Source organism: Echeneis naucrates, chromosome 21 (assembly GCF_900963305.1).
Source record: "Echeneis naucrates chromosome 21, fEcheNa1.1, whole genome shotgun sequence".
NCBI lineage: Eukaryota > Metazoa > Chordata > Actinopteri > Carangiformes > Echeneidae > Echeneis > Echeneis naucrates.
Window position 1 is genome coordinate 6,699,735 of NC_042531.1, and position 288,358 is coordinate 6,988,092.

At 40.9% G+C, this 288,358-nt stretch overlaps 8 protein-coding genes across 18 annotated transcripts; 6 read left to right on the plus strand and 2 right to left on the minus strand.

Annotated features, from left to right (window-relative positions):
* Positions 1 to 11,057: 11,057 nt before the first annotated feature.
* On the minus strand, positions 11,058 to 64,767 carry nalcn (sodium leak channel, non-selective). Its single transcript, XM_029529873.1, has 47 exons — positions 64,707 to 64,767; positions 62,795 to 62,816; positions 62,435 to 62,546; positions 62,180 to 62,241; positions 61,290 to 61,430; positions 60,770 to 60,952; positions 59,049 to 59,132; positions 58,782 to 58,921; positions 58,535 to 58,663; positions 56,301 to 56,452; positions 55,337 to 55,479; positions 54,997 to 55,101; positions 52,056 to 52,142; positions 42,840 to 42,971; positions 41,263 to 41,430; positions 38,055 to 38,246; positions 36,487 to 36,624; positions 35,809 to 35,883; positions 23,969 to 24,105; positions 23,105 to 23,246; positions 22,812 to 22,885; positions 21,608 to 21,709; positions 21,404 to 21,473; positions 21,105 to 21,196; positions 20,852 to 20,974; positions 20,509 to 20,565; positions 19,827 to 19,947; positions 19,614 to 19,745; positions 19,259 to 19,426; positions 18,354 to 18,458; positions 17,989 to 18,095; positions 17,779 to 17,899; positions 17,565 to 17,663; positions 17,288 to 17,381; positions 15,939 to 16,045; positions 15,758 to 15,835; positions 15,532 to 15,651; positions 15,355 to 15,423; positions 15,081 to 15,229; positions 14,868 to 14,961; positions 14,422 to 14,554; positions 13,461 to 13,576; positions 12,444 to 12,601; positions 11,980 to 12,130; positions 11,729 to 11,872; positions 11,476 to 11,593; positions 11,058 to 11,200 (listed from the first exon to the last, which is right to left on the minus strand). Exons 4-47 carry the CDS (start codon positions 62,219 to 62,221, stop codon positions 11,058 to 11,060), a joined length of 5,235 nt encoding a protein of 1,744 aa, XP_029385733.1. The 5' UTR covers positions 62,222 to 62,241; positions 62,435 to 62,546; positions 62,795 to 62,816; positions 64,707 to 64,767.
* A 1,977-nt stretch (positions 64,768 to 66,744) lies between these two features.
* On the plus strand, positions 66,745 to 102,223 carry itgbl1 (integrin, beta-like 1). The gene is made up of 11 exons (XM_029530456.1): positions 66,745 to 66,970; positions 70,690 to 70,892; positions 78,033 to 78,179; positions 79,147 to 79,269; positions 80,636 to 80,776; positions 83,378 to 83,518; positions 85,020 to 85,166; positions 91,032 to 91,148; positions 96,695 to 96,841; positions 97,965 to 98,078; positions 101,407 to 102,223. Exons 1-11 carry the CDS (start codon positions 66,879 to 66,881, stop codon positions 101,493 to 101,495), a joined length of 1,461 nt encoding a protein of 486 aa, XP_029386316.1. The 5' UTR covers positions 66,745 to 66,878; the 3' UTR covers positions 101,496 to 102,223.
* On the minus strand, positions 102,036 to 187,143 carry fgf14 (fibroblast growth factor 14). 5 transcript variants are annotated; one of them, XM_029530457.1, is made up of 5 exons: positions 186,903 to 187,143; positions 127,155 to 127,265; positions 125,906 to 126,009; positions 107,086 to 107,284; positions 102,036 to 105,680 (listed from the first exon to the last, which is right to left on the minus strand). In XM_029530457.1, exons 1-5 carry the CDS (start codon positions 187,108 to 187,110, stop codon positions 105,538 to 105,540), a joined length of 765 nt encoding a protein of 254 aa, XP_029386317.1. In that variant the 5' UTR covers positions 187,111 to 187,143; the 3' UTR covers positions 102,036 to 105,537. The 5 variants fall into 5 exon arrangements, with proteins under 5 accessions (XP_029386317.1, XP_029386320.1, XP_029386318.1 ...); XM_029530460.1 differs by lacking the exon at positions 186,903 to 187,143 and adding an exon at positions 173,352 to 173,424; XM_029530458.1 differs by lacking the exon at positions 186,903 to 187,143 and adding an exon at positions 133,753 to 133,945.
* Positions 187,144 to 187,389: 246 nt separating this feature from the next.
* On the plus strand, positions 187,390 to 199,384 carry cfap97d2 (CFAP97 domain containing 2). Its single transcript, XM_029530769.1, has 9 exons — positions 187,390 to 187,527; positions 193,465 to 193,531; positions 197,599 to 197,707; positions 197,874 to 197,976; positions 198,160 to 198,240; positions 198,415 to 198,533; positions 198,695 to 198,881; positions 199,013 to 199,093; positions 199,283 to 199,384. Exons 4-9 carry the CDS (start codon positions 197,881 to 197,883, stop codon positions 199,382 to 199,384), a joined length of 666 nt encoding a protein of 221 aa, XP_029386629.1. The 5' UTR covers positions 187,390 to 187,527; positions 193,465 to 193,531; positions 197,599 to 197,707; positions 197,874 to 197,880.
* A 357-nt stretch (positions 199,385 to 199,741) lies between these two features.
* Positions 199,742 to 207,280, plus strand: cdc16 (cell division cycle 16 homolog (S. cerevisiae)). The gene is made up of 18 exons (XM_029529902.1): positions 199,742 to 199,924; positions 200,126 to 200,180; positions 200,473 to 200,570; positions 200,698 to 200,736; positions 200,876 to 201,016; positions 201,358 to 201,517; positions 201,615 to 201,709; positions 202,064 to 202,197; positions 202,789 to 202,868; positions 203,012 to 203,061; positions 203,136 to 203,209; positions 203,306 to 203,431; positions 204,105 to 204,257; positions 204,818 to 204,881; positions 204,972 to 205,033; positions 205,773 to 205,908; positions 206,211 to 206,301; positions 206,456 to 207,280. Exons 1-18 carry the CDS (start codon positions 199,877 to 199,879, stop codon positions 206,707 to 206,709), a joined length of 1,860 nt encoding a protein of 619 aa, XP_029385762.1. The 5' UTR covers positions 199,742 to 199,876; the 3' UTR covers positions 206,710 to 207,280.
* A 1,699-nt stretch (positions 207,281 to 208,979) lies between these two features.
* upf3a (UPF3A regulator of nonsense mediated mRNA decay) lies at positions 208,980 to 213,118 on the plus strand. 2 transcript variants are annotated; one of them, XM_029529904.1, is made up of 10 exons: positions 208,980 to 209,120; positions 209,856 to 209,962; positions 210,049 to 210,155; positions 210,331 to 210,429; positions 210,553 to 210,663; positions 210,765 to 210,820; positions 210,904 to 211,062; positions 211,170 to 211,303; positions 211,834 to 212,125; positions 212,407 to 213,118. In XM_029529904.1, exons 1-10 carry the CDS (start codon positions 208,980 to 208,982, stop codon positions 212,593 to 212,595), a joined length of 1,395 nt encoding a protein of 464 aa, XP_029385764.1. In that variant the 3' UTR covers positions 212,596 to 213,118. The 2 variants fall into 2 exon arrangements, with proteins under 2 accessions (XP_029385764.1, XP_029385763.1); XM_029529903.1 differs by having other exon boundaries at positions 211,837 to 212,137.
* Positions 213,119 to 214,708: 1,590 nt separating this feature from the next.
* Positions 214,709 to 217,828, plus strand: p2ry8 (P2Y receptor family member 8). The gene is made up of 3 exons (XM_029529905.1): positions 214,709 to 214,934; positions 216,074 to 216,393; positions 216,738 to 217,828. The coding sequence occupies exons 2-3, from the start codon at positions 216,101 to 216,103 to the stop codon at positions 217,432 to 217,434; spliced, it is 990 nt and encodes a 329-aa protein (XP_029385765.1). The 5' UTR covers positions 214,709 to 214,934; positions 216,074 to 216,100; the 3' UTR covers positions 217,435 to 217,828.
* Positions 217,829 to 218,063: 235 nt separating this feature from the next.
* On the plus strand, positions 218,064 to 224,613 carry asmtl (acetylserotonin O-methyltransferase-like). 6 transcript variants are annotated; one of them, XM_029529900.1, is made up of 16 exons: positions 218,064 to 218,122; positions 218,781 to 218,897; positions 219,311 to 219,442; positions 219,532 to 219,579; positions 219,683 to 219,747; positions 219,841 to 219,905; positions 220,062 to 220,170; positions 220,526 to 220,886; positions 220,990 to 221,232; positions 221,988 to 222,150; positions 222,259 to 222,458; positions 222,573 to 222,705; positions 222,798 to 222,938; positions 223,062 to 223,184; positions 223,581 to 223,818; positions 224,059 to 224,166. In XM_029529900.1, exons 2-15 carry the CDS (start codon positions 218,805 to 218,807, stop codon positions 223,784 to 223,786), a joined length of 2,082 nt encoding a protein of 693 aa, XP_029385760.1. In that variant the 5' UTR covers positions 218,064 to 218,122; positions 218,781 to 218,804; the 3' UTR covers positions 223,787 to 223,818; positions 224,059 to 224,166. The 6 variants fall into 6 exon arrangements, with proteins under 6 accessions (XP_029385760.1, XP_029385756.1, XP_029385759.1 ...); XM_029529896.1 differs by lacking the exon at positions 223,581 to 223,818 and having other exon boundaries at positions 224,059 to 224,613; XM_029529899.1 differs by having other exon boundaries at positions 223,581 to 224,168.
* Positions 224,614 to 288,358: the final 63,745 nt, after the last annotated feature.

Sequence of the window (288,358 nt, forward strand, 5' to 3'; positions counted from 1 at the left end):
AAAGACTCACTGACGGCTGCAGTGAGTCTACACTCCACCTACGTTTCAGGAGGTAAAGTGTTGTAAAGTGTACCTCCAAGTGGCTTTGGAAATCAGGAGAAGAGTTATCATAGATGACACTGCTGAGAGCCTCTGCATTATGTTCACTGTCAGACTGCCATCACTTGTGGCTAAGATCAATATTACTAACATTCAAAGTTTAGCTTCCCAACTGGTCAAAAAGAACACAACTAATTACCACATTTAGATTTTTCAAACCAAAACAGGGAATGCGGTGTTTACAAAAGGCCCCTTTGAGGTGCTGAATGTGTTAAAAAAACTAAAAGCAATGTGATGTCATGCAGATGAGCTTTATTTCAGTCCACTTTACAAATACAGCACTACTGAGAGAACTCAGTAGGCCGTCGCTACTGTGCAGAAAGCTGTCCTGCTCCTGTGATGAATCTGATCTTGTTTTTCTTCTGTATATCTCATTTACAACATTCAAATCAACACCACAGACCTTGTGGTTCTGCCGTGCACTCGTCACTTGTGTGGCTGAACTTTCTTCACTGAAGGAATCTGCCTCTTCAAATATGGTTGATCCTCAAATCTAAACGCACAAAGGGGACTTTTTTCTTTGTTGTTTGATTCTGGGGCTTTATTAGATCCTGCGACTGTCTGGGGAGAATTATCATCTAAGCTAAAGCAGATGTAGGGCCTACTTCTCTGGAGATGCTCTCCAGCACAAGGTCTCAAGCTGGACTTTTTTCTTAGCATCTTCATGATAATGACCCTCTATCATCTTCAGATGTTTGCATTCCTCGAGTTTTGTTCAAGAAACATCGGCCGCATATTCTCTTGCTTACCCTGTGCCCTGGGGAGTGGGAAGAGTGAAGTGCATTTAGTGCCTGGTCCAACTCATTTAGACATCTGCATTCTCACGTCCAGCTCCTCTGGGTAACTGTCTAGAAAAGTTCTGAGTACATGTGTGAAAAAGCTATAAGCTATTCAGCCCTCAGGCCCAGCATGTACTGTGTCAGCCATCATACGTCAACATCCTGTTCAGTTTTGTTATTTTTTTAATCTTCAACAACTTTTCTAAATAGATCTGAACGTCTGCCACAGTTTTCAAAAACTTCCTCATTTTAACACTTATTTAGTACGAAACCTCACAGTGTGACTCTACGCTAAAATAAACTAAAAATATGATATCTTACAGGCTTTAGCGTTCGTCAGAGACTGTTAAGGATCGGGTGATGTTCCCAGCCCTCTAAGTAGAGCAGACAGTAGTAACCCTTTCTGTAAATGGGACTTGCAGGGGGCCATTGCCAGCAGTGGGCCACCAATGTTTGTCCACATGGGTATGACCCTCGTGTGGGCCAGGTCAGGGCAGGCATGCCAGTAACAGCTGGGTGAGGATGATGGGTGTCAGACCACAGCACACGTCAAAATCCAGACGTGCATCTGACAGCTGGATGACATTGAACTGGGAGTTAAGGAGAACCTGCCTGACGAATTCTTCCTCTTTTATCAGCGAAGTGCATTTTCAGAAATATGAGATGTCGTAGAGAACGTTAAATTTGCGATAAATAACGTTTCGGTTATACACACGCCCCTGTAATGTCAAACCAGTCTTTAGCAGAAAATGTGGACATTGATCTTGAGAGTATCCCCGTCAATTATTTGGCAGGTGTATTGAGCACAGTCAGGCCAATATGAATCCACATTAGCATGTGAGGCCCACTTGAGGGGTTGATATTCATCCTCCTTCATCTCTCACTAAGAGGTGGAGGCTATTCTCTCCGGGTACTCCCTAACCCCCTATTGCCTGTCTTTCCATTTCCCAACAAACCCCCCCCCCAGAGGCTTGCATTAAACATAAAGACTCTGCATGGATGAGTGAGTCAACAAATTACCACAGCCAATAAATGGGAAAAAATTATCTGCCCCTCTATATTCCACGAGTCTCTCATTTTCTCCCTCTTCCCCTTTCTCTCCTTTTTCTTCTTTTTACTATTTTTCCTCCCTCTCTCCTCCTCCTTACCTTCCTGTTACCCATTTGTTTAGTGTCCCGGGCTTTTAAATAAACATGATCTTAGCCTGAGCTTCTTATTGCATTTAGATAGAGCATCCCTGCTCATGGTTGACTGGTTGTGTCCATCAACTCAGGGGAGCTCGACTTGCTGCACAATCCCAGCTAATACACATGAAACTGCTACAGCTGTTGGTCTAACCTTTGAGTGTCTCCTAAGGAGCACAGTGATATTTGCACTTAATAAAATTATGCCTACCAGGAGAATATGCCGCTGACATTTGCCATTTGTCAAGTCAAGGTGGCAGTCAGGCTTTATGAGTCATTAGTGTTCAGAAGGGTCGAGAACTGCAAAGCCTGTAGTCGACTGTGACTATACATGGGAGCAATCTTTGCTGCGCTCATATAAAATTGCTTTTAAGCCTTGTACTTTCTGCACTGATGATAGTTCTTCAGTCTTTAGCACAGCATGCAGAGAATCATATCTTCATTATAATGCAGTGTTGAATTTACTCCTTCTGTAGGTGTCAGAGTAAAGTAGTAATTTAATCTTCTGCGGCATCTCTTTGCTCGTGGTTCTGACGTCAAAGAATAAAGTTCGATTGAAAACCCAGAGGCTGATATGAACTTGAGAATAAGGGATAGGAGGAAACTTCAGCCCATGCAGAGTGATAGATGTCATGCCCTTTCCCTGATACAGTCAAAAAGTAGCCCTGCTGCGTAGGCATGGTTCCTCCTGTTAGTGTGGGACAAGTGGAAAGGATTATTAATAAAAAATGGTCTCTAATGATCGTAGCGTTTAGTCTACACCAACTTTGATGATTTTCATGTTTTTCCTCTTTGTCACATTTAACCCAAAATGTGCATGAACTAAATCTTTTACATATATTTTTAACAGCAATACTAATTTCCATCTAAACTCAATATAAGGGATATATTCCTACAATCTGCATAGTTATCCTCACATGACACAACCATCGCTATTATCATAATAAATTTGGCCTAGATTTGATATTGGTTACTTATTGTTAGTGCTTCATGAGGTGGATTTCTTTCTTCTGTGGATTGTGTCTTAAAGAGTGTGTTTCTTCTACAATTAGCTTTAACGTCATCATCAATAACAGTAACAATGAGATGCAGAGCAAATCCATCGGAGACATGGCAATGAGCATAAAAGGAAAACAACGGTATGCAGCGCCTATAAAAAGCATTCATTACCCCATTTTCAAATGACTTCTTTTGTTTGTTTCTTTTAAAGGCAAAGAAAAAAATACACCCAAGTAGCCACTGAAAACTTCTGTAACGTTAAACCTTCGTGCCTCGATAAGAAACTGCAATCAAAGAAAGCATAACTATCCTTATGAAGTACATCATTTAGGAAGCGTTTCATACACCAACAAAAACAGCCTCAAGTGACACCACACTTTTAATCAAACCCAACTAAATGCTCATGTAAGAGTCAAAGTAAGAAGTGGACTGAGAAAACTGAAGGGAGAGCGAACGTTTCATCGAAAACCTGTCAGGTTGTAATAAATAAATCCATGCGATTTCAAAGAAAATGGCTTCCTCAGGAAAATCAAAAATATATGTATCAAACATGTCGCAGGCTCTGCCTCACTTTGACTGATAACCATCAACTAATTCTGTCTAAATCTTACACCTCTTCCTCTTTAATTTATCATGTGAGGGTGTCTGGAGAGAAATGGCAGCATCATGCTGTGGGGATGCTTCAGTCCAACAGACCCTGCAAAGTCTATTTTCCTTTGTCTTCCTAAAGCAATAAAAACTGCCTAACCGGTTGTTAGAGGTGTATTTAACCTAAAATCAAACACTGATTACATGCAGGCGATCTCCATTGATCACAGCTTTGTGGGAGTAAATACTCGTGCAATCAGTTATTTTATTTCTTATTTTGGATCCATTTGTAGATTTTTATTTTATTTTATTTTAGTTTATTTCGTTTTATTTCATTTTACATCAAAGAGTTTGTTCCTGCTTAATAAACCCCCCGTGATGCAAAGTTGTAAAACAGAAAAAGATGAAAAAGTCCCAGAGAGGGTGTTAATTATATCCATGTTGTATCATTACTGAGACTGCCTTTGCCAATTCTGAGTCCGTAAATAAAAACGGAAACTATTCAGAGTCAATCATGTGCGTCTGTCTGCTCAGCGCTCTGCAGCTCCTGCTCATTACAAACACATTGCCACATTAGCACTTGCAAAGTAAACGGAGGAAAAGGTAATGGTGCACCTGTGTGCTGTAAGCATCCTTTGGCCTCCATGACCCCTCAAGTTTTGTGTCATGTCATTTATATGCAGCATGAACTAAGTTAGAAAACTTGCACAGCATTCTGGTAAACCCAACAATTCTGTTAGCTTCTGTGTTTTATATGTGTGCACAAGTGTGTTTCTGCAGAGACAGACTCCCTGTGGAGCCACATCAGTAATAATGAATTGTGTGGACACTGGAGAGGCACGCTTCTGCCAGGGTGAAGACTCTACTGTAACTTCATCCTCAAGGATCTGGTCAAGCTCTGCAAACCATTTGATGGTGCACTTACTGACTTGTTTATTTTGTTTGTTAACTGTTTCCAGTGCTGAGCGCCGAACAAATAAGTAAATACGTTGAGTACAGTCTGCTGAAAAGATGCTGATGGCGACACATACCTTCAAATGAACCGGGATAATTTAGATTTTCTGCGATAATTAAAGCCAGGAAAACAAATTTATCCCAATAATCCTTTGACCAGCCATTTAGAGCTTTCATTTCCCAGCAAGTCCTGTCCCCAGTGTGAAATTAATTGCTGTGAAGTTGTCGTGCCAAATATCAAAATCTTATTTTAAAGTGACATCTACACTGTCTTAAAAATCAGAGCTCTGCCAAGCCAAGCAGAAAATAATCTGTAACTTCACACAATCCATGAAGGACACTGATATCCACTTTGATACTATTTGATGTTGTTTGATTTTGTTTTGTTTCCTTTTTGTGCATGTAACCAGATGCAAGTCAGTGTGTGTGTGTTTGCATACCCCTTACATGAGTTCGATTTTTTTGGAATCTGAGAAATCAAGAGTGACTGCAGAGCAGCGAAAGGTTACATTTGGAAAACAAACTATATGACAACAGTGTCCTCTTTTGATATCGTGATTGGCAATCTTCAAATGCAGCCAGACAAAGAGGAAGAAGAGGAGAAAAACAAAGGAAAAGCAAAATTGAAGTTGTCAGCTTGTACCTGAGTTGTCCCAAACTATCCCATTCTGCAGCCGGTGGGGGTTTCTGTCAGATGGCAGCAGTTTTCTATATTTCCCTGCCTCTGTCATCGCCTTTCCATTTCCACGTCTGGGCTTTTGTACATCTCCAGGTCTGAGGCTTGAAATGACTAGGTTGGACACAGTGGGAGGAAGGGGCAGACGACAAAATACATATATTAAAATCATTCACAATTTCTAGACGAAGGGAGGGAAATGTGAGCAGGTGGGGAATGATTGAAATTAAAAGGCGGACTGTGATCTCAGACGAATAAGAAGTAATGTACGTGTTGGCACTGAGCTGAGAGGGACGCATGTTGTTCTTTTGTGTGAACGCACAATGTTCCAGTGTGCGAGTCAGATGGAGTCTGAGAACCAGACTTGTTCAGCTTGACCTGCTGTAGCATGTGATGTCGTATTGCTGTTTGTTTGTTTGCTCTGACGACTTTTAAAGGCAGAAAGAAACAAAACAACAACAACAAACAACCGTGATGCTCTGACTTCATATTGGAGCAGAAACACTGCTCCAGACAGAGAGGGATGAATCCGAGCATTTCACAAAGGCACGGAAAATAAATCATCTTGAGTACGGAGAGGTTTTTCTTTGGGGACATCCTCCAACAGGAAGTTTGTATGTGGAATATTCTCTCCTTTACCTTACAGCTTCTCTTTTATTGTTAGTATATTACATTACAATGATTTGGATGGCAGTCTCAATGCTTTGCCTCCTCTAGTTTCTGCTCTCCTGCCCGCAAACACCATATTCATGGGCAATTTGACATAATAGCAGCGTTAAAAACATGAAATTAAAAGGTAATGTCTTACCAAAGGCTACAGACACATTAAAAAAAAAAAAAAAAAAAGCTTTTTCAGTGATCTGTAAGATTGCTTGCTGCAGTGCAATTTAATAGTTTGAGCATAGCACCCCCTGCAGGCAGCCATCATTCTCTGCTAATAATACCATCAACGCTTGGACTGAAGCGGAGGTTCTCATTGTTACCCTTTCACTGCAATTACAGGCCTTTCTACTTTGATTGGTGGGTAATTGAATTGGTTTGAGTCTGTATGATTTCCTTCCGATTTTGCCACCGCTATTCCAATCTTGGCTCCGGATCAGACAAAGCATGTCTCTCCCAGTAATTAAAGATGCCAAAGCCAGGTGTAGAATTGGGCAACTAGGGAACCAAAGCCAGATGAATGGGACTGATTAGGTGTTTAGTGAAAATGAGATTTTTTGGCTCAAAGACAAAGTGGAGCCTCTCACTTGGTGCTGACTGTTCAGTGGGGTGGCAATCGGCTGCCGTTGATGAGGTGCATGAGGTAAAGGCCTGAAAATGACTTCCTGCACTCATCACATTTACAATGGAGCAGCAGTGTTGGAGTCCAAATCTAAGAGGTGGATTTCAAGGATGAAACAGGCTTTTAGATTGAACTTTTACTATCATTCTTATTAGGCACAAAAGAGCCCATCTCCGATCAGGAGTCCGTTTAAAACAACATCTTTGTGAGATGTGAGACTGAAGTTAAATCCGAGTTTAAACTGAGTTGAGTGGCGGATTTAATTCGCTCGAAAATGTTGAGAAGAGATGAGCTATTGCATTGTAAGCAAACAAAACAAACCCGCTCTGAGGTTCACGCCAATGGCAAAAATAATGAGGTCAAATAATCATCTACTGGTCCTGAGTCAACAACAGCTGTGGTCAAGCCAAGGTCAGCATATTTGGAGCAGTGGATGTATGCCAGCTGACTGAGTGGAAAATGAGACTTTCTCTCCCCTCACTGAAACTGGAATGGATTTTAATCAACACATTATGCCAGTTGTTAATTGCTTTTGCCGCCTGCTGCTAAAATAATTTGCTACTTTTTTATTGTAGTAGTAGCCATCTGTTTCAAAACATGGGGACATGATCGGGCTCAGACCTGGGGTGGATGTTGACATGAGATACAGGCGGCTAATTTGCACCGCCGCCACCTTATTTAGAAGGCTAAGAATGTGCAGAAAGGAGAGAAAGATTCAGAACGTGAGCCTGAAGTAAAGAGCGTGATAAAAATTCTGTAAACATTAATTCAATATCAAAATGCACCATTCCAGAGCTACTCCGCTCTTTATGACGCGCTCATGGGTCAAAAGAATAAACAGCTAGTTGCCATTGTGCAGATGCACACGCCATGTTATCCTTTTGGAAAATGACACTTTGGCCCTGAAGAACAATGGCTTCCTTATGAGGCTCACCCTGCTTTCACCCCTGTCTGTGCTCCTTTAATTGCTCAGGCCGGCAGACAGACACTCTCAATAACGTCTAGAAGGAACAATGGCTATGAGGAGCTGGGTGAGAGAGAGCTTTCACCCCGCTTATTTACTCCAATCAGTCTTACTGTCGAGGCGCACATCACTGGCCTGTATGGATCACACTTATACAGCCTCTGGTCTCATGTCACTTTATTGATGAAGGGAAAGTGCAGTTTTGTCTTCATGTTTCACGAGCAGCCGGTGAAAATGTGAAGTGTCTCCTTCCTCTCCGCTGCAAAGCTGCTTTCATACTAGCAGCAGAATGGACGGCAGCTGCAGTTGAGACATAAAGGAAGAGGGACACTTTGCTGCTCTTCAGAGAAGCGTTGAGCTCTGGAAGCCAACTTTGAATCACAACAGAAGTCACGAGGGATCTAACCTGCTACATCTCTGCCATTCGAAGCAGCAAGTATTTTCGCACGCAAGTGCAATCACACCTTTGGTTAGTAATCAGACTGGTCACATTGTCTCTGTGTGAAGCCTCGGAGGTAGAAATTCACGCGTTCTGGCAGAGGGTGACAAGTGTACTCTAAATTATATCTAATTACCTGCACGTCCTCCTCCACAACCAATTTTTAATTACCTGTGTGGAGAGCCACCAACAACTGCACTGGAGATGTACAGTACATATACAGAACACGTCTGTCATTTGCATGCATCTTGTGTGTGTGTGTCTGCTGGGATCTTGTGCTTAAGTGCATGCAGAAAAGAGACTCTCTAGTCAATGTTATGCTACGGATGTTTCCAGGCTTTAAAAGCGACATCTCACCAGGAGGGGACCCAACCATCAGAGCCATCATGTACTTTAATTACAGGTAATCTTGACTCACAGACACTCTTCTACTCCCTCTGCTCTTAAGAACTTCCTCCTCAATTACCAAAGTGCCTCAATTAGGTCCTAAATAAGCAGTGGACATGCATAAGGGAGAGATGGGCAAATTACAGTACAGAGGGTAAAAACAACGGGCCACGTAAGAGTCAGTGTGATGCAGAGGCAATTAAAAGACAAAAAAGTGCTCGACCACACGGGGCGAAAATGAGAAAAAAGAGAAAAAAGCCCTTTGATGAGCTAGTTCTGAGCTAAGTGGAGCTTAAGAGGCGATGGCTGAGGAGAAGAAAGCACGAGAAAAGATAAATTAAAGACAGTTGATTGGCAAGAGGGCCGGTGTCACACTGTTTCCCTACAGGACCATATGTTTGGCGGGGAGCACTCAGTCATCAAGAGACTGGAATGTGCGAGTAAGTCATGATTTCTATAGAGCAAGTAGGTGTCCCACAGGCAACTTAGTCTCCGCACACACATACACACTCTCTCTTTGGCCCCCCTGCATTCATTATCCAGCCAACCCCATACACACTCCATCAACTGTGAAACGTGGGCCTTTGAATGGACAAATGAAGACCCTGTCTTTTCTAATGGGCTAATTCTGTGTCTAACAAGGGCTCTTGTTAAGGGGAAATGCTTTTGCTGCAGCCGGCAGTATGAATATAAGTGCATTAGTCAATGAGATCAAAACTAACCCAGAGCAGTTGTCTGATGAATTAACTAGAAGGAAATACATTGTCAAGAAGCACAGGGCATAAAACAAAATGTTAATATACACACACCTTTGTATTTGTGTCTGTTTCTGTGTGTGCTGTACCTCCAGTGCACTTCTTGCTGGACCCACTACTTTTCATTCTGTGGCAGGCAGACTCATGCTGACCCGGATGGACCAGATGGAAACGGAGCTCATCTAGATCCACAGCGAGCTGCTGATGGCAGATGACAGGACTGTCATTATCGGTCATCACGGTGAAATGGAGGAAGCGTGACTCAATAGCAGAGCAGTATGTTGAGAGAGAACAAAAAACTGAATATCAACTGTTCCTAAAAGGACAGACACACACTTCAGCAACAGCAATTACAGAAACTGAGTCACATCAAATATCGGAAAAAAAAAAAAAAAAAAAAAAAAAAAAAAAAAAAGGAAGAACAAAGTTTTGACAGCATGGGGAGAAAACTGGTGAGTGCTTATCAGGGCAGCTCAGCGTGTATCCAGGAGAGGGCAGTGTTATCCACAGAAGGGGTGGGGATGGCACCAAGTGTTTGATCTGAGCAGATGTGTATGAGGAGAATGATTAAACAGCATCTGTCCACTCAATTACCCCCTTCATTAGTCCAAACCTATGGTTTCTTTTACTCATACAGGGGTAATTAAATCTCACATAAATTGAGCTGAATTACTGAGTAAAAAAGGTCGTGACCCTGAGAGAGGTTTGTTCTCTCAGATCAGATCACAGAGAATATATTCAGCATGTTAAAGCTCATTTTAATTACATGTTTAAATATTAAAAATTGAAAAAGAGTTGTCAATGAGTTCTTAAAAGATTTTGTCCTGAATCAAAAGTTTCACAGCCTATGAGGGATGTATAAATTTCCAAATCAGAAAATCTGAAGCCATATGTTGATTAGGGGAAGACAATTAATCACAATATTTTCAAAATCAAGTGCAAAATCACAAATTCATGTTTGGTCTACAAATCATCTTCTTCACCTACAGAAACATCACAAACAACGTAAAAAACACATCTGAATCATCCCAATTTTTATAGTTTTCAATATTAATCAAATTCAAAAATGAACATTGTAACCAAAACTGCAACTCAAATCTTTTGCAATATATTATGTATTATTTTGTTTGGAGCAAATACTCAAAATTTTAACTCACCGCATTGTAAATGACCTCTGACAGAAGAATGTAATGTAATATAAACAAAATGACATACAATACTTCTTTTGTTCATAAATGCCTGAGCAGTTTAGGCCTTTATTAGAATAAACAAATACTTATAATTTATAATTTACAAAATATTTCATGTTTAAACTCAACACACATACATTAGATAGCTTTAACTTGAATTACATTCACAGTCATAGATCTAAAAGTTGCTTTAACTTACTTGTCTTGATTTAAATATAAAGTGACTGTAAGAAAATCCATTATTTATACTGAAAATTGATTAATACTAAAGATACATTGTCTGAAACGTGGACAAAAACAGAAGAACAGACAAAGCACTGACATGAAAGGATGTCACAAATTATTGCAGCTGCATCGGCACAATTACAGGATTCAAACATTGACAGCAGAACAGTAGAAAACACATAAAGAAGCAGCTTCTAGGTTTCTCTCATTAATCCATAAACCTTGTCCCTCAACATTTTGCTTTACCATATCAGTATATGTCCCTGCGTAAAAAAACAGAAATGACAGAACATGAGAGAAAAAGATCCAGAGGTATGTTATCTGCTGCTGTCTCAAAGATATCCTGTGCACACAGCCCAAACTTTCTGAACAGCTCCCAATCTGTATAAAACAAACAAACAAACAAAAACAAAACAACAACAACAACAAAAAACAAACATTCCATTGATTGAGGGAGAGGGGAAAATGAGACGACTAGATTCAGGCAGCAAGACTTCCAGCTCGTCTCAAACTGCAGGAGTCGCTGCAACTGATGTCTAAATGTCGATGAGGTCGTCGCCGCTCTCGTCGCTCTCCACAGTCAACTGACGGGTCCACCACTTCTTCACCTCGGACCCTGAAGAAGCCCCATCACTGACGGGGTTCATCTTACAAACAATGGACTTGACACTTGTGCGACCTGATGCAATGCAATACACACACACACACACACACACACACACACACACAGGTTGAACTCATCATTGTCTTATTTCTGCATCAACAGGGTCTTTGACTCTTAACACACCACTATTACAATATAAGAGTTTGTCTATATTTCCCATGCCTGGATAATTAAACGACTTTGACTGGATTTTAAAGTTTGAGGAAAGCTTCGATGCGACTCACCTTAACAGAACATCCTTTAGAAAACCGTAGAAAACTTAAATAGGCAGGAAATATAAGCATACACACCTGCAGGAAGACGCCACTGTCCCAGCTTCCTCTGTGGTCTCCCCAGGTCTGAGGAGTCCTGCCTGTAGCCTCCTCTGTCTGACAACGTGGGGCTCAGTATCTGCTGGAGACCACTTATCTAAACAAAGAGGAAATATCCTTTGTTACACCATTGCAAGCGCACACCTGCCGACTGTATGATGTGCTTGCTGTATATCAAGCTGTGAGCACGTGTGAGTGTGTATGAAGTTGTGGTAGGTGTGTGGGGCTTTACCTCAGGCTGTGAGGGGTTGTCAGGGTTGTTAGTATTGTGGTCTTCACTTGGCACGGTGGTCTCTATGCTGGGGGTGTTGAAGCGGAAGTCCTGCTGCTGGCTCACTCTCAAGCTGTGGATGATGCTACACGACTGCTGCTGCTTCTGTGAGTGCGCACAGACAGGACGTGGTTGGTGTGTCGTATCGGTGTGCGGACATTACAGAGGTAAAGCATGTTGTGCATTTGTGTGTTCGCTCTTGCGAGACTAACCGCCCGGATGCGTTTGAGGCATTTCTTGAGCCACATGCGTATGGTCTGCTTGGCCACCTCTTCTTCAATGGTGTACTCCAGCTGTTCCCTGGCCAACAGCTCCTCCAGCTGGAGAGACTTCCTAATGTCCACTGAGCGATATGAGAGCATGCTGTATGATTACACACACACACACACACACACAGTGAGCCCAACACACAAAGATATACAGCCAAGACAGGAACATATTTAGTGGAATAAAACAATTATCAGGGCCTTCACAGTAAAAAAGAAACAAAAATAAAAGACAGCACTGTTCTCAGTAACATTGTACAAGTCAATAAAACGGAAAACACCAGAGGACTACCTCACTGTAGCTGAAGCCTTAAATCCAGAAATTTTGATTTGTGATGCAATTGACTCCACATTAATACCACACTGAATAAGAGAATGGTTGTGTGCTGTGTGCGATGCTTCACAATCACCTGAGCACATCGTGGAAAGTCACATCTCCTCCACTGTGAAGCCGCTCCATCTCATAGCACATGTGTTTAAACAGCAGCTTGTCTTTGTCCAGGTCCACCTCCAGCCGTCCCCTGAGCAGACGAAGTAGGAACTTCACCTTGGATGTTGGAATCACACCCTGAGGAGACAGTCACAGAAGTCAAGGGGTTGGCAGGTCCGACTCGAGTCTATGACGAGAAACTTCGATCCGTGCTAAGCTGCAGAAAGCTCAGTTTATGTTTATGAGACTCGGTTTCTTGTGGGTGTGTCTTCTACTGGAAACTAGAAATACTGATGCTATCACATCTGCTTTAAAATGTGTCATAATTATGTGGTTTTTAAGATGTCAGTGACCTTTGACCAAATTCAACTGACCAAGTGGCCAAAAAGTCAAATCTGAAGAAACTACCGCAAGGCTTTCCTTCAATATGCTGTAATATAACCAGAATAGGATGGATGGACCTGCGAACAACATGAAAAAAACATCACCCTTCTGGTACTGGCAACGAGGCATAAAAATGATTTCCACCATAGAAACGGTGGCCATGCACAGGCTTTTTGAGCTTGAGTGTATAAGCCCTTGTAGCCTTTTAACGGTTTTCAGAGGTGGGAGGGAGTGTCAGACCACAGGTGCACAGAATAACTGGCGGAGGTGCCAAATCCGGTACTGAAAGGATCAATATTTGCCCCTATTTCTACATTTTCTAACTGCATGTATTTGTACAGTTACAAAAAAAAACCCCAAAAAAACTAAACACCACATCCAGATGACATCATAGGTACATTGGAGGGGGTCTACGTTTTAATCCAGCACCCACTGTTTTAATTACTTTCTCCCCGATTATTCAATGGCAAACTCTGTTCCTGTCAGCCCTTCTCATTAGCTTTTGTGCAGCTTTTATCTTTTCTATGTTATCCTTTGCTTGTAGCCATATCATCATCATCATCCTCTCCCCTCTGCTGTGTCCTCTTCCTCCTGCTCGCTGCTAATTTCTCACCTCCCGTTTGTCATCTACCATGTTCCAGATGATTTGGAAGTGCCTCAGGTCATTATAGCTCAGCAGCTGGTCCTCCTCGGTGGAGTAGAACAGAGAGAAGTTCTCCACAATGATGGCTGCATTGACATACAGTGACATTTATACTTCAAAATGTAAATATTCCAGAGTAGCAATAATTATTCATACGCTATATGTGTTCATTGTGAAATGCTTAAATCATGCAGCCCTGAAGAAGAGTTATATTTATCTATTTTATTATCCCAAGAGTTAACAGAACAGGCTTCTGGGAGACTCATGAATCATGATAACACTGTGATAATGGGTGATTGAAACCCAAGCTGTTATAATTATTAATCTCATTACACCAGATCAAGCAAAAAAGGCAATTACAATTACTGGCTTTTATTTTTTCACTTCATTCTCAAGTTCACTTTTTTTGCAACCCGGGAATTCTCTTCTTTGGGTTGGTTTCATGCATTGCTCCATTTCTGTGCAATTTTAAGTTACTTGTTTATGAAACTGTTCCTCAAAAAAGTTGGGCCTTATGCCACCCTAAGCGTTTTAGAATTATTGCTCACCATCAGTTCCTTCCCAGAAGAGATTAAAACCTAAACATAAGGGAGTGGAACAGATATGGTGGATGACACCAAAAGACTAAAATCAAAAAAGATGAAAATGAAACAGGGCACTGGCTGTTGCCCAGGCATGAGCTTGTCATTCGTTTTCAATGTGTTTTCTGCAGGCACTTAGGAGGTGGTATCCTTAATATTTACTAATACACCTAAACCATGTCCATAAATGCTTACCTTGTATTTTTGTCCACAAATTTGAGGTGAGTCCTTATAATGCGACTGTGTGAAGACATTTTTCTCCTTACAATGTAACTAATACAAGTACACACACACACACACACACACACACACACACACACACACACACACACACACACACACACACTTACCTACAAGTAGGTTGAGCATGATGTAGGCTATGATGACATAGAAAGAGCAGAAGTATATAAGAGCTCCAGCATAGTTTCCACAGTCAGTCTCCCAGTAGCGAAGTTTATCTGGGGTGCAGAATGGGGGCTGTACCTGGGAACAGACATAACCATTAAAAAGGTGCAGTAAAACAAAGTTTCCCTAAAAGTTTCTGTAGAGAGAGGTTCAGTGAAAACTGCTGATAGTGAAGTCTGCTGAGTATCCAAAGCTATATGAACTAAGTGTTATTGTTGCTGTGAGCACCCCAAACAAAAATTCCCTTCACTTCCAGTGGAACAAGAGGCAGCAGAAAACTTTCAACACAAGATTTAATATAATATAATATACAGCGTTTTGCCAGGTTGGGGATCTGCTGGTCTGCTGCTTTGCTTATAGGAATGTGTGCTGAACTTGCCCTTCACCTTACCATGCAGTCATGCATGATTTTATTCCAATCTTCCCCTGTGACAATTCGGAAGAGAACGGTGATGGCCTTGCCCGCTGTGGAGAAGTTGGCATGCCTGCGATTAGAGCAGATAAACAGATTCAGGAGTCGTTTTTACTTGATTTAACTCTGCGCAGCCTGCGGAGCTCATCAGTGGAAGAAAAAGCAGCATCATAAAGGGAATGCAATAGTTACCGGTTGATGTTCTCTCCATATTTGACAGTTCCAAAGAGAACAACACCAGCAAATGCGTAGCACAGGAGGAGTAGAAACATGCCTACGATGATGAAGAAGCTCTTGTACATGCTGACAACCACAGTCAACAGCAGCATCTTCAGTGTCACCTTCATAGATAAATATAAATAAAACACATTTAGGGCTGGTTGTTGTTACTAGAACAGGCGTTACTTTTAAGGAAAATACCTTTTTTTTTTTACCCCCCCCCCCAAAAAAAAAAAAACATACTTACATGCTTCCCACAGATTGTGAAGAATCTGAAGACTATCACACACGTGCCCATCATGTAGGTATATGCATTCTAGGGGGAAAAAATATTGTCTTTCGTACAATATTTGCAAAAACAATTCACATAGATTTTGAATTAATTCCCAAAATATTCCTTTTAATAATGACTGTTTTTTCTAACCAGCAAGGAAAAGTGCAGAACTATCCAGATGACACCGAGTGACGTGACCAGCAGGTCATAGCGATTTCTTCTGCTCTGCCAGTAACCAGCTGGGGACATGGCTATCAGCTTCATGGTCACCTGGGCGATAGCGCCAGAGTTTAACATCAGACAGACTCGTTATTTCCAGACGACACGATCAAATCAGAACCTGACATGTGATGGATAAGCAGTATGACAGGCTCACCTCTAGGACAAATATAAAAGTGAAGACTACTGACATTGTGGCGAGGGGAAATGTTACTTGGTCATCACCTACGTCCCACTAGTGGAAAGGTGACAAAGTGACAGCTGTTAAAGTTGAACAATAAGCAGACATACAGCAATTGAAATGAAATGAAACATTTAGAAGTGATGTAAGACTTTACCTTGACTGAGAGCAGCACTGACTGTGCCAACACCAACACAGCAATACCTCGTTTGAAGAAGGGATGCTGAGTGATGTCATACATCTTGGCCCGGAAACCACCATTCTCTAATAGTTAGAGAACAAATAAGAAATTTAGCTAAACCAGTGGAGCAATAGTATAAAAATTTGAAATAAAATCAAGTCATTGATCAGATTTGAATGTCCAATCCAACACTAGTGGTGCTCTTTGCACTTGAATCTGCGGCAGCATACCTTATTGTCCTGCAGAGGGCAGTCATGGACTATTCAGGTATTAGTATCAACGCACACTGTGCTGCGGATATTACTCACATTTATCAACATTGATGCGTCTATTTCAAAATAAATGGATAAAAGAAAGGTTCGTAAGGAAACAGAGGTGAATCGTCCTATTAAATTACTAAATTATTATAATTTATCCTTCTTACATCTATTTCTTGTGAAAAGAGATACATGCAAGTAAGTCTCTAGTGTTCCCCTAAAAGCAGGAACTTTACCAAATGAATGAAAGTAGTGATTTAACAATAGGCAGACTCTCTGATCACATACAGTATGACCACTGAGGCAGTTTTCACAGCTACAAGGGCCACAGAGTAGTCTGGCTCTGTCCTGTAATGATCTCCCAGTAGTGACTGAGTGGTGCTGGTGCTGAAGGTCTATGGATGTGGATCAAAATCAGGCTGATACTGCTGGTGGCCACAGCACTGCTGACTAAAACCAAAGCCATTGATTTTCTGCTAGTTCTGAGCCTCAACTCAGTCAACAGGTGATTTCCCACACAGCCTCCAGCCATTCTCACGAGTCTAATCACTGAGGGAAGAGCAACAGTTTAGTTGTACAATATCCTCATGTACTGAACTGTAATCAATAGTGTTAGACTGAGTGTAAAATGTAAGCAGAGTCAGCAAAAAGCATCTATCTGTTGACTATCAGTCCTCCAGTTTTACTGTCGATGAAACTGGTAGTTTACTTCAACAGAGGTGATGAAATTTGATCTATCTGCTAAAAACACATTTCCCACAGAAGGCAGCGACAGGAATGATTCAACGCCTCAGGTATTTGCATAATCTGTCTTCTGGACTGCTGCTCGACATCATTTGGATGTCATGATGAACTCCTCTAGGGATCAATACCCAATGGAAAAACAAGGATTATTAAATATGGATTAATCATGCAGGTGCTGCTTAACGATGCACAGGCACAAACACACGCCGTATGATCAATCAGGGGCCAGGGCAAAGACTTTAGACTACACCTCTGTATTGTATTACAGATGAATTTCCAAAGCATTTGTTGTATGTGTTTGTGTTTTAATATGCATTTTAATACCTGGACGAGGGGGCAGGTGGAGAGGTTGAGCTATTTTCAGTCGACTCTTCAAATCCTCCCATCTCCTCTGGTCTACTGTGAGCAGAGCAGTACCCTGTGGTGGGAGAGGCAGCATATTAAAGGGCCATGTGTTCGCCAGGCTGGTTGTCTAAAATGAATATCATGTACTGTGCCTGCGATACATTTGTTCCTTGGTCTCCGCTTTTCAATTCCAGCAGCCAAATACCAAAATCATTTTTAAGAAAGAAGAAGGTAAATATGACCGTCTGGCTGATACCTTGTTCTCATTGAAGTTGGCAATGACGACTCCCACAAACAGAGTGAGACCAATCATGCATCCCAGAAACACGAAGACGTGGATGTAGATGCCATGAATCTACATGGACAGAAGCATACCAACCAAGCTGAGGGCACGTCATCGTTCTGATTGAATGAACAAGGCAGTTAAACAGTAGCACTTTGATGGGAAGTGGAAAGATCAGGTTCCGTACCGGCCCAACACGGTGAATAATTACATCCCTGACCTCCACCCAGCCTTTGAGTGACAGCACTTCAAAAAGAGCCAACATAGCATTTCCCACATTGTCAAAATTAAAATTGCGAGGGTTGGCCCTGGAGATGGACAGAACGGATATAAATCACTGGCTGCGTAAAAAAACAATCTTAAATCAAGTCATAATAAACCTATAAAGTTCCTGTACCAGACTCTTGGTACCCAGAAACCTGGTTTCTTCTCCCCAGGCCGCAGCTTCAGATTGAGGTTTTTGGAAACACTGACGTTTATTCTGAAGATGCCATGACATTCTTCCTGTAAACAACCATGCAGTTTGTGAGTTTGTGAGCTTTAGTAAATTAATATAAGCATATGACAATAATGCACATACTGTATTTGTTCTTGTCTAACACTTAGGTATTGTTGACACATTAAAAATATATAACAGAATACCAGTTTATAGACATACATACATAATTATTGATTTGAATGAGGGAAGACCTTCTTATGATTGAGTTTGTGTGTGCTTTGGGAGGGGGAGCTTTAGCGGGGAGGTTATGTTTCTTGCTGTACCCGTTTAAGGATATGGGGGTCGTTGCACTTGGCGAGCTTCCCAGCAAACAGTTGAACTCCAAAGCTTGCGAACACCAGCATTAGTGTGAGGAGCAGAATGGAAACCTGCAGCAGAATCATTCAACAGTTCAACATAATCTAAGTCTCCAAGATCAAAGAGCAAGATGAGCATGTCAGAAGGCTGTGGATGTAGGAGCCCTGCTATGAAAATCAATGCTAGGCCCAGTCAGAATGAGTATTGCCAAATGAAAAAGCAAAAGGAAATCTCTGAAATGGCCAAGAATATAATAACAACAGGGGTGTGAATCAATAGTGCAGATCTAGTTTTCATCTTCCATTTTTCTATATTTCAAGACTTTTTTCACCTCTAGTTTAAGCGCATTGCATTCAAGTTCAATTTACAACTGAAATGATGAAATATATGTAAACAGCTACCTGTCAAATAAAGAAAACACAGGTAACACTATCATATGGTCATAAAAGTTTCTAATTATTTCCTAGTCTTGTTTTGCTTGAGCAGTCTGAAGTAAGCTAAAGGTTTACAAGACTAAGCTATATTAATGCCTCTTATTGTGTATAAAGAGGTGCTTTATATGCTTTAAATTTCAAATTTAAGTTTTCTTTGCCAATGGATGTGGTTTCTAAGTATAAGGTTGTGGTAACTGTCACTTGACAAATGCTTTGGCCATTGTTTATAAAAGGGGCTCTCAGCAGGGCAGATTGGAGGCTACAGTAAGTCATGATCAGAAATTGATGCAACAAGGTGGAGCTACATGCTACATGCAACAGGGTTAGTTTTTTTTTTCTCAACGGGTGAGTAAATAGCTGTTAATGCTGACTATGCAGCAATAGCAAGACATTTGCATAGCTCTTTTAATACACAGATTTTATAAGGGGCCACTGACCAGGAAAATCTCCTTAAATCCTTTCAGAACCTCCCGCACCACCTTCCTCATCTGGGGTACCAGCTTGAAGATCCTGAGCGGACGCAGGCAGCGCAGCATCATCAGCAGCTGAGCCCCAGACTCAGGAGGGACGTCAGGAGGCAGCCAGCACAGAAAGATCAGACTCACCTGAGGTAGCCACAAAGCAGGATAGGGATGACTGATTAACGGAAGCGAAATCCCAAAACAGCTGAAATTTGGGGTAATTGTTTGATGCCATTCAGAGTTATTTACGAAATGTAGTCCAATCCAGTACGATTCATCCATTAGAATTTGGTTACTAAATACTGAAATGGAGAAGCTTGATTTTTCTCACAAGGTAAATGAAGATGTCCATGACTCCTCCAAAATCTCTGATGACAGCCGTGGGAGTGAAGAAGAGACCGTCTGCCATGATCTTAAGGTTGAGCTCGATGCTCATAAAAATCACAAACACATACTCCCCGATCTGAAACAGACATGGCTTTTAACATTTGTGCTTCTATTTCATCCACTCGACTGCACAATTACATCCATCTGGTCTCAATACCTGTAATGTGGGGACGTGCATGACCCTGGTGAAGGGTGATTCAAACATCATAGAGATGCAGGAGCAGATGGTTACTACAATCATTACCCAGTCCAAATAGGTGACCAAGCCCAGAAGATCACTGCAAGGACACACACACAAATATTGTCAGAAAAAACAGAGGGCTTCTTTCTCTCTTTTAGAAATTAAACTGAGAAAAATAATAGAATATTGGAGGAAACAAAAATAATAAGTCGGTCAAGAAAGCTTAAATTTAAAGCTAACAAACCAGCAAACATTTATAATTCAAGAAGAAAAAGATGGGTACAGAAAAAAGAAGGTGTTTATGTGGGGATATCAGAGTGAGACAGAATGAATCTGTGTATATGTGTGCAGCCCAATCCACTCTTCAGCAGGATGTCTTAAAAAAAAAAAAAAAAAATCCCCTGGTACCAAAGGTATCTGATACAAAGGACCGCTTCTGGCTTTATTAATTAAAATCTGTGCTTGACTGAATTACTCTAAGGTTGCATAATGGGTGAAATCTATTTCACAGCTCTTCATCTCAGAATATTTATCCATTACCACAGTTTCAGGAAAACACAACAGGCAGGTAATAGGATACAGAATTAATAAGTACACCATTGCTTTAGAGCGAACAGATCAATAGAGAGTGAAGGAATCAATAATTCATCACACTTACTACAGCTGGTGGTATTTGGTGTTCTTCACTGCTCCTGTTATGGGGTCAGTTTTGGATCTGAATATGAATTCAAAGAGATAAAATAAATTGTCAGCATTTTAACAAAAAGACACCACATGCAGTTTTTTTAAAGCTGCTGAAAACAGAATAGAATAAATAGAATAGATCTGTACCCGAACTCACATGGCGGTATTTACCCCACAGTAAGCTACAAATTTACGGTCTTTATTTCATGTCAATTTCTGGCCATGAAAAGCTGCCTAGTGAGGCCAACACAAAGCAACAGATCAAGGCCCCAGAACGTTCAACAGTGTATATTAGTTAAATGTGATTCTGATCTTACGCATTGAAGCGGGCTCGAACAATCACCCTGCAAAAGTTCCTGAAGCGATGCTCCCGACCAACAATGAAGAGAGGCTTATCAAAGTAAGGGTGGTTTTCTCTTAGTTCTTCCTCCTGGACTTTTCTGAGCAGCCACACAAACACAGAAACGGATCCAACACCAGTTAAGGCATGATGCAGCATGGGCTAAACCATTACTACAAACAATGAAACGGTCATCTGATGATATTGTGAGACTTTTTGTGAATGACTACCTTTTCATCTCAGCTTGTTCTTTCTTTTCTTGGATCATCTTAATTTCACTGTCCTCTCTCTGGGCATTTCGGTAGCGCACAGTGCTGGAATGCTGCATCAGAGAAGAGAAATAAATAGCCAACACCTTTTTGTTTTTTTGTAAGATGTACAAGATGTAACGTCTTTTTATACATTTCTTACATCTCTGAGAACTGTTGAAGGAGTATGAAAACTACAGCTGTGCTGCTGATAGCTTCTCTGGGAACATACAAGTACACTTTTCAATAATCTATATTTGTGTGCGTGTATGCATGCTCACATCCTGGGTAAGCGTCTCCAGCGACTTCCCTCGGCTGATCCTCTGACTTGTGGAGCCATGTCTCAGTGATCTGCAGATTAGGACAGATCAGACTATTAGAGAAAATGTGTAGTGGTATTAAATAGTGAGATTTCCCTTTTTTGCATTTCAGTACGTGTGTGTGTGTGTGTGTGTGTGTGTGTATGAGTGAGTGTGCTGACAGACCTGCGCTCTTGCCGTATGTGATGCTGGACACTAAGGATGGAGCGTTCTTTGGCAGGCTGGCCCTCAAATGATCCACTTAGCATACGCTGCCTGGTACAAGCCCTGCAAAACACAAACATGACATTATCTTTTTTCTCCTAGTGATCAATAATCACGATTTAAAAGATCAATATAAGGACACTGGCAGGCAATTAAAGCACAGCTGGATCTGCTCCATATTCCCGTCTAACAAGCTTCTGCCTACTTCAATCTGGAGTTGTGTGAGTGGCGGTGCAGGCAGCCACTTTCCATTCATTCCATTAGTAAGGGAGTGTGTGTGCGTGTGTTATGTAGCAAAACAAAGCTTGCGACACAGTGTGCACCATCAGTTTGTGTACATTAATGCTTTATAAAGACAGAGTGATAACTTGTTCACTGCCAGTACCTATGAACGAGTGCCTGCTTATGCTGGACGTTGTGTATGTTTGCCCACGTTGGTGGGACTGCAAACCTAATTGTGTGTCTGAGAGGAAGATGGCAGGCCAGACAGAACGTGTTATGACTACTAATACTCCGTCTATCCTTCAGAATGACAGAATAAGGTGGGTGAGGCCATGGGTGGGTGGGTAGGTTGTGGAGCCAGATTGGACACGGTGCAGGCGAGCTAATCTACACTTAGTGCCAGCTCTGCCATGCTGAACAGCAAATTAACCATTTACTTCATCACCAGTAAATGAGTCTGAAGTGAGTCTGTGTATGCCTCTGCGAGAAGTGCATTTGAGAAAGACAGACGCATTTACAATGCCTGAGTGCTGCTACAGCAGCGATATATCTAATATGCACACACATTATTGGTTTCGCCCACACAAAGACCAGGATTTATTTCATGACTGTGGATGATGCATACTAAATGCCTTTAGCTGGGGTCTCCAAGGAAAATGCCAACCCGAAAACCTGCAATGCCTTGACTTAATAACAAAAACACAGAAAGTCAATGGGCACAAGGGGAGAGAAGAATAAAGCTGCAGGTCAGGACATGAACAGGGCAAAAAATTGGCTCCCAGAAATCTCAGTTACATAAACCTGCTTCAGCACTTCCTCAATAACTACATTTTATTGTGCAGAAGATGCTAAAAACAACAATATTTTTATTACAAGAAAAAGCTCATTGTAAGCTGAACACCATTTGACCTGTAGATCACAATAAGGTGATGATGTGTCTTACCGCAGAATTTTATTGATAGTAGTTTCTTTTTCCAAGAGGTTACGAGCTCGGATACTAAATATTGACCTGCGGAGCTGAGAGAGCACATAGAAAAGGTACATTAACGGGTTTCTTAAATTTAGTGCATCATTCAAAAATAGATTACACACAACAATAATCTACAAAGTACAATTTTCTGCAGCTTGTGTGTTTCTTATTGCTATGGTTTATCCTGTGGATATTTTGGAATTTATCATGGACATGGAGTTATCACCGTTATATCCGCTTTCTGTGTGTGTCAAGCGCGTAAGTACCTTTTGGTCGATATACTTGTTGTCTTCAATGGCTGAGCGTTTGGAGTGGTCACAGGAGGAGGATGAAGCAGAGGGAAGACGCCGGAACAAACAACTGGTGTCCTGTTGCTGCCGATCAATGAACTGCTTCATAAAACTCTCCCTAGAGCACACAAAAAACAACACATACAAACAAATGTGATCAATTTTAATGCATGGTTTCCAACCGAAGAAATCCATACTCTTAAAGATGCAGAAACAACCACAGTAGGCGCGGTATATCGTCAAACCATCTTGATGCAGATTTGTCTGCAAGATGTGTCACACGAGGTAGTTGCTGCAGTGGCAGCCCGGCAGATGGGCTGCAGAAGGGGATTTGTGGGAAAGCAAAGGACCCAGCTGTGCAGTAATCAGCAACTAAATGATAAAATTGATTATGAGGTCCACTGTGTTGGACAGAGTTCAGCACTCCCGCTAAAAAGTGTTAAACACTGCACAAGATACAAAAGGCCTTCTTGAAGAAAACTCCTACTGGGAGCATGTCTGAAAATTTGTCACTTTTACTTCACTTAAGTCTTGCCAATAGCATAGAAAACATTTGCTTGTTGCTATGTTGTTTGGACAATAAGGCTGGAAATCACTACTCAATGAAGGATTGCTTGCAGTGTTGATGGGTTTGAGCTTCTATACGTCTGGTTAAGGCATGTTTTATTTTGTTACACGCTTTATGCTTCCTCTCTATAAGTCAAATAAATGTTACTTGTGCTACGTGTTGAAAGGATACATCACTGTTTGCTTTGTCTAAATGTGATTTTCATTAGCATAACAGACATGGTTATCATTATCACATCATTATGACAAATAAATCTGCCTGCCACAGCATACCTGATCCTGGGCACAGTGAAGTCAGATGGGAGCTTGGAGATCTTCACCATCTGAGGTCTGTTGGGGAACTTTTCAAAGATCCTGAGTCGTAGAGGGAGCTTCTCTTTGGTGTCAGCATTGGCTTCACTTTGCTTGAGCTAGTGGCAGGGGAGGGAGCGTGAAAGCCAGTTAATGCACAGAACAGCAGAGCAAGACAAGATGGAGTGAAGGAGTAGTCAATTATGTGATGAGAATAAAGAAGAGGAATTACGAAGGGGGAAAGGGACACATTTAACACAGTTGAGGGGAAGTTTGGGATTTTCAGGACTGCATGAAGTTACCCATGGTATTGTTCTTTTAGGAAAAGTATGAGACCAGGCCTGGGTTTTCCAGTCAAAGCAGGAAATGGAAAGGTTTCACCGATGCTTTAAAAGTGCAGCTTTATGTTTCTGCCTGATGATGGCAGCAGCACACTTGCCTACAACACTCACAGCACACACAACCACATACATGATCACATCCCACTTACTTTTAGAAAACAATGCAGAAAGCAAAACAAAAGGAAAAAGAAAGATTACTTTGGAGTGGTTAATGAAGAAAAGAAAAGGTAGCGACAGTATGGATAATGTGTGCGTGCAGGCCGGAGCACTGTGGCACAGGCTGGAGAAATAAAAAGATGACAAAGGAGAAAAAAAAAGCAATTATTCCCATTTAATTACACATGGCAGAGGATGACTGAAATTCCCTTGCAGGTATTCTCCGTCTGGGTGCCTGGAGATAACCTCTGATGCATTGCAGATTAGGCCTAGAAGTCAACTGCATTTGGTGCAACGGTGAACGGCAGCTTATCATTCAGAGCAGACAAGCGCTGTGAATCATATTGACTGGGCTTGGTGAACGTTTCCGTCAGTCATGCCGTTTGGCCGTCTGTCTACCAGTGAAAACGTTGCTCCATTCTGTGTATATATTGGTATTTTTGTCTGTGCTTGTCTGACTGAGAGAGACCAAATGACTGGAACAGCCTCTCGGGTTTTTGAGGGATAACAGCCGCGGGAAAGAGAAACCCGACAATTGAGGGAATGAAAATCTGTCTTTCTCTAGCAGACTTAAATGTGGGAGTTTCTTTTTTGCCCTGTGTGGGTGAATGGTGAGTGGCATACTGTGAAGATGGAATTATGCACCAGTCTTTGCTTGCCTAGGCTTTCTGTCTATATTCTAACTCCCAGGATAGAAGGATTGGACAGAATGACACAAACACACAGAATAAAATAAGTAAAGGAGGCAAAGAAATGTATGGAGAAAATACAGACAAAAACAATGGAAGGAATAATTAGAGGTGGGCTTTCACGTATTGATGTGTACACATCTGCAGCCACACAGAACAGATAAAGAAAATATGTAGGGCAAAATTGTGAGCTTCTTTGTTGTGCTGCAGATTTCTGCGTGAAGCTGTAGAAAGTGCTGCAGTCATCTCAAATAGTAAGTGCACATTTGGATGCTCAAGCAACAACACACAAACAAGCATGCTCGCACACACCCACACATACACGCAGAAAAACATACAGTGCAGAATTAATATAGACCCTACTGTTCCCAAAGGCGCTAATCAATTGGGCCAACTAAGCGAGATGTACAGTTCAGCCAAGGCCGTCCACCCTTATCTGCAGCAGTATCCTCTTACAGCAAAACTTTCTCTGCCCTCCACTGTCATTTGCATGCTCATTCTCCATCTCTCAGCGCATTTGTTCTTTCCTCCATACTAGTAGGATCTATTCACATCTCATTGTTCAAAACTGGCCCAGTATCAAAATCTTATTTTCAGCCTCAGTTTCTCCTCATTGGCTCCTTCCCTCATTGACCTCACATTTATCCTTCCTGTTATATATCTATGTCCTCGAAAGAATGAAAAGAAAAAAAAAAAACAAAACAAAACATTGCAGGAATAGGAACAGGAAGAGTCGGTATTAAATGCTTTCCTAATAAATAGACTAGTGTAGTGTGAGTGTGGTGCGCTTATTAATGCAAGTCAATTTATCTGTTTATTTATTTACAGTATCTGCTGCGTCTGCGGACCCACCTGATGTGAAATGAGCGAAAGATGCACTGAATTTAATTTCACTTCACCCTGAGAAAACAAATCAGAGTTCAGTGTAGCATGGATCATTTAGAAGCTTTTGTTCTGGTAAGCACTATCACCCTTCATGGAAATGAATGTCCAGGAGGTTTATGTCAGGAGTATTTGCTGTACAGCCAAAACAAATAAGTTTCCTTAATTACTGAAACAATATGAAGCTGATATAAGGTTCACCTGGTGAGTCCTTACACTAACAGTTTGCCATGAATCACTAGTAACTGTACGTCCCAACACACTGTGCCTTCAGACTCGTCAATACGAAGGATCAATGAAGAACACAAGAACACAAGCTCTGGAACTGGGAAATCTGGGAAGAGCAATTCATTTTCTCTGCATCAAAGTGCACACACAAGAATTAAATACAGTCAGTCTAGCAGACACAGCTATAATCAACACTTTCTGTGAGCAATGGACCACATGCAAATGTATCATGACTCCTCTCAGCTTTTTATGGAGCATTTTAGTTTCATTTAGCTCCTGGTTTTTGGTTTGCCTCAGTTGACTCTCACTACTTTCGTCAGCTGTCTGTCTTCAGAGAAAACACTTGAGAAACTGATTGTCCCCTACCTACCCAGCCATGACAGACAAAGTTGTGGAATAGTTGACTAAAAGCTGAAGAGGCCAGTCTTTCCCTCACGACCTTGAAGACAAGGGTAGCTTAAAGCAGAATATATGATGAACGTTGTATCTGGATTCAATTTGCACTGGGATGCCACTGCTGCTCCTGATCTCCAAGATATATAAGAGTGTGTAGTAAAAAGTTTGCCATATGGACTTTATCGGGTGATAAATAATATGCCAGTGCAGCTCTCATAAGCTGCCCAAAAGAGGCCAAAAGTGGATATTTCAGCTTCTACGAGGGAAAGCATTACTTCCAAGTGTGAACATGTGTAGCACTGAATGTGCAATCCTCCTCTATGTCTGCACTTGTGTGTAGGAAGAATGTCTGTGTTTCCTTTTGTGTCACACTCAGTGGTTGATGAATCTAAACTACTGCTTTGCTCGCCACATAGGAGATTTAGTGTATAGTGGTGTAACAGTGCAGCCAAGACTAATGCATTTTGCCTTGAGACCAATTCAGGTGGCTGGCCACTGCTTCCCCCTCCATTCAAGCCAATTTCAGGCTCGACTGCGCTGGAGAGCTTTCCAGTTAGGATTTCCACAGCTTTCCTGACCAAGGCTGAGGGGAAGAAAAACTAATGTTAACCATTAGCAGTGGATGAAATTCAGCACTAATAGTTGAGACAACAGGATGAAGGCTCTGATAAACTTGGGATGAAAAATGACTAGGAGTAAAAGTAGTTAACGCAAGTTGATACACTCTTCTCTTGCAGGTGGCAATGTAATAAAAGTCAAAATGATGATCAGTGTTAATACTTCAGTGTAATGCTTCCATATAATATGATTACATGCAGGACACTCAAGCTGTCAAGACAGCTTTATTTCAAGCACCATGCTTAAAGCTCTTGCACAATTAATCCTCCAACTATGAGCTAACAACTTGAAGATCACTGGTGTGGCAATGCAAGAGATAACAGGCCAAATTTTTCACCCCTCTCAAGCATTGGTCACTTGAGAAGTTTAGCAGAAAAACTCAGATAACATTAGCATTTATGATTAACTGTAAAATGCATATAAAAGAAAAAGGATTTCTCACACTAAGCAATGTTGCTGATCAGTCCTGTGAAAGTGCCTCAGAGAGCAAACAGAGTATGAATATCTGTGAGAGTAGCCAACAGCACAATGAGGAACTGATGAACAGCCGCCCACAAAAACCTGCTGCCCACACACTTACTGAGTGCCAGCGAGGATGTAAGTACAGTCATCTACATTTTACCATTCAAGCATCAGAGCCTGCCATTCACCAGCAACGCCAGACAACAGCTGTGTGTGTGTGTGTGTGTGTATCATGGAATAGTATTAATACAACACAACTTGTATGGCCATTAGTCATCAGCAGAAGAAAACAGGGAGTGTGCATGTGCTGTATCAAATCCATTATCCATGCAGAGATAAAAATCTAAAAAGACTGTACGCCGAAATCTCACAACACGTGTGGTCCCCGTCATACATACTAACCTATTTACATCCTGTTAAGTCTTGGCTGGGTTGCCTTGGCCTCGGGCCAGTCCAGCTGTAATACCCAGCGGTGGAAAGAACTGAGAGTAAGTTAGCAGGGTCACCCTTCTCTTCTCATTAGCTGGGTAATGAGCCATGGTGTGGAGCTGCTGTAAAGCCACACAGCCCATAAACCTCTAATAGCCTCCTCCAACACCCTAAACAACTTCAAGTATTCTTAATACCATTATCTCAATAACTAAACCTACATAGAGTCGAGCCGTGTGCCTTTGGGCTCAAGCCTGGTAACCTGCTGGTTAAGACTCATTTCTTGCCATTCTCCTACCTCTCCTGTCTTTACCAAATATTTATTACCTGTAATTCACATGTCTGGATTAAATAACAAGACAGTTTAATGTTTAAAACAGAAGAAAAATTCACTTGAACACAAAATATGAGAACAAAATTATATCCAAATGCTTTTAAATGACTGCATGTTCTCTGGTCTTGGAACATCTGCTTTCTGCAGTGAATTTGGTTTTTATTGAGAAAATGAAATTTGCTATAACTATAGAAAATGCAAAAAAAAATATTTCTTCCGAATAATTATAAATGGAGGTGATATTATTTCTGCATTTCTGCACCTGTGCCTCATGTACCTATGTAATTTTAATGTTTGTGTGTGTGTATATTCATACTAGTTTTAGAACATGGCAACAGGGGAACAGTGCCGGGAGTGTCTTCCAACAGAAAACTGAAGGTGACATTCAAAAGATAAGAACACATTGTATTGGGACTCTCTGAGGGGTATGCTCATTCCTCCTCTGCTCCCTCAGTCTTGCGTCTCTTTTTTCTCTTTCACTAAATCCCCAAAAGTCCTTGGTCCATTAAATCACATAAATGGAGGACAGGCTTTTAGTTTAATTCATAAATAATGAAATACTTGTTGGCAAGCCACGATTAAATCACTCTATAAAGCATTTGATCAAGCTAAATTCTCCTTATACAGTGGCAGAAGGCGCATGTACAAACGCATCAATATGTGCACACATGCTCGTATCAATATTGAGGAAGAATGTCAGGTATTATTTGGAGAAAAGAGCCCTTATCATGTCTCTGTTGCCATGGTGACACACTGTATGTTCCTATTGCAGACATGAAAACAGTAACCACTCGTCTTAAACCTCATTTCTACCCAAAGTAAACATCCTTCCCCCTCTCTTGTGTTAATCTCTTTTTCCACCTCTATCACCCAATCCATCTCCCTCAAGTACCTCCCCGCTCTGTTTTATCTCTCACAGTATACGCCCAATCTTATTCTGCTCCGTTGACAAATGTGGAACAGGAAGATCGACACAACTCAACTGACGACCACACGCCGTCACAGCCACTCGTCTCACCATGCCAGCTTTGACAAGCCTGACACACTGGGGGCAGCAATCTGATTACCTCTGTGCCACATTGCATCCTCTGCCTTTAGCCTGTGGAGCTCCCAACAGTGTTTCTTCAAAGATGTTCATATGGTGGTCGACTCTCCCTCACAACTGTGTCTGTTAAACTGTTGGCACATGGGAAATCTGAGAGAGTAGTTTATCATCATCAATCATACTGCAACGGGCACGTCCATAGACCTCTACCGTACAAAAAGACACAATTTATATATATAAAAAAAAACAAAAAACCAAAAAACCCACACACACACACACACACACACACACACACACATTGTCTAGTTGTCTAGTTCAGCAATCACTTTAAGGGCCAAATTATTTGGATTTTAATAGAAGGCTTTAGACATTATGGTTCAATGGTAAGATGGAGGGCCAGAAAATGATCTAAAAATATGAAAAACCACATTTAGAACATCCCACTGACTTAATTGTGTCCCCTTAAGAAGACTTCATGTCCCCGTCCCCCTAACTAACATTAGTCTGCAGTGACTCAAAGCGAGACCGGTATTGTGGATTAAATGAGTGGAAACGCTGAGCTCCAGGCTATTGAGAGTGTAATTTAAACCAAATAAAATAAAATACACAAATAATCTATAGATGCATATCTATGAGGCTATCTCACCTTTTCATCTAGTTTAGAAAAGACGATGGTGATACTGAACTGGTCCTTTTAGTTCAGATTAATTTGTCAAAATCATGTAGATTTGCTGTTTAAACCAACTTAACACCAGGCTGAAAACCTGTTTAATTTCCCAGTCTATTCTGTCCTGTTCTATTTTGTTCAATTCTTATCAAAAGACCCCTCACAACGCCATTGCCTGTTTACAGTATGTGACTGAAGGCTACCTGTCTGTGTGGGGCTTACTTCAGTAGGTAAAGTAAATGCTTGTTTCTATTTCCCAGTTGACATAAAAACCAAAACATGACTTGATGTAGTGCAAAGAAACAGCAGCGTTGAAATGTTGAACAGAAAAAAAATACTACTGTGCATACGCAGCATTGTACGTTCCCTCTAGACTGAACACTCATAGCTGCACCCTCTCCCCTCTGTTTACAGGAATACGGCACACTTTGAAAGAAAGAAAGAGAAGATGTCAAAGACCAAATGAGGGAGCGCAGAGCTCCATGTGGTTCAAATGTCTGTCTGCATGCATTATGCAAACGACTATAGATGAAGGAGAGGTAACTTTTAGCTTTTCTTGCTCTCTTCCTCTCTTTTTCCCTTGTTCCTATTTAACAATTTCCCAAATGTGTTCCTCATGACTCATCTACCTGGCCTAAGGACTTGCCTGATTGCCAGACATTTCTACTTTCAAGCATACACACACACACAACCGATTTATCACCACTGACAATTCATATACATACACATGAAGACACACACACAAACACATTATCATCCCCATCCTTGCCCTTAGGGGTAAACACCTTTTTCTATTTAGCTGATATCTAGTGGCATAGGATAAACATTGCTTCCTTCCCCTGCACCTCCCTCTGGTGCTGCAGACAGTGCTCTGTGGGAAGGAGTGATTTGTTAGATGGAGATGGGTCATCAGACTCTCCCATCACAAAGCCCACTGACCTGTGACACCATGGATGAAGGCAGAGCAATAAAAGGCAGCAACAGCATCCAATAGACAAACTTGTTTTTCAAATCCCGTGCATCTATTGGCACTGTGTTGTTCTCTGATGGAGAAAAAGGTGTCTCTGGGTAGAACTTTTTCAGATGTATGTCTGCGCATTCATGATTATTTCAAGCTGATGTTGTATGGCAGGTTAATGAGAAAAAGAGTGAAACTCATTTCCCGTTTTATCCTTGGGAAAGAAAGGATATGAAGAAACAAGCAAAAAATGCCACACAAATGTCAGAATAAATACATCATCCCGCCAATGTTGTTTTCAAAAGTTGCTGTCTCATTTTGTTAGCCATCCATGCACGCAGCAATGAAGCCCAAAAACATTTTCTGTAGATATAATCCTGAAATTCAACCAAATGATGAAATACTGGATTCTGCTTTTACTGTGACATACCTTCTCATTCCAGTTTTAGGGAAGAAAACAAGATGCCATTACTGTGGTGATATCTCATTTTGTAACCTCCAAAGTAATATAATGTATTAAGTAATGTAAATTATGCCTAGAAATACTTGTTACTTAAAGCAAATATAAATTGGTGAAACTCAGTGAGAGAAATGTTGCAATTTGAAATGCAAAAGTGATGTAATGCAATGACCACTTGAATGACACTCAGCAGAGAGCAAGGCCAAACAATCTTACGTCTTTGTTCTCAAGTGTCATGTGTTTGCTGCCTTTAGTCCTTGAGCTGTATGGTTTACCTGCTTACTGAATTCATTGAAAACACACACCAGGCCTTGCAGTTGTGTATTATACCTACTGTAATCTTGATATCATGATATCCTAATGATATTATGTCACCTGCAAAGACAAGTGCCTCCAGGCGGTCTACTTTGCAGGGGATCACTTAAGGACTTGAGGATTGTCAGGTCAGCAACACCATACACAGTGCTTGTGCAATTAATGGCTGCTATATAGTTGTTGCGTCCCATGTCATCAGTATTTCACTTAATGTGTGTTAAACTGTTAATTTCACAAAACATTTTGACTTGGTGTTCTGTGGTGTGTTAGACTCGAAACAATGTTGATCAGGTGAACATTACTTTGTGTCCATTTCCAAGTCAAAATATCAATTTTGCGATTTCTGTGTTTCGGACCTTTGAATGTGCATGAATAATGATCTTAATGCTTCAGTATACTGAAAATATAACCAGTTTGACTGCTATTAGCAGAAAACCATGGTGTGTGTGCGAGTAGGAGGGGCAGGGCTAATGCCTCCTTCCTCCACCTCTCTTCTCCTTGGTCTCATTCTTCAGTGCCAGGCTTCATTTCATTAAAAATTACTACCAAACCTAATTTCACGCGATAAATGCATTATCCCAATCAACACTGATGAGCGGAGCACACACTGATGCATGCGCACATATTTTTATGTGTGTGTGTGTGTAAATCCTAATAGAAAGAAAATCTTGATACTTTTGTTCTCCTTGCTCATCAGTATGATGGAATAAACTAGTCATTCATTAGCTGCAGCCCTGCTTAATCTCATTTTACTAATAATTAATATTCACTGTGTGCTTGTGTGTGTATGTGCTGAAATTTCTGAAACTTAAATTTCTGTTCTCAGCCTGTGATTACAAAGCAAAGATCCAGTTTCACTTGCCAACAGCTCACATCACACAGCATTAAAGCAACTAGATATTACTGCACAGCAAATGAACAATGATTTGCTAGATCAAAGTGTGACTATGCACAAGGCTCTGCGCCTCTTCGGGGGTCCCAAGCTAGAAATGCAGAAAAACCCAAATCAAGAAAAATGTTCTGTCGAGGATGACGGCTGCCAACACATTCCCTTGAAAGGCTGGCTGCAGTCAGTATGTAAATGATGATAGATCTTTTCAGCTACATGCGTTATTGATGCCATCAACAAACCAGCAACAATATAGTTGTGCTTCCTCACAAAAAAAAAAACAACAAAAAAACAAACATGCAAACGCAGAAATGGCAACAGTTAAGGAGAAGTATCTAGTACTCATGGAATGACAGGTGGAAATGTGAACCTTTGCTGCTGACGACAGGATGACGGCCAAATTGTGTTGCCTGGTAACTCGCCATCCACACTGATCTGCTTCATTAATGCTCCACTGAGCACAGATATAGGCAATAACAGTGCAGATTAGAGCAAATGGGTGGATGCTTGAGAAATATTGTCATTTAGTTAAGTTGAAAGTGAAGGTAAAAGCCTTGTAGTTTTAAGTCATAATGTGATTCTGCACATGCCAGCACCTAAACAACCCGTGTGGCTCCTAATGCATGACGCATGATGACAGGACTGAATTTTGAGGTATTTTGCTTGAATGTAAAATGAATTCTCAAAAATGTTGGCTTGACTAAACAACATTGTTATTGTGCATTGGGATACACATTTATATATAAAATAGTTAACTCCCAATCAGGAGAACTGTAAACTACATTATATGGAGATAAATATACCAAAAACTACATCACCTTAAATTAATTATTCATTATTTGTTTATTTTAATGTTAAAGTTGGGCATTACCATCTATAAATATAACAGACATGATGTATAACATGGCATTGGTATTCACCTACCAACATACTGGATTTAGAAAACAATTTGAAGAATGGATCACATCGTTTTGCATAATTTTCTAGCGCAGGTGGTCCTTGTCGTTCAAAGCTTGACTGCGCACATGAATTTTCATTTCAACGTGACATGTACACGCCGAAGACACACATAAAGACACCGCTGGTGCACCTGCAACCCAAAACACATCCTGTGCGCCTCAAGTCTTTCATGGGTGGAAGTGAAATACAATGAGGAGCTGACATGTCTGTCTCGTTTCATAAAATGATTTTTGACACACCCAGAGCAAGATGTGGTGATGGGATGTTCACGCAAGATATACACGGTCACAAACAACACTATAGCAGCACAGTATAAATTTAGTGTTGAGCTTGGCAGTATATTCAACTCTGATTAGCTCACTTTGGCACATTGACTAATAAATGCATATAATTACATCCCCAGTGATGTAACTATTTTCTCTTTATTGCCAACTAGTGTGCAGCATCCAAACACACACACACACACACACACCCCATCCCCTTATTTCACTTCCAAGACAAAATTCAACAATTTGCATTAACTCACTGAATAGTTTATTCTGCTTCAATTTGTTGTTCCATTATTTCTGAGTAATTTGAACACAGTGTGCTCGGCCAGCTGTGAAGAAGAAACGATTAAAAATGCCCAAGGGAGGAAGACTACACATGTGGCTTTTGTGTGTCAAACTGTCTAACAATAAATATTGATTGATATTAACTAACTTCCCACAGCACTCACAGAAACAAAACAAGTTTTTGAGCTGAAAAGAAACACACCAGGTGCAATAGAACTATTTTCTCTGTGTGGTCATTTTCTCCCCTCTTTTTTTTTTTTTTTAAAGAGCTTGCCATGGACACAAGTCACATTAATGACAGATAACAAACATTACCAGCTCAATGAAGTCATTCATCAAACAGCAGGCAGAGATGATTCATCACATATACGGTAATTGGTTTCACATCTCTCCCAGCCCACGTGTGTATTTCTTATGGAAAGGTTGGACATGTCACTGAGCTTGTGCCATGTTTAGAGAAGCTATCTCATGCAGGGGGGATGATCAGCATAGACAGCCTATTTATGGTCAGTCTCTGTATCCGTGATTGAAGCACCTGTAAAATAGGCAATTTTACACTCAGTGCGCTTAATCACCCAGCTGTGAGTGGGAAATAACCTCTCCTGGACAAGCTGAAGCTTGTCATCCAGCTATGAGTCCACACAATGTAAAGTATGTGTGTGCGATTCATTAATTCATGAAAAAGCATTGTATGGTTTTAATTCCCTCACAGTGACTGTTCAAAAAGCAGTTTCCCAGCAAAAATCTGTTGGCAGCTACACTTGATATGCATTTGATGATAGAAACTGCTTATCACCTGCTGAGCCGTGACTGTAGTGTGTTTGTGCTTTAAGTACCAGCTTTTTCCACACAACAGGGTTTGGGTTTTTTTTTTTTTTTTTTTTTTTTTTAATTGCCCACTTACTCAACCCTCCAGATAAAAGTCACAATAAGGTGAGAAAATAGCCAGTGCCCTGCCCACATGTGGCCAGAAAATGAACCTCTGCTACAGCATAATGCAGCAAACAGGAAGAAATTGTCGGAAGGATGGAAATCAGTCATCACTTCAGATCATGGGGAGAGAAATCTATATGCATGTAAAATAAGTCCAAACTTTTGACTGGTAGTGTACATTTTTTAAATCATATTCTGTATGTTTGTATAGTAAAAGAATAAAGGAAACGACAATAATTTCTTTCTCAAGAAAAGTTCTTTCTTTCACTCTATAGCAGCAACAACTTGTTTTAAAGTTGTAAGTAAGCCACATGATCATCGACACATTTGCTGATTTGTCAGCACTTGTTCGCACACCTGACTGTGCTGAGGCACTTATGAATTTGTGGATACTTTGCTTAATGTGCAAATAAATGAAGTGTTACTACTTCCAGATAATGATTGACGTTATAAATCTGAATTTGTTTAGTCTCAGCACATGTTGTTCAGAAGATTTTTTGTTTTACCTGTTTGAGCTTCTTCAGGTCTTCATCCAGCTCCAGATTGTCCAGAATAACAGCTACAAAAAGGCTGAGGAGGATCTGGGATGCAACATACAAAGGAATCTCATAAGAATACAAGATGTGTGTGAGCACACGTTAAAACTGTTAATGTAATGATTATATATATTATACATTTTATATATTTATATATATATTATATATAATAATACATTTTAAAAAAGCAACAGAGTTTGACAAAGAGTACAAAGTCTCAGTAATTCATCAGTCAGTAATTGCATTTGCTGCTTGTTGTGCCCTACAAGAAATCCTGTCTGTCTGATTTGAGGTGTGAATAATCCAGAGACTGCCTGTGTTGTCTGATGGCTCCCCATATAAGAAGGCTAAACACTGAAATGTCAGCACTTCTTATACCTGCAAGACTGACTGTCTGTGATTAGATGTACCACTTGAAAGAATGCTGAAAGGGCTCTGGGGTACTAATTGAATTGCATAAAAAAAAAAAAAAAAATATTTATATATGTTTTTGCAACTTATTTTCTCCAGAAAGCTTTTAATCTGACAAAACAATAATATGTTTGAATTTGAATTTCAGCAAATATGGTATGTACTAAAAATAATGATAACCAAGTCTTGTAAACTTATTTGACTTCTAAATGTGAAGCAGCACACTGAGTTCCTCACCAGGGTGGCAAACAGATGGTAGAGGATGAAGTAAATAGCTACCACTGGAGCCCACATATGACCTACAGCTACAAGGGTCTGGTCCATGACATCTACCCAGCCCTCCTGGGTTAAGATCTGGAACATGGACATGAATGCCTGCAGGGAGGAAAGCACAAGAGAAAGTGAGAGAGACAAAAGTGTACAGAGGCCAGAGGAGTACACAGATGGAAGCAGGGGAAAAAGGAAAGGCAGAGAGAGGAGAAAATATTCAGCAAAACAGACAGATTTGATATGTGAAAAATTCTTTCTTAGATGAGAGAAAATATCACAGGGCTGATGTACATGACCCCCCCCCTCATAACCATCTAATTCTGGCTTGCGATTCTGAAATTTTTAAACATTAAACAGGAAAAAAAAAAAAAAAAAAGAGAGGAATGCCAACAGGCATCCTCCGTTTCTATACTCTGTTAATGTCTCTGCTTCCCTCTCGTCTTCTTGCCAGAGGTCAGATGAAGGTGTAAGGAACAGCAGATGCGACATGGTGGCCCCTGGAGTCAAATGGCACGCCTGCGCTTCCTCCTCAGAATCGCACCTCCGGGTAGCAGCCCCCTACCTCCCTTGCTCCCAGCCCCTCCCACTTGATAACGTGCCCTAGTCACTGCAGATAAAGATAAACCCAGCAACAGGTCTGCCCATAGGGGAGGCCGCCAAACATCATTAACTATGATGTGTGAGTGTCTACGTGCACGCATGTGCATGTGTGTCACGCACAGGAGAGTAAACAGAAGGGTAACGCAGCATACAAGTGGCATCTGTTTATGAGCAACCCTTCATGTCCCACTGTGCCTGGGATCAATGAAATGGTGGATGAGAGAAAAAGGAAAACGAGGAGGGGATGATGCGCCTAATGACAGCGAAAGATGCTTGTGAGCACTTAGAAATCAAAGGAGGTTCCACATCTGTCGACCCATCATGCAACCCATCATGAACATCTGGAGGCCTACATCACTTGTGTGAGCCGTTCCTCTGGAGGTGCTCATGTGAATTTCTGCATTTTTATTTTGTATATTTCGTATACCTCCTGTATCTCATAATTAAAATATTATTTTTCCCTAATCATTTTCACAAGCTGCTGGCTTCATCACTTTCAAACTACACTGGACAGGAGAGGCAGGAGTGTAATCTAAACTGAGAGACTGAAACAAATTATGGGTTTAACTTAATATCTGAAAACCAGTTGTCACTAACAGAAAACCCTGCATAATACAATACAATCAAAATTACATCAACCATAGTCAACTAACTGCCCCCACCTATTCACATAGATGTATCTGCCGAATTACTTTATGATGACTTATATGGGGAATTCCTCCAGTGACTACTACTACTAATCTACCTAAATAAATCATTTTAAAATGTGTAACCAAACCTAAAAGTAAAAAAATGCCAAAGCTATAGTCAAATCCAACAAAAGTTTCTGATGAACAGGCCATGCTCATTTTCCCTTACAAGATATATTTAAAATTTCAATTGTATTAATAAAATGATAAAAAGTGGTGGCAAGGTGAGTGTGAGCTTGGTCTTACCCTGGGGAATGTGGTGAACCGGTCCAGCTCCTCCACAAAGCAGAACATCTGTAGGCTGATGGCCGACATGACGATGAGGAGGCTGGCAGTGAACACCACCAGGCTGCCTAGTTTTTTACCTGGACCAAATATCTTATACACAAAGTCTTCCAGTGCTGGGGAAATCTTAATCAAACGTACCACACGTAGCACCTGTGAGGAAGGAAAACAGACCACTGTTGTGCGACCACTGTAAAATTGTGCAAATTTTGGCTTTGGGAACAGGAGGATAATTCAAATTGAAGGAAGCAAGAGGTGATGCTGTTTACAGGAGCTATTTAAAATAAATGGCAGAGTTTAAAAGTAAACATAGAAGCTCATTGATTACATATTGATTTTAAAATGGAGAACATTGATCTTGACCCATTGGTAAAGGAGCAGTGATACTGTGCTCTGTCAACAGGCTTAGTCCCTAAATTGCTTGTGGCGACAGCAACCCCAAAAAGGTAATGCATCTTGGTCAGGCTTTGATTGGAGATCGAGAGAGTGGCTATTGATTGGGCTTTGCAGTGTGACGCCTCCGGCCAAAGGTTTTTCTTTAGCATCCATCTTTAAGCCAAATGATTGGCTACTGCTCATTCCATTGATACATAGCAAGAAAGGAAAGAAAAGGAGAGCAAACAAATGTGGGATACTGGTCTTAAGAGAAACCTACAGTAAACAAATACAGTAACAACACTCAGCATGATGACAGATGGGATGGGAAGACACTATCTTCTACTCCTGACAGACCATAATGACCACTATCTATTTTATAACAGATGCAAGCTCCAAGACTAAGAGCAAATTGTGAGAGGGGAAATTCACAAAGGAGATGAGTCCATAAATAACCTATCTCCTTTTTTTTATCCCCAGCCTACGACCAGAACAGGAACTGAAATAGATGTGACGTGCAGGGAAAAAACTTGACTATAATTGCGTTAATGTGATGTACAACAAAACATTGACTTTTTCCAGAAATGGTCCTAAACACATTTCATACTCAGGGCCGGATAACACATAAGATAACACAAATGACAGGATGCTGTTGCATGGCTGAATCAAAACGTAATGTCTGCTACACTGATTAACAATAAATCACAAAACACAGAGCGAGGCTTTCTAGCTGTGCTGCATATGTGCACTTCTGGCTCTAGCCTCTTGCAAGACAAATACATACTTAACATAAAATTGAATTAATTTAACACATTGTCACTGTCACAGATATCCAATCCAGAATTTTAAACCCATATTGGCTGGATATCAATAAGAGGAATTGGATCAGGCATCCCTACTAGAAATGCCCAAAAATTATACAATTGGCTGGATCTCTGAATGAATAAATTGACTGGACTGTTAAATTGTGCTGCTACTAGTGTCATTGTAATTCTGAAGACACAGAGACAGAAGTGTCGAGGTGGCTTCCGCTGGCTGATTAAAAATCGTTCTGCCAAGTGTATGTGTGTCAAAGCTGCATCGCTCTAAGTAGAGGTCTAAAGCCTGTGACATTTTGTACAACCTGAAAAACACTGGCTAAGGTTAACCTTTAGCTGTGGAAGGGTGTAACTAAATAAAAAGCAGAGGGAATCAATGATTGCTCAGCCTAGTCGCTTCTTCTGTGGCTAGAAGACAGTTCTGATGCCAGCCCAGAGCCTTCAGGTTAATCACTTGTTACAAAATGTCCCCAGTTTAAGCTGAGGCTTACTTGGAAAGGCAGCAGCAGAGAGAGTGAGTTAGAAATATTTTACCATGACTGAAGCATTTGCTTCCATTGGCTCAGAAAAAAAAAAAAAAAAGCTCATTAGCTAAAGCAGAAAACTGATTGCTTTTGATGAAAATTGATAAATTGACTGAAAATAATATTAGATGTAAACATGAGGTTGTTTCCTCCATGTGAAATTATTTGGATTATTTATTTGGACAATCATTTTTTTGTGACTGTCATTGTTCTTGCCAATACCTTATGAATGCTCTTCTATTATTATGAAATTGGAGGTGAACTCAAATAATAGAAGATTATGTTAGTAGTTATTAAATGTAGACTACAACCGAGTCCTGAATGCAATTTTCAGAAAATACTTTCAGTTCAAATACATTTAAACTAGTGATGTCCTAATCAGCTTTTTGGGGAGCGACCACTGATTATCAGTCATTGGAATCAGTATCTGCCAATACCGATCACAAATCACAGGATGGGTGAGGGGGTGGGAATCCTCCATTAAAACTGTTGTATAATCCGTAATGTTCAGACTTTTAATAAGAGTCATTACAAGATGTGGAATATTGTTAGAATACAGGAATGCAGTTAACATCTGCTACAGTACACGTGTTTGCTTGAATATAAGTCTTGCTCCTGTGAGGATGACAACTGTTGAGAATCAGACAGGATCAGGACAGCTTGTCTGGTCAAGGCTCATTACAGACACAGCAAGAAGCCCTTTCTTATCAAGTGTCCACAAAGCCTCACATCAGCTACGCAGCACTACCTACAGGAAGGTCACAGGGTTAAACTTTGGACATCGTACGATACTTATATCTTTAATGACAGCATTAAACCTAGACAGCACCATTGCCGCACAGGTGTAACAATATGCAAAGTTGTTTTCTATTTATGCCTTGAGAAATGGAAAACGTGACAATGACATGAAAAGTAGGTATGGGAAATAACGAATAAAATGTCCACACTTTGGAGGATGTTGGATCACAAACACAACTGAAATTTAATAATGTAGACCATCAGTGGCAGATACATCTTTAGTGAGGCCAGAGAAATATAATATTAGCTCTTCCTAGAGAAGGATCAGGACTTTACCAGGAAAGCACTTCACATACTGGGATTGAAAACTGCAAACTCAGGCTGATGAGACGTGATTAATACCATTAAAATAAAAACCAGATAAAAACTATTTGTATTAAATAAATGAAGTAATTCCTTAATTTCTATTTCTGTGACACATTAGTGGGGATGGTGCATTGAACATGTTTTAAATAGAGAGATTGCCAACCCAGGGGAGTGATATGACTGATTTGTGTTCATTAATGCATGATCACAGGAAAGAAATGCCACAAAATGAATCCCAGTTTCTGTTCTTCAAGTGTGGATGACTTGAAGAACAGAAACTGTGACTGACTTGATATTCAAAATAACAAAGGATTTGTGGATTTGCAACATTAGAGTGTGTATTCATACCTGGAAGTAGGTGAACTGGGAGTGGTAGAGGTCAGGGTAGATATGTAGTGTGGTGCCCACCACCAGCAGAGATTCAAACTTGTGCAGTGAGGAGCTAATGTAACCAGTAAAACCCAGACACCAGATCTTCAAAAGAGCTTCCAGGTCAAATAAGAAGGTAAAAGCAACCTGGGATAGAATGAAGCAAATAGAAATCAGAGCTGGGGTTTTCTTCCTGTCAACACAAATCTCTCTCACTACACATGATGTACAATGAGCAATGCTCTATGATGAGTTCATAAAATACCACTCAATGAGAAACTATGATTCACTGATAATCAATAATACATGCCAACACTCTGACGGAGCCCTCTGCCTGATGAGTACTTCCATAACACAGCACAAATTTGAAAGCAGAACTTTGAAAGCAGTAATAGAATATTTTTGCAGTGTGGTATTGTTTACATTTCACTTTAAGAGGGAAGCCAGTGAAAAAAGTACCATGCAGTCTTGTCAACAGAAAACGCTGTGTTAGAGGTTTGGAATTTAAATTACTCAATCATTTACCATCTGGGGTTGGTCGGATGCTACCATGTCGAATGATGTGAAACACATTCTATGAACAGTTTATTAGGAACACTTGCTTATTGATGAAATTATTTATATACCAATTATGTGGCAGCAGTGCAGTGCATGAAATGGTCATTGTCAGAATGAGGAAGAATTTGCTCACACTGACCAGGAAAGTGGTATGACACCTGCTGCTACAAAGGTTATTTAAAAGTTTCTGCTAATCTCCTAGGATTGTTTTTTTTTTTAAGCTAGAACCCATAGCAAGGAGTGAGCATTGTCTATATCTCTCTCTTTCTGTTGCATGAATTTTGGCAATTCAGTTTTAAATCAATCTCTTGCTATAGTAGTCTACTAACTATGTGGAAGCGCAATAATAAATTACTCCACTCTCCTATAGAGGAGAATAAAAACGGTACCTCACCAAGAAAGTGTACATTTCACAATTTAACTCTAAACCCACCGCCTCCATATCCCATTTTCCCCTCACAGCCTTCACACAGACTGGAACAAATCAGCAGATCGATGACTGTATGATATGGTTGGAGGCAGTAAGAGAGGGTAAAATTGTGTGTGGTTTTCCCTTTCTTCTTATCTTCTTCATTCAGCTGTGTGTGAGAGAGAGCTATGAGGGCATGGGGAAGGTGGGCACAGTCTTCGCTTTACCACCTGCATGCTGATGACAAACAAACACACTGTCTTGTGTGTGTGTATAAGCTTATGTTAAAAAAAGAAGAATAATATAGAAATATATTTGGATATATCAGTCAATAAATATGAAGAAAATGAGCTGCGCCCACTGAGATAGGACGACATATGCAGGTGTAGGAATTCTAAACTGGTTGACATATCCTTACACCTCCAAATCATTCATAAAAACCAGGATTACATTCTAACATTGTACCGTGATATTTTATTGAATAAAAATAAGATCTAATTAAAAATATGGTGTTGTCATGTTAAACTTGATCTTATTGGTATCACATTAAATGGGTGTTGGAGTGGTCATTTGGAAAAAAACATCTCACCTCTGCCATGTAAAACTCATCATAGTGCCTGCGGTGGTTCTCGCCTTTATAGTAGTTGCTAGCAGCAACGATGACGTCCACAGCCACCATGCTCAGGATGAACATGTGGAACACAGAGGATCGCATCAGTTGCTGTGGAAACAGAGCAGCATACAATTGCAATCAATGTAAATTGCAAACAACAGGCAAATTAGGAGAGCACTTGATCAAATTCAGGTTTGAATATGAGCCATCCAATACTGTGATAAAAATCACAGCACTGTCTGAGATAGATAATTTCCAATTTGAAAGACAGATAAGCCAAGTAAGGGGTATTGCACCACTGAGTGAGACTTATTCCATATGACAGATAAGGAAACAGGCAGATGAGATCTCCTTTTCTTTCAGAATACATTTTTTCTACCTATCTGCATAGTGAGAGTCTTCAAACAGGAGGTTCAGTGTACACCAAATAATAGACAAAAGACTAAGAATGACTAACTCGCTTAAGAAGGATGCACCCTTGTGTTTCACACTGTTTCTTATTTTCCTAGAGTAGATAACCTCAACCAAAAACGACGTTGCTCAAATTCACAGATATGAATCCTGTTAGGATTTCAGAGAACACAGGCTGCATGACAGATGACAGACTGGCAGATATTCAAAGACAAATGGGATGTACATGTGGTATCACAGGTGTAAGTTCTTTCTTAGTGGCAATGCCAACCATAAACTATATTGCATAGTAATAATTGGAAACAGGCAACGAGGGCCAGCAGCTACACTGTCAGAAATTCAAAGCAATCAGGAGCCTTTCATTGGCTGCTGGGAGAAACAGACAGGAGAATCAGCGTGTATTCAGACAGCTGGAAACAAGAGGGGAAAAATGGGGGACCGGGGACAAATGTATGTTATTTCCTGTGGGAAATGTACTGGCATCGAGCGCCTACAACCACAGCACATGATGGAAACAATCATGGCATTAAAGAATGAGAAGAAACTGCTCCACAAAGAATACACTCTTCATTTAGACGAGCAGACATAAATTGCATTCCTTTGGAGACAATGCGACAGATGTGATCACAGCCATGAACTGCATATATGTGGCAGAAGGAACAGCTTGTGAGTGGGTAGAATCACTCACCCTAAAAAAAGACTTGCATGCGAGATTGGCAATGGGAAGGATTGAGAAAAGTGAAAAATGAGAGAAAGGACTTTAAGACAGATGAAGATTTTTTTTCCTTTTTTTTTTTTTTTTTTTTTTCAGCATTGCCGGAAAGATCAAATTCGCAGCAGGAAAACAGGACCACTGCCATCCACCCTCCTACACACAAAAACACTTACTGTACAAAGTTTGATTTACTGTTGTGTTTTTTTTTGTTTTTTTTTTTAAACAAGTGATAAAATTAGCTGAGAAAATTATCTGATTGAACTTGTGGGTAAAAGATGATGTATCAGTGTTAAAGAGAAAAAAATTAATTTATTACATTTGTTTCAATGTTCTACAATTTTTATTTCTACTCCTTTTCACCTTATCTAGCTTTTATCTTTGTTTGCTTGGTTGCTTTTTATTAAACACCATCAATCTATGTCACAAATGTGAATTCATGCCATTCTTTTAAGCCCAACTGAGAGCTCCAGACCAACAGAGGTTGTAGCCTTGGGCTTGGGTGTTTTTGCAGTACACACACACACCCATGCCCACTCTCCACACGCGGCGGTTAGGCTCCCTGACTGAGATTGGACGTGACAAAGCAGTTTGACATTTCCAGCGACCAGACGTTTTCCCCCATGGGTGTTTTGGCTGAACATAGTGGTGTGTTTGTGGGTGTGATAGTGTGTGTGTGTGAGGGAGGGAGGGAGGAAACAGGAATGACAGAGGCAGACTGACAGAGAACAGAAAGTACATGCTTGTGTGTATGACACAGTTGAATTTCTCAAGGTCCTGACTTTGCCCATATTCTCTGTCAGCTGTTGGGAATCAAACTGCTAACCAAAAAAAAAAAAAAAGAAAAAGAAGCTGGATAGCTAACTGCAGAGCACCAGATATTTGTAACCCCTGTATGACAGATGCAGCTCTACCATACAATAACAATATAATTTTTACCTTGCATTCCTCATTTTTTTCCCAAATGACTAAAGATAAAGGAAGTGCTGGCCTTCATGACATCACAAGGTCCATGTTGTTCTAACACAAAATCACAGAGTTTGCAGCTGATGGCGCCGGTACACCATACAGGGCCTCAAAATGTGTGAATTAATTTCACAGCTTTTTTTGTTGGTTCTTCAGTGTAAGTCGGTATTTAGTGAAACACTGTGACCTAAATTAAAAAAATAAAAAACGCAAAACAACACTTTTTTCCAGTAAGCCTTTTAACCTCTTCCCTGAGAACGTCTGTTCCTTATCAAATGTATGTCTAGTCACGTACAACAAAGTCTCACTCACTGTCATTGGGACATAAACTGCATTGTCATTAAGGAGGTAAGACAACTTTCAGCCATGTCCACGGAAGATGTCTCAACACGATTCACTGTAATGAAGCTCAATGATCATCTATAGCAGGGTTTAAGCACATGCATCAATTCTGGAGCTTTTCCAGTGTCTGAAACTGTAACAGAAGACGGGAGAAGACTGACAGACAAATGACTGCCTCCTCGTGCTCCGTCTGTTCATGCCGACTGTCAAGGAGGACAAATGCTCTTTCCACTGGTACAAGAGATGAGTGTAGCACATGTGCACATAGTTGGCAGGATTTAGGAACGTTCACACAGGAATTGTCACCAACAGACTGGGCCATGTTCTGGCACAAACTCCAGCTAGTTTTCTTCCTCCTGTTTACTCAGATTAGAAGAGAAACTGAGTGGGATTACATACTGCTTCACTTGACTTATCCCTTCAGACTCTGCACAGCAATTTGTTGACACTGAATAAATAAACAATGATAATCAGAGTTTGAGGCTCCTTTTTTTCTGCTGCGTGGCATTTGGTTAACAGACAGGCCAATTCTGAAATCTACTGTGGAACTGGTGAGCAGTTAACTTTCAGCATTGTTTGGCATCAGCACAGAGTTATTTTGATATAAAGCTTTTGGCTGAAGCAGTGGGTGTGTAAAATCCTGCTGGGTTGGGGATCTGACAAAGTGGGAGCCCCTTCACTTATTACAGTTCTGACTGAACAGGCTGACTCATGTCTTTGGCTGGAAAAAAGGTCTTAATAAAACATGATAGTCTGCCTGTGTGTACGCTCCTACTCTTAATAATATCTCCTCTGCTTTGCCACCCCTGTATGCATTTCCTGTCTGGTTTCTGCCGCCTCTTCTTTTGGTTTATTTCACTCCAGCATATATCACTAAAATGTGCATCTAGCTGATTGCTGTCTAGACTGAATAAACAATCTGATCCAGTCATGCTAGTCAGTCTAAGAATGTTGACACTTCATCGCCGCTTGCAGGTATTTTTATTTTGCATTATACACGTATATCCTGCAGTGCCCCAAATTTTCCTCTTTACTAATGCTTTCACCATTTCATTCTTTCTTATTTATTTATTTATTTATTTATTTATTTCCCAGCCATTTTCTCTTTCCTCTGTGACCTCCTTCTCATTCTGACGGAAGCAAACTGGCCTTAACCTTGACTGTTGTGTTTGAAGGCTTTCAGGGGTACATATGGTGTCACTAAGAAGATCCAGGTGGCAAAGATCGGTGGCCAGCAGGGCTAGGAGGGATCCAGAAAATCAATAACCCCTGGTGTTGGAGGGAGAGGTAATAAAAAAGGTGCTCCATTCATTGGGCCTGAGTATCCCCCAGTGAGCTACTAGGTCATCCATCACTCTGCATTTAGCTCTTCGAACTGAGTACGGAGGCAGGGCAAGCAAGCAGCATTAACTGCTCATTGCCAAAAAGGTGATGTTAAATTAATCACATGATCCTCCTGGGCTACTAGAAGTAGGTAGCATTTATCATGGCTTTTCTCACTTTTCTTGGATGTAATATTTTGATTATGAACCGAAATCCCCCAGTTCCTTCATTTATGTGTCTGGGTTAAATTTTAAATACAAGCGGGATGCACCTGCATAAAGTGCCACCCTCTATTTTTGCTTACAACAGCCAAAGCTCCAATCTGCAGTGTAATTATATCATTGTTGAGCACAAGGGACTAATTAGTAGAGCAGGTCTGTGGGGAAAGAAACAGCATGCTCTGTTAACCTCTACTGGTCTGGTCTGCTACCATGAAACCAAAAGGAAGACTGGAAAGCACACATGTCTGTACTGTGAGCAGATACAGAGCAATCAATAGAGTACAAAGACAGTGTAGTTGGATAAATGAGCTGTGATACGAACACAATTTTGGCATTAATGAATGTACTGCCAGTTACTCTGTTAAATCACAAACACATACACAGTAGCATATCCATGCATTTGAGCTCAGACTTCAACCTCAATTTCATGTCGGATCATAAATAAATATATTTGTGCAGGCTCTGTCCAGAGGTACAATCCAAAGTGTAGCACAAGATTACACACTACTTGTCAATTGTTTAACTTCTACATAAACAGTTGTCCAATAATTCTAAATTGTGGGTAAACTGAGATTGATTTGATGCACTATTGGTTTGGACGTCCTGAAGTCACCAGTGGAAACTTTTTGCCTGCTGAAAAATGTAATTTCTTGCCAAGGCAAAGTGGTGACAATTGTTGTTTGACTGGAGTTGGACAAAATCTTCATGGCAGACTGGAAACTTGGCTATTTCTAGCATTTAACATTTAGCTATATCAAATCTGACAAATAGCTTCTTTAACTGACTACATTTGACACTTGGTAGTGAGATTTACCCCTAGATAAAGATATGCTTGCTGTTTCCCCCTTTTTCCACATCTCTATGCTAAGCTAACTTAATTAGCTGCTGCCTCTGGTTTAATATTTAATGTTCAAACGTTAGACTTTCAGCATGAAAGCTAATAAGAACACGTACACATCAAATATAAACCACTCTGGTGAAACCCATAGTAAGGGTGTTATTTGTTATTTTTCCAGAGCAGCATAACCAGAAAAAAAAAACCTGAAAAATAAAGTCAAATCAAACTGCCACAGTACTGGCCACACTTACTCACGAGTAATTTTAGCAGAAACACTGTAAGAAAGATAGCTTTGGATGGCAGAAAATCAAAATTAAGACTGGTATTAAGATTACTGTGAGGTTCATAAAATCATTGAAAAAACAACTGTCAGAATGAGGATGGAGAGCAGAGGTGCTCCCCGCTATGAGGGCTATTTTGGTTTGTGGTCCTTCTGGATCCTCTCCGGCTCCAAAAAGAGCAGGTGGTTAATCAATTATGTGTTATCTCCGACTGCTGCAGCCCGTCGGACCCAGACAGACTCACAGTGATACACACGAACGTGCTCAAATGGACAGACGTCAACAGGCAGATCGACAGGCTGACGGCAAGGCACACAAAGGCCTGACCAGACACATGCTGGTGGTTTAAAAGACAGTCTGACAGGTACGCATGAGCTACCGACAGACAAACAGGAGAACACACACAGGCTGCCTGTATGTAGATAGGGCCCACCTGCCAGCCCTGAAACATTTTAATCATTTGACGGCCAATTACTCTGGAGCCAGGCAGAGCAGAACAGAAACTCACACCTCACTTTGCCAGCACTTGCAGATGGCCCTGCAGGCTGGATCTCCACTGCCTGTCTTCACTCTACCTGTCTACTCAGCTCGCGCTTCTTCTTTCTGATATGGGTGAAAAAGCAATGAAATAACGTGTTTAGTGAAGCTATGGGGAGAGAGAGCTGGAAATATCCATCATTAATCAAAACCAATACCACCATAATAAAAGACGCCCTATCACGCCATCTGTGGCAACATCAGTGAACAGAAATTGCTGAAGAAGAAGGCAATATAAGCCACCTAAACCACATATATAATTTGCATATATTTCCACCGCAGACATTGTGCATCATATGTTTTTGAATTAGATAGAGGGAATCTATTAAAATGTTTCTTTAATTGCTTGGATTTTGTTGTTGCTGGTCGCATTTGCATAAGAACAAAAAACCAATTTACTGCAGGAATTTAAAAACACTGGTAAACACTGCGCGCTTACAAACGCGAGGGGCATCTCTCTGTGATGTGGCTTTTGCGGTTTGGTTTGAACAGCTGGCTTAGAACTGCAGTTTCCTGACGTCAGCATAAAATCAAAACATTTTCAGTGTGGTTTGATGGCTTGACGTGCCACAAAATGCTCTGTGTGTGACTGACAACTGAAAACAATAGATAACGTTTGAAACTAGCACTGTATGATGCCTGTCAAAGTCATTCTCATTCCTATTCAACTTTTACACTACTTTATTATTATTTGCCTCACGTTTGACACTTTAAATCCTCAAGTAGGCAGACATTTAAATAATAACAAAAGCCTAAAAGCTGGCAGTAAAAAGTTTTTTTTCCCTTTTTTTTTTTTTTACAAAGACCAGCTGTTGTGGTCACTTTATGAAAAATAATAAGTTTGTTGTGAATGTTTTCACATTTTTGCTTACAGCAAGTGAGACTACAAACATAAATCATGCTCATAAAATCTATTAAAATGTCTTACCCTAAAGATTTACTGTCAGTGGCATGTTTTGAAGTTCAGAACTGAATCCATTGCTTGTAAAGATAGAAATTTACAACTTTGGACTGCTATCTTTTCAGCCTCTAGAGATTAAATGAGCAAGCAAAAAGAACACAAAGAGAGGAATATCTCAAAATTGCAAAACAAGACATCCTTAACTTAATCAGCCATTGTGCTAATTCCTGGATGCAGTTATGTAATCAATACAATCACTGATGCCTTTTAAGATATTAATCTTGGTCTCTGTAATCAGCAACAATGCTAAAAGATCAATTAGATAAAAAAAAAACAATTCACAAATCAGCAGAGGAAAAATATTTGTAACATAATGGGAATAAAATCATCCTTAAAGATCTTGGGCTTGTGAAAACCTTCGTCATTAGCAGGGTATGCTTGTCTGCAGTATATGACAAACAAAAGCTGCATGCTAGGATGCTAGGCCAGGGGGTATTTAGTAGGAAGGTGACAAAGATTACTGAGACTAGACTCCATTTTACAAGGACGTTCATACTGGATGATTCTGTAGGGAAAAAACTATCTCACATGTTTTGCTATTTCCGTGTGCAACTAAGACATTAATCTTTTTCTAAACTTAATATTCAGGTCTAAACTTCACCACCAATCTCAGAGGGACTAAGTGCTCCATTACATCTGATGTAATATATACAGTCACACACTTAGCTTCTGAACAACATATTTCATTTTCTGCGAGGTTTAGCTGTGCATCAGTTGGTGAGCACTGGTGTTTCAGGAATAGCTCAAGCCAAAGAACATAGAGGAATGGTTCTGCAAGCTCATATAGTGGCATTGTTTCAGTCATTGTGTGGAAACAAATTCTTTTGTATGAATATCACCATACATTCTTTGACATAACCCTATGCAAACAATGAGTTAAATTCTGCAATTTGTGAGTAGCACACACAATGAAATTTCAAGAACCAGAAAACATTTTGCTCATTTACATACCTCTCTCCCACCTTGTATCGCACTGCAATAAGTGTCTTGTGTGACACTGCTCTTACTATTAAATATACTCCCCTGATTTTATCAAGAATGAACCACAAGATGATTGCTCCTTCCCTTCCCACTGTTTTTTTTTTTTTTTTTTTAAATGTAGCAGGCTCCCTGTGACAGCAGACATCTGTTACAGTTTTTTGGGCCATTGCCCAGAGCTCATCCGTGTGATGGAAGTGCAAGTTGTCCTAAAATCTGGACCACTAAAGGAACTGTGGAACTTAGTCCATCTAATAGGAGGTCAGCCCCACTGTCTCCATTCTTAAGACATTGTTGTTCTGACTTCAAACAGTGCTGTTAAAAAAAAAAAAACAACAACAACAACAACAATAAGGATCTGCACTGGAGTGGGTGTGTTGGTACCAGTGAGAAATACATAGGTCCATGTGGCAGGTGCCAAAACACTATATTTTGAAGCAGAGTTTTAATTCAAGAAATGCAGTCATTTCTCCTACTTGACAATTAATTATTGAGTAATTCATTAGGAATATGCTTGAATCCATTAGGTAACACAATGTAATGTAGATGATGTTAGATAAGATTGGTTCAGTTAATCTGCCAGACATCATTGTGCTGTTTTTCAGTGGGTTGGGACCTCCACCTAAACAAAAATGCACAGGTTCTTGATGGTGTCCATTGCGGCCCTAAAGTCACATGTCACATCTATTAACCCTTAATTCATACTTTCAGACAGGATCCTCTTGTTGACACTGGAAGACAATTTGGATATGAGGCAGATGAAGCAGTCTTTAGATGTTCTGTGTAATGGAGCACAGGGCTCAGAGGGAAGACAGCCATGTTTATCCCTCTGGCTATCCCTCCAACTGATGATAAGGATGGGAATATAATATAAATAAATAATCTTTTCTCCCCTGTTTCTTCCCTTCCTCTCAAACCCCATTTCTCAGTTGTCATTTCTCTTTCTGATTGTTTGTTTGTGTGTTCCTCTTTCAAGCTGAGCACCGGAACAGTATTTTCTCTATGAGAGTTTGCTGCCAGCCAGCTATCCTTTCATAGCTGTAGACTCAATTGGCAGTCTCTCACAGCAAGGGTCCAGCCTTTTACACCCCAATGCTATCAACAGTGGGCCAGCTGTAAGCATCGCCTGCTGCTTTCAGCTTATCTTTAAAGCCCTACCATTTAGATCACACCGGCCATAAGGCAACAGTGGTGTCCATCATGTAGATCTCATTTAAAACTCATCTATCACTGGAGCGACATCATTAGTGCACCTCTCCACATCAAACATGAGCCTCCTCTCATTTAAAATCCCATCATTTAGTCATTTGACACAGCCATTCAAGAGCAGACAAATGTGAAAACAATGAGGTGATCCTGCATGCATATGTGGTGTTCAAGGTTTGTGGATTCCCTACTAATTCAAAGTGGGTTGACATCAAGAGACACGTTTAAATAAAAATGGAACAAGTCGCACAAGCAAGAATACCCGAGCAGATTCAGAGCTGAGCTTTTAGAGATCAAAATTAAAGATCAAGATAAACATATTTCATAGAATCATGCATGTGTTTTTGTGTGAGAGGGATAGAAAGACTTTTCACACCAACAGCATCAGCAACATATTAATTGAGAGGTGTGTTTACCTGGAGGCAGGCAGGAGCTCGGCCATGTGGTTTGTTGACGTCCACAGCTACAAGCTGCCATCCCCCAGCAGCATCTTCATGGAACATCTGTGGCACAAGGACAGTACATGAGGGGCAGACGACACAACACATACACACACCCCAAAAAAAAAAAACAACAAAAAAAAAAAAAAAACATTGTGGACAAAGCATACACATCTACCCTTTGGCTAAATCTTCACAAAACATCTGTGGCCGCAAAAAAGCTGAAGGCATCATACACACAGATTCATACCCACACAAAATTGCAGGATAGTAACAAAATACAGTGTGGGCCTAAGGGTCTAACGCGAAAAATAAAAAAACAAATCAATATCAGAGCAGAGACTTGCAAACTCACAAAGCAGCTGGCCCAGTCATGAATATCAATTTTTCTCCCAAGGCACAAATGAATGAATGCAATAACCTCATAAGGACTATCAAGACATGTCAATATTCTTGTACTTTATTGGGTTAATAAGTTAGTTAATTTGATAGAAGCGGTAACAGCAAGTGGTCACAAACTGAAACACTTCTTAAATTGTAATTCTGTCCTTATAGTGGAAATGTAGGGAAACCCCAAAAATCAGGGGATTTCATAATCTGAGGATCATGACTGTCAGTTCCCGTTCAGTTCTGAATCCATAGCAGTGCAAACACACCAATAGAAACTGTTCACATTGAAAATGAAATCTGTCATGCTGTCATTGAACTTCATATACTACAGAATAGTCCAATATCAGTGAACTTCTTGGAGAATGAGTTTGTAAAAATAACTCTTTGTTTGTTTTTCACATTTCCCGATGAACTGAGTAACTAAGTGGTTTGGTGGTTCAAGATTGATATTCATGGAGAAGCAAAGTTGAGGTTTTCTGACACGACTTCAAAAGTGTATGGAGAAAAGAAGAAAGTCAAAATAGGTCAAAACTGCAGCTACACTTTCAGCATCTGATGGTGGCCAATGGCTGAAAAACTGAAATCCACAACACAAAATGTCATGGATGTCAGTAAGTCATGGATGACGTTGGTTAAAGTTCTTTTGTACACTCCTGGTGCAGTTAAAGTTTTGACCTGTTGAAAATGACATTCAATATACCTCTGACAAACAAGCAAAATTTCAAAGGAATGAATTCAAAGTTCCAGTTGCATCACACAGCCAATGCAAAAAGCTGCTGCTTCGTTTTTCCACATAGAAAGTGTGCAGTTTCTCTTCCTCACTCGTTCTATTTCTTAACCACATGTAACTTTGCTTCAGCTTAGTTTCATACCTGTCACATCAGCGTCACATTTGATCACATCCTCGCAAGACTGCAGTGCTCAATCCAAAGTTTTTATTATCTTTTTTTTTTTTTTTTTATATGGTATGACAAAGAAAGTTGTATCTACAACCTGGATGTCACACACGGTTGATATCATTCAACTTCAGACAACCCAAAGTAGCCTTCAGTGTAATTCAACTTCAGGTTCAGCCTTTAATTACAGCTCCATTCATCAAAATAGGGAAAAAAGAACCTGATCCTGTGAAACAAAAGTGGATTAATCCATTGTCATTTTATCAACACAGTTAGGCTTTTACAGCCTAATCTCTGTTAAAAGGCTCAACAATCTGGAGACAGCACAGCAATGTCAAAGAATGGGGAGTGTGGCATTGTGTCTCTGAGGGCCACCTTATACCATCCCCACTCTCTAGAGAGCACAAAGAAGGAAGCATATTGTTTCAGCCTCAGTGATTGACAGCTAAGTGTCAAACCAAGCTAATTAGTTTTTACCCTCTATGATAAAGATTGGGGAATGATGATGATGATGATGATGACAATTACAATTAATTTTGATAATGGTAAGAAAGGCTAATTGTTTTCAAGGTCATGGCAGTATATTCATGTAAAATGCACCGCTCTGTTTGCCATGACTGAAACAATAGGATTATTAGTTTCACAAATCTCCAGGAGGGAATATGACTGAAAAACACTTGACTCATGCCAATTTTATTATGATTCTATTATGAAATCTAATTTGTTTAAAAGGTTTGGATTCTTCTCAACTCCAATCCACACATAATACCATTACGCAAAATCTAAATCAACAAAACACATTAGCAGATCTATGCATACACACACATATATATATATATATATTTTTTTTTTATTTATTGGAGTTGTTATTGGGTATCAACATATGTATTCGACACCTCAGCTCTGAAAGAGAGAGCTCAGATTTTCTGCCTCTTCCTAGTTTTCAGATATAATGTAATCATAAATCATAAATGTATTACACAGAATACTTTGACTTTCTGTCTCTCTCTTGATTTTTTCTACTTCAAACCCACTTCCCGCCCTTTATGTCAATCCAGAGTAGGCTACTGTAAGTGAAGAAGAGGCAATCAAACACAGCTCCATCAAGCAAAAAATTTGCATTAATCAGGATTGAAATAACAAATCTTTTCATAGCTAAAAGGATATCTGCAAGAGAGCTAGAGTTAAACCTAAAAAAAAAAGACCTACGAAGGCACACCAATCCAATGCTAAAACTCCAAGAAGGCTGCGAGTCTATCATGCAGTTTAATTCCTGGTAAAGTGCTATGTAGAGTTATTTTACATCTCAAATTACACCTGACACTTAAATGTCTGTGTGTCCCTTTACTGAATAGATCTTCCCAATCTGTGTTATTAAATTGAAGAAAATAATAATATACAGGACTGTGTTCTGAGAAAGCAGACTTGATCTTTCATGCTATCAACCAATTTACTAAAAAAAAAAAAAAAAAGAGGACATCTGACATCTCAGTGAGGATATTCATTGTTGTCCATTGTTTTTATTAGTCTGCACCACAACAGAGATAAGCATCAGGACACATTGGAGCACTGTATTAAGTTGTCTATTTGACATTTTATCGCATTACTGTGTATAAGTTTAATAGTTCTACCTGAGTTGTAGCAGTAGAGGTGGTGCTGCTCCTTGACCCCCACATTTGCTGAAACTGGACTCTGATTTCAGCAAATGTCTCGATGATGACTGCAATGAACACATTCTGTAAAGCAGAAAGAAGAGAGCTATTGAGACAGGAAAAGTGATGTGACAATTAAAAACAAATGACAAAGTGACCTTCCTTTCACTGCTACTCAAAACATTCATTCCATCATTAGCCAGAGAGCATTCTGCTAGCAGAGGTACAAGCCTGTAGGTGAAAGATTGGGTTATGTAAGTCACTCTCTCAGCTGTTGTGCCAAAGGAACTGAAAGTAGAGTAGAGAGGGACGGACTAACCTTGACAAGCCACGCCAGGAAGAAGATGAGAGTTATAAAATAAAAGTAGGAGCGCCAACGAGGGAAACTATCAATGGCTCTGTACATGAGGAACACCCAACCTTCCTGTGACGCAGCCTCATATACAGTGAAGATACTTGTACCTTAACAAAGAGAGGGGGGAAAAAAAAAACAAAAAACAGATGAAAAGCAGAGATTGCTGTGGAAACTGGTGTCTGTTCTCACATCTAGTTTCAATAACTAATCAGTGTTCTTGTTTTTGTTTTTTTTTAAGTTTTTATCTTAAGATAATTGTGTTTATGAGCCACACACCAATTACAATGGCTTTCCTCAAACTGGGTTTTCAAGAAAAACAAAAAACAAAAACAAAAAAAAACAACACCTTGAGTTTCTCTTTTTATCTATAATGAATGCACATTCTGATGAGTTGAAGGATGAAGAATTCAAAACAGCAGTATCTGCATACTTTCTTTTTCATAATGCCAAGAAATGGAGTTATAACTGTTTGGCAGGCTCATTAATCTGATGAACAGTTCTTTAATGCAAGTCTGTGTCACTGCTAGAGACAAATGTGGTCAGATAGAGATAACAAATTTAAAGTGAGTTGGCCAAACTACAAAATTAAGCTGCTGTTGATCTACTCTTTGCAAATGAACTGGGTGCTTTTATCAGTTGGACAAATATTATTTAATCAGAGAAGAAACAACAGTCCATATTACTACAATGTTTGAAATGAATGGGAAAAAATGTAAAAGACAGCAGATTTTTATTTAGTTCTAATTTAGGGTCTCTGGGTTTGGTAAATACCTACTGACATGACAGAGTTATTGCATTTTTGGGTACAAGCTGTCCATGTCACATGGATGTGACATATTGTTATTCCTCAACAATGACATCTGAATTTTTCTACAAAGCACTTAATGCAGCTCCACTCTAGAAGTTAGAAGTGTATTTTAGTTTATACCTAGTTCATTGAAACCACTGTAACCAAGCTCCTGTCGGCTGAGGCCCAGCTCTTCCAAGTCCACACATTTGAAGCCATAAGGACATTGGTAACCTTCTCCATGTGGGGAACAGTGGGTGTCTGGGATGGCCAAGCTGTTCCATGACACATTACTGAAAAAAAAAAAAAAAGAACAAAAACATTCAATTATATGTTTACAATGGTAGGTACTTGGGGCAAACATATACTTCATAATTTGTGAGTAAAATAAGAGACAAAGACAAGGCTAATGTAAAATTCAAAAAGTTTTGCTGCACAATGTGAATGTAATTTTACAGGTTTTCAAGGCTTCAGATACAGAGTACAAAGACATGACGACCTGCCTGTTATCTTTCCTAAGTCCCTTACTTTTAGCCACATGTCATTTCACCAGCTGCTTGAGGTTTCTAATGAAAACGAATTTCCTCAAATTGCCTGCCTAGACATTCATCCAAACTCTTTATTAGGGGGTACAGGATCAGAAGGGATCATTTATTGATCTATCACAAAGGGCGATCAGATGTATAGTGGTGAATCCCAATAAAGTTAATTATACTGCTGAATAAATCAATGTATCTTATCTAAGAAATCATTCTATCTATTAATTATCAAATTTATCAAAGAGACAAATTTATCTTCAAATGAGAGACCGAATGTCCAGTTACAGTGGGATATTAATAATGAAGTGGGTCAAACCAAAGCCCTGAACTGCTAAAGAAACAGTCAAAGTTTGACAATCAGCAATGATTTCAAAGTATCTTCAAAGAAATGTCACCCATTTTCAGTTCAAAAGATTACATTTTCCACTGTATACAACTATGCATGTTATTCACCTCAAAAGGTGTTGAGCAGTGAGGAGGTCAATCACAGAAGTCATCACTTCCAAAAAAAAAAAAAAAAAAAAAGGAATCACTTTGTTCACTAATCCAAAGGCATCTTCATCCTCTATACATATACTCTATTTTTCCCACTTTCCATCTAATCCCTCAGAGAAAGTAGCATATCATCATACAAATTAGCTGTCAGGTATTGCTGTTGTTAGCCATGTTGCTAGCCATGAATGGATGCTACTAATGGTCAATTTATGTGTCCCTTGGGTCCCTTGGGTGCTTAAACACACAATAAGGAAAAATGGAAGGGGTAGCTGAGCTTAATACAACAGCTGGACAATGCAGGAAATTTAAATTATTATAATTAGTGTAAGCTTTCTCTGCAGCCTTGGGCTTTAATCACGATGATTGCTTCCCCCATCTCTCCACAAGGCTTTCTCCTCTATACATCATATTATCATCATCCTTAAGTGAATCATTATATTGAAAACCCCTCACAATTGTGTTCACATGCATAATCTACTTTGCAGAAACACATCCACAATCCCACATTTTCCCCCACATACTATGCCAGTCCCTGCTTTTCCTGTTTCCCTCTGCAGAGAAACACTGACTTCCACTGACTCAAGTAAACAATGTTTTTCAGCTATGAGCTCATAAATATGAGCCTGATGTAATCAAGAAAAATGAACAAATGCAGGTCAACCTGCTCCTGACGACTGTGCATGGTTCTGCTCCACAAAAAAAAGACCAATCAAATGTGAGAGGCTGCAGCTGAGATGGTCACACCAAACCTATCACAAGAGATGAGATTCTGCCAAGAGCCGTCAGAGTCCTCTCTGCAGGTGACCGTTACTGACAAATCAGGCTGAGTCATTGGTATTTTGCTAAATGTACAACCATAGCACTGTGCAGGGGAAGGATGGTGTTTGTAAAGGTGGGCAAATCTCTTTAGCATTTGGCCTTCAACCAGCACAGTATCAAGTAAGTACTAGTAATCATTCTCAGATGAATAGTGTGATCACTTAACAACCAAATGGTGCAGATTTAATGTAAATGTCACAATTAGCAGAGAGAAACATAATTTTTTATACTTTAACTTGAAAAAAAAAAAAAAAAAATGTGCTGGCTGTTTTTAAGTAGGTGTGCATTGCTGGGTGCCTTGATTTGCTGCTTTGCACTCAGTGTGGAACCTACTTACAATGTATGTCTCAAACTAACAAGTATTGCTTCAGTAAGTGCACAATGCCTGATATCCATTATGAGTGGGAAAAACAACGATGACAGGATGTTAAAAATTTATTTCTAAAACGGGTTGTTAATAATATTAGGAAACCAGAAATGTCATATAATTATACTTAATAGCGGGAAAAAAAGACTTTTTACTCTTTCTCTGTATCGTTAGTAACACAGTGATGGTTGAATGTTCCAAACATTTGAACTCCCAGAATTCCATAGAGCAGAAGAAAAAACAGCAGGAAGATGGACACACTCCATATCTGTTCCCCAGATCTCCTGCAAAGCAAAAAATGTGACAAAAAGGCTTATGTCAATGCCAGATTTATTATTGTGCAACTGTATATATTAATTGTTGGGATCATAGATAAGAGAAATGGTGATGGCAATATTGTACTTCAGAATGTTGGTGATGCGAGAGCGAGGAAGCTCAAATCGGAAGTAGATCCTGAAGGCTCGGATCATAATGAGCGCTCGGGGGATTCTCAACATTCCCCATGGAGACATCTGATCCACAAGCTCTGCTATTTCAAACACCTAAAACAAAGATGAGTAGACTGTCAAGAAGTGAAAAACTATAATAAACCATTGTTTTATGTGAACAAAGAAAATGGTGGAGTAATAATAAAAAATGTAATAGGTAAGGGAGAATCTTGCAATGTACCTGCAGTACTAGTGACACCCAGATGAAAAACACCATGAATCCATCAAACATACACCAGCGGTCTTTCACATAGGAGTTATCCCCCTACAAGGAGAAAAAGAAACGATGACAAAAAAAAAAAAAAAAAAAAACGATGATTGCCGAGGGCAGGGTTAGTGTTCTTATGCCTGTGAGATCAAGTGAACGCTTGTGTTGAATCAAGTTTTCAGGGGGCATTACTTTGAAGACATCCCTTTCATGCGTATGGGATGGACAGTTAGACAGACACGCCTCAGTGTGATTTAAAGCCTTTGTGTGGAAAAAGGCCTCGCATGTCATGCCAGTATTACAGGCTGACAGCAATACTAGAAGAGTCATGTTTTGAATGCGATGAGACAAAAATCATTAAGGCCCAGAAGTCTGAACAAAATGTCACAAGGCCAGAATACCTAATTACCACTTAGAGAGAAAGCGCTCTTAGGAGGTCAATCTTCCACAGGAAGAAAGATTGCAAATAGGAGGGTGTGTTCTGAAACACTCTACAGATAAGGACCATGTTTGATTACACACTGACAAAAACAGAGGCATGCAATTACAGTACCACACTATGTGAACATTTGTTTTGGGCAGGCACTTTCCACAAACAACGACAAAATGCAACTTCTAAGTGTCAATCATACAGTTTTAGACACTGGACTATGACGCATCTTTAAAAACCACCCCACAAATTCACATTTATAAAGACAAACTTTACCTGACAATCATGGAAAAGCTACAAACACCTTCAATCCTTAAACAAAAAAGGCTTTCATTTACTGTCAAGAATCAGCTAAGCCAAAAAAACCAAACATCGAGAGAAAGACAATAAAATGTTTCAGTTTATTATGTTTTTTTTTTTCTTATGACTGGTGATTCTAAATTTGTGCCCTCTTGTGCCTCCATGCTTGTTATCCCTGATTTGCCAATTAAGCTGTCCACACTTTTTATAGCCGTAATTATGGGCCTTTCATCTGCCAGATGTCTGTCCCTGGATGTTCCTACATAACATTATCCGTACACCTTGGCTTTGAATTATGTTGATTCATCTGAAATTAAAGCGCAATACAGCTAGTAAGGATGAATGAAAGTGTGAGCAAAATATGAAGTTGCACACAAAAGCCATACTTCTGGATATTATTGATGTAGGTTGTGATACAGCATTTGGTCAATATGGCCTCAACTGTTTTTTTATTTTGGCTTACGGCTTTCCTTCAACCACTTAGTATATTTTGCTAAAAGCTGCTAAGCAGTTCTCTTAAAACTGAAAATGAGTGTTGCCATGCAGATCGCCTGTATCAGTAATGGCAGGCCAATAAGTGCACAAGCTTGAATGTTGTTATATGAATTAGTTTAACATGAAAGCCATTGCGTCATCACATTTTAACACTAAGAAGTTTAGCCAAAAAGTTCTTTCTGTAAAGTTCTATCCAAATTCATTCCCAATTTTTTGTATGAATAAAATTACACATGTATGAAATTAAATATCTATTTTCCCAGACAAAAACACAGCATACAAAATAACGGAAACTTCTTATGTGCTGAAATTCATTTAAAATTTTAGAAACACATCTACTATGACAACAGCTCCTGAATATCAATGAGCGGTTTGACTTTCTTTTCTTTGTGATATTGTTAAATATTCCAATATTTTGCTATGAAAAAAAAAAAAAAATAAAAAAAATTTCTTTTCAGGACCCAGGTACCTTGATGATGCCTCTGATGTGCATCTTGGCAATCATCTCAGCGGTGTAAAGGAACATGAGCAGTGTATCCAGCGTGAACGTCACATACTGCAGAGGAGGGTAATGTTCAAATGTCTTGGGTGTGTTCATGCATACGGAGATGACACTGATGATGGCACAGGCCCGCAACAGAGTGTGCACCCACTGCAGAAAAAAAAAGTAAGAACAACAAATTTTGGTTTAAAGGTCCCACATTTTAGACTTGTGTTTCATTTAAAGTGTTGGCCTTTCTTTGGAGCTCTAGCAACAACAGGTCAGTACGCTTATTCTGAATAGCTGTCTGTTTTCTGAGCTCGTCTGAGCACTTTGATTTCTTCATTGTCGTAATAAAGCAGTTAGCCTTTCTTCACAATAAAAACATCTAAATATTACTTTATCACTATTTTGTCAAGTAATTCATAACGAAATGTTTCCAAATATTTGAAACATTTGGAACAAAACAGAGGTGACAGGCACAGGATTGCTCAGAAGGCACACTCACTGGTTTGTTGATCCAGAAAATGTCAGCACTGTCTGCAAGGGTCTCATCCGGCCCAAAGTCCGTCATGGGCTGGGCCTCGACCCGTGAGCTCTGTTTCCTCTTCAGCATGCTGGGGCTGGCCGTGCTATACAGAGAGTGGATCTGACAGAGAGAGAGAGAGAGAGAGAGAGGCGGACCACACAATGACCAAAGCTCAATGAGGAACAGGTGAAAACTGGCTGCATCCAAGTCTGGGCAGTGGCAGTAACACTTTTTGTCCAATAACATGGTCGTAAACAAAATAACTAAATTTAATACACACTTTTGCAGGCACAGCTGCTAATTTGCCATACAGGCCAGATTAACAGAAAGTGAGTTTAAAATGTTAGTGCACTTCTTGAGAAATAATTGACTAAGTGTACAACTCTTTGATTAAACAATATGGTATTGATAAGCTGTATATCAATGGTGGCTTGCATATACAGTTACGTGTACCATTAAGCTTTAGTATCTCGTGATGCGTATTCTGCAGACTAAACTACCCTGACTTGAATTGCCAGAACAGGGACGTGTACTTTGAAATTAAACAGGTGCTGCATTATTGAATGGCCACTGTGATACACAACATAGCACAAATGGAACACAGGACAAGTGTATTCACATTGGAACAGCTCCAGTGACTTACCATTGGAAAAGATCTTACATGATCTTCATCAGATTGAACACCAAGGTGCCAGTAGATTAACATGTGTAACCTACTGAACAGTGTGAGTTGGTGCTGCCCTGTGAAAGTCCCTGTTTGTGTGTATGTTTGTGTGCATGTCTATACAAAAAAGGAAAACTGTCGAGGCCGTTTCAACTTAAGAACACAAGAAGAAATGACACTCTGAATGGGGACAAAGCGCACATACCAAAGGGAAAAGTAAAGCTGAAATTGCTCCAGCACTGCACATAACATGCGATCAGGCATACCCTGTAAATAACACACAACAGTTAGTCAACATTATGGCTTATATGGTGTACAGTACACTACCCACATCTACAGTACGCTCATCGAGACAGGAATGCCACGCCTGACATCAAGGCATATTTATGCGACACACTCTGTGAGTGGCTGAGGTGTTGTGGAGGAAGAAGATGAGGTGGAGTAGGGCCAAGGGACTCACTGTGAGGCTCCTCATTGGTGCGTTCATCCCCAGGTCACAGAGGGGTGGAGAGACCAACCAGAGAGAGAGACTAGAGATGCAAAAAGAAGAATGTCCTAAAGGCCCGGAGGTCCTGTGGCAGCAGTCAGTGAATGGTAGCAGTCATAAGAGCAGTAGGTGAGAGAACATATTCACAAGTGATACAAGTGAAGCTGTAGAAGAAATTTAAGACTATTTGGTCCACCCATCTTACGTGAATATTGCCTTATTGCCTTAATCTAACCAGATGATTCAAAAATATTAATTTCTTAAAATAATACTCTAATCAGCATATCACAATGCGAAAGACTATTTAAGGAAAACTAAAATGAGTTGTCTTACCCAGAGTATCAAACAGATGTTTCTGTTAAAAAAAAAATGGAAATGTAATTGTTCGACAGGTAGAGCACCACAAGCTTATTCCCGCTCACCTTCATTTGACTGATAGCTGTGCAAGAAATTGTGCCTTGTTCAAAAACATGTTTATTTTTTTTTTGTCTGTTTTAACTTGACTAATGAAAAATAATTCAATTGTGCCATATGAGGCTAAAACACTTAAAGGAATGGAATTATTGTAAATAATCAATCAACATTTTAAAGTGGCATCTTGCAAAACCTTAATACAATTGCTTGTACAAATTCTTTTACAGTAAAAAGACAAGAATTTCTTACTTAGCATGGGAATGCAAATATAGTATTTGTTATGTCATGCCTATCTATGTTTTTAATGTACTGCCGGCTGCACAGAGAATTGCCCCTCTGGGAGAACAAAGATTCTTGAACCTGAAAACAAAGTAACTGTATCATTCTTGTTTCCTTTTATAGTTTTGCCAAGGAAAGAAACTGTCCATGCTATAAAGCCCCATGTAGTTAGAAGCAATTTCCCTGTGTAATTGCTACACTTAACATATGCAGACGGAGACATGAGGAAGAGTGAAAACAAAATTACAGGGTCTAAGTGCTATTATGTGGGAGTATAGGTGGCAAAGACTGCAATTACTTTTCCATTTGAAGAAAGGACATGTTCCTCATGGACAGAATGCGATCACTGAGCACATTAAATGTAGCTCTGAGTATTTGCTGGAGGATGCAAACTTTCTTAGCTTAAGTTTCATTTTTAAGGAGTGCACTGTGGAAGTATCGTGTTAATTACAACACAAAGAGAAAGTTCGGAAGATGAAGGCAGGACAGTTTTAGAGCACAGTTCTGCACTGTATAGTGAGATTTAGGTAATCCTTACTGGTCTCAAATAGGTGGACTTTGCTAAATGCAAGTATGCAGTAAAGGTATAAGGTGGGCACATCAAAATTAACTTTTCATTGGGTCAATTCTTGCATCATTCAACTAGAAGTCTTTAATGAATAAAATGGTTGTTAGAGCCCCTATGCATTTCATAAGTTACTGGTGTCACAAAGAATTACTGTTCTTAACTTTCAATATTGTTGCATCCATTCATTTTCAACCACTTATCCAGCTGGGTCCCAGAGGGTGCTGGAGCTCATCTCAGCACTAATACAAGCAATATCATTGTTAAAAAAACTTTGCGTTACAGCATTCAAAACATTATTACTTGAAGTTTTGTAAGTATATAACAAAATGGTAAAAAAAAAAAAAAAAAAAAAACTACTCCAAGAGTGCATGAAAAAGAAATCTCATCAACATTGGTGATTTTATGAAAACCACTAGCTGGGGTAGCTAAGACACATGAAGGCCCTACTATGGCTGACCCACTGCGGCCTTCCAGGCTTCAGCGGTATATAATGAAATCCTGAAACCATTCTGAGGAACCAGATCACCTTTGCAAACAACATATGACAAAATGCACACAGCTGCTAATCGGGGAGAGCAGGCCTCCATCCTTAAATCTAAACGACTGACATGGAGGGAGCCAAGGTTACTATGGAAACAGAGGAGAGCTAAGGTGCTACATTCAGCTAGGAAAAAAAAAACAAAACACAACAAGGTAAACACAGGAAGTAAGCCAAAAATGTGGGCTAATATATTACCTGACAACCTGACCATGTGATCAGGTAGCAAATACAGGACAACATTTTGATCAGGGCCTGCTCCGGAGGAGGAGAAGCCCTCCTCTTCCTGCAGAGCCGACATGCTAGCTGTCCGACAGCGCCGAGAGTCGGTCTTTAAAGCAACAACGGCCGCCCGTCAACTCACACACACACACACACACACACGACAGGAGTGTTGGCCGAAAAGAGGGGGAAAAAAAAACAACAAAACGTGGTGAATCACTTACGAGAGGTGGATTTCCTTTATCCGCCGCGTCTCGTCCTTTCCATGACATCAGCTGTTTTCCGGGTGTGCTGAAACCGTGTGGGAGAGAGCGGGAGCGCGCAGGTTGAAATCACATTCTCTGCAGCCAGCAGCGCTTGCAGCGGAGGCGCGCCGCCGTCTCCATGGTAACAGCTCCAGGTCCCCAGGTTGCTGCATCACTTCAGTCTCCTGAACATTTATTATTATGATTATGACTATTATTATTATTATTGTTATCATTATCATCATCATCATCATCACTTCTTCTTATCTTCTTCACAAACTTCTTATCTTAAATCACCAAAAAGTTTAAACCTGTGAAATGTTTTATTCCTTAATTTCATTGTAGAGTCTGTTGTTTTAGGCTCTGTGAAAAATAAAACTTGTGAAACAGGCTTTTTATGATGCAGGTTGGTGCAGTCTCCGTAACTGGTTTATCTAAGGGCAGCTTGTATCTGGTCAGCTCAGGGCAGTAAAGACATGAGGCGCTAAACTAGTCTGTAACTGATATAGACTTCCCATTTCTTTGGCTTGTGCCTGCCTGAAAGTTCAAAAGTACAACAACACAAAATGTGTAGATTTAGATCTGATTTTTTATGCTGACAAAATCACAATAACAAAAAAAGAAATTCTAAAAATGTGGTCTGTCCATGTACTATTAGTCTCAATTTATTTTTGTAATACTCTTATAAATAGAATAGTTTATACTGCATCATACTAGTAGGTGATGGTAAAATTTATAAAATTATATCTTATATCTAATATCTAATCTATCTAATCTTTGTTGCTTTTTCTTCCTCTTAATATTTTACTGGTCCAGTTTTTCTCAAACTAAATAAAGCTCATTCACTGCTGCCAAATACTGCTACAAATCCAGTCAAAGTTAGCAACCAATCATGGCACATAAGTATGCAGGTATATCTTGCAGAAAAGCCTCTAGCAGTTGAGGCAGCTCTCAGTAATCTGACAATAACAAAACACAGACACAGACACACACACACATACAAGTGTTACATCTTACGTGGGTGGATGGTGGAGGAAATTTAGATAGCAGTATGGGAATAAAATGCGTGAACGAATCAGGTGATGTCAGGCAGCTAATAGGCCTTTTTCTCAGGAGACATTTTGACATTTCAGATCAGGTGGATCTAATAATACTAACAAAGCCCAGTGTGCCATTATGCACAACACCGGGTCCTTGCAATTGGTAAAACATGACGGGCTACAGCCATTGTTAATGTTAATGTTAATCACCTGTGTGTTTGTGCTGCATCGTCAAAATGTTTGAACAAGCAAACTTTGAACAAGCACACTTCACTCATAGTTTAAGGGCAAAAGCACACAATGGGTGAGTACACACACACACACGAGTACACAGTTTTATTTAAAGCCAATTTGAGCCAAACATTGATCCATATTGGATTCTAATGCCTTGATTGTCAATAAATGGCTGAGTGTCTTGAAAAATAAGAAAATTTATCTCTTGCATTCAAGTTCCATATCTGATTGTGTATGATTACTCTTTTGTTTTGACTTATGGCAGCAAAAACATTTGTTACTAATAATGCAAACAATCACTTGTTTCCACTCAGGTATCCCAATAAACTCAAAAAGTAACAGAGAGCCATCATACACAACATCTTAAAGTGGCTAAATAACATTCAGTCACCATATTCACACCTGCGATTTTTCTATTTTGACAATTATGTCAAGCTCTCTTAAAAGGAAAAGGCCTATTAGGATTCATTCTGGCTTTTGTGCATTATTAAGAGGATGAAAGGGATATATAGAAAGAAAACTACAGCAACAGAATAATCATCTGCAAAATGGAGAGGGGAAAGAGTGATTGAAGGAAAAAAAAAACTGCCTGCTTCTAATTACACCTCAAACTAGTGACTTAACTTTTCATTTTGGCAGATTTCCCCATTCCAGCTCCTGCCCAGGACTGTGTCTGAGAGTCAACACTAATCAAAGGCACTTGTATGGAGAGGATTGTTGGCCTCTAAAGGGACTGAGCCAGTTCAGGCCAGCCTGCTGCTCTTTCTCTCCTTTTCTTCTCCGTCTCACTCTCTCTTCCTGTCCTGTCTGTTTAAGGAGAGCAAGATTGGGAAATTCCTTCAAGCTACTTTACTTCAGGTTTCTGTGGGATTTAAACATGCACACTGAGGTTTTGGTACAGTCCATGTTAGTGCCGTTGTTTCTGATTCTGCTCTCAACCGTGGAAGAGACTTTGTTGCAATCGGTGAGGTGAGTTTCCACACAGCCTTGTTTTTTCTTGTTTATTTTGGGGTAGTCTGCAGACCAAGAAGGAGGAGGGAGGTGCAGAGTTTTGCTGACAAAGACGACATTTGCAGAGTAAAATTTTAAAAGTTTAGGAGTATCTTTATGTGTATATTGAACTTGCTAACTTCTTTGTGCTGTTTCTCTATGCTGTTTAACTTGGCAGAGGTCAGAATGCTGCATGACAAGTCATATGATATCAGTATGCTGCTTCTTCATTTCTCAGTTTTATTATTTGACACAGTATAACACTGTTCAGAACTAAGAGACATTTGTACATTTTTGTTTGGACACTTAGTTAACATGAGTATAGCAATTGGTGAAGTGCAAGAAAATCTTTACTAACATATTGGCCAGAGCAATGGCTTTGCATGTCAAAAACTTGTTTTTTTTTTTTGTTGTTGATATTTAGAGAACCACACCAACATTTAAATACGAAGAAAAGACCAAAAGCTCATTATGAATTAATGCTGTCGATTGCTTTTACTATATCATATAGTCTTTGTTTTTTTAAAAGAAAAAAAAAAATCTTAATGATTTAACTTTGACGTAAAACCATAGATTTTTTTTTTTTCTTTTCCCAGTATCAGACATAATCAGAATCAAGTGTGAAAATGGAAAGAATGAAATTAATTCATTCCTCGGTTAAAATTTCATGTGAAAGATTTATTTCTGTTTGTCTTGGCCTTTCATGCTGAAGCCCTGTCAGCAGAACTGTAAATGTTACCATGTGGATTTAAACTTAACTCAGCTGCAGAGGGTGTGTTTACTCCCAAGCAGGTGCAGCATGCTTATGTAATGACTACATTGTGCACGTTTTCTTGTACACTGCATGGTATTTATTGGACAAACAGTAGCAAAACCCACACATGCTTTGCCACAGAGAGCAACAGGTCTTGAGACTTGGGTTGATGACAATGTTTTCCTTTGTGTCCTCTATATGTACCCAAAGGATCTCTTCTGTAGCTTGTTTGCTTACCAGATACATCATTGTAATCAACTGGACAGTGTAAAAAATGTGGGGGGGAAAAAAAACTGTCTGAAGTGAAAGTTATGCTTTATCACCTCAGTTCTGAGTAGAGTGTAACAAGGCTGGATGAAACATCCATGCCATGCTCACCCACTTATGATGACGATGAAACTGTTACTCATGTTACAATAGATTGCAGTTTCTTCATTGCCCTCAATATTTTGTTGAATTCTCCTGTTCCAGCCGTCCATAATGAGTAACATCAACACAAAGCCTGTGCTGTGTTCGGTCTCACAGAGGCTGTGTGTTGTAGCACACACCTGAGCACACAGTTTGGGCACAAACCACAGATTGTTTTTATTTATTAATTTTGGCCAATTTTATTAAACACAAAGGATTGCATGCTGCTCTTGGATACAAAAGATGGATTTGAGTTAAGTATACCGCTATTTTATTTTTTTTATCTTTCTGAATGAGCACACAGGTGAGTTGATCAAATATCATGGACAAATTTCTCATATGCAATGTCAGGGTTGATGCCAAAAAAGCAAACCAGTTTGATCTAATCTCCTCTGTGACCTCAAATACCCTCTATGACCTAGTACTACTTAATACTAAAAATACAGACATTTCCTGCAGGTCAAGTGGGAGATTTAAAAAGTGTAGGCTATAATGTGTAAAGAAAACTTTGATTGGTTAGTTTGTTTGACACAAGTGGTGCCAAAGTGGCCAAGCAGATGTCTCTTCACTTATGCAGGAGTGTGGAAAGCAACCATTGAAATTCAGTTGAACTTGCCACCAAATATGCAAATTTACCTCACTTTCACTTTGCAGTTAATCAGACCTTCAGCACTTAGCATGGCCAACTTCCTCAGCACAACTGAAAATGGACAAAAAAAAAAGCTGCAATTTGACAAGTTAGTGGGGGAAAAAAAACTTGTTCTCTATGTAGTGTCATTGTCTGTCTTCACAACTTCTGGATTACATTAGCTCAAGTTCCATTTTGGAGCTAAATTGTCATACAGACCAAAAATCCTGAACAAGACCAGTACAGCAATCATAATGAAAAGTAACTGAGGCCTGAGGAGGACAAATACAGTGGAAGGTAGGGACAAAGTCACTGGATGTCATGCTGTCATTGAAAAGGACCACAGCTCATTGAGAGAGGTAGATTTAAAGTGGTAGATTTATTCACATTTTAGTGGGCTGCTCGGCAGAGCAGTTTTGTGAAAACGAAAAAGGCAACGAGTAGGTAAAGCCTGTGCGAAAAGGAACTTGTAAAACCTCCCCAGACACCTGGAACACACACATTCTGTATTTGATTTTCTTGGGAATGTCAGTGACATTTTATCTGCTGCTTGTTGAAACTCGACTGTTCTCAAACTGGACAGCTGGCCAGCATCAAGAAAGGGCAGGAATAGGAATTGAAAAGGAATGTCAGACAGCACCCAAATGAAACAAATCTCACTGAGAAACCCCAAAGAGTAAAAACCAAGTTCTGCTTTTACTATTCTTACCAACAGTTTGGGCGGGTCCGGTCTAGTCCCTGGGGGGGTTCGGTCTGTTGGGGATATTTGTTCTACTGGGGTCTCGTCACTTGCCTCTGGAAGGGTCCTGTCGCTGTGGAGAGGTCTTGGTCTGGGACCTGGGGGGTCAATCCATCACTTGTCACCAGTTAACTAGACTTCTAGCCCAGTGTCCACTGTCTCTTCCTCCCTCCACATGTTCGGCTGCCCCATTCCGGGAATCAAACCTCAACCTTCTCATTGCAGGGTGACAGCGCTAACCACTACACCACCATGCTGCCCTGTGTGCTCCATGTCTAGTTTCTCCTCTGCCTCCTTTTATGATAGTACTTCTTGTCATAGATGAAGGATGATGGCAGAAATGGAGGCGAGAATTAGTGAGTTAGACTCCCAGCTCCCCCCCCCCCCCCCCCCCCCCCCCCCCCCGGGTGACCGTCTGAGACAAGACACATAGTCGTAGGCAGCAGCTCCCGGCTCACATCCAGCCAGTTCACGTTTTGGTAGCAGAAAAGTTAACATTAGCTATGTAGCTATGGGATGGATGTTTCATTTGCCTTTCCAGTGGAATGACTTCATACACTGCAGGTCTAGCTATGCTCAATAGTTTAACAAAAGCAAACGTGTATTATATGCCAAGTGAAGCAAACCATGTTACTTTTCAGTGTTTGAAAGCCGTGCTTTTTTCAGTCATTACTCAAATGACAGCTACAGCGCTACACTGCTTCCAATGAACGAATGACTTGAAAAAAGATTATTTCATTTTACTGAACGAGATTAAAAGACCAGAGTCTGTAAAAAGACCCGAAGTTTCCATCACTATTACAAATGACCCAGGTCTGGTTTATCTGCTATTGAAACACACGTGCAGGTTATATCCATGGGTAAAGACAAGTTACCAATATGATCTTACTGAAATTTAATACCTTTGTATATCATCCTCAAAAAAATTTTTTTTTTATTTAAAATTAAACTGGCTTCCAACATGGTGGGTTTCCTGAATGTTGGTACGAACTAGAAAAGCTACAATATCCTGAATAGGTCCTCTTTGAAGACAGTGAAAATACCTTTGACCTTAGCCATGTTGTTTTCGACTTCACATGGACACAGGTGGTAGCACACTTGATCTTTGACCTTAGAAGTTTCCAAAGCTGTGGAAAAACCGACCCCCTCTTCCTTTTTTTTCCCCCCAGACAGGTGGGTGGTGTGTGTAAACTGTCCACAGAGTCATCCCTGCGTCGCTGCCGCACACCTAATGGCAAGATCTGCAGTGGGAGGGGCAAATGTGACTGTGGCATCTGCATCTGTTTGGCCTCTGATCCAGGAAAGTTCTACGGGCCCCGCTGTGAATGCCACGACTGGGTCTGTGCTGCACATAACGGAAAAACATGCAATGGTGTGTGTACAATTATATACATATGTGTATATACATGCATATTAACACAGAAAAAATGTGTACTGTGTACAAAAGTAGGTGAGTTAGTCTCCATCTTTTACTTGCTATCTAATGTTATTGCTATGCTTGAGTGTCCAAGTTTGTCAAATTTGAAAAAAAAAAAACAAAAAAAACCACAAAACAATTATGACATAACTCTACAGTTGCATTTGGACACAAAGCTCCACGTATCTTAAAGTACTTGGGATTGAGTATTGGTCATTGGGCAGTAAGTGATATAGCAGACCTCTTTACTGTGGAATTGCATAAGGGGAGCTTGGCAGCTTGCAGTTTATCGTGAGTTTCAGCCAGGTACAAGGAAAGAAGGGAAAGCTTATGGGTACCTTTTTAAAATGTCAATTTATCTGACATAATTAAAAAAAATAAACATGTTCCTCACCGACTTTGGGAGGATTTACAGCATTTTAGTTTCTGTCTTTTGTCAGTGAATTCAAGGGGCACGGTATTGTCTCTTCGAGAAGCCAGATCACCTTGGCAGCACTTCAAAGGCTTTCAGTGGTAATAGACAGCTGGTTGGTTCACATAATGTTTCTGAGGCATTAACTTTTGTTGGGAGGTAGCTTTGAACTTTGCCTGTTGCCTGAAATTTTACAGCTTCTCTGAAAGTACTTGAGAAAGTGTCCACACACTCAGCTTCACACTACCCCAACTTTCCATGAGGAGAGAATTTGACACTGAAGCATGACAGTAAAAGAATAACAAAAAGCAGAGTAAAAGACATTGAGAAGGCTGAACACAATCAAAAACACCAATGTATTAGACTAACCGAGCAAAACCTTTCACAGCTTAATCCTAGTTTCATTAAAGCGACAATGTTCTGTTACTGTTTAAAGTGTTTTAGGTACAGATTTAAATTTATGGTAATTTCAGCAGCTGAAGTTTAAATTGTTTTCTTAAAGATTAAGATCATTTTTGCACAATTGAATGAGCTCTAACTGATCATCCCACTGAGAATTATACCTGACCTGCAGTCAGCTTTACCATTTATTTTCGACAGCTTGTTTTGGTTTGGACTGACATTTTTTTAAGTGCTTATCCTGGAAGCTATGAGAAAGCTTTATCCCTGTATGTTGATGTAAAAGGGGGAAAAAAAATCTAATCTTTGTGTCCTCTGTGGTCACTGGGCTATGAGTCTCAGGGTTTGATGGAGTTATGTGTACATCCAGAGCAGGTCGAATGGAGGGGGTGTGTGTGGGTGTGTGTCAGTGCGAGAGAGAGAGAGAGAATGATTTATTTGGGCAGACATGTTGGCTGCTGTGAGGAGCTCATTATGGTTCAGCAGTCTGGAGTGAGAAGGCCCTGCTTCAGCCTGATAATGGGGTTTCACTCACGGGTACACAGTCTGCAAATGGAACCTCTGTGCATTAGAAGAGGAAAGGTTTTCACACATGGACACACTGTATGCACACACACACACACACAGGTCAGCTGGTTTTCATAGTGTAACATTAATGTGCACAAACAAATATGCATAACCAGGCACACACTCTCCGTGTGCATATACAGTCTAATAATTATACTCAAAGCATAGTGAGAAGAACACAATCCCCTCCGTCCCCCATTGCTCATTGGCCCACACAGCATGCATGGTCTACTCCCTGAGATCGGCAGCCAATTTCTCTCCCCGCGGCTCCCTTATCTCTGCCTCTCACAACTGCCCGCTGATAAGATCCAATAGATTTTTCTCCTTAGGGATGAACTGTGTGCTTTTCCTTTCTGAAAACATTAGCTTTTCTGGCATTGACTTTTTCTTTTACCTTGGATTGCGTTCATCAGGCAAACAAAGTTTCTGATTTAGCACACACCCATCCTCTCAGTCACAGCAACAAGTTTAGCTGGACATAGATCCTGGGGACGATCTATTTGATGAATTAAGGTTAGAAATAGAAATGGAATAATTGAATTTTAGTTTGTAGGCTGAAATATTGTTAATGTTGCTGTCTTTTGTCATACTGTGGAAACTAAAATGAGTCACTTTAATTCCAGTTCCATTGATGCTATTATATTTTATTTCATTTTCCAATAGAGGAGTGCACAGCTACTGTCCCCACAGAGCTGTCTGTCTCTGAAACAAATTCCTGGTCTACTTGTGGTCCTTTTAGTTTGTTGCATGGATGACGTGAGGTGAGGACGTGCAAGTCAGCTGAACTGGAGGCTCTCTATAAAGAGGGAAAAAAAAAAAAATATATATATATAAATATATATATATATATATATATATATATATATATGTGTGTGTGTGTGTATATTTTTTTTTCTTTTTCTTTCACCACAGTAACAGTTGCAGTGATTATCTTTTTTTGTATATATTAGTAATATTACTAGTCACCAGTATCACTAAATATGAACTCATTCAGGAGACATCCATGTTTTTTTAGATTTAAAAGGGTACAACTGAAGCGAGCAGCTGTGTCCGTGATGGGTCTAAAGTAAAGTGATTGTAAAAACTTGTTATGTTTTATATGTAAGTGATCAGTGGATAGACAAATGGTCTTTAATACTGCACAATACTAGGAAAGGTCTGGCGGCCATCCATTTAATTCCAATACAAAGGCTGCTGTAATAGAACTCCAAAGCTATCTAGAAAAATGTGTGTTTAATAAGGATTAAGGATTTATACATACACTGGTACTGTTCATTCATGTTTTTTTCCTCCCTCTGGAACTTCCCATGTTGTGGCAGACCAATAGGATGATGACCTGGACTAACATCTGTTCACCACCTGTGCAGAAAACCTTCCTGTCATTTCAGTCTGCAGTTTTTTTTTTTTTGTTTTTTTTTTTTCACACTGTGCTTAAAACTTCCAACATTTCGAAAGTACACAACAAACAAAACTGCATAATGTCTTGATTTGTATCAAGGCCCAGTTTTATCAATTTAAATTTTTACTCTTCATATTTATGTCATGTCTATAACAACTCCCCTGTTCATCGTGTCAAAGTTTCCATTCTCTTTCACAGCCTTCGCTCTTTTCTTCCCTCAATGAATGAGCCACGTAAGATTGTTCTCACCCCTTAACTCCACTTTCGCTGTCTCTTCCACCCTTTCTCCTCGCAAAATGTTTTCTTCTGGTTTGGATTCAGACAGGCTGTGCCGCTCTGTGTTTTTCTGTATGGTCCTTTTCTGTTGTCACAGGCACAGAGGGTGGCCCAGGGCGCAGCAGGCTTACATTGTCCCACTGATAAAACACTGTGTAATCAACTTGTTGGTAATTACTGTTACATCATTGAGTAGAATTAGACCATTATATCAAGACTGACCCCCTTAGCAAGTAATCTTATTTGAGACCAGTCTTAATTGTAATGACACAAATTGCTCATCTGAATTCCACAGCAATACAAAAAAGTTTCATCAAACACAGGTCAGCGATTCCCTCCACGTGTCTAACAGCTAACACCCTGTACCCGCCCAGCCACTGATGTGGATTGAGGCAGACAGCCAGACAGTGAGTTGCAAGTTAAGAAAAATCCCTGACTTTCTGATACTTTCCGATTACAGTCCTGACTTTATCGTATAGATGTCCTCCTCACCTTATCTCAAAGGAGCAGTTGAACCAGGGAGGTGAAGGCATGAAAGTGAAAAACCTTTGGATGGTTGTTTACGAGTTCTGTTGTGTTGGAACGCATTTTTTAGCATCTCCACCTTCTACCATCTCTCTCTCTTTCTCTTCCTCCCTCTCTTTCTGTTGGGCCTTGGTTTTTCAAAGTCTCTGTTCTTTGCCTTGCTCAGCTCCAATCTTCTGTGCCCCCTGCCAGACTCAGAAAGGATGACACCCAAGGGGGTTTATGTCAGCAGCACAGAAGTCATCTTGGCCAGCGCTGTTCCAAACCAAGCTCCTCCAGATGTACTTTTACGTCAATATTACATAAGCTCACGCAGTTTCTTCCAACATGGACACACTATGGACAGATGATGTTTATTACAACTCATAAATAGTCTGCCCGAAGTGACTAATAGGTTTGATGCATAATTTTAGTTATTTTCACAAAGAGAGAGAAAAAAACATCAGTGCCCACAGTGGAATGCTGTCTTTGAGCCATTACAGCCCATTAAATTGTTCATCCCTGTATTTTTTTTTTATTTTTTTTTTTTTAGTACATATTTTTGATGTGCTCTCAGTTAGATATTCTGAGCTTTCTATTTGCGAGGTGAGTCACCTAATGATTCCAGCATGGGCTGCAAGAAGAAAGAGGCCCTTAAGTCTGTCCACTAGTAAAAGGCTTTTTTGACCCTCAAACCTGTTTTTCTACATTACTGTGGTTGATAATGTTTTGAATTAAGGCTGTTTTATATGAATGCACACATGTATGTGCAGGAGAAGAAAACTGGCAACAATCGGCTGTGAACAATTTTTTTTTTTTTTTTTTTTTTTTTTTTTTTACTGATGTTGCTTACATCTTACAAAAGCATCTCTGTTAATGTTGAATGGAATGGAAGCTGAGCTTGTTGAGCTGTTTTTAAGGGATGTGGGTGCTTTAGCACTTCATGCTTTTAAAAATCCTCTTTATGTACACTTTAGATGCCAAAGTTGGGCCTGTATTATCCAGAAATATATAAACTACAAACCTGTTTGTGAGGACTGTTTGCACCCTATTCCTGTACTTTAAAGCTTGTTTTCCTGAATTTCGTTGCAATCAAAAGCTCTGACCTGTGAGTCAGGCCAGAGTGGGTTAAAAAATAAATAAATAAATAAATATTTTGAGGTATTACAAAGTCATATGTTCATCAAAGTTGACAACTGAACACCTGGGTGGCCAATTGTAGAAACTATAGAGGGATGAAAGCAGGAGTTCCTTGTCAGAGGAGAACACAAACAGCGAATTAATTATTACCTCTGACAGGTGTCTCCTTGATCTTTTCTTGGGAACACAAGCTGACGTGCTGTTGTTTCACGCTCCACAACTCACAGGGAAACAAAAGCAAGTCAGAATAATGACTCTCAGAAATGAGTGTCATGTTATGGAGAATGTGATCCAAACAAAATAAGTGGGGGAAAGTCATTTGGAGAGCAAAAACCAAGTGCAAATAATACATGAGCATATGATGACAGTCTCAATGTGTTTTGATATGTGAAACATGTAATGTAAGTTTTGCTTTATAGGTTTGCTTATAATTGAAATCTGAAAACAGGGTAAAGAATTACGTTTGAGTAATTCTTTACCCTGAATTACTTCTGGCACATACATTTAAGCAGTATTTAGTGATGGTTGCTTGAACCTATTTCCTTGATTACATCCCTGTCAATATTATTTGTGCTCAAGACTTCAGCAGGTGCAAGTTAAATTCAAATTTAAAATTAGATTGCAGCGTGAGTCACCATCCTCTCTTAACCACGGTAAAACTACGTCACCTGTTGTTAATGCCATTGATGCACCATCTCTCTCGCGCTCTCTCTCTCTCTCCTTCTTTTTCCGACCCCCATTGGATGTATCTGTGCACCGGTCAGGAGCTGATTGGCTGGGTGTGTGTCCGTCAGAGCAATGTAGGAAGGACGTGACACCAAAGATCCATCGAGAATAATGGCTCTGGAAACACTGGGAAAGATTAACAGTCTAAACAGTCAAGAGACAGCCAGCTTCCCACACACATAAACCTTTGCCTAGCAGACACAGTGCGGCCGTTTTATATGTCAGAGCGGCTGTCAAGCATAGATTAATGGGGAATGGTGGGTGGTAGTGACTGTGTTATAGTCTGAATTAAACCATAGAGGCTTTAATCCAGTCCTGTTTTATTGGTAGGCTATTGTTTGGTGAAAGATAAAAATAAATGCTAAATCCAAAAATAGAATCCCCATACAGTAAGTCTGTGCTTGTCTGTAGCAATAGAAAGATAACAAACGTACAGTATTTGTGGTCTTTCATGTGACAGCCAGGTTGGAAATAACTTTTTTTATTTATTTATTTTTGCATGACTATATTTACACTTAAGTATGCAGCCTAACAGTGTCAGCACTTAGATGAGGACAAAGCTGTTGATGGACTGCTTTATGAGATTATTTCTAACAAGCACACCATTGTTGTAAAAACAAATCTTTTTTTTGTGTCATTTGCTTTTTATTGATTTTTGATTTTGTATATATACAAACACACAATTGAACAATGATTGTGAAGACAAATCTAACACATTTTGAACTTTGTATGATCTTTGAAAAGACAGTTTTTATAGGTGCATTGATAAAGATCCAGTTGACACATTGGGATTTCTCGTGCGGTTACATTGTTTAGTAGGCCAGCAGTAAGTACAGACTGCTAAGGGCATCTCATTCTTAACAGTTAATTATTTTTGAAGTGTTCTTGAAATCAATTTATTTTCCTTGGAATTGAATCTGATGCATCTTTCCCTGTGGAAGTGCACTTTCCATGTTCTTCTCTTCCTCCTTACTCTTCCCAAGCGTCCCCTGAGATGTATCGATAATGAGAAGAGACAGGGGACTTGCCTGCTGTTAATGACTGATGGATAGTCCTTGAAAAGGACACCACATTTACATGATGAACGAGTCAAGAAAATGATTGAGTGGGACATGCAAGGCCCCCTTGCTGCTAAATCCAATAGGAAAACCATTTATAATAACTTGTCAACAACCCTCATTTGCATTATGTGATTCTTCCTCTTTTTCTCTGTGCTCATTGTGGCCAGCAGAACGATGAGGAATAGTGACACCAAACTGCCTGTGTAGGTCCCCTGCACAAGGTAGTACTGTACAAGGTATTCATCTCACTGATTACTTGACAAGGAAGCTAGAATGTCAGCCTAAAATGTCTGGAAAAAGACAAGTTTAGTAATATAACGGTAACATGGTGCTACCTGCCTGCCTGCCTATATGGACATTTATACACCTCAGGAGAAAATGTGGAATATTTCACATCCATTAAAAAGAACAATTCACTATTTCAATGGGTCTGTTATTATACTTAAGAGTCAAGGGGCAGATAAATCCTGCACTCTCCTGCTTGTGAGATCCCATCATAATCCATTAAGAAAACACTTATGCGTGTCCTTGTGTTTGTTGGGCATTTTGAAGCGCTGATGATGGCACGCACACAGAATTGATTAACTGCGTTGTGGTGCGTTTCCCTTTAGACCGCGGCTTCTGCGACTGTGGGACATGTGAGTGTGACGAGGGCTGGTTCGGAGATGCTTGCCAGTTCCAGGAAGAGTGTAATCTACCCAGTAAGAGGAGCAAGGAGCTCTGCAAGAACCCACAGGGGGTGATTTGCTCCAACAGAGGTGACGTGACCAAACACACACACACTGGACGTGGACACTCAATCTTAAACAAAAGCCTGCATCACACTACCAACCAGCATGGCGCAAGAGCACAAAATACAAGTGACATGAAATTATTTAGTTTTTGGTATCACTTTCAAACAGTCCATTCTTATTGAATGTTTTAAGTGTTTTAAGTTGCTAGGCTGCAAAATCTAATGTCAAAGTATTTATGTGGTGATGGGAAACTTTTCCCTAGCTTTTTGAAGTTTAGTATAATGACAACACTTCTTGTTGTATCAGAAAAGAATCCAAGTTGGAACAAGTGAGAAAATACCAGATTTTAATAATTTGGCGGTGGTGGTTTAATGTTGATGGTGAGATTATTCCATATAGATATTTACTTCTACTTTACATATTTACATTACTGTCATATTATTATTATTATTATTATTATTATTATTGGCAATATTAAAGCCTTCATTTACAATTCATGACGGTGTGTTAAGTCAATTTCTCTGAATAAGGCAGATACTTGTGATTTCTTCGCTCTTAAATAGATCTACCAATATGAATAATTGCTGTCACAAACTCATGTAGATTCATAAACTTGAATCTCACAAGTCAGAACAGGTATAATGCACACAGCCCTAGTTTATGAGTTTATCACTGAGGAAACATGATAAATCATTAGCAAACACAGTATGAGGTGATGTCTGGGTGGAGGTTGATTTCCGCACACGTCCCTTCACTCATCATCCCTTCCAGATAAATGAAGAATGAACACGTACTGTATTTGTGTGTCTGCATGTGGACTTGTGTCTCTCTGAAAGCATGCACTGTACAGTATGTGGCCTCAACGCACTGTTGGCCTACCCTCTGTGCCTATAGCGCTTTATCACAAGGTGATTTGATAGAATGCATTGCATCAAAACATTACAAGTTCGTTGCCACAAACCAACCCAACAACCTGAAACTGTATCTACAGGCACCTGCCACTGTGGTAGCTGCATGTGCGACAGTAAGGAGAGCAAGGGTCTGGTGACGGGACGTTTCTGTGAGTGTGATGACAACGAGTGTCTGGATGAAGATACTGGAGAGGTGTGTGGAGGTATGCTTTTCAAGACCCCGACTCACGCACTCACTTCTGCCAAAACACAACCCAGGCAACTCTTGTATGATTATTTCGGGACTGCTTCTTGTCCTTCTGTCTTGGCGGAGATAGCTTCATGAGTTAGCTCCTGCCATATTACTTGGAGTAGTTCCCATGTTTGAATGTCTGTCTAAAGGAATAGTGTCACAATTTGTTGATTTGCTCTCTGAAAGTTAGAAAACATTGATTCCTGCTTCCCTACACAACAACTGCTGAATCCCAGCTCAGCTTGTCAAGTTGTCAAGATGTTATAAGGTGTGTTTTGGATGACTCGTCTGTTTCTCAAAAATATTGTTTGAAAAAAGTAAAAATAAATAAATAAACTTCACCTTTAATTCTGAACTAATGGCTTGCTGGCTCTGTCAGGAGCCTACTGTACATGGATCATTGACAGCTAAGGACACCTATTAGCTTTAGCCCCAGTCTTTTTTCTTTTTTAAATTTTCACACAGCCCTGATTTAACATGACGTTACAGATGTAGCTACAAGTTCATATTTGTCATATCTTTCCAGATTTTTCATTAATTAATTAATTCATTCATCTTCTACTACCATTCCAATACTGCAGGTCATTCCTCTGTTTCCTGTGGGCCTCTCTGCTCACAGTATGCTGGAAACAGTGTACAGCCTGCCAATCAATCAACTTAAAGTCAGCTAGCTAGAAAAAGAATAAACTCAAAACCTCTAGAACTGTTTTCTCAAAACCCTAACCCTACTGTAACCCTCTTCCGACACGTAACCCTGAATTTCTAGACTCTAAATCAATATTATATTTCAACTTTAAACAATGTGAAATGAGAATTGACGTCAGCCACACGTCCATGAAGGTTAATTGGAAATGAGCAGAGCTGACCTGCCATGGCTCCTGCATTTGATGGCGTTATACTCTAATCTGGGCTCCCAACAGGTTTTCCAGCGCCTGCTTGTCTGTGTTAATTTGCCATTCATAATCTAATTCTGAAAAACAAATGATTGGCTTTTCTTATTAGGCTTCTGTTACAAAATACATTGGTTGTCCTCATTTGTAAAGCTATACAAATTGTTAGAATTGTTAGAAACAGTACAGTCTTGTGTTTTTATTCTTTAGTATAAACCATATGACTCAAAAATTTCACTAAAGAAAATATGACTTTGGAAAATACGGAGCCAGAAGGCACCTTCTCTCGTTCAGGCTGAATTGTTGAGATTTTTGGTTCTCATATACAGCCTTTCTAAAATACTTGTACCTCTCAATATGTCAAAATTTGTGAAATGTGTCCAAATCAATGTCAATCCGAAGCCATGACCCATCAACTGTTGCATATGTGCTATGATCTGCTTCCAGGCCACGGACAGTGTTACTGTGGAAACTGTTACTGTGCTGCTGGTTGGCATGGAGACAAATGTGAATTCCAGTGTGATATCAGCCCATGGGAAAGCAAGCGGAGATGCACATCACCGGATGGCAAAATCTGCAGCAACAGAGGTCTGTTTACCTGCTTGAAACTCATTTACATCCTTAATAGTCTAGGATATTTTCGCTATTTGGAAAATGTTCCAAATTATTCTAAATGATGGAACATTAATGGAATATAAGATGATGTAATACAGAAAATTTCTATATATACAAATATCCAACAGCTAGTATGCAGATGAAAATAGCTGTGACTCATGAAGCAACGATGAGAAATAAGGGCCTTTAGTTTGTTTATGTTTGTCACGACATCCTCAAAACTCAGTCGGACCTAGAACTGGATGATTTCTACGAGAATGTTCAACTCCAAGATGGAAGTGGACAGAAGGAGAAATATAAAAATAGAATTACAGAGAAAAACACAGAAAACTGAAAGGTTAAAAACAAAAGTACCCATGTAAATTCTACTAAAGGTCATCAGAGCCTGGCGGATATGCAGGCAGGGAAATAGCTTCACTAACCTATCTCAAGTGATCCTATGGGGTTTCAGTAAAGCTCTCTAAAATTAATCACAGTGGACTGGCTGAAAGGGCTAAGTGGTAGGGCTAAATGGTAGGCTACATGGACAGAGCCCCATCACAAAGCTGCGATTTATGGTTAAGTGCATAGCTGACACAGCATGAACAACTATTGAGAGTGTTCGTAGTCTGATGACACGTTGTTCTCCTCTTTAGTCTAGAAATGGTCAAGCAGAGGCCAGCCAATCCCAAGAGTTAAAAAAGAACAGAGGAAATATTACTGCATTTAAAGGAACAACATACACATACACACAATACTTTTAGTCTAACAAAGCTATGGTAGATTTAGCTGGCTAAAAGCCAAAAGGTTTAGATGTGCAATACATAATTTAAAACGTTTCTGTTGGACCTCCACTCAGTGGGAATATCTATTAACCTGTTAAACCTGGTAATGATATTAGATATTGGGAAAGTTGTTTCAAATTAGGTTTTTTTTTTTTTTTTTTTTCCAGGTGATTGACGCGTCATATTTTTTTCCAACAGTTTCATTGTCAAAATGTCAGTTACATGTCATTTAGTTTTGGTCATCATCAGTTGTTCATTCATTTTTGTTTCACTTGCGTCATTCATTGACAATCATTATGACAAAAACATTTTCGTGACGAAGGTGAAACTGGAACTACTAGTGATCAAATTAAATTCTTTTTCATGCACTGATGAGCTGCCCATGTGCCTCTAATGTTTTGATTTTCAAGCTTGAACCTGGGGGAGAGTGTTAAATGTGGAAAATACAGCACAGCTGTAATGAAAACTGTCAAAAACAAGAACCATCAACCTTGCTCTTGGTTTGGCAAAGCACGCATCCAACATATCCAAACATCTTTTCATTCTTCCCCATTCACGCGCTAAACAATTCCTGAAAGTTAGACAATATGATGCTGATTAAAATGAGAATGGCTCTCATGTCTCATCCCTATGTGACACGCAACCATTTTGCACTGAATTAATCCTCCTTTAAAGCATTGGGAAGATAATTCCCAGTGATTACAGGAAATGGATCAAGAAAGATGATTGCATAATAGAAGGTTGATTTGATTTCATCATCCTGCATAGATGTGAAGTGTTTTGTATGAGACTGTAAAACGTCTTCTCCCTCTCTCTTGCTCTCATTTACTTTGCTCCGTGGTAACCTTTATCTCCCGCTCACGCTTGGAAATGAATGAGTGAATTATTTGACTGACAGTGCTCGATAGATAACTCTGTTTCATTCCAGCAAACTGTCAAGCCCCTCCATCTGTTAGGTTCACCTAGCCTCCTCACTTGAGTTAATAATACACGAACTGGCACGCTGTCAAAATGATAACAGCCGCTAGAGGCTAAGAACGTGCATCTATATGTGACTTTTTGATCAAAACAATTTGACTCAGAGATAATATGCTGCATGAGGCACAGAGGGAAGAAGCGTCTCTCTGGTGATAAAGGAGGTTGATTTTCACTGAAACCAGAAATATGGTGAAAAATGCAGATGTATTTTTTTATGGCCTCTTAATTTTATGGAGCATTTATAATTTATTTATTTATTTATTTTTTTTTGGAACAGGAACTAGTGCAGGTGCAGTCATCTGCTCTGCTGAAGCAAAGCCGTGACATTTTGTGGCAAACATAAAAGTGCATAGCTTTAAAAAATCCAAGCCCTCTGGGGTTATGAGGTGGTGAGGGAGACCGAACCCGGTGCCAGGGGCCGCTCATGCGCCAGCCACAGCCCACAGGCCTGCCAGCTGGCCTGGCTCCCCTGGGGATCCCCGTGTTCTGTCTCTGCTGATAAGAGAAAATGGGATTTCCACTGACTGCTGCTCAGCTGACGCCCTGGCTACAATGTTATACAAATGAGAAAAAGAGACAGACAGATACATAGACGAGCGAAGGGGGGAAAATGACAGAAGGGGAAAAGAATATTTATCCTGCTGCCTTTGCTATGGCAGAAAAATTAAATGTTCCACCCCCACCCGGATCTGTGACAGATGTCAAAGATAATTTGAATGTTCTTTTCCCAGTATCAGTACGACTGCTCCCAGTGCTGCTGGGGGGAAAAAAAAGGCAATAGATGTGATTACAATGTGAATTTACAGAGTGTGTCCCTGTACGGTTGTGTTAGGGACCTGCGTATGCGGGGAATGCAACTGTTATGATGTAGATCCCTCCGGCGACTGGGGAGATATTCATGGAGATACCTGTGAGTGTGATGAGAGGAACTGCCACGCAACCTACGACCGCTACACAGACGACTTCTGCTCAGGTGAGCATCCTGTAACGGGATTAAAAAAAACAAAAAAAAAAACAGCAAAACACAGAGACACAGTTTGTGTGATACATTTATACAAATCCTGAGTACTGCTTAAAAAGGGGTGAAATGAATAGTGTGATATTTTGGGAAATATGCTCACTTGCATTCTTGCCAAGAGTTACACATCAAGACCGATTCCATCGTTTGTTTACTTTATTTTATAGGAGTAGGAGGAATATAAAGACACTCTGTGCTGACAGAAATCCCCTGAACCGATAAAAAAACCAAAACTATTTTAATTTTGGTAGAAATCTCTGCGTGTTCATACAGAACCCTTCTATCCATAGTAAGAATAACAGTTCAGTTCAGCTGCTACATCAACAGACTACAAACCGTCAATTAACATTATGGGGAGCAAATACAAATGTAGCTTACACATCGTAAAAAGATTCTTAGCCAACAAAAGACAAAATAAAGGACTCACGTTGTAGCCCTTGGAAATGTTGTGCACTCCTTCTGCACAACACATTTCTTAAGAGAACTGCGCTGCATAAGCAGGTTCACAGCTGTTGATGATAAAGAGCTGGGTGAGTGTTTTCCTCAGCTGACGTCTCCACTGGACCAGTGCAACTTGTTCATGGTCAAAAAATAATTAGCACATTATCCACATATTATGGCAAATGGCAAAATATGTGCCATTGTTATATTTGCACACAGACTCTTCCTTCCTGTTTCCAAGCTTCATGCCAAGTCAAACTCTGGCCACATATTTAGGAAAATTAAACCTCTCATTCGACGGTAGAGGAAACACATGAAGAGAACTAGCCAATGTTTTGGAATATACAAATATTTTACATGTTTTATACCAGTTGATCTTCATCTTTGAGTTCCTTTCATTTCACAAACACCAACAATAATTTTCTAATTCACGTTCCCTATACCTTAACAATAAACAGGGGAGTGATTGGGAATGACCTTTTCCCTGTTTCCTCAAAAAGTTAATGAACAAAATGTGATGAATCCCTTTGACCTGGAAGCAGATAAGTGTGAGAAAATGAATGAATGCATTTGATGAATCTTACCACGGTCTCATTAAAATGAAAATGTTCTTTGAAGTTCTTTGATGGAAAAATTCATGAAAATTGTAAACTGTATTAAAGCATGTTCACATTTTTGGTGTTTATTCTCGTCTTTCTCATCAGTTTCTGGCCATTTAGCAGTTTAGAAAAGCTGACATTCTGAGGACGACTGACCTTCACCCCTCTGTCATGCCCTAATCCCTTGCTGATATTAACAACCTCCCTGGCTTCTCATTCACTTCCACTCCCCCCTTTCACAACAGATCCCATTTGCCCTTTTTCCTGCTCCATAATCTGTCCACCCTGCTTGACGTGCCCATTTCATTCAACGCCATTTATCCCTCTCAGTAGAGTTATTTAAATTTTTTTCTCTACAAAGCCGCTGGACTGTTTCACCTCTGTTTCCTCCACCTCTTCTTCTTTCTCCTTGGTAGGTCATGGCCAATGCAACTGTGGCAGATGTGACTGTAAGGAGGGATGGGCAGGGAAGAAGTGCGAGCATCCTCTGTCCTGCTCACTGTCCCTGGAGAGCAGTCTGAAAAAGTGCAGAGGAACGTCCACTTTGCCGTGCTTCGGACGAGGTACCCGGTCTTCCCATTTGATCCAGTTTCCATGGTTACTGCTGCAGACCTCTACTCTGCTCTAACCTTTTTGGTATAAAATAGGCCATTTTCAGGCCAACACTTAATCCATCCTCAAAGACACGAGAGAGCCAAGCAATCAAATGCTATAGTATCTTTAACTAAGCCATGCAATACTTTCTTGCCATAAAAAATAATGCCCATCAATAAGTCTTTTGACATTGAAGCTTTTCGAAATGTGCCCTCGTGTTTTTAAGTCAGATGCATACAGAATATATGTATACGTGGGGATGTTTTTGAGTGTGTTCCAGTTTAAGGGGCTCTGTTTGCTGCAGCAGTGTGAGCCCCAGCTCTCTCTAAAGAACAAGCTGTGGGCCGATGTGTCAAGATTTATTGCAGTCACTGAACACTTTATTAGCAGCTCTTCTGAACAGATGAAACTTGTTTTTCTCTGCGCCACCAAAGTTCAGCTTAATACTAATATTACATTCAGATGATGAGCCAACTCTGAAAACACACACTAACAAAGCTCAGGTGGAGGTTGTGCTTGTTTCAGTCATGCACCCTTGAGCCTGTTGATTGATGACAGTAAGGTGAAAACCATTGTTCTCTGCCCTCCACAACTCTCTGTGTCTGCCTATGTGTGAGTAAGTTTGTTGTTTTTTTTATATTCCAGTCATTTTTAAATGGAATTAGAACAAACAACAGTTAATTTTGGGGACAAATCTTCAGGTAATATTTATCAAGTGGGTCTGGTTTAATCAGATTTTATTATTAAGTTAAGTTTAAAGTGGGAGAATAGAAGCTAGATGTTGATATTGATGGTACAGTGGTTAACAGCTCATAGCAAGAAGGATCAGAGGTTGATACCCAGGTCCGGCTTTTTGCATGTGTCCCCCTGTCTGCATAGGCTACTTCCATGAGCTCTGGTCAAATTCAACCTTGATATGTGTGGCATCTTTTACATTGGACATGTCACATCCAGCTTTGTTAATATAGATGTCCAATTGGCTTATGTAGAGAGGAACCTTTTTTTTTTTTTTTTAATCTTCAAATCTAAGTAAATCCTAAGTAGGATTTAAAAAAATTATGGTGAGAAATGTCAATCCTATATTGAGCAGTCCTCTTGAAATGGTAATAGCTGTAAGTGAATGAATCTACAGATTTGCCAGACAAGAGAAAACATATATATATATATATATATATATATATCAAAGCCAAACTTACAGTGTATCTTGGCCAGGTGCAATTCAGAATGCACAATGGCCATATTACTGTTAGCTTTAAACTGAATGACAGTCTGCATTGTTCAATCGTTTGCTGATATGATAAATTGTCTAGTAGAGCACACTGTAGAGTCTTCACAGGTACAGCTTGTACCTGTATTCTACATTGATGCAGCAGGCTTAATCAATCAGTTTTACAGCTCTGTATGGGCCATTGTTCGGTGAACCTATACTCCATTCATTTTGCCCTAAACAGTGGTGTCATTTTTTTGGGAATGCCTGGCAGTGTATCTGTAGAGGTAGAAAAGGTGCTGTAAAGTCAGCCTCTGTTAGGCTCACAGTGATTCAGCTTCATTATGTAGCCAGCGGTGGCCAATACTACAAGGACGCAACCTGCTTGGTCTCAGGGCTACGCAGTTTTACAAGGGGTTAATGTGAAGAATCGATTTCATGTTTCGTTCGACTGCAGAAGACATCACCTGGGAGACTGCAGTTTCTCAAGAGGTTTCATTATTACCAGTGAAAAGAGGGGCTGTGTGAACCGTAGCCTACCCGATGTTGTTACAGAGGCTCTTACATATATCCCTCACTCCCCTGCCGGAGAGAGAGCTGCTGATTAGATTGGGCGCCTGAAGCCACATAGGACAGAGCTGCTGCCATGGAGACAATTACATTATCAAGTCAACATCACCGTTAACTGACAATGAAATAATGAATGTTTATTCTTAAAATTGAAATGTTTATTCAATGTCCCTTGAATATACATCAACATGTTGTGCCTGTGCCACAGTGGCCTCAAACCTGTTCCACAGAAACAGGGTCGAGAAAGCGTGGCATCCCCCTCACGTAATGGAACAGCGAAGATTAACTTGTGCTGGGAGAGTTAATTAGCTTTAATTCTTCCAGCAGTACCTTTAAATTATCTCCAATTGCTGCAACAAAATGGAACTTTAAATTACCCTGTGCAATAGAACAATTAATGGGATTCATAAATTCTTCCTTTTATAAATTGCATTTCCTTCCAGCCATGCTTGTCCATTCAGGCCAGTGAAAGCTGTGCATTCACCCCACCCAGTACTGCGTGGAATATATATTTTCCTCCAAAAATGCATAACTTAAAGACACTGTTTCAGGTAATCAGCATTTCTATTGTCTGCTGAGGCCAATGATTCATATGTGGTTATGTTGAAACCATTGTCTATGTGTCATAAATTCACACTGTCAGCTCCTCCTCTGTTATTCGTCAGGAATATATAAATGTACTATTCATACTAAAAGGAAAGGAACTGTTCCTGGATGCATACCTGAAAGTTCAGGAATGTGTGTGTGTGTAGTTTTCTTTAAGGATGCCCATTTGAATGTTTTTAGTGTTTGGACAATCACACTGGAACGTATTTTCTAAGGTGAGAAGGTGTGAAAGATAAACAAAAAAAAGAAAAAAGGGGAGAGAGACAGTCTGTGGGAAACACGATGAAGGGAGACAGGAAGCAGGGCAGGAGAGTCAGACAGACAGAGAGATAAAGTGAAGGAGACAGACGTAGAAAATCACTTAGGCATGGCTGAATGCAGCTGGTACAGATGGCAGCCTGAGCGGAAAAGCCTTGAAATTTGAAACAGCGGCTTCAGTGCTTTTCTTCCTGAGAGGTGGAGGCAAGACGCTTGTGGATAGCACATTCTTTCTACTGTGGTATTTCCTCAAGGAAACACCTGCTTTCAACATTTCTGCTGATCTTTGGGATTCCTCTCCCTGCTTTCTTAAGACCAGAATGTCAGAGACAGTAACCGTGTGATTGTTGATATTTTAAATCATGTTTTCTAACAATGAATGGATACAGTAGGCTACTGATTCCATAGTCACCTTGAAAAGATTAAGAACATAGTCAGGACAGTAGATGTCCAGATATTCTGAATTGTGGCCTCTCATATGGTTTGAGGATCCTGTGAAATTGGAGCTCAAATATCTCCAGATTCAATATTGCGACATTATTTTTGAGCGAAATGGTGAAAAGTGTCATTTTTAGAGGGATTTTGACCACTTTAGCTTTTTGGATGGCAAAGGAAGAATATCATCCACTCCATATGCTGAGACAGAATACAGATAAGGCTGTTCTTAGACTGGATTCGCTGCTGTGATGGACTCAGTGCAGCTGCAGCTGGCTGCCCAAGTGGTTTTAAAAGTGCCAGTTCATGGTGACAAGTGATGAGTCTCTGAAAGTAGTTGATTCCAAAATCCATGTTTGATCTCAGAGTGATATGAGTGATTACATTTTGATTTTACTCCACACGTTTTTCTTAGTTTGAGTCAAACAGTTGTGTGTTTATCTCGGCTCAAAGAAGTGCAAATCTTAGTACAATGTAAGAGCTTTATTTTGCACTTGTGCCTTTGTGTTAGTTTCACAGCTCTGTGGTGAGAGGAGTGTCGCAGCTGTGGTTGTGTTTATGCAGATCAGCCAGTGAGGCACAATCTTGGCACTAATTTTGGCATGAAAACAGGCATGCACTTCCGTAAAAAATACGACAAATGTCACTCTAGATACAGCCATCTCCAAAAGTTACATGAAACTAAACTTTTTTTTATATGTTCATGTTTAGTACTCATTGAAATACTGACGGCTGACGTTAGACCCAATAGACATAATCTTTTTGCAGTCTGTAATTTGAATTCGAAGCTTTGCGAACTTGTGCATGAATTTAAGCCAAAAGGAAACTTGAATTTAAAGCTCAGACATGGCACTTGGCTGTAAAATATTAAGTCAACCTTCTTTACTTTTGAGACTCCAAGCTTCGCCCTGGGGAGTTCACATTTTTGCATTGTAAATCACGGAGGAGCATCCAGCAATGTTCTCAGGAAGAGCCAAACTCTACACTGCTCGAAACTTACTGAAATGTAACTGAGTGGATGAAAATCAGTACAGTCAAGAGGATTAATATCAGTTTTCTTATAGTAATTCCGTGCACAGAATCAGAGAAAAAGAGCAGTTTTCGTCTGGGAGAAGCTGGTGTGGATGCTCCTTCCAGCCGCTTAAAGGAGTGAGAGGAGCTGACGTGATTGAATGGCACGAGTTAATTAAACATTCACCTGTTTAAGATTATATTCATCCTGCTCAAGCCCCTTTCCAGTTTGCCTGAGCTGCAATGTGACTAAGTTCTGACGACTGCTCTCTCCAATTGTGCAAAATAACTAGTATGCCACACTCTCACCTGACCGGTGTTTGTTCAGCTAAAATTCCTAAAAAAGAAACAAGCAACAAAACAAAACTCTACTGATGTGACACTGAATTGTGACAAATGAAACATCAGCACACACAAAGAGACACGCACACACTGCAGCGGACGGTCTACCAACTGCAGAGATAATCAATAAGGCAGGGTGTTGTGACATCACCGGTTGCTAGGGTAACTGACTCCCCAGAGCAGATGGTGGTAATATTATATGTGAAGCAGGAAGAGGGGTTGCTAGGCTGTCTGTGCATGTGCGTGTGTGTGTGTGTGTGTGTGTGGCTGTAAGACATTCTAGTGACGTGACATGGTCAACACATGAGGCTGGAGCTGTCCATCAAGTGGTCGTCCTGATAGGTCATTATTTATTGCTGCTAATTCTACACAATGACTCGTCAAGAAAAGGCAAAGCAGGCAAAACCTACATAACGGGTGTGTTTTATTGGTTTTATTTACTGGCACTAAAAAGAAAATGTTCCCCGCAGGGCGACACGCAGGGAAAAGACTGAAGGGAGTGAGTAATGATTTTGCAAGGACATACCCCACCGACATAAAACAGGAGGAAGGAAGAGGACAGGCACTCTATGCTTTTTATCCATCTTTCTTCAGTGAGCTGGGAATTTCCCTTTGTGCAGTTATTTCTCTTGATGGCCAGCTTACCTGTTTTGTGGCCCTTGTGGGTGTCTTTTGTCGGCAGCATCAGCGAATAGGAACACTTAACACTCATCCAGCCTTATGAGTCTTCCTCCTTTGTCAGTGAAACACAGAGCAGACAGATTCACATTTCCTGGTGATGTTCCATATCGGGCAATGCTAATGCTAAGGTTTTTGAGAGCAATTAATCGAAGCAACATCAACATGTGAGATTGGAAAACGATATTCTGTGATTACCATTTTAGACATCTCCCCTTCTAAACCTGTAAACCTGAGAGTGGCTACTCTACACCCATTATTAATATCGCTCAAAGCAGCCTGGTCAAATGATCAATGAGCAGGTATGCTGCACACCTCCACTGTTAGTGCAGAATAGTTGATGTTTTCAAATGAGTTTCACAATTATCCAGCATGCTCGCACAGTTCTTTCCCCTGTGGCCCTTTTCACTGACAGCTCACTGATTGAAGTAGGATAGCAGCATCTTGATGTGTGTGTGTGTGGCCGTATAGCCCATGTAAGTGTTTATGAGAGCGAGTGATTTACATAAGATTTGAGCCTGTGGCAGGAATAATATTTTCCATGTGGCTTAAAAATCATTAGTCATCTACTGGAGGCATGTAAATCACACTCCTGTCCTACGGGTTGAATAGGAAAAGTAAAAAAAAAAAAAAAAACAGAAAGGAAAAAGCTGCTGAGCAGCTATTAAAAACACAACTCTGCGATGACGCACTGCTCAGATGTGAGAAAACGCCTCTGTTTTTGTAGGTCAGTGCCAGTGTGGACAGTGTACTTGCCACCCACCTGGGGACAGTCGTGTTCATGGCAAGAACTGCGAGTGTGACGACCGTCAGTGTGAGGACATCAGTGGAGAGATCTGCGGAGGTAAGGGCACACACACACACAAACAAATGTTGTGCAAGTTGTGTGAAGAACAGAGGGATCCAAAAGAACATGGAGACAAACAGATGGCAAGTCTATGTTTTAAAATTACTGTTCAAGCTGTGAGCAGCACGGCGGCGTAGTGGTCAGCGCTGTTGCCCCATAACAAGAAGGCCGCACGTTTGGTTCCCGGCCTGGGGCCTCTCTGTGCAGCATGTTCTCCCAGTGCCATACAAAGACATCATTATTTGGGTTAACTGGTGACTCTAAATTGTCTGTGAGTGGTTGTTCATCTCCATCTCTTGGCCCTGCTGGTGACCTGCCCAGGGTGACCCCGCCTTCGCCCAATGTGAGCTGGGATTAGCTCCAGCAGCCCCCGTGACCCGAACAGATAAGTGGTAGAAGATAAATGAATGAATGAATGCTCAAGCTGTGTCTATGGAGTTGAGGAGCAGAAGTTAAAGTAATGTTCATTTTCCTGCACAGATTGTGGGCGTCATGCTGTAACCGCCCTTACAAAGAGGCCTGCTCTCAAGTTGCACTTGCAAATGTTTTTCAGAGAATTTGTCGCATTCACCGATTTTCTCACGTTTGGAATTACACATATTCAGTGTTGTACCCCCTGTCAAATAAGCCGTGTGCAGATGGTGTGTCTTTGACTCAATAATTAATCAACACTGACACTGTTAAATTTGTAAGTTTCCATCTGCTGATTTCAGGCTGCAGGACTTGAAGCTCTGTGTTGTGAAATTCTCCACGCACTTTTCTGATTGACACAAATGGAGCAGAACCAGTCGACTTACGTAGCAGTTATTGACATGAGGAAGTTGATTAAATGATATCTTCTAGAAATAATCAATCTGACCTAATGCTAACTATGAGTTCCTGATGTTTACCTGATATCAAAGGGGTCAGAGACATTAATGGGTGCTGCAGTACTTGGAGCTAGAGATACCACCATGGAAAGCATATGACTTCTTAAAAACACAGCTGAAATTTTTAAATGAACACAAAAAATTGTATTGAAATATTAATGAATCATCCTATAGGCTAAGACTGATGTATACATTTGAGAAAAGAAAATTGTCACGCTCCATTTAAGTCTTCATTCACTCTCTGCCTGCCTTCAGGTGCGACTCTGTCCTGCCCTGCATTAACCTCTGGCCCTCCCACCAGCTGACTGTCCCCCATTCTCAGACTCGCCTGTTCCTTGTTCCCTAATCTAATACAATACATATATATCAGCCCATCCTCTGCCAGTTCACGTCATGATGTGGTGGGCTGAGCCTGTTAATGGCTGTTTTGGGCTGCTTTTTCCTCCAGCTTCTTGCTGACCAATGCGCCGTGCCTTGACTCACCTGCTGCTTGTCCTTACCTGCGTCTGTCTGCCAAGCCTGGTTAAAGGTCGACTGTTTTGAGCATTTAGCGGCACGCTCCCAATCCTGAACCCGAGACAAAACCAGGCGAACTCTCACATCTCAGATCAAAAAGATTAGCTGTACATCCACTGATGTACCGGACAGGGATGCACACCAACCTTATCCTTACAATTTTTGCTCAGAAAACTAGACGCATTATGCAAAGCGTGCACACACATGCACTAACCCATCTTGAAAGTGTGCCAGAAGCACACTGAATTTGAGATCAATACAGTATGATCCTATCTGCTCTCTTTGATAGCCACAGACACAACCCACTAAAAGCCTCGAGCTAAATTTGAGGGAAATTGAAGAGACTTTGATACTTTGAAGCGTCCATTTGAGGTCTTGGGAAGTTTGCACTCTTCATTTTAGCCATTTATGCAAAACCGTTGTAATAGATAGTTCACACTAACACATTGGAGGCTCAGATGTAACTGTGATTTCCCTTTGCAGCTGCCGCTATCGTCAGAAAGCAGCAGAGAGAATAGAGGAAGTCGGATGAGGAAATGCGTAATTAAGCATTATAGCTTGCCTGAAAAAATAACTAAATTAATTAAAAAAGAGGAGGAGAATTAACTGAGAAAAGTGGCTTTCTTCTACAGGCGTAGGTGTGAAACAACTGGCCAAAAGTTGAGAACAATCTAAGGTTTTGTTTGTCTGATACAAAACCTTTTATCATAATGGCATTGCACAGGATGTTTTCTGTGGTATTTCAGCATCAAGGGAACACACTGCTGGAATGTCTGGACCATTTAGCCACTAAGCCTTTCTGTTTTTGTTACATTTAAAGTAATACAATCAGAGGGGAGGTTTTTTTTTTTCTTCTGCTTTTCCTCCTCAGGTGCATCCTGAGATGCTCGTTGTTACTTGTCAGACTGTAATTGTGTTTATTCTTGGACCGAGACGCAGTGTGTCCTCTCCTCTCACCCAGCAGCTGTGTGTCCAAGTGTGTCCCTCTGAGTGGGGCTTTCTGCTGTTGTTCTGGGGGCTGTGCCATTTTGTGTCAGTGGTGCATTGCAGCATCTGAGGGGAAATTTCTCCTTTTAAGTGGGGGATGCAGTATTTATGGGAATGGATTACTGGGGCTCATTGTGTGCAGGGCTGTCCAGAGACAATTCTTCCGGAGGCTTCCTAAAGGGAAGGGAAGATTCTCTGAGCACAACACTAGACAGTCACGCAGCCACACAAACAAATCCGTACACATACAGGCATGCTGTCAGGCTGACAATTAAGCCTGCAAACTCTATGGAAGTTATCGGATGTTTGGAGAGACTGAGGGATACTTTACAGAAGGTACAGTGCACAGTGTGAGGAGCAGGGAATTAAACAGGAAGTAAAACTTAATGGTGAGGGTGCAGTGGGTGCCCCCCTGATCCTCGCTGTAGACCGCAGAGAGGAGCAAAGTGACAAATAACACAGGCTCCTTGCACGTAATTCAGTCCTTCAGTGTTAAGCAGCTTGTCAGTCACTTCAGTCCACACTCGGCTTTTGAGTGTTTTCTTCACGCACCGAAAAACAAGGAGAGAGAGAAACAGCAGCCAAAATATCCACTTTACAAGCCCTGAGTGCTCAATTTCAGGCCTCTCTGATCTCCCTTTGTGCACTGAAGCTGAAATCATAATATAGAGGATAAAAATGCTCCTCCATGTTTATGAATGTTCATGTCATTCAAGAGCTCTAGAGACAAGTCGGAGTTTAATTAGCCTAAATTAGCTTATATAACAGACTTTGGCTTACACGAGGCATCCATAGTTGTTTGCCTTTTCAGGTGCTTTTGGGGTATTAGAGCCCACGTCTGATGTACTGTTGTACAGGAAATATCCAAAATAAACAAAAAGTCAAAAAGTCATAATTATCAGAGAGATGTGAACTGAGTCACTTCTTACGGTAACTGTAATTAAAGGGACGCAGCTCCCTGTTGCATGAGGATACTTAACGTTCAGAGAGAGAGGATCTGACTTTTCACTAACAAGCCAGATCCTTGAATTTAGAGAAATAAATAAATAAATAAAAATCTTAAATTTTTTACTTTTTTTTTTTTTAGGTTTCATTCAAATTTTCCATCAATCTCGCTTGTTCTTTGTTGTGTAAAGAAACAGATTCTCACTTCCAATAATAATAATCATCATCATCGTCCAAGAACAGATTGATTTCTGTTTCATTTAAAAATATAATTATCAGGATTTCAAAGGAGAATCTTCCTGCCCGACCATGTTATTCACCCGTCCACCTTGTTTCTCAGAGCTGAACTCTGTCTCATGCAGTACAGATTTCCGCTTGGTTAAATACCTGATTCACGACCTCCTCCCCTACACAGCCCACGTCTTAATGCTATAAGACTCTGCGTGCCGTGCAAAAGGCAGGCGCAGACTAATTGAATGAGGGCCAGGTTGCCTTTCCTCCGAAGCAATTAACCGCTCTCCCGGGCTAGCTGACTGAGGCAGCCATGCATGGCCCGCCTTGGCTGCCACTCCTCTCCATTTAAAACAGAAGCTCGCTAACTCTTATTTATAACCTCGCACATCTTCCGTGCACACGTTCCCTGACCTCTGCCTCTGGTTGATAAAAATTCAGACGGCACAAGTAAAGGAGGTGAGGCAGACTTCCAGAGATAGTGAGAAAAGATGGTCAACATTGATGTATTATCTATCATGGTAGAATGATTCATTGTTTTCAAGCGCACACATAATGTTTATTTATATCCTGTGCAGGCTGCGTCCCTAATGATACTGAAGGTTTGATTTGTCGTCGCCCATCTGCCCACAGAAATCAATTAAAACTTTTGTGCCCCACTCGAGGTTTAGAGGAATAGTACAAAACTTGAAATAGACTTTTATTTATTTTCGTGCCGATAGTTACATGAGAACGGAAAACCCCTTCCGTTATCTGTGTGCTTCACCAGCTACAACCAGCAGCTCATTAGACTAGCTTAGCATAATGGCTGAGAGCACACGGAGAAATGGCTGCAGGTTAGACTCAATGTTAATTGGTGAGATTTTGAGGCTGTTTTAACGTCGCTGCCGCCTCTACTGCTCTAATTCTAAGCCAAGCTATTTAATACACAGGTCTGACAGTGATTTATATTGATTTTTTTTTTTTTTTTACTTAACTCTCGGCAAAAGAGCAGATTAGCAAGGTTCAAGAAAAATCTGAAAATTTGATGTTAAAATCAAGCATTGTCATTGAAATAGTGACTAACACCTTGAGCGCAAGCCCCTAAGTGTGATCTCTCGTTGGAAGCTTATTTGAATAAGTGCCTTGAAAAGCTTTAATTCAGTAATGGAACTTTTACAGTTTATACTCATTTATATGAGTAGGTGAGGTGTTGAATCTCTGCTGAGAGAATCAAAACTGAATGGAACGGCTGTTTGATTGAATCAATGCTAAGCTGCATCAAGCAACTTCCAGCAGCACAGTATGGATTTACACTGATGTGGGTGATGGAAAAATGCTTTTCTCATTACCACCGCTTCAACCTGGCATCTGTTCCAAGATGTGAACATGATGGAGTCAATCAATGACGCTACTCTGTCTACATGATGTGATTTACGCTGAAGTGAGCATGTGGTGATTGCTCTGCAGGTCCTGTTGGAGATGAAGGAGAGCATAAGTGTGGTAGCGCTTGTTAAAATCACTGTGATGCTGTCAGCTGTTAATGCACCCCAGCACCAAACTACCGCTTTAAGCCAATTAAACATCCCTGGTTTCTTTGTATGGGCGCCTGTGTGTGTCTGTGTCTGTGTTTGTTTGTGTCTTCCATTGCTTTCCTGTTTCTTTTTATCTGCCTCTCTGAAGTGCTGGAGGTGTATCAAGGACAGGACGAGACCAGTGATGACAGTTCTTTTCATGTCCCATGTACAAAAAGCCTTCTGTGCCTCCGTTGTCTTCCTGCCGCTCTGTCTCCTTCTATTGCCTATTAGTGTCAAGGTTCATGTTTCCACTGACAACTCTGTGTTTATATGCTTTATTGCCATCTTTTTTTCCCCCCCAAAGCTGCGCCTCCCTTGACTTTTCGCTCAATCTGTGAATGCTTTATTTATTTATTTAGCTTATTTGTGCTGTTTTCTCATGGGCCTGCTCCATATTCTGTCTCTTTTAAATGAAGGCCCTTCTGCCCTCCACCGCCAGGTCATGGTTACTGTTCGTGCGGACGGTGCATCTGCGAGGAGGGCTGGTTCGGCAAACTGTGCCAGTTCCCCAGATCTTGTGATATGAGTGATGCCCAGAGCAAGGAGCTTTGTGAGACTTCAGACGGAGTCGTGTGCAGCGGAAAAGGTGAATATATTTTTCTTTTTTTAAATCAAACGTTGCTCAGGTTTTTTGAAAAGGCCACCATTTGAGAGCAAGGCTTGCTGCCGTAGATACATATAGATTTTATATCGTCATTTCAATTCAGGCACAAATAATATTCACAGTTAATAACAGAAGAATCTTATTTAAACGGAGAATGATTCAAGCACCTGTCGATACAGCTCCATCCAGAAACTAATCCACCCTCCACATTTTAAGGCTGGAGAAATGCACTTCAGCAATCACACGTTGGTTAGCACAGACTTTTCATGTTCGATTCTGAGTCATTAAGTTGGTCTCAACAACTTTTTCTCACAACACTACAATTCTGACAATACCAACAATCTGAACTTGTCATTGTTCAGTATTTCACAGACACAGAAAACTGACGGATGAATAGAAAAGACAAATAATACTACAGCTATTCCATTTCACTGTATATGGTTGCAATTGAGTTGCATGTTGTCACCGACTCAAACAAAACCATCCCTGAATTCACAGAAAGAGGCCAATTGCAATGGATCCAGCTCTGCAGAGCTGAGCAGGGTGTGAAAATAAACTCAGACAAATTCTCCCCTCGTCTCACCTCTTTTGTCTCTCCAGCTCCTCATTCGGTCTGCTTCTTGCTCTTTGCCTCCACCTCTCCTGAAAAGCCTCTTGTAACTTGTATGTTGATAGAAACTGGGGAGATTGAAAACACAACTGCTGGACCTCAGGGTGTAAACTTTGGATAAAAAAAGGGGGGGGGGGCAGTAGTAGGTTTGTATCTCTCTACCAAACCTTAATATCTTATTATCCTGCTGCTTGAAAGAAAGGAGTCAACACTGATGGAGAAGAGGAAGTTTAAAGCGTGGGTGGATTAGTTTCCTGGAGACGAACAAATATTAGTAACCGTGTCCCCTGGGAAGATCTCATATCCACTCTGCCCAACACTGTTAATCTCCTGTCTGAAAGAAAGGAAATAACACAAGCATTTATTGAAAATATACAAGCAGCGAGGCAACAGTGTAAAAATGAAACACAAAATATACACTGTGAAAATATTACTCAGCTTGGATGAAAAACTGTGATGTTGATGAGCCGTTCTGTGAATGTGTGTGTGTCGTAGGTTCCTGTCACTGTGGCCAATGTATCTGTTCTCCACGAGACTGGTGGGTGTCCGGAGAGTACTGCGAGTGTGACGACCGAGAGTGTGACAAACATGACGGGCTCATCTGCACAGGTAGCGTACGCAAGACATACACAATCAAATCCACACACACACGCGTTATTCGGCATCTGAAATGTTGGATGCAATCTAAAATGGACTTCAACAGACCTGACGACCTGCTTAAATCCATCATTTATGCATTTGTAAAAAAAAAAAAAAAGCGAAAAGGCAATAAATCCAAATAGGCCCGTGGATATTTAGAAGAAAATGTGGTCAGGGCTTATAGTTAATTAAGGCCTATAGGTTAATAAACTATCCAACAGGATTATGAGGCAGCTATCTTACTTAGAACTGTGTGTATTGGTGAAAAGCAGCTCCAATTTAACTTTTGTCGCCATCCTGCCTTCCACTGAAGTTGGTGAAGTCCGTGTGTAAGCCGACATCATGTCACTTTCCAACACTGACTCAATGTAACCTTAAATCTGCCCTGAAGACATGAAGGCTGCTCAGGGATGGAGGAGCGGAGGTAATCCAACCTCTTCTCTTCAAAATGCAATGATGGCTCAAGCGCTTGTCAGATGAGCATTTCAACAACAGCGGCAGAGATTTTTTTTTTTTATACACACACTGTATTTCCACTGTTACTGATTTTATAATAATATCCCCCACCCCCCACAGTGATACTGACATATGGCTCATTGTCTTGAGAGCAAAACGTTTATATCAGATATATATGGCCTAATTATGTGACAGTGAAGCAATGTTTGGAGCTGGTCTGTCTCATACAGATAGGAAAAAGACAAACCACACACACACACACACACACACACACACACACACACACACACACACACACACCTCTATATAGCCATTTATCCACAGGAGCCGTCTTCTACCTCCTGATAATGGAAATCTCAGGACATGTTTATAATTATTTTTGCGTTGGGGCGTGTCAAAATCTGGACAGCTGTTCAGAAGTGTTTCTCATCATGACTCCATGGCTCCAAATGTCAGCATTAATGTCATTTAAACTCACATCAGTGCTCCCTGATGCGGCTGAGCGTTGCTTAAAATCGTGTAAGACTAGGAGAAAACAAAGAAAATGTATGGAAATGTCTGTTAAATGTTCCTGATTACCATATTACTAACTGGAGTAGCTACAGCCTGTAAAAATTACCATATGCAAAAGAGTTATAATCTTTTACATGAATAGGCAATTACAGAAAAGGAGACAAATATGCACATGAAAGTCTGCTTCTCTTCTCTAGATAGCCGTGATATGCTCATTTTTTCCCCCCATACTAATGATACAAAAATTTGTTTGGCAAGTTTGCCAATAAATTACTCAGCAGCCACGGATTTCATGGCCCGTTCAAATCTGTAGATTCTCATTACACATGCAACTGATGAGTGATGTGGAAAATTCAGCGAATTAGGAATGCTTGCTCGTTAATTTCATGCACTGAATATGATAATTTCAGTAGCCGTTTTCCAAGGAGACAAAAGGGGTCTATCCAGCTGTGTGCAACACAGGTAAAGTAAGAAAATCAATAAATTAGACTTTGTCACCATGCAACATTGTATTCAGCAGGATTCGTTTCACCCATCTTGAGAAATCGTTCCCTTGTTGTTCCAGTTTTCCATCAGAAGCCATACAGTCACCGAAAAGGTTCAAGGGTCGGGACAATAATTACAAAACTGCCTGCTGGTTTGAGTTGATTTCATGATGAAACCAGGTATTGATTCTCCAAATGCTGAAGGTTATACAAAGGAAAGCATGAACTGTGAACTCAGCCTCCCTCTCCCATGAGGATATTTGGGATTATTAGTGAGCTGATGATGAGCCTCATTTTCCCAAAGTCTCTTTCTCTGCACCACAGAGTTCTAGCGTTGACTAGAAAAAACATTTCAAAAGTTAAATTTATGCCTTGCTGTTTTACGGCTTCACCAACTGGCCAAGTTGCAGCAAATTTGGCGCCAGGATTGAAAATAGTTTTTGCTGATTGTTATGTGGTGATGACGTTGTGCCACTAAATGTTTTATCCCTCTAACCATTTAAATCAGCTCTTCTGCATTTTAGCCAAAATTGTTTTGAGGACACAATGACCTTGATCTTTGGCCACCAAAATCTAACAAGGTCAGAATTGAGTTGACATAAATATTTGTGCCAGATATTAATATTAATAATAATAATAATAAAATATATATCCCTCCTGTTGTCTGCACAGGGGAATACCAAATAATGTAGAAATAAAATAAAAACTACTATTGCACCATATGACATGTACCTTAAGCTAATTATTAACATGGACACTGTTGTATGGTGCTGTAAATACTCCAAGTATAAAAAGTGTATCAAATGATAAATGTGCTCTTTAGTCCTGCTTTAGGAAGTAGCTTTACATTACAGTAACATTTTTCTACACTGCAAGGCAGTGAAAATATTGAGAGACGCGCTGAAGCGTTGGTATTGTGGGATTTATAGACAGTAAAGTGAATGTGGAGTGAGGCCAGTCTCATTGTGTAATGGCAGGAAGGTCTGTCCTGTCTGCTGTCTAACTTCAGTCACTTCTGAGAAATGAGGAGTTGTGTGTTGACTGCTCTAGCCCAGTCCCTTCCTCCCTTCCTATCCCACGCTGCATGTTCTTTTTCTCACCTTCTTACCACCTCTGCTGCCTTCTGTTTTTCCTCCTCACTTTCACCGTTTCATCCTCATCATCATCCGTCACCCCTTTTCCCTCCTCAGACTCCTCCTTCCTCTCCCACAGAGATATTTTGCAACAGATATGTCTGTTCACCTGCATGACAGAAGGCCAGCAGGCGCCCGCCTCCCAACCTCAGCATCTCTGACAGCAGACTATTCACAGAAAGCTTGATGGGGTACTGAATAAAAACTGGACTACATACATAACATTAATATATCTTCATTGCTAAACAACAATGGGATGCATCCCATATAAAGAAAAAAGGCTTCACTGGTATTCTGCTTCTCTACATCTCACCACTATTTTCTGCAAGCTTGCTTTCTCACAACTACAAAGATTGAGAAATGGGACTGTATTTAAATCTAATGCACGACACTCATCCATCAACACACTGGGCCTTACTGTACTTTGTAACCAGCACAGGAAAGAGGAGGCAGGAAGACAGGTCAGACTGTGGTGGATATATAAAGTATAAGGTTTTTTCACTCTTAATTAAAGCAGCGTTCTCTCCTCTGCTGTGTGGGCGAGAGCAGCAGAGGAGAGAACTGTCCTGAGCCATCCAGCTCGCCTCAATCTCCTCACCAGAGAGCTGCACCCGGGGAAGCGGGGTGTGAAAAGAGGAACCTTGTTAAAGGTCAGGCATGATGGCACAGCTCTTTTAATTCACAGCTTTTCTTCTCACGTTCTCCTCTCAGGGAATGGGCTGTGCAATTGTGGCAACTGTGAGTGCTGGGACGGCTGGACGGGGAACGCCTGCGAAATCTGGGTGGGAACAGAGTACTGAGGAGAACTGGACACTGGCTTTAGAGACAAGAAGCCTGGCTGCCCGGAGCGACCAGGAGCACCACCGACCACCACGACCAGGCTGGAAAAACAGCACCTCCTGGAAACCACAGGAGGAGGGAGAAGACGTAATTAAACACGGATGTAATTCTGCATATCACTTACAGCATTCATTCTTTTATTGTACTGGTTACAAATTATCCTTATTAAAACTGGATTTTGTAGGTGAAAAAGAAAAAAACATATTTTCCTGTATAAATCATATTACAATGTAAACATTTATGGTTCCAAAACAGCTTTATGTATGATTTTTTTCTCCTTTTTTTAACATAGGAATGCTTACATATTCCAGAAGGACCATAATAAGGAAGCAGATACATGGCAAATTGAAATGTTGGAAAGAGAAAAACGTTTTTGTTTTGGTTTTTTTTGTGAGCATGTGGGATAATGTGGGAGTTTTTAAAAAATGGTACATAGTGAGGTGTTGTTCCCAGACTGGACTGAAAAGTTCACTGACAAGCTGAAGGCCGAGGTGACTGTTTGAGGTTTTTATTTCTTTTTGATAATAAAACATTAAATGTGCCGCATGACACAACATTTTGCATGGAAAACAATGCGAAGACCTTAATCATACATGGTTACAAATCTGTTATAACATGACATAACTCCAATGGGCATACTTGCAATGGTATATATATATATTTTTGAAAATAAATCATTTTAATAGTGCCTGTTCTTCTCCACCGGGAAATCAAACCAAACAATCTGCCATGAAACCCACGCTGGACATTTCTCACTCAACACATACTAGTGATAAGGTTAAATTCTAAGTGGAGGAAACAAGGAGAAGGGCATACATAGTTTAGTTGTGGCATGCTGAATGTCCATGTCACTTCAAAAGGTGGCATCAGGGGGTTGAGAGCTGCATTGACACAAGAGCTCAGTCACCACTTGAAAAGAGGACCGATAAGAAGTCACAAAGAAAATTTAATGTAAATTCTACTTTGGCCTTTTTCATGCTTAAACTAGCCAACCCCTCTGTTTTTCTTTGTCCCATCAAAAATGACAGGTGCAATAATATACTGCACACTATATTGCATTAAGTATGTTACTGACATTACAGTACACCTTTATATAAATATTTTATTCAATATGTTGTATATGTGTATACAACAAACACAAACTGTATAGTGTAGACAAACTCGTTGCATATATGTATGTAAAATTAGCGGTACATACCAACAGTTCTTGATAGACATAGCCTACTACATGCAGTTCATTGATGCCATCCTCTCCCCATGCAACAGATGGGACAACGTACAAAATAGGAGGTTGAAAATTGAAGCAATAAAGAAATCTGGTTTGTTAGAGTAAAGTTGCCTGGAGAAAGAGAGAGGGGACCGGCAAAGCAAACGTGATCAGGACTAGAGAACGACATCACACACGACCCGTATACAAGAGAAAATGAGGACGAAAAAAAAAGAAAGGAAGAAAGAAAGGAATAAAAAGTGGCTACAGAAATCCAAACGTACAATTTACACACCGGCCATTTACAAAAATAAAGTCAGCCTTGGAGGAGCCAGGTACCTGGACTGCAGGGCTGGAGTAGCAGCCAGCCCAGCATGTAGAGTTTGTAAGGGTTGAGGATGACTGGCTGTAGCGAGGACACATCATCATCTCAAAATACAGCTACAATGGTTTCCGCCTCCTGCGCACATCTATAGGACGCCATTGTTGTCATAACATTAACAGCTTTGTACAGACAAATATTGAAATCTAACTAATGTGCTTTGATGAGCCGTAAGAAGAAATGGTTATGCTTAATCCCAATAAACTCAGTAAATCAAAATTACCAAATCAATTTCTTAATAGAGTTTTAGCAGCATACAGCAGCAACAATCTACTTAATATTCTAAATCTTATCTAACAAAACTATCAGGAAAGGAAAAAATCATGAAAGGAAAACAAGAAAACGTTATAAATTCATTGATTGGATAGAGCGTTGATAAACTGCTAACAGTCTTGATGAAAATGCCGAACAGAAAGAGCAGTGGGTTACCCCTCAGGTTAGGTGTGAGTGTGCCGTAGCCTACAACATGCCCATTAAACTCCCACCAAACGTCAGTGCTCTTCAGCTTAAACCCAGTGAAGAGCGATACCCATACCTGTTCCTCGTAGAAAATACATGCATGTGATTAATTCAAGGTATACGTACTTCACAAAAATGACATCAGTCAAGACCTTCGCAGGTCTGAGCAGAGTTGATTCTGTTGGACAGAACAAATGCTATCACAGTGAAAGCTTGAATGAATTGAATCAGAGAGAATCAGATTGTGTATGTGTGTGTGTGTGTTTTTGTTTTTTTGTTTTTTGTTTTTTCAAAGAGTTCAGTTCTTCTTGGGATGAAAAAAGACTTTGGTCATTTCAGAATGAATACATCTGAGTGTGGTTTTCTCAATGGATAATGCTACGTGTCCTCTACATGGATGTATCGGGTGGGTGAGGCACCTTTGGCCCAGTGGGGACTGGGAACCTGTTTTTGCATGCCGGGAATCAAGGTCCAAACAGGCACGTGACAGGCCAAGATGATCAGTACTGGACTCTGCATGCTGAGCTAGGAGACAAATCCTCTCATAATAATAATTATAATAATATCTAGTCACTTAAAAAGTTATGATTTTTAAGTCATTTTCCCTAAGTTTTATACACTGAAAATGTTACAATATAAGCCATCTCTTGTATAATTGCTGCAAGAAGAGAGAACACAATATTAACCTTGCCCATGCTTTAGTTTGCCGAACCAAATAGGGATGCAGCCAATATAAATGTCGCCTACTGGTTTTCAGCCATGTTGTTTTCTGGCTTTAAGTAGACGCTGCCATAAGATGGCTGCCAGTGCTGCAGTTATAGACCATCTGGGTCAAAGCCACAAGCCTTGCCTTATAGTCCAAAGAAGTCAGCGAGTGAGGGACAGAGGCCTACAAGGCCTAGAGATATTCCTAGAGCCCACGCTCTAAAATAAGATTAAAGAAAAATAGACTTCAGGTTTTTCTATTTACCAGAGAAGGCGGACTGAACCGCTGGTGGGACTTAGATAGTGATATGTATACACCATTCCTTCCAGCGCTCTCCCACCCACACGCACATCTGTTTATAAGTGTGTGTGTGTGTGTGTGTGTGTGTGTGTGTATAGGGAGCTCCTCGCATTGATTGCAGTGGCGGTAATTAGCACTTCATCAACTATGATTACAGGAGCTATCTGCCAGCCTCCAGTGTGTTTTTATCAGCTGCAAAAAAGCAACATCTCTTATTTCCCCACAAACTTTGTGTGTCTGTGTGTGTGCATGTTGTAGGCAAGAACAAAATTTGGATTGTTTTTTGTTGTTTTATGTTATATCTGTGTGAACGTGTTTCATAGAAAATCACACAACTCCCTTGCAAAATGTTTTTTTCTTTTCTAGGTAACTTGACAAAGAGAAAAGAGTGTGACTAGAGATAGAAAGAGAGGGAGGGGAACATACTCGTAAAAAATAGAGGACGCCAGTCCAAATATTTGCTCTATCTATACAGTCTCTATCCCAGAACATAGCTGGTGAACTGTGGTATAGAAAATAGATTTGAAGGTACACACACTCGGCTCCAACACGGCATTATAGAGAGGGGGGAGGGTTTCTTGGATGAACCGTCAGCAAGCAAAGTACCACGAGTGTGGTTGTGAAACACGCGATATTCACATGAATTCTCACAGTTTCAGAGGAGTCTAAAGGCATTCAATGATCAGAGGTCCTCTTCCCTCCCGTGCTGGAGAAAACTCAGCCGCCTCCGAATCCATCCGCTCCACGCTGAGACAGCTGAAGAAAAGGAGGATGAGGCGGAGAAAGAGGAGGGGGAGCAAAAGAAGGAGGGAGGGAAGGCTCGCCTGGATCTGATCCACAGAAGAAAGAGGGTCTGGAGTATAGTCGGGAAAAGCCCTGCCTCCATCATGCTCCCACCTCCCCTACCTCCACACACACACACACACACTGGACACTGGTCAGGTGTGGCTATGTGGTGGGCTTGTCGGGCTTGCTGACAGGTTTACCTCCATTCATCACTGCTGGCTCACTTGTGCTTTTACTGGGAGGTACCGCCGCCTTGGGCAATGTCTCTCCAACATCATGCAACGATGGCTCTCTGTACATGGCAACTGGAAGAGCAGAAGATGAGGAAAGAGAGGAGAGAAGCGAAACATCGTCAGCTGCACCAAGATCACCTTCCCCAAACAATGCTTACTGTTGTTTCCTTTTTTAAAAGTTTTACTGACATGGAAGAAGCCCGATATATGTGCTTCACCTGTCTCCATCAGGGCTGCTTCAGAATCAAAGCACATGCTTTTAGACTAACCAGCCCCCCCCCCACCACCCCCACACACACACTTTAAAGCCACTACACCACAGCTGTATTGCTGTCTTGACGGGACACTTCAAGCTGATTCAAATGATGGGAAGCAATCAGGCCGATGGCTGATGAGAGTGATGATGGCATCTGCTGGACGACCAAGCTTTCATTCAGCACTGACTGAGCAGCGCTGCAGTCTACTCTGCCTGCTTGCTACAGTAAAACAAACACAATACTATTTTAAAGATATTTTACATGCTGTAGCTGTACCATTACCAAGTATAGAATCATTCCGTGATCATAATTGATGTTTTTTATGCTGCAGATTGCATAAAAAATATAAAAATTCATTTATAACTCAACCTGGAAGCTGCAGAATGGCAGTAATGAGGTTTATTTGACTGCTTCAGGTAATGAGCTGCTCATTGTGCTCCTTGAGCGTATTTGTAAACCATATTTTTTGTTCTAATTATCCTTTGTTCCCTGTGTTTTTTAAATGCGGATACCTTCAGTTTTACCAGCCTAATAAAATGATGGACGAAGCTTTCAGAGGTGGATTACTCAAAGTATAAAAAATGAAACTGTAGTTCTCTTACTGTCAATCAATTACATTAAATTGGTTGGTATTCAACCGAAGACCATTTTCTTACTCAAGATGCACATCAAAAAATAAAAACATACATTATTCATTTATTTATTTTTTTACTCTGCCAAGTGGTTTCGTCAAACTTTACTAGAGGAAATTGTGCATTTGTTGAAAAGCATTACCAACATATTATTGCATGCTGGGTATAGTAGTGAGTATTTATGAGAGCGGGTCGGTGTATGAAGGATTTAAATACACTCCGGTGCCTGTAATCATCATAATAAAGGAGCATGTCATCCTTAGCAATACTGTTGTTCCTCTGTATGTTTTTAAAGAGCCTCTGGACATCAACTGATGCCGACTCTACAGAGGAAAAAGATCTATCAGGATCTGACCACAAACAATATTATTAATATTAATATTAATTCATATGTAAGAATCATTCATCTATTGATTCGAGGGAAAAAGAAAACCCAGTACCACTACACTTAACTTTGAACTATCAAAAGTAAACTGTGACAAATTTCCTTCACTTATTTGAAAAATAAAAAACTAAATCTACCACTTGGGGTTGTTTGCAGATTAAATATGTCACTCTAAAATCTCATTTAGGACTTTTATTACGTACCTTCTAATGGCTTGGGCAGGAAGTGAGCAGCTGGTTTTGTTTTTTTCACTCGGTTCCCCTTCATGGCTTGACCCTCTTTATTGAGCCCTAGGAACCAAGCTCTCCCCGACTCCTGTTGTCTGTACAACATGGACGAGTAGATCACATAGTAGTTCTCAAACACCGACTCTTTGAACTTGCACTCTGCTGTGAAGAGTTCCTGCAAACACACAAAAGGAACCATTGTTACCTTAAAAAAACAAAACAAAACACCCCTCCCCCAAAAAAACCAAAACTCTTAAAAATTAATTAATTAAAAATATACATATATGCATGAAAGATTACATTTTCCCATAATACACAGTGTGTGGACGACATTCCAGTGAAATCTAATTAACAATTTAAATCTCACATTATAAAAGACTGAAACAAATGTCAGATTCACTCAAATTACATTTGAACTTGTGTCAAGGTCACCAGCACACATGCTGCCTGTATTTCACTGTCACTGTCCATAATATTATGATTGCCGGGTCAGGACTGCCTCACCAGGTAAAATGGGCTTCATACCTCCACCTGTCGCGAAAAGGATGAGCGCTGCACAGTCCCTCTCCCTGTAATCATGTCCGATTCAAGCCAAGCATAATGACCTGCTCTGATGAAATGCAACTCTCCTTCTCTCCTTGGCCTTAACCTTGACATTGGATGTAACAGCCCTCGTTTACTCAATTAGCTGGTGTTCCCAGTAGAAAGTATATATTGTTAGGGTCTGACCCCAGTTATTCAACACTGGAAAAATCAGCACTTTTTTCTCTCACCAGACACCCCAAGCTTGTTCCTCAATTTTTTTTTTTGACTGGCAAAACCCAACAGGGATCATTCTTCACCAAATACTATGTCTTCCATCTAACAATTTGTCTGTGACTGCCTTCTGAACTTTGTACGAATGATGATAGAATTAATCAAGTGACTCTTCCATCCTGTACACCTCAATCTGGCAATGACGAATGAACACTGAAGCACCACATCTCTCTCTGCTGTTGCCCATTCATCTCAAACCGGAGGGGTAATGAAACGCGTTTCCACATCGTCCGCCCTGCCAGGCTAAAAATAAAGGCATTCATCGGGGTGTATTAATCAAACACTCATCACAATAGAGGGTTTCACCATATTTTTTGTAAGCAATTCACACTGAGCTGCTTCCCAGAACAAGTGACAGTGCACGGAAAAAGCCTCTGATGTGTCCTCAAGCACAGCAGTTCTCAATGTCACAGTCTGGGGCTTGTGAGAGGATTCCTTTGGGACGAGTGTGCTGTCATTTCTTTCTGTCACAAAAGCACAATGGAGATTCTGTATGATTCTGACGTCTTCCAACCCAAAACATATTAAATATTCTGTGCCACATTACAATGAATAAACACAAATAATAATTAAAAACAGGATCCCAGACAATCAAAAAAAATAAATAAATAAATAAAAACAGTTCAACTTCTTTGAATAGACTGTGTTTGAATGGGTAAGAGTGAAAGATAATTCCTGTGTGGCATGTTTACGCCTCAATACTGATGCAGTAAAACTGATGTCCGGCATTTTTAGTTTAGCATCTCAGCATGATAAAATCAGTGGATTAGCACGAAACACAAAGAACAGCAGAGGCTGGAGTTTCTGATTTTGTATTAGATACGTAGTAATAAACTAAGTGCCAGTTTCAATATGACGACATTGATGAAAAGTTAAGAGATCAAAAAAATGTTACTGCGTTTCATCCTGTGTGGAGCACGGACGTCTCCATCCAGAAAAACTGAGCTAAACGCTCAATTGTGAGCACAGGATGCATCATGCCATGACTTTTGAATAATTAGCCCTTTGGTGCATCACTCCTGTCAGAGCTTATCCTCCAGGCAGTAGTCAACTGGAAGGAGCGACAGAGAGACACTCGGGATGACTATAATGATCCTGACAATTTTAAGTATCCTCTCGACTGAGGAGCGATTGAGAACAATTGCGAAGCATAGCAACAGCATCAGCTGACACGTGAGAAAAACTCAGGAAGAGGTGCTGTGATGCTTCACGCTGAGCTGTAAGCGCAGACATTGAGACATCAGAGTGGCGATCTGCCACGTGAGATGCGTGTTGGGAAATCCTGCACTCCGATTTTGCTCCGTCTCACCGGCTGCGAATTACATTACATTACACAAGAGAATTAAATCCAGACTATTCCAGTGGAAAAAGGGGGGATTAGGATCAGAAATATTAATACTGATTCCATGGCGGATCTCTGAGGCTGAGCAGACCAATCTATCGATAGGCAGACACATTTGCAGACTGAAGCAATAAAATCTTAACCACACATGATAAAACCCAGAACAAGCATGTCCCATTGCAAATAAAAGGGTTTTCTCTTGGGACAACGGCCAGGCTGGACCCCATCGTGATTCATTTTGTTGTCACCAGTAAGATTTATTGTGCAAGGAGACCTTCATCAAATGGCTGTTTATTCCATCCATGTTGTCAGAAATGACGGGCTGCGTTCTGTCTTTCAGGCCAGGTAGACAACACAATCACACTAACATTGCCCTCGATATTTGAACTAATCAAATGATTTTAAACCAAAAAAAAAAAAAAAAGAAAAATGCCTTCATTGAACTGTTTCATCTGTAAATTCGAAAAACCTTTGTTCCCTGAAAAAACATTTATTAAAACAGTTTTACCTTCATGGTTCCCTGAGTTTCAATTAGGTAATTAATTCTACTCTTTCCTCGTCAGGTGAGCTGCACCACAGGTTGGTTGGCTGCTGTAATTAGACACATCATTCTGATGCCGGTCCAGGTTTAGCCCAACACTGATTACTTATATGGCACAGGCAAAACAGCCTTGAGGCAAAGTAATCATACAAGCTTGTGCCGAGGCCATAATTGTGCCTAATCAAACGCCTTCACACAGACGCACAAAAAGTCTGCCTTTGTTTACAGAAGCAGCGGAAGTGGAGGTGGTTTGTTTGTGGAGCGATGCTTGATGGCGAACAGAAATGAAACACTGTCAGTCACCATAATCAATTTCAGTCGAGGATAAAGAGCTATGAAGGCAGCTTGTTTCAGATGTTTGTTTGCTGACTGTGTAAAAAGACAATAAGACACCGAAGGCTTTAAGCAAGTTTGATCTTTGTCTTTCCACAAAACACGACATTCGTTTTCCTTTTGTCGTTTTTTTTTTTTTTTTCTTCCCTCATTGGTGATCGATAATTCTTCATGTGTGTCAGAAATTACACATGCTCATGCAGATTGTTGTATCGAAATGAGGAAGGGCCTTCATCCCCAATCTGTTCAGGGATCAGTTTAGGAAGGAAAAACAGCCCAGCACAACAAGCACAGTGTGAGGGAAGAGTGTCTATATACTTTATACAGACGGAATATGAATCCTTATGGGATTTGTACATTTTTTTTTTTTTTTATAAAATATTTGATGTTTATGAAGCCTTACCTGTGCTGTTTTCCCACAAAAGCTTTTCGCCACTTGTTTGTTCTTGCTGTTTTTTGTTGGGTTTTTTTTTTTTTCATTTAATTTAATTTTATTATTTTAGTCTTTTCTCCAGAGAGCAGAACATGGCACATTTTTTCTTGGGTTTCCGTGGTACTACAAACGCAATCCAGCACAATTAATCGTTACTTAATGGGACTGGCATCCCATATGCAGACCCACAGGACATGTTATCTATCACGTCTATCACTGTAAGCTAGGGTTATATTGTTGTAAAAATAACCATTAACATTCCTTTGTATAAATAAACCCTCAAATCTATTTGTTATGCATCAAATGACAAAGATATTAACATCACAAACACCCTGATGGAGGGTGGAAGGGTGGGAGATGGAAAAACTAAAATATGGGTGACATTGAAGGAGGAGGAGGAGGGTACTCAGGCACCGCACACACTTTCACACCAGTGGCAAATCGAATCATTTTTGAGGCACCAATTGGTTGATTTTCTTCCCGCTCGTTCTCCCCGCCTGGCGGCCCACATCAGTGGCTCCCTGGCCGTTGATTGGTCATGCTCTGAATGAGAAGGGCGTAATTGACCTTGGCCACAGACAGCGTGAGGGCCAAACCCGCTCAGTTTCCCCATAATCAGCCCCAATAACCACAGCAGAAAAGCAGCGAGAGAAACAAAGGAGAGGTGAGCCAGAATAATAAAAGGCAGACAGTTGCAGAGATAAGGAGAACGGCTGGGGCAGATCCAGGAAAGAGTAGACTTGTTTTTTATTTTTTTAAGTAAATGATAGAAAATAAGTAAAAAACATACAACCAAACTGGCAAACAGACAGGTGCCAGCCAATGGGAGTTCAAAAATATGAAACGCCATCTAAAGACAAGCTCCCAAACAAATAACTTTTTGGGGAAAAAAAAGAAAGAGTCGCACAATGAATTGCGATTGCCAACCATGACTGCGGGGGGGTGGGGGGGGGGCATTAATATGCAGAGTGACTGCTCACTACCCCGGTGTGGAAACGAAGAAATTGTTTATTAATGCTGCCAGCATAAAACCTATTAATCCGTGGAAAAAGGTCAACCTCCAGAAAGCTGAGCTGCATTCGCAATGCTAAGCTGCTCTCATATGTATAAGAGTCACGTCAACAGTGTGGGCAGACAATGGGGGCTCGAGCAGGCCTGTCTGATTATCAAACCCCGAGGAGAACGACGAGACAGCGACCAAATGAAGACGCGCCAGCAAACAGCTAGTTGAATAGTGTGCATAGGCATGTACAGTGTTTCTTTTTATTTTTCTAGAATGATCCGAAGAGACATGATAGGATGGGAAGTATGTGCTGGTTATCACATGCGACGATGGGGCTAAATGATTACAGGGAGATGACTTTGACTACCTAGACATATCAAACAAATCAAACAAACAATCAAACAAAAACAAATCAGGTGCTGACTCAAAATGAAAATGAGCAGGCAGAGTTTGCTATTTTAAAAAAGTCACAGCATGGATTTTTCTTAAAGCGATGAAGCTCTCAGCGACTGTTTTGACATCACAAGAATTTTACACAACTGTTCGGCTGCCCTACAATAGTTCAACAAAACTCAAAAAAAATATAAAATAAATAAAACTCGCAATGTAGCAGACATCTTCATTTATTATTGTGTGTTTTTTGTTATCTAACCACATTGAGTTTTAATTTCCCCATGTGCTCTGTAGACAGAAACATTTTATTTGCATATTAACTGAAGTAAATGAATAACTGAAAACCTTCATGGTTTGCAGCTACAACACAATAAGACGTTAGACTAAATACCAAAACCCTAAAGCCAGTCCACTGGGTGAAATATAACCATTTTTACACAACAGCCATAATGTCAGCCTATTTATGTAATTGCCTTAATATGCTGCTGAAAATCTACTTTTTTAACCAGAATGAGCAAAGTGAGAGTGTACGTCACATTGTGGTGTGTTTTCTACTGGAAGGGCGACACCTTCGCGGCTTTGAACCTCCAGAAGCACTTAAGTGTTCACTTAAGCTTCCCTGAAGGCAGCAACACTGTAACACCTGCACAGTGTAGCTCCCTTAGCTCATTCCACACACAGACACACAAAGGAGGAAAAAAGCAAAGTGAGACAAAGTAGTGTCACTACACACTGAGGTTTAGTTCATGATCTGTACTTAAAAGCTCTGCTTTCTCGTATATGAGACTCCACTCCACTCATAATTTTGGCAGTTGCATCTGATTTAGCTCTTATCTTTTTTTTTTTTTTCTTTTTCATACAGACTATCTGGCAATCAGGAAAATCTGTTGGCATTAGATTCAGTGATGATTTCAACCGCATTAGCATAGTCAAATGCTACAGAGTCATGAGAACATATTTTTGAGCATTTAAAAAATCAAGGCAGTGGCATATGATATCCAAAATCTGACAAGTAACATCGGACCACCGAGAATAATGAGACAAGCAGAACCCATTTATTTCTGCTTAAACAAAGCTCTTATAGCCTTTGTTTTCCACTTTAAACATTAAAAACAACGTGTAAACGAATGAACAAATGAAACAGTTTAGCCTTTATTAATAAATTATTGCAGTAAATGAGTAAAGTTTTCAATAAATAAATAAATAAAACATTGTAGGACAACCTCTTGAGTGCAACCACCCACGCCAAGATTAGTTGGGTTTCAACTGAATGCATGTGTGTGTTTGTTCACTCTGCTGCTGTAGATCCATAAATTGGGACCAGACTGGTGTGAAGACAGCCAAACTTTTGTTACATTGGTTAGTAATGTCTTGTCAGAAGAGCCGGCAGTCTTCCCTGCGCAACAAGCTGACAAGCATATCTCAGATACAGTATGTCCTCTCTCTCACGCACACACACGCACACACACACACTCTGATTTCTCTGTGTGCACACTCCTTTAAGTCCAAGCTCACATGAAATAAAAAAAAAAACAACAACAACAAACAAACAACGCACAGTGTTCATGCTGGGAGGAAAAAAAAAAAAAGCAAAAGCTGTGTCTGCAGGTACAGCACAGAGCTGTTTCTCCTCTCTGTGTGAGTCTGTCTCTGCTCTGCTTGTGTTGTTTGCACCCTCAGGAACAGTGTCCCAGATTTTTTTTTAAAGAGGAAGTGCATTTGTCTCCTTGTGGATTCACTTGTTGGGGACTCTCTCTCTCTCTCTCTCGTTACTTTACACTTAAACAACATCTTCAGCTGCAGCTCTCAACTGTGAAGATTCATTTACACGACTAAATTACAGCGCGTGCAGAGAGAGCAACTCATCTTCTGTAAACTTATAACAAACTGGAGAACCTAAATCCAGAGTGTGCCAGTGTTGTTTTAAGCATTAGATGCGTTGGTCTTATTAATGATGTGAATAATAATGTTTCACTGCTGATGTTCATGTTGTCGGGTGAGTTTGTAATGAGCAGAAACAGTAAACATGCAGGTGCAGCCCCATTATTGTCAGGAGACACCTGCATGTTTTCTCCTTTCGTATTTTTGTTGGTGAATTTTTGGCTCTTAGCTGACACTTCGCACTGTGTTGGCGGCTCAGCACAGCAGAGGTTGTTCATGCAGATAATACACAGGACAGCACAATTTTGGCATGAAACGGTGCGTGAGCGATGGCTCTTATCACACGTATGAGTGTATGCAAATTTTCATGATTTAATAAATAGCAGGTATGTTTTTTGCTTGGATGGGGGGGTTCAGTGATCCTGGGGCCAAATTTTGACAAGGGCTGCAGAGTATTACATGAAATTTAATTCAGTAGGTAAATAATGCCATAAAATTACGAACTGTGTGGAACGAAAACTCCAATAATATCATTCATAGCTGTTGATAAGATGTATGATGGTCCTTTCCTTTTCAATTCAGCTGTTGTTGCTCAAACATGGCACAGACGATTCTATATAAATTTCTTCCTTACACTGTAACATGAATTTCAGACCAGAGGAGAGAAAGACTGGGGAAATATTTTAAAAATCCAAAAAATAAAAGTGATTCCTTGACACAATAAGGAGAAGGCCATTAAGAAGGCCATCTAGCAATATATATATATATAAAAGTATCTTGTCCACTACTTTAGGTATCCATTAGTTTCCACTTATTTGTGTGCGAGACAATGTATATTGAACAGTATAAGTAGAGAAGGAAGCCAGAACATATTTTCTTTTAAATCAAACTCCATTTGATTTCCATCATATTGTGCAGAAATTGATGGAAAATACGGCTGCCTGTATTTGTAGAAAAAATAAAAAAAAAACAAAAAAAAAACAAAGTCAAATCATGCAGCATGAATTGAGGAATTTCTGCAAAAATGAACAATGTGTGATCTGCAATTACGTATGAATGGCCCTTTAATGCAAAACTCCAAAGGCCATTTATCCTGGATAATGGGGAAAATATATTTCGCCTTATAAACAAGATTATTACGGGTGGCTTCACACAACACATCCTTATGTCCCGATTTAGTGAGCCAAGTTTATACAAACACAAGAACACACAGTTTACAAGCAAACATATAAACTGAGCCCAACAGATCACCGCTGTCTGTGTTTGTGAGACACATCAGAAGTAGTCACAGATGGCGAAATTCTGAAATGGGAACAATGAGGAAGCATTTATTAGCAGAGGTTGTAGTAGATATAACCATTACTGAAGGCATTAGCAACTGTTAACCAAATTACATCCCTCAGTTACTACAGCTGACTGTGCAATGACAGATGGACTATCGCTAGCTGTTGGAGCATCAGGGTAGTGAACCTGTACACCTTAACAGCCACATCTAAAGCTGACAATGTCCTCAAACTGCTTGGCCTAATATAAAAATGGATGGAGGACTGAGAGATATGGTTACTGCTTTCTCTTTGAAACCTCACTGACAAGTCGCCAGAGCGTTCAGCCTGAGCCATGTGTGCATGAGCGGAGAGAGGCAGAGGATTGCCGGACAGTTGATCTGAGGTTCAAATGTGGCGTGGCAACATCTGGAAGGCTAAGTGATTCAACCAGTCAGCCAGGAAGCAGCTGAAACCAACTGGCTTGTCTATCAGCTGCTCAACCACGAGCCAAGCCCTGCCAACGAGCAGCCAGCGAGTTGGCTTTTTCTAAAGCTAATGCAAACTAAAAGTGCAAAGATTCTGATTAAAGACGGTACAAAAAAAAAAAAAAATATTGGGGACTGTGTGGGGCGGGATACATTTTAGTTAAGGAAAACTAAATCTAACAGTCTGAAGAAAGATCAGGTCCTTACAGAGGATGTCAGTTTTTCGTTCCTTTCCTACGGCTTTCTTCAGGAGGCGTTTTGTGAAAAACCTTTGATGCAGATCTATCATTCAAAATGTAATTATCTTTCACTGCTGCATTATTGCCAGAATCCAACTGTTCCAAAGCAAGGTTAGAATTTTATCGCTCAGAGACGACAGCCTATCGACGAAGCTCAAGTAAATGGAGCTGTGGCACATACTTGAACTCCAGTTCGGGGGTTAAGAATTGATGTTTTAGTGCTCCTACAAAAACATAGCTCTGCTCCGCCATGCCTGACAAACCCCATATTTTTCTATATTCCTTTGCATGGCGAGAAATCTCAACAGACAGGTGAACTTGTTATAGCGGCCCCTTTGACAAAACCTTCAGGAGAAAATGTTTTCATGCAGCAGCCCATTTCTTTGGAATATACTTCATCTCACTTATGAAAGTTGGTTCACTTTTCGACATCCTGGATTGCTACCACAGCGTATAAGCAGTCGCCTTCACAGGTAAGACTATGATGATGGTCCAATTGGGTGGCGGGAGTTGAAGACTGACCACAGCAACACAATCCCAGATAGCCTGAGATGTTTTGTTGGCACCTACACTAAATAATCTTGTGCTGAAAGATGAAACTTCTGCAGAAAGTCTACAACAAGCATTCAACCACTTAGGTCCAGTCCAGGCACAGGGTTCGCAGCAGGTTTCTCAAGGCTCGAGTCCCCCCCAGATCTGCGTTCTTGCCTCCCTGGTGGTGCTCTTTAAACAACCCAAAGCAGAGAGCAAATAAAGGTTTTTCTTAAGACTGCTCTTTGGTGTGGAGACGTGTCGTTACATGGAGGCACAGACCCCGGACATCTATTAAGTCAAATCAAATCAGATTGATTTGTATCGCGCCAAATCATAAAAGTTACATCAAGGCACTTTACATATAGAGCAGGTCTAAACCAAACTCTTTATAAAATGATTTAAAGAGACCCAACAGATCCCCTGATAAGCAAACTTCCTTTAAAAGGCAGAAACCTCGGGCAGAACCAGGCTCAGGGGGGGCATTTGCCTCGACCGGTTGTCCAATCCAGATCCAATCCAAGAGTTTCATGCCACATTATTTGGCAGCACTCATATTCTCATATCCTGAATTTGAGTCCTCAGCAGGACAGGCTGTATTTTATATGAGGGACAACAGCGTGCGATGGATTTGAAAGTGCACATATCTGACTGCTGCCCTGCTTGTCCCAGACACACGCCAGCTTCCTGTCCCCAGATGCGTGTGCATGTTTTCTGATTTTAATAGCTGTCCAGCAGAATAATGTGCATGGGTGATCACACAATAACTTCCTCTGACACGCTGGTCTCTGCAGTGAAGCTGTTGCTGAAGGACCATACGGATATATATACATTCTAATAAATATACTGAATTAGTTTTAATAAATTATCAGTTTGTAAGAGCTACAACTCCAATTAGTGGCGAATCATGTGACTCTTCCTATGAGTGCCTGCAAGGAGACAGCCGTCGAAACATGACGGGAAAGAACACTTGAACGGGCACACCTGTTCTGTTTGAGAAGAAAAGAAGCACACTGCCAACAAGCCAAAGATGTTTGTCTGCACACAGAATCTGAATTTGTGGTGCTCCAGTGCTGGCTGTTGTCCTCACAGACTCACACAGACACAGCAGAGAGAGGCTCAGCTTAGATTTAAGACAATGAATTTCATGATTTACAACTCCTCTGAAAGAGCACCCACAGTATTGATTTTTACAACTCCAAAGGTGAAGCGTTATAAAATGTTACTTTCATTTCATGGGTGGAAGTGAAAGCGACAGAAGGATTATGGAGGAGAAGAGTAGACTGGAGCTGTTACAGTTACAGGGAGGCTCAACACGGCTGACGGCTTTTCTGTCGCAGCAAAACATACACACACAAACACCACCCCCACAGGCTGATCAGGCTACTGAGGACAAGACTTGAAACAGCAACCCCACAGGCATAACACAAGAGACCCCCTGCGGTTAAAACTATGGTGAAAATGCCATAAGCCGAAAGAATACATTTAATGAAATCGCTCTGTGTGTCTTACACACATTATTTTAGCTGTTAACACGGAAAAATTTTAATGACCATTATCATTAAGGTATCTGATCTCCATTAAAAAAAAATTCCTAGAGGGAATTTAGTTATTTTCCGACCAAATTTAATGTTCCCACACATCTACAAGTGTTGGTATTTCCCTTTGCAAAAAGAAACTCTTCCCTTTGTGGCCAAGAATATACAACTACAACAATGTCAGTGATAGTGATCAAAAAACAAGGAGAATGTGCAAATGAGGTACTGAATATGCTGTGTTGTATTTTTTACTGACCTCGACGTGGCATTTCTTCATCTTATAATTGATTTTATTTTCTTTTAAATTTCACTATTTGCATATTATTAAAAAGGAAGTAAAAATTATGCTTATTGCAGCAAGTGTGGTCCTTCTGATGCTACGTGGCTCAACAGGTCATCTGAATGGTTGGAGTACATACACGCCTAAACTGTCATAACAAATCTGCAGTAACGCAACTAGCCAGGAAGACTGCGAAGCGCACAGTGAGTGCATGAGTGGAAGAGCGTCCTGTTGCTGTTTGGATGCCGAGTTCTTCAGGACTACTTGTTGCTTTGTGAGCCCTCATCCCCTCGCCACTCATTTGCACATTACGCTGCTCTTGAGGCAATAGCACAAGTATGCCATTTGTATTTGCGTGGTGCTTGACATTTACACACTAGGAAAGCAATTAGGCCACAACTCAGGCCGTTAATACAGTGAACGGGCGAGACGTACTCTCACAGCTACTGCACTGTGTATTCATGGAGAGATGACAGTGATCCCATCTGCATTTCTAAATATTAAAATATCCTCTGTGGCTTTCACAAAGGGACGAAGATGAGTTTGTCCCAGTTTACTGTGCCTACTCTTCTTCTGTTTGTCCTTTACTCTGCGTCTCAGTGGTGTCAATACACACACACACTAATAAAAGCATGTTCCATAAAAATGTGTTTGTTTATCACTTGTGGCCTGAATCTAAGTGGTACAAAGGCCCATTCTACACACTCATGTTTTTTCCAAGCAGTTTCAAAGAAAATAGAGACAAGTGCAGTGGAAACAAAGGTATTCGTTGAGCTTGGTGTGAATAAATGTTTGTTTGCTGAAGCCATAAAAAAAAAAACAACAACAACAACAACAACATATAACTGAATCAGTAAATACATTCTTCTTAAAACTTTTAACCTACCTAAGAGGTGATTGTCTGCAATTTTCTGAAGTGTTAAAGTGTCAGAAACCCAATCAAACAAAAATACAAAGGGCAGTGCTCGCTGACTGACAGTGGCACAAGGTACCATCAAGAAGATGACTCTTCCCAGCGTTTCTCCACATTATCACAAAAAACAAACATGAGCTTGGCTTTTTTTTTTTTCCTCCCCAGAAGATGGGTAATTAAATAAAAATCCACTTTAAATCTTCACAGCTTTGGGACAGTCAGTGTTTACTTGAACATCTATATTTCATAAATGTGAACAAATAAATCTCCATGTGTCTTTTAAATAAATGTGTAGCTGTGTAAAAGTCGGAGACAAGTCCGTGTTCAGGCGTGGAAATTTTAACATTTTGATGACTTTGCTATTAATTAATCCCTGATTAAAGCCACTATTTTCAAGTACTCAAATACACACTCATGTGAGGTAATAAAATGAGATTACTTTTGGTACATTTAATTAAAATGCAAATTAGCATGATTTTGAAAATTTTGCTCTGTATCTGCCAGTTCCTGCTCTTGTTGTTGGAAGCAGGAAGCCGGCGAAGGTCGGTAAAAAGTCTATATGTGGGCAACCACACAGCTTCTGAATAGATCAGGGCCTCCGTCTTGTAAACGGTCATACCTAAAGATTATCCATGAAAGGTAATCACAGAGAGGAGATCAGATCAATATCATTTCCACTGGTCTTTCAGCTGTAGCCACGTAGGAAAGAAATAATGTGAAATTAAAGCATTCATTTTCCAGGACTTCGAAAAGGCTGTCGGGTGTTGTTGGATGTTGCATTTTGTATTGCTCCAAATGCTGCGTGCTTTTAGCAGAAGGAGCGTCAAATAAATGGGAGCAAGCAGCAGTTGTCTGCACGCTACACTGATTATATTGACCACAGCAGGGCTTTCCCTGCCAAACACACCTCAGAGTTCCCTCTCCCCCTTTTCTCTTTGAATTCCTCTTCTGCCCACCGGTCCAGGCAGGATTCATTTTCTTTCTAGTCTCCTGCATTCTCATTATCTGTGAGCGGCACATTATTTATGGCCATCTCTGCAGCATCCTTGCCATGCCGACTAACCACTGTCTGTGTGTTTTTGGCCTCTCCAATTTAATAGAGATGTAAGGATTATCCCAGACGGATGAGGGGGATTCAGTACAAGCTGTAGCTGACGGATCGATAGCTGGCCGATGGCCAGGGTGGAAAGTCAACCCACTCTGGGAGGTGAAATACAGCAGGATCATACTTGTATAAAGACACAGATAAACAACTCTAGGAGATGCTGAAAAGGGACTTTTGGGATGTGCACAGATGCTTGTGCAGGTTTTCCGAGCAACTAGCATTTTCAGTATTGAGCAAGTACAGTCTTTGACACTACAGCACTGGCTGGAGGAGGGAAGCACACTGTGCAGTGCCGGGGGGGGCAACCACCAAAGTAAAGGATTGAAACTAAAGCAAAGAATCTAAGTTCAAAATGTCATTGATAAAAAGACATGTATGACAGCTCTTATCTACACAGTTACTTTATCTAGATATTATTAATTAACCAGACGACCAGAAGTGGAGATCAGCAAAACTCTTTCAGCGACAGATACGTAGGTGAACTGATGATTTTATTTATTTTTGTTTATGGAGTTAAGCACGGAGGACACGCTGCCCTTTGGGGAAGACCTTAAAAACCTGAGCAGCAGTGAAAGCTCGACTAAGACAATTAATCTTACTTATATCCACTTCTGGCTGATATAAGTAATATTATTATGGTCAGCTGATAGTGAGGCGTGAATGAAGCAGCTGACGGTAATCAGCTATTCCAGCAGCACTCTGCCTGAAACGGTCCGTAGAAAAATCAAGACTGCTGAGGACGACCTTTCAGGATGTTAACTGACATCCATTCACAACACGAGCATGTGATAAAGGAGCAACAGGATTCACCGTAAAATCATCTCAGTTGAATTTAAAGGCTTCGGGCCATAGTACATGTCGACTACACAACTTGACAAATTTGCCATGATGATTTGTTGAGGCTTTCTTGAGCCATCATTTATTCCCTGACATTTGTCCCAGCACCTTCAGTCCCTGTTCCCCTTTGTCTGCACATCATAAATCCACAATGTGCATCATGCAAACCAGTGATTCAGAAAACAGCTGCACTTGCCAAGTCTTAATTGCTTTAACCAAACAGAAGAGTAAGAGAGTGATTGAGGAACAGGGGCCAATGTGACATTAATAGACAATATAAGCTGTTGACCTGGAAAGAGATAGAGTACAAATCAGCTGTGGTGTGGATTTATGAGTTATTGTTCAGAGAGACATCGCTCCCACAGGTGAAGGCAGCAAAGCTGGCTCGTCTTTTCCACTGGAGTTACAGCAACATACATCAAACTGAGCTGACAGGATCCTACAAAGAGAGCTCATTGCTAAAAAGCGATACAAAGCCAAAGAGCGTTCTCTGACCTGTAAGACTGTACAAGAAGCCAAGAGTGTACGTCCATTAGAGAGCCATTATCAACAACAGTGATATTAAATGGCTGAACGACTGGTCAGTTATTCTTAGCTCCTGTTGGCCTTGGCCAACAGCTCACCAGTTCGGCTTTGACGCCTACGTCCGACCTTGTTGTTCATTAATGCATGAAGCAGCTCTCCCTCCAGCTCTAGTGTGCCCCACCCTTCCTGACACTGACACTGCATTAAAGACAGAACAGAGAAACACTCTGGAAATAATGAGACTCCCTCCACCTCAGCTCTGAGCTCGACACTCCTCTGGAGGGAGACTCATCTGAGTAATTACTACAGGTACCAGAAGTCTGCACGCATATGAAAAATATTACGGTCAGCTTGTGTCGCTGCTATTCTCCTCATAGATCACAAAGTGTTTCTCTCGATGTGCATCTGCAGATTTGTTCAAGTGGTTAACAATACAACTGGGAAAATTTCAGGCTAGTTTATGACAAATAACGTCGAGGTATGCTTTATACAGCTTTGACTCCATATGCCCATTTTTATTCTTCCATGAAACAACAATAAAACTGTGACAGACCATTTTCATTCATGGCCAGTTTGCAACTCGGCAGCTATAAAACATATGTTGGGATGTGAATTTGTGTGGTCTTAAAGTTTAACCAAAGTTGAACCAAAATGTGATTTGTTTTGCGATGACTGAAATATATTTTTTTTCCTTTTAATTTATGCAGCCCCAAGCCTTTCACCATTGTTAAAAATAAAAAAATCCAATGGATCAATGGATAATATCATCCAGAGACAGGCTACGGTCAATTAATTGATTGGTCGATGATAATGTTTGTGATGATTTGATGGTTTTCCTTTACTGTGCATAATGTTAAGTATCTGGCAATGTAACCTTGGACCTTTTGAATGTAAAACCAGCGTCTTTGTTATTTTGATATTGACATTTTATGGACAAAATAAATAAATGGATTGAGAGAATAATGAGCAGATTAATCAATGATAACAACAATCTTCAGTTGCAGTCGTAGTAGATAAACTGCTATGTGCACACATCTAAAAACAATCCTTTTTTAAAATGTCCTGGTATTCAGTAATCTCATACTAAACGGTAATTTTAATATCAGGGGGAACTGAACTCACCAGTGAAACCCCACAAGTCCGAGGGACCAAAGAGCATCGAGGGTGTCCCTAAGAACATTTGAGAAAACTGGGCTAGACTAATAAGAACGTTGGAAGGGAAAATATCAAACAGTCCAACCACTGGCGTCTTAGCGTCCTGTCTATTCTTCCCCACATATTTTGGCCCGGTAATTTCATTTTAATACTGACGCAGACTGAAGGAGGCTTCACGTCGAGCTCCTTTGCGTTTCCGTGCATCCTGAATTGAGCATAACAGGAAACAGATGCCCTCAGTCTTCTTCATACCACTGATGATTCGGCCTCTAACAAGTGAAGCTAAAGCCACTGCAATGCTCCAGATTGGTCCTCTCAAGGATTTCATTTCTAAAAAAGGGCCACTCAAGTGACGTGGCAAGTCGATTTGACAATCATGAAAGGTAGAACTAACAAGTGCAGGCTCCTGATAAAGAGATGCCAGAGAAGTGAGGGAATGGGGAACAAGTTCAAAAGAAAACCAGCCAAGCATGAAATGTCCAACCTTTTCCACTTGAGAAGTGGCAGCTGACTATATAAGAGGCACTGAAAAACAACAAGATCAGCGCACGAGCGTTGCACTCTCTGGCATCATGTGCAGCAAAATTATACAATTGAACACTTCCTTGTTTGCTTTTAAGGAATTTCATATTATCATCACTCGAGAATCTTCGAGTTTGGCGTTTGAAATAGCCTTATCTTTGAGGAAGAAGTTCTATCGCAGTTATCTGGAGAGTTGTATCATAAGTTGTGCTTCCTCGACAAATTGGGAGAAATCCTTCTTTCTTAGAACATTTCAGAAGAAGCGCCTGATCCCAGGACCAGCCTGGAGGAGAAATTAGCTGGGAGTTTATTGGCTCAGATACAAAAGGGGCAGATTGAAAAGGGGCGAGATGATTGAACTCTCTTTTATTCCATGGTGTGTCCTTTGTGCCAGGCTGCACAGTCACTTTGATGCTATCTCTGTCATTTGAGCTGCATGCTGCGCCTTGGGTGCCTCACACAAAAGAATATGATGCACTACCCGAGGCCTTGAATAGGCTTTCTGTCTATTTTCTGAAAGAGTGGGACTCTCCTTTGATTCACCTCATCTGTTAAAAAAATTGAGTGTCACTCATTATTAACGTACGCCATCGCAGTAAAAGCCTCCGTGATGTATTTAATATTGTGAAAGGACACAACTGACCGAGTAAATTCTGATTAATAAGAATGAGCTGGCTACAGGAACACAACAAAATGTTGAAAAAGAATAATTTATCCAGAAGAAAAAAATCTGATTGTTTTATTTTTCTCCACAGAATTTCCCAGCATCAATTTAACCTTCAAAATAAAGTGCGAATATATGAGCACGCTATAATCACATACCCGTAATGAGTAAAAAAAAAAAAAGGTCGGCTGTCATGTCCTAACTTGTGAAGGAACAGAGCGATAATGGAAGGTGTGTTTGTACCTTAGATACGCAGAGAACAAAAGAGGCAGGAGAAGATGGAGAACGTCTTATAAGGATGCCATTATCGGAATAATTCACACACTAAAGAGCAAAAACAGACCATTGAGTGGGTGGCTGGGTAGTTGAGGTCTGATCAAAACCTCCATTAGCACAGAAATATGGAGCAGGCCTGCTGTGTGAAGAGAGGAGCAAGGCAAACTGCTGAAAGAACACAGTGCTCCGACAAGGCTCAGCGACAACCCACGGCACAGCGCTTCTTCATGGACTAAACAGAGAGAGATAAAAGTTGATGATAAAGGACGGACGTAACGTCATCTGAATCCCCGATTGGCAGCATCTACCAGCTGTAGGGCGAGTCTGACAATCAACACTTCCCCGCAGGTTTTCACAGAAGTGTTCAGGAGCTGACTGCACAGACGCCAAATCACTGGTGATGAACTCGCAGGTGTCAAAAACACCAGACAATCACTGCCTGCTTTTTTTTTTTTTTTTGCCCCAGACACAGAGGTCACCCGATGCAAAAGAGAGTGAAATGTTTTTAATGGATGAGCATGAGTTCAATTACTAAATAAAAAGCTTGTGCAGACTACAGTGTGTGTGAAGGTTAACTGCCTTTGAAAAGCATCTGAATATTCTGAAGTGCTACACTTTCACAATAGTATGTGTGTCTGCAATCAACCATTTGTATAATTGTGTCTTCTGGTGTGTGTGTGTGTGTGTGTGTGTGTGTGTGTGTTATGCAGAATATCGTTCAAATAGAATATATAAATTCATAATCCCCCACAATGCAATTCCTTAACACAATCCATAGGATTCTAGGTCAATCCTCCTCAACTGAATTCAATTGCATGGCTTAAGTCAGGCAGTGATTAAGTGGGAGACAATTCCACGGGAACATTGGTGCACCGTACAGTAAGAGAAGCGGGTCCTCTAAACCTCTGAGGTCATGAATGAGGAATACAATGGCAATTCCTGCTCCGCTCTCTGAGAAGTAGGAACATGCGGCCGGCTGAGGGAAGAGGAGACAGTGATTCTGATGGATACTCCTGTCTGAGAGGGGAGCGCTACTCCCCAGTGTTCTTCCCGCTGATTGATATGAATGAATGGGAGAGGACAGAGAGTGGAGGAGGAGTGAGACTGGAGGCGCTATCTGCTCAGAGGGAGGTCTTATGGCCTGTTGGTAGTCTGGCCTGCAGAAGCCTACAGGAGTTTATTTTGAAGAGCGGTGGTCAATAAAAGCGGCTGACTACACACTGTAGTCAGAACAAATGGCTTCAAATCTTTTGATGTCCAAATAAGAAAAAAAAGCTCTGGGTTTCTACTTCAAGCTCCAGTTTTTTTATTCTGATAAAACACTGTCATCACATCACACCATGCTCATACTAACAGCACATATCTCATTCATTTTTACTGACTAACACACCAAATGATTGATAGCTTGTAAGATCTGAGTCTGTATGGGAGAGAGATAAATGTGTGTTCTGTCTGAATCATATAAAGTGTGTGTTGTTTTTGTTGCTCTTCTTTTATAAAATGAAAACATTTAACCTGAACAATAGAAATCTATACGCAGGAATTTGCACTTAATGGGATCTCTTGAATGCTATTACCCTGTTGTGAAGTCAATTATCCCAGACATGTTCAAGGATAGTGGCTTGCTTGTCATAAAAACTGATCAGTATTTGTGTTAACCTGCTCCTGAATCCCTGCACATCTGTATCTGACATTTTTATAGTAGAATAGAGTTCTTACTGATGTGTACAGATGGCCTTCCCCGTTCATGGCGATGTATAAACCTGTCTTCACGGACTGAATGGCGACAACTCTGAGGCCCACAGGAATAAGGTTGAACAAAGCTGAAACAAACGACAGGCAAAGAAACACACACATGCATAAAAATATTCCCAAACATTATTACCACAGACAGACCGAGCCATTAAGTGAACATTCAATGCATTGGGAAAAAAAAACTCACATGTAATTCATCATCCAAGCGCAAGCTGCCTATCATTAACGCTTCACAAAGCATAGATAATACAATTGCAAGCTGTTGCATTTAGGTAATCTCTGAAGATGAATTGCAGCATGGCTGGTGAACGTGACAAGCCTAGCATAGCCTGGGCCACCTAGAGCTACCAGAGAGGTGGCTGTAATTGGGGCCACCACTGGTGCATGGCAGATTTAAAAGCTCTTTTGTTGTCATAGCAGACTGCTTGGGCCTGGTAGCTAATGGCTATTGCTTAACATGGGTGGGAAACAACACAAATGGCCTGGCTTTGACATTAAATGAGTGTCGGTATGGAGGTTACATAATGGCCTGTGATGACCCTGTAAGTACTCTGAACTGGCAGGTTTGCAGTCTGGGGGAAGGCAAATAGGGATACTTTGCGGCCTCTAGACAATTTAAAGCATATCAATTTGAATAAAGGGAAATCCGTGCTAACACTTGATTTGTCCTCTGATGCTATGATACATCCTTTGTGCATACTATCAGTTATCCCACAGTTTCAATAAGATTTGACATGTGCCACATCCTCTCCTTGCTGACAGGAGCTAAGTGACACAACATGGAGTGTCAGTCTAGTGTTAGCACCAAGCACAGGAATCAAATTAACCACCTAGCCTGAAGCACTAGAGGAGCAGTGGCAAAGCAAGCTAATAATACCTTCTTCACCCTGTTAGCCCTACTGTTTCCTGGTCCACTTTCCCCCTCAGTCAGGAGGACAAGTCTGTGTGATCCTATAACACGACAGAACTCAAGAAGGCATTTTTCGCTCTGAACTGTGAAAAATCAGGGGAACTATAAACGTTAAGCTGACTATAGAGTCCAGGTTCAGTTCCTGCACCCGATGAATCAATCTAGACTAAGAGAGAAAGGTTTCACGGGATGTTGTGTATGTGTGGGAAAAGAAAACCTCTGTTGAAACCATATGTTTTAGTTTTTGAATTCTTACAGTTTGAAATTGTTGAGTTGCATTATTCACACTCTCGAGGTACTCACAGGAATTACTGCTGTCATCCTTGGTCCCATCAAGAGAGCCATCGGGATTCATTTGCAAGTAGTATCCCTGCCTGCAATATAACCTGGTCACTATACCCTTGAGCTGGGGATCTGCAGGAGAGAAAGACAGAGAGAACAGGAGGGTGCATTAGCAATTATCAAAATGATATAAAGCTTGTAATGAGGACTGCTGCAGCAAGGATCGAGAAATGAACTATATGCTTAAATGGAGCAAATACATTATGAAGTAATGTACCACGTGCTTGAACTTCACGAAACGCTGTGCTCAACTATTTTACTCCCTGATTTCTGATTTCTGTGTACGTTCACAGGCAAATCCCACAGCCAACTTTCTGGTCACATAAGCCCTGCCATGCTCTGAGATAGGACATCCAATTATAGCCAGCAGAATTAATCTGCAGTTGCCTGACTCCCATAATGAACCCAACAGCACCCTCTCTGGGTTCTGAGCGCGCAGGATGTGAGTGTCTGTGCTCTGCGCTGCCCGGCTGACCCAACGAGGGAATGAGCCACATAGCTACTGTAAATAAATCACTACTGCCGTTAAACTGCTCCAAAGCCGACGAGAGCCAAACCGCTCAAGTCGCAGTTTAATTGGCGTTTTGTGACGTTTTCTAACAGCAGGAAAAAGAGCGAAGGTGAAAATGTAAAAAAAGAGTAAAAAGAGCTGGAAACTGAAAAGGATACATTTTAATAAGTCTGCCTGTGATTGCACATTGTGATGTCTCTGAAAAAAAAAAATACTGCTTGTGCTTCAGCCACGCAGTAATATTTCCTCATTTGGGTGTGTGTGTGTGTGTGTGTGTGTGTGTCTGTGTGTCTGAGCATGAGCATGGACAACCACTGAGGTCATATACCATCAACATAAGTCTTATTGTGGAGACAGCTTTCACACCAGATTTCCTCCTAAGAAAGCCCTGGGGAGATGAACAATCAACTTCACCTGAGCCTAAACCATGCAACCGTGTGTGTGTGTGTGTGTGTGTGTGTGTGTGCGCAAGAGAGGAAGAGGAAAAAGAGAGAGCGCACAAACACAGAAGAGAATTCAAGAGGTCTTTCTGAGGGCAGGGGGAGGTTTTTTTTTTTTTTTTCTCTGTGTACTGCTCAAGGCGGTCTCTTCTGAAACGGCTCTGTCGGGTGATGGCACAGAGACCTTTCCACTGCTCGCCTGAGAAAGAGGAAAAGAGAAAGAAGAAGAAGAAAGAAAAAAAAAAGCCTCTCTCCAGGTGTATTTGAACAATACAGCCATAACGTCATCCAGCAGTGCTGCTTTCTTGTCTCACCAGAACAATGAAAAGGTGGCTGAAGAAGAATGTGACTGTCGAAGTGCCTCAGCTGCGCCGTGAGCAGGCTGACAGGGGAGTGACAGTATCTCCCTGCTTTACAATAATACTCAGCACAGTCAGAACTATTGAAGGCACTCAGCCATGGACAGATGTCACCGGGCAGACATCATCCTTTCCCTGTTTGCTGGGTTTCATGTCTGAAGGGTTACTGAGGATTGCCTTCCAACACAGAAGTGGGTTCTTTACTGTGCAAACAGGGCAAAGATCCTGTTAGTGTGCTCAGTCCTTTACCCAAATACAGGCACACACTAAGTTCAGTTAATGAAGCTGTGACTCCGCTTTCTTTTTTTACACATGAACACCTGTAAAAGCACGAAAAAACATCATGACAAAAAGGTCCCATGGAATTTCACGATTTTGACCTGTGTTTCCTCATTTTTGACTTGCAATGATGATTTTCTTTTTAAATAAAGCCATCACCATCATTATTGATTTAATACTGAAAACATGTTTCCATAGTTTAGTCTATAAAATGAAATGTTCATGAATTTCTTCAAATATCTTGCCTTGGCCAAATACAAGTCCAAAACCCAAAGTAAAATTGGTAGAAAAGGGAGAAATATGAGTGAATTTTGCACGAGGAAAGCTTGAACCAAAAAACTTTTGGCATTTTGTTTTTGATGAATGACTTGTTGGCAATTCAGTCAGTTTGTGATTCTTAAATTGTGGAATAATTTCTATCAGTTGACTGATTGATTGTTTCAGCCCCTTTGTTCTTTATACATTAAAAACTTAATCCATGTTGCAGCGTAGTCACAGCTCAGACACAAAACTTATTTTAGTGTATCACTCTAAACCTCCCTCCTTTCATTTTCACTCCGTCTTTCAGTTACTGCTTCTGTAAACAGCAGTGGGCTATCACAATGGACGAGGCTTAAGTCGATCATTACTGAGGCTTTCACACACAAACAGAAGAATCCAGCAATCAGGCACCAAAGAGTCAACAATACACCCAGACTCACTGCAGTGTGACCACGGGTGAGTGCTGAGTGTTGGGAAAGTAGGGACACACACTCGTGCACATGTACACAGGATTCCCAACACATTTTCATATGGATTCTTAATAAACGCACAATTCCCCTGAGCACATATTCTTGTGGGGACACACAGAGTCAGCTTACCTGTGATCAATTAAGGACTTTGATCAGCAGTATTTACACAACCTGGTGGAGTGGCATTGATTTTAAAGGCAGATCAGTGGGAGGCATTCTGTAATAATTAAAACCAGAAAACTGGTTACTGGCTAGCCGAATGCTCCGTCTTTGTGTATATGTGCGCATGCACAAGTGAACTTGCCTGCTTCGTCGTGCTATAAATCATCTGGGCCGAGCCAGCGAGGTACATCTCACACATACGTGTGGATTTCCCCTCCAGTTAGGAGCTTCAGCATCTCTGAGCTGCAGCCAGAGTTAGATGAGAATGTGAAGAATTTTAGCTCATTTATCAAAACTGAATGAAATGAACATGAAAAAATGTGTGAAGCTCCTCTTTATAATTCATGATAGTTGATGTATAATACTGTTGTGAGGGGTGTCTGAAATTCAGGCACATCCTTAAATACCAGGGGCATTATTTATGACTGACAGACATCAGACATTCATGAATGTTAGTGCATACATTACTATGACATGATGGGTTTTGTAATTCTTACAAAGTGGGCAACTCATGCTGAAGGTCAAATTTACTGAGGGCCAGCTGATAAAAGCTCAAATACTTTCATTCTTCTCCTTACTGACCTATAATCGTTTGAGATGCATAATTTACAAAATATCAAGCAAGTGAGGAAATATACAAAATCTGAATGACAAGCAGAGAAATATGATGAGCAAGAGCAGAGAGAAAGCGCAGAGGGATTTAGGGGAAAGGCTCTGTTTTTAGAATGACACAGCATTTTCAGTTCAGCCAGACAGAGCCTGATACGGTGCATGCACGCTTTAAAATCCAGAACTGCTTTGAAACGGTCTCTGTGGGATCCCCGAAGTTGAGTGGGTCTTTGACTCATCGTTCTTTTCTCACTCTTTGCCAGCCTGAATATTCTCCTTCAATACACAGTGAAACAGGGGCACTGCTTATCACCGAGCATTACCCAACCTCCACTGCGGTTGGACTTTCCCATTCGCACTGGTTTTCCTTTTTTTTTTTTTTTTTTTTTTGTTTAACAACAGATGCACTGTATGTTCCTACATGTCACTTCTTTGTTTCTAGGGAAACGGAGCCGAGGTTTGGCAGCAGCAGGGGGTTTCCTTGGAAAACAACAAGCACCAGAAGCGCAAGATCTCAAATCGTGTTGCTCTGCTACAGAAGTCCTCATATAAAATTATCTGTCACCCAAAGTTTGTGATTTCTCTCGTCTTCTTTTTAAGCGGCCCTAAAACTCACTCATTCCATACCTGTCTTATTATCTGCGGTGCCACTCCTCTCTCTGTCTGCACCTTGGTATGTGCAAGGCAATCAGAGGACACACAATAACTCACACACACACACACAGGTACAGCTGCAGCAGCACTTGTAGACTCCTGTCAGCCCTGCCCTACTTGACCCACTTTGGATGTTTATGGAATAGGAAAAGGGCTTTTCCAGCCTGAAACAGAGAAGCCCCCCCTGTGTTGGTTCTGTTGCCATGGAAGAGCAGATCAAGCAAAGGAAAAACTACAGCACTCACAGCCCTTCCCCATTTCTATTGCATCAACAACATCTCTGCCGTTTCAACAACAACCCATCTGATGCAGATAGCCCTCACAGCTGACTAATGACGCACCGCTGTGTGCTGTCGAATAAACAGCCACGACGAAAGCAAAGCATTCGTGCCAATTGGGTTTTTAGATCATGTAAGCTAATCTCATGGCCTGATCTATGTAACACGATCTAACGATCTGTGGATCTGATCTAGTGAGATAATTGGAGCCAGAGCAGGGAGATTATGGCTGTGCCCAAACTGCACGTGGCCCCCAGCTCACCTCAGCTCATCAAATCCCTTAAATAAATTCAGCGTGATCATTTGCTCCACATCAGCCGTCAAAAGGTATGGCTGATTTACGATTAAAGAGGAAACAATGTGCTCCCAGTACATTCCTTTTCACAGTGTCAATCAATACAGCCCATAAGAATAGCTAATCTGGAGCCTCCCTCAGAAGATCAGTGAGATCAATGAGAGCCAAAGAGTACATTTTAGACACCTGCACTGCCGACAGTGATTCTGAATGATTGCTGTGGAAATCTGAAGGTAACTTCAATGTATTATAGAGTGGATGGTTGGAAAGCTGCTCCTCGCCCTCTCACTGAGTAGCCCAATGTCCCTCTCACCCAGTAGATGAAGATAACAGTGATGTCTACGTGTTTTCACAACACCTTTGATCCAAAACAAAACAAAAACAACAACAACAAAAAAAGTCCTTCTGGGTTCCAATATAACATTAAGCACACCAAACAAGTCATTAGTCTTCCTTAACTGCGTGCTTGTGCGATAATACAGTGAATAACAGGGAAGGGGGGAGAAGACAGGAAGGAAAAGTGCGTGAGCCAAGTGTGGAGAGAAATAATGGTATGTGAAGTAGTCTGATATTACTTGGTAAAGATTTTCCTAATTCTCATGTGAGCCTGAAATTAATGAAGTAAACTCCCATTAGCCCTTTAATCGCAAATAACGTAAAATTAAAGCAAGAGAAAACAGAGTCTCTGCTCTGATTAGAGCTTCAAAAAGGAGGCCAAAACACCCAGGCTGCTTTGGTCTTAAAATGTTTTGGGTTTTTTTTTTTTTTTTTTTTTATTTAAGGGGGAACATGTCTCACCTTCCAGACAGGTGTGCTGGCACCATTACTGTGGATTATCATTACTCTGAGGCTCAGGCAGCCCCTGAGTTCTCCTGTAAAATGGCCGTTCCAGGTGTGATGTAAAGTCCTTTCAGGATTGCCAGCGCAGGTTGGCTCCCAGATTTACTTGTGCTGTATCACGTGTTTTTACATCCACAGCACACACCTCTGATCCATCACATGAAAATCTAGATATATGCCACGAGGCGATCCAGAGGTGACAGAGGAGGACAATTAGACACACAAGCATTGGAAAAGCCACACACACACAGAAACAGCAGCCTGGAGGATGGCTGATTTTAACCTGCCATTCTGATGCACTCTGACCTGTCTCCAGATGTGTCCTCTGTGTGCTTTCATATAGACTCTGTTTTATCAAAGCCATTTTAATCCTTGTCAGCACTGAGGGCCAGTGAAGGGGACATTTCAGCATGTTTTTCACCTTCAGTGCAAACACAGACAAGATGCAGAAGACTCAGTCATCAAAATGGCTCTCTTTGTGAACAAGATTAAAGGCTTGAAAAATATTACTTAGGTTCTTTCTTAAAAGACAAATTATGTTTGTCATTTCAAATTTCCGTAAAAGTAGGCACGCCAAGGGTTTTTATTCAGTTCCAGCCGCCCTGCTGCAACAGGTTTGATACCTGATGATTCAGAGGAGAGCAGACAACCACCTCCATCATTCACTAACAGGGGGGAAATAATTCAGGTAATCTGTTTCCTAAACCAATTATCCTTCCTCGTGTTTTGCATGAAGAATCATTGTTGCAGTCCCCAATTACAACATTTGCACAAAAATCTGGAAAAGAAAAATTAAAGAACTTGCTCGTGACATTTGGAAAAGTGAAAGGAATTTCAGCTGGACCTCTGAGGGGCCCATCGGCCACACAGATTCACGAGAAAAGATTATGTTTGAAAGGCGTAACCTCCATTCCGTGGGAGATATTGACCTTTTTGCTTGCATTTAAATTAGTTTTATTTCTGGCACCTGTGATGTGCTTCTATAGTGAACACTCCAGCAGTGTGTATGCTTCATAACGATCAGGTGGCGTTGGGGGGTGGTGACAGCTCGGTAAACCATTTGTGACAACTAGTCAGGAGCCTGTCAGGTACACAGGGTGCATGTAAATCTGGCAGGTTTATCATCCTTATTATTATTACATAGATAAATAAATAATGCATTAACTTAGAGAAATAAATAATAACAGATGGCATTCGTCCCTCTCAATTTAACTTTTTACGCACAGAGATGCGATTTGGCACCACCATGTCTTCAGTAATAAAGAATACAGAAATGTATTTCTGACAGTTAAAGGCCCACTTAAATGATCAACCAGTGACTGTATGTATGCACGTTTACAATGAATGCACAACTCTCTACGCCTACAAAGAAGACAACCTTGTACACCAAAGTTCCCAGACCTTGTCTCCGTAGTCTCCGCTTCCTGAGGCCGAAGATGCGCACTTTAGAGAAGATGTCGACCAGGTTGCCATTGCAGAGCCCCTTGTTCTTGTTGGGGCTCTTTCTCCGTCGGTTGGTGGAGGGCCGGTCTAAATGCTGCTCCCGTGCCTGTCTCTTCTGTCTGATCAGCCCACTCGCGATAGCAGCGGCCATGGCTCAAAATGTCACAACTGCTCAGGTCCAGTCCGCACACAGGAGCACAGACTGCACAAACGGCCACCTCTCGGAAGCTCGCAGCCCGGGTCACAGTCCCATGGTGGCGGCCGAGTGATCCGTTCCGTGATGTCAAATGTCAAATTGATATATATTATGTATGAAAGGAGCTGGCTTTCTTTTCTGTCCAGGCACTACATGATAACTGTGATATGAAAAGAGCTGTCACCGTCACTCGAAAAATTCTTGGACATGATGGGGGGGGGGGAAAAAACGAAAAAAAAAAAAAAAAAATGAGATCAGTTCATGCGTAATTCCACACATGCATCAATGACCATAGTCCTGATGGGAGAGCTAAGCCAAACTCACGCGGACGGAGCATTCAGAGCGTTATTCATACCTGCAAAGTGATGTTTTTGCTCATTGTCTGTGACATGTTCAGTGGCATCGCCTCCTTAAATGTCCAGCTGCAGCTTCCTCACAGCACATTCACCCACTCTTTCCTCCTTTTCGCCCTCCGCTCTCTCCTCCTCCTCCTCCAGCCAGACGAGGGGTGCTCTGATCGTTAGAGTCGCTGTTGTTGGGGATGTGGGGGGGGGTAATGGTGTGTGTGTGTGTGGGGGGGGGGGGGGGGGGGCGCATGTGCATGTGAGCCGCCAGCAATCAAGCAAGGAAACACGGGAGCCTCCTTTCCAACGAAGACCACCACCACCCCGAGTGAAGGCAGAGCGACCCGGCCGAAGCGAACTCCCCAAGTTTGCGGGAAGAAAATCCGCGACAGGGAACCCGCGATGACTGATCAACAGCCACACGTCTTTTTTCTTCTTCTTCTTCTTCTTCCTCTTTTGGAGGGGCGTGCAAAGAAAATACGCAACCGTGTAGTTAAATTTGATGCCGCTGGATGAATTCATGCAAAGTTGCGCTCCAACTACCCGCCGATCCGCCGAATGATGTTCTCAAAACATATTTTCCTCTCGATATTTCACAACCACAACACAGGCGGGTGGGCGCGATGGGAGGCTGGGAGAGAAAACACACACACACACACACACACACACACACACACACACACACAGACAAAGCTTATTTGAGTCCTGTGGAGATGACGTCTGCATTGTGTGGCAAGCTGCATACAAATACACAAACTTCAACCCCTCCGGCGATCAGCTCACAGTTCGACCCCGGCGGGTTTTCATATATTTATCTGCTGTGTGCCGATTGGTGCGTAAAGGGTGGCACGCCATCATTTATTTTCCCACGCTCAACAAGAGAAAAACCCGACAGGAAGTGGTGGTCAACAAGACTGTGTGTGTGTGTGTGTGTGTGTTTTCCCTCCCAGACAGATACCCCACATCAACATATCCTCTCCATCAACAAGTACCTAACCACTAGTTGGTACACGCCTGAGGGAGGGAGGGACACCACCCCCCACCCCCCCACCCCTTGAAGGTGTGGATCCTCCCATTTAAATGTATCTTTAATTCTTTGCCATCCTCGGTGTGCTCTCCGTAGCATACGGTTACATAAAGACAGAATCACAGTCAAATGTGAAGCTGAGCTGACAGAATGGCTTCAATCTCCCATCAGAGTCAAACCTAATGATGATAAACAGAAACAAAAACGCCTCATGTTGTGTCTCTCAGGACGAAACAGCCAGCAGCTGCAGCTGGAAGGCCTTCATTAGTCAGGAGCCCTGCGCGCTTTCAGCACCACGGACAGCGCCAGACTAATGACGACAGGGAATGTTTCCCTCCGGCCGGAAATCCATCAACACCATCAACACCATCAGCTCCAACTTCAGCTCCATCAACACCATCAACACCATCAGCTCCAACTTCAGCTCCATCAACACCATCAGCTCCAACTTCAGCTCCATCAACACCATCAACACCATCAGCTCCATCAGCGACATCAACACCATCAGCTCCAACTTCAGCTCCATCAACACCATCAACACCATCAGCTCCAACTTCAGATCCATCAACACCATCAGCTCCAACTTCAGCTCCATCAACACCATCAACACCATCAGCTCCAACTTCAGCTCCATCAACACCATCAACACCATCAGCTCCAACTTCAGCTCCATCAACACCATCAGCTCCATCAGCGACATCAACACCATCAGCTCCAACTTCAGCTCCATCAACACCATCAGCTCCATCAGCGACATCAACACCATCAACACCATCAGCTCCAACTTCAGCTCCATCAACACCATCAGCTCCATCAGCGACATCAACACCATCAGCTCCAACTTCAGCTCCATCAACACCATCAACACCATCAGCTCCAACTTCAGATCCATCAACACCATCAGCTCCAACTTCAGCTCCATCAACACCATCAACACCATCAGCTCCAACTTCAGCTCCATCAACACCATCAACACCTTCAGCTCCATCAGCACCATCAACACCATCAGCTCCATCAACACCATCAACACCATCAGCTCCATCAACACCATCAACACCATCAGCTCCAACTTCAGCTCCAACTTCAGCTCCATCAACACCATCAACACCTTCAGCTCCATCAGCACCATCAACACCATCAGCTCCATCAGCACCATCAACACCATCAGCTCCAACTTCAGCTCCATCAACACCATCAACACCATCAGCTCCATCAACACCATCAGCTCCATCAACATCATCAACACCATCAGCTCCACATTCAGCTCCATCAACACCATCAAAAACATCAGCTCCACCTTCAGCTCCATCAACACCATCAGCCAGCTCCACTTTAAGTTCCAACCTCAGCTCCATCAACACCATCATCTCCACCCACAATGTGTGTAGCACAACCAGCCAGTATGCTGTTTTTATTAAGCCACCTCCACCTCCACCTCCACCTCCACGCCACACTGGCCAATTCAGACTCTGGATCTTGATGTTTAACAAAATAAACACCCCTGAGCGCCGGGCTTCATTTCATGTAAGTCTCAATCACAAGCGCAGAAATTAAAACTCAAGAGAGCCATCTGCTGTTTGTGGCTGTAATTAAACATTCGGGCTCAAAGGGGAGCGAAGCCGCCGCTTCCGTTGGCCTCACTGATTCTCTGCACGCCGGGAACACCTGTTGGTATCCAGCCGCACTGATTCACGGGCACAGAGTGATATATACCGATATCATAGTTCACCCGTCGCCATTCAGCAGTCTGACAACCGGTGTCATTTAAAACCAGGAGAGCGATGGATTGACTGAAAGAACACTCAGTGACGGATTTGTTCTAACTATGACTCTTCATGTAAACATCAGGTATGTGCACCGCCGTCGCTCTCTCTCTCTCGTCAGCCGGACTCAGATGTGGGGGAACATGGAGTTTATGTTGCTGTCGGGAGGGAGTGCAGTTTACTCTGCAGCCAGCAGCGGACACTGTCAGCTCAACAATGGTCCCTCGCCCACAGCGACGTGCACAGCGGCACACAGAGGGGTGGGGGCTGCTTCTCTTCAGCTCCCACAGATAACCCACCCCGCGCAGGTTTGCATTGCTTGAATACACCCAAAACTAAAGGATGATGGGAAATTATCTTACAAGCTTGGCAAACAGAATATTAGAATTGCTTTCCCCCCCTGATTTGTTTAACACAAATGTGTGCTGGATGATGGATGATGATACTGTAACAGCCATCCCAGAATAACTCAAACAGTTTTAAATAAGAATTTGTCTTCAGGCTTAAAGATATGTGACACAGTGCAAAAGAGAGCCACGGCGCAAAATTTATTTATTTGGCAAGGATCCCTTTACAACTGCCTGGCAGGGGATGAAGGTTTTGAAATCATATGCAGTGCAATGTGATCGTCTTTGTTTTCAGCCGGGACATGGATAAGTATTCTTGTGCTTGACGAATATGAGTATTCACCAATTTAAGAACAACATCAAAGGAGGAGGATTTGAACTTTTTTCATTCACACAACAAAAAGGTTGAACGCATGGACAGTTACACAAGCTGTCTGCACATAAATTAGACACGCACAAGCTAAATCCTCATGCAATCGCATACACTGGTGAAGGAAAATTCATCCACAAGCCTAATCCAGGAAAACGCTAAGTATGACATAGGATGTCAAAAAGCACAGTCAATCCTGTGAAATATTCATTTCAGGCAAAACAAGAGGTGCACATACCTACATTTTTTTTCCTCCTGCATGTGAACGTATGAGGGTCCATGGCAGTGGCCATTCCAAAGCGCTCTAAGCCAAGACCTTTTTCCTGTGACTTCTAATGCCCCAATTTATACTGCCCCTAAAAGGATCTAACATGGTTACGGTGAACTGACACTTTCCCCAACGCTGTTCACATTCATTTGTTCCCCATCACTTTGAGCACTTCATTCATTCCTCAAGTTGGGGTCGCAGAGAAAGGTAATTAAAAGAACACACTTCGACATTTCGTCTGAGACCGGCTGCAAATGAAACAGGACTAACTGTTGCCTTAGGACGTCATTTGGAATAAACTAGGCAGTTGCATGAAGATACATGGGAAAAGTGTGCATTTCAGCTCATGCTCGCCGGGTATCAATATATTCTTGATACAAGATATCAGAAACTATATAATATCATGCACATCATTTATTGTATGAAAAACCTGGGAACCAAAATGAGCCAACCATTTGTTGAAAGCTTTTGATGAGGACTTATGAAGCCAGAGCCTCATCAGGTCAGAACATTTTAATCAAATCTCCTCTGAGGAAATTACATTATTGTTAGTTAGATGACCGGCTGCATAGGCACTGCAAATGTCACCCAATGGAACTGAGATAAACAGCCTATTTGATTATTGCTATTACTTTGCCTCCAGGCCATGTTCTTTTATCACCCATCCTGATAGGAAAAGCAGTCAGTGAGACTCAGCACTTTTCAAGCCCAGTGAAATAAAAGAAGCTTCACTTGCTGGAATCACATTACAGTTCATCATCAATGACTGAGAATTTATTTAATTTGAGATGAGTAATGACTTTGCTTAGCTTAGGATTTATGTAATTTCTCCTTCTCTCCCTTGTCTTTCTCTTGCTGCCCCCACTGCTTTAGCCATGTAATCGCTGAATATCACGAGTCCATCAACTGGAGCTACAGAAGCTTAGAGAGGCTGGAGCATGTGTATGGGTCTAATAGTTCCATCTCATCGGAGAGCTAAGACGTATGACTGTACATCAAGTGTTTTAAAGGGGAATGAAAATGGAGAGCTTTGGTAAAGTGGTCACGATTGAGGAGTGCAGGAGCTTAGTGACAGAGAGAACAATTAGGGGGGTGTAAGATTTAGAAATATATATATACCTGCTATTCTAATGTACAATCAAAACTAAATACCACCACGACTGACAGCAGCTAAAAGACATCCCATAAACAAACAGTGGATTTATGGGGTTCATTGTACAGAGCCACTCAGTACTTACATGGGCGGTCTAATTTAATTCAATAACAGCTCTGCCATGAATTCTACCTGTACCATTTTTTGTTATTTATTACTAATACGACTGCTGCATCGTGCCAGAAAGACTTCATTATAATTCAGCCGAGAACAACAACAGCAAGATTACCTCACTGCTGAAACAGGTCATTTAATCGACATGCAAAAATGAACATTATTAGCAGTCACATTGGACTGTGCAGGAGTACCTAATGAAGTAGTAACTGATTGTGCTAAATAATCATTAACTTAAGGATTGCAGGAGCCACCAGTGCGTCATGAAGGCCTAGCGTCTCTTTCTTGGGGCCACTGCTCATTTTCCAAGGTTTCCTCCGGCTGTTTCCTGCAGCAGTCTGACAACTTGCAAGTGAATGGATGGACGTTTGAATGAGCTTCCTGGAGTGATCAAAAGAGAGGCAATCTTTAAGTGCTGCTTTATTGCCACCAGGAAGACCCATGCAACCCTGTCAATGAATAATACATTTCAAAGGGTTAGAAAACAACCCCTGGGGAGATTTAGTTCCAAACGAGTGGCGAGGGAGCCGACACATTAAGTCTCTGCTTTAAATAGCTGGTTCATCATCTCATGCAGCGCGTTGTAAAATCATTTAAATGTACATCCCATAAATGCTGCTAGGTGTACTAAATGTGCCACGGGAGAATATGTATAGCCATATTACAATATGTCTCGCTGTTGCGAGTGTGATGGAGTGCTGCCCCTCCCTGTGGGATGATATTACACAGGGCCTGAGGTGTGGGGGCTGCCGACAGAGACATTAATGAAACACAGTGGCTTCACACTGTGAGCTCCACTCACAAATAGCTCAGTCTAAGCTGCCAACCTGAACCTGGACTCAACCTCGCAAGATTTGGTTTCTCTGAGTGATATTTGCTATATTCTTACTCAAATCACTCGACAGTCAGCCAATCAGAAGAGAGGTTCAGAGCTTGTCTTCTGATTGGCTTATTGACCTGTTGTGCCGAGAGCTCCAGAGCTCAGGACCTCACAGAGGAGATGTGAAACGGCACTGCCATGTTCAGGTACTAAAACCGCAACCTGAAGAGGCCAGTTGGTGAAATGAATAAATGTGTGGCTGAGGGCTTTTCACAGACACACACCACTCTTGTGTTTTTTACTTTTAAAGTAACACACAAAAGTGGTGTCAAAGGAAAACAGTTGAGTACAAAAATATATAAAAGTAGAGATGCAAACTAAGATGGAAAAAACCAAAAGCAAGACACGCGGAGGCAGAACACTGACATAATGCAATGTGGAGTCAACATGCTGGTCACACACACCCTCTCTGTTCTCTCTCTCTCTCATTCTTTCTTTCCATCTGTACACACACACACACACACACAGCTCCATCCTTTGATCCTATTTTAAGTCTGCAGCAGTGATGGAATGTGCCTTGTCAGCAGCACTGCAGAGTGAGGTTCTTGGAGAAGCCCTGGGCAGTGTGGGAGAATATCAATTAGTCCACAACCCTCTGGAAAGTCCTGCTTCTGTTGCTGGGGGCTGACATCATGCATGTGTGTGTGTGTGTGTGTGTTAGTGTGCACACGTTGTCGTTTGCTTGATTGCTTGGTGCATAGGTGTGTAAGTAACAAACAGACAATGTGTTTGCCCACTTGGTAATGCATAGAGTGCATAGGTGTGCACATTAATGTGAATCATTTTCTGATTCAGGTGAAGGACCTCTGTGCATGTTAGTGCCGAAGGGCTTACCAGGATGGTAATGAGGGTGATGTCAGGTCAGGCCAAGCGATATGGAGAAAATCAGGCCAGTAAATGCCTCCCTGAATGCAAAAAAGAAATCCACAACACTATCTTGGAATCAGAATCCAGCAAAAGAAAAATCGTACATTTGCAGAAAACATGCCTGCTGAGCAAAGTTACTTTTCTGTATTTCTTCTATCTTCACATGCATAAATGGAACAGCCAGTGACCTTCAGGTGTGGTCAGTGCCTTTTCTTCCAATCTGGCTCCCTGTCAAGCTGCCGTCCCGAGATGATACCTGATGTGAATGCAGGCGTAAGAAGCCAACAGCTCTATCAGAGTGTCTGCCTACCTCTTGTGGCCTCACCGTTACAGACAGCTCTTATACACCACAGAAAAATTACCACGCACTATAAAAACCCATATACACCAGCAGGTCCACAGAACAAGCACACATCGAACAGCACGAAAGAGGAGGACAGCTTCGACGAGGCCACATGAGAAGGATGTTTGGGAGAAAATCCATTCTTAGATTTGCAAGCCCGAACACACACAGTAATCCTAATCTTTAAATAGAGTCCAAACATAATGAAGAAATAACGGTTGAATTTCAGACCTTGAAGGAAAACACGATAGCAATGATATATCTGTGTAGTACATAATTACATGGTGTTATGTTCTGGGCCAGTAACCTTCAGAAGGCTGCCAGCCATGAAACAGCCTCATATATAACCCCAGTAAGAGTGCATGATGACATTTTTTCTGTTGTGTTTTTGTAGGTTTAAAGACCCTTCAACAGGAGAGCTATTCCTATACATTTCCAAACCTTATGCTAAGCTATGCTAAGCTAACTGTTTATAATACAGTGGTGACAGTGGTTGCAATCTTATCACCCAATTTGTGGCCAAAGTTGCGTTTAACCACATCACCTCTATAAATCTCTGCACTTAATCCTTTATTTCCTAATTGTGTCGGATTTAACATAATCAAAATATATTATTTTAGCTAAGCTTAGCTATTATTTCTCAGTGACGCATGAAGCTAACAAAGAACATGCACATGCAGTGCATATATTGTATGTGTGTGCACATAAACATGAATGATCATCTGATTCAGGGGAAATGTCCTGATTGTAGTTTTGAGCTTTGATAGAATGAGTTGATTGAGTGTGAGCTCCAAATCCGAAGTCAACAATACCACCACCACACGGTTTTAAGTTCAAAGCAACTTTAAACAGCAAAATGTTCCAACATTCTGTACGTTAGCAGTTCCAGGCGGTAGTGTGCTGGGAAAAAAAAAATGCGACAAGGTAAACATGCTATTTTCTAAGAATTATAAACCGTCTTTATTACAACGTGGCAGAGGTCATCTGGCTAATGAAAGGATCATGGCTGTAACCATAAGAAATTACAGCTCCATGAAATTTTGTGTCTAATAAATGTGCTTCATATAACTCCCATTGTAGTGTGTCCTTCACAGAGGTCTATTAGGGTGTGTTCATACGATATGCGCCATAGATCTCCACGGAGACAGTGTGTGAATGGGACCTCGGCCATCTCTGACTGGGAAGAGCAATAAACTTTTCCCCGAGAGACAATGAAAGACTAACGATGTCTGTAATGGTCAAAGTTATGATGCTTGTCTTCATTAGCTGGGGCTAGACTTTGGCCACTATGACCCACTTAGCCCTGGAAATAAACTAAGAATCAAAAAAGAACAAATGGCGTCTCCACAGACATATTGTCCATGCGTGTGTGAGTGTTCGACTGCAAGCTAACTGAGGTGACGGGAAGAGGAGGAACGCAGTGACAGGGGCTACTTGCTCCAGTATGGCAGCAGTTATTAATGGGCAGACATTACCACACTCTCGCACACTTATGATGTCCATTAACGCCGTCACAGATCAAATGTTAGCACAGTTCTGAATGCATCAATACGTCTCGACTCCCTCAATCCACTTAAGGGATCCAGGGAGGTCTGCGATCCTTGAGGTAAAGCTTACGCACAAGATTAACTTAACGCCACATTAATTACAGAACAACAACCCACTACTTAGTGTCATATGTTATCCTTATCCATTTAAAACTCAGTTTCAGGATTTACAGGATGGGAGTAACACTTTTTTTTTTTTTGCATTTCAATTTATTTTATTTAGCACTAGATTTTAATTCGTTTCACACCTGCTATTTTGCTGTAACACACACCCACACACGCACGCACGCACTTCACGCACGCACATACTTCAAAAGCACCCAGTGGAAAATTGTTCACCAGCTGAGAGACACATCCTCATCTTACTCATTTGCTTTTCTTGCAACATTTGGTTCACAGCCAGTGTGAACAGCAAAAATCAACTGGCTTTACAACAATGACAACAAAAAATAGTGTGCGACTGGGCCATTTTGCGTTTACAGGGCCCACTATAAGGTAGGATAACTGATGGAGGGGGCAATGCTGATCACTTGTATCTTTAAGAAGGACTTATGCTTGATGCCAGATGTGAAACGTGATGAGAGGCACTTAAGGGAGAAGAGACAGTGATGCCCTGTATCAGCAGTGATGAGCAGCGTGAGAAACATCAAAACTACAAAAGCACGACTAAACTAACACAAACACACATGGGGGGAAAAGGTTAGTGTCTATCTCAATCCATGGAATGGATAAAGAAAGATATGTGTACTCTGGACTTTTTTATACTGTCTGTCTTTTTGTATCTCTTTCATGTTCTGTTATTAGAAAACTTCTCATATCGGAAGAAAGTTTTTACTCCAGGAGAAAAATAATGGATTTTTTCTTTTTTGGGTTGATGTTAAAACTGAACTTTACGGCTAAGTTCATTAACTCTTTCCAGCCTGTTGTATGAACTAACTGGAGTTCAGTGACACAGATGACAGTAGTGTTGTTGAAATGCTGTGCTGCCATTCAGCCACAAGAGGGCAGTGCCGAGCTCAGCAGGACATTGCTGCAGGATTACAGTGTTGATTGAGGAGAGGCAAACTGCTCTGCACAGAGAACACATTCGTTTCCTTCTAGTTTTACAAAAGCCTTTTGGTCCCCTCTCTCTCTAAAACATTTAATGTTTTATTGGCTTCTACATTCACAGAAAAACAAAAGAACTCCCACTAAACTGAGCTCCATCAACTTCAATTCAACACGTGGTGTGGAAAGATAAAGTGAATAAAACATAGAGTCGACCTCTCGGAAAGTAACAGGCTGTAATGCCGACTCTTGGTCTTGGCTGCTCTATTTTGTTCTGCATCTTTCTCTGCACTTAGACAAACCGGCTGTTGAGGGAAGACTCTAAACTACAGCTAAAGCGATTCACAAGAAAATAAAAACACTCAATTTTTTTCCCCCTCTATAGACAACTAAGATGCCCTCAAGTGGCCAAAACAGGCTACATCACAGATCCTTTGTGGACACACACACACACGTGTCCCATAGTGGCAACCTCCAAATCAGTTTATCAAATTGATCCATCAATCAATCAATTAACCTGGAAATGATGTGACAGCAGAGGGAAGCAGCGGTGAACTCCACTGTGGAGTTATGACCTAGCAAGAGGAAGTCAGGCTGTTGGGAGCAGTAACTAATATTAGAGTCAGTAGTGATAAGCCATAATCTGATTGTGTTTGGTGCTGTAAAACACCTATTGATTCTCTGCTCCAAAATGGTATTTTCAAAATATAAGAATGTATGTTACACAAAAAAATTTATGTTTGTGTCAACATGTGTGTGTGTGAATGTAAATGGAAGAGATAAGCGGAATAAAGAGAATGACAAAAACAAAGAAAAATGGATGAAAAGGATAAAGAGGCATTTGTTTTTATTTTGGAAAGTTATATAATAGAGGCACAGGGGGTTGTGTGATATATAGATCAGAGCCTTAGGACACATAGTTTCCAATAGCAGTCAGTGGTGCAGTGCCGTAGGATCAGTCTGTGCACACGCACGCACGCACGCACGCACACAAACACAAACACAAACACAAACACACACACACACACACACACACACACACACACACACACACACACACACACACACCCTGAGCTGGCTGTTATTGCGTACAGGGAGCACACAGTTGGCTTTGTGTTTATGTGTTGTTGATTTAATGTAAAAAGCAGACATTAGCCGTTCCCAGTCAATCGCTGAGTCTCCAGCTGCACTGTATTATGTATTATACACATCAGCACAAACAAACAACAGCAGTGCCATGTAGGTCCTTCATATGGTTAACAGGTTAAGTTCAGTGTGCATATCAACAGGCTCTATGACATGAAAAGCAGAAAATCACAATGCAAAGATTCAACACACCAGGCAGAACAATAACAAAATGAAAGCCTAAATGCCAAGCTCACTATTTACAGCCCGAGGGCCCCATTAACATATATGCAAATCAGGATCATGAAATAATAATAAGAGAAATTTAAACTTTATTAAAACGGAGGGATGGATACATTTTGCCGTGTCCAAGTGTGAGATATAAAAGAGTGGAGGAAAGTGCCACATTTCCCTCTCTGCTGTTAAGGGCCTAATGAGAAATGACACATTTGTAATTACAGTGGACTATAATTAGCTGGTGTGTAAGTGAGACGCCAGAACTTTATGACTGGGCTACACATGGGGGAGGGAGCGTTAAGTTTAAGTAGAACGTTACTTAAAGTTCATGCACGAAGCTTTACGGCTCTAATTTTCTTTTCACGTAAAACAGGACTGTTGGGGCAGGACTTTGTTTGAGAGCTGAGAAATCAGCAGGACACAGCCTGCTATGTGGACATGTAGATGTTAGCCTTGGCTGCGCTGATGGAGCTCACTCACCTCCTCCATCACGCCTACTTGCAGAGGAGGCGGAGGAGGTGCGTTTCTATGGTAGGCCTCGGGATATGTAAGATGGAGGTTTTGGCAGGTGATAGAGCTGTTGGACGTTGATGCTGATGATCGTGGAGCAAACTGACACATCTCTGACCTCATACGAGCACTGATTCAGTTAAAGGGACACTTCTGGGTTTTTTCAACAGTGAGGCATTTTGTCTGTGAATGAACTAATCCTGCTTCAGAAACTGTAAACTGAGACAGTAAAGCCAACGAAGTAAGAACATTTCCTCAAGTTCTAAATTTTGGCTCTCTTAGGTACTTGCACTTCATGTTTGGAGTCGAATCAAAAGGATTCATTTTACATAAAAAGGAAAACCTTGTAAGTAGATGATAATCTATAGAATTTCTCTGAGAGCTTCAGTTGATTTTAATTTAAAACAATAATAAATTCAGTAAACAAGATATGTAGTATTATTGTACATCAGGACTTCGAGAAGCCTGTTAAATTTCAGCTCCTTTTAACAAAATATATGATCATTCAAAAGGACGCTTCAGTTTTAGTGCTTAAATTTTGATGCTTTAAGTAAAAAGTATAAATATCTGATTCTGATATATATTCTGATATATATTACTGATATAAATATCTGACAAATTTTTTGAATACTTGCAATGGAGTGATTTTGCCTGTGGTATGATATATATATATATATATATACACACACACACACACACTTTGATTTAATCTATTAAGGACTTCAGTTCATTCTCTTGCGTTTTTGTTTTTTTTTTTTAATCACCAATAATACATAGACATGGCCATCAAATTAATCTAAATATATCTGAAACTGCAATACGGCCAAGCACAACATCACAATCATTGAGAAGTAGATGAAAATGAAAGGCAAAAATTATCATCCCAACTGAAAATTGCTATTTTTTAATTAATTAATTAATTTATTTATTGCCCATCCTGATTTAACATAAAACTAAGCACAGATCTGCTCTTGGACCTTCTGAGTGAAACGAAGAAGAGGTAGCTCTCTATTCGGCAGTGGAAATGTGGGTTGGTGCTTGAGCAGTGGTTTAAAAACGCTCCTGAGAATGTTTTAATACTTGTTTTGACATGATAAGTTGTCACCCATGTAATTAATTTCTCATAGATGAATTGGACCTCGCTCCAGCTACTCCAGCTAACTTTCAGAAGAATGAAAGCACCACAAAGCCATTCAGACTTACTCTTGTCTTGATCACCAGGTTTTTACAAAAAAAAGATTGTTCCCTGAAAAATCTATGATCAAATTTTATTGAGTGACTTTTTCTATTCATTCTTTAAAGGGCATATGGATCAATTAAAAGAGAATGCGCATTGGAAACAGACGCCACTGACGACGTGGTGTCTATGTCCCAGAGGTTGCGTATGTTTTGTTGAGCCGTTGTTTCAGTGTTTTTCCAGCCGACCGAGGAGCTGACCTTTCGACTTGGCTCTAAAAATGGCAACACTCAAATAAAAGGGAGCTCCTGGGATAAGTAAGATGCTTGTGAAGTACAGGTGCACACAAATGTCTACTCTCACAAAAGCTTCCACGCATATGCAGGGATATTAGCACACACGCAGAAACACACACTACTCACTCCACGAGCACTCCCATGAAACCTGGTCAATTCCTCTTCAGGAAGATGATGTTCCCTAACAGAAAGCCTGAATTAGTTTTCATGTTGGTGTTTCACAGACAGTTCTAACAGCAGTACTAGCGACTAGCAATTCTAGCTTTTTAAATTTATACCTACATCTGTTGTGCTGTCCTCAGTTCAGCTTTAATTTGAATTCCGATCATTTAAGCTGAGCAAGAACAGAGAATTAATTCAAAGAAAACTGTTTGTTTGAAATGGGGTCCCATGTCCCTCATGACTCTTTGTAGAACTCTGAGCTGCTGGTTAAATCTCTCTGTTTTGCTTTAATGGTGACCACAAATTTCACGATAACTATCATAAACTTTATGTACCAATGTACAAAAAATGGTGATCCCTTAGAAATATCGGCTGACTCAGCACTTGCCCTCAGTTCTGTGGAGCTTTTTAGCCATTAAGATTTTTGTATAATATGTACTTTCAGAGTAAAAGTTCAGATTAACTGATGGTAAACTACCTGTTCTGTACCAAAATCTGCAACTAGCGAAGATAATGGAGCATTTAACAGCCAACAGAAAGTTTTTCCCTCAGGAGGTAGTGTAGACAAACAACAAAAAAGAAATGGCACAACTAATAGTGTTTTTTTGTGTTTGTTTTCTTTTCATCTTGGATAAATATAAGACATGAGGATGGATGTGATAGATGCACAGCTGAGCCGACTGATGGCCATACCATGGTTAGGACAGGCCGACAGCAGCAACAGCTGCAACTTTTCACTTTTCCAGAAAAATGACGGTACGAGAAACAGCGAGTGTTATGCAAATTTTTGCACCTTGCTTTTGACTTGGTTTGACTTTAAAGTGTGCTTGTCACCAACGAGGTGCACTAAATAGCTGCAGCACCAGGTGCCAGGTGAACCTACTCCCCTGAGCCGAGACATTTCACCAGCTCACTGCAACTGTTGATTCACCACAGACAAGCCAATCCTCCCTCCCTCCCTCCCTCTCCCTGTTGTGTTTTGGTCTCGTCCTCTTTGTACACACACACACTGAAATGCATTTGCAGAGTGTTACAGGGAGAGAGAGTCCTCCTCAAGAAAGCCGAAAGACTCTGCAGTGCAAACACACGTTGCTAAGGAACACATGGGAAGCTCCCTGAAGCTCCACTAAGTTCAGCGGCTTGTCACAAGCCTACACACAGTGCACAGGTAAACACGCTGAGTCAAGTTTTCAGGCCCTTCTGTGTACTTTAAACCCGCATGAGTAGTTTGAGCAGCTAACACCCTCAGGCGGGCTGAATACATCTTAAAATATACTAACACATTTTGATGACATTTAACAGAAAAAGTACAAAGGGGAAAAACTAAAAGAGTGTGACTGAAAAATGACGGCACAGGAGAATGAGTGAAAGGAGGGACAGCGGCGCCGTGCTGCAGAAGCAGAGGAGCCAGGCCTTGTAATTTATGGGAGCCCATACTCATAAAACATGAATCTTGTCCATGAAGTGCTGAATCATTGTGTGTGTGTGCACCCACCGGTCTGCTTCCCACTCCCACGTGTATATATATATGTATGCATGCAAGCAAATACGCACAGCCGCGGACACAAACACACACACAGCGTCCACCCACAAGGAGTCCATCTCTTATTCACACACTCCAGCACTGTCCCACTTTGCAGGGCGGACGCTCACCCTCTATCTAAATCATCATTTTATGATGATATAAACATAAAACACCTCCAACTCTCAGGTCTGTCTTACCCGACTCCCCCAACCCTCCCCCCTCCACCCCACACCCCCGCAGCACCCGGCCTGCACACATAGTCCTTCCTCCCACTGCACTTCATGTGCTAGCAAGAGCATTCCCAATAAAACTATTTTATTATGAGCCCTCTCCTTTAGGGTTGAAGTGGCTCAGTTCAGCTCTTCAGCTCAGCAGACACTCAATACAAGCGGTAGCATGACATCATCACTGCGAGTCAACCTGGTGCAGCATTAGCAAATTCAACACAGTAAAAGCTTCACATGTTAAAGGTGTTAGGGAAAAACCAAGCATCATCTGTCACAACCAAGCACCGTATTGGGGGAATTTGTAAACAAATGTGATTTTGATCTGAAGCACGGGGTACCTCTGACAACTACAGCTCTACATTACATTCTTTAGTAATTACAGCAGCTAAACAATACACCAGGCTTATTCTATTATTTCCAGAGTTGAAAGTGAGTGATTGGAGGGATACCAAATTGGAATTAAATTATTTGCTCTACAGTGTCACAGTCAAAGTCTGCTGCCAATTAGAGAACGAGTACAAACTCATAAACTCAATATTTATTTGGCATGCAGCATTGGGGGAGTTGTTTCACTCTGGAGCTGTCCAAATGTTTAATTTTCAGCTTATTCATGGTGAGCGTCATATAGAAGGGGCAGCATTTCCACTGCCAAGCATGCCCAGTGCATGCGGGAGATCCTGAGCGAGCATGGAAAGGGCGAAAACTCTTAATCTTCGCTTCCTCGGGTTTCTCCCTCCTCACATCACTCATTATTTCTTCAGTTTTCTTAAGCGTGGTTTAAATACAGTTCAACGGAAAAAGTGTCCATTTGCAATACAAACATTGGCCGTTACAGTAAGAGAGAGAGATTCAAAATGTGTTGACATGCAGAGGGCACACATTGATCTTTGCTGCATAGTAATAAACACTGGACACTGTTGAATATTCATGACCCTCCATGCTCCAAGGTGATGCGTCTGGAGGTGGACAAAGGGAGGTGGGGGCTGTCAGTGAGGGCAGACCATAGTATCGTGGAGGACTGTGAATGGTGCGGCTGGTCCACTCTACCAACCCAGCCTCCCTGTGCCACTTGATTTTAAAAGCACTGGGAGGCAAAAAGCTGCATCTTCCAATACGTGGATCTAAGTGAGGTCACTAATGCACAGAGCAGAGAGGCCAGAGTAAAGATGACAATATTTTATACATGAGAGCTCTTATGGAGAAAAACAGGACTCACATGAGAGGAAACATTCCCATTCAATAAATAATAACACGTGGTAACAGACTTGTCTGAGTTTTGATGCATTGCCATTTTCAGTTCAAGTACAGCAAAATTACCGTGGATAATTAGCGTATCTTTCATCTGCCAGTCACTGACACCGACTTGTATATATTATATAAACACCTCTGATCTCTTTAATTCAGCAAGGTGCTGCAATATTGCCACCTCTCCTTGTCATCGCTTATTCTGTGTTTAGAGTGAGAAAGACAGAGTCATTGTTTTGCGCCCGTGTGACTGCTGTGCAGGCATTATGAGAGTATGACAGCCACACTTTGACGCATGTTATCTCATAAGCGCCCAGGTAATTCATCATGGATACAGCCCCAACAGAGGCCCAGTCCTTTGTGTTAAAAGCCTCAAGAAGACCTACACTACACAGAGGTGTAAATCACCCAGACAGAATCAGGGCTGTTACAGCTAGCCTTGGCTTTCAGAACGCTCCTGTCTGTTTTAAAATATCCCCTGGCCTTCTATAATAAACCTCCCTCAATTTCAAACAGCCTACTTTGAAAGGCACCTACCTAAACAGTCCGGCACGGCTGAGACTGAACTCCGAGCGGTGGACGGTAGAGATTGCTACCTCAAAGGGATCTGCCAACATCCTGGAGTTCACTCCGAAGTAGAAGTTCATGAAGTAGAACAAATGCAGCTGTTGGAACTTTTTCCACTTTGTGCATATCAGAGATTTTCCCCACTGTGGCACACATAAGGAGGTGCACGTACGGATAGTAATACACGTCTTTGGTGTGAGCAAGATTTTCATCCAAATTGGACACAGAGTGAGAGACAGTAGCAAGGGGCTGCAGGTTGCATTCCGACATTTTAGTTAAGAAAATGCGTTTATGGTTTCGCGGCCCCCCATGCATCTCTTTGTTAATCATACCTCACTAATACTGAGATCTTAACTGGCCACACAAAGAAAATTACAATTTGATCAGTAGATCATGTCAATCAATATCTATCTGAGGTGATCCTGATTAAATCAGGCTGCAAATGTATTTCATATCCATTCGTGGTTGATTGAGATGCCGCCCATTGATTATTTCCTGAGGAAATCGTCAACATCCATCCAACGCTCCATGCGATTGATAGTTACACGCAAATAAAAATCAATACAGTCGCACAGAGGCAATGGAGCAAATGTTATTTTCATGCTTTTTCCTTAAAAATTTAACTATTGCCAACACCTTCCAGTAAAAGGCACAATAACCTGATTATTAATAGACCGTAGATCAGTGTAAAACTTTGCTTTAATCCGGTCAGTAAAACCTTAAAATGCAAAGCCAAAGTCATTAGAGCAAGCAAATTAGTGTGTAAGCACACACAAGTGGATGGAAAGGGCTGCTGATGGGGGCTCTGGGCCAAGACTGCTCCTGTGATCTATGAGAATACTATATCCAGCACCACGTGTCCTCCCTGTGAAACAGATTTCCTGACAAAATGCCCTGTTGGTGCATCAAGGAGGTTGGTGCTGATCATCAAGGAGGATCCTTTTCTAAACAGGGTGCTTTTTTTTAATGATTCTGTCCAAGACTGGAGTGAACTGAGCATTTTAACTTGAGCAATAACAAAAGAGGAATAAGTGCCAATTTTAAATTTAGAATACTTTTGTGAGTAATGAGTCACAAGCTGCAGATATGGACTCGTCAAAGCCACCTTGAATTCAATAAGAAAGTCTTTAATCAAAGACTTTGTGCTAACCTGTAATTAAATGAATAAAAAGGCTCTCCGCATTCTCCAAGAGCATCACTTAACCTGCAGGCAAGCTCCCAAGAGGCCCGCATACCTCCTACTCATGATGCACTCTCTCTCTTCATCAGCATTTTTTTTATAATATATATATATATATATATATATATATATATATATATATATATATATATATATATATATATATATATATATATATATCAGTATCTCTCAACCTGTGCACCAACAGAAATTGGCTAAGACTGCAAGAGACATGATCACTGTAGACTAACACCACACAAGTTAACAAATTCAGCTCTCGTGCTTCAAGTTTGCATGTTTAAGGCTGATAACGTGCGTCTATTGGCATCAAATCATCCATCAAGGGAGCTCTAGAGAAGTCCTCATATGCTTCAAGTCAATGAGTTGTTTTCTGCAGGCCAAAGGTTTCTCTCACTCCTGTGCCCTGAGAGGGAGATTCAGCACAAACAACAGCGATGATCACTGGCCATCTTTTCTTCTCTTCAATGGACTTAAGAGTGGTGTAATGAACTTTAACCCTAACCCTAACCAAGACAGTTGGTGAATGACACCTAGACAAAACGCCACTCTCGCTCTTGCCAACTCCACTTCCGTGTCTCTAATCTATCTCTAAAAACATCAGCCATTTGATTTACAAAAGAGCAGAATGTATCTGAAAATGAATAAATTCTGAAAGAAAAGTCTTTTGATGAAAATTTAACATGACATGAGAAACAGACAGTAAACACACTCAAATGTATAAATAATGTACCGGAAAAGCATTTGAGCCGAATTACAGCATAAAAGTCCGCAGTAGAGGCAAGTAACATACAACAGACATAAACTCAAATGTTATAGTGGAAAAAAATATACATGAGGAGTGTAGATAGGATAGTGATCTTCAGCACCATGGAGAGCAGCTTTTGTGCTCCTGTGAACTTAATCAGAGGAGCTTCTTTCAGAAAATACTAAATGTGAGAAGTGCTGCAGCCACATAGCGACTTTCCTTTGACATACCTCTCATTTATCCAGACACATGCAATGCTCCGACCAGATGATAGTCCGATTTACGTTCTGCAACCAACCTGAATAGGAACTGCTACCGATAAGGTCTTAGGATATATATACAGTAAAGCAATAGAAATAAGATGATTTCCATAACAGCTCTGTGTGGTGTAAGCAGCTTTGCTGAGTCTGCACACGATCAGGCAAAGGATGCAGACTAGCATTCATTCCAACAAGGTGGTCACAGCAGCGACAGTCCTTCATGAGGGTATGTATGCTGATCAAACAACATATGAGCACATTGTTTCTAAGTGAGATGTTGCAAACGTCTGACCATATTACAGTAAGTTGCATGGTTACAAAGTGTTGTACTGTCAGTCCTAGAACAAAGAAACCAACAGTTACAAGGCCGTTGATGAACACATCAAAATCTGTCACCGCAATTGTGAATAAAAGAAGCTATTGGATGTCACAGGAGACATTGCACAGTAGTTCCAGCTGCTTTTCTCATGGTATCATCTGGAGCCAGCTCTTTGGTGCTGACTGAAGGATTCTCAAGATCAGTCAGCAACAGTAGCTCTGTCCTTCATCAGTCACTGGCTGCAGGGACAGAACTCAGAACCTACCACAGTGAGGTGGGAGAGTTGTGATGTCAGCGATACAGGAGGGGAACGAATGACAGCTCTGACAGCCAGAAAAAATCAAAAGTCAGTGACTAGTTCAGCCGTGACAGCCTTTTTTTTTCCAGATCTTGAAGAATTAAGAAAGCAACACTAATAACAGAAGTGTTTTGTCTTCAATTCTGAAAGAAGACGAGTCAAGTCAAGGACAATTTGCTCAGACAAATACAATGAAATGGATAACACATGCACACTAATTCTGGGAAAACCTACTAAATTCAGCACACTAACAGCTTCATGAATTTATGCTCAATTTTTTAGGCTACACCTGCATGGAGGCACACACACACTGACATACTTTACAGGTAGGCAAAGTACAATAGCTAGAAGGTTGAACGTGAATCAGGAACTTGTAAAGGACCCGGTCTTGACCCATATTTTGACCACACTATCCAGGACAGGCCGTTGAGCTTCACCCAGCTGTTGCGTTATTACACTGTAAGTGGGTCTCGTGCGTTTGCGCACAAATGCTACTCAACATCCAACAGCTACTCAACCCTAATACGCACAAACCTCATCCACACACTTCAAACTGACACAGCTATCATTCATACACTCTCAGTGTCGCATTGTACGGAGGACGATGCAGGCAAACCACTAGGTGAGCTCTCAACGCTGGCAATGGTGGATAATTGTGAATAAAGAAACTATTTTAATGTTTCCCAGCAACTGCACAAGTGAAAAAAAAAAAAAAAAAACTATGCAGACCAAGTGATAATAATTACACTTCTTAGAAAAGACATCACATTTACAGTGAAGGCCATTCTGTGCAGTAGGCATAGGCCTTGGCAGTGCTCTTTTCATTATTTTGGTGATTAACAATGGAAATTATGAGAGCTACATGGAAAGTTTCCATCCTGTTGACGTCAACATGCTAATAATAATAAAAAAAAAAACAAAACAATGAAAGTCTAAAACGGGAATAAACAGAAATGACTTTGTCTGGACCTTAAGTGTAGTACAAACCCGATGTGGTATGACACCTCCTCCTGTCTCTCTGGAGCAGCACCTTGTGCTGACTCCAAACAACAGATGGGCATGAATATGTCAAGTGTTTCTTCAACGCTCAGCGCTGTGCCACTGCATCGCCACATGTGTAAGTGCATTCATATCCCTCACACACACACACACACACACACACACACACACACACACACACACACACACACACAAAAACTACCACGCCTTTAAGGGAATGAGGTGTGTGCCAAAGTTTGTGTTTATTTTGTTATTTAACGGGGGCATTCCCCTCCCCAATGTGTTCTCATGTTTCTGCACAGGAGCTGAGTTTTTTCATTAGTCTGTGCCTGTAACACCAATTTAAACATACTGTCAGGTTTTCTGAAAATCAAACTGGTTTGAATCGACAGATATGGATGTGAATCATTCAATCCGGGGTGGATGCTTGGGTCGTGAAACTTTACTAGAGCCACCTGACCAAACATGAAGTTGAAGGTTTGAAGGACAAAACACAACAATCGCAGAGCGTGTCACCCACTAAGAACAGTTAAATGTTCATTCAGCTCAGAAGGTGTAGGAAGAAGAATCCCTCTCAGCTCAGTCACTTAGAGAAATGAATGTCAGCACTTAAAACAGTGACCTCACAGCCCCCTCACTGTTAAATGGTAGGTTTCTCAACATTATAAAGCAACAACAGTGTCAAATAGAATAATAAGTGTCACACGTATACATAATCATTGTTTTTACAATCCCAGTGTGAGACTTGGGACGAAATGGGGGAGGCTAATCTAAGGTGCCACTTATAGTCTGTGATTGTACATCTCCATGTATTAATAATAATTTATAGTAATTTATTTGGGCCAATACGAAAATGAAGGTTTTCACACCATTAAAATTTGGTGGGCCAGAAGCTAAATAATGTTTACTAATATTACTACTCTGTTACCTGCAGAGGAGCCAGTAATAATTCCCAATGGAATTTTACAAAAACAAATAAAGGAAATTTGAAAGAAAGTGTTAAACAGTGTCACTGAGTCTTTGGCAGGCAGAAATGGTGGTTACAGATTTTTTTTTTTTTGTTTGTTTTGGACTGAACAACAAATTTGCTTGTGTGGTGTATATATCTAACATATCCATATAAGTGTGAAGATAAATTTTGGTTTGAAACTATCAATATGAGAGCATTTTGACTTTGAGAGGGCATTTTTCAAAGGGCTTTTTGAGGGTTAAACATTTTGAGGGGGTTAGAATTAGGTTTAGGTTAAGGTTAGGGTAAATTAAAGTTATAGTTTAAACTCTGAGGAAGACAATGAGTGTCCTCACACCAAGAATAAGACAAGAAAGTATGTATGTGTTAGTATTTGTGTTGATCTACATCTGCTTTTTAATTGATCTGTACAATTTTTGGGAGAACAATGACAGACTGAAAGTGTGGTTGAACATTTGGTGGGTGGCCTTGACTCAGCATGTACAGTCTGCTTGTTTGTTTTTCTTCTCTTCTTAAGTAGCTCTGCGTTAGCTTGATATCAGCTGAGAACACCAACATCAGTGAACTCTTTGCCAAACAGCTGCTGTGAACATCAGTTGTATTCATCCTGGATAGGCAGCCATTGTTAAGGTGGCAGCAGTACTTCCTCTGGGTATGTCAAAATGCAAGCATGACCATTAGGATCAAAAGCCAAGCTGTCAAACGAGAGGAAGCCTCAGTTTCCTTCAGCCCAGCTTCTGCACTTACAACACATTAAAAATATATCACTGCCACAAGATCTTCTGACAACACCATCTGTTCTCTCTTGGCCATGACGACAGTAAAACAGGTTAATGGTTAATTTACTGCCTTTGCTTGATGGCCAGACGCTTCCTAAACACACGGAAAACGCAGACACTGGTAATGCAGCGTCAGTGAATCATATACCGTGGCGTCGAAGCCTGACAGAGACATCCAGGGGCGCCACCTTCTGTCAGAGAATGGGGTATTTAGGGAAGATGATTGCAGCTGTTGCGTCTGTAACCCCGCGAAGGCTTCTCACCTCCTGAAACACGATGATAGCTGACTCACAGGGTGGCAAAACAGCACCTGATAGTCAACTGTGAATTTATCACTTACAGGAAAGTTGGCCATCTACACGAAAGGTCTCTGTTGGACAGCAGATGTCCGTCGTCCACCAGTTTAGTCCAACGACGTTGTGCTGGGATACAGCTTGTATCTCCACTGAGACTTGATAGATGTATTACGTTTGATGAAGAGTCTGTATACTTATGTATAACTGCACATTCAGTGTACAGTATGTCGATGTACATGTGTGAGGGATTTCTGGCCATTTGTGCCAGAGATCCCCATCGACAGCAGGGGTGAGTGAGCCGAGTCAGAGGGGGTGTGAGTCATCATTACAAGGATGGGACGAATCTGGCATGCGTGACATTTCAGAAGCATAAAAGCAAGGCTGAGGTGAGCAGGGTTAGGAGGCTGGCAGGTTTCAAAGAATAACTTGTTGGTTGTTGAAAGAAAGTAAATTGGAGAAAATTGATAAATAGTAGAGCAAAAAGATAAGTGTGTATTGTCTTACAGTCAGACAGCACTGCAGATTTTTAAGGAGCTGACTTCCTTCCCTGTGACAGCAGGCATAGGCCAATACGTAAAGATGGCTTTCGCTGCGGTATCAGTGCTTTCCAGGACACTGTAAAAAGCCACTGCTTTTGTTCATATCCTGACAGGAAATCCTGGTGTTTTCCTCTTCGTAGATAGAGCCCTGTCTGATCAGAGACAACTGGTCAGCTTGCATATAAGGAAATCGTTTCATAATAAATCAGAGTAACGTCTCAACCCACAAAGTGTTCAAAGGCTGCTCTCTCGCTCTCTTTCTCACTATCAACAGGCCTAACCTTTTGGCAGCAATTGGGGAAAAAACCTTCTTCTCTTTCAGTTAGTCAGAGATTCATTAAGCATGGCCGGGTGGGTTTGTTGTGGAGGAAGTGTGCTGCGCTGAGCCTCAAACCCATCCAGAAACCTTGTACTGGAACACTAACCATGAACAGACCTGTCCAACATCAGTGTTGACAAGATGCCACAAGTGACTTGAGGCAGAACGGGAGCAAATCCCACCAACGCTGGTCTCCCATAAGACTGAAGATGTATGTTAATGCTCAGTGCATAAAGTTAAATATTTCAGAGATTTAGGTTGTTGGGTTTCACAATCATTTACTGTATGTTGGAACAGAGCTGAATAATGTTAAAGCTCTGATATGACCTGTGTATGATGCTGGTGTGCAAATGTTGGCGTTCTCCTTTTTGGACATGCAAGTTATACTCTGAAGCCTGCTAATAAAAAAACACCTTCAGCTCTATTAACAATTTTCAGCAAAGTGAGTTCTGCAATAAACTTTTTATACTGTACAAAGTTTGATTTCATATCATGTTCTGCTGATTACAGCAATCTCTCATCTCATACGATAATCATTTGATTTCATCTCAAACACAGTTATATCAGGCCATATTGCCCACATCGGCCTACAGCGACCAGCGGCATGCACACAGGGGTTTTCCACCACTCTGATTAAACCTCCAGTCGGACTGCAGCACTATGTGGAGCTGTTACATAATGTCACGAAACTCTGTACCAATAGGAACAATAAGAGGCAACAAAACAAGCAGAGGAGTGAGGGAGATGTCAGTCAAGACCAGATAGTACAGGCCCACACAGTCCTGAGAGGATGTCTAATCAAACAGCCTGCGTGACAACAACATCATGGGTGGGCTGTGGGTGTGTAGGGATACCTTCAACAAAGTCGGTGGGAAAAATGTCTCGTTAGTGGCAAAACTATGTAAGCTCTGTATATGATAGGAGAAAGCAGCACAGTCAAGAAATGTCTCCAAGATACTGGTTCAAATAAAGGTCCTACGTTTTTATGTATGTTTGGTGTATGTAGCAGCATACAGCGTCCATTACCTATATTGGAGAATTTTCTCTCAACACATGTATCTGCCAACGTTAGTCAGGTTATGTAACAGAAATAACAAATGAGCCGGGACTATTGCCATTTTAAATGCTTTAAAAACAACATATGTTAAATAATTAAAGGTGGAGGAAAACGGGCAGCCTCCCTTCCCTCAAATGAAGCTTCCCTCCACAGATCCAGCCAGAAATGTGCTTGTGTGCCCCAATGCAGTTTCCTTGTTCAGTCAACATGAATAAAGCATGCGGGGTGTACGACAAGGCCTATCCTCTGTGTCCAGTCACTTATCATTAGAGAGAGTGACACACTTAACTGCACCATGTCATAATTAGACAATACTCACTTCACTTGGAATCTGGAGGAATAACACATATGACAAGTTTCTTCCGCAGGGTAAAACACCAGCGATGGCTGCTGAACTGCTCTCTGCCACTGTGATGGTAAAAGGACTCTTACCTACAGTAGCGTCTTGAACTTACTTCAGTCCTTTGTGTTTTTCGAGCGTGCATACAAACCTTCTAACCGTTAACTAGACACTGGATGGTGGGCAGGAAGGAAGCATTACATGATGTGGAAAAGCTGCAAACTGATTTTCATCATCAGTTAATCTGTTGATTATTTTAATTAAACTAACTTTCATACTTGCATCAAAGCCCAGAGTTACATTTTGAAAATGTTTTGGTTCACCAATGGGAAAAAAAAAGCAACAAATATCACCCCCAAAAAAAGGAACAACTGCATTTTTCTTTGATCAATCAAGATTATTTTTCACTGACTGACTGAAACTGTGTCAGCAGCAGGATCAAGACCTCCCTTGACATTTTCATCACATCCATGCTGTTGTGGCCCACACCAGACAACAGCAGGCTTACTCTTAATTATTCAGAAAATCCCACTGGGAAACATGTGTATAAATATAGCGTACTGCAGTTGTGCACCTATTGACAAGCAGACAAAATGTAATACACAGGAGATATTCAAGTTGAACCACTGATATTAACATACATCAGGGCAAAAAAGTGTCGGAAAAATACACTTTGCTTCCAAAGTGGAGAGCTTCAAGTCATTACTTGGGGAGGTGGGGGCCATTTACAGACTAAATAGTTGAAACCGCAGAGCCTTTGCAGTAACCTTGAAGCTGTAAGACGTCCCTCAAAAAACGGACAGATGAGAAGAGCCGTACAATTAATCAAAATCGCAATATGACCTCTTTCCAAATCAACTGAAATGTGTCACAACACACCAATATAATAAAGCAAAAATAGCCGTCGCTAAGAAAACTTGTGGTTCGTATTTAAACTTATCTCTCAAAGAACTGCAATATAATTTTAGTATAGCTTGCTCTTCAGCCATCAAAAGGTGTTTAAACTGCTAAATTAAGCATTAATAGATTGGAACCCTTTAAAATCTGATGGCCTACAGTGATCTGAGACGAAGAGTTAGAGTGCAGTTAAGGTCCCCTGACACACCATTAAATGGGGATGTCTTGTTTTTGGAGTAAAGCTCCACCTATACTGTAAACACTGCACTGAAATGAGATCATGTTTCTTCCTGTAAGACACACACAGGCGGAGGAATTATCATATTAGCTCAGGTCTGAGTCTCTTTCCTCCAAGAAAGCTTAAGATTAGCTATGACTCAAACACCTTCTTTTGAACATTTTGGGCTGGATTATCAGCACAAAGAATGCTATCCGTCTCTCTCTCTCTCTCTCTGCGTCTCCATCCTCCCTTTCCATCTCCGGCTGAATAGCACGCAGGCAGAGTACACAGTGTTTTCCACTGAATAAACCACGTGTCATCACAGAAGATCCAGTGTGTGATCAGCGGAGGGAGGCGAGAGGCACAGGAAAAACGTGGAAAGGTTAAGTGTACACAAAGATATTGACGTGTGACTCAGAGAGAAGAAAGAGGAGTGGAAAACTGTTGAATTGTGAGGCATGACTAAACAGAGACAGACACAAAAGACGGATGGGAGAAAAGAGGCAGGTAGGTTGAGACGGGGTAGAGGTTGAGATGAAAGAGTGTGAGAGGCAGTGAGAGAGAGAAAGAAAGAGAACAAGAGGGGTACGCTGATGTATTCCCTGCCCCCCCACCCCCACCCCCACGTCTGGCTGCACTCATCAGCAACAGTGTCCCCCTGGGTGACTTAAGCTCCTGCAGAACAAGACTTTGGATGTCAACAACCCACTGATCCTCTGTTTCCTGGTGTGAAACGCACGCAAGAATACACACACGCAGATGTGCAGCCACTTGAGCAGTCACTGATTCGCTCATTTTGCGGCATACACTCCCACACAGGGTTGTACAGGGCAGTGTAGGCCAGGCATCAATATGGTATTATCAGGCCCATCAGGTGACAGGGCTATTCTTAGAGTTTCCATATGCACCATCGAGGGGGGAAGATAGGGAGGGGAAAAGAGAGACGACCTATGGGAAGGAAAGAGAGCAAAGTATAGAGTATAATGGATAAAGGGGAGCGGAGTGAACCGGACTCTTTTCTGCTAAACTGCTGAACTTAAGCATTGCTTCTGTTTTTTTTTTTTTTGCCTTCCCCCAAGTCCGTCCTCCAGAATATTTATTGAGTGAATGAAATTGTTCATAATGATCATGCTGGCCATAAAAAGTGACCCTTCTGAGCACTAACTCACAGTAAAAGATGGGTCTTTATTTAAAAAAAAAAAGAAATGCAAGCCAAAGCTTTTGTGAGGCATCAAGTATCAACAAGCAAAAGCTCAACGTTGTCTATAAAGTTATGGCGTGGAAAACAGAAAAAAAAAAAAAAGAAAGAAAGAAATAATTTATCGCACTAACAGATACGCATATAAAAAAATATATGTTGCATGTTAACAGCACAGGCTAAAAGATAATGCAGACTAAACAGCTGTGGTCACCGTATTGAGCAATGAGGGTCGATACATTATATATTTTAAAAGACCCATTTGAATCCATCTATAGCAGCGCTGGATGAGACGTGACACACACACACTGCAATCTAACCTTTTGATTTACAAAGTCTATTTCATCTCAAAAAGCAACAGAAAACTGTGTTGAAACTGTTGAATCTGATTCTATCCTCCATTGTTTTTTTTGTTTTTTTTTTGTTAATAAAACTGTATGAAAAAAAATAAAAAATTTATATCCCAACAATGTCACTTATTCGGTTTGCTGACAAATTTGGTGACTAAAAACAAGATGTGTGTAATCAAATCAGCAACAGCCACGTATATAAATATACACAAAATGACACGTATACAGAAAAGACACACACACAGACGGGCATGCACTGAGAATGAATGTAATATTCTTCAGTGGACAGTGTTGAAGCGCCTTGGCTGTGGGGAGAATCTGCACTGAAACAGATTCATCACAGCTACATCGCTCTTGTCTGGATGGATGCCATTTGTTTCTGAAGGCAGAACTTCCCCACAACTATAACTCACAGAACACGCACCCACATAAATACTGAAATGAAACGTGCTCGCTCAGACAAACTGCGTGGCTACTAAACTTTGATGTGGGACACGAGTGAACAAGTAGGCAGCCTTGCACCACAATAACACAAAAAGATACGTGAGCGTACACACACCAGCTGTCTCGCTCACACAAACACACACTTAAATTCTAAAACAATTTTGTCTTTTCCTTCCTACCTCCCTCTTGCTCTCTGAGACATACACATGTGGTAGCAGCACAGAGTAGCATCCCCACTCTGCTGCGAGAAAGCTCCACCTTTGCTCACATGTGCTGTACTTCCATCACCTCCTGTAATATTGTGTTAAAGCCACAGGGCACTAAGCTAAATTAAGCCAATTCCCAGAGGGTACGATGCACTTCACTATAGACTTTTGACTTACAAATGCAAAGTGAACAACAAAGACTAGTTAACACCATGTCAAAGACACTCTTAGCTGCCTGTGTTGTGCAGTGGATACAACACAACACCACCAATACAGAGAAACACCGCGAGTCATTCAGAACAAAACAGCCCTTAGCTGCGAAACTAAAGGTCCCTACGCGCGTTATCACTTTAGTGACATTTGGTTTTTTTGTTTGTTCTACGTCAGCTCTGTTAGATATAACTTGCAGCATGGTCAACAAAAGCACTGAAAATCAAGGAGACAAGCATCAAGTAAGTTATGAATGTTGGATAGTTCACTGAATTGTAAAAATGTGTGGAACATGTGCAAAAAGTGTGTTGATTTGTACTGGCATTCTTTCCAACACACTTTTGACCTTTTTTGCTATTGAGCTTCTCCAAAACTGGGACTGCCTCCCTATAAGATCATGACACACTCATTTGCTGCTTTGTAAATTGGGATATGCTTTTTAGATGTCCTCACACAGGGCATGAGGACTAAAATGTGAGGATACAATTATTTTATGCCCCCCCCCTAATTATACACACAAAAATATTTAGTTTTAATATTAATATTTAATATTTAAAAATATTTAACTTACCCCAACTAATTAAACTACCTAAGAATTTTGGTCCATATTTTTTGCACCAGTTTAGGACACATTTGTTGTATATATATTTATTTTACAGCACATCTTTCTCTTCCTCACATTCTGTGTACTTCTGTGTATTCACCATATAATAGCAGTGAATGAGGCTGGCCAACAGAATCAAATTGGGAGCCTCAATACATTTTCTAGTTTCAATCAGTGAGTGCTTATAAATCAGTCGGAGCCATACTATCCCCACCCCCACCCTCTAATTCCTGCTGAGATAGATGGAGATCATAAAAAAAAAAAAAAAACATAAAAAAAAAAAAAATAGCTGTAATTAAGCCAGTATTTTTTTTTTTTTTTACAATTCAAATCAAAACAGAAACAGGGCAAAAAAAGGAAGGTTGCCAACTAATTTCAGAATCATTTAAATATCCTTGACAGCCAAAAACCATATGAAGTGACAAAAGACACTATTGGTTGAAAACACTGGGCCCACATTAACAAACTTCAGGTTTTAGAGCTCTGCTGATGTCATATTAATATCTTGCACACAAGTATGTGCATGTGCATCTGCACAAACCTGTAAACAAGTTCATGCATTAGTATGTCACTCTTGCTGTGTTGCTGCACTCCTCCTGAGCGTATCTCATTTTATGCTGCTGTAATCACTGTATCCTTTCAGTGAGCAAACACAGTGAGTTCACTGTTCACTGGCTCTGTCAAGACAATCGTAGCAGATATCAGCAATAGTAATCAAATCTATATGCACAATGAATACCACACACGCAGTCTGTTCTCCATCTATGGACAACAAACCAGTTTCTGAGGAACATAAGACCTGCTCACGACTCAAAACCAAAATTGCCCATCATGGATAATGTTGTCTTTACATCAGAGTATCTCTTTTACATTTGAATTTCCCGTAGACCTTGGTGTTTAAACAACATTGTGGTTCATTATTTAAAGCTCTGCTGGTCACTGTAAATCTCCACAGGACTGGGATGTTACAACTCTAGTTCGTTGTGGGCTTTCGATTCACGATTCAAAAGCAGGATATTGTAGACAGCTTTAATGTCTGTGCAATTCAATCCATCCCCTTTAATGTCAATAGGTCAGTCTAACGTGATCTAGTGTAGCATATGGTACCAACAATATTCAGGCATAAATTGAGACTTTTGCCCAGCATACCACTATTGTTAGTTTCAAGTGTATTAGGCTTCAAAGTGCCGAAAGGTTTGATGCTAGATTAGGCAGCCAATACAGTGTAGAACCTGTGGAACAATATCTGGGGATTACTTTCATTATAAAAATGGAGGACTGACTGCCTTCTCACCAGCATCACACTGATAATTAATTGAACTACCACACTCTGACATACACGCAAGAATAATATTCTCTGCTTCCCTTGTTGTTGTACTGTAGAGTCATCATATTCAATAATAGTTTGACTTCAACACCACAAAACACACCATGTGCATATCTTCTATCTTCAAGGAGACCCATCACGTCCTTACCGTTACTTAAGAGCCTGCTTCTATAATGTGTTTGTTCCCACAACGGGCAGCAAAAGTGTTTCCTGATTCATGTTATAAAGAAGAAGAGGGGTTAAAACCATTATAAATTCAACAGGACAGAGTGCAAGCAACAGCTGCTGTAATGTAACTGTACCCAGCAAGCACAATCTATACACACAGACATGTACAAACATATTTCATCACTCAGACAAACTTGCCTTGAGTGCTTAATTAGAAAACCTTGGTTAGTATTTGATGTATTTCCACTATGGTGAAACAGAGCTTTAAGTGGAAGTAGTACAGGTGTAGTATGAAGAGAAACGGGCGACAACACAGAGCTCCATTCAGACTAAAACAAAGCTAGACTACAGACTAGATCAAATTATGGTTTCATGTATGAGCCACACACAGAACATGCACAATTACTGACCAAGAGTCTGTTATGCCCCCTGTTATTTACATAATTATGAAGTACAAACAAGTCTAGACCTGACTCCAGGTGGGAAACTGATGATACTCCAATTATAAGTGAAAAGTAGAGCAATTGGTTTGTGTGTGTGCATGTGCAAGTGTGTGAGTAATATGTCATGGGAGATGGCGGATTGTGCCTCAACTCATCAGAAGGAACAAGGTGTTTCATGAATCCCAGGGGGAATGCAGGTGCTTCACTGAGCAAAATTCAAGGAGCAGAATGAAAAATGGCCCCGCGTGCGCACACACACACACACACACACACACAAAACAGTGCTATAAGCACAAAGATTTCACAGGCTTCACTGAAACACCCTTAACAGTTTGACTTCCTGGTTGTCAGCATTTTTTCTGTAGCCCAGTCACAGGCCCACACATAACACCTGCTATACCTGTGGCAGCCTTTTGCTGTGAGAGGAGAATGAATTCATTCATTGAGATAACCACACGGGGGACTGACTCTGCCATTGGGGAAACATTGGAGGGGCAAAAAAAATCTTGAGGTAGTGTTAAGTAGGTAAAATTCTTTGAAAAAGAATAAAGATAAAAAGATACATGCTTGTGTCTGTGTGCGGGATGGCAGGTGGGACCTCCAAGGCTGTGCATGTATTTAAGCTATCAACTCCACAGGTCATGTCTCCCCAGGCTGAGTACAAACAAACAGCTCTTAGTAAAGAGCTGATAGCCGGGGGGGAAAAAAAAAATAAAACCTTCACAAACCAACCTACGGCTAGCTTTTAAATGTGGCACATGGGCAAGTTGTGAGTAACAAGGCCAGTCCCACTAAAACCCTCCATTGGTTGCACAGTAATTCCTGCGCAGAAGGCTGTTTCATAAGCATGTTTGTCCACATAGAACCACTCCCCAATTTCCATCACATGCATTGCATCAATAAATAAGACTTTTCTGAACCATGACAATACCATTATGAATATTTCACTGTACTGTTTTTTTTTTTTTCCACCATTAAACTGTTCAATAATTTATGCTTTTCCCGCTTTCACCCAGGCCTCTGCACAAAAAGCCATTTAACTCCAAACAAGATCTAAAGCAACGACTGAAGTGGCAAGTCATCACTTGGCCCTCAACACAAGTTCACATGGTGTGCATAGGGTTGGTTATAAAAAATCTTGATGGCAGCAAGATGACTGTTTTTCTTTTGCTCCTGGGATTCTTGATTTTGTTTTTTTTTTAAAATAAAGGAATCATAAAAATGAAAGAACTGAAGTTTTATGTCCCTGTCAGTGTTAATAGCTTTTGTGCATAAGTATAGCCCCTCTTCTTTGATTGTTTGACATGTATGACGGCATCAGATTCACCTTAAATTGAGCAACAAGTGTAACTGAAGTAGCCTGTTTTGCTCACTTACCAATGTGGCAGTTTTTCTTGTTGTTGTTTTTTTTTTTTTTTGAGTCCTTCGTTGTTCTTAACTAAAACATGTTGACACTGTGGTAAGAAATTTTAGTTTTTTTTTGCATCAAGCATGAATTTGGTAATCACGTCATGCTTAGATGCAAACAAATCTTGACTCTGTTAATCCTCTGCTTTTAGCAGCACAAGCACATCAACGTTTTAACAAAAAAAACAAACAAAAAAAAAAGCCCCAGCCTCAGGTGTACTGTGTGTTCAGTAGATGCTAACATACCAAGGGATAATAATACAAATAAATTAAATAAACCTTCCAAACATAGCCAGGCATTAGCCATTTAGGCATTAGCCACTGTAGCTGGAGTCACCAATATGGGTGTTGACTCTGTGAGGGAAAAAAAATAAATAAATAAAAATCAACCACTGACCACACACAAAAAAAAAAAAATCCCAAAATACCCTAATATAGTTACAATAATATACAAAATTTGCTATCATGCCAATATTATTTTTATTTTTGGTGTTCACTGGATTTGGAAAAGGGAGACCTTCCAAACCAAGGTTCATATGATTTGCAATAATTGTCACCTATCAAAGTATAAGAGGGTGATGTTATTGAGGGTGGAGAACACAAATCTTCCTTTGATGTTCCCCCTTCAGAAAAGGATGTAGAAATCTTTATGCTGTGAAGCTCAGAGCAATGGCTGCGTGTAGCACATCATTTCTCATGGCTTATATGCACCATAAATCATGCTGTCCCACAGGGCAAAAAAAAGGGGCCTGGACATATGGCCACCTATCTTCTGTGTGATATAATGAACCATAAAAAAGTCCATGATCCGTCCCTTACCAGCACGCCTCAGACAATACACACAACATATAAAACACATGTTCACATTTACTGGCTCAGAAATAGGCTGTTTTGTGTCACTAAATTGTACGAAAAAGGGAAATGCATCAGGTCAGTTGTGAATGTGATTTGACAGCGGTTGACAAATTTACGATGGAAGGTGGTGGCATGACAGACTGCTGAGGTCACTAAAGACAGTAAAAATTCAAATCACCATATTCTTTGCACGGTCTCTGATTTGCAGCAGATACACTTCACAAATATGCACACTTAAAAAATAAAGAGAATCTGCAAATTGACTGATAACATGCATACATGGCGCTTGGTGACACTGATGGCTTTTCTTTTCTTTTTTTGTACGTTTTACTGTAAGACCATTAACCCTCAGGTGTCCTGTCACCCACTTTCTTCTATATAAACTCAAACTGTTTGGAATCGTGTGCAGTGGTCTGTTCCTCAGTCTATTTTTAGCATAGCACCTGTAATGAGATCAACTCAAAACACATATTAATAAAGAGAGTGTGAGGAGGCAGTTTTCTGAAGAGCTCAGCAGCAAGGAGAGACGTGGTGCAGGCGGTGTGCAACACAAAGACCTTGGTGCCTCACTGAGTGTCCTTGTCAGTCGCTCTTACCTTCCCTCACCATCAGCACAGCTGCCAACATCTCACATCAATGGGGTAATCAAATAAGGACCGGCGCAAATCAGTAAACCTGACAACTGGATTTGGGCAGGACCTGTGCACAGCGCAAACATGTAGCAACATGAACTAAGATTGTCTGGAATGATGTTAGATGGCAGTGCTGTAAACATGATCTATGTTGTAAGCTTTCATATCAATGACATTAAACTGTAGTGGATTTCCTGTTCATTTTACCTCAACACTCTACAAAACATCATAAGAAAATGTGATTTCATTCCGTAAACAGTGGTGGGACAGTTCATAGTCTGAGTTGTGCAGCAGGCACACAGTGGATATGATGAACTTGATGAACCTGCATCTTCCTGTGTCACTGTAAGACCATACACCACACAAGGTAAGGAAAAATGAAGCACCGATTATTAGCCTCGAATGGGACTTTGATCCTTTACCAACAGTCTGTGTCTGGGACAAAAACATGATGATAACTGAGAAGGTTCAACAGTGGTCAGGGCCCAGCTTCCCTGTCAATGCCCATTCCATTATTGAAGTCTCAGATCTGACATATTTTTGCTCCCTGATTGTTGCACTTTTGTGTCTGCTCGCAAAGACTGCTGATCTGGTTAGTGAGAAACACACACACCCCTTCACTGTCTCGGCCTTCTTCGCCGGTGTCAACAGAATCTAGAGTTACTGTGGAGACATTGGGAGGCCTTTTCGTGCTGCCGTGTTGGAGTTGGAGGACATCGAGAGGACATTTGGCCCTCATCACCAAGACTTTGGCATGCAAAAGACCAGTCCTGCTCAGTTTAAAAGGATCAGATTTTCCTGACAGGTCATTTCGGACCAGGTCGGGGGGAGCCAATGTTGCCTTTGCAGGGAAAAGTGATACAGCAGAGGAGGAGGAAAAGGAAATAAAGTGCACCACAAACAGATAAAAAGGCGATAAGGACCCTACCACAGAGGCTGCAGAGGATTAAATTTTTGGCTTAAAAAGGCAAGGAAGCCTCTCAAGGTAGCATTCAAACAGCTGACACTACAGTCATCTAAACACATAGCATATCAGACCTTACACGCAGGGAACCAGAGAAAGTTAGTTTAACTTCATCTGCAGTGTATCTGTGTCTGTTGACATTTGACCCAATAAAAACCATACAACATGGAACCATTACGCAACGTAAACCAAGCGTGTAGACAGTCCTGCTCTTTTAGGTTTCACATCAACAGGGAGACAGACACAGCAGTCAGATCAATCAATCACAGGAGTTGGTTAGAGAAAATAAGAAGCCAATAAAATGCACCAGAACACAAAAACAAATGCAAAGAAAGTCAAAGCCAAGGGATATACTCGCTGTGACATATATCAATACTATTCATTAGGGGTGGGAATCTTTTACTGTCTCACAATTCGATTTGATTCCGATTTTTGGGGCTACGATTTGATTCATAAGGATTTCTGCTTCAATCTATGGGTGTGCAAAGGATCCTCGTGATCTACTCCAGTCTGCTTTGCAAGACAGAATGACAAATGGAGACGTTGAAGTGTCTTTTTCAAATTTATCAAGTTTTAAACATGTATCCATGTTTAGATGGAATTGTTGCATAAAAGCAATATCACTTAAGCAAAAGTAAAAAAAGTAAAAAAAAAAAAAAAATTAAGTCTCTCTTTATTTAAAAAAAAAAAAAAATTGTATGTTCCATAACCGGCTCTGTGGTGACGTCATGATGTCCCGCATCCAAAATGGAGGCAGAGAGCCTGCAGATTTGTGTTATTAATTTATTTTTAATTGATTATGGGACAATTTAAATCGATTCTGAATCGTAGTAAATGAGAATCACGATTCTTATATCAAATCAATTTTTTTGGCACGCCACTTATTTCATGGCACCAAAACCACATTATTTGGATCACATTTCCATATAACTGTATTAATTTGAGCCCTTTTCAACAGAAAGCCCACGCATGACACACTCAAGTCACACATTCAACCTAGGTTCATGACCGGTTCATGAGACTACAACAGGTTGATATAAGTGATGTAACAGTTTGTGTTGTACGAATGTCTAATGACTGGAAACCAGCATCATAATGAGGTATGTTTGGGAGGAGGTAACCTGATGTGTGTAATTATGTTACAGCGCTATGAAAATCAGTGGTTGATCACAGTGATTGTGTGTAGCCTCAAAAAGACGTGGCATCACAATATCGCAGGGCTTGGTGTAATATTGCCTGTACAGAGGCCTCAGATCAACTAAAAACATAGCTTAACTGATACCGACAGTTAAGTTAATCAGCTATGATAACAAATTACCATATTGTGTCATGTGGTACATAAGAAAGCACTTTCTGTCTTGAGTTAAATATTCTCAGTGGTGAGAACTCATTTTGTGACATCTTTAATTTACCTGCAGATCAATTCATATTCTATGCGTCATGACTTTTCTCCATAACGTGCCCATCATTGTTTTACACAAGTGATTTGGGAGGGTTATTTACTAGCAGCTTTCTGCCCTCAACAGTGTCAACGATAGTTTTACACCAATTCCAAGACAGTGAACTCTGTAAGCTGGAGATAAAAAGATAAAAAAATAAAAATCACATTCATTGCTTTGTTGATTGTTATCAAAGCTTCCTCTCTCTCTGTCATGTGATTCTCAGAAGCAGCAGAAAGTAAACTTTCACCTTTTATTTCTCATTTACCTCCTAAAGAATAAGCACAATGATGCTAATGCAGTCACTGTTGTTTTTGTTTGTTCACTTAAAGCAGTAATTAACTTGCAGTACTGTCATTATTTTTCCACCTCAATTCACTATCAGTATATTATGTATTATTTCATGAATGAAATATTCAATGTGAGGTAACATCATCTCATCTGTTTTAGAATATTATAGTAGTCCTCACAGTAAGCGATTGAATGGTTGCTTCCCAATTGATCTCTTAGAAATAGTGAGGAGCTTCTATCAATAAGATAAGTAGCACAGGGGGAGTCGGACAATTAGGTCATCCCTCAGTCCTGAGGCCATGATGAGTAAAAGCACAGGGTGGATGGTTTAGGCTTTGTTCCACTGTTACGCCTTCAACATTGAAACAAAGGAAGGAATGTTAAATTGGTAAATATATCGGGCGACCTTGATTTCTTTAGTCGTGACTGTGTCTTCGCCGTTCTCTTGTGTCTAGACTGTAAAAACTAACTACATGTTACTGGTCTCACAGTTATAAGAGCATCAGTTTAACCAGCAGACCTTTTAGGTTATATTTCTCAGGCACAACTCAGGCTACTTTGTACACATTTGTACAACTTTAGAAAAGGAATTTGTTCTATTGTTTATTTACATTCGCACCAGTAATTATCAAAAGATTAACATCAAACTAGTAGGTCCAACGTATTCAACTACTAAACTAAATGTAGGTGCATCAACCTATAACCCTTTAATGGGTTCGCCTATTGATCCATTGAATTTGACCCAAGCTAGTCGCTAAACACTACTGCTCACCAGTTCCTCCCAAATGTTCTCCCTCACATATCTAATTACATATAAAGCTATTTGAGTATGACACTTGTTACACATTTGTCATGTAACACAATGACAGCAGTGTGTTCACAAGACCCTTTGATGGAGCAGGTAAATTAAGAACTAGAGTATAATTACTCAAAAAGGGAAAGCTTTTTGGGGTAACTGCCTGAACAAGTTTCAAACACGTTGATTAGACTTCCTCTCTCTTTCACTGTCCTGCATACACCGTCCCACTCTCACTTGCATGCTACAAAACAGTGTAAACCCAGTTATTAAGTGAAAAACATCCGCACAAGCACTTTGGATTAAAAAAAAAAAACAAAACAAAAAACATGGCACAGAGTGAGCGTATAGCATGTTGCTGCTTTTGCTGCTCTTTGGTTTTAAAACACACCAGTTAACATTTCTGTAACAATATCTTCTTTGTACCTTTTTTTTTAAACCTGATTGTCAGACGCAGTTATATGACCATCACAGATTGCATGACCTTGAAAAATCCAGGGCAAAGAACATTCAGCCTCCCTTCAATGTTACAGTCATTTCATGTGCATGTCCAATTAGGAGACAGATGCATCAAGCACAAACTAGCAAAATGACACACATACTTTTTAGTTTGTTCTTCCACAGACCTCACATGGCAGCAAACAGAGATAAGCGATATGGCTTACAGTCACAGTCCTACTCCAAAGTGTCACCAACCTTGGGATCATAATGGAAGGATTTGTCACATCTCAGTTCTGTCATTTTTGAACATAGCAAGTGTTCAGAAGAGAAAAAGCTATGCTACTCTGGACTGATATTGAAAATATTAGGTGGGAGCAGAGTTAGTAATTGCTCTTCACATCTTATCAGTTGATCCTCTCTACGTATACCTTTATTTGTTAATAGAATTATGTCACGTGTTTCAGTACTGGAACTGGAGCTGTTATGTAACCGACCAGCGGGTTTCTTTTTTTTATTGAAAACATCACAAAAGGCTGCCATAATGCTTGGCCTTGGAGCCAGTCAATAAAGAGCTGAGGTGACTACTTCACATGGCTGTAAGGTGTTATGTTTGTCAGGGGTGGGGTTTGCATGACAATGTGTGTATAAATGTGAGAAGATAAGAGAAGGGATTGAGTCTACTGTAGATCCACTGCTTTTCATCAGTCTACTTGTCTTCCTATTTGGGTTTGAAAAGATTCATACTTTATGCAGAACAGATACAAAATAAACTCCAGAAGCACTGCATACATAATAAAATGTCCTCCACCTCCTCTTTGGCATGCTGCTGCATAAGAATATAACCGGCAAAGTGAAGCTACATGCATCACGCACACAGACATGCAAACATGCTCTCTCAAACCAAACACACATACTATAAAGTGTGACCTTCAGGTTTGATCATCTGCAATGCAGTAATCAGTTTTATTGGTGTGGAAGGCGATTGTATTTATAAAACTTCAGGTCATTTCCATGTGCTTCTTTTATGTGTTGCACATCGTTGTGTTAATCATTCTCACGCTATGCTTAAATGATGTGATCAGAACAAAAATGTGTCCAGTGTTTAACCTTTCTTCTTTCATGACAGGTGACACTTTATGTAATTTTGAAGTGAACAACAGGTATAAGTATTGTGTACTGCTGTTAGGACTCCCTGCTGGGACTCACCGTGCTCTCCTTCTGCCTTTAACGCCTTTCGCACATGCCGTTCCAAAATCTTAGCAAATGATGATGCCTCCATATGTAGCTATAAAAGTCTACGCCGGATGGAGCTTTGTTTTTTCTCAATTCTAAAACAATACACTTTCAAAGAGTGCTGCTCCGAAACTTGCCTAACCCTGACACAATGTCCCCCAGAGCACGACACAACCTTTTTAATCCAATTCCACAAGCACGACCACCTTCTCACACATATACACGTGCACACATACCTTTGCTGTCACCCACTTATGAAGACCCGTCCAACATGCAGATAAGCATATCCAACAGATACCAGTGACACTTGCTCAACCAGCTGAGGCTAACCTACCAGAAATGTCAAGGGCTGTCATGTTGTGGCTAAATGGTGTTGGTGAAATGGCAAGTTGCAAGCTGCCAGTGTGGCATGTGACTGTGCAATGCATGGAATCCCACAGATGAAAAGGTCATCATATTACAATACATATTTCTAGATAGATAGATAGATAGAACACAAACTGTACAAATATTTCAGCTTCCATTCTGTCCCCTGGTGCTGTTTCTACATGGTCTCTGACACACTGTACCTGAGTGCTTCACCGGCTCTAGCCTTCTGTGTATAACTGAAAACAACGGGCCTCTCTGTGCAGAGTGCGGCGCACTCACCATCACAAACAGGTTACTTAGTCACTGCCCATCCCACCGTTTCTTCCTTTTTCTCTCTAACTGTCTTAATACAGGACAACAGCAACAAGCTAGAGGAGCCTAAAACTGGGGGAATTGAACTTGAAAGACAGGGATGTGCAAGATAAAAACAAAAATTAGGACTTCTGAAAGGTCATCATAAAAATGTTGCCAAAGCTTTGTAAGTGGTCAGGAAAGAAGGCAACAAAGTGCTGGACTTTCTGGGTGTGATGAATGAGACGGAAGTTCTGGGGCTACTGCCATTTTTTTCCCAGCTTTTTTAAACCAAAACTGTCTGGAAGTGTTCCACGGCTCCCAAACAATGTACACAAAAATATTGCATGGGGGGGGGGGGGGCGCTGGGGAAAGACACAGAGGCAGCAGCAGCACAATACTGCCTGCTGCACTGCAGCAAAAATCTACACAGCATACCGTAGCAACCACACAACGTCCAGCACTGCACAGAACAGACCCCTGTACTGTATGGAGGGGGGAGTAATGAGACACAGGGACGGAAGACCATGTGCATATGTGCGCCGCTGAAGACTGAATGACAGGAGAGAAAGCTGAATATTGCACAAGCACAAACCATTTCGATGAGTTCATTTTCTCCTTTTAATCAGGGTATTAAAAAGCAACTGTATGAACACCTGTAAGCTGGAGAGCTTCAGCTCTGTTAAAAGCTTTATGTTGACAAGAGAATTTCCTTTAACCGCGAGGATCAGCTACTGTAAGGAGGCATTCAGAGTGCAGAGCGATTACAGAGAAAGGAGCTGGGAGGGGAGGGAATTAAATAGGATCCATGATGTCCTGCATGTTTCAGTAATAGATCTATCAGCTGGAAGGCTTATCTGAGGCCAAAGCAATGCTTTATGAAGGATTTCAGTTCTTGTGTGATCACAAGGTAAACTGTTCAAAATTGGTTGTTATAAAGTTACAAATCTAAAAGCAATGTGTCGGTGGAGCGATTTTCTTTCTTTCTTTCTTTTTTTCCCACCCGTGGCAGCATCGTGCCAGAGGACACTGTGGTCTGGCAAAACTTAAGCCAGCTCATTTTTGCCAGAAAACCCTGCGATCCTCCGCACTTCTGTTGCATAAACAGTCTGGTCCCATTCAGGATGAGAAGGTTGGATTTCAGTTTTGTTTAGTTTTTTGTTTTTCCCACACACTTCTAAAGCCACTCTGAACATGACACTACAGTACCCAGAAAAACACTGCACAGCCCGCAAACATCCTCTAAAGAAAAAAACAAAAACAAAACACTTATAATGAACCACTGTGAAATTTAGCACTGAACAGACGAAGCCAAATGGCAGATTATCAGAGTACAATGAATGGTCAGAAATTTACCACAACCTGAACAAACCTGGAAACCTAGAAATAAAACTCTACATTATTTGGAGTAAGAAGTGAGATAACAATGAAAGCAGTAGAATGAATGATGACAGTGTATGTTACAGCCTGAGAAAAAAAAACAGGCACAATCTTTCATCCTTCCATTTCCGCATGGCAACATTTGTCCCTTTTTTACATTCTGAATTATTGCATTAACATTGTGAACTTTGAACAACATGCCTTTGTATTATTGTACCACATTATGGTAAAAAAAAAATGTGAATTTTAAAGGGACAGAGAAGAATAAAAGAGAGGAATGAAAAGAGAGCATCCTGCTCAGCTTGTTCCATTAGCAAGGAGCACAGTCAGATGATGGACAACAGTAATAAATGAGCTACCAGCCAACAGTGAGTCATGAAATCATATCAGCAATCAATCATAATCAAGTCATTGAAATGTACTTCCAGCACAGGCCCGAAACAGACTAAGCTGACCTCACTCTGTCTCTCTCTCCTCTCTAATGGTCCTCGCTGCTTTAAAACAAGAGAGCAGCAAAGCCATCACCTTAACTGTGTGCCTCTGGCTGTATGATTTGTAGTGGTGTGGCTCAATAACAAACTAACGCACGCACACACCGGCATGTTCAGCTCGGTGTGTTTGATAAAGGTTAAAAACACTACATTCCTGTCATCAGAGCCACAGGGAGCGTGGCCCAACCTTCTCGCTGTGTGGCATCCGCATCATGCTAATGCGACTGCAACATTTCCCGCTCCTAGATGATGGCCTGCAAACAATATTCGAAATAATACACAGACTCACTCTGAATGCTGTCGGCATCTTAACCCCTCAGCTGCCAGCTCTCTGCTAAATCATTTGTCTGCATTAAAATAATAATATTGAAAAATACTTATTTATTTTTTCTTGATGTTGACATCTGACAATGCCATCACCCCCCTCGTGTGGCCTTTGTTGTGATTTTATCCCTATAATCCACTTCGGTGGTTTGTCAGCAGCATTTACAGTTATTTTAACTTGGAATTATTTAATCTCCTCTGCATCAGTATTTTGTTCTACTTCTTCATTTGCATCAAGTCGAAGGAAACATGAGGTTTTGCCAACTGGCCTCATCCTATGTAGCTGCTGTGCATCATGTTCTCTGAGCCGGGACACCATTTATGACTCATAGCCACTTTTTTGTCACTTGATGGAATAATATCATCAGGTTTAAAGCTGTTACAGTGGGATGACTTATATCACTAGGTCCATTCATTCCCATCTGCACAAATAAACCTCAACCAATAAGTGCGCTATGATTTCGTTAACATTAGGATTGGGATGCCTTGCTGTCTGTATTATTACTTTTCGCCTTTTCCTGCAGTGTGAAGTGTGAATGTGTGTGCTTTAGTAATACAGATTCAGACAAAGATAAATGGCTTGTCTAACCAACAGCAATGAAATTTACATAAACATGGAGTCACTGATTTCATAATTCCATAAAATATTCTGACCTATGTGGTGTTTGTTTGCATTTACGTCCACAGCCCACATGAAAGATGAATGAGAATGGATGTACTTTAGCAAAAAAGCAGCTTCAGTTGGAATACAACTGTTAACAATTTACTTTATTCAAGTTAAAGTGTTTGTTAAGAGAAGTATACCGTCTATTCAAATTATAGATTAAAATATGTTACTTTTTTGTCGATTCAACAGCAACTGAGAAAATCAAATGTTGACCTTATTAATATGTCAGCTATCTTAACTGGAAATCATAGTGGTTTATATTACATATTTCTGCTGGAATACTTTAACTATTACATCACCTACTGGTGTGATCATTTTTGCAGTAGAAACTGATCTGTTAGAAGTGCATCCACTTCTGGAGCATAGCCAAGGTGCTTTGGTGAGCTGCTGGTCATTGGAATCAAAAGTGGAACAGCTGTAAAAACACTTGTATTAAATTGTTTGTTTTCCAACACAAGCATAAATCAATGTTGCTGTGATACAGTAATACATATATCTCAAAGTTATAAAACCGGATTTCTTTGGCCTTGACCCAGATGTAGGATAATACTGGAGTGGCGAGGATGGGAGATAAGAGCACTATAGACTGAAGAACTGGAATAGGATCAACCCCCCCCCCCCCACAAATGTGTGTTTGAAAATGGGGTGACAGAAATATGATGGGACGAAGAGTCAGAAATCAGAAAAATTTGAGAAACTGGGGTATTTATAATCAATAAGCCTTCTCAATATAGCGCATTTTCTTGCCTTTGGTGACCACTTATGGCCCCTCATATTAACAAACATAACTCTGCAGGTTCTCTGCAGGTTTTATAGGTTTCTTTTCAGCAGGAGTAAATGTTCCCTGGAAAAACACTCCAGGTAAAATAATGTCAGCTTTGACTTTGAAAATACCCTCACCCACTAGCGTTTTCTCCTCAGAGTTAAGTTGATAAAACAGGGTGAAAGGTGTTGTCACTGTACCGAGGGGAAGGGTTATTGCAATAGTACAAAAGGTGGATGTGGAAGATGACTGTGCTGGTATCAATATCACCAGAAATTGTGTTCCAAAGTGCTTGGATGTTTTGCTAAAGTTAGAGCACCAATAAATAAACAAGGCTGCAGTTCCATTGAAAGATTAGTTCTCATAAAAATTGCTTTCACTAAAACATTAATAGCAGCAACAATTGTGCAGAAGTCAGAAACTGGCACTACAGAACTACAGAATCAGAGCAGTATGTCGTGTGACTTTCTTCTGATGCCACGCGGAGAATATAGTTGGGGTTGAGTTTTTGTTTTGTTTTTTCCGTTTTGAATGACCAAATTTTTTCCAACCAACCCTAGGTTTTGACTGTAAACTTTAAGAAGAAAATTTTGACTTCACATTTGTTCTATGTGTTGTTTTGTGTTTTTGTTTTTTACGCCCTCACGTCCAATTGTGTAATGAATCCCAAGGCTGAAATATGACTTATTTACAATAAATGTTAATGGGACTCTCCATGGCACTGATCTGCCAGTGTCACAGTATCAGTTTTTGGAGTTAATCTTCCAACAAAAGATCTACATACACAAGATTCATCAATGCTATCTGTATTATAGCATCAACACAGTAGTCATTTTAACTCGGAGGAAAAGCCAATCTCTGAAGACAAAAGCCCTTCACACACCCATTAAAAATATTCTCATCCACTTGGATATGGTCATCATCAACTGTACACAAGCATTTCTGAAATCATACCATGCATTTTTAGGCAATGATGATGAACTTTAAAAGCTGCTGTGCAACTCTTGTGGTACGGTGAATAAATTATCTCATAGCCTAACTGCTTCATTCTCTCGTGCTCTTCATCGCTCTGCTCAAGCTGATCATTTTGTCACTTTATTCTGAACCATAGCACCAAACCAACAAAGAAACCAAGGATCTCCACAGAAAAAAAAAAAAAAAAAAAGAGTTTCACGGCAGCTATCGTGCCCAATCCTCTGGGATCCGTTAACATGTGTCATATCTTTGAGAGAGCCTGTTTAGAGCTGTATCCCGGTCCTGCTCCTCACACAACACCGCACCTTGGCTTACAGGGGTGGGTGACGTGTCACACAGCTCCTACCATTAAGAGCAGAGAAAGGGCCAAATTACAAGATGATCTATGAAGCCTCCAGAAGACAGGGCAGAAAACCATGGGATATAATATCCTGCTGTGGTGGCTACTTTTAAGATGTACCTCAGTTTTCTAAAAGAATATAGTAATCAGAGTGTTGCATGCCCTCAGTACATTCATTTCTAAATGACCAAAGTCATTGAATTTAGGGAGCCCTTGACATTAAGCTCTTATATGCATATATATATGAGGGGCACTACAGAACTACAGGCATTTGGAGAAATTGTATTGCGTATTGACAAAAGTATAGTGTTCAACAGCAGTGTGCAGACAGAAAAGTGTAGGGTTTCATTAAAGAATTTGAGTGATCGGGGAAGAAATGGCCAGAAGACCTGATTGTGTCTGCAAGTATATGTAAGATAGCATAGTTTTTGTTTCGAATATGAAAATACTGAAGCAGCTGAACATGGCCTGAAGCCTTGCCTTATGAAGTAATTTCCATTCAGAGCCAGGAAGCTGTCGGCAGGCATTAGTTTGAATAATGTCTTTCTTTTTTAAGTAAAAGCATAAGAGCTGGATCAAATAGTCTGTATCTGTCTGCTCTGACATCAGTTGCATTCGTGCCGTTGTAGCTTTGCAATATTTAGTTTCAAAGCTAAAAGAATATCCTTGAACTAATATTAGTTTGTGGGTTAAAGGTGGGGAAAAAAAAAAGAAAAAGAAAACACCTTTTACTAGCATGTACCCGGTATGACTGCCAATCCATTGATAATGGATGAAGAGGTAGTAGGATTAACTAACTCTACACAACATTATAAAAACAAAGCTGTTACTCTTTAACATATGCTTTAACCATAGCTTTAACCATAGCATTTTGCACTTTTACAATAAAAAAAAATAAAAATCAATAAATCGATACGTAAACCTAATGCTATCTTAAAAAGTTCATAAATAAAATCTTACAATTGGAGTTATAATTTCCAAAAATGCAAGGATTACAAGATAGATTTAAGAGCTGTGCAACTGTCTGCCTCCGTCAAGTTCTCAAGTCCAGGACTCATAGACTGAAAAATGGATGAAGATAAGAAGCTGCAGTCAATATGAAGCATCTGAAGAAAAGCTTGAGTGTGGCAACAGGGAGAGAGTAATGCAAACCAAGAGTTAACTAGCCGGCGAAAATGCCCTGCAGGCCATACTCATGAACAGAGCTCTATATTTTCTGTATAATATGCAACAGTCAAAATTATATTAAAGTTGTTTGAAGCAAGTAGGAACCTCTAAGGCGGAAAAATGAAGCCAACATGTAAATGCTTTAAGGTCTTAGAATGGCTGCTTGAGAATGACTCCAAAAGCAAGTGAATCCCCGTAGTTTGCTATTTTAAAGTGTCCATCTGAACAACAGAAAGAGGAAAAAAACATGTTCACAGCCTGGTGCAAAAATCTAGCTATGGCTTAATATGTAATAAGGTTTTCATCATTTACTGTACTTTGCTTTGTGTTGAATTTATCTCAGAGCCATGTTTAAGCCATGTTTAAGGAACATCATGAATACACTAGAACTCAAAATCTCACTGACCTCGAATGACATGAAAATAACTGAGGACCAGAAAGTCCATAAAACTGACAATTGAGAATAGATTTATTATGCCATCTGAAGCTGTTTCACCAAATTTGACAAATTTGCCCATCCAGATGGCCAATTTCTCCCCTCTATCAAACACAACTCAAAACCACTGCAGAAACAATGCTGCCATCAGAAACCGAAAAGGTATGAGACGCATTTGTTACCACGTTTCTAAAAGGTGACTGATTTGATTCTTTGTTGTAAATGTCATGTAGACAGCCTAATAAGGAAAAAAGAGCCATAAAACACTTCTTTCACACAGCTGTATAATTTTGCCAAATCAGCATCATTCACAGTAATCACATTGTAATTCTCATTCAGCTACATGATGCTGCCTGCTGCAGCTTTCACACCGCAGGTAGCAAACTGTCTCTTCGACACATATCACAAAGCAATCAAGCAATCGCTGCTCCTCGCTTACAGTCTACCTGCAGCTCATATTTGTTGAGCCTTTAACAAGGTGGCAACCAATATATCTTTCAATGTGTTTTATAACACCTGCTTACATAACACTGATAGTGTTGCTGGACACTTCAAGCCAAACACAAATATAATCTTTTTAGCTTGAGATGGATTTACACATTTTTGGAAAAGGGGAAGGTGTGTTAGAGGGTCTATCAAAGAAGGATAGGATCTGCAAAAGAGGTTGCCAGATTATCAGATTTATTCAAAATCTGAATGTCTACAAAGTGTTAGACACAGTAAAAGTAGAATGACAAATCCACCATATGTGCTTTGCTTCCATTTGGAAAGACTGACAATTTAAATGTTTGCTGTTATTAACTAATATTCAAGGTAACACTGACACCACTGAGCTGACAAAAAAATGCATCAGCTGGTTGAGAGTTGTTCAAAACAAGACTATGCTCAGTTTTCACTCTGCTGAAATGTTCCAGTTTAGTCTGAAATCAATGTTTTATATACTCAACGCATTTAGATTTTTATGGCCCACTTGTAGAGACTAATCCTCTCTGCCCTTGCTACCTGTCTCTCTGACTCTGTGAACACACTGTATATACATTTGCCCTTCCATCTGAGCTGATTTGTATGTAAACCTGATTGTCTCACAGGGGGAGGTAGAATTGCAGCCAGGAACTTGAATCTCATCACCCTCAGGTTATATTTCTCAAGAGCAGGACAAAGACAGCCCAAATAAATTCAGTGTGGAAAATGATGGTGCCACTGCCATTATCATTCCTAAAAAGATGGAACCATGTTTTCTGTTGACCTGTGACACACACCGCTGCGGCGACATGTAACGCCATCTCTGCGCCCTGAACAATCTCAAGATGCCTGAGTTTTCTCGCTGCCGTGGAAAGAAATTCAGCCCTTGACAACCTCAAAGCATATGATAGTTACTGTTTCATATCCTATAGTCCTTCTTTATCTCTATTAAATTGCACTGAACGACTGTGTCAGCTATTTTTAGAGAGAAGCAGTTCATCAGTGAAGCACATAGTATGAAGAAGTGCTGTTTTATAAAGATCCTTACACATGAACTCAGGCTGAACTTGTTAACGCTAAAGCTACTTTGTTTGTTTGTCTTTCTCACTGATATGCCAGGGCCTGCAACCAATGTGCATTATCAGATAATCTACTGCAGTTTGGCCGTTTACAAACTTGCTGCAATGTTTTTGTATGAAACCTAGCAACATACCACTGTGGTTGGAAGAGGATATTTTTAGCCAACCCTGCTGTTAGTCTAATTGTAGGAGTTCTTGTTTGAATCTTACCCATCCGCTTTAATTACACTGCTGTTTCTTTGTTACCACAAATTAAGCTAGTGTGGGTGTGTTACACAAATTAATGAGGAATGTTTTAACTGCACAGAAAATTCTCAAACTAGCATGATTTTTGGAAAAAAGAAAAAAAAAACTGGATAACTTACTCTTGCCCTGGGGTGACAATTACAGGCTGAAAACACATGAGCAGATAATTTCATTATTGAAGTGGACACGTAATTTCAGATTACAATGTGGAAGTTGCTCCTCAACAAAGAACAGCACACAGTGAAAAGGCTCTTTTACACTGTCTTGATATTGATACGATGGCAAACAGTTCATCAAGTTACACGAACATGCACATTCTCGCCGACTCATTCAATGTGCTGCCTCAACTCAAGTATTAACAGTCAAGACATGGAACTGCCAACAGCAGTTCACAGCTGTATAACTTCAGACCATGTAAAGACAAATCAAAAATGAAAAGGTGGCACGCTCAAACAACTCTTTTTTTGTCTTCTTCACATTTTTTAGGATTTTAGATAATGTGCAGCTGAATATTTCTTCTTCATAGTTTGCAAAATATTTTAATTTTGAGTTTTCTGCTTCAGTACACAATGACATCAGTTCACAGTCAGTATAATTGACCATACCAAAGACATCTTTGACTGTTTTAACCATACAGCTTGGGGTAAAAGGTCAAGTGTCCCCACGGACCAAAGAAGAGCAATAATATTAAAGCGCTGTACGGATTCACAGGGTCCTCCAGGTTTGGTCACACGCAATGGTCTCACTCACTATGAGCCATCATCAGATGGATGCCTGGGTTTTCTTTGAGCTGTACTGTCACTGTCAAAGAGCAGTCACCATAATACTCTGGGGACGCTGCCTAGTGACTTCACACATCTAATGCATTTCTGCCTTTTCAGCAACCTGTCTGTTTGCCCTCTATATTTACAGGTATACAAAACTACAAAATCTAAAATGTATCACACTGAGCACACACCACCAATGTCTGCCTTTGCTACGTATGGTGGATCACGAGATGACTTTTTCTTCCAATGCTTACTAGCACATTCCCTGATTATGTTACTGTCAATCATTGTAGCTGTATGTTAATTCAATGACATTCTGGAAGTTTTACAGTGACAACTTTGTGGTCATTTACATGGGCAGCTTCACAGGCTGCAGGGAGAAACCTACTGTGTCTACATCCAATTCCACTCATCTAGTTCATTACATAATTGACTTAATGAAGTACACTCACTCAGAGACATATATCCATGCTGGGACACAAGGATGAACATTAAGGAGAGGTCAACAAGGCTAGTTCCACCAGACCAGCTACCCTTAGGACAGACTACCATAGATGGAATAACTTGCTGGAAAACAGTAATGCAGCTGGAAAAATGTTAACAGGTCACTGACTACAAAGGCTTAGTGAGACTTTATCTGAAGGCAATTTTGCAAAAGAGCTTAAAGGGGACATGCAGTCTTTCCATGGTGGCCGATTTGCCAGTAAAGCCAGTCAGCGCTACAATTTTGACCCAACATTTCATTTGCATCAGAATGAAGCAACTCTTTGTGGTTTAGCTTCTCCTCAGACTCGCCATGCAATATCTGTTAAACTACGCCACATTCTTGAATCAGTAACATATGGCTTCAACATTTGATCATCCATTTGAGGAATTACTCCATTTGTATCGACCCTAAATGTGATCAAACCAGTGGAGACTTATGCAGAAACACTTAGTTTAAAACAAAAGATTGAATATTTAACAATATACTTGACTTATCTATCATGAGCTGAAGAAACACTAGATGCTCAAATATATGTAGTTTAAAATAGCACTATAGACAAATTCGCCATATACATATAACCACATACTATCACAGGTACATGCAGATAACATAACTGCATTCTGCAGCTAATAGAATATCAGATCTGCGGGTGGTGTACAGTAAGTAAGCGTAAGCTTCTGAGTGCAGAAAGAGATACAGATAACAATCACTGAATTATAAGACAGATGTTGATATGTTGACAAAGGCTGAGAGTCTTATTGATACAGCCTGCTTGGCTTAGTTGCTCTGTGTTCTCTCAGTTATGTTGTGTTACTAAAAATACAGCCAAAGAGCTGGAGCACTATATCTAGGCCTTTGCAGCTCAAGCCTTATGAGTGCTACACTGGAAAACACCTGCCTCTGCTGACAGAGGGCCACACACAGGATTCTCCATCCTACCACTACAAAGGTACCGGAAAATCCTCTGAGATTGTTTAAGGCACTTCTGTAGCTGAAAACAAGTCATTTGGGTGATTTGTTGGACAGTGTGGGTTCAAAAAGTGCTTTGTTTCTATTGTTTTTTTAGTTTTTAGGCATAGGAAACAGTAGAGACCCCCACTGGCACAATCTCCAATCTTGGCCTACTTCATTTCCCAATGAACTGCTGGCTCTATCTGCCGCTTCAGCACAAACCCACCAGCAGTTTATGATACTTTAATAATGAGCCTCCACCAGGTGACTGCTGCGTCTTATTTTTGAAAGACTTGTTGTCTCAGGTTTGAGAATAATGAAGGAAGTTTGTGTAACTCCTCCGAGCTGACTGGGGCTTTGCCCTAAACTCTCCTTCATTCAATCTGCATGTTTACACGTGGAAGCAGATTGGCATTCATGACTTTCGTGATACTTTTTTATAATTTTCAAGTCAAACTTACAGCGTACAGATTATGTGACTTCACTTACCCCTGCTTCAGCCAGACTCCCTGGTTGTTTGGGGTAAGCACTGCGGGTATGTAGACCTCCACCAAACATTTACGGTTTGCTGCGCCGGAAGGCGAGAAGATGACAGCCGGACGTGACGTAACAACGCCGCCTTGTTACGACAAATATTCGATATTCGAGAAGTTTTTATTTAAAATTCTAAAATATTATTAATCAAATGTTATATCAACGTTTAAATACTAAACAGTGTTTATAAATATGGAACTTTATTTTTTTTGTCGTAAACAAGGCGACACCACTTGCTACCGTCTTTGCTAACAGTTAACGTTAAATGTGTAACTCGCTGCTAAAGTTTTTTCGTCTTCATTTTACACATTTATCTCTAGTTTCGCCCCTCAAGTTTTGAAGAGTCTCTACAAGCATCTTCAGATACGTGGTAGGTGTTTCCCAACGACCTGTGAGCTGATTTTGTACTATGTTTAACTAGCTGTTTAGCATTGGCAGTGTGAGTTCATCCGGGCTGACGTCTTTGAATGGAAAATGGTGGCTCCTCTGTAAAAGTGAGTAGTTGCTAACTATGTTTTGACTTGTAAACTTAAGTGCACGCCACCAACACCCAAATCGAGCCTGAGCTGTGGTATATAAACAGTTTGTTTGTTTGTTTTTTTGAATGATAGACTAGTGTTTTTGTCGTTGATCCTGCAGCATTAGCATGGTAAAAACAGTAAGGTGATGATCTACTACACTGCAGTTGCAGTGTGGAGGAGCTGTATTGCTGTTTAGCACATTATCCTAAAACCCACAACCTCAGGTGAAGTAGTCCGCACTACCTGCTGTGCACCTGGGGCTTTTCTTTAATACCCTACGGCAGCCTGTTGAAATAAACCGGAGCTCTGCGATGTTACATTTAATTAGTGACACATTATCACTGACAACAGTCGGGAATTATGTGTTGCTTCTTGCACACACACACGCGCACAAATGTGCAAGGTCTGAGTAGTAAAAGGTGTCGACTGTTGAAGTGCAGGGTTTGCATTAGTGCAGTGGAGCCTGGTTCCTTCTTCTTCTTTTTTAACATGTCCTAGTCGCACCTCGGCTGCCCTGGCTGCTTTAACACAAAATCAACTTATGTGCTCAGAAGAAATCATGTCTCTCCGGGCCCCCGCATGATGCATACTGGCCTGTAACAGCCCCAAAGGATGAGACACGAAAGAATAGTCTGTCTCCTACGGCTGGCTTGCTGAAAACATAGCGAGTAGCCCATTTAATCGAGAAGTGGTGTTGCAGAGGGGGGGGGGGGGGGGGGTTGCTGCTGCAGTAAACCCGAGGATGGAATAATCTGGTTAGGGGGGGAAATCACGTTGGGTTGAATAGCTGTGTGTGGATTTGATCCACTGAAATAACACCTAGCCCCTGTATGTGTGTGAGAGAGAGAGAGAGAGAGAGAGAGTGTGTGTGTGTGTGTGTGTCAGGGTATGTGTGTGAGCTGCTATTTAAAAAGTTAGGATATCAAGGTGCCGTGGTGATGCAGGGAGGGGGGGGGGGGGCGCTTTTTTTCTGTGTGTCTGAGCGCTGCGCGTCCCCAAACCTGGGCTCGCCGATAGTAGCTGCACAGAATAAGTTGTTCCCCCCTCCCTGCGCCTCTGCATGATCCACTCGCTGCATAAATATGATTGCAGATTTATAACCATTACAACAAACAAACGAACAACGCAGATTTTCACACACACACACAGTCTCTCTCTCTCTCTCTCTCTCTCTCACACACACACACACACACACACACACACACACTCTCTCTCACGGCACAACGCCGGCTCACAGCGAAACAGAGGAGTAGGCATAATGGTGATGAGCTTACCACTTGGATTCTTGTTTTTCTTAAGACTCTTGCCACAAAGACACTGCAGCATATGCGTTCCTTTGCTGAAAATGTTCCAAAGAAACCACATTGATTTGGGCGAAGAGCAATCCAGTGGCTTAAACACCCAGATATAGATGAGATCCTTGCGGTTGCATAATAACACAATTGGATCAGTTCTCCAGGACAAGGCTACCAATTGTATCATAGAAAAATAGGTATATCCAAGTCCTATGCGCTTTCATTCACGTGGCAAAATATTCAGTATCTGTCAGACTTCGTGATAATGGTGTGTTTTCTTCTTCTGGCGTATAAAGAATGCCTCCTCAACTAGTCGATTATAGAAAATATACTCTATAAATTTCATGTGTCGCACCGGGAGGAGACGGGCCGCCAGTAAACAAACACAACTAACGTGAAAACAGTAAAACACGGTGGATTTCCGAGGAGAAAATCATTGCCTATTAGTTCATCACTCTGAGGAGAGGAGGGTGGATCTGCACAGCATCAAAAGCCAAGGGAGGATGCATCCTATGCACAGACTGCTGCAATGATAGCCCCAACAAAACAGCACATTGCCGGATCTGGTCCAATTCCTTTCTCCTGTAGCGGCTGCTTTGGCGAGGTCAGATAACACCAACCTCAGTTTTCATTTCTTGTAGTCCCACACTGCAACGTTTCTGTTAAAGCCGGGCTTGGGTTCTTGGTGTGTGCGTGTGTGTGTTCGTGATTCCTGGAGTGTGCGTTTCCTCCGTTTGTGGGGTATTTTCCTCAAGCCTTTTTCAGCACCACGCCACTGGCATCTCCAAAAGTGCGGTGCGCCTGTATAAAAACATTTGCATGAATTTCCTTTAGCGTCCGACCTCTTAGAAATAGACGGAGAGGAGGGGTTGAATTGAAAGATTGGCTTTCCATTACGTAAACACGTGGTTTCTGCGCCGTCATATCTGTGATGCTCTTGGAAATTTTTATGATCTGACTGAGACTATTGTCCCAGCGTGAATTCTTGGATATGACAGTGACTGGGGGGGGGGGGGTGCATGTGTGCACCGCATGAGTCTTTTATTTACATCAGTCATCTTTATTCTCGGCGTGTCGTCCCTTTGCCATCAGCTTTCAAATTGTTGCAGCCCTGAGCAAGCAGGTGGATGTTAATGGAGAAATTGGGCTTCAGAGCTCTGAAGGCGTTAAGAGTCATCTGCAGTATGAACCTTGTGTCAAGTCATCTAATTCCTGCTCATGAGGTTAGGACTCAGCAACAGATCACTAAAAATGTTTCTAGAATGAATTGAATTTAACATAAGTGGCAGAAAAAAACAGTTTTTAACAAACATTAAAACAGAAGTGAGCCCCAAAATCCCATAAACTACTGTGAAAAAACAATAATTATTATTGGGTCCCATTTTCAAATGTTATTCAGATGAGTAAAAGTAGTGTCTTTAACAAAATATTCAGATATTCAGATATCTGTTAATGTTTCCTAGCTCTGTTTTGTTCCCTTGTCCCTCAGGAGGAGGGGCCAGTGTGTTGCTCATGACGACTGTTTCCACTGTGTGACCACTTTTCTCCAAGGATTGAAAGGTTTTCCATCACAGCTAAGGACAAATAAGATATTGTTTTCCCCTGATTACACCCACCCTCAACAGGAAGGAGTTCAGCAAAGAGACTCTAAATGTGCGTGTGCATGTGTCAAAACACAAAGTTAGACTTTTTCACCAAAGAAGTCAGTTTTTGTTTTTTTTGTTGTTGTTTTTTTGTTTTTTGATTCCTTTCTCTGCTGTTCAATGGTTCTCTGTTGTTTTCCACACCTCTGGTCTGGGATTAAATCACTCTGAGATCTGTCAGCATGACTCCCTCCCAGGACAAATGGCAGAAGTCAGTATGTCTGCCAGTATTTGCAACCATGAGTTACTTAGTATAGTGATGACCCCACTCACAGGTGTTAGATGCTGTTTGCCAGTAACTCATCTTTGTTAAGCTGCAAAATGACTGACATTATGGCCCTGACAAGAGCAGATGACCCTCTCAAAACCTGCTTCCTCACAAACGTCCCACTAATTTTAAAATTTCTAGTGAGGAATGAGCATTGAATTCTGGCTAATATGATGATTTGCTTTAAATAGGGTTCAAAATGAGAAGGAACATTTGCATGTATGTAACCTGTATCTCTGTGACATGTCATCAGTCTACATTAAGTGCTTATTACTTATATCACCCAAATACTTAAGATCAACCTGTTTCACAAATATCTCCATTTATGGAAAATGAATAGCAAGACAGTCAAAGAGTCACTAGTTACTCAGTTTAGTGAGTGGAACGGAGAAAAAGCTCAGGTTTGTGTAAACAATATTAACCACAGCGCAGGAAGCTTGACGAGAGACTGGAGGAGTTCATTAGTGGGGTTGTGTTGTGTGTTCATCTCTGAATTACAGCATTAATCCACTTTAATGACCTAGTTTTGTGGAGCCCAGGTCTTGTCAGTTGTCTGTGATAACTGGTTCCTCGGGGATGTGGACCACTTTGAAACAAATGTTTCCTGATTGACTTTCTTTACACTGCATTATAATTTTGCTGTGTCACAGTTTAAAGGCTAACTGCAAAGGATTTCTCCTTTCAATTACTGATACTGTTTACCTACTAACACATTTGTTATACAAACTTAGGAGGTGCACACACATACACACAAAGCCCACAAACCGTGACACTTATATGTACACAGGGCAGCTCTTCAGACAGGGAGTGAATGCAATTATTTGAGCATTTACATGTGTGGGCTCAAATGGACTCATTGTGGAATCAGCAGAAGTCGTAGCAATGCACTCCAGGCGCTCCAGTTCTCTCCCTCTGCAGAGGCCTCTCATGTCATCCTCCCTATTGATCTGTCTACTGTAATGTAAAGTATCATTGCACCCTGGAGGATATCGTCTGACAATTTTGTCAGGCATCATTAGAATACTTCATTTTGATTGCCAAGGCTGCGGCCAGCAGGAAGTGGCTCCCTTGTGAGTTTTTAACAGCCTGTTTTCTCCTGATTGGGAAAAATAACTTGATTTAAGATGCAAAGAGATAAATGGACTGGGTCCAGTTTTAGTTGTGGTCTCTGTGGTCCTACTGCACATGCTTAAAAGGCTCACATATAGGAAAGTGTGAAGATGGTATCAAAAAGTGTTGTGATTTGGAGATTGGTCAGGCCCATGAAGAGATACATCTCATATTCATTTATGTAAAAAATATATCTAGCGATGTCCAGGCCAATTTTGAAGCTCCTTTTGAAAGTTCATGTAATCCGCATGAACGAGTGTCATAGTAATTTGGATTCCTCCAATTAGTGACTGCAATCTACAGTGAATTTGTCAGAAATCAATCACATGTACAATCTTTTGAATTAGACGGATGATAGTAAAGCCAATGTGATACACTTAAATGCTCCAGTAGCCTGATGAACCTTTGTGATGATAAGAATATTTCAACATTATTAACTCCTACAATTGAATGAATAGGCAATAGCTTAGTATGCTCTGTGTTTCTGGGGGTGTTTATTCCAAATCAAATGAATGATTAAGGGTAAATAAATAAATTAGCCTGAAATGCACTTGAACTTCCATCACAGACTCATGTTTGTCATGTAATACTTAATAGTGATGATAGGTCTCTGATTTTACTCAACAGGTGCAGGTTCTTGAAGTGGATCACATACTGTAATATTTGTCAGTGCAGAGGATCACTGTGGCAATAAAGCTATATGCACCCTTGATTTACCAGTAAGGTTAATAAGGGTGTCGATAATATTTAACAATTTGTACTTGGGTGCAAACCAGAGAAAGTCAAAGTGAATTCATTTTGTCATTCATGTAAAAAGATGGAAGTTTCAGTAATTGGTCAGTTGAAGCTTAATTTAGAAACTGTTTTTGCCCATAGTGGGACCAGTGCTTTCCGGGCAAGTTATACTGGGACCACATGTTCAGTATTAATGTGAAAACCATCCGCTCACCCTTACCCAGCATGCCCATAGCCAAGATGTCAAAGAGGGAGAATCAGCTGTGTTTGGCACTGCTTAGAGCAAGTGTTCACTAGAAAATGAACAGCTGCTGTGAACCACATCATGACCAAAGACTTTCAAACACACACACACGCATACATGCAATATAAAAGTTCCAATACAAAACATGGAACTGGTCTTTAGCACATAGAATTGATAGCTATTGCTAATTAGACTGGTAGAGTTGTTAGTTTTATCAGCATGATTAGATATGCTTTATATCCATATGTCAGATGAAATTAAAGTAAAATGAAAAAACTGCTGGCTGGCTGGATGACTGGTGTAAAAATAAACATTAGCACCCAGATTTTGATTTACTGACAGTTCCAGCTCACTGGTACAAGTCTAAAATACAAGACCATATGTGATGTTTAGACATCAACTCTAAAACCTCTCCAGTGCAACCACATTGTGACTAATAGGTCAAAGACCAATAGAGCAAAAATTACGAATCCCACACACATAATAACTAACTCCTCTTTAAAATCCATTGTGACCAGTAATTTTCATTATTGCAGAGATAAGGTCGATGACACTGACTCTGCAGATTTAAACACTCCACTGTATAAGTTACCCAGCCCACGTTCAGAGTATTCTGTGCTACTAATACAGTCTAATCCTGTCCAGTAGAATATACAGCACGGTACCATGGTAGTCACAGGCCCGTGTATTTATTCTATACTATATTTTCCTCTTTCATTCATATAACATGTCAGTTTTATGTTATGTACAAAAACATTTCAGCTATGCAAGACCAAACACAACTGCTTCCAAAAACAAGAAGAAAGTTAGTTGATAAATGACTTTAAAAGAACTTAGAATGATCATGACCGACACTGATACCTAACTTGTTTTTGTCTTGTGAGTAATGAACCATTCTAATGTTAGGCTACAGCCTCTCCCATGACCAAACATCAGGACCTATTTCATAGATATTCAGTAAACCCTGTCAAGTTTCAGAAATATAAAGAGAAGTTGGAAATGTGCTCTGTTGATATTGACTTCAGATGTACAATCAACATAATTGTGTTAATTTCAAATGGCAATAAAATTTCAAAAGAAAAAAAAAACAAAAAACATAATATCATCTGTGGTTTCAATTCAGCTTTACGGTATTGTCTATATTTGGAGACATTTGTCAGAAAGGCACATGCTTAAAATATAGATGAAGATAGATGTTCTCAGTTTTGCTTTGGGGCGAGGCAAGAAGTGCCTTCATTGGGTAGTCACCCCAAAGCATGAGCAGAAGCCCACAGTCAAATGGAGGAGTGGATAAGTGAGTTGATATTGGTAATGAATGCTACTGTGGTCACACACATACCAAGCATCGTGGAACGCTGGCACTGCTTTCTCTGGCCTTTCTGTCCATGCCCTCACATAAACTTTACCCAGAAGCAATGCATGCATGCACACACACACATACTCACGTCTTAATGATGCATAAGGCCCAAAATAAAGTCCGCTCTCAAATCATGTCCTTTTATAATCATCTCTCATGGAGTTTCCTGTCCAGTGAGAATTGTCATAATCAACATATTTGTTTGTTGTCATTCTGAGAACACTCAGCAATTCTTGCCTGTCTGAACTCTCCTTAAATGCTCCACAGCTGAGTTGAGCCTATGGTGATTTCAAGACACATTTTTTCGGAAGCTATTATCCAAGTTTTCCTTTTGAATGTGTGATGCATTGCGGAACTATTTGGTTGTAACAATGCCCTTACGTAGTTATGCTCATGAGGCCGGCATCTACCAAAACGTACAGCCATGTGCGGTCATGCAATTGATTGTTTCCTGCAGTGCCAACAAGGTAATCAATATTTCAGCTATTTCACTCTCTATTTAGCCACTGATCTGTCATGTAGGGAACCATTCTGTTCTGCTCTATACACTATCTTTATCCTGCTCCTCCTGTAGAAAAAGTGGAAGTCAGTGTAACAGCAAGGATAAGACATTGTCTTGTACTACTTGTACAAGAACAAAATGCAACAAGTAGGTTGATGATATATGTGATACCATCAGGTTATTTTGAGAGGTGAATGTTTCCTCTTGAACTACTCCACAGTGGAGGGTCCAGTCTTATGGGGGATATTTGACCCGCCCTTTGTGATTGTGAAAGCAAAGTCTTTCACTTTGACATAATTAGCTGGCATTTATGAAGTCCTAAACATTCAGGGACAAATAACGTTACATGTTGCAGCACCGAGTTCAATACAAGCCAGACGTGACCTCACAAATGTGTAACAGTGGGTCTCTTTTTCTTACGAAACAGGTTACAAATCAAGTAATTAAGATGTTGTTGTTGGAGGAGATGAAACTTTATCTTTGGACCATAATAATATTCTCTCCATGACAAGAAACAGAGTTTCCAGAACGCAGAGTTTGAGAGGCCAATTGTCTCATCTCAGATTTCAGATCGTTAAAGTGCATTTAAATGCAATGTGTCATGAGCACAGACATTATGTGTTCACTGGATTACCTTAGTAATTAATGATAGTAATTGAGAGGAATTGCTTTCTTTTTGCAGGTTTTAAACCAAGATTCAAGGAAGAGGGACCTTGCCAGAATCCAAGGAGCTGAGATGTTCAGAAAAGGTGAAGTTGCCAAGGGAAACAAGAGAACATTTATAGTCGTGAACAAAACTGAGGTTGCATCTAAGAGGACAAATCTGAGCATAAATCAGCATTAGTGTTAGTTTACTGCAGTCGACTGGTCCAGCATGTTACTCTACTTGGCCTCACTCTGGCTAATTTGTTATCCTCATAACTCATTCCACTGTTATGTAACAGCACTGTGGGTCTTTTTTAACTTGTAAGGCTGCATGTTTCATAATTTATAGGCTTTCATAGCACAGATCTATCTGGGATATAAGCCTGTATGGGTTTGAGTATTAAAATGGGGCAAACTTCCTGCATTCAGGAGGAAGTGCAGCATGTATGCACCAAACTGTCATCAAAAGAGCCACTTTTAGAGGGATAAAGTCTATTTCCGAGTCAAAGCATCCATTCCTCCGTACCTCAGCAGCATTAATGGAGCAGCAGGGCTGGGAGTACAGTGCCTTAGAGTCGTTACCTATTCTATCATCCATTAGTTGAAAATTGTGTTGGCTTTTAAACCGCTGTCTGTAGATCAAGTGTGAAGGGTTTTCAGATTTTGTTAGAGTTAAGATCACTGTTACCCAGGGAAACTGTTGGGATAATTTGTTCGGTTTCGGTTTTTGTAACAAAGAAAAAGTGAGACAACTGGAGTTGTATCAATGCCACATAGCAAAAGCAAGGAATTTTAGAACTGAAGACAATATGCAGTCCATCCTGTCTTACTGCACAGTGGTACACAAGCAGAAATTCTTGATTGCAGAGGTGACTGCTCAGTGATCCTGAAAAGCAGATTGGGAGTTAGCGTGAGGTAGCCACCCTAAAGATCTTCTCTTGGGACCTGTTACCATAGTCCCTTTCCATCACACAGAGAAAGAAAAAATTATACACATATAGAGACAAATAGGTGTGTGTTAAAGCAGATTATTATACTATTTTCTCATCTAGAGCCATATATAACAGAATGAAACAGGAGAATGGAGTTGGGTCATTCAAATTTTCAGTTTAGTCTGTCACTTAAAAAGTAGGGGTCGAGACAAAAAATTGCTATCAATGTTATCATTCATTTGTTGTTATAAGAAAATAACAAAGTGACCCCAATCTCAGTTTGTCCACATTCTAAATGGAGTGGCAAACTTTTTTTTTTTTTTTTTACAGTTTTCATAGTTGTCAGACAGTAAATTAATTACAGTAGATAATTTTCATTTTCATACGTGCATCTTGCTTTTAAGATTAACTGCCTTCATCTGAAAAACATTGTACTCATTCACACGTGTGTGTTGATATGCGTATAAAGACTTACCACACTTCCCTTGTCCCAAAGAGACCGTATCTCGAGCATTTATTCCCACAATAGTGCTGTGATCACCAATGAGACTCCCTGTAACTGGAAGCATCCCCTGCCATTCTGAACAGGACATGAAAACAAGGTTCATTATCTCATATGTGTTATGATATCCCTTCTTAATTAATGATTATACAGAGCAAATGAGATTGTTATTCTTTTTGTCCCCAAATGGGGGGACAAAAACTGGATTTTTGATAGTGATCGTTCTGGAAAAGAAAATACTGTGGCAACTACATGCAAACAAATCTTCGCATATTGTCTAACATTTATTACAAATTAAATAGAAAAGTAGTTAAATATTCCAAGAAAACCCAAAACAAGGTTACTAAAAGTAGTAGAAATGTTACAAGACAATTTCTGTAGTACTGAATGTCCCCCAAAGTCATGAAAGGTCACTTGTGAAAATAAAAAGAGAGCTGAATTGCTTCCAAAACAGACTTGAGTTTTCTCAATCAAAGCAACATGTGAGGTCACCAAGAGGATTGCTGTTGGTCACTGGTTTTTCCAAAAGACTTTGTTTGTTTGCGTTTGCTATGTGTCTGATTTTCCTCGAGGTACACAAGTTTTTCACTTGAGAGCAAAAGCGTGCAGATAAGGTAAAATAAAGACTGGATTGGCAGAAGCTGTGCATGTTTTACACTACATCTTGCCCACTGTGTGCTTGCATAGGAATCAGCATCCCCCACAAATCTAAGCACCTACAGCAAATGGATGCCAATCTGATTTAGTGTTGACTACAATTCAAATGGGAGACTCTGAAAGTACCAGTACGTTTTATGAATTACCATAGTTGTCAGTTTTTTTTTGTGGGGGGTTTCAGCCAAATGCTGCACATCAGCCAAAAGTAATAAAAACACCATTTCTGCCATGAGGCCTCGGGGTGGCAGCAACACTGTGGGCATGTGTCTCTGTCACAGTTGGTCAGTGAAGGTAAAGGGTCACATGAAGCTTATACCTCTAAGACAGTAACCCAAACACAAAGTCAAATTACACATCATCAATGTCACTGTCCTGTAGAGGCCACGTCAGTATTCAGACCTCAATTCTGTCCAGAATTTGGAGCATAAAATTGGTGTTTAGTCATGATTCCCCCCTCCAACTTCACAGAGCTGGGCCACTTCACCAAGAAGGAATGGCAATATCTACAGTGTCCACATGGACAAAGCCTGACCAAATCTGGTACTACAATGACCCCACTTCATTTTGACTTGTTTTTGTATTTTTATTCATGTAGGTACAAATTTGTGAAAGATTTGTTACTGTGCATAGCAACACAATTTCTTAATAATGACATATTATTACAAATAATCATCAGCATAGGAAATCCCAGAATTAATTTCAAAAGCACAACAAATATAATTTTTGCATTGTCCCTATATGTCATTGATACAGAATTGTGCTCTTTTGAGTGTGATGATTGAAGGAAATACCCACACAAAAAGGGGGCTAGAGAGCTGGATGCACCTTTTAACATCCTGGTATCTTCCATTATCATGTCTCCTCTTATCAAATAAACATATTGGAAACATTTTATTGGCTATAATTCAGTGATAAAAACTCCTGAACACTGAGATATTAAGAAAAATCTGACATGAAGACTCACGCTTTTCCATGGCAACTTGTCAGCAACTCCTACAATTTACACAACTGGATTATTATGTAAATACCGAAAAGAACAAGGACAAGTAAAAGTTACACACATGCAGTTTAGCATGTTGGCTGTGAATATCAATCCAGGGGCAGTTTTGTAAACTACGCTAAATTCTTTTCCATGTAAATTGCAGTTTATCGTGGTGTAGGCAAAAAATGGTGACATAATCATCTGTTACAGTTTGATCCATTACAGTTTCATGAGTGATTTGGTTGCTCATTCTGGCGTGGGATTTGAATTATTAACAGTTGCGATCTCAGTTGTACCACAAATCATTATAGCCAACTCCAGCCAGTAGGAGGGAGTGTTGTAACATCAGTGTTCATTCATGAAGTCACCTCAATGAGGCCCATTCAACAAATCTGAGATAACCCTCCTCTATTTTTATAATGCAGGCAATATACTGGATACTTTACATACATACCATGTTGGGATTTTTCATGATACCAAAGAACATTAAATAAGGTTATGGTTTGGTAAAAATGTGTTTACCATTTTAAATAAACCCAATTATCCCTTTTTTTTTTTTTTTCTTCATGGTGTGGCATCAGCTTTCACTGTGGTGTATGACAACAGATTTTCTGTGGGTGTCTTCTGTACAAACTATGTTTATGCTTACTTTGAATTTTGTAAGTTACTCCAACATAAGTTTCCAAGTAACTGTTACCCAGGTTGTAAATATCCGTATCAGCAAACCTACTCTTCCTGGACCCCATGGCTTCATTGCTGTCAAGTATTTCTGTTCATTTGAATCTAACATCAGTATTGATAAATTCATATCTTTAAAAATTTTCCATCCAGGAATAACAGCTTAAAATTGGACACACACACACACACGTTTTGAAACCTCTTTGAAATATTTATATTCCAGTTAATTTTCATCTCCTAAACGTGAATATCGTCTTCACAGAGCAGCTCATTATACAGTCACTCTCTCCGCACTAATTAGCCTATCTCTATGCCTTTATGGTTTTCTCTGTGTGGAACATGCTAAACAAGCACATTGTTTGAAACCATTCATCTCCCCTTTCTTTAATGGCTGTCATGGCAACCATGTGCGACTGGCAGAAAACTGGCAGTCGTCTCTGAGCTCCAGTCAACCTGGATGGTGTAGAGCATGAGCACTTTCTTGGGCAGATGAGGAATTTATAACACTGAAACATCGGGACAGCCACAGGTTAGTGAGTGATGAATCACTGACTGCTTTAGCAAACATCCTGTTCATGTGATTATTTGTTGAGCATAACGGTTATGCAGAATCAGATTAGTCCTAATGGGGTTTGGGGCTTTTAATATTGCAACTCAGCTAATTTTTTTTTTTTTTTTTTTGTCGTTGTTTACAGAACAACAATGCAGCATCTCCTATATCAACCCCTCTTTCCAATGGGAAACAAATATCTCCAACAGAAATGGGACAAGGCTTCCTATGATTTACACAGGAGGAAGGTTAGAAGCAACACTCATTTGCTCCTGCTGTCCCAGATTCAAAATGTTGTGACCTCAAGATTTTATTCTAATCAGAAACATATGAAATTAAACTTTTGTCATATCTAGTTAATGTATGCTGAAATTTTTATCATCCCCATTCCGTGCCAGAGAGAAAGAAAATTTGTTTTGTTTTTTTCCAAGGTAAAGTCAGCTAAACCAACAATAAACACGACTCCACCAAAGACCTACAGTCACCTTGAACTAAAGCTGAAGAAGCAAAAGGTTGCCCTTTCTATCTCATTTTCATTTCAACTCACTTTATGTCTATAGGATGGCAGCAGAAAATCATCCAATAAAACCTGAAATGAGAAAAATGAAGTTGCAAAATTACTAATAATTCTAACTGCGTAAATATATTATGTATAAAATATTTTAATAATAATTTGTCTTGTTAAGCTTGAAGAAGAATGGATACTGAAGATTCAGAGGGAAAACAAGATTCTTAAGGAAAAGATATCCCACATCATGAAGACAACTGGAGCAGTTGACAACAAAAATGACTATGACAGAAAAAGGTTAGTAACGGTTTGTAGTTAATATTTACTAAGGCAGAACCATCAGTGCTAGGAAAATCATATTTAAAGTTACGGGGGAAAAAGGTGGTATTGCCAAGAAATAGGGTGACCCTTGAAACTAAAAGCCCAGTTGTGTAGCCTGTCTTTTTTGCTCATCGTAGCCTTGGCAAGGAGAAGCGACAGCTGGAGTTGCTCCGTATTTCCAAGGAGAATCAAATGATCCTGTTCCGCTTGAGCCACTGCAGGCCTCACTATAATGTGAAGAGCTGGCATGAGGACTGGCTTAAAACCCTTAAGGTGATGGACCGCATTGCACGATACCCAAGAGGAAAAGCAAAACAGCAAAAGGTTATTTTAATTTATTGTGAACAATCCATAATACATAATACAATACATCAAAATAACAATCTCCTAAATTGTACATGAATAATCTTTATTCTATACCATAATAAATACTTTATTTCATGCATCTACATCAGGAACAGCAGAGACCCAAAGAGCAGAGCAGTGGTTGTAATAAAGAACGCAAGATGAGTGCAGATGTAACCAGACACAGTCCTGCAAGCAAGAAGACAAATGACAAAAAAGAACTGGAGGAAAATGAAAAGAAAAAAGCCAGCAAGAAACAAGATAGAAGAACAGAAAGACAACAGGACACAGATACACAACCAGTCCCAGGACCAAATGAACCTGAGAAGTCCATCACACCAGATACTGTGCAAAACCCTGATCCTTCTGACACAATTCAGATTACAACAGATGAGCCCTCTGCTGCCCAGCCTTTGGCTCCTGGTGGATGTGAAATACCCAACATACCACACCAGGACATTACAGGCACAGAGGAAGGTTAAGAAATAAAGTCTGGCTGATCTACCAAAACTGTATTTTCCTGCACAAAACTGGCCCCAGATAACGTCGGGCAGCATTATGACTTTATAGTCATGCTTTAGGATAAATAGGCCAGCAGCAGTATTTAATAATGACTGTGCCAGGGTTGTTTCGTGAACACAATACTACTGTGGATGATGGAAAAAAAATCTTTAGAAACTTGTTTATTTAATAAAAAAAAAACAATTAAGACAGTAAAACAATATGTGAATCGTTTAGTTTTCGGGCGTAAATTAAAGAGGACTCCGGTTAAAGTGGAACTGTTGTCCTGTTTCTGTTTCCTACCGGAACAATTTGGCTGAACACTCCTTGCAGAAAGAAGCCGCGGATTTGATTTTTCGCAGCTAACAAGCTAGCGCGTACTACTGTTGAGTCCACAGTTTGATGCAGAGTTTTTCACCAATAATGAATCACTTCTAATCGTGTTTGCGTCGACGTTAGATCAAAATAAGAAAATGAACCTCGACAGACTTAGAAAGCGGGTCCGGCAGTACATCGACCAGGTAAGAAACTGGATTTCTTCTGGAGTTTCCTTGCTGCTAGCTAATGCTAGCTTACGAGCAAACCTAGCTTCGGAGGTTAAAAACCTCCATAGATTGCCCCCCCCCCTACCTGGCTGCCTTTAAATACCTGACCAGGCCAACCACACACAGCAGACTCCCCCAACTCGACTGACTTCTCTTTATTTGTCCTTGTGTTTACAGCAACAGTATCAAAGTGCTCTGTTTTGGGCCGACAAGATAGCATCCCTGTCCCACGGTGAGTGACGTTAACACTGTTTGTGCCTAACCAGTACTGGCTACTTTCCAACCTGCCTACATGAACGTTTATATGGCTGCTGTTTTACGTGAAGAAAGTTCACGTGCTGTCCCGGCTGTTGTGTGTTGTTGTTTCGTATCAGTACGCCTGGAAATTGACTTTTTATTCGTGTTAAGGGTGGACAACAGCAGATGGGAGAAGGCTGAGGTGTTCTTGAGCTGCTTGTGAGTGATAACCGTTAAGGTGCTGAAGGAGACTCACTGGCCTGTGTCTCCTTGTTTGTGTCATACAGAGGATCCCCAGGATATCTACTGGCTAGCTCAGTGCCTTTACCTGACATCACAATACCACAGAGCCTCCCATGCTCTCCGTTCCCGAAAACTTGACAAGGTAATTGTGGTTTGTTTAATACTTAGTGTGTGCTGGGATGGGAATTGGACATATGTTTGGTTGATCAACTTAAATTAAGCCAGTTAAGTCAGAGAAACTAAAACAACATTTGTCCTCCCTCACACAGTTGTATGGAGCCTGTCAGTACCTTGCTGCAAGGTGCCATGTGAGTAATGAAAAATGGAGTTTCTGTGTCACCCAATCAAACCAATCTGACGTGTTCAGGTGTATGATGCCATCTTGAGAACCTGGTGGATTTTCATGTTGGATCTGTTTTGGTTTTTTGTTGTTGTTGTTGTTTCAAGTATGCTGCCAAAGAGTTTCAGCAGGCTTTGGATATTTTGGATTCAGAGGAGCCAGCTACTAAAAAGCTGCTTGACAAGAGTGAGAAAGATGATAGTGGGACACCAGAGTCCACTAAGGATTGGGACATGTCACCTGCCTCTGTAAGTCTCAGCTGCCAATGAAATATAATCAAAACAGTTTTAAGATTTGTCTATTTGTCTCCACTACTCAATTATGCCCTATCACTGAACTTCTCCTTTCATAATTAGCTGTACTGTGCCAATGAATATTTGATAGTGTATAGTGTTGTTTAGAAAATATTGACATTCACAATTTTTAACTCTTTACATTTTCTCTCTCACACCGTTTTGCATCTATGTTCACTTCCTATTTGTCAGGATTTTGCTGCTTAGATATTAAATCTATGTGAAGTTATGAGCAATAGTTTCTACTCTAACTTATGTAGTTGTGTGTTTGTTTTTATTGCTCTGAAATATTTCAGATCAGCAGCTCTATTTGCCTCCTGCGAGGTAAGATCTATGATGCCATGGACAACAGACCGCTCGCCACCTCCAGCTACAAAGAGGCCTTGAAACTGGATGTGTACTGCTTTGAAGCCTTTGACCTTTTAACATCCCACCATATGCTGACTGCACAGGAAGGTAAGCATGATCTGTGGCAATGATGAGCATTCATGTTTTTGTGTTGTGTTGTATTATTTCATTAACTCAGCCTGTACAAAACCTTATTTTCCAACAGAGAAAGACTTCCTTGACTCGCTTCCTCTGAGTCAGCAATGCACTGAGGAAGAGGAGGAGCTATTACACTTCCTTTTTGAAAATAAATTAAAGAAGGTAGAGGAGCTCTACATTTGAAATTAATTGATATGATTTTACTCATAATTTGTTGAGTGTAAGGGTGGTGATACTTTACATTTTGTCAACAAACCGCTCTCTAGTGTTGTCAAACATAAGCCTACATTTTTATGCAGTTCATGTTGATTGAAATGCAAATGCTTATTAAGGACATTCTGGCCTGTTTTTCTCCTCCTGTATTTTAATTTATCACTCCTCTGCCTGTTTTTTTGTTTTGTTTTGTTTTGTTTTGGGTTTTTTTTTTTAGATTTCTGTGTTATTTACATTTTAACATTGTTCCATCCTTTGACACATGCATATATGGACACACACAGACTCTCCTTTATTTTGCAGTATAACAAGCCGAGTGATTTGGTGGTGCCAGAGATGGTCAATGGTCTTCAAGACAACTTGGATGTGGTAGTGTCTCTTGCTGAGAGACATTATTATAACTGTGATTTCAAGATGTGCTACAAACTCACATCAATGTAGGTGTCTGTGGCTTCCCTCTGACTGTTTTGCATTACCCAGAAATACTTAGAAGAAATACATAGAATTCAGCTTCTTTTGAAATGTGCTTGTATCTGTCATATAAAAATCATCAAACAATCAGTGATTCACAGTTGTGAACACACTTTGGCACTACCGTGACCACACCTACATCTTTGCGAATAAATTGTTTTGGTTTTTTTTTATTACACATCTGTGATGTTATCTTTGTGTAACAGTAAAGTAGAAAAACTATTTCACACTTGCTAAACTCTGTTTATGCAGTTGCTCATGTTATCCGGCAGCAGTCATATTGGACTTGTTTTGACTGATTCATTTAGTTATTCTTGACTAGTGATGGATGCTATGATATCTTGCTTTACCTACTTGTTTCCCACTCGAAAGTTGAGATAAGTTTGTTTTTGGTAACTGCCAGTAATTGGTATGTTTGCATCTGAAGCTATGGACTTTTTGAAAAGACTGGATTGAACACATGAATTTGGATTACACACTAAACTTTAACTGTCATAGAATATTCCCAATCCAAAAAGTGCAGGACCTTTTAATGCAGCTATTCGTCTGTATTACAGGGTGATGGTGAAAGACCCCTTCCATGCCAACTGTTTACCAGTCCATATAGGCACTCTGGTGGAGCTAGGAAAAGCAAATGGTAAATCAGCCATTGATCTGTATTTTAAAACGTTTTTGGCTGTTTGGTACCAATATAAAAGAGTGATGTCTCTGATTAATTTATTTGGATCTTTGGATTAGGCACTATAAATGTCTACATTTTGTTTCTCCCCTTTTCTGCAGAGTTGTTTTACCTCTCACACAAACTTGTAGACTTGTACCCCAACAACCCAGTAAGTATTGTGATTTCTCACTTGTCTCAGATAAAATAATTTCCAGTATTTCATAATCCAAATATTTTTTTCAGGTGTCCTGGTTTGCGGTTGGGTGCTACTATCTCATGGTTGGCCATAAAAACGAACACGCTCGGCGCTACCTTAGGTGTGGATTAGTGCATTTTAATGAAAGTGTTGAAGACCACGTTACATGCATACATTTAAGTTCACTTTGTCAAATTGGGTATTGTATATTCTACAGTAAAGCCACCACTCTGGAGAGGACGTATGGTCCTGCATGGATTGCCTACGGTCATTCATTTGCAGTGGAGAGTGAGCATGACCAAGCCATGGCTGCCTACTTCACTGCTGCCCAGCTGATGAAAGGGTAGGTACAAGAATGGCATGTTCTAAATTTACAACTTCATATACTTTAATAGATTAATGCCTTTATAGCTGTCCAAGGCGAGGTTTATAAAATATGGCTGTTAACAGCCTAAATCATAGAATGGAGCTCCATTGGAGCAAAGCTTATCTCTTTAAATAATGTCCTGAATAGTTGCAGTTAATCGCTGCAGTTTGGTTATTTTACTGAGGAAATTGTGACGCCACAGTCGATAAAACTTCTCATTGCCACAACTTAATGGCAAACAAATTGTGCTCTTGACAGATTAATTCCATTCTCAGGATTTGAAATATGAAATGTCCACAGGCAAAAATAAAAGGGCATTTACTTTTTATGATCAAGAATAACTGTCTGTCAAAATGTCTTGCAGCCATAGAGGTAGTCTTTTACACAGCCTGATTCTCATATAATTAATCTCACCACTCATAGTTTCTAGCTAAAACAGTGTCTTTATGTCTCTGAACGTTTTTTAGTTTTAGTTTGCCAGCTTGTTGTTCCAGTCACAAGATGCCTGTAGGTAATTTTACCATCTTGGTTAACATTAGAAACATGGTTCTTATAAACCTTGTATCAATTTATTTATCCCCCCCCCCTCCCCGAAGTACAATTGAAACTAAAGCTTGGGTCTTTATGTCTCCTGCACTTTCTCATGCAGCTGTCACCTACCCATGCTCTACATCGGCCTTGAGTACGGTCTGACCAACAACTCCAAGCTGGCAGAACGATTCTTCAGCCAGGCTCTAAGTATCGCTCCAGAGGACCCGTTCGTCATACATGAAGTAGCAGTGGTCGCATTTCAAAATGGAGAGTGAGTTATACAGCCACAAACACCCAAAACACCCATAACACTAGTTTTACTAAAGTCATAAATGTTCTTAGCAGCATAAATAGATGTTGGCACACTGCAACAATATTTGTATAAAAAAAAGAAAAGAAACTGATCTATCTGGCCAAGACATGTATTTGAGAAACATGGACAAAATTTAATTACTGAGTGAACAATGTCCTGCTTGACAAATTGAGTAGCAGCTATTTTGCATCTCAATGGATATTGACACAAAGCTTCATTAAGTGTCATTTGTCCATATAGGGATTCCGCCAAAAACATCCATTCACCTGTATTATGTTGGATAACAGCAGAAATATCATGTCTGATAACATAACATATCTCTAAATTTTGTCACGTCAAATAAAAAACATTCTTTATTTTGGGGGTTTACCCATTTAGGAAAACATACACTAAGTGTAAGTGTTTTAATCTGTAATACCCGAATATCAAAATGAGTTTTAATAATAGTCACACACAATGGAATCTGGTTTATTATGTAGTTTTATCCAAATGTATGTATGTAATTTCTCCTTCTTCAGCTGGAATACAGCAGAGAGGCTGTTCCTCGATGCAATGGAGAAAATCAAAGCCATAGGGAATGAGGTACTAAATCATAGAATTTGAAAAGTCTCATTATATGTTTTGAAACATGACCAACTTTCTGCTAATATGACCATTCCTTTATGAATTAAGGTCACTGTGGACAAATGGGAGCCTTTATTAAACAACTTGGGTCATGTGTGCCGTAAACTGAAGTAAGTATCAGGCCAATTCTCTTTTTGAATAAATTGTCTAGTAGGACTGACCACATTAGAGTGGGCTGTGCTTCCAGCTCTACAGATTTCCTTAGTGACATGATAGATCTCATGTATTAGTTTTAATTAGTCCATAAAGTACAAAATAATATGGGAGGGTAAGTTATGCCTGCGTGAATAATAAAGATTGCCTGAAGTGCACTCTTTAATTTGTTCGTTCCCATTTTATCTATCTCCAACAAGCTGTATTCAGAGATGTCCCCACTTCTTGTTTGCAATCATTCTACATAGGTAAGGGTGTCCACTGAGAATATATTCAGAGACACTTTAATGAATTATGCATAGGCACCACTCAATACACATAAGGGGCTTGCAGAATGTGTGTCACAGAAGTGGCTGTATTGAAAGGTTTATTTATTTTAAGAAGAAGGAGGATTTCATCCATCCAAAATAGATACTTCACCAGGCTTATTTGTGCGTCATGGATTTGTTACTGAAAGAACACATGAAAACTATTTTCCATCTATCTGTGTTTCAATATAATTGTAACAGAAATATTTATATACCATTGTATACATAATACTCCAATATGAATGTTTCTTTTTGCCATGAGAGCAATGGCTATTTGTTAAATGTTACAGCAGTTATACTGACCTGCTTAAATGTCATGTCTGGTGTCAGTTGCTTATCAAATTGCATTGAATCCAACTTGAAACATATTTTTTTTGTCTTTTTGTAGAAAGTATGACCACGCACTGGAGTACCACCGTCAAGCACTTGTCTTAATCCCTCAGCACGCCTCCACCTATGCTGCCATTGGATATGTTCACAGTTTAATGGGGGACTTTGAGAGTGCTATTGACTACTTTCATACGGTAAAGTCCTCTATTATCTTAACTTACGCTGATTATGTTTTTTTATTTTATGTCATTAGTTTGATGCTGGTCATATAGCCGAGAGTTGATGGATTATTTAAGTGTAATAAGACAAGAAAGCATGGAAATTTTTTAGCGAGATCAGAGAACACAAGCGTAAAATCAAGTTTAATATAAATGAGAAATAGATATAAATCCAGTTTGATGATTTTAATGAGACCTGACAGTGTTTGTTTCATCGTGTCTTTTCTGTTTTGTTGTTAAATAGAAGTGTTGGAAGTTGTTTCTTCTTTGTGTGGCAGGCACTTGGACTGAAAAGGGATGATACTTTCTCTGTGACAATGCTTGGCCACTGCATAGAGATGTACATTGGTGACACAGATGCCTATATAGGTATGATACAGCTTTCAGAAGAGCTAATTTTATCCTTAAAAATTGATCGTGGATATTTTTTTCATGAGGCTGAAAAATCTGATTATTTGATTACCATTGTTCTAGTACTCATAAAATTGAACCGCTCTTCGTACATGTTACTGTTTCCACTAAGGCACAGACATTAATGACAAGGTGCGAGGCAGCTTGAACACTCCAGCACTGATGAAGATGCTGAACACGTCGGAGCCCGGTGACCTTCTAGCCACGCCGAGATTGGAAGACACCAGCATTGCGTCGTTAGAAACAACACTGTCAAATCAGGACAAGATGATGCTGGAGACACCTCTTCGACTCTCTTTGACCCTGGAATGTGACATGTATGAGAGTGACGTCATGTTAGACACCTTGTCGGACACCAGCACGTGATCTCATCCTGTCAGGAGGTGGAACTGTCTCTGCAGCAGGTTGTCATAGGCACACATGTCGAAGCCCAAGGACAACATTCAAACTAGAACTTTGACACCTGTCCTTCACCAAAGGTCTTCTGTGAGCTCCCCCAATTGTGCATTAGATATCGCTGTGACTGGAAGTGACAAAAAAATAATAATAATGTGCCGCTGTGAACATTACGAACTTGCGTAAAAGTGAGGGTAAGTCTGTATACAGCAACTGCTGTACGTTGTATTCATTTTGTAAGAATGCACTTTAAAAGGGAAATAGCACGTGCCTTTGTTAAGGGGTTGAGTTTAGCGTTGGGCCTTGGGTTAAGCCTGAAGACAATGGAAGCATGTGATCTTCTGACACTTGGCTGAACAGAGCAAAGAGCAGCACATCTAATATCACAACTGAAAGACTAGTCACTTAATACTGCCTATGGCAGAACCCTCCATGTTGCTTAACCTGTGGATTTTCACCTTGATTAAAGAGCCAGCTAAATACAAAACATTTTTTTTGGTGAAACAATTCTTGATAATTCAGACAATAAACCATTTATCTTTAAACATTTTAACATGTGCTTTTTTGTGTTTGTGTGTGTTGAATGAAGTGGTTTGCATTGTGAAAAAATTAGCACATGCTCTGGTGCTAAGGCTGGTACATTTTTAACAGAGTGACGTAATCCTAATTGAAACTAAAAAGTCATCTCTATTGTCCACAGATGTGAAGATTTGCCTTTGGCTTCACAGGCTGCTAAAACGTTATTGTTACCGAGTAATAAGAACTGTACACCTCAAAACCAGTGCAAACACTAATGGGTATGATTCCTATGTAAATGACTTTAATTACTGCCTTTGGTATCAAGCTTTTTCTCTGAACATTTGCTAAAGGGCGCATCATACTTCTGCTGTCTAAATGCATTCATTGTGATGATCCCACAGAAACTTCTGACAAAATGTTTAATCAAAAAAAATCTTATAGGCTACGAGTTTTTAATCATAGAGTGTCACTCATCCTGATAGGTAGTTATTAGTATTAAAGTACCAGTTGATCCCGGTCACATGTCCTGTTCCCGTTTAGGAGAAGGAGGGAGGTTTCCTTCCTTCCTCAGTCCGGCTCAGTGTTTCCAGCGGACAGGAGCCTGAGATGGGCTGTGCTCCGTCCAAACCGGCCGTTGTCTACACCCAGGAGCGGGTCTATCGGGATCTGGACACCTGCTCCACCTTCGTGTCCAGTCTGAAGAGCTCCGTGTCCACCCCAGAGGGACCCCGGCTCCGTGCGGAGACCAGCAGCGGCGGACAAGCTCTGCTCAGCGGTGAGTTTTTAACGCATTAAAAAACAAACACACACACAAAAAAAGTCATTTTCTGATAAAAGCAATAAACAGATTTACTGTGGCTTCAGATGTGTGGAAGTACCCTTCAAAATAAAGGGAGTGCAGGTGTGTGGTTAGATTTAATTGCAACAAGGACCACAGCGGTGCAAACAGTGTGCCCAATGTAAAAGTTGCGGATGATTGTGTGTCTGTGTCCATCTGCTCCCCAGTCCCCTGCCGGGATGTCCACGGCCGGTCAGTGAGCCAGTCCTCCTGCCCAGACTCCTGGAGCCCAGCGGGCAGCTCGTCCTGTGTGGACCACTGAGGCGTGATGTCCCGGAGCCGGACCAGGGCCGAACCCAGCAGATGTAAAGAGACTGGGACAGCCTGTATATTAACACACAACACAAGTGGGAAACACTTTTACTGTCGCTCCTCTCATGTACTTGTTCTGTACAGTTTCTGTTTTTATCGGGGGTGTGGTGCACCAATCTAAATAATGAAATTTAACAACCTGTCTGAGGCCTTGTACCTTAATTATGAACAGAGTACAGTTGTAATGCCGGAGAGGATGACTGCTCTGTCGTATTAATTCTATCAGCCTTTTTTGCACAACAATAGGTCATTTTTGTTGATAAACGAGATCTAGCTGAATAAGATGATGATAAAAGCTTGACATAAGTTTTGTATTAATTCAGTTTTATTGTTTTGCACACTTTTCTAAGCAAACCAGTGCTAGTTAATGTTGATGCACTATATAATTAATTAAAATATACATCTGGGTTTTGTTTGTTTGTTTGTTTAATTGGTTTGATCGTGACTGTGGCGCACCATCAGGGATCCCACAAACATGCTCCAGTTTCCCCGTATCTCTCTCCCCCTCGCGATATGATCGTACTCTCGCGAGCACTCCGCGCTCGGAGCTTGAAGAGGGAGATGGAGAGAAATGAGGTCTGAAAAGGACCAAATGACTGCGGGCAAGGAGAAAAACGTCGTCGAGATACAATTCAGGGACATCCCGAGGGACGCGGAAAACGCTCCCTGCAACCCCAAACAGAAAGAAGAAAAGAAGGAGGTGTTTACAAAGGTAGGGGGGCGGGTGTAGGTGGGAGGGAGGAGATGGGGGCCGAGCGTCTTCGCTGCGCCGTCCTGCTCGTGTTGTGGAAAACAGACATGGAGGTGGGATCAGTTCAGCACCGCGGACAGCGACACCCAACCTATAACCTCCGGCCACCTCCACCTTCATCATCCTCCGCCTCCGTCTCTGACTTCATTTCATGTGCTATCTGATTTAGTTATTGGCCGGAAGTGTTCACTGCACGGCAGCAAAAAGGTTATTACAACACTACGTCCAATCCCGTCCACATGCCTGCGTCATCTGTGGTTTAAAACCCGCTCTGTCCACCCCCCAAATCCTCATTTACAGATCCGGGTGTGATGTGGTTGTGAGTCATGCTGCAACCAATTTCTCCTGTTTCTCTTGTATTGATGTAATTGTATCGGTGTTTTTCAGTCTGTATCAGGTTATTCCAACTCTTTGAAGTTTTCACTGACGCTTTAAATCAGTTTAAATATAAATGATTTCTTTTCCATGATTGTCTTATAAACCTTTCACAAAAATGAAATCATATTAATATTTGGTTGTAAATGGAAATTTTGGTGAAAATACACTCCAGACAACATGCAGCATTAAGCTTGGTGAATTGAGTTTCAATTGGAGGTGGAAAAGGCAACATCTGAAGAGCAGAACCATCCTCCTCTGAAATGCATCATGCAGCCGTTATCTGAACAACAGGAAAAATAATTCAACGGTACATTGCAGGTGGTGATTCGAAGGCTCCCTCCCAACCTGTCAAAGGACCAACTAGAAGAGCAGCTCAGTCCACTGCCATCCTACGACTATTTTGAGTTCTTCCCAGCAGATCAAAGGTATAACCTTTTTAATCTCAGTCCTCCATGTTCTTCATTTTCTGAGTTTAACGATTTCTTGTCCTTCTTTGTGTTTCCTTTGACAGTCTCTACCCTCACCTGTTCTCCAGAGCATACATCAACTTCAAAAACCCTGAAGATATCCTGCTTTTTAGGGACCGATTTGATGGCTATGTCTTCATCGACAACAAGGGTATTTCTTTTTTATTATCTGGTCAGCGTGGTGCTTTATTAAATGCAAACAGAAACACGTTTGTTCTGTAGATTTGGTGGACAGAGAGGTGGCTTTAGAGATTTGGTTGCCATTGTCGCCAATGATAGCTTGTTTGTTAAATGATGAGCAGCCTTTTATTCCAATATTTACTCAGGCCAAGAGTATCCTGCAGTGGTGGAGTTTGCCCCCTTTCAGAAGATTTCTAAAAAGAAGCTAAAGAAGAAAGATGCCAAAGCTGGAAGCATCGAAGAAGGTAATGAAGCTCAGAGCATTAACTGTTATTAATGCCTGATGAACAGCGGACATACTGTTAGGTTGTTGACTATTAATATTTAATATCACAGATGATGAGCTCATATTTTGCTGTAACTGTCAGATCCAGAATATAAGCGCTTCTTGGAGAATTACTCCTGTGATGAGGAGAAATCGATGGCCAATCCCGAAACTCTGCTGGGAGAAATAGAGGCCAAGACTAGAGAGCTCATAGGTACAGAGTGTTTTCTTGCAATTCATTAGAATAGGTTTTGACAATTTAGATATAAGTTAGTCAACATTTGTTTGGTTCATTGTTCTTTTTTTTTTTTTTAGCCAAGCGAACAACACCACTGCTGGAGTACATCAAAAACAAGAAAATCGAGAAACAGGTAAGAAAAAAGGAAATTACTGACATGCCCCAGAAAGTGGAAGGAATCTTTTTCTTTTCTCATTGCTGTGTCTTCCCTTACAGAGAATAAGAGAGGAGAAGAGAGAAGAGAGGAGGAGGAGAGAGCTTGAAAAGAAACGTCAAAGGGAGGAAGAGAAGAGAAAGCGTCGAGAGGAGGAGCGACGTAAACGAAAAGAGGCTGAAAAGCAGAAGAAATTGTCTGATAAAGACATCAAAATCAAAGTAAAACTTCCCTGAGAATAGTTTTTATGTATGCTTGATTAGAAACGCTTGTTCAGTCAGTGCAGCAGCTTAGTTATGCAGCTTTTCTGTGTCATCTGTGCATTCAGCTCCTGAAGAAGAGCGACAGAGACGACGATGTGGATTCAGACAGAATAAAAGACAAGGGTGACATTGGGGAGACAGACAGGGGGAAATGGGAGAAAGCTGGAGGACAAGTGAAGTCAAAGGACCCCAAAGAGAAGTAAGTTAAATTCTTCCCTCCTCTCTCACAGAGCTTTTATATACATGTATACATATATGTAACACGTCACTGATCATTTTACTGGTAAATCTGTTGGTGAGGGCTCTAAGCTTTTGATCTCCAGCTTTCATCGTCAGAGCTGCTTCTTCTGTAACAGAGAAAGACTTTGAAAAGCATGTCCAGTAGTCAGCGAACAAATCCTACCCGACTTTGACTTTTTGTCATTTTCTGCTGATTGATTTGACTGTGTGTGTGTTGTCCTGAATGCGGAGAAGTGCAGCTCAATGATGTTTGTTTTCATACATTTGGACAGAAATAAACTTAAAGCTGATGCCAAAGAGGAACCAACTCTACTGGGATATGGATCAGTTCATTATATTGTTCTTGTTACCCGACATTTAAAAATTGTGTCCCCAACACCACAAACCACAGCACTCAATTAAAGGTTGGGATCTGCTGTTCTCATAGTCACAACAACAGCTTTGTATTAAATATCCATCTGGTGTCTGTGCAATCTTCACTGTGGCCACTAGAGGTCAGCCTGAGAGTGACAAGGAACAGAGAGAGCATCATGGAAGACGACAGAGAGATAAGGACCACCGAGGGAAAGATGAGGAGAGGAAACGTCAGCGGCACCACTATGAGTTTGATAAGTTTATGCGGCGCAAAGATGAGACCAAATGGGGGAAAGGCTATTGCCAGGACCGAGCAAAGAAAGAGGGACACCACCACGGCTTCTCCTACTGTCCTGACAGTGGAGACAAACTGGGAAAGGAGGACAGGGAGGACCTGGGTAGTAGGAAGGAACGCCTCCGAAACAAGGTGAGCGAGAAGGTGAGCATGAGATGGGGGTAACATGGGGTGTTTTCTCTCTTGATGCAGACCTCTCTCTCTCAGTCATGATGCTTAGATTTATTGGTGTGTGGTTGATGATAATCATCAAATATGTCACAAAGACAAGCTACACTCATCGCCTTGAGTTGAGAAGTGAAATGAAATGAGAAGATGAAAAACAACTAGTTTACATAAAGTACATGGGCCGTGGATTGAAATCGTGTTGCTACTTGTCTCTCCCATGTCCCTGCTCTCTTTTCTCCCTGCAGGACCGTCCAGCCATGCAACTCTATCAGCCAGGCGCACGCAACCGCAAGCGCATGAGCTCAGCAGGCAAAGGCTACGACTGCATCCCCGTGGGCCCCTCACCAGAACCCGGGACAGAGCATTGCTATGAGGTTGCCACCATGGCAACAGGGCAGGAAAAGGGGTTTGACAAAAGCAAAGAAGAGCAGTGAGCAGTGTGGATAACTGAGCTCATAAAACTAATAAACTCCATCAAGGGAGACGGCACTTCACAAGCAAACTGTCTTTTCGTAACTTTCTGTGTTTAGGCGTAATGAAACTCTTTGAATGTTGGTAAAGCATGAATATTTTTAGCAAATGTTTTAGCAAAGTATTTGAGGTATCCCAATGATTGATAGTCAAAGAACAACCACTAGATGTATCATTAATATGAATCTTTGAATAAACATTGTGAGAAGTAGAACAAACTATATTTGTTATCTGCTGCTTGAACAACATGATTTCTCACAATCACTTGCTGTCTTACGACAAATGCACAGATTCATTTTTTCTAAACTGCTTCCTGCAAACTTGTTAGTTTCATCAAAGCTTTGTCTCACAAGGCAGATGAGAGTCATTTCTTCTTTCCGCAATCTTGTTTTCGAAGTGTGTTCCTCTGTTCCTCTGATGGGCAGCTCTCATGTGATTTCAATAGTTCGCTGGTGGAAGCATCATCACATCCCTTGCTGCAGAACGTCTTACCACACCTTTGTAGAGGTCTCTGTTTTTTTAATGATCCTATAAACTTTTTAATCTAAATAGTACTTACTGAGAATGGGTGCATAAAATGAAGCAGTTGAAATTCTGTGTGTACATTTGTGTGTGAACATGAGTGACTGGGAGGAAGAGGTATGACTGTTGACAATGTTGACATGTTTAACCACTTTTCCCTCATTTCTGTCTTCTTACACATGGTCCATCTTACTTTTAGGATTGTACAACACAGACAAAACTTTTTTTGTTGGCAAAGATTTACACATGATTACCCATGAGCCACAAAGAACACATTCTCTACATTTTTATAAAACATTTCCAAGAAATAAAACCTGAGATTTCTAAATATGATGCAGATAAATGATACTGTCATTTGTTTATGCTGTTTTCGTGGTTTTCTTGTAATTATGTAAATTGACAGCAATGGAAAAGCCACAAATCTTAAGTAATATTGTTTGTTCCTCAAACCTTATATTATCTTCATATCACCTTTCTTTGGTTATAATACATCCTGTACCTTCTCCTTCCTCATTTATTTCACCGCATTTAATAAAAAACTGTTCAACCATTACGAGTGAGTGTTTCAGTAGTAGTAGTTCAGTTATAGTTGGGGCGAGGCAGCACTGCCCATAGTACAGATTTAACAAATGACAGATATGACTCATTTATACTTAGGAAAAAATGAACACCCAAGTCTTAGTTAGTATAAACATGCTTCACTGTTTCAGTTATACTGGCTTCTCCCAAAACAAAACGAAACATAACAAAAAAACAATTCTGCTGGTCTTGATGCCAGGAGAAGATTTTAGTCTTTGTTTTCTACTGTATTGAAAAGCATCTCAATGAAAGTGTTTTTGGTGCAGCCATGTACTGTAGATAAAGCAGAAGTGTCATTTTCAACAGGAAGTCAACCAGAACACATCCTGTGAATCTCGTGAAATATGAGTGCATGTGTGCGTTTGATGGGTTGTCATCACTCTCTCCCATTGTTTCTGCTGCTCAGTCTATAAACACAGGGCCAATTCTAATTAATCTTCCGTTTTTTGCTGTTAGAAGTTGTATCTATTATCCGTCTATTTAATGTTTTATCATGATCTCGGTAATACCTCTTTATGAGGGAACTGCATTATGCTATGTTCTCTTCCTCCTGTTCCTGGACTGTTTAAGGGAGTTTTTCCTAACCACAGATATCAAGCGCTTCGTCACGGGGAAATCTTTGTACTGTAATTTTGCTTTAGCATACAATCTACACCTCCCTGAAAGTCCCGTTATGAAAACCCTATTCAATTCATATGAAACTTGATTTGATTTATTTTTGTTTTGGGGCTTTTTTTTTTTTTTTGCATTCATGTATTACATAACACTATTATGTATGAGTATAAATGAAAGTAACTTCTTTTGACATTTTAGCCACATCCAAGGCACAGACTTGAAACTTGCTTTACCATTAAGGTTCCGTCAAAGCCCCTTTTCATGTTTAATTGTCCCACATTCGGAACTATTGCTTTGAGGAGACTGCTCGTTCACCACATGGTAAGGCATCGCACAACCATGCTCGCTGTCACAGTAGTTGGAGTGGAGAACGTTACACATGTGCGTGTGTAGTCATTCCAAGACTGAATCTAACGCGTGGCTGTTACAACAGTTAGAAGGATAAAGATTGTCACATGGCCCATTTCCTCTCTATCTTTGTGGCAAGTTCAAACCACATTTCCTCACTAGTAAAGAGCTGTGCCACCCATTTGCAACTGGAATTCAGAAGTCTGCCTACCTCTAGTCTTGTTTGTGCTTTGTGAAGGTGAGTTCTCAACCTACTCTTTCTAAGCTTTATTTTGAGAGCTGCTTCTTTACAGCCATCCAGTGTAACTATTATTTTCAACTGGACCTGACCTATCACGCTTGTTAGTTACTTAGTGGGTTGTTATTTTTTTGGGGGGCTGGGGGTCGCTGTCATTTTGTATTATTTGTGTACTTTCATGGTGTCAGTATAACTCTTCGGTTAACATCTGAAGTGTTAAAATTTTCTCACTGACTTAATATGAGTTAAAAGAGAAGCTAAAACTATACTCTGCCCTTTGTCACACACGACACAAAGAAGCAAATACCTAACGTGCATCCAACGTGCAAAGTTAGTTTAAGGTACATAGTACATTATATGTCCAATTTGTTAACTTCCAATATAAATGTGTTATAAACGTATGTATTGTTAAACATCATCGCATAAATATATGTACAGTGCTTTACAGATGAATTTGCCATGTTTTTCTGTAGCAAGGGCGATGATACTTATTGTGTTTGTGCTGAGTGTTGTGACATTTGTGAACTTCTCATTTTGCTCAACTTGCATAGTTCAATTGCTCTCTGTTGTTTAACTGTGGATTTCACCTCTGTCTGCTTTGTGGTAATCCCTACAGAGTCCAACACAACCACCAACACCGCTAGGTATATCGTGTGTCACAGAAAGTGACACTCTGCTATTTCTGAGGTGTCAACCGTCAAACTCAAGACATAATGCTGAAATTAGGTTTACAAGATCACTTTGTGAGCATGCCCCATACACACGATTTGTGTGAAAACATTAGCTTGTGTGACAGTTGGCACAAATCATGCATGTCCATTTCCTGTGTGAAAAGTCTACCAAACACATTGCACGAATACAACAACACTGGGTGATGGTTCCCTGAAGTGCATTTTACAGTAGTTATTTCACACCTTCAATCAGTCAGTCAATCAGTTTTCACAGTTCAGCAGAAATGTTCATTCAGTAGCGTGCAGCTCTCAGGTTAGATTAAGCATTATTTATTTCAACTGGCAATGAGATAAGAGCTATTTCTGTCTGGTGTGTATGAATTGTCGGGATTTTATTCTCTTTGTGCGCTCTTTTACATACTATTCCTCAAGAGCTCACAAAGTTTTTCTTTTAACTCTGGCACACAGGTGATTGGAGGCCATTCCCAACCAGCTATGCCGGGAAATTCAAGCAGCATTAAACTAGACAACGCCACCATGGCCCTGTTTCAGGACATGAACACCAGTATCATCATATCCCTTATCTACTCGGTTGTCACTGGCATTAATGTAGTCGGAAACGGTCTTTCTCTGTGGCTACTCATCTTCCGTACAACACCCAAGACTCCCTCCATCATTTTCATGATTAATCTGACTCTCACTGACTTGGCCCTTGGTGCTGCCCTGCCCTTCCAGATTTCTTACCTGCTCCAAGGATACCACTGGGCTCTTGGATCCAGAATGTGCAGGTATTCTTTATGACTGCAGGATGATGTTGAATATATGTATCAGACTATTTCGTGGATCAGCAGTGTTTTCTTTCTTTCTTAGTAGCTACCTCCAGGTTTACTCCCTGTAAATTCACAATGTGTCCTTTTTACACTTGAATGTGCCCAAAGATTTAACAAACAAGACCAGCATGTGTGTGTATTTTGTTTTTTTTTTTAATGATAGCTATCTGCTAGCTGTAGAGTCAAACTAAAGGACGAGAAATTATTGTGGCGTCAAAATAAAAACAAGCACTTTTCCCAAAATATTAAATTATTGTGGAAAGAATTGTTGAAACACTCTTCTTCTGTATGTCCACCTACAGCGTCCTGACCCTTGTCTTCTACACCAACATATACTGCTCTGTCCTTACTATGATGGCCATCGGTATTGACCGCTACCTTGGCATTGTCTGGCCAATGCAATTCAAGCTAACCAGGGAGAGGAAGTCCATCGCTGTCATCAGTTGTGTGTTCATGTGGGGTTTAGTGCTGAGCGTTCTGTACCCACTGATGACCACAGACCTCACCTATGAAATTCCTGAACTTGGGATTACCACCTGCTTTGATGTGCTAAAGCAAACAATGCTCCCGACCGTAGGGGCCTGGGCAGGCTTTCTTTTCTCCATGGTGTTCCTTCTCTTCATCTTCCCTTTCTGTGTCACAGCGTTCTGTTATGTAAGTGTCATTCGGAAACTGGCCAGTGATTCCAAAACAGCCCAGAAAAAGAGAGCGATACGGCTGGCCTTTATTGTTCTCCTGGTTTTTACCGTTTGTTTCGCACCCAACAACATCCTCCTGTTGGTTCACAGTGTGCTAAGGCTCTTCTATAAAAAGTCTGTCTACATGGCCTACAAAATGTCGCTCTGCCTCAGCTGTTTGAATAGCTGCCTCGATCCCTTCATTTACTACTTTGCTTGTAGGGATTTCAGACACAAGCTGAGACAAATAATAAATATTCAGAGTCAAAGTAGTGGGGACTCCATGAAAATGGAGCATAAGGAGAGCTTGTGCAATTCATAACATGTTTATAAAGGCGAGGAGGAGAAAAATATGTTTTGATGCTGCACACCGTAGCTGAGAGAGAGGGAAGGGATACGTGAAGAGGGGAAAAATGGGTCACAGAGGCATGTAAGAGGAAGTCAAACACAACTGAGTATGCCAAAGGTATGAGTCTGCATCCAACTACATTTTGCAACATCTTGTTTTCAGTCAAATGTGAAATTTATTTGGTTTGTTTTTTTCTATGTCTGAAGGAAGTCATCCTCATCCAGTTGCTATGTTCTGCTGTTTTTGTTGTTGGCTCTTTTGGTGGCCATTGGTATTGTTGGTATTTTACCCTGAACATATGCAGCTAAAAAAAAAAAAAAAAAAAAAAATGTTTCACTGGCCAAGTACACTTCACTGTAATGCATAATGTTATGGCTGTACACACTCTCTGTAACTCTGAAATGACTTGACTAATTTGCTCTTGTTTTTTAAAACCTTGTTCTTGTTGCATGTTTACTTTCTTTTTTTTTTTTTTAATAAAATTATTATATTCATCATTATTACTTCGTTATTTGTACCACACTATAACGGGGACAACGGGAACAGCTGGTCGCTGGTTTCTACAGTTGGATGTACGTCATGACGCGTCATCACGCGTGCGTGCGTACTGACGTCAGTCGCGGTTGCGAGCCGTCCACGCTGTTAGCTTCTCTCTGCAGCGGTGAGTTGTCCTCCGCGTATTCTTTCATTTAACGCTGAAACTCCTTTAAGTGCTTTTTCTTTTTAGATACGCTTTCCCTCAGTTGGCCGTGTCTCTTTGTAGCGGCAGAAACTCTCTAGTAACGAGACGTCACAGTAAGATTTCCTTAACTTTCACTTTCGGGAGCTTTTTTTGTTGAAGCAACAACCGAAAATCCTCCAAACAGTCACGAGAATATCTTAGGAAGTGATGTAAGCTAACACGTTAGCAGGAATGTTGTGTCTGCCACACGCACAAAAATAGGACAACTATATGCAACTATATGCAAATATGGGATTGTGTGTGTATCCTTTTAGTCTCATCTAAAAGCAGAGTGAAAGTTGCCGTAGCTCACACGGACTCTCTACAGGCCAAACGTTTTTTTGTTTTTTTTTAACAATGATGCAATTGATTGAAAAGCAGCAAATCCTCACTTGACAGAAGCCGCAAACGCATTTTCTTAACATGGGTGACTGAAGTGACCGGTGTGATATTATATTTGGTGTTGGTTTGGTTATTGTGAATCTTAATATAATATTTCGAGGACCATAAAGGTCTGTCCTCACTGACAGCACATAATTGAGCAGCTGCATTTACCTGATTTCTGTTTGCTGAGTTTGACTACATACATTTGTTACAGGGCAGTCAACGCCAAAGGGCCACCATGGTATTAAGGCCTGTCATTTCCAAGCTCTTGGGAAAACTGGTCGTGCTGGCGAGTTCCTCTCCAAGAAGACTGGAAATTCTCCATAATGCAGTAAGTTCTCTTGTTATTTAAACTCATACGGTCATGCAGATCACAACTGGCCACTGTGAAAACCAAAAAAATGTTCTATCAAATTGAACTGGGAAAGGTTTCTCTCTTGTAGCCCATTATTCTTCTCTCACTGCAGAAAACATTTGCTGGTTTGTTTAACAAAGTAGAAATAATGTGCTTTGATTACATGTGGTAAACTACAAAGTTTAAATCTATTGCACCTGCCCATGGGGAGTATATATCTTCCCGTCAAAATATGTTCACATTCCTAATTTAAAGGATTACATGTATAGTAGTGATGCATGTGGATAGCTTTCAGACTGAGAAACCTTAGACTGTCTTACTTTCATCTGCTAACATTGACGTCAGTCTTCAAATAAACTGAAGATGCTTTTTGTTTGCTTACATCTTAGGGCTTGCGCTTTGAGGTGGTACCCTCCTGGTTCAAAGAGACTCTTGACAAGGGACTTTTTAAAGCACCTTATGAGTATGCAGTTGAGACAGCCAAACAGAAAGCTCTGGAGGTTGCGAGGAGGATGCCTTTTGTGAGTTAAGATATTTTTTTTGTATGACTCTACACAGACTAACTACTACTCTAACTACTCATACCACAATGTGTGTCATTCTGCTTCAGAAACACTTAAAAACTCCAGACATCGTAATTGGAGCAGACACTATTGTGGTGAGAAAGCATCACACCATTTTATCTTCCTACTATCTGCGATATAAGTCTGTTGTTATTCACTGTGGCTTTTTTTTTATTTTATTTTATTTTACATATACAGACTGTGGATGGCAAAATTCTGGAGAAGCCAGTGGACAAAGATGATGCCTACAGGATGCTGTCAAGGTCAGGGTTATTCTGATTTCAGTTTGAAATTATATTAAGAATCAAAATGGTCATATACAGAGTCTCTATTCTGTCTTTTTCTTATTTGTCCAGCTTAAGTGGCAAAGAACACAGTGTCTTCACTGGTGTAGCAATTATCCTGTGTCATGAGAAAGAAAGTGAGTCACACCTCACTAATGGTTACTTACCGTTCATTTTCTGTAGACATGTAATAATTGAGGATTTCAGGCAATATACTACACATTTATGGGGAGGCCAAATGTAGTGGTGGCGTCAGTGGGGGAATTTCATTTCTGAACCTCCGTGACTTGCAGACGAAGAAGTTGACTATCAGCTGATTGACTTCTATGAAGAAACAAAGGTGAAGTTTGCTGATCTCTCAGAAGATATGCTTTGGGAGTACATCAATAGTGGTGAACCCATGTGAGTATGAACTTTGACATATGTAAAAGCTATTGATTTCACTTAGTGTGTAGTAATTTCAACACGCAGTTAGTCACTGAACATCAGTGTCACTGGATGTTCATGAACCTGTTCGTTTTTGGACTTTGATGCCTGAGTTTTGTTCCAGTTGTGTTTACCTTATCCTTTTTGACACTAGTTGTGTCAGCAACAAGTAAAATCTTGACTGAGGTCATTGAGAGCACATGGTTTCATTTGTTCTGCATTAGATGGACCCATTATTACAAAAACACCACTCTTTGTATGAGTGGATCTGTTTTTGTGTCATTTCGAGCTTATGTGTTACTGTTGTGAAATGTGAGTGTCTGTGTGTTAGGGACAAGGCGGGTGGTTATGGCATCCAGGCTCTTGGTGGCATGTTGGTGGAATACGTCCATGGAGACTTCCTGAATGTAGTGGGCTTCCCCCTCAACCACTTCTGCAAACAGCTAGATCTTATTTACAATCAGAGCACTTCCTCCACTGACCAGGAATGTCCATCTGTCCATGTGAGCAACAGCAGCAGTCATGCCACCTCAACATCCACTCAGCCCCCACCCAAAATGTCAACACAGTTCAGCCACAGCACCAGCTCTTCAACCAAACGCAATTCTGAACCCAAACCCAGACCAAACAGCCCATCTGCAAGTCAAACACACCACACCAATGACAGCCCTTCATTCAGCCCTGTTCATAAGGTCAGTCTTTCTTTCTAATCTCTTCTATCTATTCTATCTTTTCTTTCTATTTACGTTACATTACATTATTTACATTTTATTATTATTCCATCTGTTCTTATAGGTAATGAAGAAGAACAGTAACAGTGAAGTGGGTGAGGGTTCTTGGATGTTGGTTAATAGCTTGTCGAAACGCATTGAAATCCAATCAGCCGAACTCCAGGACCCTGAGAAAGCAACGTTACCCTCAACCCCCAGCAGGGGGCAGGCAATTGAACTGAATGTGACAGAGCACGAGGATGGCGAGCTTAAGAAAGAGGACTTGGAGCAAATCACTGAGCTAATGGATGGATTCAAAGCCTCAAAGGTAGATGGGCACACAGTGTGTCAAGCTGTATGTGAAGACTTTTCATTGTGAAATATTAACGGTATTGTTTGAGATGTAATGAAGTGTTTAGGTCAACAAGGAGTAGTTAGAAACATTTCTTTCTGTGAGTGATATGATAAACTTTATAACAGTCTTGTATCTGTCTGCTTAATATGAATCTACAGCCAGGAAGTGGTGAGCCTACTGTAGCATAAAGACTGGAAAAAGCTAGACTGGCTCTCTGTGCAGCACAACTTCTAAAACTTACCAATTGTTTTAATTTGTATAGAAAAGATGATGAAAGGCAACAAGATGTGGTTTTTCAAAGGGATGGGCTTTGCACAGTGCTGCACTATTTCTTGTTGAGATGCAGTCACTTCCTGTAGGCTTTGCAGGTTGCCTGGAAACACATTGACAGTGGTTAGACTAATAAAATAAAAATGTTTTCAAAAGCAAGATTCAGTAGTGTTGGATCAAATAGATAGATAGAGCGAGGCATATTTTTCCAAATAAAAAAGACCTTTAAAAAGTTGGGGTGTGCAATGCATAGGAAAAGGGCATTGTTATAGAACAGATGTAGAACTCAGGAAATTGCTCTTTTGTTTTGAAAAGAAACAAAATATTCCCATTTAGTCCCATTTAGATCAATAGTGTAACAGCATCATACAGCACAGATTTTTAATTAAAAAAATGTTTTTCTCACGTCTCGTCACATCAAAATAAAGACATTTTGTGTCCATTCTGCTCTGTTTCAGGCGCTGTTCACTGCATCCGAGTTGTGCATCTTTGATCTTCTGCAGAGCAGACCAGGGCTGGATGCAGCACAAGTGGCCAAGGAGATCAAAGCCTCTGTGAAGGGGACTGAGCGCCTGTTGGAGGCTTGCGTGTCTCTGGGATTGTTGAAGAGCAAAGATGGAAGTCAGTTGGCGCCCAGTCTGGTGATAATGACATGATGCTGATTTTCTTACTTTCATGTGATTGAAGCCTTTAAACTCAGTTTTTGCTGTATGGTGTCTTCACTCGCAGTGCACCACAATCCTCTGTACGAGAACGCAGATCTTGCTGTGCGTTTTTTGCGGTCGGATGCACCTTTTTCCCTACGCGGATACATCCAGCATTGTAACAGCACAGTGTGGCCACTTTTCTCCCACCTTGAGAGTGCTGTGAGGGAGGGTACCAACCAGCGCGAAAGGGCCTTTGGCAAAAAATCAGACGATGTTTTTCAGGTAATTATCTCCAACTTCAGTCTCAAATTTCTATAATGCAGATGACAGCATGTTAAGAATGTACCCCAAGTGTGAGTATTTTCTTATTCCTCTGTGTCATGTTTCGATTTAAAGGATACATACTACAACAGCCAAGAAGTGAAACTGAGATTCATGAAAGCTATGCACAGCATCGCTAAAGTTACTGGAAAAGCCGTGGCAACAGCCTTTGACCTGTCCAATTTCAAAACAGCCTGTGACCTCGGAGGTAAGGATAAAGTGTAAAAGGTTAAAATTGAAATTTTCAAGAACAAAACAATTCCTGTCATTGTTTTTGTTTTGTTTTTTTTTTTTCTCAAGGATGTACAGGTGCCTTGGCCTATGAGTTGACTAAAGCCCATCCAGGGCTGTCTGTGACAGTTTTTGATTTACCTGCTGTTGTTGAGATGAGTGAACATTTCTATCCGCAGCAGAAAGACAACAGAGTCTCATTTGTTGCAGGTCTGTTTTACTATCTTAATCATTAATATTTCAGAATCAAATGTAACTTCTTTTTTTTTTTGGTCTCAGAGAGCTAGGGGATTGTTGTCCAAAATGTGTAACTTTTATTTGTTGTTTGAACAGGAGATTTCTTTCAAGACGAGCTGCCCAAAGCAGATTTGTACATCCTGGCAAGAGTTCTTCATGACTGGCCTGATGAGAAGGTTCATATTCTGCTGACAGAAATTGCAGATGCAGCCGCACCAGGTATAATTCTTTACATCTTAAACTTATTTACATCCTTTTGACTCATGTTTTGGAAATCAACATCAAATGATGTTTTCAGTCACGGCTAGTAAAAATAAAGCGTCTGCAGTTTTTCGTATCCGCAGTTAGATTAGATTGGTTTCAGTCAATTTGACAAAAAGTTCAGTCTGAAACTCATATCAGCTCTAAAAATCACAACACCACTTTCTTATCAGCTTGTACGGTCAAAGCTAAATCTAAGTGGTGATACTTTTATTTTCCTTCTCATTATTCTCAGGTTTTATTATTTGCTTAAAAAATCTAATAGAAGGAGCTATAGGAGATACAAAACCAGCACTAATGTATTCTGAAGTTATACAACTGCATAAATATCATGCACTTGCACCATGCTGCCAGGCTGTGGACTCCTGCTAAATGAGATCTTCCTGTATGAAGACAGAAGGGGCCCAAGGCGTGGGCTACTGCAGGCTCTCAGCATGAGCGAGGGGAAACAGAGGAGCGTGACAGACTACAGTCTGCTCTTGAAGAGTCACGGTTTCATTGCAACACATGTCCAGCACACAGACAACTTCCTGGATGCCATGCTTTGTGTCAAAGTGTGACTGAAAACTTTCTGAACAACACCATACAAAGAGTTTAGTAGATTATTGTATTTTGTAGTGTGGGTCTGCAAAGCAACCTCTTTGGGCAAGTAAAAAAGATTATATATAAATTTTTTTCAACTTTTGTGTTTTGTAAAATTAGATTTCATGAAAAACTTCCCATTTGAGGCTTTGGGCGCAAAGTGTATTAATTGTTTTAGTGTTCTATTAAATGTTCATTCGCAGTTTCATAATTTTCATGGTCTTGAACAGTCTCTTATGTTGGGCCGTAGGATGTGCAGTGCTCATAGCTGAGACCATGCTGGACGGACAGACGCCCTACTCAGCTCTGCAGTCTTTGAATATGCTTGTCCAGACTGAGGGAAGGGAGAGAACAGCGAGCAAGTATGCAGAAATGCTGCGCAAACATAGATTTGGGAAAACACATGTGGTCCATACCAAGAACTTTTTAGATGCTGTTATTTCCATCAAAATATCATAGAGGGAATAGCGCAAAAATCCCATGTTTTTCATTCACTTTGTTGCAACACAAGGTAATTCTTCCTTTCAGATTTCTGATCACAGTTGGAACAACAGAAGTTCTGCTAGTACGTTATTGTCCTGCTAAAAAGCTAATTTATAAGTTAAAATGCCTGCATTTAAATTTTAACTCAAGTATTCATACAGAATAGCCGCTTTCATAGTCCTATGTATTACTGGATAATTACTATAGTCACAAAGATGTCAGGAGCACTACAATGTATCAAATTTCAGTATGTCCACTATTTCATTTAACGTGAAAGTTAACATAAAATATTCATTTTAAATTAAAGAAGTTCCTCTCCTTTTTTTTTTGGTTGTCATTGTTCAACAGAAATAAAAATATCGACGGTTTTGATAAGTCACCCAAAGGAACTACTTTATGCCCTTTCTAGCAGCTGCAGTAATGATGTCTAAATGCTATTGCACACAGTAGATCACCACTGGAATAATGACATCTTTTAATATTTCATATAAACTTTTTGAGCCCATCTGCTTCTCTGGTACAATATAACGGCCACTAGAGTAGTAACATTATTTATATATACAGTACCACTCAAAAGTTTGGACACACTTTCCTATATATATATATATATATAGAACAGCTCAAACATTTAGAGAGTTATGGATCTGGACACACAATACTGATTCCCTTGATGAACCTTTCCTCTGGTGGTCTTTCTGGAGTCACACTGTTGGTTCCCTACAACTAGATTTTAATGTTGGAAGAGCAGCAGGCATTCGGGTCAGATGTGCGAAGAGGCCTCTGTGAATCCAGGACAGCTTTCTGCACAAGAAAGGTTTCATTTCTGTCAAGGCCTACTAGATTAATGACACTTTTAAAGTTAGAAAATCACATGTCTGTCATACCTTGATTATTAAAGTAATTGAAAATAAATGTCACAGAATGGTACAGACAATCTGCCTAACTAATGTCCAGATGATGCTATCCGATATTGTGGTGTAGACAGCTCATTCTGAGAACAGCCTTTGTGGACAGCACGATGACAGCTGTGGCTGGAGTCTGCATCCTGCTTCTTGAGTACTCTGAGATGTCACGTAGGGAAATGATGCAATGTGGCCACAATGGGGCTTATGATTAAGGAAGAAAAACCATTGTAGTAGTGGTATCTTCGAAATAGAATGTAATTTCCCTCCTCTCAACAGACATGACTGCATGTTTACTTTAACTTTGCCGACAATTGGAGAAGCAAAGCCAGTTATGATGACTATTTTAATGGGCTCAAACTAACTCTGGGTGTAACCTTCTCCTTGGCCTTGTAAGATGGACAGTTTTTGTTGTTGACCCTCGTTCTCCCACCATCACTGACTAGCACTAAGCTCATATCCAAAACCTTCTCATCCTTCTCGCCTTATTTCCATAGCTGCAGACAGTTTACAACAGCTTACAATAGACCACATGCAGCCCAACTTCTAAGTGAGATTTGATATTCTGGAAATGGATACTTAAGTATTAGTTGTGTAGTTTTTAAGAGTGACGAAGTGCTTCAATTTCTTGCTGTGTCGGTAAATGTCCTCAAGAGGGAGCCACAAACCTGTAGATCTCTCCAAAAACCTTAAACAGACTCTTGAGTTCCAGTTTTGTTTAAAGTGTCTAACTCTTTCCAGTGGCAGCAGCTTGTGTGTTGAGCATTTGAACACTGAGTTACTGTGGAGTCTCAGATTTAAAGATTTGTAGTTAACTTGTTTATAGCTCAGTGACTTAGTCTCTTAATGCAGACGAGCATAGCCCCCCCCCACCACCACCCCATTCATTCCTTACAGATATATTTACTACCTTTTTGATTTCAGTTTTGAAGCAGCAGATAAAGCAGCCAAACAGCTGATGGGATCATGGGAATATCTCTGGCCAGGATAAATAGTTCTTATTCTGTGTGACAGTGAAATTGTAACTGCATTACTCTTCATTTTGGATCGCTCTCTAAGTATTTTTCTAGGAGGGTAAGAAGGGTGGTCATGTTATTCATCACTATTTTCTTGTCAGTCTGGGATCATGCTTTGTGCGACATCTAACTGATTTCCATGACTCACATTTTATTCTTTTGATGGGGAGAGACAGAGCAGGGTTATTCTTAAGTTCAAATATGACAGTGTGTGTAAATCACATACGGTTTGTGTTATTGTGGACACACTGAATGCATCAAAACACCATACACTGCTGTACATTCTTTGCCACACAGTGATGGTGAAATTGCCTGTATTGTTTCAATATTTCATACACATTGCATTACCGATCAGCCCTTTTTCAGGACAGCTAAGTGACACCAAATGGTTGTGTCAGGCTTTGGAAATACAGATGAGCGTCACAAATCAAACAGCAAGAACGTATATGCGCCCTTAAAACAGGATGAAGTGTTTCCATGAAAGGATTTGCATATCCTTTCACTTCCAGTGTGCCAGCTGCACCCGCTCACCCTCAAAATGCCTCCACTTTTGTGTTAGAGCATCAACAGCAAAGACTCCGCGAGGCCTTTCTAATGAAAACCATTCAAGTCAATCAAGTTTACCAGAGACCAAAGGCCAGTGTAATTTGGGAAAATTGCTGAAACTCCAAAGTAATCTTCTGTAATGTGATCTCGCCCATTGAACACTGGCTGTACTGTACGTGTCGGATAAGAGCTCAGTCATTTTCTTCAAATGCAGTCTTGACAAGCAGCATGGTTAACCACCTGCAAGTAATCATCATTCTAGTGTTAAGTGCTTTGATATTAAAATGACTGATTTAAGACCATTTGCTGCTAGTAGATAGCGATTTTAAAACACTTCCATATGCAGATAGGGATGATAAACTGAGTTTGTGAACCAGGAGAAGTCCATGTTGGGTTTACTGTTGTAGAAAGTGAACTGCACACATCAGATTTCTGGTCTTTAGATATGAAAACAGCTTATGTGTTTTCACAAGAATGACATAATCAAAGTCCATGAAAAAATGACAAGTGCAAAGCTTCATAAGAGTTATGTTCAATCCTTTGTCATGAAAAACTTGTAACTCAGCAACATTTCATGCAACTTTCAGAATGGCCACTTGGGGGAAACATTGTCTAAAGAAATTCCCAATGCAGTGCCAGAGCTTATCAGGTTTTATTGTTTGTTGACACTTGTATCAAAGTGACAGGAGAGGATGATATATTTCACTGCTGAGTTATCTGAAATTTAGCAATTATCCATGTCACACTTTAGTGTTATTGTAGTTGGAAAAATAAACTGTAATGCTGTTTATGTCAAAAAGCCTCTTTGTGACTTTGGGAGGGATGCACAGAATCCAAATGGTTGCATGCAGAATAACAAACACTCTAATCAGTCAGTTTTTTTGAATTGCCTCTCAAAACTGAACCCATGCTCGGGCACCTGTTTCAAAGAACACGCTTGTTTATCAAAGTCCTCCTCTGTCAACAAACAGAATAAGCGTGATGATGGCTGGCTCCTCAACCCACATCTGATTTCAGCAAATGTGCAATTGTTCAAAGTGAGTTGTGCTTCATTGATTTGTTTTAAGGCAGAGGAAAAATAACCTCGGGGCTTCTACCAGTTAGAAATAACAATGGAGTCCTTCACTGCTGTTTGTAGTTTTTTCTTGTTTTGTTTTGTTTTGTTTTTTTCCCCACTGCTGGTTGGGACTGTGTAAGAAAGTACTTTTCAACAAACACAGGATATATTTTTGTGGGACAGATCAGTAGATTATGGCCATTATACATGATATATTATTTTTTTGTCACATAGCCTACATAATGTGTTCCCACTGTGCTCCCTTCCCCTTTACATCACACTTTCTCTTTAGTGCCTCATATGATTTATACTTGGATGATTTAAAGTAATAGTTTGAGACTTAAAGAACTTCTCTTATTTGCTTTTTTCCACCTGGGAAGGGAAGTACGGAGCTGGAGCATGGAAATGATTAGTTGAGATTAGCACAAAGGAAGTTTGTAATTTTGTAGGCTGTTATGTGTTGTGGGTAACGTTTACATTACTTTTAATATGTAAAACAAACTAGGCATAACATGCTAAAGAAGGCACTTTTGAGATTTGTGTAATTTAGAATTTTAGAAACAGCCACAGACTATCTGTTACTCCTTGTTTCCTGTCGTTATGCTTGGCTAGGCTTATAACCTCCTGACAGATATATGAGAGTAATATCCATCTTCTTTCATTTTTGACAAGGTAGAAAGTATGCACGTTCCCCCTAACTGTCAGATTAGTCCCTTAAAAATGTTCACCTTTAGAAATGAGGGTTTTGACGTAACTTTTATTCCTGTGAGCATCGGCAGTAAAACAATGAACCCTGCACCTTTGAGCTCAATATCACAGCTCATTTGGCACCTGCTAAAAGCCAACTTGCGTCTCATTAACATATGGAAATATTTGTTGCGGTCAAACGCAAGAGTTTGTTTCCCCCTTCCTGTCTCCATGTGATGTGTGAGATGCCACTCAGAGGTACAGTATGGGAGGAGACTATGTGCTGAAATGGTTGGTGACAGGGCTTTCATCCGACCCACTAAGGGCTCTTTGTTGTTATTTTGGGATCTCTCATGGGTGTAGTCTGAGAGAGCAGCAGACAGACTGGGTCTCATCACTGAACACACATCCCCGCGCACGTGCACACGCACACGCACACGCACACGCACACGCACACGCCAACAGATACCTGCATATACACAAAAATGGCACGCTCCATGCCATGTGAGTCAAATGAGCTGTTCTGGAGGTAAAAGGCATTAATTCACACTGATTAAAAAAATAAGTAGAGTATTTTAAAATGATTTGTTCTTCTTGTGCTCACATAATTTGTATGAAGATTCCACCACAGGAAGTAAAAAGCGAGAAAAATTGGGCACGATGATGAAAATGCTCATCACAGATGAAAATTTTGTGACAAGTCAACACACTGACTGAATATCTCCTGATTTTTAATTTGTAAGAGAAACACGTGTTTTCATTTTGCTCTTTTTTTTTCCAACTCTTCTCCTTAAATTCCTTTGATTTAGAGACTCATGTTGCTTAGATTGCTTAGTGGCACCAATCTGACTCAGGCCTCAGACTCAATTAGAGGTTCAGCTGAATCAAACAAAAACTAGATAAGCAATCTAACAGATGTGATATATAAAAGTTTCTATCTGAAGCTAATTTGAAGTCCACATCCCCAGGCCTTTAATCCACATTAAAGGTTACCCTTAGTGCTATCCAGCCTCTCTTGATTCATTTTTTTTTTTTTAATGTGCCAAACTTTTGAGATATCTTGATAATCAACAAGCCTAATTGTGAATAGTTTCCATTGCAAGTATTTTATGCAATTCCAACTGAGCACTAGTCAGCCTAGCAGGATTGTGATTTCTGGAAAGTCTTTCATTTCCAGTGTCTTTCTATTTTTCCATACTTAAAGAAACTTCACCTCTATTTTATTGGGGTACGAGCAGAAGTTTTTAAATTTGTGCTGCACGAAAACACAATTATCTGCATAGCTAGACACCACTAAGTTAAGTGACCAATTACGCATTTTGTAATTTAGTAAAACTGACCCTTTAAAAAAAACAAAACAAAACAAAACAAAAAACACCATTGTACTTGCCTGCGTGGCTTCAATGTTTTTCATCTGAAAATTATAGAGCATGAATGAAAATGAAAGTCTCCAGTTAACAGCGTAAGTCTATTTGATTTCACATTCAAACAGTAACAATGATCATAACCTCTGACAGCGTAAGATGCAAAACAAATGTTTAGCCTATCAATGGTGTGTGCCGATAAGATATTTATGGGGTTGACAAAGTTGTCTTTGTGTCTGTCTTGTTGTCTGTTATCACGAGTTGAAGGTGCTTCTGCGGCGGCCTCTGACACGGATCACAGGCAGCTGCTGTTTAAAACAAGTGAGAAGATATATTCCTCTCACTGTGCGATGTTGACCCTTGCTCTTAACCCCCTCCAGCAACAGTTCATCCTCCAAACAATAACAATCAATTCCCTCCACATCTGACAGAGCCGAAGAACAACTTATAAATGATATGCATCTCCTGCTGGTCCCATGGCAACCGCCTTGACTTTATTGTTGCGTTTCTTTGATCCCGCCAAGCTTTGATTCATTTCTCTTTCACCCTTTTAGCTAAACATATCATGTGAATTTGGAGCTTTGTTCCTGACAGGCCCCGTCTTACCTCGCTCTCTCCACAGGCTCCTGACACCTCCCAGAGGAGCCACAGAGGAGGAGAGGAATTCCACTGGATTCAAAGACTTCTCCGGGTTTCTTTTTGACTCTTCCGTCTGCCTTGCCTTCCCCTGCTCTTCATGTTGACCCCGCTCATCGTGATCCCCCTGCCAAACCATCTTCCTGGCCCTTGGGGACTGTGTCTGTATGTGCACGGGCATACACCTACAGTAACATGGCTCCATGGAGGTGTTACAGTCTTTCATTCAAGACAAGTTCCAGTGGTAGGTTCCTCTGCATGGCCAGGCCTTTGGTTTACTCATTGAGAATAATGAACTTGGCCTGATTTGTGGGCGCGTTTTTCACCAGGGCTCATAGGCTTGTTGACAGAATTGGGTATCAGTTGCCAGGCTCCTCATAAACTGCAGCCTTGAGTGTATTCTTCCACTGAGAGATTCATTGCAAGCGGTTTGACAAGATTTTAAGACTCGTCTTCAAAAAGTGGGACATTATATCCAAAGGACTTTCACCAAATGAGAGCGTAATGAAAAATGAAAAGTGTATGTTTTCTCAGGACCATCTGGTTTCAATCACAGCAATATCCTAAACATGACCAGTTTCTTGAATAGCTACCCTCCGCTTGCCTCCCAGATGTAAGGCACTCATTATTCTAGTCAGGCCTCTCCGACAGCTACAAAAAGTCCAAAGTTTTCACCAGTAAAACCCAAATAGAAGTCAGCTTTTCTCTAATTTCACTTCATAATCCCTTTAAGATAGCTGTTTTAACTGTTACAATATGAATCACAGAAGTTCAACTTTTCGATATAGCCCATCATTTATTATAGAAGAAAGCCTATCTTTAAGTGTTGATCAGCACTATTAGTTCCTGCTGCTCACCTCCATTAATGCATCTCTCTGCTACATTCACTCAGAATAGGGAAAAAAAAAACAAAAAAAAAAAACAATGGACACAAATCAGGTATCAAGCTCGTTACTCACAGAACATGAACAGGACACAGAGCATGAATATTGAACATCAAGTTTGGCCGGCCATAATGTGGGTGGTGCGGTGTCTGTGCTGTTCATTTTAGGCTGCACTTTTGTTCAACGGGGTGGAAATGATTTGTCCACTTGTGCATGTGCTTGCATACGAATGCATATCTTTGTATTGACGAGCAGTGGACAGAGGGGAGAGGACGTGTCAGCTTGCAGCACTGAACATATGGGACCTGACCTTCTGGCCGTATCATGTTTAAATATAGCATTTGAAACATCTATATGTGTCGTTTCATTAGATTAATTGTGTAGCATAATAACCACAAACAAATTACACTGTTGTATGGTCGCTAAGGAAACTTTCCTTTCTCTTGTGCCAGATGTACTATTAAATCAGCACCACATTTCCTATAAACTTCACTGCTAACTACTGCAAAGAGGTTGTTGTCACTTGTTGGAAGCTATGGGGAACAATTCTAGCAATTTAGGCCAGGGTCTTGTTTTGTCGCAGCCACCGTCATGATGGCTCGCTGTGTTTAATATTTTTCTCACCTGTTTTGCTATAGAGCTTCGCTGCACAAAAGTCCAAAGCAATTTAATCACATCCATTCATAAAGATGCTCTCCTGTGACCAGTGATGAAAACTCACTCTCTGATGCAGCAGGCACACATGAAGTGGAAGGTTTTTCTAAGTTCTAGTAGGCGTCCCAGGAAAGAAAGTGTTTTTCACTGATTAAATAATGTTAACTCCGGCTGGAGGTGGGAGGAGCTCTGTTGGTGATAACGTCAGAATGTCAACAATAAAGGTGCCATTATTGTCCAGACAGGTGCAGCAAAACTAACAAGTTGTGTCTTTAAATCATTGCACTGAAGGGACAGACGTGGCCTTAAAAGCAAACATGACTCACTGAATCACTGTTGCATCTCGCAGTGCAGAAGCTCTTATGGCACAAGAAGCACATACGTCTAAGGAGCATTTGTGACACTAATGTGAAGTTCTTGGAAAAATACCGCTTTCCCAAATACTCTATGTGCCATGTAATCATATATTTTACTATTTTCTTTAGTAAGTGCCTTACTCCAGCTTTTTACAATAAGATTAGATAGACAGGAAAAATAAGTGGCCACTTTTCCTCTGTTCTCTTCTTCCATTTTCTAATGATAATACAAGTAAGTCAGTTGATGGTGATAATGATTAAGCATCTGAAATATCTGATTTTGAAAAAAGAAAAGAAACTAACCTAAAAATATCAACACTTCTATGTTTCCGGTTTGTGTAAAATGCATATAAATATATATTTAGTTTCTCCCTCCTTTTCATTGAATGTCTTCCTTATTTTGGCAGATAGTTAGAAGAAAATGACCAGGAATATATGTAACGCAGCAATTTTCAATATAACCCAAAGGCTGTTTTTCAACATATTTGATCAGCGATCACTTCTTGAATTAAATTGTTGTTTTTAGCAGTGACTCCATGCAGCTCTGCTGATGTTTTGTCTCACGGGCTGCACATAAACATTTAAACAATATGAAACAGAATTCTGATATGACGCTCACCACCAATGTTGACTTAGACACACAGTGAGATTGAAAAGGAGAAGTGCAAGTAGTGAAAAAGCCCGGCTGCAGAGCCGAAACAGAATGACATATCAACAACAACCCATAAAAAGCTCTGTTACTGTACTCTGATAAATAATTTGTATGATCTTGGGCTTTGTAATGATTTACAGCTCTTCAGAGAAGCAGGCAACGTCAAAATGAGCTCTCCCATCATCATCAATAATTGCATTGCACCTGATTCTAATAACCTTGAACACTATTAGTCAAATTGGAACGTCAATACTAACTTAGCCCTCAGTGCTGTTGTTGTAATATGTGTTTTAACCAATGGAGGGCAGTATGACTATGATGACAAGCATCATTACAAACACTGGAGCCCAAGTCAGTTCTGTTCAACACCCTCAGATTCTGGTGTTTTTTTTTTTTTTTTTGGGGGGGGGGGGTGTATGGCATGATATATGCACAACATGCAGAATTATCCACCTTCTGTCATTCAGATGTGACACTTTCACAAGATCCTGGTGATAATAACTGATGGATGATGAGGAAGGGGAAAAAGTCAAATAAATAAAAAAGATGGACAACATTTTGTGATTTATTGCCAAAGCTGCAGTCAGTTTTTTTTTTTTTTTTTTTTTTTTAAACAACATGCCTTTATGCTCGTTTTTAAACTTCTCCATTGGAGCAACGTCCATCATCTACCTTACTCTATACAGCATCTTCCTCTGTTATGGTCAGAGCAATAACATTTCAGTCATACAACACTATTTTCTATTTCTAATGATGGTTTAATAATGTTCAAGAATTAAAATTTTCAGATTTCTTACATGTTGTATTTTTTTTAAAATCTGCTCATTTAGATATTTTTCTCTTTTTTTTTTTCTTTTCTTTTTTTTTCCCTTCTTACCTTTTACAACAATTCTGCCTCTGGAAATAAACATCACCAATGTTTTCCTGGTAATCAATGTTTAATCTTTTTTTTTTTTTTTTTTTTCCCAGCCGCTTTTTGTTTCAAGCAGTCTTTGAAGAGCGGCGTTGGAGCCTGGGGAAGCTTTGGGGTGAGCTGAGCCTGGACGGCAGATAACACCTGAGAGCCAACCTCAAACCTGGAGGTAAGACCCACAACATGACCCCTGAAGTCAGAGCTAAGACACAAAGAAACAGAGACTTTTCCAGAGATTACTGAGGCACAAAGAGGAACTTGTCTGGTCCTCTGTGTACCCCCATTGTGCTGGAGTAATTTTCTTAATTGTGTTTTATGTAGTCACCGATTTAGAAATGCGTTTTGATTGTGTTAATTTTTGTTGTCAGCTCCGTTCCTCTGTGTGCAGTGATTTTTCTGTCCTCATAAAGGTTTTGTTTTGTTTAGTCATCACTTTTTCCACATTCAACAAAGTTCTCAATTTAGTTTTATTTCTTTATTTAATTAATTTAAGCTAAAATAGCAACATAGCCTCCCTCTTTATGCACACTCATGCAGTTATTTCTCTACCTCTTCTTCTGTATTTCTCTGAAGAGCTACAGCAAACAGCTGCCTGATGAATAAGTTAAGTCCTCTAAATATGGCTCAGAGTCATGTATCTTTAAAAACTACTTAATAATGGTAATCAAGATTATCAACAACATACCAATTACATCTTTACACTTTCCTCTCTTAATTATGTATAGTTCTCCTTCACTGTGGATAAAAGGGATGCTTTCTCGGTCTCAGGTGGATTGTTCATCTTAAGTGTTTATGATGGTGTATTTGTACCACAGCTAAGCTACACTGCCTTAAAGTGGCAGTGAGCTAAAACAGGCCCACATCTCTTCCATGTGTGCATCAACCACAATGGAAAGGTTCCTATGTTTTATTTATTGATATGTTTTAGTGGGGGAAGACCTAGCATTCATTATCATAAAGGCCTCTAGACATCAAGTTTCACACAAAAGACCCCGCCGATTTCCCAGTCTCTCACACACGCACGGATCAACACGAGAGGAGCAGGCCGCTTTGCTGTAATGAGTCCTCGCCGGCAACCATTGGTAGCGTCGGTGACAGAAGCTGACAGTGTCAAAGTATCTTTGTTTCCCACACATAAACTGTCCCTAAAGCTGTCGCTGTGAGAAAGATGTAAAACACAGGCTTTTTTTTTTTTTTCTTCATGGGGGGAAGTTGTTTTCATTCCCCCTTCTAGTTTTTTTTTTTTTTTTTTTAAATATGTCATATCTCTTCTGTCAGGGCCCCGGGGCGCCTGGTAGTGCTCGTGCTAGAGGAGGAGTATAAGCAGCTGCAAACCCAGTGGAGTCTGACCATATTGTACCTGCGCTTGTCTTTATCTCGCTTATTTTGTCAAAGGCTCAAAGCCATGCATTTCAGACAGCTGTGTTGTCATCTGATCTATGTGAGCGTGAATCCTTATATGTGTGTGTGTGTGTGTGTGTGTGTGTGTGTGTGCGCGCGCGTGTGTGTGCGCGCGCGTGTGCGTGTAAAGGAAGACAGCCAGTAGGAGCAGATGTGGTGAGAGTCAGTAAAAACTCAATATGAACCCAGCAGAGGCCTTCTTCTCTGTTCAATTATTTAGCGTCAAAGAAAAGAGGTAAGAGGAACATATTTCCTCAAAAGCCACTCTGTTAGGCAGGAATGAATAACATATTTATCTGGTCTCATCTTGCCAAATTGCCGGAAATGGAAACAAATACCTTCAATCAGATTTTTGGCTCTGGTGTTTTCCTTGAGCTGCCTTTGTGTGTTCTTGTGCAGTCATATTGAAAAAATTCTTTAGCACCAAATATTATGGAATTGCTGACAAGCAGACCTTTTCATGGTGTCTAGATGTACACTTAGCAGTTTCAGGGAGAGATTTTCTGTGCCCATGTCATGTGATGGGCGTGAGAGAGAGAACGAGAAAAAGAAGTGGCCACCTATTTAATTTGATTAGAGATTAGAAGAGGAAGAGTCACGTTTCCTCCCTGGCATGTCTCTACTTGGCGCACTCTGACACCTGATTTTATAAAGAGATGTCACAGCCAAGCACCGCGGTAATGCCTGTAATTACTCTGAACTCAAATAAATAAATAAATTTGCTTTTCTTTGTGAGAGTCTGACAGGATTTCCAACATCGTTGACTGGAAAAATTGCCGCGTGTGTCTATGTGGGTGTGTAGTTTTTTACTGGCTGTGTATTTGGAGTGTGTCTTTGTGTGGGTGTGTGCTCGTGTTTACCTATAGTGAGGCACTTGTAAAGGAAAAATTCAGACAGGATGAAATTTTGACAGCTACAGTATAGCTTGTTTTCCCCTCTCTCTTCTTTTTATAACTGTGATAATCTCTGTTCAGCCGTGCGCGTCGAAGGCAACCTTCGTTTGAGACTGATAAGGTTCGAGGTGCAGCTTTGTAAGTAATAAGGTTAGAGTTTCTGCACAGTTGCTAGTGCCGCGGCTGATCTCACTCCCATTAGTGACAATTGGCTATGACCTCACCTGCTCACCCGCGCTGTCATCACTGAGGGCGTATCTACAGCAGCAGCAGGAGGTGATTAGATCATCCTCTCTGGTCATAGAAGGAGACATCCAGACAAACGTTGCTCTGCTGAACCAAAGGAGGTCTGATGTTTGTTGTCACGAAGGCTGGCTCCTTGACTTTTGATATTTTTTGGTCTCAAAAACAGTTTCATATTTTCTCTTTTCTACCACGAAAAAAAAAAAAAAAAAGCCCAGACTCTCAAAAGCTCACAAAGCAACCATCCTGTTTAACACGCAACACAGAGTAGAGGTGTGCACAGCCTCTGTGATGTCTGTCATCATGGCTCTATGGCCCTTCATTGGTTAGCAATCAAAATAATAAATTCTTATATTGAAAGCTGTTTCAAAACAGCTCAATTTAATTCAATTATTAAAAAATATATTTTCATATGAATGTGCTTCTAAAGAATTATTTCAACCATCACCTCACTGTTATATTCAAAATTAAGTGGTACAACTAATGGATGAATTAGATTGAATGTGATTCAATACAGAAGTATCACAGGCCTCAACAATAACCAGAGTTTAATCAGTGCAAACTTAAAATTGATTGCAGGTCTGTTGTAGCAAATTACCTTTTTTGTCTGACGCACTGCAGGCCTCTCAGATGAAATCAGCTCACTGGAAAGATCTTACACTACATGTTATGTTACAGCTATTTTGTCATACAAGTCAAAAATGGCAATATTTATATTTATTTGGTTTAGTAAGTAATGTTAAGTACATTTAACTTTTAGTTAACTATTGTTATTATTATTATTGTTATGTTATCTGATTCAAATCAAATCATATTATAACTGTGCAGTTTATCCAATAAAGTGATCACTCATTGTCCGTATCCAGACATCCATTGGAAGATACAAAGTGTTTATGCTTTAATATGACTTTAGGCTGGGCAGCACGGTGGCCTAGTGGTTAGCGCTGTTGCCCACAACAAAAGGTTGTGGGTGCGGTTCTCAGACCCAATCTATGTGGAGTTTGCATGTTCTCACCACCTCTGTGTGGTTTTCCTCCCACCGTCCAAAGACATCATGTTTGGGTTAACTGGTGACTCTAAACTCTCCGTAGGTCTGAGTGTGAGTGTGAGGGGTTGATGGTCTCTGTCGGCCCTGTGATGGATGGGTGACCTGTCCAGGGTGGCCCCGCCCTCGCCCAATGTGAGCTGGGATTGGCTCCAGCACCCCCCTGCACCCTGGAAACAGATAAGGGATTGAAGATGAATGAAGGAAGAACAATGTTCAGATCATGCAAAAGACTACTTTGAAAGTTTGCTTTGGCAGAGAAAGACAAATAACTTGGCTTCCCTGTGGTGCTTGTTGTTAGGGCTCCTGTTTTATTGATAGACTAACTCACCAGGAAGGAAGCTGAATTTCGAAAAAGATCAGTTCTGTAAAGACAGTACAGTCAGGATAGGGAGGAGATAATTTAAGAAATTCTCTAAAGTCAGTCACAACCGTTCCTTCTCCCTCACCTTCCTATCACAGCCATATCCTCTTCCCTCCTCAGGAGTCTTGCTGATATTCAAGGCCTTCACGAGCCTCCATCCTCCTGTTTCACTGGTCAATTCCTCACACAGCTCGGCAACAAATATTCTCGTGCTCAAAATGCTCCAGTACTTTCTGTGTCCCTCTGAATGCCACAGCGGTGCCAAACAGTCACACCTCTCTAACAGAGCAGATGTTAGGATGCGCTTCACTCTCGTGATCAGAGATTCACGTATACAAACCAAAAAGTGGTCCTTTTTCCGTACCATATAAATTATGGATGATGAAGCAATCTTTAAACATGTTCATTAAAGACAATGCTTTCTTAAAAAAAAAAATAAAAAAAAAATCTGCTCATAAATATTTCTTTCAAGCAAATCTCAATCCAACACCAGCCCCCACCTCATCCCTCCCCGTCTCTGTTCTCTTGTACGTGTGAGAGGAAAGAGGGAGACAGTGCCTCAGCAACCTTGACTGGAAAGACGCAGGAGTCATATGCGTGACTGGATCGACTTGGCCTGTGATGGCTGTTAGCTAGCTTTTCCTCCAGAAGTTGAGCTGCCTGCCTGCCTGCCTGCCTGCCTGTCTGCCTGCTGATGTGCTATTACTTGCTCTGAAAGAGATGCTTGTGTGGAGGATGACACATTATTATCCTTTAATCTCGGTCTCAGCTTGTTGAGCATCAAATTGAAATATCCTGAACAGATGTAAAAACACATGTGAGCCTGGGCGCACAAGCTGTGCTGCGCTTTGTTTCATCTATCCGTGATGTGAGCCTTAAGGAGAAGCTTTTTAAAATTTCATCACTATTCAAAAGGATAATTAATACGTACCCCCAGGCTTTGATTATGCGATACCCAGTGTGTAGTGCTGGTGTTGCCATAATGAGCCACTCATCAGTGCTCTGCCTGTACCTCCCCAACAAACATACAGTTTGCATAAGGTACTTAAGATTCTGCTAAGGTACCACCATGCCTGTGTGTGCGTGTGTGTGTGTGTGTGTACACGTGTATGCACCAATGTATATCCACATGCAAGAGCTTGTATGTGTGTCTGCATGGTATGTGTGAATAGCCTTCTAATTTGCAGTACAATGCTATAGGTTAGATCACGCTGGTTGTTGCAGTTTGTTTACAAGTGGACTCCTGTCAGATTGTCAGCAGCTAGCTGGGCTTTTTATATAAAGCCTGCCAGAGCTTACAACCCCCCCACCACACACACACACACACACATACACCCACATGCATGCACACTCCTTTCCTCCACTTCATTCCAAGCTGGAAAAGAGACGGTGGTTGTCAGTAAGTGGGTGCTGAGGTGTTGCCGCAACAAGATGGACAGGCAGGTGAGGACTGACAGGTCATGGAATACGAAGGGGAATATCGGGAGTTCACACATAATGAGACCTGTCAATTTGAATGCCTCAAGGCTAAGCAGTGAGCAAGCCATGGCTGACGATTGAGGCAGCCGTTTCTCCTCAGGAAAAATATTTCAGGTTAATTTCTCACCCTTGACCTTGACCGGTCTCTAAACAACACTGTCACTGCAGCAATCATTCTGCCATTGTATGGATCATTACTCTGTGAAAGGTAAAACACGCCAGAATGACGCCTCTGATAATGCAGATCTCTGTCTTCATGTATGAATTACTTTTTTTGAGGTTGCATATCAACAATCAGTAAAAACCAGCTGGACATTTTTTTTTTTTTTAACTCCAATGTATCAGAGCCGACCCAGAGTGTACTTACATGGTGCATCACTGTCTCTGGGTCTGCGCTTCCACTGAAATCCCGTTCCCTATACAATGTGTTCAGAGATATTGGGAGGTTGCTGGTCCAAAGCAGTGAGGTATATGGGGAATTGTGGGTGTCATCAGAGATTTTCCCAGGGCCTCAGATAGCCTGTGATGGTGCTTTACCCTGTTAAGAATTTAGTATGTTCACCCAGCGCTAAAGTGACATGCTAGAGGGGTACTGGGACCTGCTGACAGCAGACGGACCTGCGCAACTTCTCGGCCCTTAAATCCAATTCCATGCTTGACACCGAGCGGAATTAGCTTTGGACAGGTGAGTGATAAGTTCACTGGGTGCTTTCGCCAAATAGATCTGAGCCATCTCGCGGGGCGCTGGTGCCACGGGGTTCAGATATTAAGTTGTTCTCAATGGAGCAAATTGAGCTATAGACTGTATGGTAATCACAATCATTGTTAAACATCTCTTAGATAAAGCAGACAGGCATCCATGTCTTTTACAAGAGATGATTTTATCAATTACTAATCAATAGTTCTCCTGCAGCTTAAAGTGGATAAAATATACATTTGCCCCTGTAGACTATAGTGCCGAGAAAATCGTTACATTTGGCTGCGTAGCTTGTTTTCCAGCTTTCTGCTTTATTGACTTGTGTAAATGATCATTCAGCAGGGAGAAGGCTGGCTTTTGAAAGGATAACTAATGAAAGAGGAAATGGGATAGTTGAAATAACATATAATTGCGATTATCAGATTTCTTTTTCCCTCTTCCTCCTCCTCCCCTCTGCCTTTTCTCTTTTGCTTTCCCATCACTCCACCCTCTTTCCTTTACTTGATAACTTTGAGTGGCAATCATGGTGATACTCAAGGCCTTCCAAGCCCCCTTCCCTCTCTCTCCCTTCATCTCCAGGTCTCTCTGGTCAATGGGTGTCAATCAGAGCTTGGCCCTCACGCAGATTGGCAACAAGTATCCTCATGGTCACAAAACAATTATGACTGGGCTGCAGTGAAAATGGATTCCCACATTGACTCTCCACACTGCGCTCCTCTTCTCCCGGCCGATGGGGTCCTGCCATGGGAAGCAATTATCGCTAGATGCCAGCTGACAGCCTGATTCCATTGCCAGTGCGATCAGCCCTCATCCTCAGGCTTTCTCTAGGCAAATAGCATCCTCAACACTCAAATCAAACCTCTTTCCAACCATTGGTTTCTATCAGAGAAATAGACAGTTCCCTTTGTTCCCTTGGACAGTGCAGTGGGAATAAGGAGGAGACAGAGGCGGACAATAAAGAGGTGTTTTGATTTCGCAAGCACTCAACTCAAACTGCTCAATCTCTCAGGTGTGGAGCTCAGAGAGGATCCTTTGCGTTGTTGGTGAGGAGGATGTGTGCCCAGTGGACACTGACCTGCATTTTGGTCATGAGGAAAGTGGAGTTTAATGAGTACACAGCATACTGATGGAGCGCCACACTAAATAATGACTGATTTGAAGGTTTGCTTTGCCTTCTGGATGTGCTGTTGCATTTTTATTGGCATCATCCTGCTTATTCAGTGTTTTCAAAATTTTTTATTTTTTTTAACTCAGGTAAATCATTTTGACACATGTTGATGAATAAAGTCAGATGTGTATCCATTGGATAATAACGGCACAAGTTTAATTTCCATTCAAGTGACAGTGAAAAGGCAGATAATGGCTGAAAAAAAAAACAAACAATAATTAAGGGTCAAGATCCACGATCAACTAAGGAAAAATTCAACCACTAAATTTTGAAAGCTACCCCTGATCCCAAATACAAATTAATTGCTAATTGGCGTAGAAATCACATGAAATGTGTTTGTTTTGAAAACTGAAACGATGAGCTGATAAAAAATTACAGCAATAGCAATTGAGATTGATGTGATAGCTTAAGAGGACGTATGTAAGATGAATGAATCTAAATTAACGTAAACGATACAATTAATCGTTATAAAGTCAAACAGTCATCTGCCACTTTGCTTATTAATTGAATAAACACATCAAGGCAAAGTTCAGTCAATCCTTTAATCACTTTAATTAATGCACATTGTTCTGTTTTCCTCTCCCTCTCTTTCTCTAGCTCACTCTTTTCCTCTCCCTGTGTACCTATATTTGTGAAATAATAAATAAATTAGAATACACACTGCCACCAACTAATTATCATGCAAATCAAGCAGCAACAAAGCATAGAGGGACTGTTAATCTGTGCCAGATCACGGGTGATATTCCCCAAAGCTCAGAAATGTCCACCGTGCAATTAGAGAGAAGGGTGGCATGGGATGGGGTTTGAGAGGAGAAGAAAGAGTAGCACTAAAGGACAGGAATGGGTGTCACTTACTCACTGTCAAATTAATTCTGTCCTCTCTCCGTTTTGCCTTTGTCTGTTGAAAAATGGCTGCAGTGTCTCCTTGTTATTTTGTCCTCTCTCAGTCTCGCTCCCTCGATGTCTGTGGAAATAATCTGCAAACGTTAAAACTCCAAAGGTTTCCATCCTCAGTGCACTCCTCCATACAGATGTATTGGATAAAGGAGTGAGACGCCAGCTGTTTTTTGTATCCTGTGCTGTTAAAACAGAGCGTTGGAGTTAAAAATATAAATGTTATGATAGTGTGGCTATTACAACCTTGTCTTTTACTTGCCAAACCTCAACCATGTCTGAACCAGACTGGTGGTTAAATGCACAAATTGTGAGAAAATCACAATGAATAGTGAATGAAAAGAATAAATGAATTAATTTGCATTCCAGAAACCTTCAAGTTTCTAATATTAACTGTTATGGAATATATATACACATGCAGTAGCTGTATTCATGAATTGACAGAGTCAGAACTCAAACTATCATACTTTTGACTTTGTTTTAATATTTCTGTTCCAATTTTAGTCAACTTAATGCACCCTGTGTTATCCCTTTACCAAACATTTTAAATTGGACAAAGTGATCTAAAGAACCACAAGAGCCGTGTCGTGTCATTTGTTCTTTGTTTATGAAGATTCTCACCGATTAAACACACTCAAACATGTAAACCAAATGCGTCACCTGCTGTGTCAAGCCAAACACGCTTTCTGAGAGTATCTTCAACTTCCAGATACTAACCTACTTTAGAAAACTTAAATTCTCACAGGTAATTACTTCCGCGGACTCCGCTCACACAAAGGCGGTGGCAATTCTATAAAATAAGCTGCAAAGAGGACCTTGTTTAAAAATTCATCCCTGGTGAATTGAAAGCACACATCAAGGGTGCTCTGCTCAGAAAATTAAAATCAAAGAAAAGAACCAATCAGATGCCCCCCCCCTCAGTGGCAATGTAGGGTAAATAAGACACAAAATAAAAAAACAAACAAGAACAAAAGTGCCTTATTATCAGGAGCCACATTATCATAACGACCTGATTTGCTTAAATCATGTCCTTATTAGGCCCAAAAGTCTCTCTGTCCCTTGTGGGTAATGAGAATAAGGCTGGGATTCTTCTCCCAGCTCTGACATGTCTTTTATTACTCTTACACTAAATGGAGGCAATGATGAACATTTCAATCGTGTGATTACTCACTGTGTACCCTTGATGTCAGAGGGGAAAATGGTGTGCCCTCTTTTAATATTTGATTGTTTTTTCCATCTAATTTGGTCCAATTCATCATTTGCGTCTTTCATTTGCTTGCTCGGTGACATTTGTCTAACGTGGTTGTCCTGATTACTGGACTCTGAAATTGTGTTTGCCTTTGATGTCCAATTTCTTCTTCTTCTTGTCCCAATTTTGGCCACAGCGAGTGCAGAAAACTTTCAGCTCACTCCATTCCAACTTTTGCCAATTTTGCAGAGAACGTATTTGCTGTGCCCTGCAAACGACACAGCTAAATTATTCACAAATTATTCACATAATTATGATGAGGGCAGTGCTAAATAATCCAAATATTTGTTTTTAGTATGTTCAGATGTTTTAGAAAGAGCTTGAATACTCTGGGAATGTGCGCTTAGAAAACGTGTACGATAGTCAAGCTTGCTCTGAAGGAGGAGCTGTAAGCAGGCCATGTTCCCCGAGCAATCCAAAAGGACAGTATAGCCCAAAAATATGGATCACAGCAATTAGTGTCATCCAGAGGACTGAGCCAAGGATGCGAGCCGTCTGCGAAATAATAAGCTGCTCGTCAAGCAGCCCGTGTTTGACGAATCTGTGGCGGAGCAAGACAGTCTTGTTACAATCGCTGAAAACACAACAAATTGGTATGTAAACAGCTATAAAATGCAAGAGAAAATAATTTTTCCACATTGAAAGGGAAGAGGGATCAAAATCTTTGAATGATTCACTCCCTATTCCTGTCTCCATCCGTTATATTACCCCCCCCCCCCCCCCCCCCCTCCCCAAAAAACATCAATTCTAAGTTAGAAATGCAAGGAAATCACATTCATTATTTTCATTACATGCGCCCACCAAATTGCATCAAGCTTATGAAATATTTCTTCCTCCTGTTCAAAGGCTTGTTAGAGCTTGTATTTAATTACAGCTGTGGCTGTAACATGCTGTCAGTACTCTTTAGCCAATCATTAGTCGGGGACTATTCCTTGCTGCTCACTCAGCCTGCCAGAGTCAAGCCAGCGAGCGAACCAACGACAGGCCTAATTGTTCTTCGGTGGCTAAAGGTCGACTAATGAACCAGGGGGCTGGGTGGCGAGGCGGTGGGGTTGTGGTGTGGAGCATGCTGAGGGCTGCTCTCAACACACAACATTTGTAAAACTTTCCTTGAGATCAAAGTGTGGAGGAAATGGGGCATTTTAAGAAATTCCGGGGAAAATCCATCTTGCATTTCTTGTTCTCGTAAATTTCACTCAAATAACAGATGACTCTCTATGACTGTGTATTCTCCTATATCAAGCTGAAAACAGTTAGTCCAATTGCTATTTATCGATTCATGATGTCTGACTTTCAACTAAAATTGGTGTTGGGCGGAATAACAACTTTATTTCCCCTTTTCTCTTCCTTGGATAACTGCCGTATTACACACAGGTGAGCTCTCTGTCACTTCCAAACTCTCTCTCTCTCTCTTTTTCATACCTTTGTCCAACACTGCAGCTCTGACCAAAGCATTTGATTCTTTATGACAGGGCAATGACGTGAGAATGAGCTGAAGTAACATGCAATGACCCTATGAGCCCTGTTCTGGCAAAGAAACAAAGGGAAGCTTAACTTAGCCGAGACAGTCACATTTCTGTTGACTCCCTTTAGGCTTAAGAAGAAGGGTAGCATGTTGTGAGAACCTGCCATAGTTATTTAAAACTGATGAGGCAGAACTACTGTACAGTACCAAAGTACCTACAGCACCAATCTCTCTATCAGGGGAACTGAAGAGACTGAAGAGGTTTTGATGTAAACTAACGACTGTGAATTGATCAGCTGCCTTATGAAGGATTCTTTTGGATCAGCAGTTGCCTTTTTTCAAAAATCCCAGAGGGTGATGTAAACACGCATCATTAAATTGTGTGAGCAGTGATTTTTGCACCATGTGGACAATCAGGAATGCAGCCCAAAATGTATGGGCCCTTTGCATTTCTACTTTTAGTGCCCCCCACCCCCCAACTCCCACCAACACCACTTCACTTTCCTTCTGTAGCGTGAGAAAAGAATCAAACCATCAACCACATTTTAAAATTGCAGATCAAACCAACATTTTAATTTCATGCTTCCTAATGTCCGTTTCTGTGTCGGGCTCAGAGCCGATTGCTGCAGCTGTTTGTAAGTTTTGTCTGCATCTGTAAGTTTTTCTCTCTGTGGTTTCTTGCCAGGAGTGGATGTCTGTGATTGTCACTTGTCAAGCGCTTCAGCCAGGGTTGCACTCAGCAGCCGCGTTACTTATTCAGTGTGCATTTGAACTACAATGGGTGATTATCAGAAGGTAACGAGATGGGTCGGGGTTAGCTTGTTAGCTTAGTAGCTTCAGGCATTGTTTTCCACCACTGGAAACAACTCTTGGATGCTGAATTTGCAGCTTTTCTTCAAGAATGGTAAGTAAACAGCTGTTCAGGCTCACACTGGCTATATATTAAAAGCAAAACTCACAAATAACACCGTAATAGTTAATAGTGATTATGTTATATGCGTGACTTTGAATTGAGATTTACTCATCACTAAATCAAAACAGGCTACACCCCACAAACTAGCTGCGAAACAGTAACAACCATGTTTGATTGTTGCTGTTGAAATGTCAAGCTAAACTAACGTTAGATCGTATGTCCGCTGAAAATGTGCGTCACTTGCTTGACCTCGGAGAGGGTTAAAATAATACGCTCTCCATAAAAGGCAGAATCTAAAATGAACGTGTTGCCGGGCCGAATAAAGTGAAACCAAATGAAACCGATTTCTGTGTGATTTCAGTGCTAAATAAGTACAGTTATATCATACTTTTCAGATGTGTTTTCTGGGTTACCACTGAGCACAACGTGGGTGTTTTCTTTTTAAAATGGTTACTAAGGGTTACCAGGGGAAACAACCACAAAAATATTCTTTGGAAGTCATTCGCGGCAAAAGTGATATAAAAGTTGTCAGTATTAATTCAGCCGGCTAACAGCTCATTTGAGCTTGTAGGAAAATGCTCGCTGTGCTTCACAAATACCCATCAAAGTGTGAATCTTTGTCAGGTGTATATTTTTCCCTATTTACCCAGAGAGTAGCCCACATGGCAGGCCTCCTTGTGAGTTTGACTATGTCACTGCATTTCATCAGAATACCCCAGACTCACCATCAGTCTGAACCAGTTCAAATAGCTCAACTCAATCTCTCAGCAGCCGATACGGCGGCATGAGGCCTAATAAGCACACATTAAATGTGTTAAGCTGCTTTGTAGCTGCGTTTTGCCTGTGTGTGTGTTTTTTTTTTTTTCTTTTACTATTCTTTTCTTCCACCCTAGTGATTTATTCACTCCAGGCGATGTGTGCTTTGTGTTCAGCATAGACTTATACACTCCACAGAGCAGTGCAAATAGATTTCTGTCTCAATTGGTCCCTCGGTGTCACAGTGGAAAGATACATGGACAGAAGACAGGGTGAAAAGGGATTTTTATGGTAGAAATATTCAAGTGCTAATTCACAGTGTTCACTCTGAGGAGGTTGAGTTTAGTATTTTTAAGAGGCCCCTGTTGGAAAATGTGACTGGAGGCCGAATCCAAAGCACAGCACAGCTCAGCAACACTCATGAAAATTCATTCACAAGTACCTGTGCAGAGGTCAAACCAAAGTTTGGGAAATGTTGCCAAAACATCTCCCACACCAAAGTCATTTTAGTCCTAAGCCAGAGAGATGGGTGCCATTTGGTTTAAGTTACGATCTTAAGAGCAGCCATAAATGGAAAAATGTATCTCTTGATGCTTAAATAAATCTTATTATATGGATATATGTGTATTTCTGCATGCGTGTATGCAAGTGCTCACATCTCATTTGTGCACTCGTGTGTATGAGGACAATGGGCTACTTATGAGTGCAGCACTCTGGCATCTCTGTCTTCCTTACAAGGGGCACTTTGACCAGCTGGTAGATTGCACAGCCAAAGAGATGAAAAGCAACTCTCTGCAACTCGCCGGAGTGGTACTGATGGAACCTTTTAAGAGCAGAATTGCTTCAGTGAGTGAAAACATGGCCAACACTCTGATGGCTGATGTCATATCCCAGCTGTTACCTCAATCAGAACAGGTCCCACCACGACTAAGTGAGTCTCAGTGCGACGCATTCCGCGCAGCACGCAGTTGCTTGATAAAGTACGGAGAGCTTTTTGAAGAGCCATGTCTGTGCTGGTGCTCTTGTGACCCTGCTGCCAGCTACCAGGTCTCCAAAGGCCTGCTGGTTAAAAAGAGCCAGGCTCAATCAGCACATGCTTAGACTGGTGATGACTCCCCTCCCCTTGTTGCTGTTAGTCTATCAGTGTTCCCTTGTATTGCTCTCCATTTTCCATCCTCCATAACAGACGGCACTCCCATGCAGCTGTTGAGAGGTTGTCGCTGATGTCATCTTAATAGTGCCCTGCCTCCTCTGTTTAGCAACCATCTTTCAGCGTGTGTACCTAAGCATTTTTGTCTGATGACATCTTCTTTGTGGTTTTCACAGTTCAGGCCAGTGACTGACCGAAGTCCTTTGTACTGGCTCGACTGCGTGGTATGTTGATTGTGCAATGTATTGTGTTATAATGACACGAGGGACCAAAAGTCCACATCGGAGCAGTGAGTTTGCTGTTTTCTTATGTCAACAGCCATTTTAGCCTTCTTCTCACCAAGAAGAGTACCACATGGCGGCTGCACACACGGAAAGCACAAACAGTTATTCAGTTTTGACAAATAGTGCCAGCCGAGACCTCAGTCTGACTGTCAGTGTGTGTGCTTGCAAGTGCGTGCGAGTGTGTGTGAAAGTCCATGAATGTTTTCGTCTGAGGTTTCCAGAGAGACTACCAGAATGGCCAAACACCAGGTACGCACTGTTTCTTTCTCGCCCAGGGCAAGGTAAGACATGTTAGCATTCATAGACACAAAGCACTGGAGGCCAACTAGCTGAAAACAGGAAGGAGAAGTGGACAAATGACATGCACAGCATAGGGAACTTCACTCGGGGTCAGGGCAGAGGGACAAGGAGGTGGAAGACTAGGGAATATGGATGAGTAAGGCAGAGTAACATTTGTTTGTGAATCTCGGCGAGCATCGCGGTGCTCAGAGCTTGTTGTTTCGCTGTTAAATGAGTGGCATTGTTGTTTTTTAGTGTCATCAAGTATTCAGCAGTAACACTCGATGGGGTGTCACGTCAGAGGTAGAGGTAAGAGAGGGAGAAAAAAGAAGAAAACCGAGAGCAAGACGGCGCAAGATTACTCCTGTCAGCGCTGGCTTGATTAGGTATCACAATCTAACACTGCAGAGTTTACTTATTTACTCTAACACTCCTCGACAGTTCCAGCAGATTCCTCCAACACTGACTAATACAACTGTGAAAAAAAATAACAGAACCCCAAAACATGAGGAGGCTCTATTATTATTTTAATTATGCTCTTTTTGTTTCATTTTCCCCAGCTGTAAATCAGAAGCGGAGTGCATGAGCGAGAGAACAAACATGTGCCTAGCGTGAAGAAGCACCCCAGTGATTCTTCAGCAGGTACAAAAGCTGGTTTGTAGGAAATAGCTCTTATTAAAGTCAACACATATACATATTCCTGATGCATAATTTATGGCCACTTCTGTAGCATTAGAGCAAACACTGGAGAATTGCTTCACACACACTACTGCAGTTTGGGATTTTTCAAAGCGTTTTGAAAAGGTGCACAAAATATGCCAAATTCAGGAGGAGGATAAAAATGTAGTGTGTTTAAGAAAAGAATGAAAACTGTTCAGGTCACTGCAACACTATTTAAGTTACAGTATGAGAGAGTGTGTTTACTCTAGATGGAATACGTTCTATGATAAATCTTTGCCTGCCAGTACAGAGTAACAGTCAAGAGGAGAACAAACGTGAGACTGTTTCCGTCTTAGTGTAACGCAAAAATATCTCCTTCCCGACTCTCTGCCGTGTTAGACAACAGGTTAATGGGGCAAAACAACTCAATTAAATAAGTCAACAGTTTGCGGTTCCCATCATTAGTGGTGTGGGCAAGCAGGCCAGAATATTGCACATTCCAGACTAAAGCAGGCCATCTGGCCCCTGAGTGCACAAAACATCTCTTTCATATTAAGTGTTTATTGTTTTGTTAGATTGATGCCGTTAATATCAGCCCTTCAGAATGACAGATTAGCATCACCTCCTAATCAGCGCTTTTAGGAGATAAATATCAGTAATTTAATCACTACAGCAATTTCTTTTACAATAATAAGATTTACGAATGTAAGTGATTAAGTAATTAGCTTACATCTCTGAAGATTACAATCCCCTGGACTTTGGTGCATCTGGTTTTCTAGAGATTACACAATTTCACTTCAGTTGGCCGCCTTCATTTTTTGTGAATGAGATTTGTGCTTGACCAAAGCGTAAAATAGTGTGCAAATGACCCCCAAAAGTATTTTTTTTTTTTTAAGTGCACCTTTTTTTGTGGACCTTCAGCAAAATGCTGCATATAAAGGCACAATGAATGCTTTACATTTACTTAAATTGAAAACATCTATACACTTGATAAAATAAAGTCAGGCTGTGGGATGACATATCTAAACAGTTATCAAGGATTTCTTTGTTGCCGGGAGAACACCGGCCCTTGGGCTACTACTAGTTTCGACAGTTTAGAGCTCTACCTTTTTTATTTACAAAGTAATTTGTCGGTTAGTGTTAATTTCCTAAATGCAACATAAAAGGAGTGCAGTGTGGTGAGAAAAAAATTAAAGGGGAAAATCATAAAAACAGCAAAGAATCAGGGAAATTGCTTCCATGTGTCTGTGGCTGCCAGAACTAAAGGAAGCAGAGCACTGCCTAAATGCCCCTGACCTGCCGAGACTGGGCCAATTCAGTTTGAAAGGCCCAGCTCTCTAATGAAGGCCTAATTTTTATTGCCACTCCATTGACTTCAAAGCAGTTCAGGTTGCCAAACATAATTTCACTGGAGGTATTTTCAGGTGCACTGCAAATAGTTCATAAATAATTTCCCCATTAGTCCAGGCGATGCAGTTTTTGGGTGAATGTTTCGTCTGTTAGGTCCCTACCACACCACTCCTCCCTCCTCCTGGCCTCAACGCTGCCACCACCAACAGCACACCAAGTAACAGTCCCGCATCCTTCCTCTATCCCTGCACCCCCGTCGGCCCCTAACCTTAGTCCTCCAGGAGCTTAAGGAGTCAAATACTGCTTAGTGGATCTGTGAGTTTTCTGTTGAAGCAATGAGACAGGCTGGCCATGGCTCTGCGCTGTCAATCCCCAAATAAGGAGCCCCACAACCAAGAAGACGTGGGCCACCATTACAGGATTAGTGAATTAAAATAAATCCAACTCGAAGAGGCCCAATCACCGTTCCTTTATTGGTTGTGACCATGCTGCCACTTGGAAAGGCTACCTGCTTTTGTGCATAATGGGAGACAAATCATTGCCACAATTGACCCTGTTGTATCCAACAGTGACAGTTAAAACCGTGAAGGCTTCATAAAATCCACCTGAAGGAGCTCTAACCCTAAGTCACAGACAAGTGACTCCATTTTAACAAATTACAGAATTTAAAGTTGAATTTGAGTGGATGAAACAGCTGGATGAAAGCATGTGTCTCCACCAGGATTGGACCCATGAGGTAGGGACTTGTATCTAAGTTATGCTAAAATCACAGAACATTCAGTCTTTTACAGATTGCCTATGTGTTGGGGACATTTGACAGTTTCTATTTATTTCCTTGAAAATGTTCCTCTTATGTATTATATTATCTATGCACTGTTGAGCCACAGTGGTGGGATGAATTAAGGCTCTGTTGGTCACAGCTTGACTTGGACATCACTGCACTGTGTGTAATCCAATATGTTCAAGGTTCCAACTTTTATAAAGCTGCTTAATAAAACGCTCAGAAAGGTCTTTTAGTTAGCTGTAAAAAAAAAAAATAAAAAATCCCAATTTTCCTTATATTATTGTCAAATGTGTCATAGGGGAGGATATTCCGGTTACATTTGAAATAGTGCTTCAGTGTGTGTTTAATTTCAACATTTGGTAAACACCGTCACGGCAAACTCCTTCCTCTGACGGACTGTATTTTGTGAGGCTATAAAAAATTTTATGAGCCAGATGAGCTGTAGTAACTTCTGTCCAGCTTATTTCAGTTGGAACTGATCACTTTGCCCTTACCTGCCTGTTAAAAGACAGAGAACACGAGAACCCCCCCCCCCAATAAATCGATATAGTATCACTTCACCTTAGGATGAACATTATTTAAATTAGACTGCCAATGAAGGTGTGCAAAGGCACCTATGCAAAAGGCGGTGTATTACGTCAAACCGGCATTTTAATGGATAGTGAAAGCCTCCCAGGATCCTGCAATCACAAGCCTAATTCAAAACAAACTAATAATAAAAAGAATCTATGCCATCAAAGCACATATGTTTCCCATTTCCAGGCATTCTCAGAGAAGTAGTGGAATCTCATGGGGCTGCGCCTTGACTTAGCAAACCGTTAAACTAGGTTTTCCCTTTTGTCCAAGAACTTCATAAAAAACTATGAACCTTTTGATAGGTAATACAGGTAATAACACACAGGAAGCAGCATAGGCCCGAGATGAGTTGTGGAGAGCTCTGGAATCAACTGGGCACCGAATCTGAATCTCAAAGACAGGAATATGGAGCTGAGTGCCCATTAGCCAGTACGGACAGCCGCCCCCCCCCCCCCCCCCCAAACAACAACCCACATTTCTCCTCCTTTTTTACATTTAGATGTTATTATTGTTCTATAATTACGTTTCCTTCCCTGCAGCAGGCCAGATTCTTTGAAGAGGGAGAAATGGAACACTTCTTTATTGTAAGCGGGCAGGTATTTTGCAATAAACCCGGGTGTTGTCATTGCGCACATAACATGTTTAACGTGAAAACAGGCCATAAATCACAGCTGTGATAACTGATTACTCTCAATTCCTGCTCTGGCTCCCTTTCGCCTGTTTGCTCTCCGCCTGAATCTCTATACAGTGTATTGTTGTGTTGTCGCTGCAAAGTGACAGAACCGGCACAGGTCTGTGCCCACCGAGAGTGTGACACGGGACAGGGCAATTAGATGAGCACGTGTATCTTTCCGAGGACTTCAGGTCTGTGTTTATGCCATGAACGGAGCTCAGGACAACCGGTGCAACATTAGGATGGGTTTGCTCTTCTGCTTAAAAAATACAGTATTCTTAGTGCTGTCATTTGTATTTTGGTGCAAAAGTCGACACAGCTTTCAGGAGGCCTTTAACTTTCATTTATTTAATTGAGTAGCTAAGAGGATAATGTGAATCCAGTTCTGTTTTTGTTTTGCAAGTTTAAACCTAACATTTACAAGAAGAACTTTCCAACGCTTGCAACACATTTCCCTTCATTGTATTCATATATGTGTATGTTATATTAAAACATTACTAAAAAATTATATGAGCACGTATATAAATTGCCTTTCCAGTCAAGTTTTAAACCTGTGCAAGTTGGTTCTTCAAACTGTGGGTAAATGAAATTGGGCTGTAACTGTTTAAAGGACGATTTTAATGACCTTGAAAATGTTTTAATGTCAACAAATCTGCTTAAAAAAAAAAAAAAAAACTAAAATCCACACCGCTTCTACTATAGCAAGTGCAGCAATTGTCCATCCAGCCAAACTCTGATGTATTTTGGGTATTCCTAGCTGTTTTTTGAGGAAAATTGGTTAAAAAAAAAAATCACACGAGAATTAATAAAATAATTTCAATCTGTAGCTGTTGAGAATAATCCAGTAATCTGGCAGGAAGTCAAGCAGAATCGGCATTCAGCAGTCATTCATGAAAACATCTGGATAAATGGCCTTACGTATATAAACAGCTGTTGTTCTTCCTGCCTCTCACGTTACTGCTGTGTTTATCTCTGTCAGTCTGCTGTTTGGGATCTGATCAATAACACAAGACTGATGTGTCTCATGATTCATGACTACAGCCACTCTAATTCCCCTACACACACAAACCTTCATTAATGAGTTGTTATTGGAAGAAAGAGAGCCCTTGGTATCTGTTAAACACACATGGGTCCTCTTAATGAGCTCTCTCTCAACACACAGTCGTCTCTCTGTCAGCTCTTGGGCACAGTGCTAGCCGTAGGTTCAAGCTAACCCGCGCTCCTGAAACATGGTGGACAAGTGCCATTGTTCCACTATTTGTGGTGAAACTGTTCCTCCAGTTGAAGCCATTACCTTTAACCACAGCCCCGTCTCAACTGCGGCGCTTTTTCTTGAGGAAAAATAAAAAGCACCTGCCGTAGCTGCAGGGACATTATTCCTCTCTGCTGCTGGGATTGAATGGGTCCTTGAGTCAGTTTGATTTTTGATGGATGGAGATGTGTCCAGACTGGCTCTCTGTGTGCTAGCAATCCCTAATCTGGGCCCAAAGAGGCCCCGAGCCATGTCCTTTATCCAATTCCATCGACTCCCAACAGGAAATGAGGGCTTCAGGGGGCACTGGTAAGGAGACAGGAGGCTGAGTCACATGTAGGGTACAGACACACTGCACACCCAGAGCAGATGTGAAAAGAAAGAATTCAGTGATAATATCCAATGGATCACTGATAGAAAACAGAACAGTTGCCAAGAAATGCGTTTTTCTTTGTCTGTCTTGCGATTTCTTTAATTCTTTGTCATAAATCAGTTTGTCTGAGCCCAACACACAGACCAGAATTTACACCCAGGAATTATTCAGTTCTCAAAAAAACCATTTCAGTTCAAAGAAAGCTTAAAAAAAAAAAGTTTGAGGGGGCTTTTGTCTTTGTGAGAGCCGACCCCTCCCGAGAAGAGGCAGCCATTAGATGTTCCGGACATAATTAATCAGGGAGAGCAACACGACACTGATCCGCATCAAACAGATATCTCCTCCAGATTTTCCACTAACACTTTCTAATCATAAATAATCACACAAAAAGACACTCAATTAGATTAGTCTCCAAAGTCATGGCATTATGGGGGGAAAAAAGACATTCCTCTGGTCCTTTGCTAACTATCAAGCTAAAGTGTAATTGCTCTCTGGTGACTTCATACCAGTTGCGAGTTTGGGGTTTAACTTGCCTTATTAGGGGATTTTCAGAGCAGCGTGAATTGAGTGTATTAAGTTTAAACTGACTAGTATGAAAGAAAAGATTGAAATCATCCATAGACAGTATGTGGAGATTAGATTGGCTCTTGTTTTGATTATTGTGTGACATGTTGTGAAGTTATCGTCTGCAACATAATGATGTCTGGAGTTTGTGCCCAGAGATTTCCATTAGTTAGTTAGGTTTTTAGGAGGAGGGGGTCGGGGTCTCCAGTGAACAACAGCAAGTCCTTAGATGCCTAAATGAGAGGTTTTGTGATGTTATAACTGCATTTGATGTGTTATTCCTCTTGCATGTTTTAATATGACCGACCAACACACTGCCCCTCTGCCTCTTCAGTCTGTAAGAACTCTTCAGTTCCTTCGAGTGTTTTTTGCATCGCATGATGAGTTGTCTGTGACATAGTTTTTTCTTTTAGGGGGGGAATTTATTATCAGTATGCTATTTGAGATGACAATCTCAGGGAGACCATGAGCACAACCTGAATGGGCTGTGCAACATCATGTCACCAGATCCAATCAGCGATAATAGGAATGATTGGAGTGGGTGTGGAAGGGGTGTGGGATTGTTATTGTCTGGAAAAGGAATCAAGGAATCGCTGCACTGAAAGGAATTCTTTTCCCCCTAACCCTCGATTTTTGTTTTTTCCTGTGCCAACTGAGATTACTGCATAAGGGTTTTTCTCCCAGCCTCGTCCCCCCTGTGAAAGAAATTGCATTGACCTCTTCTATCTATTGCTTCCATATGTGAGCAGTTATCTCTCTTGCAAATGGAAATGAGACCCAAAATTGCAACAAATGGGGCCATGCCACTGAATGCAGATGTTCTCTGCTCTTCGACCAGAGTACACATGCCTGATCAAATTAACTTTAACCCCTATGCCGACAGAGTAGACATCTCTTACAAACCCCCCACTTGAGCAATTTGTTTTGAGTCGAAGCCGGAGGAACAACTGTATGTCCACACGTAGTAAATAAGAAGTGATGGTATCAAACACCTGGATCGTGCTTCAGTGTGATCCAGCTGCAGGGGCCCCCCAGCACTAGTCTTCCCCTTCCTGTGTTTGGGCCCGGTTTAGCCTCCTGGTCAGTTGCCTCTCTTTGGGTTTCTCCGTCTCTGCTGGCTCGGAGGGAAATTGGCTGTTTGACAGAGAGCACCTGCTTATGGGGTGATCGGTCGAGGTCGGGGCAAAGAAGCAACGGTGACGGAGGGAAGGCGGATGAAAGATCAGCAAGAGAGAGGTGGAGAGGGAAGACGGCGAGAGGCTAACAGGTGCTTCCTCTACGGGTCTCTGGCAATGCAAAGCGCTGGTAATGTATGCAAATGGGAACAGGGTCTTCATGCCCACATCCCCTCATCAAGCATCTCCATCTCTTTCTCTCTTTCCACTCCCCCCTCCTTCTGAATAATAAGAAAGCCCTATAAAAGTGGCCTCACAGACAATTTACCAAATTGGTTAAATGTTGCTGAGAGCCTGGAGTGTTAATATGCTTCCATTCAGAGCAGGCAGAGGTCAGAAGAGTCAGCGGTTAGCAGGAACCAGACAGAAACAACAGCCCATCCCACACAATGCCCTTTAGGGTTGTTCTGTAATGACCAGCATGTCTGAGCACATTTAACACTGCATACATCCACACTGGATATAAACAACGTTTTGTTTACCAACACACACATACCCTCACCTCGATGTTCTCAAGACTGTCCTTGATAACTACATTCTCTATCATTGGCTCATATCTTGTTTGTTAGTTTGCGTTCATGCCTTTTATATTGAAAAGTTCAATGAACAAATTCTTTTTTTTCTTTCCTCCCTGCCACCATCTGCTCTCCTTTAGGGACCCTGATTATGGCTAATGAGTGTTTCCAAGCCCAGTACCTCATCTATCTCCACAGACCCAAAACATTGAACATGTCGCTGCTATTTCTCCATCCGTGGCCCCTTTTTGGTCCACACATCCATCTCTCTTCATCTCACTCACAACACACAGCAGCGACATCACCACGGCTAAATCCCTCCCATCATTTATACGGCTGTCAGCTTAATACACACAAATATTACATACATGTAGAAGGCATGCAGAATTGGAACATACAGGTGCTAACTTATTTGGCTTGGTCTGTTCCTGGCCCGGGCTAATGAGGAGCAGGTGAGTGGCTGTTGCTTTAATCAAGTGGAGAGTGGGCCGCGCACAGATTTGCAGCTTGTTGAAAGGCCACTCGTACACATGGGCTTCATTATGGGGTTAGGGGAAAATCAGTCAGGAACAATTGTTTTCCCACTCCTGCTGCTAAACTGGAATAGGTTTCTCTCTTTCACACAGACACACAATAACATGTGAGCACACATGCTCACAGAGATGATAGATGCAAACTCGTCTGCTTTGGCGAAGAAAAAGAAAATCCCACAAGCTCTCTGTCTCTTCTCTAAAACAAGTATGAGTCAGTGTGACATTAGTGAGGACAGAACATTTTTCACTTTGCCAAATCACAAAGTGCAAGTGAAGTTAAGCAGAATCTGAGACTGAATAATTATTCTTCAACTTTAGATTTTGTGCGTCATCTGAAAAATGTAACTAAAACTGAAATTTTTGCATTTAAACAAGGCAATGCAATGCAGCTGTTATCATTTCAGCTGCTGGTTTATTTTACGTACCTCTGTGATGCATTACAGCTTTATTAAATGAGTTGCTATGCAGTGAATGATATCACCTTTTTTACCTGTTAAAGCCAAAAGTTGTTTTCAGTCTTGCTACCAGGTGCATCATCAATTCATATCAGCCTATTATTCCCCAGTTAATACTGACAGCATGGTCAAGTAAAGCAGTTGTACATCGTTTCCTCTCTCTCTGCATTTCCCCTGCGATTCTCAGCAAACTGCGAAGGACTCCGCTGCAGCACAAAGCAGAAACTTTAACCAAACAGCCTTGCTGCTGTGCGCACTGTAGCAGACACTGCTATAATTTTAGAATAATACAGGATACACATTTTATCAAATATGTTTTTCTATGGCGAAAATTAATTTTCCTGCATCGCTGTCCCGTCGCAAGTTAGTTATCATCTAGTGTACAAAAACCTGTCCGATAAAACTTGAGCAAGAATTCATTAGAGTTAAAAACCATAGTTAAAGTTAAATAAATAACTGACATAACTGGAAACTGCTGAATTCAGTAATCAAGTAATTTCTTCCCTAATCATATTGCATGTGTTGTGTTTGGATGTCAGCAACATGTTAAAAAAACCTGTGTCAACAACAGCCATGTTTTTGAATACATAATGTATAAGAATAAGAATATAACTGGTTATATATATCATTCTCATTGATGCTGTATTTTTTTTAACCATTCAAAGTGAAACTGTTTGGCCCAGTTCATTGTTTTGTTTTGGCAGGAAGTATAGCAGAGCTCCACCGTGATGTTGCATGCTGGGTTAGGTAGCACGTAGCGAAGTGTGAATGATTTCTTGCTTACGTATGTAGCCAAGTAGATACAAGTGACTGATGGGATCCATTTTAAATATTGCATGTGCAACAATATTACATTGGGTGGAACTAGGCGTTTTCGATGTAGTCTGTGTGGGAGGATGAGGCTTCGGGACTGAGGTCTTCACCGAAGTCCTTAAATTTCAAATCGGACCGCTGGTAACTTTGAGCAATGACTTTAAAAGGAAATTTACTGCACGAAATATATTCAAACTGATTGCATGACAAATTCTGCAAGCAAGATTTGTCTCAGTATGAATCAAGCTTTGAGTGACTTAAGTGGGATAAACAAAAGGAAACAAATTATGTCAGTGGGCCACAAAGAGCTGTTTGTGATTTATGGACCACTGGGGAGGTATAAAAGCACATTCACACAAATTATACCAACAATTCAGACAAATGAGCAAATAACTTCATGTTAGTCTTGAAGGGAATATATTACTATCTTGGAGAGTTACAGCATACGACCCCCTCATATCCAGTTTAAATGGAGTGATTCTTAAGAATTATGACGTTAAGGGACTAGCAGGAAACTGTGGAGGCCTGTGTTTAAAAAGTTAACATCTGTATTTGATGAATAGGTACAAATACGCTATAAATATGTCATAGCTGGCAGCCAATAGTTACTTTAGTATATGACCAATCAACAGTTGATTCTTCATCAGATGTGGACCACATTAGCATGCACTAGAAATGTGCACATAAATGGAGCAATTCAGCTTAATTTGAGATTTAATAGAATGTTGCAGTGTCAAATCATTATAATTCTGAGACTGACTTTCTTTTGTTATGTTCCCTTGACACAGGCTGAAAAAACAAACACCAAGTACTTCACCAAGTATTAAATATTCCGCTACAAAGTAAATACACAAAATATATATGAAATCCACAGTGGCCAAATCAATCCTCCATTCTCCTTCTGTTGGTTCCTTGAATATTTTTTATTTTATTTTATTTTATTTTTTTTATCCCCCCCAAATCTCACAGCCTCAGCAAGGCCACGAACGCAACGCTTTTACTCATGCAAACCAAATCGCTTTTCTGTTTACCTTAACAAACTCACTTTGCATTCAGTATTTTTTAAGTATCTGTATTCACAAGAGGGATGTGTAAAGCAGCATCGACTTTCTGAGTCCAAACTTTAATGACTACTCAGTATTTAAAAATCATACGCCTTATCCTGTCGTTGAACTTTCTGGGGTGAAATTTAGAGGAAGTGAGTGTCTGCGTGTGTGTGTGCGGGAGAAAGTGTATGTGTTTTTAATTCTGCATGCATACATGCATGACCATGTGTGTTAACTCTACAATGTCTGCATCCCAAAGTCGAAAAAATTAAACTTGACCCAGCTCTGCATCTGCAAGACTTGTAGTGAACTTCGGAAGGTCATCTCCAAGTAAACGCCAGGCCCGGTTTTGCATAAAACTCGACAGCTGATCTGTGACAAAGCTGCTTAATGTGCCACTCAACTGACAGGCTCCCATCAGTCCTCATTAAGTCCAGCCATGTCAGGGGTGTCAGCTGGAGTCTCTCACCGTACACCAACACCCCTGCCGTATGAAAGCAGGTGACAGGAGAAGTTACTGTCATAAAGAAGGGACTGTGAACTCACACCAACCCCTCTGTCAGCCATTATGACTGGAAAAATACTGTGCAAAGATGCAATAACAAGGAATGTTTTGGCCGGTGATTGGCACAGAGCAGGGAACAATTAGGAGCGTTTTTTTTTTTTTTTTTCACAGGGGTCTCTCCTCTGAGTCAGGAGGCTGTTAAGTTGTTTCAGAGACACCCTGCACCTGTAATGCTGCTCTGTGAAGTCAGGCCAGGCGTGGGAGTGCGAAGAGAACTTCTCTTTAACCTTTGAACCCTGACCTTCGCACTGCTTCAAGGTGTAAAATGGGTGGCAGAGGACGACATGCCTTTATGTTTGAGAAGATGCAGGGGAGTGTGCGAAAATGCAGCAAAAGCAGCAGTTAAGTTGATGCTTGTTAGTTGCACTCATGGAAATGTGATAGCTGTGTGAGACCTGAAGTTTTCCGTGTCAGAAAGGTGCTATTTTATTTGGATTTTTATGGTTGCTTTAATACGCACAAGGGAGAGTTGCTTGAAAATGAAACAGTAGACTTTCGCACTTTGTTGTGTAGTCAAGCCGGGTCAAATATCATTTAGAAGGTGAAAGGCAGAGAGATGGCGGTGCGATCAGAATGTGCTTCTCTGTTGCCAGTAGGTGCAGCTGTAGTTCAAGCCAGCATAAGAGTGAATGAGACAGGAAAGGGGCGCTGATGTATGGTCTGAGTTAAGTTGCAGTTAATTGAGGGATGATATTAACAGACCATGAAATTTTTTGGAGAGCTGTTTTGGACCTAAACCCTCTGCACCATAAGGAGCTTGGACCATTTGGCAGCAGGGGCACGCTGGGAAACATTTTCCCTGTTCTCCCATTGAGCCTGATCAGCTTTCCAAGCACTAAGACAGAAAACAGACGATGTTTGATTAGTCAGGGTGTGCATCTGACTGAGGTTTTTCAGTAGGCGAGGAGAGCAGATGAATCAGATTCATGGAAATTGAAAAAAATATCATCACAGCATAATTAGTTGACTTCATGTCATAGAAACATAAAAACTCCCACATTTTATACGGCCCCTGAGCATGCAGGTGTATTTCTTTGAGACCTTTGACCTCCCCAGAGTCGGAAGTTCCACCAGCAATTTCTGCTGGTCGTCTGAGCTGCTTCACTTCCTTTGGGCAGAACCACATTTCCTGTTTGGCCGGTGGCCTTTTTGGTGCAGTCCTATATGATGTCTAACGAACTGAGCAGCTGAGTGTCTGTACATGCTCCTGCATTTGAGTGTCCCTGCCCTGCAGACCATAAAGCTGTCTTAACTTAAGCTATGATTAATACGGCCATCACTTTCTAAATGCTGCCTGCCTGTTCTCCAGCCTCGACCTCCACAGAGTAGACCAATGTTTGCCTTTCCCAAAGAGCCCTCCCTTTACGACAGCACGGGGTCACAGGGAGAAAAGAAGCATTCTTTAATTTGATAATTAGTCTGTGGACTCTTTGGGGTGAAAGAAAAGGATTGGCCTCATTAGCTGTAATTGTCTAATTGCCTTTCATCTAAATCGTGCGCAATTTTCACTTCATGGATTATACAAATACCATAAATGCACCTCTGTGTTATTTGTGTATCTTGCAACTCACCTCTGAGCAAAAAAGCAAATCCTGTTGTCAAGGCCCGCTGGAGTGAGAGATGAGAGTGTTTAAATAGTGAGACGGCTAGACGGATTGGAAAACGGACTGAAGGAGGTACAATGACAAGTAAGGCAGGACTGTAGAGCTGATCTGCCAACAGAGTTATAAAGTGGAACCAAAGACTGGTTCTGGAATTTCTTTTCCTCATTCAGTAGCCCGGTTTTATTTATTTTTTCTTCTGTCGGTATCCTCCATGTTACTTATATAAACTCAGGACTTCTCTCTTGATAAGTCATACTTTTGACACGACTGGAAATACTACATTGCCCACGAGCCTGTGAAAGCAAAACATATAGTACTGAAATAGTAATATTTCATCAGGAAACTGACTTCTGCGTTTCTTGTCCCAGTTGCAGGATGGGACTAACTGAATCATGTTCAATTTACAGACTTCATCTTGTGCAGTGTTTGATTATGCAGTGAAGCAGCATCAACAAAGCAGGACGAGGCTTAGAAACAGTCGGTTATTCTTTTGTCGGGATGAGTGTAGCATTTACCCGGACTTCCGCGAAAGGCAACAGTCAGATAAAGTGTGTGTGTGTGTGTGTGTGTGTGTGTGTGTGTGTGTGTTGTGTGTGTGTGTGTGTGTGTGTGTGTGTGTCTGCAGACTGTGCACTGGGGTGTAGTGGAGGCTACCAATGCATTAACACAGACACTTCACTTGTGTTTTACACCCACAGGAGGAATCATCCTTCGGAAGAGACACAGGCGCTTTAAGTGAGCAGTCTTTCCCTCATTCACACCCCCACCTCTTCCCACCCAAAACAGAAAACACACTTATCTATGCTGGGGCCACCTGCCAGCGCAGGCCTGTCCTTTGTGTGGATGTCTGTATAAGCCCGGGATTCTGTTACCCTTCTCCCCAGGGAGGGCAGATGCTTCTGTACAAGCTACTGGTAGGCTGGATGCTGGAACATGATGACATCCAGGCTGGTCAGAGACAAGTGGAGGTGCATCCCTTGTTATCTGAGCAGATAACGACAGGCTAAGCTTTCACTTCTGGGTTGGCTTTTTTCTTCTTCAGCTTTCATTGCTGACTAGATCTGTTTGTCTAGATTCTAAGATTTGATCGTAAGCTAGTTATTTATTTGTTTGCCATTCTTATAGACATCCAACGAGGGATAATGCCAAACAGGAGATTTGTTCAGATGGTTATGAAGCGGAAAAGGTTTGTTGCTGCACTTAATGTTTGCTGCACAGCGTTAAGTGCTCCACCACAGTAACTGAAAAGAGCTACACCGAGCGCTGCTTGCCTTAGTGTTATCAGAACATCCCTGCCTCCAGGGATGTTGATGGCCTGTCCCTGGAAAGCAGAAATGAGATGGCACTTGGATGCTACTTTCTGTTAAACATCAGTGAAGAAGAAGAAGAACATTTTTTATATTTTCCAGTTACAAGATGATTCTGTATTTTGCATGACAGTTAAAAACCCTATTAATTATATCACCCAGCCTCTCCATCGTTTTTTACAGCGGAATACCCAACTGTCAATGTACATCAGATATTATTTAGTGACCCCCTAACTGTAAATGCTGTCAATGAAAGCAGAGTCGCCCTGGTTGGAGCTGTTATACCCTCAGTTGACCCGCCTGTTCCTATTCATGGTGAGACATTAGAGAATAGTTGCTGATTGAATTCATAAAGCGACTGGACCAAAAGCAGAAAAAATAAATAAATAAATAAAAATGTCTGCGAATATTTCAAAAGATTATAATGAACTTCCCTTGCAGGGTGGTTGCGTTGCTCAATCTTTGAGAAATCTTGGGACAGCTGGCCTGAAATTACAGCAAATCATGGAGTGTTTTTGAAATGTCATGTAGAACAAGCTTTGAGGATCCCAGTCATAAACAAAAATGAATTCTATGGCGCATGTCAGGACCTCATTAGTGGTTTGTGATACTTGGTTGTTCCTTGATGTTGTGGTTACTTCTGTTTACACAGTTGTTAGAGTGCAGATTGATAAAGAACACCAATGCAACTCGGTCTTCTTTCAAAAGGCTGTGAGTCAATGTGCACATACTTTAACTCCAAAGACGGAGACAAACTAAATCTGAGGCTTCACCTTCTACACCAACTGTCAAATGTGATTGTAGGAAAGTATTTGGTGGGTTATTTTCCTTAAATCAAACAGAATTATATAATCATTGCGGCCGTCCGGCAGGAGCACACACGTGAGAAGTATAATGACTTTTGCATGTCTGCGCTAAGGAGGCTCTCAGTGTCTGAGGTTTGAATGGGAAATACAGCCCATCTGCCGAACAAGGCAGCAGGAATAGAGATGATTGCATCACAGGATCATCCATTAGTGCTGTCATCTGGAATCCACAGAGGGACCACAGTGCAGTGAGCTGCTTGGCCCGGGCCAGTTCATTTAGCGGCACGCAGCGTCTACAGCAGCAACAGTCTATCAGCGGGTCAGATGTGTCGGAGGTTGACAGTCCTCTCTGAGCAGCACAGCCCTTATCTGCTACATGAAGCACCTGTCAGGTTAGGATTACAGACACTCCCACCCACAGAGATGATCTCATCTCTTCATTTTTTATTTAGATTAAATGATTGGGATGTATTTTTCTTATAGCAGTGGCAGAAAAAGAGTAATGATTCCACAGTCTCCTTATCTATCAAATAATAAGATCAGAATTGACACAGATATTCTTCTTGTATGGTGGTTTTGTGTCTGAATAATTATGGCGAGAGCATGGCACCCCAATGAAAGGGAAAAATAATGGACATTAAATGAATTTTACTCTGCATCCAACTATTTTAAGTAGTAAAATTGACTCAGGAGGCCCCGATATAGAGCGTAACCTAAAGAGTGTGAGCTTCGATGCTTTGAAGGGATCATTATACAATTTTTGCTTTTATATCTTATCTTAATTATTAATGTATGGAAGGCAAATGCCAGATTTTGCTATATGACATTACAGTTATTAACTTGAGTAGAAAAGCCTGCTCAGAGAACAAAGCATACTAAGTCCAAGTTATATGTAATATATCACTTTATATGTGTCATTTTTTAATTACAACATTTCATGTATTTTGCATTCTGGCAAAAAGCTCCACATTTACTGCATTTGTTGTCAATGAGTTTCAGCCTTTTGTCAGCTAATGAGCAGTAAGCTGCTTGGCCTACTAACGAGGTTCTAGTGGCTGTTGACTTGAATAACAACATGTTAGTTACTGAGTGGAGAGAAGAACAAAGACCTTCTTCTTGTTACTGCTGGTGCCTGATTGTTCTCAGCCTTTCTCTGAAGACAGCTCCTAATATCATCTCATAATCTGCCATCCTCTCCTCCAGATGCCCCCGCCACCACTCGCTTTCATGTCTGACTGTCGTTCAAAGCGTAATCATTAATGTGATTTATTTCTCGCTGTGTATTATTTTGTTCCTCTAATTTGTTTGGGTTTTTCAGCATGGGTGTAAATCAGAATCAAAGCGATTGCCACTGCTTTTCCCTGCCACCTCTGTTAATGGCCTGTCTAGAGGAGGTTTGCATTGAGAAGAAGCAGACCTGCTGTCCTCCTAAATCACCTTTCCATCCTCTCCCCTCATCATAAACACAAAGAGCCCATTGGCCACCAGCACAAACACCTTCTCTGACCGACCTCTAGCCATAAATCAGCAGCCCAGAGCGATTGCAGGGCCAAAAAAAAAAAAAAAAAAAAAAAAGTGAAAATTGGCTACGGTGGAAAATTAAACACTGTCATTAATCATCATCAAGTTAGAGAAAGTTTTGATACCGAAGATATTATAGCTTGACACTTTTTTTTTAAGATATAAATGGGAACAACATCTCTGAAACACGTGTATCCCAGAGATGAGGAAACGGAGTGAAACAGCAGAGCGGGGATGATTGTCATCTGTCCGTCATGTGAGCAAGGCGAGCGGCTTCTCAGACAGCTCGGTGAGTAATGTGATTGGACAGTACGTGACAGCGAGCTGTGACCTTCAGCTGCCTGCCTACTCCAGCCCCACCTCGCAGGGTTCTGGGAAGGATGTCAATGCTACTGATCAATGGGGGCATTGGCACTTTTCACGTCAAATCCGCTCCATGTCCATTTCCCGTCTCTTTTGTCATCAGCCCGGCGCTTTTCCTTCCTCGTCAATCACTCAGAAATATGAACCGAGCGGCTCACACGTCAGAGAGACAGAGAAATGGTGATGTTGCATAAATTCACCCTCATTTTTTATTTATTTATTTTTTTTTCTTGCATGTAATGTTCGGGGTGGGTTTTTTTGTTGTTGTTGTTTTTTTTTTCTAAGGCTGTAGTTGTTCTCTTTTTATCATCTCAAAGCACACCACAAACCAGACAAACACAAACACACACACACACCCCACCACAAGTGTAGCACACAAAACAAAAACAGAATTATTCGTGGAGGCACATAGGCACAGCAGCCCTAAATGAGAATTTCACCAAACAAACACAATCAAGCCCCTATTACATTTCTCTTTCATGATGCTGAAAGGAAATGCAAACGAGATTAGATAACACAAAGGCCACAAGGCTCATTTCTCTCCTACGTCTGGAGATGGCTAAATGCTCTAATTCCCCTTTCTGCTCAGCTCCTCAGGCCAAGTCCCCCTTTTGTTGAACCCAAACCAAGTACATTAATGTAATGCAAAATTGCCTCTTGCAGGAAACTTTTTTGTTTTTTTCTCACTTTCTATAGTCCCCGTCCGACTGCAAATGAACTGAGCGTACCCCACTCTGGTTTCAAGTGGGCATGGCATTGTTTTGAACCACACAATTAAGGAGAGCTCTGTCCGTCCGCCAGAGATTTTGGTCCACGGTGCCGCCCTGACAGTTAGAACAATCAGAGGAGTCTGAATAGGATCTAATGGATAACTTTCGGCTGAGAAGAGGCAGCAAGACAAACAGGCTGCTCAAGTGAGGCCCTTAACGTCACAGCTGCTTGCTGGCTCAAGCGATAAATGGTTGCTACATAACTTCCCTTAATCAGATTGGAGCAATCAGCCTGAAAAAGTTTCCCATATGTCGTTGTTGCCGAGCTGAGCGGAGGGGAGGACGGGAGTGGGCTAATTTAAAAAAGGGCTGATAACACAGCAAGAGAAAAGAAGAGTGAGTGGCTGAGTTTCATACAGAGAAGTGCCAGGGTTACAGCCAGGACACAGGCCACAGAGAGGTTAGTGTGTCTGGCTACAATTAGTCAGTTGGAGGAGAGATTGAGATGACGCTTCAGGGAGCTATTGGTCCTCAGTCATTAGTGATTATTCAGTGAGAAATTACTGACTGTGAAGGCAACGTGTGGCTGCGTCTGCTAGTTTACTAACACATGTTTCCTTCCTACACCAGAAGCCGCTGAGCTAGATCAAATCAGAGAATGATGCAGGAAGTGTTTTGATAGATCTCTTCATGTGGTTTTGTTTTCCTCCCTGTTTAGATTCTAATATTGACAGCTTTAAATGAAATCTGACATCAGCGACACTTTTTAAATTACACATAAAATGGAACTTTTGAGCACTAATTCTCCTCCTCTTCTTTGCCAGGCACCATCTTTCAGAAAGTTGATTTTTCTTAAGTGTGGCATGCAGTCTGCGTTAATGTGGGTTTGCTTTGGAAATCTTATTAACTCAGAGCATTTTATGAGATGTGGTTACAATTGTTTAATTAAATCAGCATTAGGGGGTCTTTCAAACTCATAAAGAAGTTATTCAGTTTCCTTCGCTTTCAACAATCCCTGAAAATTGTCTGATAATTAAATCCCTTTAAGTGTTTCATAACAGAGAGCACATTTAATGTCCAACACTTGCCCTCTTTCATAAACATTCAGTTTATAGAGCATACAACGTGGCCAAAATAAAAATCTCTGCAGGTCTGCTGTGATTTTATTAAATCGCGTCCTCGTGTTTGGTAAAACTTTTTTCATAGCAAGTAAACAAAGGTGGGAAGGCACATACACACAGCCATGAACACGACCAAACACGCTGCGTGTGATTTTTAGTACGTACAACACACTGAACAGAACTTTTTCCTTTCCTTTTTTGCAATTCACATCCACTGTGCGAGACTTCATCAGCTCCTCGGTGAGCCACTGCATATTTGTTTGTTATTCCTGCTGATGTGTAATGTGGTGAACAAACACATGTGCAACTTGGCAAAACATGCAACACTTTTAAAAGCTTCAATCATGCTGTATCCAGGGATTAGGCACAAGCACTCAGAATCCAGGCACACACATGCAAACGCAAATCCGTCCACAAGTGCACATATTGTAAGCTGCTGCTCATACCTGGCAGAGTTGAATGGGAGTGCTAGCACTCATGATCCTACTATAACCATAACAGTAATAATTGGGAGCGATCATGCGGTTTGCTAGCGTTGTGCATTTGCCCACAGCTCCGCTCAACATCTGAAGGTACAAACTCAGATCTCCAGATGTGGCTGCATTACTCACTCCTACACGGTCCGCCCCCTCCACACCTGATTTATATCCTGCTCCTACAGCACCGCACATGTGAGCACACCCACATGTGGTCCATACGCAACACACATGCAACTGAGTAACTGTATTTGCACATACATGACTGCATGCATGCATGCTGAGCATCCACTGAACCGCGCTGCCCACGCCCCAACATTAGCACATGCAGACACGCTCACAAGCACTCACAAATAAAAACAAGAAATCAATGCAACCTGTAATTTTTACAGGGCTGATTTGAGTGTGTGTGACAGGCCAAATCCAATAGCTGCAGCACGGCTGACAGGCCTGACATGAGCCTTGCCTTGCCGGCCCCTCAATTATGCATGGCCCAATGTTTCCCTGGATCTTAATTGAATCACACTGTCTCAAACTTGTTATTTCTAATTTGTTGCATTTGATTTCTGACATCAGTGCTGCTGTGTCATGAATTATGCAAACAGGGGGACCTTTAATTGTGAGTGTTATTAAAACAAAACTAATTGCAGATGATTAAAATGTGACTAGGAAGCAGGATGTTCGGGGCTTCACCCTGCCATGGTTTTGCTACTGGTGCCAAATAATGATTAGGTCTCACGCCTGTCTGAGCTGTTGGTGTTTTGTGGTTGTGACTGTAACCCTGGATGGAATATGTCACATGTGGGACATGGTCTATCGTCCGGTGGAGGACTGGGTGCTGTGACCAGGCCCCCCTTTGATATAACGCAAAATGATTGCACAGTGTATATTCTCATCACACCGTGCAGAAACACACACACACGAATATACAGTATCCTCACAACAGCAGAAAGTAGAATTGGTATAATTCATCATTCTAGTCACATCATATAATGTCTCTCACTTTTATTGATTATACCTCATGCATTTTGATTCGTTCTTCTTCCAGAAATAGTTTGAATGCCCCCTAAATACATAGAAAATTGCTTTCAATATTGCCATTTTTGAGGCTAACAATATATAGACAATGACATAAAATGAGAAACCTTTGGAATTCATTCTTTTAAGTGGATTGTCAGGCAAAAGTAATAAGGCATTTTGATTAAATACGTGAACGTGAAGTTAAGAAAGCCACATAAAAGTCCAATAAGTCAATACAGCGTTCATCTGAAACTTTCCTTAAGGATTGCCAAATAATGAGGACTTGATGTAGAGAAACAGGGATTTTAAAATAGCCTGTTACCTTCTCTTGGGTGAGGAAGAACCTTTTTGTTCCTCCGAATATAATACTCTCTTTTCCCCCCTATTTATGCAACTATGAGCAGTTAAGTTGAACATCATTACGAAATAAGATGCTGTGTAAAGTAATTGCGTAATTATTCCAATAAAGTCAAAAACATGCGTGTGGAAGGTTGTAAGTGGTAAGATGAACCCTCCTGCTTTACTCATAAGAGATTTAACAGTTGAATTGTGCCTGCAGGGCAACAGCTCAGCACCTGACTGTAAGGTAGGGATCCTCACGGCTGTGCTCCATACAGGACGGCAGAGATGTCTGGAAGTCATTTCCACATGTGAGGAGGCAGAAAGGGGGGGGGGGGCACTTTAGTTTCATGAATGTTCAATCAATTCAATAGGACAGCTTAACTTTCTCTTTCCCTCTCAGAGCACATTTATAGGCCCACAGGCATTCGCGGGCTGCATTCAAAGGCTTACTGTGCCTCATACAAAAGCTGGGTAATTTCACCTCTTTTTTGGGGGTGGGGGGGGGGTTGAACAGCTGAAATCTGTAGTGGGGAGGGGGAATCTCAAAAAAAAAAAAACAAAGGTAGTTGAAATGAGCTGCAGCAAAGGTGAACATATTTCATTTTTATGGCTGTGCTGCATGATAAAAGGTTTTACATAAGGCTTTGTCGGGATTTTCAGTGTTGGGCTGTCACTCACATTCGTGGTCACCAGAGGATACAGACTTTGATGATACCCTTAACTTTAATCCAATCCAGAGTCACCATCAGGTTGACATTTTTTAATTTTGATGTAACGTCTCCTGAACTATGCCCATAAAATGCATTAGAAATGCTTTATATTTCCAAATGGGATGATAATGAAGATTTGTTATATTTCCCTTTAGTGCTGTTATCAGGTAAAATGTTTTCTCCAAATGTCTTTCTTTTCCACGCCAAAACAAAAATTCAGCTCTGATAGCTTCCATTAGCGGAGGACTGTGTAGACTACACCTAAGATGACACAAGCGCAGCCTCAGCCTCAAGCTAATGCCGTCGAGCACTGAGCATTTGGTAAAATGTTCTATTCCTAGCTAACACAGTCATGTGTAACCAGCCCGGGTCCAGAAGATGAGGCAGGGAATATATACATTTCCTTGAACTACCAAATCTTACCTGTCAGATGCTTGTGCCTCAGCCAGGACCTAAAAAGCTTCATTCTCATTATGTATGCATGCTAAGCAGCGGGTGACGTGACCTGCCAATTCAAAAGATCTATCTTTCCATAAAAGTCTACGTGAATAAGCTGCCTTGGTGGTTGGGTTCTGTCTATATGATAAAGTAGCTAAGTATATTTTGCCTCTGCCTCCAGAATATGCTGCAGAACCTTGTCTGTGGAGATGACAATTAGAGTCACTTTCCACCAAGGTTAGGCCAGACAGGTCCTGTCAACCACCAGGAGAAGAGAATGGAGAGAGACAGAGAGTAATATGTGTACCACTCTGATTCTGTTTCACCTCCTGATCCTTGCACTGACCACCGAGGGGAGGGGAGGGGAGGGCGCTGAGGCTGCAAGGAGGAACGCAAGGAGAAGAAAATAGAAGCAAAAGCACCTCAGCAGTTAGTGTGGGTCTATTTCGAGGTTTAAAATGGTTATGAGCTGTCAGTGTGGCGTTGCTGTATTTTTCAGTTGCCGTGTTTCTCTCATATCAGCTTTCATGGACTCTCAGTGTTCTCTGACCAATAAAAGTCACCCAGGAATCATCTCTGAGGTTTTAAAGACCCTATAATATATGACACAATAGGAAGTTATGTGGCGCACTGTGTATGACACGCAGTAAGCACGCTGCAATGCACTCTTCGTAAAGTTAGACATCCAGCGGGTAAAGCGGCTCGTCTGTGTTTTATTGCCATGCCGTCCGGCCAAGCAGCCATTACCGCTGATGTGGGAGAGACACGGCAATGATCTTAGATCGGCTTTTGAATCTGGCTCATGCTCAGCCCCAATGTCTTCTTAACAAATCTAAAGTAGAACAGGCTGTCAAACATTTTGGCACAGCAGTACAACTGTCAGGTTGGAGTGTGTAAGAGATGTGCTGCATGCCTCTGTGTTGCAACTTCCCCCCAGAAAGGATTAATAATTTACATGGGATTACTCTAAAATTCCACCATTTGCCACAAACCTGTGTTACATTGATTTGTTGAAGTGTCATAATAGCACATCACTCAAAGTAAACAATCATCTCCTCACCAAGAGCTGGAACTAAATGTCGCTTTCTCAGAAAGTAAGGCGGCAGAGGAGGGGAGCTTTTTGCTCCTTTCTCGCGGTTTCCCATTGAGTGTCTCTGTCCTAGCTGTGAGAGTGGGGGAAAGAGAGAGAAAGAGAGAGCTGTAATTGCTGTCAGTCTCTCAGCGCAACCTTAAAGGCAGCTGCTGTTTCACAGCTGAGGAGTGAAAGGAGCTCGGGCTGTGTGGCTTCCCCTCTGGGCCTCTGGGGGATTTGGTGAGTTCCCTCCCCCCTCCTTGTTTACCTCTCATTGTCAACAGCGGTACACAGTTTTTGGGTGCTGGGGAATCAGAAGGCTAAGAGCCTATCACACTCAGAAACAGAGAGATGGGTAATTGAAAAGACTCCCCAACATGCCAGCTATGATTTGGAAGGCTTTCAAAGTGGTGAAAGTTTCCCTCCAAAATATCGCACACAAATATCAAAACACAAAAGGTTCTCCCAAAAACATCAGTGCACAGATTTTGACATGTCTGTGTTTACTCCAGATGCCTTGTCAGCCACTTTGGCAGCTATATATTCATCCAAGTGCCTCCGCTTTCCCATAAAGCAGTTTCTAACCTGACAGACTGTTTCGTCACTTTATGTGCATTTAGAACATGCCCCACATAGCCGGCCTCGCTGCAGTGTCGACGACACAATGACAATGTATAAATGCACACTTTTATATATACATCCGTGTGCAAATGCAGTTTTAGAAAAGTAATCTGTTCCTACGTAACACACATTCATTCATGTGTTCCTAAATGAAGATGTTTACTGGTTTGCTAATTGCAAAAGAACACGTTCTCACTATAGTTTGTGGCTAGATTTAATCCGTCCTTATTGGCAAACATTAGAATTCGTTTTTAGTGTTGCCCACCGAGGTCAAATCCCCTCTCAGGGTGAAAAGCTGCAGGAAATTGCCTGCATTAGGGAGATGTATTGGTGTGAAAAGATCCCATGACATACTGCTGAACAGGTCAGCTCTCTGCTATTTGTTCCTCCCTGCAATCCCTCCCTGTTTGCATGCTTCAGTAAAGTAGTTAGAAGAAAGCTTAACTGATCTCTTTATATGGATCAATATGGATCAATTGATCAATTACGGGGCATTTACAAAGTGCCTGCAGGACTAGTTAGCACTGTCATGCTCTTGGATCTACCTGACAGTGAATGGCTTTATGGATTTATGTACCTGACACAAACAGCCTGTCATCACTTTAATGTTACAGCAGATTAGACTTTGTCGGACAAGGCTGATGTCCACCGTTGGTCACAGCTTTGTTTCATCCTCTTCTCTGTGGCTGACATGAAGAAAGTTTAACATGATGCTGTGACGTTGTAGCTCAGCTCAGCTCGTGTTCGACAGTTTGTGCGCCTGAAGACACCTTTTTGCACATCAGTGTTCTCTGATTGCTCTAAACCACAAGAATGTTGTTTTTCTTCTCCCCTTTCTTATGATACACAATATTACACTTTACTTGTGGCATTTTGTTTTCAAATTACTCACAAAAAAGGGAACAATACTTGAAAACATTATGACTATTATTTATAATGTCAAGGTATATGCTTCTCTTTTTTCTTACATGACATGTTCTAACTTTTTGCTGTCACCATGCAGTGATGTTAGTAGTAGTAGTAGTAACATATTTTCTTTCTTGATACCTTAATATCTTCATTTTAATCTTTAATACCTTTAAAAGGTAATTATTTCCCCTATTTTGACCATATTTCTGAAAATTTGTTTGTACACATATACAACAAATGCTTAATCAGAAACAATCAATATTTATGTTATTTTACATTTAAAATTTTTCACTAAAAGCCCAAATCCTAATCCACATACAATTTCTTCATTCACTATGTCTCTATGTCTCAAAGGAAACAGGATGAATCAATCAAATATTCAGGAGAGTTGGTGTGAGTTTGCGTTCTACGCTAAATCTCTTTTAACATGATAAAGTTGAGGGTTTGGCAGGCGCGTGTAACCGAGACTCCAGGTTCTGGTCCACCTGCTGTTTGCATTTAGTTTTCCATGTTACTGAGCCATGCATCATTTTGCCAAGCCTGGACTTCATTTAGCTTCCATGTTTAGACTTAGAATGCAAATCGATATTTGGTTTACAATGCAAAAATCAAATAAATAGTATTTTTAAAAAGCTGTGTATATACATATATTCTTTGATAGAGTTGGGAGGATCGTCTAAAGAGACACAGCAGGATACTCTTAAATATCAGGGGCTTTGGAGAATATTGTGCCAGATTATGACTTAATTTGACATATTGAACAGCACATAGATTCAGTTCATGGTCTATTTGCAAAACAACCCCCCCCCCAAAAAAAAAGTTGGCAATGTTGTTAATGAAAATCTTAAATAAATAAATAAAAATCCATCCATCAGCAGAAAAAAACTCAGGCTCTCAGATGTTAATCAACATGTTTGAATTAGTTTTGAAAGTTAATGAGTTTTTTAAGCAGCCTCTGGGACTTCCCGTCAATAAACTGCAAACTCATTTTATTTTCCCTTTCAAATTCCCATAAAGAGTACTTCCCCCTCCAACGCTGCAAAGCTTTACTTTGAAATGCCTTCACTTTGATAAGAAATGAATTTACGTTTCGGAGAAAGGCACAGTGGAAGCGGGATGTGATGGGCTCTTCTGTTTCTATCTGATACATATTCTAATTGCCGAGTGCTGACCCGTACTCCCACTGATGAGCAGCCAGACAGATTTTGACCTTGTGGTGTGTGTGAATCGATGGGAAGTTGATAAAGCCAAGTTCATTGCTGCCTAACATAAAACAAAGCTGATTTGTTTACCTAGCTAAGCCTGTGCGTGTCAATCCCATTACGGAATGATTTATAGACCAGCACCCAATGAAATTGTTTAAAGCAGATTAGGTAGAGCCAACGATCACCACTAATATGACAAGCTGATATGCTGTGACAGGTAACCAAGCAAACAAGTTCCTGAAATTCAGATTGAATTAGAAATCTAATAATCCTACAGGGAGCACCAGATTTAATCAGGAGAGGAGGAGGAGGAGGAAGAGGTAAGAAGAAAAGGGACGCAGGAAAGAGAAGAGGGGACGTATGAAGGATGTTTGGTCTTCAGCCACATGGGGGAACACCACCTCTTTTGTGATTTACTTGTCAGGAAGCATCATTCAGTGTGTGTGAGAGGCAGAGAGTGAAAAGAAGACATGCAATATTAAGAGAGGGAGTGCTTTCTCCATACTAATATATGGCCAGGCTGCACTGATGAAGGAAATGATTTTCTGATAACTACCTCAAATTTCCGTTCGTGCTCTTTCTCTCTATTTACTCCTTTTATATATCTGTGTGTCTGAGACCGTGTTTCAGAAATTAATTCAGTTAAAAATTGTATTATAATATCAAATAACCCAAGAGAAAATATTTGTTTTTAGCGTTATACAATATGCATGTGCTGTATTGGGTTACATACGAATGTGGTGCCATAAATAGAAATATTAATGTTATTTAATGTACAAAGACTCCACTAAAAGATACAAGGAGCCACTGTCCCTCTCAGAATGATAAAAGACTCCCTTAATGGTATGGATATTGCGTTCCAATAAAATCTTGTTTAAGGTCATAGTACAACTGGAACATCAAGTATTTAAAACTAGAAAAGTAATCAGGAGATGTAGTTTAAACTCCACTAATATCTCTGAGAGTTTCTACATATTCATCATTTGTCTGCTCAACCCCGTTTCTCCACGTACACAGTGTCCTGTTTATTTGAAAATAATGAGAACAAAATGAGGCGTAATACTTCTTTTCTTGGACACATTAAACTGATTGTATCTAAATTATGGTATTAATGTTTAACTAAAGTGTATTGTTTGGACATTTGAATATGCATGATGATCATCATTACATTTCCAGGACACAAATTTCCCAGATCTCACCACGCTTATATTATGCATGTTTAATATATCTGCTTCCAGTGGAATGCAATTAAAAACTTTTGATAGATATTATTCTCTCAGTTAAATATTGGTCACAACAATGTAACCAAATGATTCTGCCACATTTGTGCTTCAATGCGTGGATACACATAATGGCTGCAAAGTAAGAGGAGGGAAGAATCAAATGACGGATGAACCTGTTATACAACTTTTCATACTTTGCAAAATCTTGACAAGACAGAAGCAGAATTGCTTGACCTCTTTAGAATGCTTAAAGGGTGCATTTGCGTTGCATATGCATATCACAGAAGTAAAATATTATCAAAACTTTCCCTTATATCCCTTCCACATACAGCTGATTAAACCTCCTTCCATAAATGCCGGCATTCTCTTTTTTCCTGTGATGAAGGGAGCAGAGGGGAGGTGGAAGGGGGGGACAGAAAGTTTCAAATGGGGACCTAATTAGGGAGCGCGCAGCCCAGTTCTCTCCCCACTGCTAATGAGGGGTTTGTTATGGCGCGGGTGAATGCTGTGTGTCACGGGGAGGCCGAAGAGGAAGAGTATAGAACATCGCGCGACCGACAAGTAGATCCCATGCGCAGTGTGATTGTACACCTGCAAATCCCCAGCACATTGAAACCAGGCCTCGTTTGATGTGCTATTCTTTTCATGTTGAGAAACAGGAGGGACCGAGGAGCAGGGACCTAGTTGAAAAGAGGCAGGGGGGCCTGGGAGGAGTGCCGGGGTCTATTAGACGTTTTAATAATGTTAATTAATGAATAATAGGGTTTGTAATGAGCTACCAGCTGCATTTTATTCATGTGATTATCTCACCCGCTCTCTAATTCTCTCTATGAGCTCTGTCAAGGGAGGGCAGCGATCAAGTGAAACACAAACAGACACACATACTTCAGTTTGGCACACGCACTCAGACAAAGAGTTACACATGAAGTGTTCACCGGCAGAAATCCACATCTAACCGAAGGCATCGCAGCAAAAAGCTTACACGCAGAGATTCGGAGGTTTGGTATAGATTAGGAAGCAGGCAAACTGGCAGTGGTCTGGTCAAGCCTCAGTGGGACCCAGCAGGCCCCCAATGACTTATAGACCCCCTCCACAGGAAATGAGAGCATTATCAGCCACCAATTAGTCTAAAGGGATGATTTACAGACACACAATAGTGCACATGTGCATGCAGAGATACACACAAATACATGCAGATGCCCCACATCAACCACAGACTTACACATGTGATTTAAAGAGGTTAAACAGGTGGGGCCGATTTTTTCATCTTTATCTCTCCTCCATGTGGTCTGAGAATTGTCCCCGTCCGGTGAGGGGGAGGAGGGGAGGAGGGGGGGACCTGCCCTCTCTGTCTGTCTTTCGCTCACTTTCTGAGTCCTCGCTCTTCTCTCCTCGTGATTATCAGCTTGTCAGTGTGGCTGAAGAGGCAAGGAGCAGCCACTAGTGGGCCCCGAGAAGACATCCTCACTCCTCCTATTATCTCACCACCACTCTCTCCCAAACACACACACACACACATACTGTCTCAGCCACACATTGTCTTGGTATTGGAAAGTGCAGAGGGGCCTGTTGCCAGAGACAGTTCAATAAAAAACGCAGTGGATGACGGCCAGTACTTAGAAAGATTTTGAAAACATAACAATGGGTTTGGACTGAGTCAGAGTCCATTGATCTCAAAGTCTGGATGAATCCATCTGAGAAAATAGAAAGAGGAATAAGTTAAGTCCTCAGAAGCCGGTGAAAAATTTCATTCATGAAAAAGTAAAAATGTTTATGATCATAAAACTTTCACATCTGGCACACATTTGACACAAAACACACAATGTGCATACACACACACACAGACACATCTGCAGCGCCTGACACTTCCCCAGCCGGCCCAATTCCAAGCCATTTCCACCCCATCTCCCTTCACTTTCTATTGATTTTTGAATCAATAGCTGCTCCCCCAGAGCTGTCTATATGAAGCAGTGTTACACAGAGGCTGCTTTTTTGGAAGAAAGGATTCTCAAACTACATCTGGTGGCTGAATCTTTACACTTCAAGCTACGTAATGATGGAAATAAATTAATGAGGTCAGTCTGGCAACATTATCTGTGCTGACTAAGAAAAGAAATCGAGTGTGAACTGAAAGCAATCATGGAGCTCTTCCTTCAGAGGGACACCTGAAAGATTCCCAAAGCTGGCTCCATCTGTTTGCTGGTGGTTGTAATGAACTTATCAGCCGGCGTTGGACTTCTATAAACCTTCATCCGGGCCTGTAAAGACTCTCATTAAGCCCGTCCTCATTGTCAGCTGGAACACAAAGTCGGCCAACATTGTTCCCATCCTTTCTTTCTCTGCTAGTCTTTCCCTCTCTCCGCTTTCTGGGAGCAGAAGAACAAAAGGCAACCCGGGTCCCAATCAGTGCCTCATGAAGGGGGGATCCCACTCAGGTCTTAATCAGTGCTCTCCTTAATAGAGCAACACTTCCCAAATATTATTAACCTCATCTGTCTGCATTAGGCCCTAATGGCCTCCTTCTCTGTGTATTGTCTTTGCAGCAGCTGGTAATGTACATATATATTAATCCACTCTCTCTTCTCCTCCGCCGAGAGATTGCGCAGCGCTCTCAGAACAAACGGTGCCCTTCAGAGAGCGAGGCAGACACAGGTTAGGAAGCCACTAATTAAATGTCAGACTTGACAGATTAAAATTATGAAATTTAAAATCTGCAAGTGGCTCTTTGTCATTGTCAAATTAAGGGGTGCACTGTGTGATGAAGGGGAAGGGGACGGTGAGCTCTAATGGATTGAAAGGGAATGTGCTTTAGCAGCCAGCAGCTCTCAGTGAATAAAGATTTGCTGCTTCTGCCTTTGGTAACATGGCTGCATGTTCAATTCCTCCATATTCTCCAAAGTCTGGAGGTTGAGGGGTCACTCCCAATGCTGCCGAGCCCATCCTGACCACTCCATTTAGATTTTTCATTCCTCTAGCAACACAAATAACTGGCCGTGAAGCCAACGCTCTGGAAAAGCTATTCCACCTTTGGCTTTCCGTATCACTGCGTTAAGCGCAATGTATGGAGACGTCAGCAGCCATTGTTATCTCCTTCATGACCCATCAAATCATTGAGTTTTGTGAGAAAATAGCTAGGAGGAAGTGCATCTCTGAGAATGTGCTTTGAAAAAAAAAAAAAAAAGTAATGTGATTTCTAGCCAGACTTCAGTCGGGGGGGGGGGGGTTTCTTTATGCTGCAATTTATCTTCCAGCACAAGCAAGAAAAAATATTAACAAACATTCCCTGAAAATTATCTGTGATGCACCAGATTTCTTAAAAGTGATATTATTGTAGATCATCATTGTACAGTAGGTGTGTTTTGACCACTCACACACAGTGTAGCTGCACACAAGTGCATTATTGAGTTGATGATGGCTTTATTCTAACCTGATTTTAATTAGTCTACGGTGAAGCCCGGTGCAGGATCAGGCAACAGTATTTACCAAGTATTGAATACAAATGCTGATGAAATAGAAATAATGATCTAATGTCATTTCTTCACATTCGACTGACAATCAGGGTTCAAAGCTTCCTCAGCTTGGACAAAGTCTAAATATATTTGGCCCCAGCGAGGTCGAGGCCACAGACGATAATAAAGCTTGGTATGAAGCGGAGGCAACACTCAACAAGGATCAAAACACCACCAGCACAAGAAGTGACACGATCCAATTAAATTTAATTACCCGAGCTGTAGATTCATTTTAAGTGACAATTTTGATTAAGGTAGCCACACAGACTTAAAGCTAAAAGCAGAGGCCAAATTGTATCATAGTAACAGTATTAGTGAGCACGAAACCTTGACTGGCTAATTGGGTTTAATTAAACCAGAGCCAAGAAGACTAGAGGAACAAGTTCAATGAGACAGAAGAACAGGTCAGAGTCACGGCTTGGTTCTGGTTTGTGTTGCTGTGTGTGTCTTTGTTGTATGTCTTCATCAATAAACCATGAGAGAGCAGGTCAAAGCCCTGCTTATAAAAACAGCATATCAAGTTAACAACTTGATATTTCAGTTCAAGTTATTAGCTTGAATTCTCGCCTCTTTCTAAATTCTTTTTTATTTCTTCTGCTTTTATCAAGCAGAAAAGATGAGTTATCATTTAATCACGATTCCTTTTTTTTTTTTTTGTCTTTGTCTCTGGAAATTACTTTCAAACATCAGTGTAAATAAAATAGACAGAATAATGTCTTTCATTAACATCTGTTAATGAAAGGAAGGAGTGAAGGAGTGAACGAATGTAAAATGGTGTGCCATACATATTCATCTGAAACTGGCTGTATTAGTTCATCATGAGCGGACAGGATACCAACTCCCGTTCAGAACTCATATCTGTCCAAGTTGGGCTCAGATCCAATACAGACAGATTTCTGTTCACAACTCTGAATGCACCTCAAGTGAGCATTTATGATCAGATTAGCCTTCCCACTAATTTGATTTATTCTGTAGGGAAACTGCAGCTAAAGAGGAAAAATGCATATTAGTACAGAGAACAGGACAGTGGAGGCTGCACCTCATTACAGCTCTAAGCAAGTAAAGTATTTGTCACGAGGCTTCATACGCTGTATCCTCAGCGATTGGATCCCAGTTTGTTCCACTTGGTCACGTTCACATCTGTATTTAGAGAACAGCTGTCCAACACAAATGAAGGAATGATACGAGTTTTGGTCCAAGTTTTGTATTAGGACATGATGAGAAGGGGTGAGGAGAAAACTTTATGTTTTCAGGGAGGAGTTCTGTTTCACTCCCACAGCGTGACTCAGGCTGTTTTTGGTTTATAGAATATTAAATGGAGTTGGTGTTTATTACTTATCAGTTAAAATCTTGGCTGACACGTCGGCTTAGTGGCTAGCACTGTTGCACTACAACAAGAAGGTCGTGGGTTCGTTTCCCAGGCCTGGGGCCTTTCTGTGTGGAGTTCTTTCTGTGCTTGCGTGGGTTTCCTCCAGGTACTCCCACCGTCCAAAGACATGCATGCTTCATTTAATAGGTGACTCTAAAGGTCTGAGTGTGAGTGGTTGTTGGTCTCTGTTTGGCCCTGTGATGGACTGGTGACCTGTCTAGGGTGACCCCGCCCTCACCCAATGTGAGCTGGGATCAGCTCCAGCACCCTCCTGCGACCCGGAAACGGATGAGCAGTGGAAGATGAATGAATGAATAAAATCTTGGCTTACACTCTGCCCTGATCATAAATAAAAGATAATAGATGGAAAACATCTGCAGAGGTCGGTCAGAACTTTGATAACATAAATATGATGCTGCCAAACTTGTACTTTTGGACGTTTCTGTTCAGCAAAGCACTTTAGCTGCGTTGTATGTAAATTGCTATATAATCACACATTAATCAGGAGTATTGGTTATATTTCATTGCTTTTCTTATATTGACTACTGGAGACCTCACCAAGAGACTGTTGCATGAAAATCAGAACACATTTGAAGCTGCGCAGGGAAAGAAAACCCTAGAGCAAACCTGTTTCTTTGGCCATACGCCTTGAGCATCTCATTTCAAAGTCACTCAAAAGGATAGTAACATTTTCGCTATAAGCTTTCATCACCATGAGAACTCAAAACTTTGTTTTCTTTTTTTTAATGAAACATTATGAGCATTGTGATGACAATAATACTGACATGAGTCATTTTGGGAAACATCTACAGTAGTGTATATACTGTCCAGGATTTTTAACCCTTTTTGACCCACATCAGAGTTACAGATCTACATAGACATCATTCATACGTTTTCATTAAAACTTTACATAGTAGAGCAAATATAACAGGGCCCGGGAGCTTGGATCATGATTATAATCACAATTACTCTTGGTGTTATACATGACAGTAAAAGTTATCATAAATAGCTGACAATATTAAGGATCGGTTATCATGATGTGCAGCTCTGCTGCATTATCCCACTAAATTATCCCCAAATGTGAAATGACACCTTTAAGAGTGGATGGTGTGTGTTCGAAAGGTTAGTGGGGAGTGTGAGTGGCAGGAACAGCAGTTAGCCTAAGGTGCTTCACCTTTGTAGTCACATGCTCTGCTGTAAGCACAGACACACACTCTTACCTTTACACAAAAGAGAGGCACATCCTCCACAGGGATGAGGCTCATCTGCCTGCCCTCTGGTGTTATACCCAGCTTTCAAAGCACCTGCAGCATTTGTTTTCTCAGAGAGTTTCTGTCAATGAAAGATGCTCCAGCCTATTTGTCAAGTTACTTTGTGAACAGATTTGTTCTTCTATTTACAGGTTTCCTTGTCATATAGCTCCTGAAAGTGAAACTGATTGAATCTATTCAAACTATGCTTCCCATTCCCAGATCCTTACCCAGGAAAATTATTTTATTTGCTTACATTCAGGTTTTAGAAAGTCTTCAAATAATATTTTCTCTGTGGCTGAATCTACATCCAGGGAATAAAAAACTAATGAACACAATTTATTATTTTTACAAATTTAAAGTTAATTCTGTGCCAAAACAAATGAAATAATTTCTTCTTTCACAAAATAAATTTAGAAATTTGAAAAAGAGCTGAAAAATATATTGACTATGACTGATGTTCAAAATTCTGACAACCTGACTAGTGAATGGATGATTGCAAGTGTGAATGTAAATGTTGCTAATCTATGTGTTAATCCTTTCCCATCCATGCTGGCTTCACTGCAGCTCTGTTACAGAGGTGTGTGTGTGTGTGTGTCTGAGAGCGAGGGGGGGGGGGTCATCCAGGTCAGGCCTGACACCATCTTTAACTGATATTTACTGTGATTCCACGACAAGACAGATACCAGCTCCTACGACTCTACTGATGTATGTTAAGCGCGCTCCAAATTACCCGCCTGATGGATCTATTGATGGCCCATTCCAACCTGTCACCTAGTCTCCATCAGCCTCTCAGTTATCCCCCCTGTTCCTCCCCCTCTCCAACCCACTCTCCCAGCCTCCTCGCCCTCCATCCCTGTGGGTCTGAATAAGAAATGAGGAAGCAGGCAGATAGAGACCTTTGTAACCCAGTGTATGCTGCCTGCTACAAGACAATGGCCACCAGTGACGCGGTTGCAAAAGTTACACAGATCTGTGTGAGAGCACAGCTGGAGCACACACACACACACACACACACACATGTACATGCATGCACAAAGACTTGCATGCATGGTCTCGTCCCTGGAGAGACAAGAAGGGCAATATAGACCATGACCGTGCCTGCTAACAGCCTAGTCTTATCACACCCTGTCATTTATTATTCTCTATACACGCTCCAGCTCCAGATAGCAGACCCTGTCATAGGGGAGATGAAGATCCCAGAGGTATCTGTTACAGGGCTTGTAATTTGCTGTCACCTGTGCGCCACACTGATAATATCCTGCGAGCATTGATTGAGGGGAATCTAGGTTAACACGCTCATAAGATCACAAAGTGAAATGATCAGGGGAGGAAAAATCAACTCTTAAAAGACTTGTTAGAGCTGCAAATCAACAGCTACTCAATTTCAAAACTCCCCGCAGGCTTCTGGGGGAAAAAAAAAAAAGCCAACCCAAAAACCTAAAGCTGTATTTTAGAGTGGAGTTGATGATGGGCCCTGTGGTCCCATTAGCCGAAAGATAAGATGAAGATGGTCAATATGGCGCGTGTGTTCTGGTGTGTGTAGTTTCTGCTCTATCGGATAAATACCACACTGAATCTAGTTGTGCTAATTGACTCTCGCAGGCATTACTGGGATTAAGTTAGCAAGCGTCCAAAGTTCATTACGCAGATAAATGCATCTCTTAGTCTGCTAAAGAGCTTGAATGCAAACTTAACTCTCACACAATACAGGGCCAACAAAAAGGTTTCTGATGCACCATCTGCGAGCACTTCAGGGTACCTCCAAAAATCCTACCTGAGGAAAAAAAGAACATTTTAAGGAATTACACATCCACCCCGCTGTGTTTAATTGGGTTAGTTCTCCAGATAGTCTGCGGATTAAGATTTTATTAACAAACTGTCAAATTATCTCATGAAACGTGATGCAGTGAGATGGATCATCTTTCTGGCAGTATATAACATAGTTACTGTGAGTACTACCCCAATCATCTGCAATCAACAAATCCTGTTTATGTTTAAGAAAATGAATCTATTGAAGCCACAGATTTTCCGTTCTGCGCAATAAATACATTTGCTCATAGTACTGGTATGGATGCCATGGATAGCTGGCTGATAACTCTGTACTTCAACTATTAAAGTTAGAAAGAAAGAGGTTTGAATATTTATTTGCGTAAGTTTGCCCATGAGGTACTGCAGATCATTCAAGCTGAAATTGCTGAAGCAAACAGCTGTTGATCATTTCGCCGTCACTCCGGCTCCATGACAAAAAGCACAGCGATGACAGTTGGGTTGATTATGGCAAAAGCAAGTTAGCATGTGATCTTTGATGGTATTTGAAACACTTGCTCTCCCTGCCTCCTTTCTCGCTCTGCAGTGATGAGTGACACAACAGCAGGTGCTCAGAGAACCGTGGAGAGTGCTTTCATTTTGCCACTTATACAACAAATTACCCAGACAATGGACCTGGCGAGCCGGGACCCTAATTCAATTCCAACTGTTGACTCTGGGCATTCGCCTGCATGCATTCTCTGGAAAGGAGATTCCCCCTTCACTAAAAGAAAGCAAGGTAGAATGAAAAAAGAAAAAAAGATGATGCGAACACAGTCAAATAAAATGAAAGGTAATATTCTTTATTTGGCCAAAGATAGCAGCAGATGAACTGCCCTAATATGAGCACAAATATGATTTAGGGATTCCACGTTTCAGACTGCCTTCAACTCATCCTGATTTGGATCAATAGTGTTTCCTAAGCACAGCAGAAACTGAGAGAGAAAGCATGAAGGAGAGAAAAGGAAGCAAAGACATGAAAGAAGGACAGAAAGAGAAGAAACACAAACATTTCACAATGGGGGAGCAAGAGAGCGCACCACCAGAGCTGTAGTCAAATTTCACTGGTGTCAAATTAATTTCCGTGTTATCTGGAAATTCAATTAGAAAGGCCCCCCTCCTCACTCTCCTCCCTCCTCTCCTCCTTTGTGAGTAAGAGAGTGTCGGACATCCCAGCGTGACAGATTACACTGCTCAGAGTGCATATCAGGCCGAAGTGTTGAGGCCCACTAATCCGCCCTCTAATTCTCAATTAGTGTAAAATGAGGCCATAAATCACGCAGACAGGCCGATCGATGGAAACGTTGTTTTAGGAGTGATTGGCAGCCTCCCCAAAGGTTACTGTTTAAGTTGGTTTAAGGTTACAGCTCTCTCCAGGCTGGAGGCATACTGAGTGTGTGTTTGTGTGTGTGTGTGCGCGCGCGTGTATGTGCGCACACGCTAGCTTGGCTTGTGGTTGGGAGGGCTTGGGGGGGTCGAACTCAATCTATATGATGCAGGGCCTTGGTCCTTTGGGGATACAGCAGAGGGACAGCACCAATTTTTAGCCCATCAGCCATCCAATTTTTCTCCTTTTCATACCTGCTGTAGTAAATGAGAAACAAATTAAATTTCACCCCACTATCTCCACAGAAACCATTTAAATCCTTTATGGAAACCAAATTGTCCCCAGACAAATCGCCCCTGGTTCTGTGGAAATACACTATGGCGCAGCAACCGAAATAAATTTGTGTCACTCTGGATATGGCATTGTCTGAATTGCCATTCATTGGAAGATCCTGTTGAAAGAGAGAGGGGAATAAAATAAGGGGGCACTTTTGGAGGAACAAAAAGGGTGAAAAAGACCCCAGCTCTGCATTCTCTTTCTCACTCTCCACTCCATCTCTCGCTGTCTTTCCATCCTTCTCCCTTGCGCCCACTTTTCCCTTGCGTAGTGTTATTAATTTTCGGCCAGAGTTTTTGCATTCATGAGGTTGAGATTGAAATGGAAATGAGGGCTGGCTGAGTGAGAAAAGTGAGCAGCCTCAGCAGTGGCTGCAGCCAAACGAGGCCCCCAGCGCGCCATGGCGCACCACCGCTCAGCCGACACGTGTCAGAGACAGAGGGGACTTGGCGGCCACCATCCAGCCTCTCATTCCCCCAGATTACCAGCCCCTGACATCAATCATGGCATCAGGGAAACAATGCATGAAACGGCCCCAACAAGGGCGATGAAAAATCACTGACAGTGCAAGAGTGGAACGTGCAGAGGGCTAGAGGAGTGGAGGGAGGGAAGGAGGGAAGAAAAGAGGAGACCTAGTGCCATTTTACCGTCACTGAGCTCGGCGATTAGTCACATTCACAAGGGAATAAGGAAAGAGGCTGATGAGGAGAATGCGTCAGGGAAAAAGGACACAGAGCAATAATGAAAACTAAAATGATAAAAAAAAAAAAGAAGGAAGCACATCAGCGAAGTGAATTTGCAAATTAGGGGCTGATATTGACAAGCTAACATTTGAAATTGCTCTAATGAGGTGACAAAGATTTGTTCCTTTTGAGTGTAATACAACAGGAACAAAAGGGAGGAACACACAGTCATAAAGAATGATTTTTTCCTTCTTTTTTTTAAGCACATCCCTTTTTTTGGGCAAATTTGCATGTGTGATTGGCGCCTTGGGGGCAGCAGAAAAAGTACTCTATAGCACCTTTTTAAGTTGGTATGACAACAACAGTCACAGGTATGGATCTAAACTGACGTTAGTTGGTGGCCATGTTTCAGCCCCACCAGCTAGTTTAACATTCATCTCATTTTACCTCCATTTTGGTCTCCACCGCCCCCTCCTGTGTTGTGTGTCTAAGGGTGCTCTTTGACTGAAAACAGACAGTTGGATGGGCGGGAGGTGATGCTGATGAGAGCGGTGAGACTGAACCGCAACAGTGAATTAAAGCAAACAGAGATTTTACTTTTTTGTGGATTTGATATAACAAGCAATTTTTGTTTTCACCTTTGTCATTGATCTGTTGTCAGCAGCTTTAAAATGAATTTCAACCCCACTCGGCCAAACCACCATAAGTGGTTTATAATGTCAGAAACCATTGAGAACTGGATTAAAAATACATTTGTTTGGGATTAATAGTATTTGTATTAAAAGTATTTGGTTTGCATTTGGTATCCAGATTGCACTTTCAAGCTCATGTTTAAGGGCGACCTGTCACTTGTGCTGACTTTGTCCAGATAACTCTTCATTGCTTTTCTGAAAGGCCATCACTCTGGCTTTGCAGCTTGGGGGGGGTCACCTTTTACGACAGTGTCACCTTAGGTTCATGTCTAACCCAATCATGGCCATTATTGATGAAATCACTTCTTAGGGGGCCATTTTGGGGCCGTTGGAATTCCATTTCAGTCGTGCCAGACTGGTCTATTATTATGATCATTATTAACCGTGTGTTGTGTTGTGTTGTTTTTTTGTTTTGTTTTGTTTTGTTTTTTTTTTTCTTTCTTTCTTTCTTTCTTCCGCCCAGCGCTCCTTGGTGTCTGCTTTGTGTCCTCTGCAGCAAAAAGCTAATGTGCTGAAAGGCTGGTTCTTGTCTCCTTGAGCTTATTGAAATCATGTGAATGCCATTTGTGCTTAATCCTTCTGGGTGTGCCATAAAGAGAAGAGAGTCGGCAGCTCCTGAAGAGAGATGAGAGGACCTCAGGGGACTCGCTTTGCTTCGCCTCGTCGGCTGAGAAAGAGAGAGGGAGAGAGGGAGACAGGGCGTTAGACAACTGACAGCCCAACCAAAATACGACTCATAATTTGATTAGGTTACATTGACAATCTTTATTTATAGTCGGTCTCAGATGCAGGGAGGGGGGCCGTTTTTTTTTTTTTTTTTTTTGGTAACGTCAGATTCATATTAACTGGTGCTGGTTCCACGGCTGGAGTCTAAATAAAAACAAGCAACACGCATGTAGCTAGAGGCTAATTACAGACAACAGCTTGTCCATCTGATGCTTGGCCCCAACTGCTCCAAACACCGGTTTGCCTCATTAGGTTTGTGATCACTCATTTTATTTAGAGAGGGGTCGCCTTCTCCTCAAAACCAGGATATCGAGTCGCTGGAACACCTTCCATATGCATGAGAATTACATCAGAGACAGAGCTGTTGTTGAAGCTTTTGAAATAATAATGCGGCAAATGATAACGCCTCGGGACGCTACAACACCTCATTACAGCTCAGAGTGCTTCTTGTAAAGGAGAAAACATGATGGAATGAATAGGAAACATGGCGGCGCTTGAACAACAGTGGTATTTATATTCATCCGTTTACATCAAATTGTTGCTTCCCCACAAAAGCCTGAAACAGCAGCAGGGTTTGAACTCAGGGTTAATGAAAAAGTCCCTGGCGTCAAGTTACCTGCTCGTCTGCAGGCAAACCCGTCTGTCGAAACAAACATTTCATTTGTGCGCCACATGTTTCTCAGACAAGACCCTAGTAAAAGTTGTTCAATAAATTTTACCGTCTGTTTTACAGACCTCCCCTTTCCCCCCTGTGTCATTTTTTTTAATTGAAAGTAGATTCTAACTTGGCTATAAACATCATTCCACCCAATCAGAGCAGGTTTAGATCAAATGGTTCTTTCAATGGGCCGCGCGCTTACAGATGCCTTCAACCTCGCCTTGTCTCCGAGGCTCTCATACTGTTAAATACTCTGGCACTCTTTTAAGGCTGGGAGATGGCTGTCACTGTATTTTGTCAGCAAAGCATAATATTTCTTCAGGAGTTCTGAACCTGGCACTCAGCGGGGTAGAAATGAAAATAAGGCAGTACATAAACGGAGGGAGTCAGCCGTAAATCACCTAACACGCAGAGGAGGCAGCAGGTAGACACGTCCCTGGCTGTCACAGCGCTCCCCTGGAAAGCAGATTGGACACCAGCCATCATGCTTTAATCAAACTGCACATAATAGACATGTCCCTGCTCTTTATGACACACATATACAGATCAGCATACACGCACACGCGCACAAACTCACCAAAGAGGCAGGCTTTCAGATTTTTCCAACTTGTGCTATTTAAATGTGGCTTATGTTTATTTGTTTGGGTGTCAGAGGTTATCCTTTTGTGCTATCCTAAAAGCGATCTTTGAAGGTTTAAAATCAGCAGTTCACACACACGACACACACAAAGACATAACTGTACACTCACACAAAAAGACACATTCTTCAAAGGTCGGTTCTCTTTACTGTGATATGGAGCTGGCTTTTTTTTTTTTTTTTTTTTGACATGCTGCGTGTCAAACGATAATGTTATTGTTGGCGAGACTCTTTTATAGTGGCATAATTTTATTCTGACTTTTTCTCTTTTTTTTTTTTTTAATTAAACACTAAATGTCTCACATGGCTGTGGGTTCGCAGTTAAGTGCGGTTTGAAAGCTA

Coding starts and splice junctions, on each gene's coding strand:
- nalcn (XM_029529873.1), bottom strand. CDS start 62,221: ATGTGCAGTGCTGGAGCAATTTCAGCTTTACTTTTCCCTTTG. Junction 18,459..19,258: donor GATTTAAGGAGATTTTCCTG/GTCAGTGGCCCC, acceptor ATTCTGCTGCAG/GTTTCCATTCTGCTCCTCAC. Junction 17,900..17,988: donor TTCTGGGTACCAAGAGTCTG/GTACAGGAACTT, acceptor GTCCATCTCCAG/GGCCAACCCTCGCAATTTTA.
- p2ry8 (XM_029529905.1), top strand. CDS start 216,101: ATGCCGGGAAATTCAAGCAGCATTAAACTAGACAACGCCACCATGGCC. Junction 216,394..216,737: donor CTTGGATCCAGAATGTGCAG/GTATTCTTTATG, acceptor GTCCACCTACAG/CGTCCTGACCCTTGTCTTCT.
- cdc16 (XM_029529902.1), top strand. CDS start 199,877: ATGAACCTCGACAGACTTAGAAAGCGGGTCCGGCAGTACATCGACCAG. Junction 201,017..201,357: donor GGGACATGTCACCTGCCTCT/GTAAGTCTCAGC, acceptor GAAATATTTCAG/ATCAGCAGCTCTATTTGCCT. Junction 203,062..203,135: donor ACTTGTACCCCAACAACCCA/GTAAGTATTGTG, acceptor TATTTTTTTCAG/GTGTCCTGGTTTGCGGTTGG.
- cfap97d2 (XM_029530769.1), top strand. CDS start 197,881: ATGCAGCATCTCCTATATCAACCCCTCTTTCCAATGGGAAACAAATAT. Junction 198,534..198,694: donor AATGACTATGACAGAAAAAG/GTTAGTAACGGT, acceptor TGCTCATCGTAG/CCTTGGCAAGGAGAAGCGAC. Junction 199,094..199,282: donor ATGTAACCAGACACAGTCCT/GCAAGCAAGAAG, acceptor GACACAATTCAG/ATTACAACAGATGAGCCCTC.
- fgf14 (XM_029530457.1), bottom strand. CDS start 187,110: ATGATACAATTGGTAGCCTTGTCCTGGAGAACTGATCCAATTGTGTTA. Junction 126,010..127,154: donor GGATGACAGCAGTAATTCCT/GTGAGTACCTCG, acceptor CGTTTGTTTCAG/CTTTGTTCAACCTTATTCCT. Junction 107,285..125,905: donor AAGGCCATCTGTACACATCA/GTAAGAACTCTA, acceptor GTGTGTTTGCAG/GAACTCTTCACAGCAGAGTG.
- asmtl (XM_029529896.1), top strand. CDS start 218,805: ATGGTATTAAGGCCTGTCATTTCCAAGCTCTTGGGAAAACTGGTCGTG. Junction 221,233..221,987: donor ATGGATTCAAAGCCTCAAAG/GTAGATGGGCAC, acceptor GCTCTGTTTCAG/GCGCTGTTCACTGCATCCGA. Junction 223,185..224,058: donor TGCAGATGCAGCCGCACCAG/GTATAATTCTTT, acceptor GTTGGGCCGTAG/GATGTGCAGTGCTCATAGCT.
- upf3a (XM_029529903.1), top strand. CDS start 208,980: ATGAGGTCTGAAAAGGACCAAATGACTGCGGGCAAGGAGAAAAACGTC. Junction 209,963..210,048: donor TTCTTCCCAGCAGATCAAAG/GTATAACCTTTT, acceptor TTCCTTTGACAG/TCTCTACCCTCACCTGTTCT. Junction 210,430..210,552: donor AGCTGGAAGCATCGAAGAAG/GTAATGAAGCTC, acceptor TGTAACTGTCAG/ATCCAGAATATAAGCGCTTC.
- itgbl1 (XM_029530456.1), top strand. CDS start 66,879: ATGCACACTGAGGTTTTGGTACAGTCCATGTTAGTGCCGTTGTTTCTG. Junction 78,180..79,146: donor GGTGATTTGCTCCAACAGAG/GTGACGTGACCA, acceptor CTGTATCTACAG/GCACCTGCCACTGTGGTAGC. Junction 83,519..85,019: donor CACAGACGACTTCTGCTCAG/GTGAGCATCCTG, acceptor TCTCCTTGGTAG/GTCATGGCCAATGCAACTGT.